The sequence below is a fragment of the Ixodes scapularis genome, unplaced genomic scaffold, assembly GCF_016920785.2.
Source record: "Ixodes scapularis isolate PalLabHiFi unplaced genomic scaffold, ASM1692078v2 PGA_scaffold1__304_contigs__length_218370807, whole genome shotgun sequence".
NCBI lineage: Eukaryota > Metazoa > Arthropoda > Arachnida > Ixodida > Ixodidae > Ixodes > Ixodes scapularis.
The window spans coordinates 47,752,107-48,021,117 of NW_024609846.1; the positions used below are offsets into that span (position 1 = coordinate 47,752,107).

Consider the following 269,011-nt stretch of genomic DNA (forward strand, 5'->3'; position numbering starts at 1 on the left):
ATATATATATATATATATATATATGTGTGTGTGTGTGTTTTAGCAAGACTGTTTTGTGGGGTCTATACGGAGAATTCCGCTTTTCTAACGGTCAATTTTAACGAACGTTGAACAAATATGTTTCGCGGGCGAGCCACGCCATGTTTCTTGCGTTTGAGTGTCACGGGAGAAGGTGTTCCGTGAACGGGTTAGGCCCTTTTCAAAACGTCCATCGAGCAACACTGGCGACCGCCATACTTTGGTGGTCGCCAGTGTTCCCCGCTGGGGGCAAAGAGGCAGGCGGTAATGTTCTTAGGTTTTTTGCCCGATCCCCCCAAAGAATGTCCTGGTGATATCCCGGACCGCCTGGTGATAGTTACGAAATTGAAGAGGGGATAGCAAAATGGCTTAGAAGGTCGGAGGGAGGAATCACATTTTTTTGTTTTTAATTTGCTAGGTGGCGCCATCTACCGCCCGTTACAAAGGGTGCAGCGGCTAGCATCTATCCATCCACGGGCATCGCTTTCTGTACGAAGCGTGGGATTAAATCCGAGTCTACGTCGAGCCCCCGCCACGGTGGCGCTGACGCAGCATTTGTGTCCAATACAATAGAGAGTTTTAGAATAGGGGGCCCCAACGCTTTGGGTAACCCAAAGCTTTGGGGTACCCAACGCAACGACACCTCACGCAGCGTGCTTATAGAATAGGGTTTGTGACGACGCAACGCGCCACGCTCGCCTTTTTCGCATGCAGCGCCATTGTGGACAACGAACGAACTTCTTAACAGTGAAAAATTATTAAAACGCAAAACATTTCCGCCGAAACGACACTTTATTGTGGCTTGCGGTTCAAATCATAGGGAGGGTAACACCAGTTGGAACGGCAAAGCAAGGTCCATCTGCCGACCGTCTCTGAATCAGAAGATTTACTTCTCTGGTCACAAGAGAGTGCACGCCCTCAAATACCAGGCTATCATGTGCGCCAATGGAATTATCTGCGAACTGGACGAGCCATTCCCCGGTACCAGGCACGACGCTGGTAGGTGTAGCTTGCTTTTAGCTGATCCTGTAGCTCAAGCAGCACGACAGTTCCAGAGAGTTTTATAATCGGGGGTCCCAAAGCTTTGGGGCCCCAAAGAAATAGGGGCTCAGCACTGCGCTTGCGTAGAACCCAAACTCCGTTTGGGGTTTTGGGTTGGCTCGCGCCCCCAACGTGAAATTCGAGAAATAACGTGGGGCCCCCAATTGCTTGGGGCCGGGTTGTATCAGCAAACATGGCGGCGCCCTTTTCGCACGCTTCGGTGCCAATTCGTCATGGTCGCTGCAGTATTAGCCAATTTCATTGCAATGAATAGTGCAACCGGCTTTCGCTTTGCTTAATCTCGCTCAAGTCACAAAGAGTGAGCGGTGGGCTCGCCCCATTTTAAAGATTGTACCTGATTCTGGCCGTTCCTAAGCCTAAACATACGTCGTAACTGTTGACGTGGTGACGTATTGCTACTCCGCGGCTAAAGGCTAGTTCACACAAACCCGTTTCTTTTTTTTTTTTTTTTTTTTTTTTACGTTACGTTACGAAAAGTCACCGGGAAATCTGTGCTTCGTATTAAACTGTGCCAGCAGCAGGTCGACCCGGTCGCGGATGGCCCGCGTGGAGAAATTTCTTCCGATTGCTTCGGAGACCCTTTCGGCAATTGAAGTCCATCTCCTGGAATCCTGGAATGGGTTAGTGGCGTACGCACATAAATGTCATCGTCGACCGAGAAGCGAACGCGCGCGAGAGCCTTCTCTTCCGCCATTTTCTTTTGGCCTTGGATCGGCCTTCACTCGTTCGGCCATCCGGGTTCCAACAATCCAATCCGTAGCGCTCTAATTTGGCGCTTGTTCTCGTAGTAAGATAGAGAGTTGAGCTAGCTCGTACTTAGAAGACATACCTAAAACAGTGCACAAGCACAGGAGGAAGATAACAAAACACAGGAAGGGGCGCTGACTCCCAACTTATGTATTGTGAAAGAAAGAGAAAGAGGAAGCTTCAGATATGAAGCCCACGTTGTTGTTTTTCTTTCTTCTTTTTTTCTCATCTTTTTCTTTCTTCGTGACCTTATAATGTCAGTTTTCTCCTTTTCTACCGCAACTTAGTAATTTATATGTTTTTATTCTTTCTTCTTTATACCTTCTGTGTGCGCGTGGGCTTCATGTCCGAAGCTTCCTCCTTCTCTTTCTTTCACAATACATAAGTTGGGAGTCAGCGCTCTTTCCTGTGTTTTATTTTCTTCCTCCTTTGATTGCGCGCTGTTTTAGGTATGGCTCGTTCTCGACTTTTTTGGGCGTTCGTGTGCGCTTTGACCATATGCAGCCAAAGATTTCTGCCTTCAACTATGCCGAGACTGAGACGAACGCGAGCGCGCATACTCTGCGAGCAGTTGCACTATTTAGACTGAGCTGGAGCGACTTTGAAGCCTTGAAATACTTGTTTTCAGGATACAGGTATCGTGCCACGAACGAAATCTACTCGGAGCCACGGAGTAGCAATACGTTGCCATGTCAACGGTTACCGCGTATGTTTAGGCTTAGAAACGGCCAGAATCGGGGGCGATCTTTAAAATGGGGCAAGCCCACCGCACATTCTTTGTGGTTTGTGCGAGATAAAGCAAAGCGAAAGCCCGTAGGACTATTCATTGGCATTGAAATGGGCTAATACTGCAGCGACCATGACGAATTTGCTCCGAAGCGAGCAGAAAGGGCGCCGCCATGTTTGCCGACGCAACCCGACCCAAGCGCCAACCCAAAGCCCCAAACGGATTTTGGGTTCTGCGCATGCGCAGTGGTGAGCCCCTATTTCTTTGGGGCCCCCAAGCTTTGGGGGCCCCTATTCTAAAACTCTCTAATGTCCGAATGCGTTTAATTTGGCAGCCCGAAGTAAATTAGAGTATCTCCACCGAATTCGCCCAACGACGTCAAGGTAAGGCCCGCTTCAGACGGGGCAACTTTTCCAGCAATTTTGAGGTTTGCTGGCGGATTGTTCCCTAGCTTTCCCTAGATCGACGCGAATTGCTGAGATCGGGTCCGGCTCGAACAAGCGAGAAACTCGGAGCAATTCGAAGACGGTTGAAGCGGCTGCAGCCAATCAGAGATGCGATATTTTCACGTGACACCCCTGTGGTGGGGATGATGACAGCTAAAGACTTAGTTCTGGTTTAGAATGGATCGTTTTCGGAAATAAACGGTTTCAGAAAAATTAGTATTCTCAACGCCGTTCAAAGATATAAGAACGCGTTTTTAGCGCGTAGCTGAGCGTCTAAATAGTGAAAGAAGAATCAAATTTAATGATGATGATGGCAAGTCGTAGCGATTCGGTTGCCGCGTGTGAACGCGGGCGGCCCGTGTTGCTCGTGTTGCGACGTCAAATTGCTGGGTGAAATTGCTCCGTCTAAAGCGGGCCTAAGACAAAACGTGTTGCCTGTTGGAAGCGGGGCGGTCTGCAGTTGCCAGGGAAAGCGCCGGAGCGGGCCCTGGCGACACGTCCGAATGACCCATGGCCGACTGGTGGTTCACTGCACATGCTCGGACCTGATAGATTAAACCACTTCCCAATAAAGACGATGGCGGCATTCAGAATCCGATGATTGGAAAGGTGTTTCTTGGCCATTTGTGTGTTGCACGACCTTACTTGAGGCAGCAACGGAGTTGACGACGTGCGCCTCATTCGTTTGCGTGCTCCCTTCGGAGCCTTTAGTGCTGCCGAGACAGCTACAAGCCTGCCTGATATAGTGTTTCGCAGAGTCTGACTGGCAGAAACCCGAACATCCCGACAGGTCTTCGCATCCTACACATCGTGGGTGACGTGCCATTGCGTAACCCTGCCTCTTACTGCTTCGACGGCCAGACCCGGGGTTGTTGTTTCTCGCGCCCTGCTTGTGTATTGTACTTCTGTCCGTCTGGGGAGTGGTCAATGATGGGAACGCAGTCGTTAATGTGAAATGTTCCCGACGGCGTCGACAATGGTTTGAAGATGTGAGGAGCGAGAGGAGTGGGAATGGAAAGAAGGATGTACAAGGGTGAGAACAAAAAGAATGTCTTTCAGGTTTGTTAGAGAGAGAGAGAAAGGGGAGGGGTAAATTGGCGTTTCATGTTACTGAGAGGTTTATGTCACGGAGTTTTATGTTATGGTGACTTGACGTCTACGTTCGTCCCGACTCAACTTCGTAGCTCGGGAGGAGGTGAAAGGAAGAGGAAAAATGCGAGTATTACATATCTAGCAAAGGTACACGCCTCAATCGCACTTACTCAGGAAGCCATTAAGCGGGCTATCCATGATTGAGCTTAAAGGCTGAACCGCATGTAAGCGATTTAGCGAGCGGCGAGGCGAGCGACGGCGACAGCGACGTGAGTCAGCGACGAGCGACGGAGATTTCTCACTGCCACTCGTCGCGTCGCTCTGTTTTTGGATTTGTAGAAAACGTCGCTTATCGCCTTGGTCGCTTGCTCCCGTCACTTTCGTATGGTTTGCCTCGTCGCGCGAGTGACCGAGCGACAGCAAAGCAGGTCGCCGTTTCTTGTCTCGTCTTACGCCAAATCGTTTATCATGCTGTTTATACTTTAGTTCGTTTCCATGAGCTTCCTTCGTCCATCTCTTTTCGCTCCCGAAGACCTTCGCGTACCTTGTAAAGCTTTCGGTGTAATCGGAGCAACGTAACAAACATATTGTGGAACTGTAATTGAACGGGTACGCATTTTCTTCCTTTTACCGCGTTGAATCTGTTGACTGTACCGCTAATTACGCAGCCTGCTTTGTGGTCTTCGAGCTGGGATTCTCTTTGATTAGAAGCGTGCTGAGCTCACACGGCAGCAGGTCCCGAGTGTTTGACTACTGTTCGACTCCTTCGCAAATAAGAGACTCCGTCGTGTCCTTCGTTTGCCCTCCCGTGGGACTCGGTCTCGGCGCGCAGGGTTGGTCGGTCGCTCGGTGCACCGCAGACGGAACGCAAATATTTGATCTCCAGTTTGTCAGGTCGTGTAGTCTTCGCTGAGAGACGATGGAGCGTTTTGTGTGGATAATGAGTACGTGACGTCGTCATATGGGCGTCGTGTTCGGGGAGCTCGAACGGTACATCGCTGAGTGCATCGCGTGGTCGCCTTGGGTTCTCTGTTTGTCTGATCTGTCTTGATCCGTTTCTTTGTTTCTCTCATCCGTGTCCGTGTCGACAGCATTTTTGTCGCTTTACCTCATGATCCTGGGTTGAGCTCTTTCCGTACCCAAACGTACATGTCTTGGACATCGGGAGTTGATCACGTGAGTGCCAGTGCTCAGTTGTTGAAGACGGCTAGGGCATGCGATGATGCTGATTGGGTTATGATCGAAAAACATGCCAGAATGCGTGATCAACGAGTGGGCAGCTCTTGCTTACAGCGTTGGTGTCGCTTGGCAACAAGTAGCCTTTGGGCTGTCGCTTTAACAGCATAGACGGCCCGTGCATTTCCTCGTGACCGAGCAACATATTGAACAATATAAGATAGTGCCGAAGGGTGAGATAGGGACTCCAAAAACATAGTGTCTCCGTGTTTCTTTTCACCAAAAATGTACCCTGCAAGTGAGGTCACGTATAGAATTTATTTATAGGGACTTCGAGACAGTGGGCAGCTAGTCTGCCTCAAGGGCCGTTTGGTGTCTCTGCTGTAGACGAAACATTTAGCCAGTTGCATACGCCTGCTAGTCTGGTGTTTTTAACGTGCATCACGCATTTGGGTGTATACAATTGCACGCTGGTATGACGCTCATCCAGCTCGATATGGGCAGGGGGGTCAAGCCCGAGCTTATTCGGTTGCTAGCGCGAACAACGCATTAGCACTTGTCGGTTCTCGATTTGTACGGGACAGAGCTGACCACCAATGCTTACCACGTGGGTTGGTGCACACTGTCCTTCCTATCGGTTTGTGCTGCAATCTCATTGCGTCAATCTCATGGGACAAACAATGCAATTCTCACGGAGCAGACTCCGTGAGAATCGCAATCTCACGGAGCGACAGTGAAGTACTCGATGCTCGCCACGCCCTCCGTCTGCAACTAGAGTAGGGGAACGCTGCACGGCTCCGTAATTTATTGGGGATATTACGATCGTAATGAGCTTCCGTGGCGGGCATGGCGAATCGTGGGGAAATATAAGATCCAAAAAGAAAGAGGCCTGCTAGCCATCACCGCGGACGCCGCAGAAAAAAATAAAAATGAAGTAGCGCGGATAAATAAAAAATAAATCACATTAAGTATAGCGGAGGGAAAACGGTTCAGCTAAGATTCATTCTTTTTTTTCTCTCTCTCCCTTTTTTCGTTAGGGGATCGGAGCAGAAGGGACAAGAAGAGGTCTTTGCGCGCTCTTCCAGAGATTGCGAATATTAATCTGGTTCCCAGGCTGCGGCAATCTTTCTTGCCACCGAGAAGCGGCGCCTCGGTCGCTATATGGTTCGCGTCTTCTTTTCATCGTTCTTTGGGTTTTCCTCTCGGGAGGGTGGGGAAGTGCACCTCAGATTCCGCTTCTCCCCTTCTTGCTGGCTGCGACTTTCGATAGATACTATCAGCCCGGTTGTTGATAGTGGAAACGACAGACTTCTTTTTGTTAAGTTATTCTTTTTTAAACTATAATTTTTTTCCCTCTTTGAATGTACGCTCAACTGGAAGATATTTGGCTCTGGTTATTTTGTGAAATTTTGTATCACGATCTCGTTTTCCTCTTTGTTCGCTCTTTGCCGCCGTGTGTGGCCGGGTGTCTCATGTGTGCTCGAGTCCGGCGTTTGCTTTGGTGGTGAGGCCTGCGTTAGGGGGTAGAGCCGCTGCATTATCTTGGAGATGACAAGCTTTTTTCACTAATTTAAAGTCCGATGCCGCCTCGCCCCCCCCCCCCCCTTTATTTTTTAAATATTTTTGGTTATACTTTTTTTAGAGCGCAGCTCTTAGGGGCCCGTTTCCGGCTTGAGCGGCGTCGCCGTCCCCGTCGGCGTAACCGCGCGGTGCATCATGGGAAATGTCCCATAATGCACCGCGCGAGCCCCCCACCGGGGTCACGTGACTTCGTGGGGGGGCACGTGACCCCCCCGAGGTCACGTGAACCCCCGAGGTCACGTGACCCCCCGCCGATGTCGCGTGACCCCCCGATGACGTCATCGACACTGATGACGTCACCGGCATCCACATCGTCATCGTCATCATCAGTGATGATGACGATGACAATGCGGATGCCGGTGACGTCATCAGTGATGATGACGATGACGATGTGGATGCCGGTGACGTGATCAGTGATGATGACGATGACGATGTGGATGCCGGTGACGTCATCAGTGATGATGACGTCATCAATGATGATGACGTCATCAGTGACGATGACGATGTGGATGCCGCTGACGTCATCAGTGATGATGACGATGACGATGTGGATGCCGGTGACGTCATCAGTGATGATGACGATGACGATGCGGATGCCGGTGACATCATCAGTGATGATGACGATGACGATGTGGATGCCCGTGACGTCATCAGTGATGATGACGATGACGATGTGGATGCCGGTGACGTCATCAGTGATGATGACGATGACGATGTGGATGCCGGTGACGTTACCGACATCCGCATCGTCATCGTCATCATCACTGATGACGTCGTCAGCGACGTCACTGATGACGTCACCGACATTCGCATCGTCATCATCATCATCACTGGTGAAGTCATCAGTGACGTCACTAATGACGTCATCGGTACCCGCATCGTCATCGTCACTGATGACATCATCAGTGACGTCAGTGATGACATCATCGGCATTGGGGGTCACGTGACCCCCAAGGTCACGTGACCCCCCCCCCCCCCCCCTGATTAGTCTAACCCCCCCCCCCCCCCCAAGCGCCCTTCCCTCCTCCTCCTCAAGAGCTGCGCTCTAATTCGGCGTTACAGGGAGTTGTAAGCGGCTTTCACTTTTTTTCCTGTTTTTTCACCACTTTTTTGGGGAGAGCACTTTCCGGGGCGCCACCATATGATAGGTTGCCTCACACTCTAATAATTCTGGAGCGTGTGCTTTCCACCAAAGCACTTGGGCGATCCAATCGCTGCATTCAGCGGGGTGTGCTGGGCGAATGACTAGGCTGATAATTTGTTTAGAATGAAGAAATATAAAATATAGACTGTGCGCTATACCACTGAGCTGAACGTTTCACCATGTTCAGTGACACAGCGCAAACTGCCCTTTTACGCCGTGACATATTTTGAGCCTCATCACAGGCACGTAGCCGGGGGGTGGGGGGGGGGCGCATTGGGGCTTGCCCCCCCCCCCCCCCCCCGATATCTTCCATTTTGCTGAGACCTCCTCTCCCCCCTCCCCCTCGTACAGCATTTTGTCATGGGCGGCCCCTCCCTCCCCCCCCCCCCCCAAAAAAAAAGAAAAAAAAAAACACAAAATCCTGGCTACGTGCCTGCCTCATCATAATCGCGGATCTTCCGGGGACGTGTAGATTATAGAGATTGACACTTCCAATCGCTTTTCGGGAAAACACACGCTTCTGGTTTCTTGTACTGCACATTGTCTCGAACTGTGGTACAAGTGTTAGTCCACCCAATCGTGGCGTCACTCTGGTCGCCTGCTTGGGATTGGGCCGGAATCTACCGTTGACGCCACATGTATAGTCTGTTTCTTGGGGCGTTGCGAATTCGCGCCACTTCATTCCGTCTATTCATTTCGTGGCGTTTGGCCACCGACCTCGTGGAATCTCGGGACACTAAACCTAGGGGAAAAAAATTTTTTTTTTCTACCTGTTTTTTTTTTTTTTTTTTTCAAATTAGGTTTTTACTTTTCTTTGAGACAGGCATGTCCCCAAATTAATGTTCGTCGAAAAAAAGCTTTTTTTTTTCTTTTTTTTTTCCAGTATGTATGCTACAATACGAATTTTTCGATTTGCGGGTGAAAACGAAACTATCCCTGTGGGATGATGATGATAGCGTTTGTAGGCGACTGGTGTGTGGTCTCAGTTCGCTCGACCTCAGAGCACGTACTCATTGGGTGCAAACGCTATCATCACTATCCCACTGGGGGACAGTTTCGGTTTCGCCCGCAAATCGAAAAATTCGTAAATGCGTATCTTAAAAAAAAATGTGTGTGGGAAAAAAAAGAAAAAGGGGGAAATTTTTTTTTTTTTCGTTTTTTACGAAGTTTATGTTTGAGGTGTGTTTGTCCTAGCCAGGTATAAAAAGATGTTTGTTCTCCTAGGTTCAGTGTCCCTTTAAGGTCCAGTTCCCGCAGTATATGACAATCCCCGACGGCGGACAAATACGAAGGCACCTTTCGGGCGACCTGAGAAATTTTCCGCAGATACCGTCTGTTCACCCACACATTATTTTGTAACCGGCTGCGTACACTCGTGCGTACAATGTGTGGCTACAAAGCGTACCTTACGCTTCTGAGATTGTTTATTGATTGATTAGGTTTCTTTCCTGCCGAACGTAACAAACACCGTAGAGCGCCGCCCTGCAGCGTCTCTAAACAGGCGACTTTCCGTCTTGATCAAAAAAACTGCTCCGACTTTACTCAACAAGATTAACAATTTAATCAAACGTTTCGTCTCCCATGCAGGAATAGAGTGAAACCTACAAGCATTCCTGCTTGTAGGTTTCACTGACGATGTTTCCTGCATGGGAGACGAAACGTTTGATTAAATTGTTAATCTTGTTGAGTAAAGTCGGAGCAGTTTTTTTTTTTTTTTTTGATCATTATGATTCCCGGCTTTTGGAATATTTTTGACTTTCCGTCTTTGCCGCTCGGGGGTAACGGATATGTATACAGGTCCGCTGTCGCTCATCGATTCACTCGATGGTGACCGATATCGAAAGCATACCCCAGTATAGAAACGAAAAAGGCGGCAAATGTATAGCTGCCCACTGCATCTTCAACTTGTTGGAATTCCCTACTCGGTTGTCAACGTTTTTATTTGCACGCCTATACGCTTGTGGTAACTGAGGGCTTAAAAATTACCGGAACTTGTTATATTCCGTCTTGTTTTGCAATCACATCTTCGGTGTTTTCTAATGCCGCAATCTTATTGGCTGCGGAGCTATCATGAGATGCTGGAGACTCGATCGACACGCCCATGGTTTTGAAACATTCGTTGAGGAATGTAACTTTGAAAACCGAGGACTGACAGGCCTCGCTTACCCGGCAATGATAATTTTTTTTTCTGTGCTTTCAAATATTTGTAGACGTTATATTACAGTGTTCTCTACAAAGGTACCCAATCGAAAACACTCAAAACGTCGACGCATGGGATCTTGCACCGTTCGCATGCAGCCCTGTCGCTCCAGAGCACGCTCGGAGCATTCCTATATCACAACGTTGTTGAACCGTATACCACCAATCGCGCCAGTGGAAAATGGAGCGAGCGCTGTGGTTGCGTTCGCTATAACCGGGGTTTACTGTATGGCGTGAAAGGAAGGAAATATCTCCTTCCGCTGTTGAGCCGACCTTTTTTTTTTAATTTAGTCTGAGCGGTCTTTTTTTAATATTGATTTGATTATACGTTTTATTTTATGTTTTGCTCGAAGCGCCTTTCCTCGCTCGCTCCATCGCCCGCGCTCCCCGATGCAGAAGTCCTTTGTCATCTCTGTCCGGGGAGTAGCACAGGTTCGAGAGCCCGCTATTCATCACGTAGGAAAATCCCTCTTTCTTCGAACGTCAGAGGGGGCGTCTATTTTCCCCGGGCTGGATATAATCGTTTGCGTGCGGTCTACTGGGAGGCGGTTCATCATCCCTTTCTTTTTTTTTTTTTATCCAAGCCGCTTCCCTCTCTCTCCCCCCCCCCCCTTTTTTTTTATTGTTCGTTTATTTTGGTTTTGATAAACCGCGCGAGCCATTTATGTCCCGGCGCCCGAATTCCACCGTACAGTTTTGTTGCGCCTTGGTCTGTTTTAGTTGGCAGGAAAGCGCCCCACGTGCCTTGTGGGCAGTATGTCGTCGGCGAGTGAAGTCAACCGCTTCATCTTCCGGTTGAAAGGTTTTGAAATGACATTTTGCTTTATTGGGGTAATATATCTCTCTTTTCTTTTTTTTTTTTAAATACGAACGTCCCATATGTGACTGGACCGTCACGCCGCCCTAAGTTTAGTTCATATGACACCGACGGCAGTGCACGTGAGGGCTCGTGCTGCCTCGTGCTCCACAAGTGCAAAGCTCTAGCGAGGTTGCCGCACTGGCAGAAAGACTAAAGTTCCCTCGGTGCATTGCGGCAGTGGTAACGTCATGAAACTGGATGCTGAGATCGGCCCATCAGGCAGACCTTCCGTTCGTGCTTTCTGTTACTTTGCACCAACGCGCGCACGCACTGGCATATTGATCTGCTGTTTATTTTGTTTGTTTTTACGGGGCTGTCCGGTATTACGCGTGGGCTCGTGCGGGCCTGTTCAGGAGAGTATTAGCGGTGAGTTGTTTTGGTGGCGCCAGAGCCGTTTATCGAGAGAGTTTGGCCATACATTGGTTTGAATAGGCGAGCATCTCGGGGCCAACCACAGGCCGCGAAACAGCCCCTAGCGGTGGTCGTGAGCTCTAAATTTGTGACACGACTAATTCAAGCCGTTTTAGCGTCGCTAGAGTTAAAAGGTGTAACTCTCAGTGACTGAAAACTTTGTGCGTGCGAGGTTTTCGTCACGCCAATATTCAAGTGTAAAATAAACGAACGTGCGCTCCAAACCAGGGCCAACTTGCTAGAAACAGCGTCTCAGCTGAGACGGTGAAAGAAAGCACTGTCAAAGCCAGCGCACGAGCCGAGCGGAACTCCGCGTCTCCAGACGCTCGCGCGCCCCACCCTTTGCACTGTTTTCTTTCCGCCAGTCACAGGACGCTGTTCTAACAAGCCTACATCAGCAGTGCAGAGAACGGCATGGGCACGAGCGCGTGGCTTTGGAAAGTGCCTCCTATGCACGAGTTCTCATACAAACAAAAGCGTTTTGCTGAGCTAGGTTCACGCGCCTGTACCTTTGTCTTCACTGCCGACATTTGTGAGATGGAGCAGAGAGGCCGAGATTGAACGCCTCTATTTCACGCTTTGAATGTCGTTTGCAATATTGTGACGTCGCGGTCTCCTGATTGGTCGACGCTGTGTCACAAATTTAGTTTACGCTCTAAGCGCGGGGGGAATATTCGGCGCTGGCGGCGGCCTTTGCTCCGCCTTCTGGCCAAACTCTCCCAATACACGGCTCTGGGTGGCGCCCTCCCATGGCTCCCTCTCGTGACTCATTACCTTGCGAACAACAAGTTCGATGGAGTTTGCAATTAGCATGGTGGAAGCTTGAAGTCCATACCCTCTCAAAGTGACACTGCCAACACCGTCATAATTCAACTTCTTACATTTCTCGTATTGGCGTCGATGAGAAATCCTATGCTGACGTCATAGTCAGCACTCGGCCAACCACGGCCGGCCGACCACAGCGACGCTTTCTATTGCGCACGTCTCCAATAGACAATAACAGGGTGCCTCAGCGCCCTTCTGTTTAAGGCAAGGACGTTTAAATGCCCCAGAACCCCGGCAGCGTATCGCAACGTGGTCGGGTATACGTTAGGCTAAAGTTACGTCTGCTCCGTGCATGTGGTCCGCTTCCTCTGCTCTCTGTCACGGCTGGCTTTCGATAGAATCGGCGCAGCCAAGGAAGTTGCGATGCGCATTCTCATCACGACAGAAGGCAGCGAACGCGTGCTGGAAGCAGGGCTTGTATAGACCTCTTGCTATATTACCCAATCATCAAGAAGAATGCAAGGGATGGGTGTTCCACGCGCCACACGCGCAAGCCTTCCCCGTATAAAACATTCGAAGTAAATAACCAAACTAAAGCGTGGACGCACGCGCGTGCAAGATGCCATTTGTTTTGGGCATTTTCTTTTGAAAAGTTACTACTGCTGACGCCATCACGTGCGGCGCGTGGAACACCAATCCCTGCATTCTCCTTGATGCTTGAGTAATATTGCAATAGGTGTATTGCTTCCTCAACCCGCTGTCATTTTCAGCGTTCGTGCCTACGGCGCCTGATTTGCTCGCGTTCTAAAGCCGCGCTGTGACGACTCGCACTAGGCGACGCTCCCGTCGCGGTGTCTAATGACCGGGCAAGTAGTGGGTGTCTAATGACCTGCTCGACCCCGATTCAGTGGACGCCGCCATGTAAATATGGGGTAAACAACCGCGTTGCCCTGGAAACACGGTTGTCTTTTTCTTCGACTTGAAACTTTCTTAATTTTTCCGCACCTCAGTCTGAAGTGTTAGACTATATCATTATCACCAGCTCGCCTGCACGTTCGCTGTTTTTGTTTAGAAAACGCAGTTGACGGGCGCCGCCATGTAAATGTGGGGCAAACAACCGCGTCACCATGGCATTGCCGTGTGTAACACTTGAAACTGTGATGCGTAAAAATAAGCTTTCAAGTCCAAGAAAAAGACAACAGTAGGAGAACGCCGAGCTTTGTGGATACGCATACTTCAGGTACACTTCGCTCTATATATGAAGAATACGGATGCCACCTCTTGCCCATTATAACCCTCTTGGTTTAAGGTGATGACATTCTTTGTAATAGCCGATGCCGACAGAACGCGCTCACAGAAAAAAGGAATACAAAGAAATCGCCGGAAACGAAATGTCGCAGTAGCACACTCAGCGCCAAGTGCGCGTTCAGAAAGACACTTTTTCACACGCTTCAATAAAAGAAGAAAAAAAAAAAGAAGTAAAATCAGCGTTTGGAACAAAAGGGTCAGGTGTCGTCGTCCTAAGCAAAGCGCACATGAAGGCATCCTACTCAATACATGTGCACCTGTTGTGCATGTGTGCGGCTTGATATATATGTCTATATGTTGTGCATGCGCGCGCGCCTATCGTTGCATTTACGATTGCCCCCTTTATTCTAGACAGCCTCTCGATTCCACGATGGAGCCATTGAGCCCGTTGCCGCCGGAAAAAAGGCGAGGAGTCACGCCGAGCAGTTACCCAAATGGTAACGCAGAGCCACTTTTTGGGTAACCATTCACCCAGCGCTAACAATACGCGCGGTGACGTCTCCATAAAATTACATCAAACCGCAACGGAGAAAAGAGAAAGGAGGCTACCGCCGCTTGGACAAATGGGAAAGGGGCGGAATAGAGGAGGGTCGACGCAAAATGTTATCCTTTCCTAAAAAAAAAAAAGAAAAAAAAACAACAACAAAGGAGCGCGTTTGTGTTTCCGGGTTTTACCGCTGGGGCATTGCTTGGCGCTGCCCAAGAATCCCCTGCGCGCGCGCTCGTTCCACGGAAGAACGTGACTCCTTTATAGCGGCTACGTTCTTTCGCGATTTGACAGGCTTTTTAGAATAAAGAAGGCTATGTATATTCCTACCTGCTGTGTGTGTGTGTGTGTTTTCTCTGTAAGAAAAAAAAAAAAAAAAAAAAACTAACGTTCTGAGCTGTATCCAGCGCTGTACGAAACTGAACAATCGATCCGTGGAATTTGTCACGCTCTGTACAAATGTGAGTGTGCGTTCGTGCGTTTTTGTATGTAACATAAAAAAAAGGTCCAAACCAGCAGACAATTTTATCTTTTCTAACGCCAGGGTTCATTTGTGATCGTCGACCTCGATAGTCAGCGACCGAAATCTGTGCACCGAGAATTGCTATAAAATTTACATTAATCCGCGTATAATAATAAAGTAAAAAAAAAAACTTTACATGTGTTGTATTGGTATGTTCACTTTCTCCGCTGCCGGTTACCGCCACAGCGGTTCCGCTTTGGCAGTAAGCGGGTGTGCCGAAATGACCGGCGTTGTTGAACCCTCACGACCAAAGTACGGACGCTCGCAACTTTTTCGCGCAGTCAGCCGTAATTTACCGCTGTTCGTGGCCTGACTTTTACGACGGCTGCGTTGGCGTTATTGTGTTACCACTGACAAGAGATATACGTCCACTCTGGATTTCTCTTTTTATCACTCGCCTTTTTTTATGTGCTTTATAGCGAAGCACTGCCGCCTCCGAGAAGCAGAACGCCTTCATCCATGTAAGCAACGGGAAGGCTGTACTGTATTTTTGTTCTCTGGGTTTGTTTATCGTTACAATGAGATTGAAGGAAAACCGACATCGGTTGCCCGATGTTTGTAAAGAAACTCGCTGCCGCCACCAGCTAACTTGTGGCTGACGCTCTTAATTGAGATCACGTTTCTTTTTTTGTTTTTTTTTTAAACATTTTATACGTCGGTGGGCAGTGCTTGCTGTTTGTCCGTCCCGTGTGACATGGACGTTATAATGATGGGTCGTGCAGTCAACTAAAGCCAAACAAAACGAATCGTGTTTCAGAAAAAGACTTGAATGCAGCGGACAGAAGCGTGCGATTACGCTTTTTTTTCTATGCTTAGATTTCTGAGTTGTTTTGTTTTTTGTGCAAAGGGAGAGAGAGAGAGACAGACAGACAGATAGACATAGTAATATCTAACTAAGGTTAGAGACATTTTTCACATGTCTCGTGTGAGCTTGCCTGACTGTGCAGTCTTCACGCGCACCATATAGTATTGGGCAGGAGGTCGAACTATAGGGGGCACTCTGACCCCTTTGTTTTCCTCACGCTCGGTGTTTACTCAAAACAAGGCCTCTGCACATGCCGACAGGCCTTATGGGCATATTCATGTCATCTTCTACAATAAAGCGCGGGGCACAGTTTAATGTAAAAAATACTAACAATCGACGAAGCGACGTTAAAGGGGTACTCCGCCGATATCTTCATGGTCCCCGATTTGCTTGAAATTTTGCTAAACTCGCCAAACGACATCGCCAAAATAGTATTCCAAATATTAGGTCAAAATAATTTTTTTTTCACGAAGTTATTGAATTTACAATTTTGGTCCTCACCGTGTTTTTCAAACTGAAAGTCTCTACTGGCAACAATGAAAAAGTGACGTCAGTGGAAGTGCAGGGGTTCACTCTTTGGACTGTAGAATTAGTTCCCAACTGATTCGAAGCAGTTTCATGGTGTCAAATGAATGCTTTGGAAGCTCGCTCCAGTCCCCGCGCTCCAGCACGGAACAAATGATTGGCATATTCTATTTTTTAGACTGCTCGGCCGACTGGCAATTTTCATTTGCCGATTTCGCAATAACTATTATGAATTTCACGATACTAAATAGCATACCAGAAAGGGTAAAGGCCGGCGAGTCAGAAAATATAGTTAGTTGAGAGAATGCGAGCTTGACCCACTTCGGCTTTTGTGCTGAGCTGGGACCGTGCATGCTGCATTGTTCATGCGGGCCGTGATGGAAACAAAAGAGCCCCTCCTCCCCCTCACCGGAGAACACGAACTCCAGCCGAACGCCGACGCCGCGTTCGGTTATGTCGGCCGAGCGCTGAGTCATTGTATTTGTTGTGCCCATCCGTGTAGTTGTAAAGTTAACCGCTTGGGGAGTCACAGTCTGTCCTCCTCCCCAATAGCGATACATGACTCCACGCCAGTGCGATGCTCATCCATGCCGACACGGGATCAGTCGAATCCCCCACCTTTGCCCGTTTGGATCAGGCGGTGCATCGTGTCGGCGTGAATTCTTGCATCTCTACTGCGTGACGCACGTTAAAGAAACACTCAAGTGGTTTTTGTAGAAGCTTTTTGTGTTTTTATGGCAGATTGTTAGGCTTAAGTCAGTGCAAAATGACCAGTTCTACATGCAAGACGTCCTATTAAACTCGCAGCAATTGAAATACACGGGCACTATCTTCTCATAAAGAAGAGGAGGAGAGGGGGGAGTAGGCATTTTTGTGTTTTTACCGACTCCATAAAATTTAACCGATGAAAATAGCTATTGCGTAGAGATTCCGAACGTTATTACTGTTGCTCTTTTTAATGCGTTGTGCATTATATTTTAACAAAAAGAAAAAAAAAACTTCAAATTTGGGGGCGTAGGAGACGTAATACTGCAATTATTGATTGAAAACGCCGTCTGACGGCGCCCCCTGATGTCTGCTCGGAGGTGCAGAAAGAGGTGCTTGTCACGATCTTTGACTAGATTTTTAGTAGGGAAATCGGCGGCTTATTATTTTTTTTTGTTTTTTTTGTTAGGATGCTTTGAGCTTTTAAAGTGAGTTACTACCATAAATGGACCATCGCAGATAGTGGTTTAATGCTCCTTTAATGACCCGGTCCAGCGATCGTACTGCACTAGTTAAATTTCTTATCCAGAGCTTGTACTAGTACCGCCATGGTCTGACAAACCAATATCACGCTGTTTATACTGGTGAAGGCGAGCGGGTTGAACATGAATACATAAAATTGAAAGAATAAAACACAGAGGACAAGCACAGACAGCCACTTTCTTGTGAAAGAAAGTGGTTGTCCTGTGCTTGTCCTCTGTGTTTTATTCTGTCTGTACATCTAACGTCTAATTTGGTTTGTTTGTCCTGTGTCAACACGATATACGCGTGACTTCATCCTTCTCAAAAAGGGCCCGGGGGATTTTGTCCGTGCGTTGCGCAATTACGTAACGATTCTTATATGTGGTGTCTGAGTCGTCATTTCGCTGTGAATACGTACATATAATTTTGGCGCATGTTATATCCAATCAGGGAGCTCATGCTGTGAGGCTTTTGGACGTAAGCGGGATCGGGTATGCGCAGCTGGATGAATGCAAAATAAGAGAATATATTGGGCAAAGTCTCGTTATTATGCGCTTTCGGAGACGACACGCGTGATTTTGTCGGCGTTAGTTCCGAAATCCGTTGCTGACAAATGCGCGTGTGTTCCCAGCATTTTAGAATTGGGCTCTTCGCTGTATACCTTTCTCCCTGTGACGAGCGTCGGCTCGTTCACTGAATTCGTTTCTTTACCTTTTTGCTTTTCTTCTCTGAAATTAGTTTTGGCGAGCTGTTCTCGAGCTCCGTCCTTCGCGTTTGTGGTTCCTCCAAGTTCCCCGCTGCATTTTTGATGATGCCCTCGGAGCAATTCTTCTCGGTTTGTTTTTCCTTCTTCCGTATACACCGCCCGATATCGACTGGTAGTGATCTCCCGTTCGTATCTCAACTCCGACATTTTGTGGTTGGTTTCTTTGTGCGCTCCTCTGAGTTGTCGTTTTTCATTTTATGGTTCGTGTCGGGCTTGCACACCGCTCGCTTCTCTCGAGTTTCGTAGTGTTGCATCAGTGTCGGGCTTTCTTTCGAATTGACCTTTCGCCAAACTGCCCTACAAACAAAGAATGCTGGGAGCGTAGTCCACGCGGTGCACGCGCTCGACTTCCCCGTGTAAAATATTCGATGTAAATAATCAAAATTGGACGTTGGCGGTCGTGGAACGCACGTGCAAGGTGCCGTTTGGTTTACATTTTTGCTTTCGAACAGTTACTGATGCAGACGCCAGCGCGTGAACCCACGTCCCAAGCATTCTCTTTGATGCTCGGGTAATTGGGAAAAAGGGTCATAGCGGGTAGGAGGTGGCGTCCGTATTCTCCACTATAGGAGGTATTCAGTGGACGCCATATTTGTGGGCGATGTTTAGAGCGCATGCTCAGAACGAGCTCACATTAATAGCCTGCTTAAACCGGCAGCCTTGGTGGTGCTAAATGCACGCTCCAAAAGGACTGCGGAAGCTCGCCATCAGCACGCGCTCAGCAGCAGCGCACACGGATATGGCCGCCAGTGAATACTCCCTATATGTAGCGAAGTGTCACGGAAGTAGACGTCGCTAAGAAATGTCTCCTCAAGTCTTCGGCCAAAAGACAGATCTCACTAAACGTTCCACGCATGTGTGACGCTGCCCTTAGTTCAGAGGAGGCAAGTGCCTTTGTACGAGACAGCTTGTGCCGTCTTGTGCTGTGCTCGCGCAGGCCCGCAGTGCTCATGCCCTCTAGAAAGACTACAGTTCCCACGATGCATGCCGGCAGCGCTGGCACAGCGAAACTGGCTGATGAAGTCGGTCTGCAGGAAACGTAGTTGATGGGCGCCGCCATGTAAATACGAGGCAAACAGCCACGTTTTCATGGCATTGCCTCGACAACGCTTTTAATCGCCCCATATTTATTTACATGGCCACGTCCATTGAATCAGTGTCGAACAGGTGAGACTCTGAGCCCGACACTTGCCTGGCTAGCAGGGAGTCGGCGTTAAATACACCATGGTAGACTTCGGCCAGCTCGCCTGCGCACTCTCTGTATTTTGTCGAAGAGCATTGGGATTCGCGTTTGCGGCCAGGGAGTGCCATGACGCCACTTATCATCGCCGCCGAATGACAAGTTCCCTTTGAGAAGCACGGTGCGAGCGTGGAGTCATCGCGTTCTGAAACCTACACCGTCAAAGTTGACAATTTGACATTACTCTTACTTACGTCAATGAAAGCAAAATTCGCAAAATTACCCAGACCGGCCATGTGTGGAAGGCCGACCACGTCGAGAAGAATGGTGCACTCTAAAAAAAGCCCGTAGTGTCTACTTTCCCGCACAACACTCGCTGAGCCAATCACCGCAACTTACGGAAGCAGCTCAGCGAATGACGATGCCGAAACATATGTTTAGACCAAAAAACGCAGTCTGAGTTGTGACATTAAGCAATGCAAAACGTCACGCTTGCATTGCTTAATGTCACAGCTCAGACTGCGTTTTTTCGTCTAAACATATGTTTCGGCATCGTCATTTGCTGAGCTGCCTCCGTAAGTTGCGGTGATTGGCTCTGCGAGTGTTGTGCGTGAAAGTAGATGCACAGACTTTTTTTAGAGTGTGGGAGGGCTCTCGCTGTAGCTCAAGGAACACGGACGCCTAACCCCGCCGACCCTCAGACGACTCGGAGACCTTCCAGTTCCGGTGAATTACTATGTCACGACCGCTTGATTTCTTATCTCGCTCCCGGGTTGAGGAGGAAAGCCAAGGAGAAAGAAGTCGAAAAATCATTTCATGGCCCTTTTAAGATAGGCTTCAGGTGGAGCACGTGCTGGTATTTTTCGTCGCCTTCTGGAAACATACGCGAGCGAGCGCGAAATTGTCTGGCCGTTTCGGGCGCAGTATCGTTTGCATTGGAAATATCTCTGACTTGGGATCCACCCTCTGCCGGGTGCATCCCAGTTATTTCTCTATTTCGGTTTCGATGGTGCCAAAAAGCTGCCACTCTGCACGGGGCTCTTAGTTGAGTAAAACTCTCGATAAAATTTACCACTTTTTATTGTCACCAGTTGCCTGGGGCATGCCATAACCGAGGATTCACACGACACCCTGAAATACGTAGCGCACAGAAGCTTATACATCGATCAGCCGAATCGTTACGACCACCTCTACACTGTGGGAATGAGCTAATCTGTAGCTTACTCGCCATCCGCACTATCTTCCGCCTGCTGATGCCGATGGGGTAGTTAACGGCTGCCGGGGATACAGAGGGATCATTTCGTCTTGTACGTGTGCATGTAGTGGAAAAAGCTGCTGTTTTAGGCGACTTTGACAAAGCGCAGATTGTTATGGCTCAACGGCTCCGAACAAGTATCTAAGAAACAGCGAAGCTCGCCGAGTGTTCGCGAGCTGCCGTCCTTACAGTATACTTATCAAAAGTGGAAGAAGGACGGCGAAACCGTTAGTAGACGCCGAGGCGTTGCGCGTCCACGCTTCTTCACAGAATGAGGACGTCGGAGACTTTTCCTCTTGGTGAAGCAAAATAGACGGCTGCCTAACTGTAGCACAACTGACAGCTAGATACAAAGCAGGTCAAGGCACGTGTTTTTGAGCACACAGTTCATCAGACTGTTGAATGTGGGACTCCGCGGCAGGCGACCCCCGATACTGTTTCGCGTGACAAAGGTGGATCAACGTGGTATTAGGTAGGTGGCCATAATGTTTTGGCTGATCGGTGTAAGTTTTGCCACAGTGACATCGAACAACAATACAGCGAACTATAACGTCAGGAATGTTCAGGCTCCGCATCGGTGCCTGTCTTTAAAATATTATTTAACCAGCCATTAAAAAGCCGCCGTTATTATGTACAGATGATATAGACTTAGGGGATGATAGTTATCGAAGTGACCAGACTGAATTTCGGAAAGGGTCTAGTGTTGGAAAGGCAGCGCATGGAAAGAAAACACCGTAGATGATGTGTTCCTTCGCGCAAATATACACCATGGAATTTTTTTTTTTTTTTTTTTTGAATGAAGGGGTGAGGATGTCTTTGAATATATCCATTTTGCCATATGTCTGTTATTTCTCTCTCTTTCTCTCTTTCTTTCTTTCTTTTTCTTGCTTTGAGCCGTTTCTCTTCATTATGCACTTCGTATTTCTTTCATCTTTCATTGAAAATCTTCATCGGATCGCGATTTTCGGTGTATCTACATAATCTAAAACGTTTTGGAGCGGAAAAACTGCACGACGGACTTTTGATCTTCTATCTTCCGGAATTTCTGGTTTTAACGTCTCCTTTACGATGTCGTCGTCGGCGCTTCCGTTACTTGTTTTTTCGTGGACCTTCTCTACTGCTGATGGAACTTCTGTATTAATGGCGTGGGCGTCTCCTCGTCGTCGTTTGCAAGAAGTTGTCGCGTATATTCTAAAGAAAGCGATGGCATTAGGGCGACGTATGGTGTGCGTCGTTCACTATGGAAAATGTATCTCGATACGAGGCCACGCGCAAAAATATAGCAACACCGTTCGTTCCTTTTTTTTTTCCCCGACTCGCTACTTTTTGCAGCATTGTTTTATGAACAATTCTGTCATATTGAATTTCCTGAATATTTTTTTAATGTTTGTGGAAATGTACACTGTTTCCTCTGTGCGTGAGCTAATCTGTAGCTGCGCAAAACCGCGTATTTGTTTTCTTATTTTCTTCACTCTCTAAAACAAATACAGCATAATGCTCACCGCCATTAACGAGCAGTGACAACCGCTAGGCATAACGAGGCATATTTTCGGGGAAGAAGATGGCATTTTGAAACTAAAGGAAGAGTGCAAGCGAGCTAGTTTAATACTGACATGGTAACCAGGAGCGGGGAAAAAACGCCCTACCCTTCCGAAAGACGACACTGTAATTCCCGTTGGCGGTGTACATTGTCGTTGCGTCTTTTGAATTTCACGGTTATTGACCTTACTTAACAGCTACGTCGATTTGTCACTCTTGCCGTTATTTTGTCAAATTCTCACGTAGTCAGAGAAAATGGGCACTTGCTTAATTTTGCCAGTTGGAAGGTGCTAGAATCCAGACGGTATCTGCCTTTTATTCTGTTTCTTCCCTCCATGTGCTCGAAAAATCGGTGCCTCCGTATCGTGGGATTGAAATTTTGAATGAGCGTTTTAGCAAAACATCTTTCCTTGTTATATATCAATTCGAAGCTCCGTTGCTGTGAAAAGAGAGAACAATCACATTCTCAACATTTTGAACAATTATCTGAACGTTGGCGCAGACGGCGGAGTCAGACCGCAAGTCAGGCTTGATGCTCTTGTCGAGAGATGGCGCTACATGACTTTTGTAAGTGGACGACATAGGTTAGTGACATAATTACGGCAGGTTTACACAACTACGCGTGCCCTTTATTTCTTTTAGTTCCGGCATGATTCAAACTGTGCGTGGTTAATTTTAGAGGTAACTTAGATTGCTAGAATTCTAACATGGCATTCTTCATTTGCACACATGTTGCGCATCTCTTGATAGGGGAATAGATGTCAACATCCATCTTTCAAGCGTTCAAATATGTTATAATATTTATTACAGGAAGAAAGTTACACCTTCCATTTACGCAAGGTAAAATCCTCCCCTAAAATACAAGTTTCGTGAAAATCTGTGCTCGCTGCTTACAGACGCCGATCTTTCCTGCTCATATGACAGCGAGCATCGAGATCGAAAATACTCTGCATAAACGACGCCACAAAATTTGAAATGTCGACATTTGCGAATTGCTTCTCTCCAGAGACCGGATCTTTATGTGTAAACCTGGCAGAGGAGCTGGAAATAAACATCGCGATGACCGTCAGCATTTCGTCCTGCGAAACTGGCGCTGGCATTTTACCGTTTCCACAACAGGCCCCTGCATAGTAGCTTTCCTTCCCTCCTATAGCACAAAAGAAAGCGTGCGAGTCAACGAAAAAAAAAAAAAAAACATGATGGCGGAAGTGTTTGTGTGTGTCGCCAAAGAGGCAATGTCGATTGAAAGGTCGCCCCCCTCCCCCCTCCCCCCCTTCCCTCTTCTCTCCCCCTTCTTCCTTTGATCCATCCATTCCCTTCCTATGTTATTCTCGTTTATATATATATACTCGGTGGCTTTTATTGGCCGTTTTCTTTCTCTTTTGGTTGATGCACTTATTGTTTGTAGCGTTTCTATTCTTTATAGTTTTAAATGACAGGGAATTGTTTTGATGGACCACTGTTCATCGATCGTCAGCCGCCGTCGGTTGGTCGAGCGTTTGATGGACTCGGGGGTCGTGCCCAGATTGGGCGCCAAAAAACGTGGGTTTTAAGATGGCCCGCTTTGCTTTTATATTTATTTCTTGCGCTTTATATCTTTGTTTAGGTTTCTTTGGCGTTTATGTCAGGATCTGGTGCTGTCCTGCCTCTTTCTATTCTCTTGGGATTGTTCTTGGCGCGGCTCTTCTCTTTTACGAGCAAGGGCTTTTGGAGAATCATAAATGGGAGTTATTTTTCCTGAGCCCGAAGGCGTTCACCTCGTGCTTTTTTCCGTTTACCTTTTGATGGGCGGCGGAGCGCCGACACGCATTCGCTTTATTTTGAATTTCGTCCGTTTATTTTATATGGCATGGTTTCTTAGGGCTACTCTTTTGCACAGTGTCATTGTCCGGGAAAAAAGAATGCCCAAGAGGTATGAGTTATTTGTTGCTTCGAGCACACTGGACTTTGCTTGTTTGTTGCTGTTTTTGTTGCTGTTTGTTGTTCTTTGTTGTTTTTACCAAAAGATACGCGTGTTTTATCTTGTGTTTTGTTGTTTTATCTAGAAAGCCAGGAACAAAAATGGGATGGGGAGTGGAAGAAGGAACGAAAGTTGCTCGCGTGCGAAGAAGCACCAAGCGTAAACTCGAGTGCTGTTATGACATGTTTTTATCGTATTTTATTTGCCCGGTATTTTTGCAGTGTGTTACACCCGTGAGTGCGCAGTAGTTCTATTCCATGTACGATATTTGCTTCTATTTACGCACTCAAATAAGGGGGCTGTTACGGCCATCGACCATTAGCTCCGATGCTTGGTGTGGACCCGCTACATACTTAAAGCGACAGTGACGCCAGTCTATGTCAATCGTGTTCAATTAGCTCAAGTGTTGTTCTTTTCATGTTTATTTATTTATTTGATAATACTGCCAGCCACCTACAAGGTGGCCAAAACCAGTTCAACTCTCTCTCTCTCTCTTTATAAATGATGATATATGTCCTTAATTGCACAGTTATAAGTCTTCGTGTTGTATTCGGAACGAGCAATCAGATCACCCAATCTGCTGGAAGTACTCAGTGGTGGCGTTCTCACTTATTTTTTTTTTCTTATTGTTTCGAGTGTAATATGAATATGTGATTCGCAGAGACGATGTATGGGCATGCATTGGCTGTCCGAAATGTACGAAATGCGCTCCTTTACCTCGCTGCCTTGGTCAACCACTTTCTCGCGTGCAACACGCCTCCGGTGCTTCTAGAACTAAAGCTTTCTCTTATCGCGTGTTTTTTGCAGACTGCGTCGCGGGCCCATAGGATCCATTAAGCGAGAAGCGTTCGAGAGACTGGGTGAGTCTACTCTCCATTTAATTCGACTTCTGAAGCACTTGCACTCAAATGCGGCATCACCATTAGGCGGCATTAAACGCTTGCGTAACGCAGTTCACAGCGAGCTGTCCTCAGCGCCAATCTCCTTAATCGTAGAAACGTTCGCTTCCCCAACAACCCTGGATTTCTGAAAAGTTTGGAACCTCTCTATTAGCTGCACTTAAAATTAACATCGTTGGGGTCATGTCCTCGCCCGGACGAGTTAGCGTCCATTCACGCAGGAGCCTTAGTGTACGTATAACGCCGTTCCACTGTACCGCGGCCCAGTGTGCGTCTTCGCAGCCCAGCACCTGCGTGTTCGTTGCGTCGGGATGCGAGCACGGTACGCCCCAACTCTCAAGGTATCACCTGCCAGAATCTTTTTAGTGGAACGGCCTCTATGTCGTCATACGGTCGCGACCTTCGGCGTTAGCCGAGCAGCACAGCTGAACTGTCATGGGAACTTGCACTGTTTTCTAGTTAGTCCTCCGCGTAAACATCCGCAACGCAGTCGAATGCAATACTGTATGAATGAGCCCTTCCCTTGTCGCCAACTCGCCTTTTGTCATTCTCCTTGTGCAAAATATCTTATAACTAGGGTTCCGTGCTTTCGGGTAGATCCGAAAAACACCCGCCGGTAAACTTTTGGTCAATTCGGATTTATCCGATAAACTCCGAATTTTGAAGTCCCCCTTCCCCTCAATAAAAGTAAGAAGAAGAAAAAACGACGGTATTTTACAATAAGTTCCAACAGCGCAAAGGGTCAATGGTCCTGGGAAAATGCCACTGCAGTTATCTGTCAAATCTCGAACCATGCTCAAAAGCCGCTTATCTCGTGAACGTTCATTCAAAATAACAAGTCATTGTACTTTCGGGTCGGGACAAAAGACACTGTTTTAATTTCCAGTCTGGGTCATAGTATTTGTGCTTTAGAGGAAGGAGAAGTTGAGTTTCTGTATTAGTGAAAGCTATGGACCACAGATATTGCCAAAGATAAGGAAGAGGGGCCGTCGAAACTTCTCTTTTACATCCTTTTTTACTACACCATATGGCGCGGCAGCGGGGTATAGGTTGATGGAATAGGCTGGGATTACTGTATTTTCCGGTATATAGTCCTCGGACTATATATATAGACACCCACGCTGTTTACAAACAAGCCCGCGTTTGTCCACACCAAGTGTGGGCACTGCGCAAGCGCATGAACCAGATTCGCGTGAGGTCAAGCTTCTGCGCATGCGCAGTGGCGACAACAGCGCCACCGCAGAGGTGTGACGTCAAAGCCGTGTGTTGGTTTATACATGTTTGAAAGCTGTCATTTTAGGCTGTGCGGGCTGCCTGCGAACTCAGCGCGGCGCGGCCAACTTCACGAGAGTGCGCGCTCGACCGTGGGCCGCTACCTCGGCAGTAGCGAAACGTGGCTGTCCACGCCAGTGCGCCGCAGACGAACTAAGAGAGCGGAAGAGCGACATTCATGCTTTCGCATTCACAACTCATAAGAAGTGCTTAGGTGACCTCGGAATTTTTTTGTTTTCGGCCATTTCTATCTAAATTTATGAATGCAAAAATAGACGGACGATCACTTATTTTGAAACTATTATTTACGATAACTGAATGTAAATTTCACTGTTTATAGTGTTTCATATTATTTTTTATAACTGTGGTGTTAGCGTTGTTTAGCGTTGTTATAGTGTTTCATATTATTTTTTATAACTGTGGTGTTAGCGTTGATACAGCTTGTTTTTTTTATAATATGGGTGCTAGGCAAAATGAGTAAAAAAAACAGTACGTTCTTGCAAACTCGTGCATGACGGCACGATTAAAAGAACCAAATAAAACGAACTAATCCGCTCCTTTTAAACCATTGAGGGCGAGAGTCAACAAATATGTTTTCGAAACCTCTTTTATTTTAGAGTAATTGTAAATTGCAAAAGGGTCATTTTCTAAGAGCTATCAAAAATCCCTTACATAAAAAAAAAACGAAGACATTTGATATTTATTCCATTCTACATTTTCTGAAGCATATAGATGCCAAAAATTGCTTGTGATAGGGCAATACGAAGAAGACAAATTCCTTCTTGTGCGTAAACTTTGAAGATGCCGCACATTCGAATAACTAGAAAAACACGTTTTAATGTTGCCACAGATGTGTACCGACAGTTTTGAGGCGGGAAAATAACTTTTTTTGTTATTCATTTTTCGTAAGATATCGAAGCTACAAAACATTGCGATGGAGGGGAGACGGCTAAGCCTACTTATCAACATGAATGGTGATCGTGATCACTTCACTTCACTTCACTTCACTTTATTTCCTTAAAGACCCCTTCGGGAGGGGTATTACATAAGGGGTGGGAGAATATATAAAAAAACAATAACTTGAACAATAGGTTGTTACGCTGGATTGATGGTTGACACAGCTTCAGCAAACCTTAATGGGCAGGTGATGATCGGAGCAACATCGCCGGGAAGGCCGTTCCTGTCTGTTGCGACGGGCGACGGCACAATTTGAGGAATTGCGCGCAGAAAAAGTGCCTCAAATTTACGCTGCTCTGAGTTACCGGGAGTTCTTGGAATGCTTATTTGGCTAATTTTGCGATCATAATCGGTTCTTATTGTTTCATGCCTAAGAGGTGAACATTCAAAGATAATGAAACACCATAAAAGCCAAATTTAATTTTTGTATTCTTCAAAATATGGCCGCTTTATTTTTTTTTAAGCTCGGATCTTCTTTTGAGTTTAGATGCAGCCGACTCTATACGAGTTGATGTCTCCTATCAGACAGCGTCAAAATGGCACCGTCATGGTGTCCGTACTCTTTGTGTACGTGTTCTATCATCGCCGAACCAATCATGAACAGAAAAAAAAAAAAAAAAAAACCTTATGACTTGCGCTTTTGAGTCTGCTTGATTGGACCCATTAGCTCGAAGCGTTCGCTGCGCCTGCACTTCAGCTGAACCGAATTGTATCGTCCGGCCTTCAACTCCCGAGAGGCGCGGGGGGGGGGGGGGGGGGGGGGGGGGGGGGCGAACGGAGATTCGGCTGGCCAGAAATCGTCATTTCACGGCGCCGCTGTCGCCCTTCGTAATGAAGATTCATGTAGACAAGGGTTTCGTCTTAGCGGCTTGGGCGTCCGCTCCCTTCGTCTGAATGGAGCCGGGTATAGGCCGACACCCTCTCGGTATGCTGCGCTGACGCGACCCGGAACGCCCAGATTGTTCATTAATTAAACTATGAGAAAAAAATATGTAATTCCTCATCAGCGGCGCCGAAAGTAGGCAGTCTCGAAGGATATTTAATTATGAAGAGGGTCTTTGCGCCTTCCGTCGGCATCGTTTATTCTATCGCGGAAAAGTAAACTGGAAGAAAAAAACGAAGCTGTGAACGTGTTAATTAAGTGCCCTGCTTTTATCGTTGTCTCCTATTTGTATCGTGTCGTGCCGTGCCCGGTTACTTATACAATGTCTGCGTGTTTAGAATCTTGTTACTTGATAGTGATACATTGCTCCCGGTTATTGGTTGTGCGTTTATCCGGCGTTGAATTCCTTCTTCATTTTTTTTTAGTTTCTCCCGCCGTGCTTTATGTTTTCGTGTGTTTTGATGTATGTAAGTTGGTCGAAGAAATATGTGCGTTCTCCCGTGTATGAAATATGTAGTTACTTGAAACCAGTCTTGTACACGTTACTCAAAAAAGTAATCCATCGCAATTACAATTACGCTTAATTAAAAGTATCAAATTAGATTACTCGATTACTTGAGAGTAGAAGTAATTAGTGATAATCTTGGTCTGCGTGTCTGTGTGGGTTCGGTGTGCGGACCCAGTCAAGCCGCGCTTTTGAGGCTTTTTTTACCTCTACCCCTGACATCTTCTAAAATGGATGTCAAATCAATTTGATTTGATTTGATAATTGAGAAGAAAAGTAATTGGTAGAGACTTGAAAAACTCCGTTAGTTTTTCGATTACTTAAGATTTTCAAAGCGGCAGATGATTTTTTTTTGCCTCTTTGGAAACAAGATATTGTACTGCCCCTTAGTGGATCAGAGTCACCGCATTACGAACTACTCACCTTCTCAATCCACCACTTTTGATAGAAAAAGAAATGGTTACAAGTAATTTTATTGCTTACAAAAGTAATCGAATTGGTTTTGCAATTACTACATAATAAAACTAATCAAATTATTAAAATATCTCCCCAAAATGTAATCAATTAAGAGTGATGTTATTACTTTTAATGAGTACCCCACCCCACAAGTCTGCTTGTAGCGTGTCTTCGAAGACAACTCAGGCATATACATTGTATGACAGTACGAGTTGCTGATTCACTCGTTCAATTCTCTTGTCTTTTTGATATCGTGTGTCGTCTTGTGACGTTTTCAAACCTACAGAAAAAAAAAAATACCATTTTTACTTTTGAGAGAAAAAAATATCGACCCACTGCCGGCGACTAAATGAATTTCGGTATTTCGTTTTTGGTTCGGTGCAGGTGCCTTTGTTGTTTTAGTTTAAAAAAACGAGCAGTCTGCATATTTCACTTCCCCGATTATTTGCTTCGTGGATGAAGCGGTCGTACTGACCTCTGCTCAAAGTATGTTTGCGGGGTAACAATTGAAAGATACAAGGTTGCCCAGCTGATCGTCGTGTTACTTAAAGAAAAGATGCATCCCTAATTTAGATTTTGAGTAAATGCCTCGTTAGAGCCTTCATTAAATGTTGCCCGTCCGTGCGTTCTGTTCCGAGGCGACGCATGCGTTGATGACGCTTTTGTATGTGTACGTACCGTAACGTAAAAGGGGGAGAGGCTCTCCCTCTCTCGCTCCTGTCTTCGCCCCCGAGTCGCTAATCGATCCAGCCCGAGTCCTTCTCAGATGGAACGGCACTTTATTTTGGGCGCGGCCTCAAGGTGCACTTGATTACTCCCGTCTTGGCCCTCGCCTCGCTAAATCGCACAGTTTAAAATCGAAACAAAACGGGGAAAAAAAATAATAGATCTTTAATTTGAAGGAAGCTCGTTAAAGATTCCTTTAATTGTTTCGTCGAGCTGGGATTTTTCTTCTTTTTTTTTTTCCGTTGATAACGTTATTATTTAATTTTCAATTCTATAACAACTTTTTTTTTAGGATGTAAAATGAGGAAGGGATGGTACTATCTACGTTTCCTTCATTGTCTCCAATGAAGCGTCCCGTTGAGACCTGCCCTATTCCCAAAATACGAAACTATCCATCAACCGGAAGGAAGGATAAATGTTTTTCGTCACCTCCCCATTTCCCATTTATCTTTCTTTCTTTGTATTTTATTTTATTCTCGATCTGCCTGAAGATGTTAGCGAAGGATAAACCCAATCGAAGAGTTCCCTTATTTTTCCGAAGACCATCGCTCCTTTTCAGCCACAGTTTAGTACCAGTTTTTTCTTGTTTGCTCATTCGTTCTTGACCGTTTTTATATTTCATTTTTACTTCAGTAACGGCTACGATGTATTACTCTTTTTTACTACAAGCAGAATAAAAAAATAAAATTAGGTAATTTTAACGACTTCCAAAAGCAATTCGTCACCTAGCGCATTTCTTTAGTTGTTGGTTTCCTTATTTGCAGGATTTTCTGTCTTTTAATGATTTTTTAAATTCATGTAATAGGTTTTGCCTCCGCTTCCAAGGTTTTTTTTTTATTTCTATTTTCTTCATATTGTTTCTTCTCGTGCCAAACATTTTTCTTTTTTTTTTTTCTTCCTCGAATAATTTTGTGTCGAATGCGTTGAACCGATTCGGCCCGTTTCCTCGGGTAAAACGCGCGCAAAAATTTCCTTTTTCTTTTTCTCTTTTTCTTACATGTCGTGTCTCGGTATCATTTACGTCGTTCTCCAGTCGGCTCTCCATTAACGTATCGGGGCGGAAGATGCAAAAAAGCAAGCGAGCGAGTCTCGAGATGAAACTAATTCAGTCTAGCAAACAAGATTGCAGACGCTCGTTTCGTCTGCTTCTTCTCTCCGCGTTGTCGTTTGCTACTTTCTCTTTTGCCTTTCCGCTTCTTTTCACGATTCGCTTCCTTCTGTCGCCGTCCTAAACGGAGCGTTGCAAATGGGGGCACCACTTTCGCCTCTCGCAGCCGCGGGAAATCAGGCGTGTCGCAATTCGGAATTACGTTCGCAGCAGCTAAGAACGCGATTGGGAACGGAATCGGAGTTGCGTTCCGCAGGTTGTCCCGGCGTACACGAAACACGATCATCTTGATGGATGAGTTGTCTGTTTTCTTTTCCCCCTTGCGTAATGGTGCCGGCTCTGAGAAGCGTTGACGGTACGCACAGCTCAGCCATCTTTCGTTGCCCCGTGTTATATACACTGTCCTGCAAGAAGACCCGGATCCTCTCTGGCCAGACCTACAATACTGTCACTCACTCTGGCCCATAGAGTCGATATATTCATCTGAAGCGGGGGTCCTCGAACCCCGGCCCGCGGGCCGAATCTCGCCGTGGTCCTCCCACTGAAGCAGCCCGCGGCCCCCTTTTAGCAGGCCCGCTGTTACCGGGGCAAAACCAAGCGCGCGTGAGGAAGCGCCGCGGTGCGCGCATCAAGCGCCCAAACCAATATTCCAGAAAGAACGGGAGGAAACTGCCTATCGTAGCGTGGGTCCTCTCACTGTATGAATAATTGAATATTTTTATTACCTGTATCATCATTTTTAGTCTCGTATATATCTAACTACGCACGATAAAATTCCTTCGCGATCTCAGTATAATTGGGGTTGTGGGGATATTTATACAGCGTGTAGTTGGTCAGCCATTTAAAGTTGCGACGAGTCACACGCTGTAGATGAGCAATTTAGCCAGTGCAGTACAACCGCTAGCCTGGGGTCTTTAACGTGCACCACGCAGTAGTGATACACGACCGCACGTGTTCTGCCCCGTGTGGGTATGCCAAAGTTTCATTTCTCGATTATTGTTCAATGTCATAATGAATTTCAAAATAAAGTATATATATATATATAGAAGGCACGTGTCGTCTGTTTGTCTTGAATGTCTCTTTTTCCTTATCGTAAAAATAAATCATTCCTCCAACTTGGATATACTTTTTTAATTTGTACGCTAACTTTCAATGTTGTATATAAAATGTTATCTAGGATTACTTATCCGGTCCTCATTTGTATTTACTCGTTTATTTTCCGGCCCTCGAAACTGCGACTGATCCCCAATCCGGTCCCTTAGCCAAAGTGTTGGGAGACCCCTGATATAGAGGGAAAGGTCGGACGCATCGGGCTGCTTGGGAACAGCGGGGCACAGACTCGTACATCGGCGGTTCCAGCTGGCGGTCCCGATGGGCCCAGATCGCTGGCGACGCTCTAATACGCACAAAGAGGCAGCAGAATGTCACCTGTAAGGTCTGTTCCTCAGTATTTTCTAGAAAATACCGAGGTAAGCTATAGCTTACCTGCGAAGTAAGCTATAGCTTACTTCGCAGGAAACTACCCGCCTTGTGTAACGCTAAATAAAGTTGACAAGCGCTCGAGCCACTTCAGCTCGTCGCGGCAAAACGAACACGCTTAGCCTTTCGCCTGCTTTCTTTCTCCGCACTTCTGTCGCTCTCTTTCTCGTTCTTTCTCTCGGGACCGAGGATTTGCCTCGTTCTGCTCCCGTCTTTACCCCTCTCCCTGCTCTGGTCAGACTGACGATGATGAACATCACTGGTATGGTACCTGGAGCTTGTCCCAAACTGGCGGGTGTTTACTTCCGTCTTTATTGCCTGGACTGATTCTCCTCGGTTATCCCCTTAAGGCCTCTCCTCTTTTTCTTTATTTTTCGCGCGTGTAAAGGCCCGTTCACACACTTGCCAGCGAGTAGGACTGATTGAGGCAAGAGCGGTTTCTAAGCTCCTTGCCACAGGCTTAGGACCAGCTCCGCAGGCCGCGGCGCATTCGGTCCTAAGCCATCGGCAGGGGCTTAAAAACCGGTCGTGTCTCAGTCGGTCCTACTTGGTTGCAAGTGTGTGAACAGGCCTTTGGAGAAACAGTGATTCGTTTTTATTTTTGTTAAGCCACACGCGACTGGATGGAGGACGAGAAGAATCCAAAGGGGAAGAGGAGTAGTATGACGGCCCGTTCACAGACTTGCGTTTGACAACAACCTACTGAGACAAGACCGGTTCTTAAGGTTGTTGTGCATGCCGTTGTAAGCTGTCGCCAGAGGCTTAAAAACTTGTATTTTCTTAGTAGGTCGTAGACGGTTGCGCGTGTGTGAACAGGCCTTTATGTGCGTGAAGTGCTTGTTCTGAACAGTAAATGACCAAAGTTTGATAATCAGTTTATCTTACTTCTATCTGAATAACGAACTATTGTTCTACCCCGTTGTCTCTCGAACGTTTTTGTTTACACATATGTAATTCGCGCCACTAGCTTTTTGAAGTACGGAATTTGTCGATTTCACGTGACGCATTTCCGGCTTGGATATTTGCCTCGGAGCGCGTTCATGCACAGTACAACGTCCCCGGCGTCATCTCGCTGTTACCAGGATTATTGCCATACCTGCAGCTCTGATCGGTATAGGTGAGTTTCTCGCTAAGCTCGAACTCCTGGCAAACCATCGCCCCGTGATATTTGATGCGGAGAGGTATAGTGTTTTGTAACGCGTCCAAGTTACACAGCGTCGCGATCGTCCGTGCCAGTCGGAAGAGTTCGCGACAGTAACGAGCATCGACCGGTACACTCAGTTCTTGCGACAGTGGCTGTTAGTCCAAGGTAGGACAAGTTCGAGGTCGCGTCTAGACAAAAAAGAAGCAAACACGCAGCCCATCCGAGATGGCGCTGCGTTTGTTCCCTCTCGTGTCCTCCGTTTCGCACGATGGACCGCAGAGGGCGCTAGTAGTCGTCGAAGCCAGTCCATTGCCACGTGAGCATCTCGTGTCCTTCCGGTGGGGCACAGCGACGCGCCGTATGCATTGTCACGTGACATGTTCACGGCGCCGGATTGGCTGGGATGGCCCGTTGCGTCCGCTCAGGTACGTGGTAAGCTGCAACAGATCGCGAGGGTCCACTTTTGCTGCGCTCCTTTAGCTTCGTGGCCGACGAACCGGCCCGCCATACTTCCGCGGCGTACCCAAGCATCGAAGGGAAATAATAAGAACCGATCGGCGCGAGAGAGAGACTTAGCGTTGTTCTCTCTAATAGCGGATCTTAGGCCAGTTCGATATGCAGCGAGTGATTTCGAGCTCTGAGAATTCAGTGGCTGAGACTTACTCGCCCTTTGCTCTTCTTCTCCGTTGGGCCCTGTTTCGGCTCCCTCGGGGCAGAGCAGCAGCTGTACTTAACAATATCGCTCTCGACTTTACTCGATTCGAGCCGCTCTCATTCTAAATGTAGAGCCGTATTTCATCTTTCTTTTGTATTTCTTTATCACGTTTCGAGCCCCGTTTCTACTTCTTGCTGAAATCGGATCTCATATCGATTTTTAGAAAGCCTTCACTTTTATTTTCATTTTGTTATGCCGATTCTTTTTTCTTCCCTAAACTGTCTTTTCCTTTTTTGGTGCTTGTGTGCGTGTGCTTATTTTGTCTCCGGGTGGCTGCTAGCATTCTCTCGATCTTCGGGGGTCTTTTTTATGAATTCTTAATACGGAGCTCTTAGACTTCCTTCTTCTCGATCGCCTGCATCAATTTTTATCCCTCCGTCGTGCGCGTCGCCGAACTACGGGAGGGATTGGGAGGCAGTGGCGCTGACGACCAGAAGTCGGCTACAGACGTACAGAGGGGATCAAAGAGAATTTGGGCGGACAATAAGAAGCAGGAGATGACGAGGCAGCGGCAGCAAGACAAGGGGGGAAAGGGAAGGTTCAGGAGGGAAAGAGAAGGGAGGCAGTGCGGAAAATTGATCGGCGGAATCATTTATTTAAATTCGTCGTCCTATTTTCTTCCCGATTCGGGAGCGCGCACGCGGTTTGTGGGGAAACGAGGACTGCCTGCCTTTGAGATTGGTCGCTTTGCATTAAAGAATATTTCTGCTTGGGCATAGAGTTTATTATTATTTTCTAGCTTTTTTTTTTTCAGTTTCTTTTTAGGTAAATATATTTTGTAGCTGCAATGTTGCTTTACTTTTTCTAATGTTAATTATAATTGCTTGTTTCGTTGGGATTTGTGGGATTGGCCGGTTTGGGGGAACGCGTTTAGGGATTTTCCTAGAACGGGACCAAAGTGAGCACTGGGCAAGCTGTCCCATTTCATTTGTGGGAGACGAATATAGCATATAAACGAACACCCGAACTGAACTCGAACGGCGAAGAGAAGTGCAGCATTTTTGGTCGCGCGTTTTGAACATTAAGTCAACGTACTCAAAGCCGACAGTGGTGCTTAACTTACGGGAAGATGTTGTAACGAAGAAAACTGGTGTGTGTCTCTCTTCTTACTTCACTGAACAAGTCTCTTTAAATATAACTGTTTATTGAACGTATATGAGAGAACCTCTTTTGCAACACAATGGACCATTGGTCAATAAACTTTTGAGGGTACTCTGGTGACTTCCCCCGTCCTCCTCGACAACACCTCCAGCGGGTGCCCCGACCACACCCGAACCTGACGAAACAAGGGTCCACACACAGGTGGGCTAGCCAGGTTCCCCCAGAGCCGTAAGGGGTCCGAAGTGTTCGAGTTAGCGGACGGAAGACTCCACAGCCAAGTGGGTGTCGGACGTGCGGGTGTTTGCCTCCAGAGGCAGGGTGACGTTCGACACTTGGTACCCGGGAGCCAAGTTCTCCGCGCGTTTCTAGCCGCCGCTACTTATACTGGGGTTAGCAGCATTCTGGTGCCACTTTGGTTACCAATCACAGAAAGGATTAAGTCTTAGATCCAATCAAAAGGCTCGGAGCCAAAGCGAAACGCGAACATCCCCCAAAACAACCATATACAGAATTCAAAACAGATTTTCGAACGGAGCTCACAAGAGCAGCTATAAACGATACAAAGCACATTTGAGCAGAAAGAAGTTATACGTGGAGCAAAAGCAGCTCGATGTGCAGATCCCAAAAGCAGACATGCCCAGGACAAAGCATCTGCGACGCGAGGTTCTATAAACTATCTGTACCGTTACCGCGTTCAGGTTCGCCGCCATTTGGAGCGACGCCGGCAGAAATCTTAAGCCGTGCCGTAGGGATGAGCGAAACCTGGGAGAAACTGAAAACATAAAGTTATACTTCCTTTACTCTTGAGCTGAGACTAGAAGCTCCGCCTTCACCGCGAGTTTTCTGCCCATGCTAACGCAAGTGTGAACGCGCAGCCATACACGAGCAAAGCACTCCGGGAACGAGCAAGCTCGCGCTGGAAGGCGGAGCTTTTAGTCTGAGTTTAAGGGTGAACGGAGTATAGACGAAACACTCGCGCGAGCACAACTTGGCGACAATATGTCGGTACGTGCCCTCCTGCATTTATTACTGCTGGTGACGTCAGCACACGTCCCGGTTGTTGTGATCCTCCCAGCTAAGAAGAAACTCTTAAAAACGCGACTCCGTCCGAAATCGATCAACGTTGACCGCAAGGGTTGACGACCTGTCGAGTGATGTGCATGTACCATGGTGCACTTATGCGTTTTTAGAACTCAGATACGCGAGAACTCAGACACGCTGAATCGACGTCTTGCGAAAGCCAAGCCTTACCGACCAACCCAACTGGGAACGGGAAGCGCTATGTTCTAGGTTTCTTGCATATTGCAAAACGAATTAGGTGTTGATGTTATGGACGTCTAGAGTAACTACCAGTTTGACAAACGCCGGCTATTATGTTCACCCTTCTTGATTCGTTTCTTGGTTTTCTCATCGGCTAGTTCCTCATTGGCTGCCACAATAGGATTCTCAAATCTCACTACGCCCTTCTTGAGCTCTCACGAGCAAAGGTCGCCAGATTTCTTATCTTTAGATCATTGAAGCCTTTCGAGGCGTAAAGATAGTGCTCGCAGTTAAACCAACTCACTTCTCTGCCTGGCTGAATCCTTTTGTTTTGGTATTGTTTTTATTTTTCCTTTAGGCGCGCGCAAAAGTTTCTGCGATTGCTTCGAATTTTTTTTTTTTTTTCTCCCGCTTTGTCCTGGTCTCCTTGGCGGCACTAGAGAGCTTTACTAGCATCGGCCATTAATTAATGAGCTTCGCGGTGTCGTGTTCCGAGAGCCCTATAGCGCCTTAACTGCCCCTTCCCCCCCCCCCCCCCCAAACCACACACACACACACTTTTTACGACCGCGAACAGTGAAGGAAAATAATTTTACGACTACTGTAAAAAGTTCGGCGTCGACACCCTCGCAGAGCCACCGGCACGCTCACGTACACAGCACCGCGGTAATTGTCAGGCCACTTAAAGTCGCTGTCAGTTAAAGTCACAATCACGGTTAAAATCACATCTCTTCTCATGGCCCTCGCATGCGCACGATGAGGAGAGGTGATCGGCATGTTATAACCATCGCTTCGCAAGTGTCTCCCTTGGCACCAGGGTTGAGCCTGGGGCTTGGAATCTCGGGATCCTGGCTTCCACTCACTGTTGGGGACGTTGAGAATCTTGTTCGCTTTTCTCGATTTATCCACTTTTCGCTCTTACGCGCATGCTTATGCTCGTTGCGTTACGTATGACAATTTTCCAGGGGGAGGAAAATTTAAAAACGGTAATCAATTACAGTGAGGATTTTGTTTTTTTCTTAATAAAAGAATTTGATTGATTTTGTCGGTATCGAGTTGCTCGAAATAATTTGACGTTACTTATAAAAAATGTAACCGCAATCTTTTCTGGTCATGTTTATTTTTGTTTTTTTAATGTGTTTTGAATGAATTTATCGAGTGCAGATCAGAATTCGGTCGCTGAAATTTCCTTGCTTACGCAAACCTTTTTTTTATCGTTTCGCGATTGCATGAATTGATTACAAGATATACAGAACCGATTGAACCAATATTAATTCTGGTGCGAAGCGTGAGCTACGTATAGCCGGGGATACTAATACTTTCCTTATACGAATTAATCAAATTAGACGTGTTTGATTAGCTCGAGCTGTAAGTATAATAAAGCATTTACATATTTACTCCGAAAGTAATCATCCGGGGCTTCTAAAAAGAAAAAAAAGCAGATTGCAATTTTTTAAACAAATTGTAAAAAAAAAAAAAAAGAACGTTCTGCACATTGTTGGATAGAGAGGAACGTTCACAGCGTTTAAATGTCCGCCCACCTATGCCTGCTACTCTTCCAAGATCTGCAACTGCGAATTGTTGAAGGTACCAATTCAATAACCATAGGAACCAGTTGAATCGAGCGCAACAAGAAATGGGCCGGCGTTTCCAGGTTTGTCGCGCAGCGCATGGTGCTTTGCTCGCTTCTAGACGCTTTCGGGAAACTTGGGAACACAGAGACCGGTTATAGAAGTAGCACGGCTATAGTCACACGCAATGAGGGGGGTGGGCAATCCTGAGCTATAGGAGCTCCGAGTGGCGAAGGGCCAGGCGCGGTAGTTTACTCTCTCCGCAAAGGGTCCATACGCTTCTCGTTTTCAGCGGCTCTCCTTCCCCAAGTCGGCTCGGACTCCATTTGCGCGGCAAATAACCGCCGGCCCGTTTCCTTTTGGTTCTCCTCGCTTTGGCAGTTATTGTTTGGACGTCCCCGGGCGCTCGTTATAGGGTACGGACGACGATCCAGGGAATTATATCTCGGTGCCGAGGTCCTGGCGTGCAGAGTCGAAACTTCGAGGCGGCCAGATCCGATTAGAAAGGTTGGGGCACCGACCTTTGTCTCTTATTATAACGCTTAAACTTTTAGCGTCTAGACAGTGCACGGAAGAGAGGGAATGATCATTTTTGCAATATATAGTTTGTTCTTACGATTTATTTGGATTACCATACTTCGTTTCAGCTCAAGTCCCGACACAGCCGACGCTACGAGCTGATGTCTCCAATCAGACAGCGTCAAAAGGACACCATCATGGTGTTCGTAGTCTTCGTGGACGTGTTCTATCGTCGCCGAGCCAATCAGAAACAAAAAAGACCCAATGACTTGCGCTTTTAAGGCTCCTTGATTGGCCCTATTAGCTCGCAACGTCTGCTGTGTCAGGACTTAAGCTGAAATCAAGTGTAGACTATACGTACGTACATTTGGCTGGCGAACTGACAGAGTCATCGCTCGATGGCATTTTACAAGAAGATAGTTGTATACTGATGCTTGGCCGAGAAGAGTGAACCGTGTGTTTATCAGCGCGGAAATTACAGAGAAACGGAAGCGGCTCTGTATTTGAGGAAAGAACCCTTAAAGGGGTCATGAAACGATTTTCCTACTTCTTCCTCCTTAGCTTTAATCCTCAACTCAAATGCGAATTGTGAAATCACGTGGTCGTGACATTCCTTCGGCACCGGTGCGATGACTCCTAGCTTCCACCGTGCTTTTTATGCACACCATAGAACTTGTCATTCCCCAGTGACGATAAGTTCCGTCAGGCACTCATTGGCCACGAACGCGAATCCAAATATTCGTCGACGGATTGATTGTTGACGAGCGCATACGTCCGAGTGACGCAGTTCTCGTGTCCAATGCGTGAGCAGGGCTCTGCTCACGTCAGTTTGGCGCCGGTGACGCGCTTTTGGAACCGCGGATGTGTCATAGTGAAAAGGCGGAGAGCTTTCGAAGGCAAGATGGTACAAAATAGTCCGCTATATTTTGAAATGTTCGTACCGAAAAGCTGGCTTTTGACTTTCTAGCCTCTTTCTTTTGGCCAACTAAACGATATGCGACTAGTAAAGTCCCATTTTAAAATCATTCATCCCAACCCTAATTCGTTTCATGGCCCCTTTAAAGGGGGCGATGCAACGATTGTTGTACTTTGCGCTAATACCGCTTAAAACGGATCCCTGACGTTAATGACCTATGAAACACGCGTTCGTTTTTCATCCCACGCAATAGAAGTCCCAGAAGAAAAAAAAATTAAAGGAAAACGAGCAGCTTTCACCCTCTCAACTCTCAGCCAGAACAAGCGGCCACGTAATCTGGAGCCGATTATGTGCCGCCAATGTTGATCATAGCCACGCGCTGGGGCTAATTGGCAAAGCATTGGACATGCGCTGAGTTCCAGACATCAGAGAGTTTTAGTAGATCGTTCCCATGACTCCGATAACTATATCCCGATACTCCGCCACCGCCTCCCTTGCGCATGCATAGTATCGTTATCGGGGCTATCGGAGGTATTGGAACGATCTACTAAAACTCTCTATTGTTATGGCTCGGCTATGGTCGTCGTTGCAGCGATTGGACGGCGGGCCACCACCCGAATGCTTCTCGAGCTAGTAATCATCACGAGCCCAAATCGAATTGCCACGCAATGCTCGGGTCCAATCTATGAACCGCATTCAAATATCGTCATTGGGGTGTACTGGGATCCCCACGTTACGTCATCAAATTTTGCAAAGGAGAGATTGAATAAAAACGATCGATTTTGTCCTTGAAATTACACCGCAACAGAGGAGTTTCTTGGCCAGTGGCGTTGGGTGCGAGTATCCTTGAGTGTCCCACTAGTGCCAGTAAGCACTTGTAAAAGGAAAAACATTCCAATTGAATATCGTTGCACCGCCTCTATAAATCGTCTTTATATGGGGTCTCGAGAATTACGAATACTAAAATTGCTTTTTCGACTTGGTGCACGGAGGCTGCAGGAAATCATTTTCAAAGTACCGCTGAAGCCCTTCCTTCCCAGAGCGTGACGTCATCTCCCAAGTTTTGGGAATCTCCGCTCTCGCGCATCTTCAGCACCTATCAAAGCTATGCACGCGTACTCTTACTATTAAAAAAAAAAAAAAAGAATTTACGAGTGAGGTCTGGTACTATATCAGTGCGGGGGAATGTAGGAGGTATTCACTGGACGACATTTTTGAGGGCGCTGTCAAGAGCGCATGCTCGGAACGAGCTCGCATGAATAGGCTGCAAAGACCAGCAATCTTATTGGTGTGGAATGCACGTTGCAAAATAACTGTGGGAAGCTCGTCATGAGCACGGTCTGAGCAGTCGCGCACGCAGCTGTGGCAGCCAGTGAATACTCCCCATACCTGAAGCCTGAAGCTTGCAATCGCACGCGCTGCCCACACAAGCTACAGGCTCTTGGCGGCCGAAAGGTATAACGAAACGACTGGTCGAAGTTTTTTGTTTTTTTCTCGCGTTTAGATGTACATTTTCGGGCAAAAACGAGCGTGATAAGCAGGTTCACGGGATGGAAATACGCCAAAATTAAACTCTAGCTCGTTGTTGTTGTTGTTTTCATTGACGTTTTTAGTTTCCTTTTAATTATGCTTTACCGAATGATACGACACCGCTCGAGTGTAGAGCCACGGCCGCTCTGTTGTGGTGGGAACCACTGATCTCTATTGTAGTAGGCAGGACCCCGGCCTCGGCAGCTGGTGCCGAGTGTCATCATCGGCGGCCATTGATCGACACCACAAAATGCATGGGACTGTATGGGGAAAACAAGAAAAAGTACCGTTTCCCCCGTTCCTAAGCTGTTGTGGGCACTGAAATGTTTTGGCTGTTTTACGATAAGCCCATGAAATAGCGAGCGTAAAGACATTAAAACTGGCAGCGCTCCCAGTTTTATTAAATAAATATTTTGTGGTTGAGAGTGACTCCGCTGGGCGAAAGATGGAAGTGCAGCTGAATGAGGTAACAGTTACCTAGAGTTACCGCGGAGTCGGTGCTGGTTTTGTTGCGTTGGGTTTAACAGACAACAAGCTCGAAGGCTTTGCTACGCGGAATCCGCTCACTCCCGGAAAAACGCTGTCGAGATGGAACTTCTTCATAATTCATCAACTTCTGGGCTTCCCCGAGGACAGTCTCATTGAAGGCAAGTTAATTTGTTTACTCCACCACGAGAGCAAGCGTGCCAGCTCAGCCCTAGGTGCTCCGGTACGTCTGATTTTTTTTATTCGGCGTTCGATCGTTTGAAAAATACCGGTTCGATCTCCAAATACCCGACATAAGGATCGCACACCGTAAAATACTCGCCTCCGAGCATAGCGTACATGCTTCAATGTTCTTACTTTTCTGCGTTTCTCCCATAGACTCGCGCGCATTGCCTGTTATCAAGCAATGGCCGCCGGTACCGACACCGACGGGCTCCCGATCCGCGATCCAGCCTACGACAATAGCAATCAGTGGTGGGAACCAAATAATTGAGATGTCGGGGTAGAGTTGGCGGTTGTGATAAGATAATGATGATGGGAAAGTTTCGAATCTGAACAGATTTTGTCCCTAACATTGCGAGCAATTTTCGCACTTTTTCATTGTGCCAGTGGGCGGAGCCTGCATGTGACAGAGGGCCGTATAGCTACAATTAGCCAAAACGGACGTTATTTTCTCTACTAAAATTTAAGAATTTTGTTTTAAACTTTTAATTAGGCAACATTTTCTTCCGAAACTTTGACATTTTTTCCCGATCGCTAGCTGATTTCCTACTGTCATTGGCGAGATTGAGCAACCACGAAAAACAAAAAGAGCTAAATGGAGACAAGAGAAACCATTCAAATTTGCTTGATAAAAAAAGTTTTCTTTTTAGCTGGAGACTTGCTCTCGTTGCCTTCCGTCGTAATTTGGCTGCGAGCGGGCGCTCGAGCTTGTCGAGACGCCCAAGCGTTATCGAAGGTATGCGGAGAGAAAGTTCGTCTGCTTCTTTTGCGGGGGATGCGGTGACGTCAGAAAGACGCTGAGCCCTGATTGGCTCTGATTGAAGGGTAGTGGGTAGAACTCGAGGCAGCTTGCTTTGAGGTCTACCCACTATCCTTCAGTCAGAGCCAATCAGAGCTGGGCGTCTTCCTGACGTCACCGCAACCCCCGCAAAAGAAGCAGACGAACTGGCGCTTCGCGTATACATAGCAATCCGGCGCTGGATGCAGGACGGCTCAAAGGCCTTCCTGCCGTTCTAATCCGGTCAGCTCCCCAGCGCGCTGTATTGTGGCGAAGCGGTTTCTTTCCGCGTTTCGCTCGTATACGATCGCTTCCCAGCGCTTTCCGCTGCGACCTCGATCCGCCCAAAGACAGGCGCGTCGGCACCACGTAATGATCGAGCGGCTGTTCCTGTAGAGCGCTCCTTTGTCAGAGGCACCTTCGCCAGAACCGCGAGGAGCGGAGGCTGCGGCACTGGCGCGTCGGTGTCTAGTCAGGAACCGACTGGATATATTTTGTAGACTCCGTGGCTGCTGACGACTCGGTATAGTAAGAGCGAGGGGTTACATATGCTCGCTCCTCTCAGCGCGGGAAGGGACGCGGCGCCCGGCCATTCATCATGGACAGGGAGGACGACGGCAGGTTAGCGAGTCTGTAATTGTTTGCGCGGAAGAACGGTGGTAACGTGAGTTGCTTGAGGAATGAGATCGGTCGGGAGTTGCTGCCTACACTGAGGATCGGATGTTCTAGCGAACGAACAGCGAGCAGTGTGGCGGCGGGCCGGTACGTTCTGCTTTCTGAGCATAAAATATGCACCTTGAGGCGTGGCACGCGTTTCCTTTTGGGCTGAGCCGGTGAATGAACGTTTGCCGTGTGGTAGGCACTGTACGATGCTCACTTGATATGCGGGAGGGAAAATGTCGGCGTATTCGGAGTTGTTGGATGTTTTCTTCGCTAGCAGCAGTGAGGTTTGTTTCGAGGTCTGTCACGTTTAATAAAGGCTCTCCGTGTGGAGAGTGTTATGCATCGTAGAAAACAGGCTAGTGCTCTTGCGTGGTACCAGAATCTTTACAACAGGCAGCCAACAAAGTGCAAAGTACGAGATACCGCTAGCGTTGTGGAACTATGGATAAGTGGACTCTTACAAAGCTATCGTTATGAGGAGCATGCCTTCCTATCATCCTTCGATGGTGGGAAGGGGCGAGTGTTATTTTTTCGTACATACGTGCCAGGTTCAGCTTTGTTGAACTGGCGAAGTAAACACAAAATATATATAAGAAAAAGTGCAATTGAACAAAATATATATTTTTTTTTTTTGTGCACGCACGTTTTCTGGACTTTGCAACGGTGTCACTGTCGAACTTGCTCACCTATCAGTCCACCATGAAACGGCTGGAATATTTACGTAGCAAACAAACCTAGCCATGAAACGATTTTTCTACTTTCGGTAAGTACTACATAGAATCCCTCCATAACGTTAATAACTAAATAAACCTGCCTTAATTATTTTTTTTTCTAAAGCATTGGCAGTCGCCAAGAAAACTTTGAGAGACATGAGCACCGTTCATCCCCTCAACTCGAAGCCAGACCAAGTGGCCACGTGGCTTGGTGCCTACCCTATGCCGCCAACGTTAATCATAGCTGCGCGCTGGGGTTTGCAAAGTAGAAAACGCGTACTGAGCTTCTGGCAGTGTTGTTCGGCTATTCTCATCACCGCCGTGGTTGGACGCGTTCCGGCGGACACTACCCGAGTGTCCGCCGAGGCAATGTTTTTTACGAAACGAAGTCGAGTGCTGACGCAGTTCTTGTGTCCAATCCAGGAGCCGCTCTCGACTGTCGTCAGGCGGGTGGTTTCGATCCCACAATTACATCAAGCTTGGCAAAGGCAAAACTAAAATAAATAATCTTTTTTTTTTTCTTTTTTTTTTAACTTCGCAATTTTACCGTGACGAAGAAGCTTTCGAATCAGTGGCGGTCTGTGCGAGTATATTTGGGCCAGACTAGGACCAGAATACGCCTCTGCAAAGTCACGAACATTCGAACCCGATATCGTTTCATGACCCGGTTAAGACTCGACTGTGCACGCTTTGTTTGGGGAGTCGGCTCGGAGCGCCGCGTGGGACCCGAAGAGGGCGCTGATTGGTTGCTGACCTCGTCGGACGGTTAGAGGCAGCCGTTTAACTTATTAATTAGCCGACCCGAATCCAATCTGTCGCCCAGTCAGCGCGATCCGTATTCGTCTTGGTTAGCCGTCTTAACAAGCTTTTTCGCTCTTGGTCTCGCTCGCTTTCTGGTCCTTCTTTTTTCCGGTGCTGCGTGGATCGAGAAAGGCCAGACCAAAAGGAAGGCATCGATCTGGTCAACAACTGCGCCCCGTGGAAAACGTTTGCCTGCTAGGCCAGGGAGAGGCCTGTTTACTTCGTCCTGTTGTCTCTCTTTTTCCGCCTCTTGTGCGCATGCGCGAGGCCTGCGTTGATTGATTTTCCTTGATCAATCGCCTCCTTACGCGCAGTTCTTCCGAATTTCCGAGCTGTAGCTCCTTCGGTGACCTCCGAGAGTTTCCGTATTGCGCGTCGGCATGTTTCGGTGGCGCCCCCTTGCGGTTTCCATCTGTGACGTCGCGAGCAGGATTTGCCTGACCTTGATGTCACGAGTTGTGGTCTTCGTTACTTAAGGTCAGGTGCGAATGTCAAGTTCGATGGTGTGGGTTAGTGGAAGCTTGGCGTCATCGCGTTCTCAACCAAGATACCGTAAAAGTGGAAGGCCTGATGTTACTCCCTATTTGCGTCGATGGAAGCAAAAGTTATTAAATTCTTCATCCGATCTCCTGAGGCCAGTGCCGCTTTAGGTAAAGGCGTAATTAATGAACGGGGATTAATTTTCGCTCAATTGCGAATCACATGTTTCGTAGAGGCGGATAAACATTTAAAATTCCCAAAAATGAATTTCGGTCGCCGAATTTTTTTTTTTTTTTTTTTTTTTGGGGGGGGGGGAGGTATTAATTTCTAGATCGATCAAAAAAAAAAAAACGTCCAAACGCTTTTTTTTTTTTTTTTTTTTTTAGGGTGCAGCTTTTAGGCGCTTTTTTCCGGCTTGAGCGGCGTCGAACCGCGCGGTGCATGATAGGTGGGTATATTTTCCCGCTAAATTTAGTGAAAAAATTTTCCCGCTAAATTTACCGGAAGAAATTCCCCGCTAAATTTAGCAGAAAACGTTTCCCGCTAAATTTAGCGGAAAAAATTTCCCGCTACATTTAGCCGAAATAATTCCCTGCTAGATCTAGCGGAAAAATTTACCCGCCAAATTTAGCGGAAAAGTTTCCTCCAAATTTAGCGGAAAAAATCCCCGCTAAATTTAGCGGAAAAATTCCCCGCTAAATCTAGAGGAAAAAACTTTCCCGCGAAAAAATTCCCCGCTACTTCTAGCGGACAAATTTCCCCGCCAAATTTAGCGGAAAAGTTTCCCCGCCAAATCTAGTGGAAAAATTCCCCGCTAGATTTACCGGAAAAATTCCTCGCTAAATTTAGCGGAGAATTTTTTCGCTAAATTTGGCGGGGACTTTTTCCGCTAAATTTAGTGGGGAATTTTTTCCGCTAAATTTGGCGGAACATTTTTCTCTAAATGGGAGGCAAGCAAGAGAGGAGGAGGGTCATAGCCCCCTCTCCGTACCTCCCCCTGCTCCTGCTCAAGAGCTGCGCTCTAATTCGGCGTTACAGGGGGTTGTAAACGGCTTTCATTTTTAGGGTCGCCTTATGGTTTTTCCGGTAACTTGTGATTACTCTTGTACTACACGAAGTTTCTGTTACCCCACCTTGATATCGTGAAGCTGTGAAAGAGATCCATGTAAATGTCTTTATTGCATAATCGACTATGCTGCTCTTATGTTAACTCTTCACCTTTGTGTGCGTCTAATGTTATTGAGGAAAATGCCTAATTTTTCTTTTTTCGGTTTCTCGCGTCGACTTGGTTAATCCAATGACATGTTTGCTGCGTTTATGCAACTCAGTGACTGGACGTGAAGTTGACATTTATGTTCGATCATACTAGATGTGTAGTACTGTTAACTGCTACTGTACGACTATACTCCGTTTCATCCTTAGTGCGCAACTCTGGTGCAGGCGTGAGCTTGTCTTGACTTTGCGTTTCATGTGCACGCGCTCTCGGGCAAATGAGGCCCTATGCATATGAACACATGCCCTCGCTTCAGTGGATTTGACAGCGTTTAACACTAGATAGGAAACGGAGCGTGACTTTTTCGTGCATTACCAAGACCTTTGCTGTTCGTGGGAACAAAAAATATTCAAGCGAACTGATATTTTTAAAGAATTGTCGTTGTTTGTCGTTTTTATATAAAAATGATACCCTTGTTTTCCGCCCCAATAATTCATATGGCGTCAATAACATGTTTTTACAGCGTAGCTGTTAAGGGCTAGGTTCCCCGGGATCGTGTCCGATTTCAATATCGTGTCGACACAAACCTCCACAAACCTCTGGACAGCTATCGCCATCTATAAGCGACGGCGGCAAGCACCCGACCAGTCTGGTTGCCGCCGTCGCTCGTAGATGGCGGCAACCTTTCCAGCTATCCTAGAAGAATGGATGGTTGGCCGCGTTCGTGGGAATTCATCGTAGGAAACAGGCGGAAAAACAGACGAGAGGACGAAGAAGAAACACGTGACGAGCGCAGCGCTCGTCACGTGTGTATCTTCGTCCTCGTCTGTTTTGCGCGCTGTTTCGTACGCTCTTATCAGTTTCGGTTTAAACTCAGTATGGGCCGTGCGGGTGCCTTTTGGGGAAAGAAGACTGGGTATGAAAAGAGCGGCGACGTACGCAGCAGCGTGAATGGGTCCGCAACCGACGTGAAGCCGCTGTCGCCTCGACTTCCACTGCGTCCATTGCTTCAGACTGCTTTGCTAAAGAAGAGCACATGGCTCGCCTGGAAAGCCGCCGCCGAGAACAGAACCAGCGATGTGAACGGCGCCGGCGGGCCACGGAGGCCACGACAGCACTCCACGCCGGCTGAACAGTTCCCGGGTACGACGGCGAGGTTCCGGAGGGAGTCCGTGCAGAACCCGTTTGGCGTCACGTGCGCCGTGTGCGAGCGACTCTGGTTCGCCGGAGACCCATCCACGATCGGCGGCGTGTCGGACGAGAAGAATCGGGAAACGGGCGCGTACGCGTTGCGGCAGTGTATCGAGTCGGCGGTCGTCTACAAAGAACCGGCGTGTAGAACGTACCCGGAGATTCCCTGCTCAAAGGCGCGGTGCCCCGGTTCGCGACCGTGAACGGCTACAAGCACCCACCCGCACCGGAGCACCTATCGAGGTTCAGCGTGGTGGAGGAACGACTAGTGGCGCCTCGACTCCCGTTCATGAGCCTTTGGCGGTTGAGTGGTATAACAAAGACAACCGGGGACAATACGGTTCTCACATAAACAATTTTCCCAATCGCACCTTAATCCTTACATCTATAAATACTTAATTTCCACCATAGTACAGCTTCGCTGGTTTTCCTTCTTCACGAAACTGGAAAGGCTGAAGTTTTTTTTAAGTTTTTTTTATGTTCTGGTTATTACGTGTTGCCGAGTGTATGGGAAGGTAACGGCGCTCTTCTAGTTCACGTGACCCTAATAATTTATATAGAATGCCAATACAGTTTTAAAGTGAGCACTTCAAGACGATATAAAAGTATATAGACTTTTGTTTATTGTTGTTGCGTCAATACGAAAACACTCAATCTTGCTAGATTTGAGTACCGTTTCGTCTCTACCTCTGGAAATTGTGTGGCGCAGCTCCACCATTTCGAGTCTCCGGCAGGGGGTCCTACTTCTCTAATCCCGAGCGAGAGTGGGGCATCAGATCGCACGGAAGACTGGAAATAAATAAATAAACAAACAAATAATAACAAGAAAAAAAAAAGGACGAACGCGAAAAGCATCGTGATGGAAATCCTTTCTTCCGCGCCATTCATCCGTATAACGCTGTTCGAAACGATCAGCTCCCTACAGTCAATACTCTCGATCGATTTTTGGGCGAGTTCCTTCTTTCGTTTTATGTCGTGTGTCTGTTCAGTACACACGTGGGCTCGTGAATTTTATTTTATTTTCTTACTTCCCGTTTCTTTAGTTGTGTGAAGGAGCGCCTTTTCTTCCTTCGAAGCAGCCTCCGCAACGATTTCGAATTTGAAGTTGAAGGCTGCTGGAGAGGAGAGGCCGCGTGCCGGTGCCAGAAGCGGGAGCAGCCCTATCGCCGCAGGAGGTCGATCTTTTGCTGGTCGTACCCCGGTTCAGCGAGCTGACGCGCACGACGAATCGACGTTTCGTTGCGAGGCTGAACGACCACGTAAATGGGAAGCGGCGAAGCGGGCGAGGAGGTCCCTCTCAGCTGTCAGCGTGGCATATGCCCGCCTTCTTATACTTGCGTTTTTAATTAAAAAAAAAAAATATTCTTGAGTTTCTGGACGTCCGAACGGACTATCCGAGCGAAACAGATGCCGCAGCGCAGGTTGAGACGAAATTCGCGGCCATAACGGGAGAAAAATATCTATTCGAATTCAGGGACCGAGGTGCCCGGTATCCGTATTCAGTCAAGGGGTCATTTTCGGCGCTCGGATGGGCGCGTTTTCATGGACGTCACATCGCCTGGTTTACACGGCGACGTGACATTCAGAGAGCCGGGGGAGTCTTAGGTAAACTCATATATTTGCTCACCGGATAAGCGCGTGAATGACTCAGGGGTGTTTACCGAAGCCTCCCCCTCTCCTCGCTTTCTCCCTCTACCCCCCCCCCCCCCCCCCACCCCCTAAACCAAGTGACGCGATGCGCGCGAAAACATGGCAATCACAGTGCCAAAATAGACCGATCTCACCAGCCGGTTTGTCTACGCCACCGCTGTCGCCATGTGTCGTTGGAGCTACAGTCTTTCTGCGCGTTTGACAGCCCAGCTGCACGAGCAGAGCAGGAGGCGGCGTGAGTTATCTGGTGCACAGGTGCCTGCCCCCCGTGAACTACAGTCATGGTGGCGTCACGTTTCCTATACGCGCCTGGTACCTGATGGCGGCTTATTGTGGTGCAGATCCAGTGTAACCGGGTGATCAGAATATAAACAGCTGCACGCGCAATCATCTACTTCGTGGAAACGGCGCTGAGGAGAAAGAAAAATCGATACCGAAAAGGTAATAGAAGCGAAAAGGAAGCAATCCCGCACCTGCGAACGTCGGCGAAGCAACCTAAATCACGCTTCACGGCGCGGCAGGTAGTTGCACGGTGAAGCCCACCTTCTCAAGCACGGACCGCGACAATCGAGAAGGAGGAATATCACCACACTTTATGAAGTCGTTTTGAGGCGAACAATGATCGGAAACGTCCGCAAATAAAATACATCTCTAAACATATTCGAAAAACGTAATTTGATAGATCAGTTCTCATATCGTGGTACATTCTGTGGATCGTTTCAACAGACCATATCGGGAAATCTCTAGGCAAATCGGGACACATGCTCGAAGAACGCCAACGTGTAAGGCTTAATGTACCACGATATGAGAAGAACTGATCTATCAAATTACGTTTTTCGAATATTTTCATAGATGTATTTTATTTGCGGACGTTTCCGATCATTGTTCGCCTCAAAACGACTTTTTAAAGTGTGGTGATATTCCTCCTTCTCGAATGTCGCGGTCCGTGCTTGAGAAGGTGGGCTTCACCGTGCAACTACCTGCCGCGCCGTGAAGCGTGATTTAGGTTGCTTCGCCGACGTTCGCAGGTGCGGGAGTGCTTCCTTTTCGCTTCTGTTACCTTTTCGGTGTCGAGTTTTCTTTGTCTGTGTTTTTAATGGCATTTGCAAACGTCGCGGTTTGCAGATGAAAAAAGAAAAATTTCGTGGGAACGGGGAATGTCGAGTGGGCAGTTCTTAATAGGATGCCTCAATGTCTTTCTGCTTAGAGTGATGCATAAGCTATGGTAAAGTTCCAGTGACTTTAGGCTATGGGTGATGACATCATTTATAGTACCCGATGCCGGCAGCGCGCGTTCGCAGAGAAAATACAAAGAAATCGCCGAAAACAAGCTGTCGCTGTAGCGCTGAGAGCGCGTGCGGGGAGGCTCTCTTTCACGCGCCTCGGTGCAAAAAAGAGAATCGTTCGGAACAAAATGGCCAGATCTCATCACGCCAAGCAAAGCGGACACGAAGGCACCCTGGTTCTATGTAGCGCTCGCTGTGCAAGATGTTTCAACAGACACGTCGCGATTGGCCGTAAACGCGCGTACATAAGATCAGCTCGGATCTTGACGAGTACCTACCTGTGTTTCTAACCTACGCTCCCGAGGTCTAACTGAACTGCCTGTACAACGACATGAGCTATTCTTCGTTCACCCTTGAGCTAGAACACTGTACTTGAGCTGGGGAAGAACAATCGTTCTTCCCCAGAAATGCACGTCTCAGAGCCAGGAGCGCGGACTTTCTCGCGCTGGTAGCTTTGGCTGCAGTCTCTCAGCTTAAGGGTGAACGGAGTGTAGGGGGCATTCACGGGACGCCATATTTGAGGGTGATGTTTAGAGCGCATGCTCAGAACCAGCTCACGTTAGAAGGCTGCTAAGTCCCGCAGTCTGGATAGTGTGGAATGCACGTTGCAGAAAACACTGTGGAAGCTAGCCGTCAGCACGCGCCCAGCAGCCGTGCACACACCTATGGCCGCCAGTCAATACTTCCTATAACTTGTAAGAACATCCTGCTTTTCTTTTTGCATCTTTTTCTACTTTACTCTGGTTTAGTTAGCGGAGCGTATCACGCATGCAGTCTTCTCGCCTTAAAATCATGCTCTGGGTTCGGAGGCAGTTTCGTCACTATAGCTCGGTGCCTCGTCGTCCCACACACCGCCAAATGTTTTTGCTGTTGTTGTTGTTTGTTTGTTCTTTTTCGGGGGGGGGGGGGGGGGCAGAGATGTTTCTTTTTCCCTCCCCTCTAAAGTGCCGGCGTTCGCGGTCTAACGCTGTGTCGGCGTTATAGATATGCACATATATCCGGAATGTCGGTTCGCTCGCTTCGAAGCCGCCGCCGTCTTTTGCTTGTTTACGCCTCTCTCTTCTGCGTGCGTCGGTGTGCGCGGAACAGAGAGACAGAGAGCGCTTGTCGGTGATATTTCTTCACGTGCGGGGGCTTGTGAGGTCGGTATGGGCTCAATGCGTGGGCGCTGCCTTCCACACTTTTATGTGTCGTGAGCGTTTCGCGCGGATGTTGAAGCGCGCTGTGGGCGATATTCAAATTTCTTCGAGAGTTGACGGAACGCAATGTGCATCGGGTTGTCCCTACTACTTTTTTTACGTTATTTGTTTTTTATTACTTACTTCAGATGTTTTACTTTTTAAGTGCGTTCTTCGATGTGTTTTGTTTGGCTAGCCACATTAAAAACACTACAGCAATTTTTTTCGTTATTGTTATTATTATTATTTTCTAATGGAGCTTTTTCGCGCAAATATTTTTGCAAAATCTAATCGTTTCATTTTTTCGCGCGCTCCATGTTTTCTTTTCATAGTATTCAGTAATAAAAGAAAATGAAGTGCAGATTTTGTTCACTTAGTTTCTCGTATGATATTTAATCCCCCGGGGGATGTCTGGCGGCAACGCGGTTTGTGTGCAGTATACTCCTTGCTTTTTAATGCTTCTACTACTACTACTAGTAATAATAATAATAATCAATCTATCAACCAATCAATGTTTATTATAGTGTCCAGGAACAACCTTGCGGTCTTGGTACTGTCACACTGGATAATAATAATAATAATAATAATAGTTCAGACTTTTAGTCTTCACTGATGGAGCAAAAGTCGGGCGGATTCCGCCTGACGGAGCCCCAACAGCAGTACACAGCGCTCAGCAGAAAAGGAGAAAAAAAAATCTGACAGTCACAGAACATTGGCAGACGTGTCGACACCAGTCACACAATGCTCTAGTAAAATATTAAAAAAATATATATATTAAAAAAAGAGGTGTGAGAGCGTGCAAGGACGTTAGAGCTCGGCAATCTGACCAACATCTCCCTCGCGCTCTCATCTCCTCTTTCTCAGTTTCTCCGTGCGCTCCTTTTCGAGCGTAACTCATTTTCCCTCTTCTGCGTGGAATTAGAATGCTTCGTAGATTCGCTTAACGTTATTTTATTCACACCTACACCTTTCAAACGCCTTGAGCCTTCGTGCTTTCCTCCGATAGCCAAATCTTCTAAGAACTACTTCGCGGAGCGCATAAATAATGCGCACAAATGGATTTTTTATTCCTTGGTATGAAAACGAGTATGGTTCCCTGGCTTTCCCGCTACTGCACAGGTACGTCCCAACAAGAGACCATTAGTTCGCGTCCCCCGCGGGAAGTTTCCTTCCGAGAGAAGGCGGAATGCCTGCGCGGATGCCGGCGGCAGAAGGGAACCGAACGCGGCGTCTGCCGCCGGGGTACAACTCTCGCGGGATCTCGGAGCGGGCGGCGAGAGGTTTCCCCTCGGGAAAAAGGAGGCACGGGAAAAGTCGAGCGGTATGGGGAAAGGGGAGAGGGAAGGATCTAAGAACGCCGACGACAGCTTTGTATCCGTCTTATTAAATGCTGATACGTCAGCGCTGACGCTGCAAGCTATGTACTACTCCTGCCCCGGCTCCACAAATTCCTTCGGTAAATAAGGGCCCGCTCTTCCGTTTCTCTGCTGTCATACGCCCTTGCTCCTTTTAGTTCTCGTTCGTTTATTTTTTTTCTCTCGATATATTGTACTTTTTTTTTATTGCTTTGATGTTTATGAACCCAGGAATATGCGGTAGCGTTAGGCCTTCTCTAGTTTATTTTTATGACGCGTTCTGAGACTTTCGGGATGTGGGGGAGTGGGGAGGCCGGGTTCGTCCCAGGAAACCCAAAACCCGAATAATGGGGAGGTCTCGCGGGCGTCTCGTTTCGACGTGATCCGACCCTCGCGTTCGTCTTCCGCTTCCGGTGTTTCATTTCCGCCCCCTCCCATCTTTTCTTTCTTTCGCTCATGCTTCTCCTTCGTAACATTTCTTTTTTCTTCTTGTCGTTCGCTTTGCTGCTAGGTGCAGCGCATCCGGATACTGGGACTGACATGACAGATCCGACAGTTGGTGGAAGAAGGCGGGGCGATGGGGCGATACGTGCGTTGAAAGAGCAAATCTGGGATCGTTGGAAGAGCGATATTTGGGTGCTTCCCTCGCTGCTTGCTGGCGCGGTCCCTTTATTTGTACCGTGTGTGTTCGCGCACGTGCTTGTTTCGTATGTGCGTGGGTTGTGTGCTCGTTTACGGGTGTGCCTGCTCTGAAGTATGTCTTTATATCTGTGTGACTACATGTGTGTGCAGGTGTCGCGTAAATGCTTGCACGTGCATGCATATTCCTCTTGTAAGCTTCCATGCGATATACGCATCTGAGGGTGTCGTGTGAATCCTTGACATGCCCGGCTTCGAAATGCCCCCGCAGCTCGTGACAATAAAATGTGGTGAACATTATCGAGAGATTTACTCCGGTAGGCGCCTCTCACGGAGTGATACTTTCTTTACCTTATTGGAACTGAAACGAATAGAGAAATAAATGTACAGCGAAGAACAAGCACGACTTTCGTACGTCTGCCGTTGACGAATAGATGCTGAATTTCGACCGCTATTACCATACACAAGTTTAGACCGATATGCGAGCCACTGGATGGCGCCGAATTTCTGAAAGGGTCTCAGGCAGGGTGAAAACGGCAAAACGTCTCTTTTGAATGCCCAGCCCTTTAGCAAGCGTGCGTGGCGTTCCGTTTTGGGTCGGCTGGGCGTGTATCCTTACAAAAATATTTTGGGCAGTAAATGGAAATCGCATCCCAATTTAAACGACCCTTTTTCGTTTCCTATCCAGTCACGTCGTATCGACCATTTTCAATAGACCTTCTATAGACGTACAACCGAAGTCTATAGAGTACAAACGATATAAATGTTGTAGAACTTCTATCACCTCGTCTCGGTAGATTTTCGGTCACTGTTGAATTTTTATAGACTAGAATCGGTAGATTTTCGGTCACTGTTGAATTTTTATAGACTAGAATCAATAGAATTATAAAAATGCAGTGCGGAGAAGCGAGCGACATCAGAACCAGTTGGAGCCGCCTTGCGGTGGCTGCCTTTTTCGACTGCGTCGAATAATGATCGACTCTTGGAATGCTTTATAGCTGGATATGCAGTTAACCAACCCTTATAAAGCACATTTTGTGTAAATTATGCGCCTGAAAGGGGCCACTTAGTTGTAATCTTTTTATGTTCTGCGATGGTCCTCGTTCAAGTTCTTTCTAGTTTAGGGTAGTTCAACCCTTTCTAGTTCAAGCCTTTCCAGTTTAGGGTATATATAGCCGGGGAACAGTCAACACTACTGAATTGCTAGTGTTATGAGCGCTCCGTGGCGTGTTTATTTGTGAATATTTGTGACGTCTTGCATATGTACACACGGCAAGTGGCGAGTGCATGTTTCTATGTATGTATCGTGACAAACCTAAAATCAATAATAAAATTTTAACTTTTTTTCGCGAAACATTTATTTATTGTTGTTAGAAAGGGGATATAAATGTTGTTAAGATCTCTATTTGTTTTCTATCGAATTTCTATCCTGTCTATACACCGAGTTCTATAGAAAGTCTACAGGAAAAAAAGCGGCCAAAAAGCTGTAGACAGTGAGTAGGAAAGTGGACACATTTTCTTTAGAATGTCTCTCCTCTCTATACACTATTTTCTATAGAAATTTGGTGGAAAGTGCGTAACTATTCTTGTAAGGTTAGAGTCGAAGTTCACGAGACACCGAAGCGAAGATAGAAAGCTCGTGCTGCACAGGTGGGACAGCCGGAAGACCTCCCTGTCGTCCTCCTTCCTGTCGGCGACTGTACATCATTACAGCGTCTACGGAAGCGCGACCCAAAGTGCAATCTTCGTATCCTAACACGCACTCGGGTCACTGGATCCATGCGAAAGTGTAGCGCCAACCCCCCCGTATGGTCGCCATTTTGGTTCATGGAATGAGCAGTTCCTCTTTGGCCTCGTCTGGATTCTCGGTGATCCGATACGAATTCCCGGTGACAGGTTGCTTGATCCAGACATTTCTGGAATGCCACCGAGATTTTGTTATCTACACACCTTCGAACCGCCACGAGTAGCGGCGTGGATGCTTAGCGGCATTGACAAATAATTTCCCCGTCTTGGAATATGCAAGAGCAACACTACCGTTGCAAGATATCAGTTGCGATGAACACTATTAATAACTTGATCGCGTGCACAGTGCCTAAGACGCTTGTATTGGCGAGGAATGCTTCCAGTACGACGATGCTCCTCCAGGGCGACCTTGGCGTGACTGGTTCAGAACGATCTCCTTTCGAGGCTTCAAGGATTTGAATGGACGAAATGGCGACTGCAGTGGCAACTCCAACAAATCAGCCGATCACTTTTTGAGGTTTGGTCGTCTGTATGTTAGTGTCCGTTTGCGTCCGGCTAGCAGGCAGGGAAGGCAATAGCTCTACTTTCCCAGGATCCAATGGCTTTGTCACGCACCAGTTGGTCCCTTCGGAGAGTAAGCACAGCGCGCGCGTCGTTTGCTCGCTTCCTTTCGACAAAAGCCGCCTTCGTATACCTCCTTGAACTAAAAGTGCGCTCGTGTACATGGGATAGCATAACTGTGATGTATTAAGCAGCCTCTGATCCTGTACCGTTATATTGGAGCTGAGGCCTGGTCAAGTCACACCTGCCGCAGCCTTTTGCCCTATCTAGAGTCTTTCTCGATGAAAGAAAAATATTGTCCGATTGACTGGTCGATTGACTGATTCTCCCGCGGGTGTTATAGGACACTATGATCGAGAAACAAGCGGCACGTACACAATTCGCCAATTAGCGCCAATTAGCGCGCAGGGAGGATAATTGATATGCCCCTTTCTGTACGAATAAACGAGTACTAGTCCTACAAATAGGTATTAAGTTATTTTCTTTTTTACTTTATTTTTATTTAATACGGAGTTTTAGAATAACGTACGCAATTTTAGCGCACGCTAGCGCTAAATTTAGCGCTTGTATTAGCGCACGCGACGCGAGAGAGTTTTAGAATAGCGTTTCTCCGTCGCGACGCAAAAGCCCTATCAGCTCGCGCTTGCAACGCCACCAAGATACAGTCACAATTTTTATTTCACACACGAAATGCTGTAACTTCAGGAAAAAAAAAAGTTTCCTGGTCCAGAGTAGCATTTTAGATTTGTTTAAACATGAGAATGCGACGCGAGCGGTTGACCGATCGTGTCCGCTTGCGTCGCCTCGGCAAGAGAGGTCTCGTGTACTGACCTTCGCTGAGAAATGGTCGCGCGTCGCAAGCATCAAGTTGCCGGTGATCGTTGCCAAATCGAGTACAATGTCCTCCCGTATTGAAAACCGCAGTCGCGAGGATGCCGCCGACGTCGGACTAACGACGCCGCCAAAACAGCCGGCAACATAATCCAGCAAGCCGCCATTTTTTTAACTCTGCTCGTCTTGGCTTTAGCCAACTTGTCATCACGAATCCTCCTTGGAGAAGCGTAAACACTCTTTGCGTACGCACGCTACTTCCGAGAAATAGCGCACGCTAAAATTGCGCACGCAAGGCGCAAAACCTGGTTTGCGTTCGGAGCATGCGCAGTGTCGACAACGCTATTCTTTGCGTGCGCAAAGCTTTAGCGTGCGCTACTCTAAAACTCCCTAATAAGAACGAAGGTTCATGTTCGTTTAAATTGGGAGTCATGCCCATGGCGTGCGGGTGCAGTAGTGGCTCGTTGCGATAGACCCGGTTAATATAAATACCTCGCTGCATAGACATGCTTTCGGGGAACGAACTGGGTACATATAGTGCAAGCATTTTGTCTCGTTATTGCGGGTAACTCACATAATGGACGAAATTTCGGGGGAGCGAACGGAGATGTCCGTATTAAGGAGACGTCGCTGTCTAGATAAGCCGGCGTCGGTGGACAAGGCCGCCTAATTCCCCGAGCGCATAATTGATCGCGGAGTCATTGTTATTCAAACTTGCGAGGCGTCGTGAACACGTTCCTCGAAGAACGTTCGGCGAGCACGGCGACTCGACGGGGGAAGGCCGATGCATATTTGATAAAGTCGAACGGTTGAGTCGTTTTCGCGAAAGAACCCCTCCTCGCGCGTGTGCCCGAGCTATAAAACGTAACATCGTAAAACTCGACAGAAACTTCTCTTTCCTCGACTTTGTTTTGTGTGTGCGTTCCTTTTTTTTTTAAGATGAGGGAGTGAGGAGGGACTGGGGCGTGCGGGCCTTCTGATCGGACTCACTTTGGGCGTTGGGCGCGAGTTAACTGAATAACAGCGATTCGTGACGCCCGAGGGAACGTGCGGGAGCTCGAAATTGATTTTAAATTTGCTTCTTTTTTTTTTCCTGGCGGCGTGAACATGCTAACTTATTTTATTATTAATATTATTATTTTATTATTATTATTGTTATGGTGTGCGTGAAGCGATTTTGCTTTAGAGCGACAGCGGGTTCACTGAACGCGATGTGAGATTAAAGACGGTTTCTTTATCGTGCTGAGTCGTTTAAGTTTTGCGATGTGGCGCGGTCTGGCTTTTTTCAAAACCTATAACTATCGTTTTTTTTTTTTTTTTTTTTTTAATGAAGACGTGTTTTTAGGATTAGTGCCTACGTGTCTGGCCTTACATCGTGGCGTCAGTCATTCGAAGTGTCCGTATGAATCGTATCTGCGGAATACACGTGTTTCGGTCTTTGCGTGGAATGATCTCGGATGGGCGAGTAATTATTACATACTTAATTTATGTTCGTCGGGCCACGCATGGAAGGACGGAAGAGGCTGGAGAAGGGTAGTCAGGCAAGAAAGGTAGAGGAGGGCGGGAGAGAGCAAAGGTTTCGGGAGAAGTCCGTGTAAAATTCCGAGTCGACGTTGCGCTAAGGCATCCATGACCGTCTTTTATGGCCCGTTTGCGATGCGTTGAATACCGTTTTGCGTCTTTGTCCGAGATACTTTAGTGAAGAACGTGTATAAACATAGCGAGATATAAGTCTGTGTGCAGTAAGCATACCTCTAACTATTTTTCGTTATATTTACTGGACACAACCTGATGTAGTCACTAAAAGGGAGTAGGGGTATGTATACTATAACATAAGTGCCTATAGTTAATCCTAACAAGCGACAAAAATAGCACGTACTCTCATGGGCACTGCTGACCACAACATCGGCAACCGCTATGACGTCGTCTGCTTCGCGCCGAACGGACGAGTGAATGGGAGTGCAAGGGCAGACTGGAAGAACAATTAATCTCCGAGGGAAATCACAAAATGTAATTCTTCGCACAGCACGTGGCGCTGGGAGCAAGGAAAAGCCACGGCTCGCGCGTTACAGCCAGTTGGGTTCAGATAGTACAGTGTGTATAACCGTAGGCAAAATCATATGGAACACGTAAACTCCTTTCTTCCCACACGTTAACGCAACTCTTTTCTTTTTATGCGACTTTTTTTCTTTTACTTGTAGGACACCGTGCAATAATTAGACCGCCCAGGGGTTCCTTATTGTGCCACCAGGTGATAGCAACAAGTGATGTAAACGCTTTGGCAGGTTCTCGCTCCTTTTAGCACGCGAGAGTTTCAAAGCTATATGGTTATAAAACAGCTTCCAAGAATACGCGGACGACCCTTTGGGCGACCGCCGCTCTTTCCGTCCTGCTCGCGGACGCTCGCGTACTATTTTCCCGCGGCCCGTTTCATTCGAGCCTCGTCACGCTCACCCTCTCAATGGCCTGTATAGCCACGTATGTGATAAACGCCCGACTGAATGTCCCGCATTGAAGTCTGCGCGTTCTTGCCGTCGTGAGACCCAGCTAACGGCCGCGGCTCCGTAACCAGTGTGCCTAGATTTGAGAGAGTTTCGAACCGCTCGTTTGGGGTCACGTGGTTTACGGTCCGCGTCAGCCCACCCTAGATAAGAACGCTCCCCAAGTGCCGAATTTCCCCGCGCCACCGAGGGGCACCGATGGGACGCGACTGCTGCATTAGCGTTCGGCCGGAACTCGGGTCCAATCGGCGAGAAGGAGAGACCCGTCCGAACGGTAACGCAGCAGTCGTGTCCAATCTGCGCCCTCCTATACGGAGGCCCTTTCTTAAATGGACGCGGGAACATTCCGCACTTGGGCTTTCTCATCTGGGATGTGTTGAGTGTCGACCGCGTTTGGAATACAGCGTGCGAAGCTGCGGCGAACGCGTCGATCGTCCGAGAGCTTTTCGGGGCTTTCCTTCGCCTCTTCGTCTGCTCGGTGGCATTTAGTTCGTCGAACGAAGTTTTTTTATCGAACGATTGTTTCGTCGACACGCAACGTTTCGTCGAAAGGCTTCTCGGTTTCGTTTCGTGCTTTCGCAGCGTGCTTTCTGCGTCTCGCCTGGTTTACGTGGGAAGAGAGAGAGAGAGGAGGAGGGGACCCAAGGCTCGGATAAACACGCTTCCGTGAATCACGCGCCAACTTTTAACAACTTGATTAAAAAAAAGAGAAAGATACGTTGTAGATGAAATGTTGAGGGGCATGTGTCCACGAAATGAGATTCCACGAAACGCGTACAATGTCGGTGAACCGTGTGTTTATGGAATGTTGTCCGCGCAACGTGTTTCTTCGAACTGTGTTTCGACGAAACAATAGGGATCCCCGTCTGCAGTCCTCCTCGCCACGCGGCAACGCACCCATGTGTGCGCAGGAGGTTTCCGCCATCGAATTGCAAGAGCCCCCCGTGAGGTCAGTTGCTGCCTCTCTTCAGTCCAGATTCTCTTCTCCGGCCCGAAGTTCATGCGCCGAGATTCAAAGGTGGAGGACGGCGCGTGATCTGGCGGACAAAACTTCGAAAGCTGCGAGAGTCGCGCACATTCATTCGTTAGGTCCAGATGTTGGCGGGCCTCGAGAGCGACGCGGGCTTTTCGCGTGGCCCATCTGGAGGTGTGCATTGAAGAAAGGACTTTGCAAAAGCGAGAGGCTGTTTATTGATGGGCCTCGTGATTCGAGAACGTCTTTCAGCCTTGCCGGTACGCCTGCGATGACCTTTTAGCGACAGCCGGAGCGTGTCGTGGTGTCTTTCAAAAGACCTGTTAGCGACATCTGGAATGTGTCATGATGTCTTTGAATGTATATACCGTTAAAGCCTTTTTTCACGAGCTGTCTAGTGCCTCGTGAATTACCGAAGACAAGGAATACCCTTCTTTTTTTATTTTTTCATTGTGAATGTGGGATACTTATTTATGTTGTGAAAGCTCATTTTTGTTTCTTTTTGTTTTTTTTTTAACGATTGTTGGACTTTTTTTTCAACAATCGGTCTTTGTTTTTTCCATCCATAGGGAATTTTTAATTGAGAAATTACCTTTATTTATGGAAATAAAGTACCCGTTACAGTCTCCTTTTCCTCGCTTGCAGTTTCGAGAAAAAGAAAAGGAAAAAAGAGATTATGTTCATTGATGATCGATGTACTTGGCGGATAAGGAGTACACCGACCTTGTACCATCGATGTGACTTTGCCTTACCTCTCCTCTCCTCAGTTGCCTCGTTGTCGTGACGATGCCACCTCCCGAATTCCACCCTGTACTTCAGATTTTACCACTTGGATGCCTAAAGCGGGGATCACGCTGCTTATTCGACTTTTCTTGCTTGGCAACAAACTCGGCGGCACCGTCTATTGGGTAGCCCCGGCACAATTCCGATTCACGTATATTTCCTCATTTTTTTTTTTTTACTCATCATTCTTTTATCGCACGCGTGGATTAAGACTGATGGTGGTATAAGTTGCCATTTCTAGAAGATCACGTCGTGTCAAAAGATCCCTAGGTGGTCCAAATGAATCCTCAGTCCTTCGCTGGAACGTGCCAGAAACCTTTCGTTGGTCTGACATGTGAAACCCCTAAATTTGATTTGACTGACAACTGTCCCTCGGGTCTTCCGGATGCCTATATATGCAGCCACTCGACGCTCTTTTCACCGTGTCTCGTTTGAGTACTAGCTCATTAAACAACGAATTCGAAGTGCCGTTTGAGTCCGCAGCCCTGACTCTCCATACTTCAAAATCCAGTCTAAAGGTGCACGTGTGCCATAACAGGAAGAAGCCCAGGCTACTCGGTCACGTCTAGTTACGAGGGCGGACGAAGCAAATGACAAAAAAAGAAGGGAGAAAAAACGAGATGGTCGTGATCCCGTGAAGAAATTTGCTCGCCGCGTTCGCCCCGCTGAAAGCTCGGCGAGCGAGCTGTGTCCGCTCGCAGTCGACCAACTCCGCGGTGCGTGCTCGCGTCCGCTCGCATCTTGCTGAAGGTCTTTCGCGTTACTCTTTGCGGCTCGATGACGACATCCTGTCAGTCTGAGACGACGGTTTCACCGCTTGGAATGATGTAACCGCGCGCGAGCCACGAGAGCCACCGTGGAAGCTTCGTATCTTGCAGACGGCGCGCCCCACCTATCCACGCCCATGTAAGTTGCGTACGACATTTCTCAACGGCGTTCAGCGTTCAACGAGGCATGCGTTGCGGCGCGTTTGCACTTACGAATTCGCGCAGGCGGAAAGCGTATTTTTGGAGCGGGGTGGCAAAATGCGTTCGTCGCTGGCGGAAACTCCGGATAAGTCCGGGACCCATATCCAGATAGATCTTCCGCCAGCTACGAGTCGATTTCGCCACCCGGCTCCAAACTCCACCTTCCGAGTGCGCGTATGCACCCGCGAATCCGCAAGGGTAAACGCGCCATTAGGTCTCGTTCACACTTGCGGATCCGCAGGTGAATCCGCGCGCAAATTGACGCCAGGAGGGTGAATCCCTCCGCCGGCGCCGAAATATTCGACCGCGGGAGCAATCCTTCCGGGACCGATGTTTCCCGCTCTGAGAAAATTTGCACGCCGCCGCAGCCAATCGCAACGCACGGAGGAAATGGCACTTGGCGGCGTCACATCCTGGCCGAGTCGCCCGAGTTGTTTGGGTTGTCTGCCGAAAATTTCGGAGTTCCCAAGTTGTGCAGATGGCACCGTCTGGCTGGTATCATTGTGTCGGCAGAAGGCTGATCGAGATTAAATCACTCAACCCTCTTTGACGAGAAGCATCTGAACAACGAAGACAGTGCCCGCAAAGATGCCTGGAATAAAATTGGCGTGAGTGGTACGTACACACGTCGTCTCAGTTTGCTCGTTATTTTAATATTGCCTTCTCATATTACCGAGAGAATGGTGGGCATTTCCTCGACCCTGCGGGTTAGCGTTAACTGCAAGAGGAATTCTGCGAGAGCATTTCTTCAAACACCACTCGAGCCAGGGGCAGTCTGCTCTGATATCCGCGAGAGTGGCCGGAGTTGCCCGAACGGGGGCGGGTGGCAAAAAAAATTTGAACGGTGCCGTCTTTTTCCGCCCAGTAAATTCGGTCGGCGACATCCCCATAATCTTTTACCAATGAAAAGAGTTAATTGCGTAAAAAGTCTGAACGGTATCATTATTGTTCTTTTTATACGCGTTGTGCATTATATTCTGACAAAAAAACGTCAAATTTTTGGGTGTACGACAACTTGTTTTGTCATTTGCGAAGTGAAGACAGCGCGAGCACAGCTGTGATCGTTGCTCAATGTGCTCGAGCGCACGGGCACCCGTAGCCTCGACTCCATCGCCCATAAAATATGTTTCCAAGTATCGACGATTGCAGGCAGGGCATCTGCCCGCCGCCATGCCTTTGCTCGTGCGCGTAAGTACATGCAATTACAAGCTTGCCACAGCTATGTTTCGCGCGCACGTGCACTGCACATGCTTGCACGCATGGGGCAGCAGCGAAGCGGAAGATATTCGCTGGACGCCATATTTAAGGGCGCTGATTAGAGCGCATGCTCGGATCGAGCTCACATTTTTAGGCTGCTAAGACGGGCAATCTTGATGGTGCGGAATGCACGTTGCAGAAGAACTGTGGAAGCTCGCCATCAGCACGCGCTCAGAATTCGCGCACACAGATACGGCCCGCCAGTGAACACTCCCTATACACCTTTCCATAAAAGCGTTTGAGGGCGCGTTCATTGCTGTGTTTGTGTGCTATGCACGCGCATTTTCTGGCTGGCCGCAATTGTGCGCGGGCGCCGACTGTTCTGTGATTTAGCACGTGTGAACTGTGATTTTTGTAAACTGAAAACGGCTTTAGAAAATTACAAGCATGGAACCCCGATTGATGCCCCATGAGTGCAAGCACGTCCAGGTTGCGCGTGAACACAGCTTCGGCAAGCGTGAAATTGCATGGGCTTGTCAACATGAGCAGATATATGGCGGCCCTGCTTGCAAGCGTCTATAGGGAGTGTTCACTGGTGGACATAGCTGTGTGCGCGAATGCTGAACGCGTTTTGATGTTGAGCTTCCACAGTTCTTTGGCACCGTGCATTCCACACCATCAAGATTGCCTGTCTCATCAACCTATTAATGTGAACTCATTCTGAGCATGCGCTCTAAACATCGCCCTCAAATATGGCGTCCACTCAATGCCCCCAATAGGCGCCTTGCAGAAGCTGGGCATAGGCGTCGCCATAATTGACCTTCAGCTTTTTATTCTTCTTATTTCGTTTACTTTACTTCCTGATTACCATAGCAGGCCAGGTCATCGATCGCAATTTTAGATTCTACGTTTTTCTTCTCCCCAGCATTGGTCTTTGTGGAGGCTCTTGAACGACCATTTCAGTGACCCGGTATCTCGGTAAGGCAAGAGAAGGTCAGAAATGGCGGATGTAATCTGGCGCGCGTGCAAAACGTCTATAGACAATTGCATGCAAGCTGCAGGCGACTGACCGCCGCCTTAGGTCTCTGCTCGCGCGTATTGGAAGCTTGCCAAAGCTTGCGATCCGCGATTGGTCAAACCGCGCGGGCATAAGAGCACTGTCAGACTGTCAGCATCGACAGTGTTAGTTTCGGAATCCGATGACTCCTAGCTTCCATTGTGCTTTCTAAACACACCATCGAACGTGTCGTCGCAACTGACGGTAAGTGGCCAGGGTAACAACTCGTGACGTCACGGCGAGGCAAACCCCAGTTGTGACGTCAAGGAGGGAAACCATAGTAGGGCGCCACCGAAACATTTCGGCCCTAATAATCGGCGTAATGCAGCAATAATTGTTCGAAAACGCCGTCTTACGGCGCTTCAAACAATCGTTCATTAGATGTTAATAGAGAAATCGGCGGCCCATAGGTGTAATTTTTCTTTTTCTTATGATGCTTAGATTAGGGTCCGTAGGTCGAGTTATGACCATAAGTAGACTATCGCAGAAAGTGGCATAGAGTCCCTTTAACGCGGTCAGCATGAATTACTCCGCTCAAGCTCATTGGCTGGTGAATAAGAGCAGATGAGTGAGCAGGTGCACACGCTCGTAAGTTTTGTGCTCAGTTGTCAATGATGAGCTTTCACATGGATACAGTATTTGAGTGCGGTGTTCACTGCGCATGCTCAGAACGAGCTCGCATCTCTACACTGCCCATATCGGCAGTCTTGCTATGGTGGGGAATGCACGTTGTGAAAGCACCCTGGAAGCTCGCCATCAGCTCGCGTTCAGCAGCCACTGCAGAGTTAGCTATGGACGTCCTGGCGTTGTTGCTAACATTGTATACACCTTGAGGTTAGCAACAGACGAGCTCATTCGTCCCAGGATCGCGATTGCAGTTCTTCGTCTCGTCTGCTATTTCGCTTTTCCCCGCCTAAGTTCCCCGAGCCCGTTTGTTACATATGGCTCGAAATGTGAGCTTTTAACTTTTCGATAAGTGTTCCCGCTGCAAAAGCGCCCGTGCAGCCAGAAACCTGCTCAAGAGCAACGAGCTCACAGTGGGGGAACTGCTGCGCCATTTGCGCCGAACTGCGCCATGCAGAACGAAGAACCTGCTACATGCTGCTCCTAAGGCTGTATTTGTGCACAATTTGCGTCCGAACGAAGAACCTGCTACATGCTGCTCCAAAAACTGTATTTGTGCACAATTTGCGCCATGTCTGCGTCAAAAGGGAGCTGTTCTCGAAAAGTGAACTGAAAGTGTCTGGCACGTGGCATTCATTGTTGGCGATGCCGCTGAAAATTAAGAAAGTACACCTTTCTTTTTTTTTCTTTTTTTCGGATGCCTACGTACTATGTGCGAAGAGTACAGTTGTACGAATATTCAAATTTTCAAATAGTAATCTTAAGTAATACGCTATCTGATATTCTCTTCAAAAGGAACTGCGATATTCGTGCCTCTCGGAGTGTTTTGTTGAGACAGGTTAGCCCCCTTGAGTGCGCCTCTCGTCAAACACTCGTGCACTGCGGAGAAACAATACTCGCGAAGCTGACACCGCGCGCTTAGGTGAAAAACACACCTTCAGAGTGGCCTGATGCGCGCGCGCGCCTAACGTATTAAAAAACAAAGCAACAACAACAACAGCAACAGGAAACGTTGTGATCGTTGATACTTGCATTTCAGTAGAATCTTCCAAATTGAACTGTGGCTATTATGCAGAAGTATATGCTAAGCGACGATTTTTTTTTTTTTCATTTTAATTCAGAAGTGAACACATTATATAAATATAGCAAAAATATTTATAAATCACATCAATTAGGTATCGTTGGGTTCCTTTATAAGTTTAATTTGATGTAAAATCTAATAAAAGGCGCAGCAACTATTCAATATTCGATCAAAAAATATTCGGCCAAAACCGCTATGCACTTTGAATTTGCTTCGTACCCAAAATTCATTATTTGCACATGCCTAACGAAGAGTTAATAGTTTTTGTGCGAATGGTGCTCACATCGATTACAATAAGGAGCTAGCGCTATTCATTGTGATCAAATAGAGTAGCTATGTGCTCCGCTTAGCTGTTCTATGAATAGTAGCAGGTGGAATACGAGCGAGCTGCATAAAGTATTTAAAAATATATTTTACATCAAACACAGACCGAAGAGTTCTTCGGTCTAATAATAGGTTAATTTATATATATACAAAATTACCGCCGCATGATTGTTCAAGAAATAAATAAATATCTGTAGTGCGCAGGTCCCCTGTGGGTATGACGCTTTAAATAGTCTCTCAACACTCCAACAACTACAGTCTTTTCCGCGGTATAACTTTCAAAGAGGTTGTATAAAATTTTCTAACATGAACGCTCAGAATTGTCTCGAATCTATGCTTCAAAACTCGTTTTTCCCTGCTACAAAAACTGCTCCAAATCACCACTTGCGACTTACACCGCTGAGCTCGCTCTTGCTGCTTCGGATGCACTGTTGCGTTAAAGCACTTCGCATCATCGGAATCTGCAGGACGTATTTTGTCCGTATGTAAGGCGCGCCTGGAATAATTTAAAACGAGATACTACTATGCAAAGTTGCTAGCTTGTTCGGCTGCGGGTTCTGCGAGTCGCGGATCCAAGTTATATGAGCCCTGTCACACGGAAAAGTAAATGTCACTTCTATCGAATGATATTTGTGCGAGTGAGATCGTGATCCGTGTCGTGCGTTGGAACCGCTGCACCAGGAGCGGCGCGCGCTGATTGACCAATCTCTTAAATGTCATTCTATGGAATTGCAATAGACTCTTTTCAAAACTCCATCGAGCAACATTGGCGGTCGCCATTGCTTGAACAGAAAGCGCGTGATTGGATCCGAGTTTTTGTTGAAAGCTGACGTCAGCGCTCGTATCCAGTGCATGCTCAGAGCACACGAGCGAGCAATGGCGGACAGACAATGGCGCGGACTTTTGAAGAGTCTCAAAAGTCTCACGTAAAAAGAGGCTCGAAATCTACAGAAACAAACTTGGCGGCAATCATTTTGCCGTTCCACGGACAGTTTCGCTTCACGTCCGAGTGTTCCATTTATGAAAAGTGCGTGTAGCTTGGAAAAAAGGAATATCGTCCATAACCGCCGGCGGCCATAGACGAGTCAAACTAGGTAATGATTGGCGAAGCTGATGTCCACACTTTTAATGCTCCATTTCTTTGTCATCTTTCTTTGTCACGAACAGAGTTTAGAGACATGTAGAGTCGTGAAATCAATCAATTAACACACCGATTAATTCAATAATGCAGTAATTGCCGACTAATTTCTTAACCGTACAGCTAGCCTCCTCTCTTTTCTGCTGTTTGTAGTTTGCGAAAAACCAAAAAACCGAGAAACCAAAAAGAAAAGGACCTTGTTCCTCCTCCGTTAGTCTTTACTGCTTTCGTCCGCTCCTAGTGAGAGTAGGAGGATGAGGAAAGAGAATGGGAAATAGTAGAGTCGTAGCTCAAAAACAAATCGTGTAACTTTTTTTTTTTTTGTTTTTTTTTTTTGTTTTTAGGCAAGGTTTTTTAGGCAATGCAAAGTGGAGAAAAGGAGAGGAAAGTTTCGGAAAGTGCGCGCGGAAGCCCGAGTGCTCCGCCATCCGAATACCGTTTTCCTTCCTTTGTCATATGCTGTCGCCGTGTCCCGGCCGGTTTTGGCGGCCGGATCTGGCGCGAAAGGCCCAGGCTTTCCCCCCTTTAGGAGGCTACGGTCGTACGTAACGTTCACTTTTCTTCTTCGCGGCTTGCGGAAAACAAACGCTGTGCACGTTGTTGTCACGGGCAGCGTGCTCAGCGTCGGGCCGATGTCGATTCAATCCACGAAGCGGTGGCTGCAGCTGGCACATTGACGGCGGCGGCCGCTCCGCCCAGACAAAAACGGGACGCCGCAGCCTGTCAGAGTGTGCGTGGTCGCCAAAGCTTAAAAGCGACGCGTTTCTTTTTTTTTTTTTTTTTTTTTTTTTTTTTTTTTTATGGTGCGCCGCTCGTTCCAATGCCAAATATTCTTCGCGCAGATATTCGACCTGCCCGTTGTGTACACGATTGTATACGCAGGGCATCTGGCTGCCGCCGTGTCTTTGCTGATTCGAGTCAGCGCGTGCAATTACAAGCTTGCCAATGGTACCTTAGCGCGCATCTCGTATTCGCCTTCTCCGCAAGGGCGCAGCCATCTTGAATGTCGTCACTTCTGGTATGCGGTGAAACAGCGTTTTGATTTCTCCACGCTGCTGGAAGGTGTTTACGAAAAATGTGTTTTTGTCACACATTCTTGTTTTGTCTCACCAATATTTGTTCGCATATTCCAGGTTTAAATGTTTTATTTTTTTTTTTCGTCCCGCATGCCAGATACGGAACTCACGTGACTGAGAAAGACAGAAAACAGTGTACACTTGCAGCGGCATCTTTAAGGTACTTTGAAGAAGACAAAGTTAAAACTTTCTAGTTGCATTTTTCTATTGGGAGGAGACGTGAAACGATATTTTAAAATTTTTTTTAGTCCTGTTTTTTTTTTCTCTCTCTCTTTAAAAAGCAAGTAAACATATACGCAGAAGAGAGATGATCTTTTTTTTTTTCGTGTCACCCCTCTCTTAACATCTTAACAAATGCTGCTGTGACGTCAAAATGTAAGGAGGCTTGTGCAACGTCCTTTGGCAGCAATGTCCACAAGGCAGTCCGCCTCATCTGCATGGCCGGCGACGCGTGCAGTCAACTTCTCAAACTTACAACATCGTTCCCTGTGAGTTCGGCAGACTTGCTTCCAAAGTATCATTTTCTACTTCATCGAGTGTTTCGACTCTCTCCTCAAGTTTCCGACTCAGGCGCGCCTCCACCAATAACAATATTGGAACCTGGATTAGTTTATTCATCCGTGACATGGAAGGGGCAAGGACCACTAATTCGCCTCGCTCTTAATTGGTAATTTTTTGTCGGAGTTGTTTTGGCGTTCGAAGCTTCTGATAGTGATTGAGAGTTGACTCAGCAGGGGTAGGGGTCTATTGCACGAACATTCCTGTTGACGAAACACCGAATGTATGTATGTAAACAACTAAATTGAATTTTTTTTTTTTTTTTGCTCACGTTGAAAGGTAATTTGTTAACAACAAATGTTTCGGTAACCTTCCACATTTTGTAGGCTAGCTTTTTCGAAAAGCAGCGAAGACTCCACTACACCGAAATAAAACAGTGAGAGAATGGTTGCTATTCCCTCTCCCTTTTGTCAGCCTAGTAGCTCGCTACATAGAACTAAGCGTGGAAAGACGCGACGCCATTTTTTGCTCTTCATTGGCGCCCAACCTCACGCCGCTGCTTCATCCTCCCTTCGAGAGAGCCCTTGGACCGCTTAAAATTAACTCCCGAAGGAAAACATCGCGCGACAGAAAACCGCAGCCCGCTAACGATAAAGACCCGTCGAGTCGTTTACTTAATGCGTACACGACTAAACGACACCACTTGTTTGAACACACGGCGAAGGAACGTCGGGTAAAAAGAAGAAAAAGATAAGACACCGAAAGTGCCGCAAAAGCACTGTCGCCTGCTCGCGTCGTCGCCGGCCGCCAAATAGCGGTTTTCTTTTTTTTTTTTTTTTTTAGAGTTTTTCGCGCGAATATTTTTACCTTCGTCCTCGTTCACTTTCCGAAAGTGTGCCCACGCGAGAGAACACGTTCAGTCGCCGTCCCCATAATAAAGAAGGTTCGTAAGTATGTGCCCGAAGATAACAGCTTGGTGGTAGCTTTGATTGGGGTAATGCCACTCATCGCGATATCAGATGCCGACAAGCCGGTGTTGTAAAACTCGTTATCGGGGTTACTACCGCTGTTTTTTATCGGCCATGTCGAATCGGGTCCGTGACGTTTCGTCCAAACACGTTTCGTCGATAACGCTTAGTCGACACACATTTCATGGAAACGCGTTTTCTGGGCTCAGTAACGTTTCGTCAACCGAATGTTTTTCTGTTTCTTTTTCTTTGGCCTAAGTAAGTTGGATTGGACACTTCCTGTCGTTCGCTGGAAGTATATACCAGAACTAGAGTGGAGCCACCAAGGCAGCTCCGATAGAGCTAACAGAAATTTGCGAGCCTTAGAGTTTCAAACAGACAGCGCCTACGCGCGGTCACCCCTCGCTTCGCTCCGCTACGGTGAAATGAAATGTGCTCTTAGCATCGAGGTTGTACAAAGCCTCGTTGAAAATTCTGAAGACTGCGAGTGTCTTCAAAATAAATTGTTAATAGTGATTACAGCATTAAATTTTTAATTAACTAAATATCGAAGCGTGTCGCCTACTACAACTACTAGTACTACTACTAATAATATTAACAAATGTCTTTACGGAGTTTCATAATACTTTGTTATTATTACTATTATTACGTTAATTAATACCGTTATATGTTATATGTGCCGTATTAAATAGTGGCACAACTTGCCCAGCAATCCCCTTTTACTTTGACGCAAGCCCATTCGCGCAAGTGCGCCGAACGGCGCCATAGATCAAGACCAGACGCCAAGTCACAAACACACGTACCAACGTGGAGAGAAGGAAGGCGGACAAATGTCGCGAGAAAACGTTCGGCGGGCCAAGAGCAAGCAAAAAAAGACAAACCCGCGAGGCATTTCGGGGCTCATGAATTTTGACATACGACTGGCCACATTTGTCGCGGAGCCAACGCCGAAGAAATGAGGAGCAGAAACCGCAACAAAAACAGCGAGGAGAGAAGAACTTTAGGCGGTCAGAAATGACCCCTCCATCTTCCCTCCGGTGAGGATTGCTACGTGTATCGAGACATCTGTCCACATAAACATCGAAACCGCAAACGGTCCCCGAAGTCCTGGAGTAAAGCGAGAGAAGAAAAGAAAAAAAAAAAGTAAGAAACGGAACTGGGGCCAGTCGGACAAATGGCGAGAGAGGACGGGACGGTATTGAGGAGCAGACGACGTCCAGTCAACGGAATGAGGAAAAATGAAGGCGGCGGTTCGAAACGCGGTCAACTGGGACCAATCTCCCGATGCAACTTATCAACGCGCCGACGGCGGTCGCGGATATTTATGCTCACAATTTGCCCCGCAGCTTACAGGGGCACGCACGCACCTCATACGCAGGCTCACACACGTCTCTACAGGCATCTACGCTTACATAAATACATAAAGACAAGCGGAGAAATCATGAGCATACAATAACGCTCATACAAACTGACAGCCACAGACACTAAAGGCTGGTACGCACACTTGCATTCGAGTGTGGCGGAGTGCACTATGACCGCTTAGATAACAGGCTGGCACCATTGATCCGGCTGCCTGGAGCTTCCGGTAGCAGCGCCGCACCGCACAGCAGCCCTATGCTAAAGATGCTGAGTATAAAATAATAATAATAAAAATAATAGAATGTTTATTTTTCTCTTAAAAAGAATGACGGAGAGAAACCAAGAAAAAAAAAAGCTGCGTGTCGCAGCTTGACGAGCCCCAGCCTCCCTACATTTGGTAGCTGACACAGAAAAATAAACACATAAAAACGTATGAAAGCGGAGCACTAAATATATATTTAAAAAAAAAATACTGCACACAGAACAGTACATACAGGCACAGTGTAGTTCAGTACAATGAAGAGGTAACATATTGAAGGCATTCGAGGCTTCAACGGTTATTATTTTGTATTTACTACATTTCAAAAAACAAAAGTTTCTCAAATATGTTTTGCTGATGAAGTAGCGAGATGGATTGCAGTCCCGTCAGCGCTAACGAATTCTCGGTCAACCGTGTGTACAGAAGATGCAAAGCCTATTATTACAAGCTACAGAAGTCATGCACACGTAGTGTTTAGAGGACATCGGGTGCCCCTACCGACTAACTCGCCGCCTTCTTTGCTGGCTCGAGACAGTGCGCGCCTTCGAAGCACACGCAGCACGCGATGGGTCGCCTCTGAAGGCAGCAACATTGGGCTGCAAGTGGGAACGGTAGGGACGTCCGGTGCCGAACTCGACACGTCAGTTATATACAAGTAGGGTTCCCTCTTTTCGGTGAACACCGATAAACCCCGAAAGTTAACCCCCGAGCCGATTTTATGAAAATAAGGGAAGATCGAACGAAATCCGATTTGGATAGAGAGAGAGAGAGAAAGCGAATACTTTATTGCTATAAAGTTGATCACCGGTCCGGGATGTCCCCGATTCGGAGCTGTTCTTGATAATTAAAAAAACAAAAACCTCAAGCTTGAAAGGAGGAAAATTATTTACATCTTTATTTTGTACTTTACCGTAACACCTACCTCAGTGACCTGTCCGCGGCTCTACTTTTTTGGTTCGGAACATCACCCCTTGTTTCCTACTCTTATTGGTAGCGGGCCGTTTTCCAAGTTCTCGGGACACGCGCATGTTGTCTGGAAGTGGCGGAATCCCATGCCCGTGTACTATTTTCTTCGGCGTAATCCCCGATAAATATCGAATTTTTGTCTGACACCAATAAAATTACACCGAATTTGTGGAATATAATAAACCCCCCCCCAAAAAAAAAAAAAACACCGCCGATTTCGAAGAAAACTAATTACCGTAGTTATTAGTTCTTATAGGCCAATAGTATACAGAGGTCACGCCAAAAAACATGTCCCTCAGCTAGATTGCGTTAGCCCTATTGGAGTAATATGCTGCGGGAAAGCCTCCTATGTAATAGTCTAGCTGTAACTCGACCCTCGCTTTTATAACTTCCAAAGAAGGCGCGTAGGGGACGGGTGCGTGCGACGTGTTCGAAAATTCAAACAGTCTAACGCGCCGAACATTTTCTGTAGCCACAAACATCGGACTGCGCTCGAAGGGGTTATATTTATTGCGCCAGCAGAGTTTTGACGAAGCGGTAATATACGTATGGCGACGACGGTAGACACAAAACAAGCGGGACGACGAAAATTTAAACCGGTACATAATGATAATAATAATTTAAAAAAAATGAACGCTTTTCACCAATGAACGATGTCCAGCTGTAAAAAGCGAAAGATATATGGAAGAAACAAAGAGAGAACACGCAAAATCTCAGCAGCATTTGGGCGGGGAGAAAATGGTCTTCAAATCCAGACTCCGAAATAAAAACAAAACAAAAACGGGTCCCGGAAACCGCGTGCTTCCGCTGTCGCACACGACAATTCATTTCCAGTTTTCCTTCTCTCTTTTTCTCTCCTCTCTCCTCCTTTCAATTTTACATATATTTATTTTTTGTTTCCACGACGAATCGCACCTCTGCGGAGCTTTGGAGAAAGCCTCTAAACGACCCTGCTGTGTCAAAAAAGAAAAACGATAAGAAACGTTTTCTTTTTGCACACAACTCATAACTCTTCCTTGATTGTATTCTTTATCCACGGAAATCTTACGCTTCACCATTTATTCTCCCCTACTCGGATATATATATATATATATATATATATATATATATATATATTGTTTTGTTCATTGATTGTTACGCGATGGTGTACCACCGCCTTCGCGAGATTTCAATATAGAACAACGCACGGTTCGCGCCGTTGAAATCGACCACAAATTTTGTTGTGTGTTTGCTAGACAGTTGGAAGTTCTTCAGCCCCAATGGTCGTCTGGTGTCTCAGCTGCAGGTGAGAAATTTAGCCAGTGCAGTATAAACCGCTAGCCTGGGGTCTTCGCCGTGCACCACGCAGCAGTAATAGACGACCTCACGCCGGTACGATGCCCATCCAGATCGAAGGGGGCAAGGGTGGGGATTGAGCTGAGGATGCTCCTCCAGCGCAAGCTTTCGCTCTTACGGCCGATGCATCCTCCTTAGAACAGGCCGCAAAACCCCGAAACCGCGTGTTATCGAGCGGCGCCGTTCCTTCGGCAAAGAAATTTTGCATATTTGGGCGTCCGGGCTGAGCGAAATGTAATTGGTCGGAAATGTGTAACCGAGACCGCATCGTTCATACTGCGAGTTCACGAGAAATAACGTTTTTGGCACACATAAATTGGCAACAACATTTTGGTGACAGGATACGTGCTCACATCTGAGCACGTATCCTGTCCCAAAGCGGGTGCGAGGCCGAGCGGTATTGGCAAACGGCTTTACCCGATTATTCGGACAACAAATCAGCATTCCTTTTGGGGGCAGAAAAGAAATCGATTATGTCATTGTGTGTGACACATTAAATGTTCCAGCAGCTCTTGCTGTCTGTTTACAACTTTACACGACCAAGGCAACTCTAGGAAACGTCACAATTTAGACGTAACTTGATACGTACATAGATTCGCCATTCGCAAGTTTTACGAGTACAACGCCACCTGGAGCCTAATTATACTCCACTGAGCCGTCTCTCATTCCAGGTTTAACAATTAATTTTGCCGAAAGGAGCTTTCCTTTTTCCAAAGAAAGGCATCTCTATCGATGGTCATTTTAGCTCAAATAATACCGAGTTCCTCCTGAAATGGAGCGTAGCTCGCGCCCTCTAGGTGATTGGTGTGCCACTCACAAAATCTGCCCTGTCTGTGAGTGCCGATCCCTGGAGTAAGACCGGTGGCTACGAACTAGCTCCTGGTTTGCTCAATTAGAGCGCTCCGCTATGCGGGTAGAAACGGAGGGAGAGGAGGAAGCGAGAACGCGCCGAGCCCTGACCGGTACGATTAGTGGATAGAGAGGAGGCTAGCTGCCTTTTTCTCTATACTCGTTCTCACGTCAAGAACCATAATAAAAAAAGTACGGCTTTTCGCGGAGCATTACTGATTTCCCTCTTTATGCTCAGAATTGAGATATATTTAGGTGCATTTTAGATTAGATATATGTTAACTTATCAAGACGTGCACGTTTCAACCGCCAGAAGCATCGCTTCTGCCTCCGGCAACCAAATCTTGTAAGAACTACTTCGCGCGGCGCATGAACATTGAGCAAAACTTCCTTTTTTATGGAGGTGAAAACGGGTATAGTCACTCCTTCAAAGCGTTCGAAACGCCGGCGTCTGGTGCTCGGCGTTCGCGTTCGACCGCGTTCTGTCAGTGAATAGAGACGAAGGCAGCTGGCTGTCCGTCTTTCCACCGTTCGTTCCTGTCTGAGCTCGGCGCGCTCTGGCGTCTCCGCACGCTCTTGTCTCCTCCTCTCCCTCCATTTCTACCCGTATAATCAGTGAGAGCTTAAGAGACGCGTGGCTTTCTTATGTTTACGCCTCTCGACTCCTGATTCCTTCGTGGGCGTTCGTATCGCTCTATGTATCCGTCAGTTCCATTGGCTGAAGAACGATAACAAGGGTGGGCTCGCCGCCACTCCGAGCAATTTTTTTATTTTTTTAGGCTGTTAAGTATTAGAGGTATTTGGATCGATGGCCGCACCATAGCGTTGTGCACCAATGAAAATTAAAGTTAATTTATTCTCGCGTACACATCTTCTCCACTCTGGGGAGTTCCCCCGAAATCATTAACGTTTGACTTTAATCGCGCGTATACAAGACATTGCGTTCGGGCACTGGGGAGGGACTTCTGCGCCCCAGAACGAAATAAACGCGATATCGAAAAAAAGGGAGCTTAGTACAGTGGGGATACGTTATATGCAAATGCGAGCTCGTGGTATACGAAAGCGAGAGGCGACCAGACGGAGCAAGACATATAACGCGCGCCGTGCGCGCGCGAGGAACTTTTAACGACCTTCCCCAGGTCGCCGTTATGCGCTATATCCGGAGTTCGGGATCCTACTCGCACCGCCGCGGGCAAACTCGCAGACAGACGCACGCTCGTGCACGCACGGCGGCCGCACTCGAGTTCTGCGGGTGACGATGGCTGCACGCGGCATCTCGAGGTTCGTAAATAATGAAAGCCGGTATATTAGGCCACGGCGAAAGTATGGGGAGGACAAATGCGCGGGAAATGGAAAACGAGTTCCTGCGTAACGCAGCAAAGACCAAACGTTTTTTTCTTTTTTTTACAGCGCAGCTGTTAATGGCTAGTTTCCCCAGGATTGTGTCCCCCGCAAAGAAATGAAGACAGCGAACTCTGGACACGTACCGCCATCTATGAGCGACGGCGGCAAGCCACGTATCTGGTTGCCGCCTTTGCTCATAGATGGCGGCAGCCTTTCCACTCTAGCTTGCCGACTTACGGCCGGTCATTACTTTCCATTGTACAGCTCCGCTGGTCATCTTTCTTCAAGTAAAAAAATATATATATATATATATATTTTTTTAGCGTGCGTTTGTGGCAAGTATGTCAAATGTCAGAAAACGAATTTAAAACTTGAAGTAGCGCTACAACAATTCTCGAAGTGTCCCTCAATACCACGTAAAATGAATCCTTGACGTTCAAAACGCATACGAAGCACGATTTACTATTTTTTTTCTCCACGCAATAACAGTTGTAGAAAAGAAAAAGAAACGTTCACCCCACAACTTGCAGACAGAACGCCGTAAATTAATGTTCGTCATAGCCACGATACGATAAGCGTTAACATAGTGAACCACACCCTGCGTCAGAGTCTCAGCTAAGACCTAGTGAAAGTAACCACTGCCGAAGCTAGCGCACGAGCGGAGCAGCACGTCAAGTCAAATCCTAAACGCTCGAACTGTTTTTTTTTTTTTTTAAGTCATAGTTTTAGTTAAGACGTTGGTTATATACTCCGTTCTCCCTTAAGAAATTTCTGCAGCTCAGCCAGGTTGAAAGGTGGATTGCATGCTTAATATAAAAAAACCTAGACTTTGATGAGGGATTTTAAAAGTGATGTGATATGTCCTTGGACACTACACGACGTTTGATCAGGGTTACTCCAGGTTACACTCTGTTGTGTCGTAGTTTCAGTTTCTGTATTAAGTCAACCTTGTATTGTGTGTTTCGCTAGTGTTGTTGTCTATAGAAACATATGTTGCTATATTAAAAGGCGTTGTTCGACTGCAACCGCTTGCTCGTCACATCGAACTCGGTCGCTACATCACACACTCAAGACAGTGTAACCATCGAATCGCTCGAAATGATCGATCCCTTTTGGAGCTGAAGGACCACCGTTCCCATGATTCCTCGAGCGCGGGCCGGGGCGCCTGGGGCATTTAGCAGAGCGTCTCTTCGCGACATTAGCAAAACGGAGGGCGCCTAGCGGGAAATCCGTGAACCAGCCGAGAAAGGTCGTCGCGCAACTCTCCTCAACTCTGGCGGCTTTCGCCGTGGCCTGTTGTCGGCGCTGGCGAGCCAAATCAATTGACGGAAGTTCGAGGATTTCTCATTTGTTCCTCAGCGTTCATTAGCGTGGCGGAACGGCAGTAGACTGTTTCCATTCGTCACCTCCGTTCCCCAAAACGGCGAAGCTACTGAAAGCCCGCTTAAGCCAACATACGGTCGCAAGCTTGGGATTTCTTGAATAGGGAGCGGGCGGAAAAAAAGTGTATGAAGGCTTGACAAGGTGAGTGTAACAGCTTAAAAAAAAAAAAAGGATGATAAAAGGAACACACACGACAGGACAAACAGCTGTTGTCCTGTCGTGTCTATTCGTTTTTTAGTCCCCTTCTTTTTTGAAGCTGTTACTCCCACCATGTCAAACTTTTGCCAACTCGCCCAGTTCAATACCTTGTTACTGTTTTGAAGACTTGTCCGTGTCGAACCACTTTGAAAATAGCAAATGACAAAAAAAAAAAAAAAAGTCTATTACGGATGTAAGGGTATAGTGCAGGCTAGCTGGTGGGCGGTCACTCTTCTACAACCCTAAGACAAGAAGAAAAATCAAAGAATGAAGGATGCATTGACTTATTTGGTTGACGCAAAACAATGAAAAAGAAAAGAAAGAAGAAAGTGCGCAAACGAGCGAGATTAATTTATTCACACGGCGTAGGTTTTCCACCGGAACTTCCTCCCCAACTTTCCTGCGGCGCTGAAACCGAGGACACCGCCCGGAAGAGGAAACCGCAGAGCGTCCGCTCCTCTCGGATCACAACAGCGCTCGCAGGAAGCACGGCTCTTCTACAATGACACAGTATATGTCGGAGCGCGACGACGCAGAGTGCGGGCTTCTCAAATCCCGCTGCGAATGGTGCTGAGCGGACGAAGGACGTACTCGTAATTTCCATCCAGAGTGCGAGATGTAAGTAGATCGAGAGGCACGCGATGAAGCTTTGCAACATATGGTCACTGAGAAGACGAGAGCGGCAGGGCGTCTTTTAAGTTTCGAAGGCCCCCCAGCCTCCAGCACGCGCTCATTGCCTTTCCTCGTGCTCTGACTGCGCGTGCTCAAAACGCCGTAGCGTCGTTGAAGGTGAAGTGTGAATTAGGCATAAAGCCCTTTGATAAAGGCGTTTTCTACGAGTACCGCCAACCATTGTTGCGCAAACGCGCAAGGCACGTGGCACGAGCGGGTGCTCCGCCGTCATTCCCTTCCAAGGGACGCCCATTTCAGTGCTGAGCCGCCATTGGCTTTCAAGGGCCCCTCGAGGCACGGGCTTCGTGCACCGGCGCATTTGGCTCTACTACAGACACTAATACCCCTGTCAGACGGGCTAGTTTAGTGTCACTACAAGCGAGTGCACTTCAACCCGTTCAAACACACTCCAAGTGTGTTGGTGCTACACGGGAAAACTTAGTGTCACTCCAAAATGATGGCAATAACGATGGGTAAGATCTTGGGCACGCAAGATATTACAGTGCATACCCATTTTTTCATAAATAACTTCGTCGTCTTATTAGAAACACGTTACCACACATTGTTGCGCTAACTCACGAGTTTGAATCCAAATTTAAATCCAATTTGATCATTACGATCAGCCATTTCAAGCCAGTGATACATGTCCGCACGCCGGTACGATACTCTGTTTCACCTTATGATGTACCGCAGAAAAGGCTGCAAGCGCGAGCTCCTTCCTCTAGAGCCTATCAAGGCGGCACAAGCTCTCGTGCGTTAAGAGTAGCTCCCAACGCTATGAGCTCGTGCATCAAGCCTTGTCTACGGTACAACATAAGGTGAAACGAAGTATAGATCGAAACGAGCAGAAGTAGGGATTGAACCCAGGATTCCTGGGTTCTGCAGCGCGAGCTTTCGCTCCGCGTGCTCCGAGCTGGTGTGCGCGAGCCCACTCGGCCACTCGCAACTCGCCACAATGAAACATCATGGAGTCTGTGGAGGACGAGCTGGAGGGCAATATCCGCAATGTTGGACAGTGGAAGCTCGTGGTTGGGGCACTTTTCTCCGTGAGAGCCCAACGCCTTTCAGATAAGAGGCAGCTGAACCTGGATGCTGACGCACAGGCAAGAATTTCAAGTGACATCGATCAGCAGCTGCAGGCCAATGCCTTCACCATAACCGCTCTCATGACCGACGACCTACCCGTGATTAGTCGAGAACGGTGAACTTTCCAGAGGAACGAACGGTGGTTCGAAGACACCTTGCCCCATTTGGGCGAGTTCTATTTCAAGCAAGCCTTTCCCGTCTCTCCTGCCACCATCAGATTCCTGGTGGAGTCTTGCAGGTGCCTCCTGGCCGTCGCTGGCCGTCGCGCAGGGGCCAAGGCTGAAAACTAGATTAGCCGCTTGTTTTTCCACAATGCACTACTTTCCTGCCAACAGGAAACAAGTGCGCATCTAATATTACTCCTATCAGAATAATACTAATATTACGCAGCGTTAATTTCTTCTATTATTTTAACTCCTTGAATACTGCTATCGAGATTACACACTTGGTCTACCGGAGCGAGCGTAGTGTGCTCCCCGAACTCACTTCATTGGAAGTGTGTTCTTCGAGCAGGGCTGGGGATTGAGCTCAGGATCACTGGGTTCTCCTTCTCCAGCGCGAGCTTTCTCTCCACGTACCTCGATCAGGTGGGCGCTAGCCCACTCGGCCACCGATACCCCTTAATAAAAACACGTTAAAAAAATTTGACGTTTACAATTCTCTGTAATGCCGAATTGGAGCGCAGATCTTGAGGAGGGAGGAAGGGTACGAAGGGGAGGGTATACCAGCTGCTCCCCCTCCGTACCCTCCCATCCTCCTCTCCTGTTCCCATTCCGCTTAGCGTAAAAATTTCGCTAAATTTTCCGTTAAATTTAGCCGGGAAAATTTCCCGCTGAATTGACGTGTGACGCCACATGACACGGCATCTGAAATTTTAAGTGTGACGTCACGTGACGTCACACGGGTAAAATTGTTCCTCTAAATTTAGCGGAAAAATATTCCGTCAGACTAGCAAAAACTTTTACCGCAAAATTTAGCGGGAAAATTTTACCTTCGTGACGTCACACGTGACGTCGCGAGTGATGTAATTTTGGGAACAGCCCTTAATGCAACGCGCGGTTACGCCGACGCCGCTCAACCCAGAAACGGGTGCCTAGGAGCTGTGCTCTAAAACAATGTTACATTCAAGATAAAGAACGAAGCATATCCAACTTTGGCGTTCCGCTTCGTTCCACGGAAGTCTACGAGGAGGCCCTGACACTGCCTAATCAAATCATAATTATCGTGTTGTCTCGAGTAGTTACATGCTGAAACAAAAGTAGGTTCTATCATTCTCTGCTAACCAAGATAGCCTTGAATGACTGACTTTGTCGTCGTCTTTTATCAATTCAGCGCTCCGCTGATCTTGATTCAGATCAGCCTAAACTCCAAGTCCACCCCACTATTTTTTTTTTTTTTTTGCAATGCCATTCTTCTACATGTCGTCTCTTTCACGAATTTCTTTTTCTTTATAAAATAAAACTTACGCCACGCTTGTGGTTTCTGCGTTGTTATGTCTTACTGTGGAAACACTCCTATTGATTCCACGCACGCGATCGAGCGAAGTGAGTTCGTCAAACTCACTCCAAGCCAAGTGTGTTCCTCAGGAAGGAGCCGTGTGGCACACTACAGAAACGACACTAAGGGCGAAGTGCACCCGCTTGTAGTGACACTAAACTAGCCCGTCTGACAGGGGTATAAATGAGCTACACTTACCGCCGAATTCAGAAACCTCACTCAAACTACACTCAAACTGAAGGGCCCCTCCACTTCCTCGAGGAAGGCGCGAGGGCCGGCGCTGGCCAATCGCGACGGCGGATCCGTCCTTACGATTGGCCAGCGCCGGTCCTCGCGCCTTCCTCGAGGAAGTGGAGGGGCCCTTCAGTTTGAGTGTAGTTTGAGTGAGGTTTCTGAATTCGGTGGTTAGAGTATCGGCACTCTGTTCCCCGATATTGTTGGTGGCGCCGCCATCTTGGTGCTAAGCGCAAAGCAGATGCAATCGCCGATCGTCACGATTTAAACGTGTGACTTCCTTAGCACTAGATTCGGTTTGAGGAAGCGCATTTAATATTGCTTTACTCTGTCGCGGACTGTTTAAACATTTGTGGAGGAGGGAAAAGCGTTTCCCGTGACTTCAGATAAATAAGCTTCAGATACCTGGTAACCATGGTCCTAAGCACCAAGATGGGTAAGTGTCGTTACTCTGAAGCGTAGCTTATGTAGTGGCTCTAGACTCTACTTGCAAGTCAAACGCAAACACATCGAGGGGCTTTCAACCAAACAGTACAAAGAAATAGCCGCGAACTATCATCATCAACATTCTGGTCGGTTTACGGAACTTAGGAAAGCGCGAAATGTGCTTCCCCCCTCTCGCCGCAACACACAAACCTTTGGCAAGGTCTGTGTGCTGCGAAATTGTGAGTTGATCGAAATTTGAAGGCTCATCTTTTCAACGCGCGAAAGGTGTACAAAAAATTTCCGTGCACGTAAGTGAAGTTCATAAAGCTGTTCGCACGCATGAAGACAAAAATATTGCTATGCCTGTCCCGCCGGCCTAGATGATGTCCGCCGAAAACAAGTAGAAATTCGCTCTAAATCTTGCAGCCTGAGGTATCCTCCAGCGAAACAGCGCAAAGACCGGAGCAGCGAATAAAAATTACGAATCAACAGGGATCGACTTACCTGTTCCTACTCTGATGGCGAGAACGATGAACGATGCTCAGGCTTGACAACGTGCTTTGGGGGGATTCTGTTTCCGTTTCTGGTTTGGTTATAAGCACCGCATGCGGAGATCTGGAGAACTGGCTCGGCTCGCTTTTTCTGTTGAGCGTGCACCTCGGAGGCCATGGGCGGACTCCGATAATTGGTGAAGCAGCATCTATACTCTGTTTCACCTTATGTTGTACCCACGGTGGAAGAAATACATTTAGGTGGTGACTCTGGCCGCTCTCCCCGCGGGGAGCGAGCGACCAGATCGTGTTCGGAACTAGGAGTATGCTCTGTTTCACCTTATGATGTACCGCAGGAAAGGCTACAAGCGCGAGCTCCTTACTCTGGGGCACATCCCGGCGGCACAAGCTCTCGTGACTTAAGAGCAGCTGCCAACGCTATGAGCTCGCGCTTCTAGCCTTCGCTGCGGTACAACGTAGGGTGAAACGAAGTGTAGTTGTTCCGTGCCGCCGCGGAGGGCGCTGAGGTGTGAGCACCGTGGGTATGAGGTCTCTCTTCGGCGGCCACGGAGTCGGGGGCTTAGCTTACTCGCCTTTTTCGCGGTGTGGTGGTGGTGGTGTGCGGTCAGTGGCTGGCCTCATGTGTTGCTTTGGTGCTGTGTCAATCACCGGTGCCACCTTCGTGCACGAAGATGAGCATTAACCCGAAGAAGAAGTTATGCTATAAGGGTGGGAAAGACGTGCTTCGTTCCCAACTGCAATTCGTTCCCAACTGCAATTCCCAACTGAAGATCCTCTCCCCGATCGCGGCTGGTGACTTCGATGGCGAGGCAGTGGCAGCGACGACGATTTGATGCTTTTTAACTATACATTTATTAACAAAGAACAAAGGGCCGGCGGACGACACACGTCCGCGACCGACTCCGGGACCTCTCCCGCTCCAACTCCCCAGACCCCGCTCCTCCGGGCGTCCGCCTACGTCCCCCAAGGGGACACATTCCTTCCGCGCGGCGGCGCCGCGCGCGCTCGCGGAGGGGCCATTTGCTCGCTCTCGCGCACCGCCAGCACCCCCTCCCCTCGAAGAGGTGACCCTCTCGGCAATGCTGGCAAGCGGTGGAAGACAAAACAATACTAATTAAGGAAAACATACGCTCTGATCCTTACAACTAGGCTATGAGGTGTTAAAGGGTAACTGCAAAGAAAAAAAAGTGTATTTTTAAGCAGCCTAATTGGGACAAGCATGTCACAAAACAATTTTTCCAACAAGAACAAAAATTTTTACAGCAATATTTATTGCGCGAGACTGATTTTAGTTTGCGGCTATTTCGTCCGTTTTAAATCGCGCGCCACAAAGTTGGTATTAAACGTCACGTAGTGGCTGCTATACGTCACGTAGTGACGTATAACAGCCACTCCGCGCGCGTCAAAAGAGCGGGAGTTTCAAATGTGGAGAAATTGTGACCCCGACTAAATTACGTCCTGTGGCGTAAATATTGCTAGAAAAAATTTGTTTTTTTCGCGGAAGATTTGTTTTGTGACATGTTTGTCCCCAATTGGGCTGTTTAAAAGAACACTTCTTTTTTTCTTTGCAGTTACTTTGTAACGAATCACCAGGACATCTGTTTCATACGAAGCGTGGCTACCAATTCAAGGAGTATACCTTTGCACGCGACATTCAAAACACGGATGTTCCGGTGACTCGAAGTCGTATCACAACGTAACATAAGGACACGGGGTCCAACGCCACTGCGTGAATATGCATCCAGTCAACCGTCGCCGGTTTGGATCGCGATCACGCTCCCTGCGCAAACTGACGCGCAGAGGGAGCGAGTTGGCATCCAGATGGTGGCGCCACGGTGCGGCTCCTAGCAGAATCATTTGGCATAGACATGGTGCGTAACAGACGATCTTAACTTCCAATCAGTAGCAGCTTACCTACACGCAGCGCTATATACCAAAATGTTCGGGGCTGCTGTCGGTGCTAACTCGTTTAGATGCGAGACACGGAAATCCAGGACACGGATTCCTTCCATGCGCCGGTGAAAACCGCCGCGATCATCTCGGTTCCAGTGCGTCTACTTGATCCGTCGTGAGCGACGAGCACTTTCATATGAGGAGGAGCCAAAAGGACTTCTCATGTAGATTTTATCGATCACTGGCACTGGTGAATCTCCTGCCATGGTGATTTCCGGACCGTCGAACGCACGAACGGGGCATATTCTAACGCAGGCAAAGAAAAAACACGAGGCCGTGTTGCCGTCGCTGCCGCTCACAACCGCGGGATATCAAGGTGCCTAAACTTTACTGCGGAGCGACATGGAGAAACACGGCCGCCGGAATGCGCACGAGCGGCCAGGACGCTCCGACATCAGAAGAGGTCGGAGCGGGCGGCGCTTTAAATACGCGGGTTAGTTGCATGTACATAATGCGTTTTGAGACAACAAAGCTCACTTCGTCGACGTAATATATTTTTTTTTTTTTGAGACGAGAAGGGGGCTTGTATCACTGGTTCGAAGCCGGACCAGTTGTCGTAGCGATAGGAAACGTCCTGCGCCTCTGCCGTGTCAAACCACACACACCGATTCTGGACAGGTCTTTGGGAACTGAACGGTTTCTTCATTCGACACAATACATGTAACTCCGATGTAACTTAGCCTGATTTTGAAGTAACTGTAGCTTTAAGGACTTACAATTTCAAGCGTGTAATTGTGATGTAACTTAGTTATGTTTTTTGGTAACTGTTCCTTTAATGAGTTACAATTGTAAGCATGTAAACCTGGTTACATTGTTAGTATTTGTAACTTTAACGAGTTACAGTTGCAAGCGTGTAACTGTGATGTAACTTAGTTATCTTTTTGTTAACGGTACTTGAACGAGTTACAATTGTAAGCTGGTAAACTTAAATATATTGTTAGTAATTGTAACTTTAACTAGTTGCAATTGCAAGTATGTAAACTTAGTTGCATTGCTAGCAATTGTAACTTTAACGAGTTACAATCACAAGCGTATAACTGTAAGTTAATTACTTTTTCATGAGTAGTGTTTACAGCTTCGCATTTCAATGGAGAGCACGTACGCCGTGCTGTAGCTGTGAAGGTACACTCGTCGACACTGTTAGCGCTAATGAGCCATGACCTATTTTCTATTTTTCGATGCTCATTTGGGGTACTAATAAAGTGGTAATAAATGTCTTTTGACGCGCTTGCGACTTCTTAAGACGGAGTGCCTTAAAACCTTCTAAAATATATCATGACGGGAGAACACACTGGCAGGCACGCTGGCGCCATCTGTGCGGTGACCATGGAACTGAATTTCACCAGAGCGAAGGTTTTTCACATGGTTGAAAAAACACCGAGACTGCGGGTAAACGACACAACACTAAAAGGTCTCTTTTTAGTGTTGTGTCGTTTACCCGCAGTCTCGGGTTTTTTTCAACCATGTGCAATGTACACCAGCTCGTTTGCGCCCTTACTTTTTGTTCGAAGGTTTTTGCGGTTTTTGTCAAATGTACGTACTACTTATGAGAAACGGTCGTTCACACCATTAACACATTTTTTTTTTTCACGTCAGAAATAACTATGTTTGAAAAGATAGGAGATATACGGGACCACCATTTGTTCCATGGCTACCGGATAGGTGGTGCCAGTTTGATCTGTCGTCGTAAGAAATACTAAGGTGTTTGAAAGTACACGGTTCTAAGAAGTCGTGAGTGCGTGAACTCGGGACCGAAGTTTTGGTGCCCGACACTATAAACTTTTGAACTAAAATGCGGAAAAAAAAAGGGGGTGAAGTTGTGTTCGCGTTGACAGTTTCGCGCAGTGTGCTCGCTCTTTGGACCGAACGCTAAATGTCGTGTAAAAAATTTTTTTTTTTTTACGGCAAGGTAAGGATTTAGGAGCATCAATTTATTAAAGAAAAAAAAAGCGCAGACAGATTATTATGGAACCAAAGGAGAGAAGGTGGCTCGTAGGAGGAACCTAACACGTTTACATGTGCTACGTTCCTCTTCCTCGCTGAGACGATAATTTCTTTCAAAGAAATGCACCAAAATAGAACTGGGATGTATAAGGAGCCTTCATGTGTGCTGCTCCCTAGGGATGTATGTCACGCAATCGCTATAATCGATTTTTTTTTTTTTTCGTGTTTGAGGAAGAACGACGGAAATTAGCCGCTCAGCTCCCCAGGAACTCTTTTCAGGGGCTCTCTTGGACGATCGTCGACGTGGGGACAGACGCATTAGCTCGGCGACTTCGGCGCTTAATTCGCTCTAATCCCGCAGTCGGCTCACGTTTCTGCTTGAGCGCCTAATTCACTCGCAACGGTCGCTCGCAACTCTTCCATTAGACCAGTGTAGACATCCGAGTGCGTACATTCCAACTTTTTTCCCCACGTCGTTGTTTATTTTTATTTTTATTAGAGCCTGTCTTCCGACGATCCTCTCGTGTTCTCATTCGTCTGTCATAAACTCATTCGAACTCATCTGCTTCGACTGGCTGCCCCTGTCTTATGCCCACTGCCTCCCCACCAATCAGAGTGAGCGAGACCGTCGTCTGCTCCTCGCTAAAGGGGGAAGCGGTGACGTCAACGTCTGGCGTTCGGGCGCCGAATCCACTTGTCGTCTGCTATTCCTAGCAAATGGCTGTCCTTTCCTTACGGGTCTCGAAAATCCACCGGTTCTTTGCGAAGGAGGACTTAGCCTTCGATAAAAGGGAAGAGGAAGTACCTCGAAGGGTACGTTGTTTTTCTCGACTAACAACCATTCGACGCGTTCCAACAAACGATGAAATCACGGCCAAGATGTCTGCTCCGGTCCGGAGAGCATGCTGCGCGCCGCACACAGGATCATTTCCTTTAACCTCCTCGGTTTTTTATTTATTTTTTTATTTTTACGCCGCACAGGCTATCGGTAATTGTCTTCGACCTGTTCTTACCAAACCGATGGGTGTGCTACGAGCGAGTATGTACGCTCCAACTCGGAAACTATGCGGAGTGCAAGTTTGTCTGCTTCTTGCAGAGGGGTTGCGACGCTGCCAGAACGCCGAGCTCTTATTGGCTGATTGAGAAAAATAGTGGGTAGACCTCAAGGCATCTAGCATTGAGGTCTACCCACTATCCTTTCAGTCAAAGCCAATCAGAGCTCCGCTTCGTTCTGACGTCGCCACAACTCCTGCGCAACAAGCAGACGACTTGCTCTCCGTGTGCCCGAGCAATGGTTGCGATTAGTTTTCTATTTGCATCTAGGTGACAGAATGAACGTGTCTGAAACCTTTGAATCGGGTGGCGACTTGTGCCATCTCGCGGACATCGAGCGAATGACTGAACGGTTCTCAGCCGTCGAGTGAACGTGTTGTTCGCTCTTCTCCGTAGGTCGACGTGGTACTCCAACTTGGAACAAATATGGTAGTATTATGTAAAATCAAATCGTGCGTTTGAACGTGTCAAGAGGGTCGTTTCAGAGCGGCATGTGTGTACTCGTGGGGTCCAAAAGTTATGGAGGACGTGGAGAGGGTCCCTGCGAGTGGGTACGCAGCATGGGGTTTCTGCGAAAGTTGCTTCATCTAAGAGCGAACTGTCGCGCTTTCCTTCTGCACTCCGAATTCCTATGACAAGTGCCAGTCCCTGTTGCAATGACGGGCTTTCGAAAGATTCAGTGTGTAGCGGAGCATGAAAAAAGTAAATAAAATATTGCGCATTGTTTATAAAGTTTAGGCTCCACCAGGTTTGGGATCTGGGGGCTGGCGTATAAGCTCGAAACTTCGGAAATCGAAATTATATATATATATATATATATATTAAAACAAATAAGTTTTTTTTTTGGCATTTTTGATAACAAAGTGACGCCAATAATAAGATTTATACGATGAAGAATGCTGTTTTTATTCGTCACGTGCTCTCTAAAATTGTCTTCACTTTTTCAGGTAACCTAATTTAAAGCCCCTCTATCCTGCGATAAGTGGCGCCATTCATTGTTGTGGAATGGCTCGAGACACGTGCCGTGCGCCACTTCTGGCAAGCACATGGCGTCTGAAATCCAGCTCAGTGCTGCGCTGTGCCACCATGATCTTTCCAAGGGCTGCACGTCGCACGTGCCTTCTGCATCGACGCACCTTGCGCTACTTTTGAAACATGCAGGGGCTTTAACCTAATTTCATCGTGTGCGCCGCCTGACGAGCTGCATTGTTCCGCTACCATATTAGGAAGGTTAGACAATTATTTGTTTGTTTTTTTGCTGAACCAATCGTGCCCCTGGCGTCCGCTACAAAGCGTGCTTATGCCGACGTGAACTCTCGGTACCAGTACCGTTTTCTGAAAACACGATCCGCCATTATGTCGGTTGTTTGTCTGCCAGGCCGCGTCGTCTGCTATGGCCGTCTGCTAGTCCTAATCATACTAGATGAAGCAGAGGCGATAATTGGATTACCGCGGCGTTACCAGCCCAAAAAGACACATTAGACGTGGACAAACAGATTAACTAATTAGCGATCAAGCGACGAAACCGAGGTCCAACTAACAAAGGGCCAACACAGTCGCGCATATTCGCCGCAGTGACTTTTCGTGGGCGACGGGCGGCAGCCACTCGTGTCGGTCCGCCCACTCGCCGACTGCTAGCTGCGACGCGAAACGGCGGGAGCGAACAGGCGCACACTATCAGCGCCTTCTGACTTTTTTTTTTCTTTCTTAACTGTACTTGGTTGTTAGCAAACAAGCAAGCGGGCGAGCAAAGCGAGCAATCTGTTCGTGTGCGTGGGCGCGAGCCGAGAGCGCTGTTTTCGAGGGTTTCCCTAATGACGGTAATCTCGAACCCAGCCTATCCCCCACTTCCTCCCTCCACCCCCCCCCCCCTTCCCCCTCGCATCGCATCCCCCATCTCTGGCGCTTCCTTTTCTTTTTCCCATTTTCGTCTGGTCCGTGGATGTCGTCAAACTCTGCCATTTTTCGGCCTCTCGTGTCGGTCCTTGGATTAGAACTTGTTTCCTATTTTATTGTTGTTTTTCTGCGAAGATTTTTATCTTCATAAAAGAGGTTGTTGTCCGAGGCTTGTAACTTCCGAGCTGCTGCGCTTTCGGGTCGGTTTTTTTTTTTTTTTTTATAATTTTTTGTTGTATAGCGTTATAACGATTGACCCTTCTCCTAGCGACATACTCGAAGTAACATTGCTCTGCTCTCTTAGAGACAATGGTACGCCAGTATGAAACAACAACAACAACAAAAGAAAACATGCCGATTATCGTGAAAGAGAAGAGAACCGTGTTTTTCGCACCGTAAAGTCAAACTAAAAGACTTTCCAAAAGTTCAGGTTCCTCCAAAATTTAGCGGCAGTGGTAGGGACCAGGTTCCAGTGTCTGATCTTCACCCTATCTGATTCAAACGTTATAACTTGTTGGCGATTTCCGGAATTTTTTTGGGGGATGAGAAAATGGGACCCCTTCCCGGCTGTGGACGCTCATCATCTTCAAGTATATGCGGGCTCCGTTGGCCGAGTGTGCTAGCGCACCGTAGCTTAGAGCACTTGGAGCGAACGCTCGCGCTGATGGACCCTGGGGCTCCTGGGTGCAGTCTCCACATCACCCCTGCCTGTTTCGATCTGGGTGAGCATCGTACCGGCGTGCGGTCGTGTATCACTACTGCGTGGCGCACGTTAAAGACTATTGGTCACACTGCGCTAGCTGTATTGCTCATCTACGGCGTAATCAAGTTTCGCCGCCCCTCAAAGGCTGACTGACCTTAACGTTAAATGTTTTATTCACATAAATGTTGGCCCTAAATCATTTGCATCTTAACCCAATTGCTAGTGCTATATTGTAACAAACAATTAACGTTCAACAATGCGTTTTTTCTGTTTTGTTTTTGTTTTTTTGTTTTTTTTAATGCGGAGAACATTGTTTTCTTTTCTCCCGGACAGTTGTTACAAATTGGGAGAGCAGGTTGCTTGAATTGTCGTTTTATTTTAACTCCGAGCTAAAGCTCGGAGCATAAGGCTTGTGTCTAACTATTTTGCCGAATGCTATCCGAATTCTGCACTCTGAAATAGACTGGAGACTGCTGTTCTCATTGTAGTGGCTTTCCGAGGCTTTCGCGCTGTCAGGTTTGCGAGGATTCGTTTCCATTGCAGCGATAGCCCTTTTAGATTTCACTGCTCGTCCGTCACGTTCTTTGCGATATTAGGGTGAGCGAGACAACGAACTCCGTCCGGTGCTTATACCGCTGATGTCGCTCTTAGTAGTCACCTGTATTTTTGGAGGACTTAGTTAATCCCGGTTTTATTGTCGAATACTCCCTATGCGGTTTACTCTATGTGGAATACTCTCTATGCGGTATCTTTTGGGGACATGCTGGTCGGTTAATCTGTGCTGATTGTGTTAGTGCCTGCAACACGTGAAGTCTTTAGTATATGTAATAGGAATAAACCCTCGCACGAGCTTCATGCGTTCTTCTCGTTTGCGTTCATTCATTTATGGCGTAGGGTAAGAACGATGTCTTAGGAACCTCGTTAAAGGACAGGCATTCCGCCAAATGTTGTGTGTGTGTGTGTTTGTGTGCCGTTTTTATAGCTGAACCGAAGGGCAGCCATCATTGAGGGCGGGGATTAGTCAGCACCGGCTTTCACAAAAAGCAATAATTATTGCTGACTTTTGGAAGCAATTGCTGTCTCGTTGGGATGAACGGCGCTTGAGGGGAAGGCTTGAATCATCAGCCTGGAAGTGTTTCTAATCACGAATTCATTAGTGATGACGTTTAGGGGAGGAGGAGGAAGGAGACCCAGGCCTTGCCTTCGAGGTGGTATTGATCCAGCCCGGCAATTGTTTACGGGTGCCCATGAAAGAAAAACATAACAAAAAAAACATAGGCACTTTTACGACCCATATATCCCATACAACCACATGTAAAAGCCGTATGACATATTGTGCTTCTTTCTCAATGAAGAGTGCACGGGTCAATTTGAAGTTTATCCAAGGTTGTCTACTTCCCTGGGATGTCACGTAAATGGTATTATTAACTTCCATCTGTTTTTAGTCATTTTCGAAATAGAGGTATATTATTTAAACTGATGTGGCGCATAGCACCGACAATAATTTGCGTGTTTTATACGTGTAATACGGGAATACGATAAGGGAGTCTTGAACCATTTAAAATTGTGAAGTCCGCTGATGGGACTATTGACATTTCAGATGTATCTCCGTATGGGTCTTTCGTATGGCATTCTGGAGTATGGGTCGTATGGGTGCATATGGTATTTTTGGTAGGTGTCACAGGTTTGCTGATATTCTCTGTTTAAACACAAAGGACTGCCGACCAGGCGATAGGTCCACGCCTCGGTGGAGTCTTGCCAATGAAGGGGAGACCACAGTTTTGCAACGAAACGAATTTAATACTACAAACAAGACAAAAGAAAACACAATAAAGGTAAACAAGTGCCGAGCTGCGAAAACAACAGGACTCGAACGCACTTCACCCGGCCGGTGCACGGGCGGCGAAGATAAATCACTCAACACACAACGAATTAGGCAAAACCCAAAGTCTACCGCTCAATACAATGCATTAACCATCTCTTACGCGGGAGCTTCCCCGAACATAAAAAAGAATAACAACTTCGGAGCTTCAATGTTATCAAATAATACAATCGGACACCCGTGAGAATAAAAAACGAACTACAGAAATACCGCTTCCTTAATTACTATAAAGAGGAGAATGCGAGTGGAGGGGAAATCTCTTCTCACAGTGTCCGGGACTGACGGTCTTGCGAGGCGCTGTCCGAAGGGGGAAGGAATGGTCCCGGTGGTACCACGGTGGGTTGGGCGGCTTGAAGCGGACACACAATCACACACACACACTTCGTCGTCGAAGTCTTCCCCAGTCCGGAACTGGCCCGCTACCGTTGAGCTCCACGGACTCGGCGCTTCGATTCCCCGCCTGTTGCTTCCGAGTTTCCCGCTCACAATGCTCGCGTTTTCCTCACAGAGTCCCCCTCGACGGTCCCCCGCATTCCAGCACGCAGGCGTGGAAAACAAAACAAAAAGAAACCCCAGGACGCTGGCCCGCTCGTCCCTTCATCCTCCCCCAAAGGGAGCATCGCTTCGTTTTCGGGGGAGCGGGGTCCCAGGCCTCACACCCCGCGAATTTCTTGGAAGGACGCGTCTGGCCCGGGAGAATGGATAACGTAACACAGTCGGATTTTGTGACATGAATAATGTAACATAGCCGGATTTTGTGACAGTAGGGTTAGGCTTTGTACTGTCTCACTTCGAGAAGCACTAAACCACTTTCTGCAATTGTCTATGGTTGTAACTCGATCTACAAAATCTAAACATCCTAAATAAAAATAAAAAAATAAAAAATAAACATTACATTTGTGCGTAGCCGATTTCTCGATAAAAAACGATATCAAAAGATCGATTACCTCAGAACTATCGGAGACACCAGAGGGCGCCGTCGCACGAGGAAGGGCAGGGCTCTGCTTTTTTGTCCCGTGGCGCTATCTGGTGTCACGGTGGAGAGATGATTGACGTGTGAAATGTTCGTCGTAAATTTGTTTCTCCGTGCCGTCATAGCATTTTTATATCGACAATATTTTTGTTTGAGAAACAAATGAGCAAGATAGATTCATTGTTGTTTTTAAAAGTATCCCGAGATCGTCTTTCCGTTTCGGCTTCAAACGATAACAAACACGACTGCCGGCGTTTGCGACGTGCTCAACAAACGTAGCTCGTTGAGCTCGTTTATTTTTTTGAGTGCGAGTCATTCTGCGTTCATTGAGGTGTTTAGGGGTAGATCTCCTCAACCTAGGGTACCTAGTTAGCACCGAACAACTGTCGCAAGTACGCACCTTTTGGGAAGTGCTGTGCGGGTGCTTAGGTTCGTAGCAAAAGTGGCCTCAGCTTTGCGTCCCACGCCAGCTATGCTGCTTGATCTGGCTTGATTTGTTCCTTAGCGCCTGTTCGTGCTGAATAAACGTGTGGGTTCCGGTAAAAGCGGACCACACTACTCTCTAGATTGTGTAACCGTTGTGATTCCAATCCAACATGGTTTAATATCGTGGTAGGCCCATCACCTCGACGCTTTTGGCCGCGCACGTAGCCGATAGGGACTATTAAAGGGGCGGTACAACCACATTCAATTGGAATGTTTTTTTTCACTCCACACGAGTTTTCTGGCACTGTAGACACTTTCAGGCAGCTGTGCATGGGCGCCGCCATATCCGACTTTCAATTTTTCTTTCTTCTTATTCCGTTCGCTTCTCTTCATCATTGCCACAGCCGGACAGATTATTGCCATTTTAGGTGCTACTGTATCCTTCTCCCTTCCTTCGTGGCCTTCGTAAAGGATCGTCAATGTCCGCTCCAGTGGCTCGGTATCTCAGTACGACAAGAAAAGGTCGGCAATGGCGGCTCAATCTGGCGCATGTTTAAAGCGTCTATACTCCGTTCACCCTTCAGCTGAGACTAGAAGCTCCGCCTTTAGCGCGAGCTCGTTGCGCATACCTGCGCGTTCACACTTGCGTTTGCAGGGGCAGAAAGCTTGCGCCGAAGGCGGATCTTCTAGTCTCAGCTGAAGGGTGGACTAGTGCCACTAAATAAGCTACGCTTCAGAGTAACGACACTTGGCCATATTGTGGCTTAAATTCATGGTTGCCAGTTATCTGAAGCTTTATCTGAAATCACAGGAAATGCTTTTCCGCCCTCCACAAATGTTGAAACCGTTCGCGACAGAGCAAAGCAGTATTACACGACCTTCCTAACACCGAATCTAATGCTGAGGAAGTCGCACTTTTGAATCATGACGGTCGGTCGTTGCGTCTGTTCTGCATACGAGCCAAAATGGCGGCGCCCACAACAATGTCGGGGAACGGAGTGCCGATACTCTAAGCGCAGCTTATTTAGTGGCTCTAGGGTGGACGGGGTATATGGAGTATTCACTAGACGCGATATTTGTGGGTGCTGTTTAGAGCGCTTGCTCAGAACGAGCTCACATCAATAGGCTGCTAAGACCGGCACTGTTGATGGTGCGGAATGCATGTTACACAAGAACTGTGCAAGCTCGCCATCAGCACGCGCTCAGCATTCGAGCACACGGCTATGGCCGCCAGTGAATAGTGAGCGATCGAAAGCGTCGCTGTGGTCGGCCCATCACGATTGGACGAATGCTGACTATGACGTCAGCAAAGGAATTATCATCGACGCAAATAAGAGGAATGTAAGAACTTCAAATTTGGCGGTGTTGGCAGTGTTGCTTTGAGAGCGCTATGATTTCAGGCTTTCACCATGCCCATTACAAACCATATCGAACTTGTTCTTCACAAGGTAACGACGTCACGAAAGGTAACGAAACGAGGGCGCCACCGAAACATCTCGCCGCTAATAGTGGCAGTAAACTCGTGTGGAGTGAAAAACATTCCAGCTGAATCTGGTTGCACCGCCCCTTTAATAGTCCCAACCGGCTACGTAAGCGGCCAAAAGCGTCGCGGTGATGGGCCTACCCCCGTTGGCCAAACGTTCGCTATGACCGAGTAGGATTAATTTCTACTCTCATTGACGAAAACAGGAGCTAAGTAAGACTCAGAACAAGGACGATGTTGATTTAGGAACGTGATGACTGGGCTTGCCTCACTTTTTACGCACCATAGAATGTGTCGGTCGCTATTAATAATCTCGGTAGCGACGTCATGGAGGACGATCACCGCTTGGCCATCATAACAAAAGGAGCTTTCTGGCGACCTTATCAAAGTACCGCATGTTGACAGACACGTTCTTCTCCCGCACTCGCGTTATATTCATGCGTTCGAAAGGTTTCTAAAGAAGTGTGTTGAGCGTTGAACGAAGCGTAGTTTATTTTTTCGGCGGAAGGGACATTGTGAATTATTTACGGGGACACGCCGTTGACCACCGATCCGAGCACCTCGACGATCTGGGCTTGGCGGCGGGCAACGTTACTGAAACACTCAGTTGGGAAACTTGCCGTCGAAACCTGGGCCGCTGGCGTCCACCGAGACCGAGCTAAATGCGACAACAGCGCCACTCTTTATCATTTGTCTGTACTGTGGTCACCTTGAGCTTCTTGAAAGCCTGTTTTTGCGTAAAAACAAACGAAAAAGACTCTTTTTTTATGAAATTTATTGGAGTTTAGTACCAAAAGAGGGGCGCGTTATGTTTTTAAAATCTTTAGTTTGCAGGGTTTTGCGGCAAAATTAATATTGTTTTTATACATCCATGCCTCAGCGGGCCTTTCAGGTAGCACGTCCCGCCCTAGGTGCATTTTAACTTCGGTAGCTCAACGCGGCGCGTCCGCCGGGGAGACGGAGGTGGCACCCCTAGTAACCTCTACCGCTATATCTGTTCTTAACGCCAAAATAGAAGTCACGTGCAGTTCCTCAAGTGGCCGCTGCGGGAGAAATGGTGTCGTTGTGTTCGTCATTAGCTCGGTGTTTGGAGACAGATTGGGGCCACTTTTTCAAAGCTGTCTCTATGGGAGTTTCCCAACTGAGTGTTTTAGTAACGTTGGCGGCGGGTGTCCGCGCGTCGGGTTTCAAATGCGGAGACGCGTCGTGTTTCGACCGACGGTCCCACTCTTCCGCAAGCAGCTTGTTAGCCTGACGGAAGAACGTGGGCGTCGTCTGGGAAATCGAATTAGGCTCTCTTCGGAGCGCGCCGCTCCAGGCCCTCGTTCCCATTCGGCGAGCTGAATTGAGTCCCGAGTCTGTGGGAGGCTTTTCTCTTCGCGTTCGTTTAATCATTGCATGTTCAAGATGACAAGGAGAGCTGTTGATACGTGCAGAAAGCTGGATGAATGGATGGATGGGAAAATGGATAGGTAGACGGATTGATACGGCTGCACCCTTTGAATTGGGATGCAGCTTGCGCCACCTGTCTGGATGTTTTATTGTTATTATTTTTGAGGCCACTGCAGAAATGTACGCCGTCTAGTAGCCGCTCCGTCAATTATTCGAGGCTGCCGTATTTTAGTGGCGCACACGTGTTACGTATCGGACGAGAGTGGTGCGCAAGTGGTTGGCTTTGATTTCGTTCCATTGCGCAATTGGGCACGTAGCGACCGTCAGTGTTGCTTGGCGTGGCTGTGCTTCGCTAAAGTACAAATGTGCTTGAGAGTTAAAGTCACTAGTCGTTTGTTTCTTTTTTTTTTAGCTTGGTGCGTTGTTTTTTTGTTTTTTTTTGTGTGTGTTTGCATCTTGCGGTGTTTAAAGTTACAAATTTACAGAGTTTATAACTTGTTGAATTTTGTAAAATGTTGCATAGATTTTTTCTTAGGTTGAAAGTCTGCCGGTACGTTGTTTTGTTTTGTGTAAGAGTAATAACATGGTATGCATCGCAACAGTGTCCCACCCACAAGCACGCTGCACACATGTGCTTTTGTGGGCCTGGATAATTCCTGAGCTCGTTCGTTATGAATAAACCGACGTATGTATGAATGTATGACTAAAGCTGCGCGCACTCGTTCCTACACGCGTCAGAAATGCCAAAGAACGTTCTCCGCGAGTGTGCGTACATTCAATGGCGATGTGGTCCTTGTAAGACGAGGTTCGACGCACACGGGCTGCATCTGTCCACCGTCCCCCGCGTGACGTGAAACGACCCCATCTCGTCCACGCGTCAAGTAGGAATCGGTGGCTCTCCGTGCGCAATTCCTACACCCCACGTGCGCATTTTGGAAGTGGCTTTCACTCAGCTCGCTAGATGAACGGCTCCCGAGGCTCTGCCGTGGCCTCGTCTATGGTACTTAAAAGAGTAAAACGCTGTAGCAGCCTTGTCCCGCTATACGAGCAAACGACCGAAGCTGCTCGCAGATGTAGGCCTGTAGCTCTCAAGTGCCTCTGGCCGAGCAAAGTCTAATATTCTTCGGAGGCGTTTCGGTTGCGCGTCATTGCGCTCTCCCACATTGCTCACGGGCGCCGCAGGATTTCATGGGTTGATAGGAATTTTAGAAAAATAAGGAGAACAAAAGAACAGCGAGAAAAGCATTCTTATCGTTTAAATGAGACACTGAAAGTGCGAGCTGCACTTTTCTGCTGTTTATGTAAACCGTACTCTCTGTTGGCGTGCGCTCGTAAACGACCGTGATTCGTGCACAATCAAACACTGCAGCGCCAATTTAGGCTCACTACAAATATTACATAATCGCTCCTTAAAAAAAAAAAGAGGTTAAAAAAAAAAAAAAAAGAACGAGTTAGAGAGGAATTTTAGATGATTCTGAATGTCACGTTCGTTTTCCCCGAAGATGTAACTAAACGCGAGAAAACACGAAAGAACTTTGACCAGTCGTTACGTCATAAAAGGATATTTCGGCCGCCATGCGCGTGTCGTTCGTGTGGACAGCGCTTGCAATTGAAGTTTGCCAGGTATATTCCGCTGCACTGACATCGATCGTGACGTATTTTTCTGACCTTTTTTTTTTTTTTTATATAATAGCGAGAGTGCGCGTGCGAAGCTTTAATGGGCGCTGAAGATGCGAGAGAGCGGAGATTCCAAAAACTCATTTTATGCCGGGAAGGAGGGGATTCGGTGGCACTTCGAAAACGATTTTCATCATCCTCCGCGCTCCAAATTGAAAAAAAAAAAAAATAATCTTGATATTTGTGATCCTGGAGGCCGAATCAGGACGATTTAAGTAGTTTTACTCAAATACAGAACCGCTTCAGCTTCCCTTCTAACGACGGGCTCGCGCCGCCTGTCCGAGAGCTATAGCAAAACTGTCTTCCTGTCTCGCTGAAAAGCACGTGAAGCATGCTCATGTTCAGAAAGCGGCATCTGAGCCTGTTCACAGACATGGCTTCCTGGTTGTCTGTTGGTTCCACGTTCAAGCGGAAGCAGAGTTGCCGACAAGGCGTACCGCGAGAACTCTTTGGGGAACGTTTGCTATCTCGCCTCCACTTCACGTTGCCATTACGTTAACTTTCATCTACGTGCTCAGACTCATTCACCATCATTAGGTGCGTCGATCGCGAAAGCCGTGCTCGTACTAGCCTGAATCCGATTTTAACTATAGGAAGTGCAGTGCTTTAGCGCGAAAATCAAGCATCTCAAATAACAATGCCTACGAGAAAAAGCTAAAGTATAAACAGGCAAGCGAGAAAAGAAAAATTTCGATATAAGTTTATTTTTGAAATTTGTCTATCTCTCTTTCTCTCTCTTTCTTTCTCACACACACGCAAAAATTAAATGGGAGCGCAGGTAATAAAACTAATCTAAGGCATATAGTGTGGAAAAGTTGTAAAACAAAGATGGTCAGAAAAATTTTCTTTTCGCAATGATCACTTCCCCGATGGCCTCGTTCAGGAATTTTCTGCCGACGAAAGTTTTACGGCCGTTATTTTTAGTGCCGCATTTCCCCCGAACCACTTTCTTTCCTTTATTTTCCAGTGACGTTGACTTTTGCAGCTGTACCTATAACGAATCAGCAATCATCGCAGTTATTATTTTTGTTTTGTGTGGCTTTATTTTTGACTTGCAAATGAAAAAGAAATTTGTAAGGAGCGTTTATTTCCGATTACCCTCGCTTTTTTCAAGGTTTTTTTTTATTTTTTGTTATTTCAATATATCAACTTAAAGGGTCATAAAAACTATCGCTTTAGTAATTATTATTACCCATCTTTTAAAGACGACTTTCTGCCCCTCTTTGTCTCTCTCTCTCTTTCTCTTATACACGCACACACACACACACACGCGCGCACACACACAGACACACACACGCACACACAAAATGGCAATCTCGAGAATAAGTGTCGCCGTCTGCTGACTTGGAAGCATTCGAAGTATCGCAGACAAACGTTGGAGATAACTCACGCAATAACGAACCGCGGGGTGTGGCAGACGACGTAAAAGAAAACATGTCCAGTCTTTTATCGTTTGCATTTCAATGAGTCGACAGACGACAAGAAATGGGACGAATTGCATATTCGAATTGTATATATCATTCTACTTCCGTTTGATGCTCGCCCGCCACCACTGCGGGGTTTCGTGGGCCCATTTAATAAATTGCTTTCGGTATCGTTCGATATCCTCGACTTTTATTTCTCAACGGCATTGTTATAGTTGCTTTTTGATGTTTAGTAGAATAGGCTTCTTTTCTTTCTTTGCGCTTGATCGACGCATTTTTTCGGTCGTTCCAAATTATTCTTGCCGCATTGATTCTTTCAATATGTGCGATGTTTTTATTTGAGATCCAAGCCACCAGAGTTTTTATGGTTGTAATAATAATAATAATACAGTCGTGCCTCGTTAATGTGATACCTCCGCCCGCCATCGTTCATAATGCGAGTCGGCCATTATTATGGACCGAGTCGCATTACGTAGAAAACGCACGTATTTACCCAGTTTGTCACCGTAAATTTGCATTATATAGCGGTGTATTCCTATTAACGCGGTCCATATTAATGAGACACGACTGTAATAACAATAATAATACCGTAACATCAAATGTGCGCCAGGAATGTCCGTCCTGGAAAGAATTTACAACACTGGCTCATTGTTGGTACTCGGATTTGTTAAGTGTGCGTCTTTACATCCTAGAATGAAGCCCGACAAAATTACGTAGATACACACACGTACACATACACATACGCACAGATTAAACAAAAACATTCACACGGTTACTCACTCGCTTTCATGCACAATTACAAGTACTCACTCTAGCACTTACTCACGCTTACGCAAGTGTTCTCACTCTTTCAGTCTCAGCTCTCACTCTCGGTCAAGCTTGCATCCACTCAACCCAGTCACCCCTCACGGTCCCATATTCTCGCACTGAATCACGCTCAGTCCGTTCACATACTGTCGTACTTCCAAACTCTCGTACTCGCACACACGCTCTCGCACTCGCGTAGTTTCGTTTTCTCGCCTCCGCATTTCTCTCCCTCCCTCGCTCGCGCAACACCCACACCTTCACCCGGAATTACCCGCGGCGCGTTAATGAAGCCCTGACCCCAGTACAAAACGCAATGACTCGGGCAAGCAAACGCCCGAAACGCCTATACAGGGACAACAGGCAGAACAAGCGCAACAACCAGATAAACTGGACACGGCCGTTATTTAATCCGCCTCCTGGCTTTTCTGTCTTTTTTTGTTTTTCCCCTAAAGAAAGAAATACCGCCTTTGTTCGCGTAGCTTCGCTGGCTTCTCCTGCTGCGTGGGAGGATTCCCGCTGCTTATCCTGTTCGGTCTCCAATTAGGCCCGGCCGCGTGATTGGTGCGTGCCGGTCCGTGCGTGGGCTCCTTCAACCGCGCTCTACTCCTTGTAGGGTAGGCCTTAGGCGCACGAACTAACAGTGCCCGGGTATTAAGTGGACACGCGGTGCTGATTTGTGCGAGCAGCCAGTGGCTGGAACGAAAGGGGAAAAAGGACAGATTGCGCCCGCTGGCTCGCCAAATTAAAAGGGTGGTTCCATTCGAACTCGACCAAACTTGTCAAAAAAGAAATCTTCAGACAAAAAAAAAGTGAATGTGGTAGATCTAGTCTTCCAGTAAACCAAATTGTCCTTCAAAAAAATTTAAAATAGAACAGCTAAAAAAAGAATGTCCGCAAAATGTGAAATGTATTAAAAGCTCAATATACTTTTTCCTCAACTTTGGACGTCGTTTGAAGACTATTGGCTTTACTCGAGTGGCTAATATATTTTTACGCTGCAGGGGATGTTACGAATCATTTTTATAAATAAAACGCTAATTTCTACTTTTCATAGTTATTTTCGTATGAAATCGCGAACTTTCTATCTGGAGCAATTTTGCCTCCAACTTGAATTACTCCAGTTATTTATTTATTTATTTATTTCAAAATACTGCCAATCCCGGAGGGGATTATTGCAGGCATTGCAAGCGAACAGTTGAAGATAACGATGAAATAAGTATCAGCGCGTAGCTATAATTGTAAGCTATCGGATGGCAAAACTTTTGGTATCACCGACACGCGGGCTTGACGTCACGGAGCTGCGGCGGCGCTGCGGTCGCGCCGGAGCCGGGGGGTGTGGGCAAAAGCGCGCACGTTTCGCATGGGCGTCATAGCATTTCAGCATTGCGCGAAGCTGTGTTGCCGTTAATTTCACCGAAATGTACAAGAAAAGCAGCGGAGTGAGTTTCCACAAGTTCCCGGCAGACTCTGAAAGGCATAGAAGGTAGATAATATCCGTGGATCGAAAAGAATGGTCGCCTCGCGCGAACTGCCGTTTGTGCGGCAAACACTTTCTTGGAGGCAAGTGCGGCTTCCATTTCATTTCAATCTCCGTCCCGAGGCTTGCTTATGTCCAGGGAAACGTTGTCTGATCGAGACCACCCGGATTTTGTTCCCACGGTGTTCGCGCACAACGCACCGGCCAAGCGCTCGTCGGAAGCTCGCTACGCCCGTGCTACCGAGCAGAAAGGGATCGGCGACAGAACGGCAGTGTTGTAGGCGTTACCAAAAAAAAAAAAAAAGTAACGAAATACGTTACTTGTTACTTGCAAATAAAACGTACGCGTTACTAAGCTACGTTACCTAAAAATAAAAGGAACGCGTTACCGCTACCGATAAAAAGTAAGGCACGTTACTTCTGTGTTTTGACGATACACGTCATATATCAAGCAGAAACTGAACATAATTATTTAATTTCTTTTTACGGTTTCACCTAAATACTTACAAAAAAAAAAAAAACGCAAAGAAAAACATGGCTTGACGCCTAAAACACGGAAACAATTGAAGTGTAATTTCTTTAAGACTTGGGAAGTAGTAATGACTAAAGTAACAGCGTTACTTGAAATAGTAACATAAGTACGTTACCCGTTACTGTGTCAAAAACGTAACGAGTAGGTTACTACGTCACTGAAAAAAGTAACGCATTTCTGGTAACGCCGTTACTTGTAACTTAATTGTTACCGCCAAGACTGCAGAACGGACAGACCTTTACTGGTTGTAATGCCTTGTGGTCATGAGGGTATGAAAAATATCATACCTTGACTTGAAGACGCTCTGTGTATTTAATCGATTAATGAATACACACACTTCCGCAGACCCACAGTCTGCTAATCCCGCCGGCAGTGCGGAAACCGACTCGAAGTAATCGTAGGCCTCGAGAGACTTGTACGCCTGCGCCGTGTCGGCCGTGAACTGGCTTGGCGAAGAAACTAAATAAACGAAGACATGAGCCGCCGACTTCCGTGGCAGCAAATTTACGTCGGAAGTCCAGCAGCTAGGCCTCTTTTACGGCGTACGGATCCTCGTAGGCAACGCCGTCCAAGCACAGTTTGTTTCGATACCGCTACCGTTCAGGCTCGGGCAACGAGCTCAAATAGTCGAGCATAGCATACGACATACGTTATGAGGAAACACGACACACAAATAAAGATACAAGCGTCCCTACAACGTCAACAACGAGCGCACGCCATAGAGCTCGCTGGCGAAAACACGGAGAGCCGAGCTGCTTTTGCCCACATAGCTACCGCGCATGCGCGGCCTTCCGGCCGTGTTGGTAAACAGAGCCGCTCCGCGTGTCGGTCTATACGAAAAATTATATCGAGCTCCAAACTCGTTACAATTATAAATAATTGAGATATTTTCGGTTTTTGCAAAAAGCCATTTTTCGTTTACTTCTAACCTTTTTACTTGATAGCCCATAAGGCCTAGAAATACTATATATAATTGTAATGTTTTAGTTGTATTTCGGGGATCACCAGTTAAATAATCCAATTTCGGGCCTGTCACTCAGTCCTCGGTTCTGTAGAAGTCACCGATGCAGTGAAGCGTGTTCTACTACAATATCTAATTTATTAAACTGAAGTTACGTGGCCAAATTTAGAACATCGACGGAGACACGACGTCGGCTTCTGTCCCGGCCGCTGCGTGGTCCCAAGTCGTCCCCTAGTCACAGGCTCGGGCGTGGTCTTGGGTGCGCCCTCCCCTCCCGGCACCTCGCCGCAGCGTATCGCTCCGTTGGCCGAAGGAAGAGCGGTGGTCCCCCACGGCAGGTCGGGTATCGGACCCCGCTGCGCACGGGGTCTTCCGAGAATGCCGTCTGGGGGACGTGTTGATGGACAAGAACGCGGCCTCCGCTATGGCTGACCGCCGCACCACCACAGTTCGACTATGCTGGATTCACCGCAATGCTACTGATGGCCTCAATAATAACAGTTTTTTTTTTTTTTTACACCTTGCTTTTTGTTTTACTATAAGTGGAGTGAAGGCGATGCTGAAAGCACGAACGCCTTGTCTTTAACGACGCTTTCATTTCAGCAGCGCGCGTGCATATCATGGCTGCCCAAGGAGTCGCGCTCTCTCTTGTAGCTTCTCCTTTGCTCGCAGTTAAAGGGTCATGAAACGAAAGCGAGTTGGAATGTTCATAATGGTCCTAGACTGTCCCGAGTATAATCGAACAGACCGCCACTGATTCAGAAGCTTCTTCGTCGGAGTGAAATTGCGAGGATAGAAGGGGACTATTTCTTTCTGTCTCGCCTTCGCAAAGCTTGACGTAATGGTGGGATCGAAACCACCCGCCTGACGACAGTAGAACGCGGCTCATGGATTGGACGCGTGGGCTGCGTGACCACTCGACGTTGGCTCGTAACAATCAGTGCCTCGGCTGACACTCGGGTAGTGGCTCGTGTCCAACCACCGCGGTGATGCGAATAGCCGAACTTTGCCAACCCTAGGGTTCAAGCACGGGTTTTCTACTTTGCAAACCCTAGGGCGTGGCTATGATTAACGTTGGCGGCAAAGGATAGGCACCAGGTTACGTGGCCGCTTGTTCTGGTTCCGAGTTGAGGGTGATGAACTGTGCTCATGTTTCTCGAATTTTTTCGTCTACCTGCCATTGCCTACAAAGAAAAATTAAGGCAAGGTTATTGAGTCATTAACGTTAGGAAGTGATTCTAAGTAGTATACGTAGCAAAAGTCGAAAAATCGGTTCATTGTTGTGAACATTAAACGGAGTACTATAAAGCTTCCCATTTTCGAATTTAATCACTGGAATTACTGAAATTTGTGAAAGACAAAAGACACGCTTTTGTTGGACTCGCAAACACAGAATTTCCGAGGCGCCGTACCTCCCAATGCACTTGCGTGTAACCACGACCACGCTGCGCTTAGATCGAGTTTCCACAACGTGCAACTTAGTCGGCGCGTTGCTGTTAATCGACATACTCAAACCCGAGACGGAGGCAAAAAAAAAAAAAAAAAGACAAAACACAACGTCTTAAGAGACGTTTTGTTGGTCCCTCTTTTTGCCTCCGGTTCCTGTATGTCGGTTAACAACCAGCTCGCCTTCCTAATAGCGTTGTGTGGCTGTTACTTGGGAACACGACGACATTCGCTGCTGACGTCGTACCAAGAGAGTGCATATCGGTGTCGCGTTCTGAGAGTGTTCGTCTCCCTTCTCCCGCAGTGTTCCCGACACGAGACTGGGGGCCTCTCGGACCACGCGGCGTGTCCTAGCCCGAGGTAGCCGCTGAGCCGCCGGACCGAGCTCGGAGCCCAGCGCGCGCCGACAGCCTCCCGAGCGCGCTTGCAGGATGCGTGGCATGGTGGCGCATCGGCTGACTCGGCGCTGGTTCCTGCTCAGCGCCCTCTCGCTCTTCGGCCTCGTGCTCCTCTACTCGCTCCTGGGCTCCTGTCGACAGAGGGCCTCCAACTTCACCTACGTCTCGCCCGACGTGAGTCCTTTCCCCTCTCCTGCGCCGACCCGAGTCTCCGTGAACGGCATCTAAATGTCCGGCGCGGCTATTCACGCCTAGAGCTCCCATAGCTGAGTCCACGGTCATTCAGCGCGTGCTAACGGCGAGCTTCCCGAGTTCTTTTGCGACGTGCCTTCCACGCCACCGAGACTGCCGGTCCTAGCAACCTATAGGTGCGAGCTTATTCCGAGCACGCGCTCTGCATAAAGTTGCGGGATCGTGGGAAAGTAGCGCTATTGCCTTCCTTGCCTGCTAGCCGGACACTAGCAGATACGTACAGACGACGCAACCTCGCAAGGTGATTGGTTGATCGGCCTCAGTTGCTATGGCAATCGTCATTTCGGTCCATTCAACTCTTCAAAACTTCGTAAGGGTCGTTCTGAACCATTCGCGCCGAGATCGTTACGGAGCATCGTCGTACTGAAAGCGTTCCTCGCTAATATATGAACGACTTTGTGCTCTACATGCAATACACTTATCAGCCACGCTTATGTACACATGTTTCTTACAATGGTGTTGCTCCTCTCGCGTATTTAAAGACGGGAACATTATTTTTCGATGCCGCCAAGACCCGCGCCGCAGGTGGTGGCGTTGCGAAGACGTGCTCTCGTTTCGCCGCTCTGTGAAATAACAAAATATCGGTATTCAAAAAAACGTATGTGTAAAGCTACCCGTCACCAGCGAAATCAGATCGGCTCACCCGGAATGGAGAGGTCGAGGGGAGACCGCTCATTCCATGAACCAAAATCTGGACCATACTGGGGGAAGAGGAACTTGGCGCTACATTTCCAGGGTCCAATGACATATTAGTTCTGAACAGCGCACTCAAATATGGCGACTACTGAACCCCGTTTCACCTTGAGACGTACCACGGAGGACGCTACGGGCGATTTAAGCCAGTCCAGTGCCGCGTGAGGGTCACGTGACCTTCGGGTGGGGGAGCAGATGGAGTTGAGAGACTTGTAGATTTGTATCAGCCGCCCTCGCAACGATCTCGGCAACCCGCTACAAGATCAGGATTTCCGCAGGCAGGGCTAGCGGCTCGCATGCGCAGTAGCGGCGCCTTCGCCGTGAACAGCGCAACAAAAAGGCAAAAACGGTCTACTAAAAAAAAAAAAAAATAAAATAAAACGGTCACATTTTTTTTTTTTTTTTTTTTTTAGAGTAGCGGCATTTTATTTCACGGTTTCCTCGCGTGCACCGCCATTTTATTTCCTAGTGCGTAGCGGGTGCTATTGGCGATCGTCGAAAATGCAACTTCCTGGGCTTTAGGTGTGGCGTCAAGAACCTCCTGGCGAAATCGTTTTACGCTCTCGCGGACTGCTCTAACGTTTGTCTAGGACGGAAAACCATTTCCCGCGATTTCGGGTAACGCTTCGGTTAAGTATTGACAATGCGGCTTACCCAGTGTTAGGAAGTAGATTAAGTACATTGTAATTTAAGTACTCTTCAAGTAGGTTTAGAAAACTTTTGCTTTACTTGGAAGTACATTATCTGAGCGTGTACTTGTAGCTTACCTACACGCTTTTTCCGGTACTTTACGAGGAAAGTACGACTCCCGACTTTAAAGTACATTCCCCAAATTTAGTCTCGCTGAATTTGTATCACAAAAGGGATACTTCGCCAACTCCTAAGAAATGCCGGGAGGGATGTCCTACTTCCACCAGAAACGCGATCAGACGACGCATCGCTCTGTTAGGAACGATGCGGCATATCGTTCAAATGGCGTATCGTCGTGTGAAAACGCGCTATCGTCTTTCCAGACGTTATCTGGTCATTTCTTCGAGTGAAATAATGGCAGCTCTAAGACGGATACAAACATGTGCCTTATAAGTTCACTGTGTTAAATAGTTCATGAGCGAGAGTAAAATAATTATTCTGTGGCCAAAGACTTTGTCCAGTAGTCGCCGCCGTTTCCCATAACAGATGCACCCCCCATTACCTTTAGAACAATACATACCAGCTTAAAAAAAACACTCTATATGTAGACGAAAGTGCACCACGAAAGATTGTGTAAAAGGACTTTTGCTTTACTTAGAAGGTGAATTTCATACATAGTACTTTACTTGAAGTACATTGCGCCCGGTGTACTTACTACTTTACTCGAAGCAAATAACCTCTCACTTACTTTGTACTTTAGTTCGAGTACTTTTTAGATGTACTTCACCCAACACTGTTAAGATTCTGGACGGAGGCAAAAAAGGACGAACAGAACGGAAAAAAAAAAAAAAGAAACCCAACGGTTTTAATGTGCCGAATAACGACCAGCTCGCCTGGCTATCGAACACCAACCACCCTGTTTACAACCAAGCCCGCGTTTGCCCACACCGGGTGTGGGCACTGCACGCGCGCAGAAACCACATTCGCGTGAGGCGAAGCTTCCGCGCATGCGCAGTGCCGACAGCAGCGCCACCGCAGTGGCGGGACGCCAGAGAGTAACGCTGTCTTCAGTCAACAATGTATTACTTCCTTTCTTTTCCTGTCAACCGTGGGTTGCGCAAAAAGGTTTCTCCCTGGCACTCTCTTCTCCGCAAGACGAGCGTGTCAAGCGGGAAAGCACGCTTGCGGGTTTTCAAAGCTGCGGAGAAGACAGCGTATCCCTGACGATCTCTTCTCCGCAAAGCGAGGGTGCGAAGCGGGAAAGCACGCTTGCGGGTTTCCCGAGCCGCAAAGGTTTCGCTGTTACAAAATTCCTCCTGCCAGCGCTCGTCCTGGCGAAACGTAACTTTGTAATGAGGTGTATTTTGCGGAAGCATGTATGCTGCTAAAACGTGATGAGCTAGTTTCGCTCTCGTAATATCGATACATTCCATCGGAATGCCATAATGAAAGCGGTGGCGTCGACGACGGTTGCCTCTGACAACTCGCGGTTTTGCTCGATTTCGTTCTTTGTTTGCGCATAAAAGAACCCAATTTCTTCTAAAACGAGGTTTTCCGTTTGAAATAAAAGCTTAAACGGCATTTTCAGGCTATAATAACTGAAACTAAAATCGGGGACGCATTTTTCCAGTTGACGCTGCGGTGGCGCCATCTGTTGGATGCATTGAACGTATGTTTGGTTTCTCCTTGTCTTGCGCGGTTTTTGAAGCCGTTTGAGCACTTCGCAAGCGCGTGGCACCTCATATTTTTTAATGTTGTGAAGATAGAGCGGTAACAGGGCTGTAAAATTACGGGGAATCGGATAACTCGTAGTTAATTACTTTTATCGAAATAAAGGCAAGCATGCAGGTGAGCTGGTTCTCACAGACATATTGTAAACATGGGCCATTGAGGGAGAAAAGGGGGGGGGGGGGGGGGGGGCAAACATAAGCGCAATGAGTTAAGTACTGATTCACATGCCCCATTCTTAGGTAGTCCCACAATCAGAACTTAAAGTCTGGGGGGTCTCAGGGGGCCTCGGGCCCCCCACTGATTTAAACGGATGGTCTGAGACCCTCCTCTACAGCCCCAGTATTAGTGAAATGAATATCATATCTAGGAATAAAATAGCTTGTTTTCAGGGATGTGGAATATGTGGATTACCAATTTGAGGGTTGCAGGTACAGCTTGGGCAGAGCCAGCAGTGGGGTTTGTTTTATGTGCATCCATTACATCTCGTAACCCCCCCCCCCTCTTCTTGTAGGGACCCCCCTCAACTTACAGGAGGCTTTAAGTGCCGACGTACAACCTCGGTTTTCTGCAGGGAAGATAATTCTTTTAGCGCTCTTCTTTCCTAAGCTGCGAGGGGGAGCCAGGTTGGGGCAAGGTAAAAAGTGGAGAGGATATGGGAAAGGAGGTGGCAGGCAAAAGTGGAAAGAGCGAAGTGTACGTCGGCCTTTAAGCACTGCCTACAATCTTAGCAAAGCACAACCCGAATATATCCGCAGGGGGACTTATACTAGCAGCAGTCTAAAGTTTCAAAATTTCGTCCAGAATAGATCTTTTCCAAAGCCTGCAGCGCCATCTGCGGCGCCGAAAGGAATTGCGAGAACTCGAGGGATAATTGGTTGTAGCGTACGACAGAGGCGACCCTGGGGGCAACGGCGAGTGGGCGAAAAGAGGCGTGCTACCGCGCTACCCTGTCCCTCCCTTCAGTGTCACGGAGGGGGGGTAAAGGACTTTGTGTGCGGCTCTTTGGAATTTTTGCCGAAAACCTATTCACCTGTTACACGATTCTCGTGCATTTTCAGAACTGTGAGTGTCTGCACTCGTAGATAAACACAAAGCGTGAATTGGTATGTTGAGGGTCTTCGAGACGAGCACATTGAGGAGCTCTAGTTTTTCTCGTTCACAACCCCACGACCTGAAAGTGCGGTACTAACTTTTATTTCTTTTTGTTCCCTGGCTGCTCTGCTTGGTCCGACCAGCGCTACGTGCTGGGCCCGGATTCCCGGCGCTACCCGTACAACAACGACATGCCGCTCATCTTCATCGGGGGCATGCCGCGGAGCGGGACCACGCTGGTGCGAGTTCTGCTGGACGCCCACCCGGACGTGCGGTGCGGCGAGGAGACAAGGGTCATCCCAAGGTTGCTTTCACTCAAGCAGCAGTGGGTCAAGAACCCCACCGAGATGCACCGCTTGCTCGAAGGTGGAATCACCGACGAGGTGGGTTTACCCTGCCCACTTCTCAGCCTTTCTTCTTTTGTTCTGCGTCGATAGCCATTATTCTATTTGTGTTTCGTGTGGGGATGTCATGTCATATGACGTCCAGTTGCTCTGCGATGTCACGGGAAACGCTTCCCTCTAAAGTTAGTTAAGTTGTGACGTCATATGACGTGTAGTGACATCACGCAGAGTGTGACGTGACGTGACACTAAATTTACGCTGTATTTAGCAGAGAAATGATGTCATGTGACATAGCGTCATGTGAGACTGCGACGTCACGTGGCAATTAATTCTCGCGAGATTTAGTGGAGAAAATGTGACGTTGTGTCACGTGACACTCAATTCTTTCGAAATTTAGTGGAGAAATTGTGACTTGATATGACGTGGCGTGACGTCGCGTGAAACTGTGACGTCACCTGATAATAAATTCACACAAGATTTAGCAAACAAATGTGTCCACTAAATTTTGCAATTTAGCTTCACGCGACATACTGGTGTCACATGAACGTGTGACGTTGTGGCCTTGGCTGCCACTGCGGTTCATTTGCAGAACATGGTAAAGAACTGGGAATTTTTTAACGGACAATTGCATTTTAACGGAAACAAACCGAGATTTTGTGTGGTCTGAAAGCATGCCTTCAGGCAGATGTGGAAGGCTGCAGAGTCTGCTGCTTGCCAAATATTTGCTCCTTTCACTAACTGCACGTCTCGTGTCAACACGTTTTGAGTCGCTCCACATCACGCTCCTTGACCTTAGTCTTTGCCTATGTGCATTTTCTGTGTCCTCGAAATAACAAAGAGACAAGAAAAGACGATCAGGAGACGTGTCATATGCCAATTTTGTGTAAGACGGTTTGACCACAAAATCAAAATACGACTGCAATTTGCTTTTTGGTCCGTGATTTTTTTTTTTTTTTGGTCAGAGAAAGTTTTTTTTTTTTTTCAAGTTTAGCTTTTAGTGGGCTGTCCCTTGTTGTGATGGCCTGTTGGAGACCTCTGTGAACAGTCAAATACATTGGCCTTGCCAAGAAAGAGAGAATGCACGCAAGCCAGAGTTCAGACATAGAAGTGGATGTTAAACTGACCTGCGAGAATGTTTTTAGGTGCACTGCAAACATTAAACTTCTCTTTGTGCTCACCCAGTGGAGAGCACGGAAGCGGATTTTGTACTAACCCCACATTCCTGCAGTCACCCATGGCTAAGGAGACTATGGGAGAGCCCTCGATTTCGGTTTGTTCGTTTGTGGCTACGAGGAAAGTAGGGTCGACATTCCTCAGGAAGGAGGTCCCGCTTTTTTTTCCTTTCCAGTTGTAGACCAAATAAAGTAACAAATAGGGACAAACAGTCATTCCTGCATTAGCTATTAAAACGCCTACCATTTTGAGATCAGCTAGCGGTTCCGGTGAAGATCGAGACTCCAGTCAAAACTCGATCTAAGGAAGCCGAGGGGAGGTGCGCATTACTTCGTTAAATCAGGAACTTTGAAAAATAAAAAAAAGTCATTTTTCTGACATTTCGTTTTGTAAATATGAAGTCCTAATGCAGCGGCATCGTGAGAACTACCATGGCATCGATTTTACGTGTTCATGCACTGAAATTTTTAACGGTGCACAGAAAAGTCCACAAAGGGTCAGGCTGCTTGTGCGTGCTAAAAGGAAAACAAGAAAACCTCAGAGCTCAGGGGAGATTTACTTTTTACCAAAGAAGCCTGTCAGCTTCGCCTGCGTGCGCTTTGTCAGGAGTGGATGCACGGACTTCTCGTAGCTTGCGAGCGCATTCAGCGTGTCCTCCGTTCCCTTGTGAGCCCCAGCAAACTGCCTTTGCAGGTCGATAGCATCCATTACCTGAATTGGAGCGGGCACAGGCGCTTTGGCAGTTTCCAGATTGCCAGCATCTTCCGACTCTTTTTGTGCACCGGAGACCAAGTTGCACAATCTCATCATCTAACACCTCCGTCGTGTCAATGTCTGCGTCGGCGTCAGCCCGCACATATTCGGTGAAGATCACATCTTCCGCCACCTCGTCTAGCTGGCAAAGCTCTTCCCAGGAACTGGCCGTGGCCTCTTCCTGGTCGTCTTGAAGGATTGCAGAGCCCAACGCAGCCTCAGCATTGGACATCACAAAACCGGCATGCTTGAAGAAATTTATGATGATTGAGCGCCTGGTTACCCTCCACGCTGCTGACACCATCTCAGTCGCCATAAGATGGTGGCAGCAGCGCTTTTCATCTCCAGGTTCATCAGGAGCTTGTCAGTCACCTGCCGTTTGTATGTGCTCTTGGTGCTATTGATGATTCCCTGGTCCAGGGGCTGAAGGGCCGAGGTTGCATAGGGGGGAAGTAACGCAGCTGCACAATATCAACTGAAGCTTCGGGATGCGGTGGCCGAGTGGTCTAGCGCACACCAGCTCGGAGCACATGGAGCAAAAGCTCGCGCTGCAGAACCCAGAGATCCTGGGTTCAAACCCCACCCTGGCCCGTTTCGATCTGGATGAGCATTGTACCGGCGTGCGGTCGTGTAACACTACTGCGTGATGCACGTTAAAGGCCCCCGGGCAAGTGGTTGTACTGCACTGGCTAAATTGTTCATCTACAGCTGGGAGACTCGTCGTCCATTGAGGCAGACCAAGTTCTAGGCTGCATGAACATGCACACAACCCAATTAATATTATATCTAACAAAAGGCACACCTTCCTTTTCTGCTGGCGCATGTCATCAAACTCCGTGAGCCACTTGAAGAAAATCACGGGACTAATTCAGGCCTTAGTGCTCGCGACACACTGTGCGGATAGTTCCTTGGCCCCTTTAAAGCGCCGTAACTACTCGCTTTTCCCAATGATGAGCAGGACGCGTTTGTCGCTCCCATCCATGTTAGCACAGAGCAAGATAGTAAGCCTTTGCTTACTCTTTTTTTCGCCGTGGCAAGGCTCCCCTTTTTGCGCGAGCATCTTCTTTGGTTGTACTGGTAGAAAAGCCCGCTTTCATCTGCGTTGTACATGTCCTCGGGGGCATAACTTCCAAGAATGTCCAGCACGTTCTCGGATAACCTGTCATCGGCTCCGACTTTTTTAGCACTGGCTGACTCCCCTATCAACACTTTTCCTACAGTTTAGTAGCATTCTTAAAACCGTGGCAGCCAGCTGGAGCTTGCCTTGACTTCGTTGTATCCAAGCAAACACTCGAACCGCGCACTTTCTGCGGCACCGCGGCACTGGTGACTCACCGGTGCCGCGGTGCCGCAGAAAGTGCTCTGTTTCTTGGAAATGCCAATTGGAAATAAATTGGAAATAAAGGAAACCACCAATCTGAACAGCCAGTGGAACGGCCCAGGAATAGCCAGCCGGTACTAAAAGCACCACCGATGTCCGACTCACTGTCCGCCTCCGCTACTAAGACACGAGTGCGTCTCACAGCGGGTCGGACGGCCACTGTATGGCAACCATGAACCACACAGCCCCGTTGCAGTGTTCACTTTTATATCCCTCGGCTCCCCTGGAGACCACCCCCGCCATCCTGAGGGGCGCCTACCTACTTGGGAAGATACGAGGGTTCCCCACTTTTATGTCAGACCTTCACCTTGTATGGATGCCTCGTCTCGGATCACCACGCAGCGTCCCACGTCCCGCGTCACACGTCTCGATCTCACTTCACCCACTCCACGTCCTACTCCCCACATGTCAACACGCTTCACGTCACACTTCCATCCATTTTCAGGTCAGGTCGTCACACGTCATGCATCCACACATGTCATGTCAACACGCTTCACGTCTCACTTCCATCCCTTTTCAGTTCAGGTCGTCACACGTCATGCGTCCACACATCTGGGTCGTTCCACATCATGCGGGCTCACGTCGTCCCCATGTCTCACGCCACACGTCACACGCCGCGCTCCCCGCCTCAGGGACTCCGTCCTCCAGCGGTGAGAGCTAGGGTTTCCAGGCCCTTTTTGTCCCCCCCCGTCCACGTAGGGAACCCCAGTGCTAGGGTTCCCCACCCCAGGTGGGGGGGTATAGCATGCGACACAAAGGCACCGCTAGCGCCATCTATAGTAAGTTACAGGTTAAGAAGGTAGCGGCAAATGCCCCTCAAAGGGTATCATATATCCCTCCGCCGCCTCCGTATCCAATAGCGTCCCATCGTTTCCGTGATGTCGCGACCAACGTGCGAGGAGGGTCTTGCCTTTCTGTACATATTTGCTTTATCTTTCAACTTTGGCTTAGCATTGTGGAAGCCACGAAAGGGACATTAGACTTTTTCCCCTCCGATGGAAACAAATACGACTTTCGGGGATTAGCTTCCCCCTCCGATGGATACAAAGGCTGCTTTCAGGGGCTCGGTTTCCCCTCCAATGAATACAAAGGTTGCTTTCTTAAAAAGTGGGGGTCGAAGACAAGTTGGTACCACTCTGTGTCCATTATCTATCCATTGAAGTGGAACAAGGAGCGTTTCCAGTGAACTCTTATTTCGACTGCGGAGGGATTTGAAACGGGCGCATCACGCTTGTGAGAGGAGCTTCTCCTACCTTCTCGACTTGTAACCGACTATAGTGTGGATAGTCGATTAAAAGCCATGCGGAGAATCCATGCATGCTCTGTGCAGTTTTGTTTTGTAGGGTACCTCCTGCCCCTCGATTTTACCGCTGGCATGCGAACGGCCAGCTTTGATCCATCTGGGCAGTATAAATTTAGAATGACTTTCTTTTTGCGAATAATTTTTTCGTGAATACTTCACTAAATCGGGTTTGAGGGTCAATTTACTTCGTTATTTCAAGTTTATATAACCATTAAGCCCTATGGGAAACTTCGGAAGAAACACATTTTGTTCGTTAGATTGGGAAATTCGTAAGATCGGGGTTCGTTAGATCGGGGTTCGTTAAATCGAGTTTTGTCTGTATATAAAGGCGGAAACGAAGACAGCTTGAAGCCAATCTGACAACTTTTTCATGCTCTTAAAATATACACTGCCAGCATTTGTAATGCATTTGCAGCTGCAGTGCTTGCTCTTTCTGGTCTTTCCTTCTAAGTCCACCTTTTAGGCATTATTTTTCTCAAAATTTTAGTTGAAGGAATTGATTTTTTTTTGTCTAACTCCCAATATTAAGCACTCTCAAATTTGTATACTTCTCAAGTTACTTGTAGTCCTACCCATACTTTCCCCAGCATTTCATCCGATTTCCAAAACAAACTAAAGTGGCGAAGCGGACGAGTTGGTTCATGACTTATAAAATTTGAACGCGCTAACAAAGACGAGAACAAAAAAGGGAGGCGAACAGGACGAGCGCTTACAAAACAAAGCCCGACAGGGTTTCAGACTGATTAGCAACATGCTGCGATCCTGGGGTTCATCCAGGATTATCAGTCTGGTGGTGTCAAAACTTTCTGGGTTGGATTCTTGGTGGGGGGGGGGGCAGTGTATTTTATAGGTTTGTGTACTTTATGTTGCAAATTAGTATGGAGGGGGCAGAGTGTTGGGGACTCAGCCTGGGGGAATGTTAAAAGTGTGTTTGGGGGATGTATGTATATCGCTGCTGCCTGCCCGATGTTGTCCATTCTCCGGGTCCCCTGCAGGTGCTGGATGCGGCGATGTCTGCCTTCATCTTGGAGGTGATAGTGCGCCACGGCAAGCCCGCCCCACGCCTGTGCAACAAGGACCCGTTCACCCTTAGGGCGGCGGTGTACCTGCACCGGCTCTTCCCCAGGGCTAAGTTCCTGCTCATGATCCGGGACGGCAGGGCGGTCGTTCACTCCATCATCACCCGCAAGGCACGTTGCCCTTTTTCCAGCCTCTGGCTCTGCCTCCGGTCAATTGCACCCCGAGTTTGATATTCGGTTCGTTGGTGCTATTGTGCTTACACGATTCTAACGCTCACTTTTTCCGCCAAAATTGGTGCCCAAAACTACATGCGCGTTACAATCGAAACAAAAACTGATACTCAAAAGAAAAGTGCAATACTCTGGAAACGGTGGCTAGACCCATTGCCATCGTTACCGTTTGTTTACATTTGCCATTTTGGTATCCGTGTCATGCGCATTCTCTCGCGTCTACGGACTCATGTCTGCCGTTTTAAGATGAAGAAACAAAACAAATTCCACTAGGAGGTTTTATTTATACGAAAGTCCATCATGCTGGCAGGGAAAGATAATAACAGGGCCACACTGCGTGGCCTCGCAATCGTAGCGACCCGACGAGCTCACAAAGTGTTGTTTGGAAGGCGACTCTCTTGGAGGCGATGGTCGCACACTCGGACAAGTGTAAGAAGCGCGGAATTTAAAACATTTGAGACGAAAGCAAGGATTACATCTTTAGACAGAGAAGAACCATTGTCAGATTCTGACAATGGCAACTAGTGCACAGTATTTTTTTGTAGCGTAAGCTACACGGCCGAGGTTGAGCAGTTTCGCGTGGCTCCTGGAGAGCCGTGCTGCGGATGCGCGAGGAGCAGTGACGGAACGGGCAGGACTGGTATGGCGCCTAGGTCAGTCCCCGATGCACGCGCCGCGTGCATGCACCCGCTTGAGATCATGGCTCGCGCTGTCTGGTTGTTCTGGGCGGCAGCTTGGTTGCCTGATACATAACAACACGGCGCACAGCTGGCCAAACCAATGACGGGCATCTGGCACGCTCCATCAGAGGACTGAGGATTAATTTGGACCGCCCGGGGATTTTTTGACGTGCAACCGAAAGCTCGGTTACACGATGCCTCCTCCGCAATAAGAAAAGCGGAGAAGCTTAACTCATTGGATCCTGAAGTAGTCACATAATACGTATACTGTGTCTCTGTCATTGAAGCAGCAGTAAGCATGATAATCAAGCTAATCCTAGACAACCAGGAAAGCTAAGAATAACCAGCTGAACCTAAGCTTACGCTACATATATCCTGGCATAGCCGAGCTATTTGTGTTGGTAGGCGTTTCATAAAATCTGTTTTATAAGGTGTGTGTTCAATCTTCTTTATTTTAGCTGCATGCTAGAATCTGCAGCAATTTACTTTTTGAATATCTGGAAGCAATATCTTGCTTCGCGTCAGAATTGGGGGCGCGTTAGAATCGTACAGACACGGTAATTTGGAACCATTGAATCATCTATATCCTTTCGTCTGCCTTTTTAAACGAGAAACATAGCTCCCTTCACATCTTTTTTTGTTGCTGTGCTAGGTAACATTTGGAACATGCATCAGTCAATGGCACAGAGGTTCTAAAATAATACCTAAACGGGAAGAACACTTTACCTAGGGACTGGGAAAGCCAAGGAAATCTGGGAAGTTGGGAGCCCTCTAGGGGAATACCGGGAACCCCTGAGGGTACGCTGAAGAACCCGTGGGCTCCCAGGAAGCCCATTTGAGAAACCCTGGTATACATATTTGAAAAGAGTTGAAGGGCTAACATCAGGTTAATTTTTTGCAGGTGACCATCACAGGCTATGACCTGTCAGACTACCGTCAGTGCCTGAAGCGGTGGAATGCAGCCATGACTTCGATGTATGCCCAGTGCCAGCAGCTGGGGCCAGGGCTCTGCCTGCCCGTGTACTATGAGCAGCTGGTGCTTCACCCCCGTGCGTGGATGCAGCGTATTCTGGCCTTTCTCGAGGTGCCCTGGAACGACTCGGTGCTGCACCACGAGCAGCTCATCAACCAGTCTGGCATTGCTCTCTCCAAGTGAGCACACTGTTATCATTGTGGTTGTCAATTCAATGCGACATGCTCGAAAATGACTACTATAAAGCAGTGTATCCTATTAACGCTTCTTTGCAATTAAATTGTGCACAACCAGAAGTTTTAGTTCCACTGCATCTGAGCTTCTGCAGAGGAAGTGCCGTATGAAATTAGGAATAAATGCAGTTAAATGTGCACTTGCAGATTTAGCTACAATAAGAAGGAAAAGTACTAGTACATAAACATTACTATTGACAAGTTGTAAATCTCTGGAGATATCTTTCACTTGACCCGTGTCTGGCCCTATCCATCTGTTAGAAACACATTATACATGAGGCCTTGGGACAACATGAAATGCCATAGAATCTTGCTACCAAGGCTATACATTGGGTGATACAGGTCTCTATAGCATCTAATTCACATTCTTGTTTCCACAGTTTCTTTGCCTTTTGTGTTTTGACCTTTCTATTACCTTTTGGGCTTGCAATGCCTGCCCAGCCTTGCTAATGCAGTGACTTACCACATTCTCATGTCCAGACTGGAGCGGTCGACGGACCAGGTGATCAAGCCCATAAACCTGGGGGCCTTGAGCAAATGGGTGGGCCACATCCCAGAAGACGTGGTTCGGGACATGGCCAAGGTTGCGCCGATGCTGGCGCAGCTGGGCTACGACCCGGCCGCCAATCCTCCGGACTACGGGCAGCCAGACAACTTTGTCCTAAACAACACGCTAGAAATCAAGAAGAAGATGGAGGAATGGCAGGCGAGGGAAAGGGAACTAGAGGAGCACAGGGAACTCATCAAGCAGTCCATTGCCAAAAAGAAGGCAGCGGTTCCAGATGGTGTCATCAACGACGCCGTTGCGGAAAAAGCACTGGCTGTCGAGAAGTGATGGGGCTCTTACCTTTCTCGGGTTGCTAGGGGACAAGGGGTCTGGTGAAACAGGGTCGGGATGACTTGTTTCTGCATGTGTGAACTTCGTGGTGTGTGGTTGTGCAGCGTAGCAAGAAGCGGTATGACGGCAGTGGGATGAGGCCCGAGGCACAGGTATCTGCGACAATATGGGCATTGCGCACATAGTTTTTGCAGTGCCATGTGCTACGATGCATGTGTGTGTGTCAAACCTTCACGGAACTGTTTTGTGTGCAGCCTGCCAGTGTGTGAAAGCGAACTAGGAATTCAATTAGGGTCCACCTACACATCTACATAGACATTGGGATCTTCATAATGTCAAGAAACTCTTGAGTGAAACCATCGGTACTTGCAACAAGTGAGAGTTATCTAGACAATCGAACCGGACAAGGGGAACACTTGTGGTACCATCCCTTATTTCAGTCAGAAGGATAGCCCAGTTTGAGCTGTGGCAAAAAGATGTCACCACGAAATGTTGCTATGCCTTCAGGACCTCTTGAGAAACATGGTAAGCAAGTGTAGCGATTTACCTGAACTATTTCCAGCTGTGGTGTGTGCGGGCTCAAACATCCAGCTGAGAATGTTGCCACAATGACGATGCATGAATGGCATTTGGCAGCATTGTGTTCAACGAAGACATTGGCAGCCATCGGCCGCATCTAACTGCAACCGTGAGATTTGTGGTAACTGTGTGGAACACCACCCTTGTGACAAACGTGCGGTTTGAACTTTGTAAACCTCAAGTGGTGCCTGTTTCAGCTCAAGTGTGTTGAGGGGAAGCACAGCTCCCAAGTCTTTGATACAGTGATATCTGTTGCATATGTCGTGTTTTTGCTTTGCTGCTAGGGTAACAAAGAGTGTGCACATGCCCAAACTAGTGTGCCCATATTGAGTTGTAAATGTAGTAAAGACATTGATGAGGTGGCACAAGCATCATAAGAGAAATAATATAGGGACTGTTGGACATCAAAACAACTCGCATCAAACACGTGTGAGAATAAGTCACTGTCTTTTTTCATTTACAAACGTCATAGGCCTTCTGACAAGTGTGTCACTTTTCAGGAAACATTCTATTTTATGTTCAAGTAACAGGAACCTCCACATTACAGTTGAGGTGTGTGTGCATCGGCTGTCAAACGATCTCCGAATTGGGCGGCGTTGTACCATGAGAAGGATTGCATTTTCTTTTCGTTTCTAAATTAATCATGGGCAGGCCTGTAGTCTCTAGTGGAATACATCAAAGTTCTCAAATGCCTCGAGGAAGTGATAAGCGAATCTTTGGGCGAGGAGCTGTTTCATGCTGTGTTGACAGCTCTCTTCTATATGGTATGTTGCAACATCATCTATTTGTACTCATCGTTATGTGCTCTTTTAACATCATTTAATTTTTTCTTTTAATTTCTGGGAGTGAGGGGGCTGGGTCTGGTGATTGGATGGTTTGAAGACTGTTTAATTTGTGTTGCACATTTTTTTTTTTTTTTTTTGTAAAGTAGTCTCAATTTTTGCAGCAGCTGTTCACAATACCATTACTGCACAATCGAGAAAGGGTGGTGTCTGATCTTGTCAGGGTTTGAAGGTAGCGCTTTTGACTTGCTGGGTGTTTAGTCGTAAAAAAACAAAGTGTGAAAAAAAAAGAATTTTTGCTTAACAGCTAGGGTACAGTTAATTAAAAAATGCTGTAGAAGCATGTAGCATTAGTAAAGCCCTCATTTAGTGTATGACAGTTTCATAAGCAGCCATTTTGGACATTATACTAAAAGTCATTTGTGTGCATGTGAGTATTCAGTTTAGACAATTTGTAGACACTCAGATGAAGGTCAGAACACACATGCAGCGAGCTAGCTGTTAACAAGGAATATAGAGCTTTTCACAATCACTGGTGCCAACTTCGTTTGTGTACTAACATAGGGAATGTTGATGCGGCTGGAAAAAAGCCTGAAGGACGACACTGGCAGAAAGGAAGCTCAATGTGTGAATTGCACGGGCATCATCATCAAGGTCAACCACAGTTTTGGGGCAGAGTTTTCGGGTGGAAATGACCGCCCTTTATCAAAGTAAATGCACCTGGCAGAATGCATGGGTACTTGCCATTTATAGTACCCGCCCGGCAAGCCAACGGTAGTTATAAAGAAGCCAAACTTTTCAGAACCACGGTGTTTGAGCATTGCCTTTAGTTTTTCCTTGTGTGCAAGGAACCCTTTTTGAAGGACCCATGTTCAGTCAAGATTGAAAAATTTCTACAAGAAAAGTTTTGTCAAAGATGTATGTTTCTCATTCTGTAGCACATGGGCAGTGAGTGCGGATGAATTTTCTGTTTCTTGTTCGGCTTTTGCGTTGGCTAACGTGACCAAATAAGTGCCTTTGTCCCGTAACACGACATATCGTGCACAACTGTGTCATTGCAGTTCTTTTTTTTTTATGTTCGCTCATTGTAAAAAAAAAAAAAAGCTATTCCTCAATTCTATCTGTGGGACCAAAGCACAATGAAACTTCTTTCATTGTCTACATTGTCGGACTGTTTCTCAAGCTCCGCAGAAGGAGCATGTAACTAAAGAAGACGGTGTGCAATGCGACAACTGACGGTTAGTAAAGCGAAAAAAAAAAGGGAAGTGTGTTACATGCCATACGAGTATAAATATATATATATAATATATACAGACACGTATATATTTTGTTGACTGTGTAGTGGAGTAATTTATTGAAGAAACGGCAGTGTCCAAGCTTGAGAAAGTACCTGTTGTTTGTCTCCTTTCTTCTCTGAGCTCGTGCGGCCAAGAACTGCCGAGATATATGATTTCAACATGTCTGTCAAGTCACCTTTACTGATGTTGCCTGACATTCATGTCTACACACCTGGGGCCCTATGCTACACGGCGGGGGCCGCGGGGCCAATCGGAACCAAGGGACCGGGGCAACGTCGTCTGCTGCGATTGGCCAGCGCCGCGCCGCTGACCAATAGCAGCAGACGGCGCTGGAGGTATTGGAATGATTTACTAATGATCTATGCAGAGAGCAAGTTGTCTGCTTGTGCAAAGTTTGCGGTGACGTCAGAACGACGTTAAGCTCTGATAGGCCTCCCGCGCTGAAGCTTTGAACAAACTGTGGCGCCCTCATTTGGGTAGTACAAGCTCACCTGATTGGGCCTCGCACTAGTGGCTCGTTGGTTCAGCTTTTTCCTTTCTGTTGGGTGCTGAAGAATGATAAAAACAGCTTTGGACGTCCGAAATCTGCTAGATTCAACGCCGCAAAACAATCGAAAGTTCCAGGTTAAGGCAACCAGCGTTAGGGTACGCGTCTTTTATCGCTAGGTGGTGACGTCAGAACATCTGGCGTCTGGAGGCTGTCCTTTTTTTTCTTTTCATTTTTACTTTGGAACGCGTAAAATGGCATCTTTGGGATTATGCTCCTAGTATCTGAGATTTGGCTTGTGCTTTTTGCTTCGACGGCGTTCAAACTTGTTTCTTTGTATTTCTCTCATGATCTCGCGTTCCACGCCAGAGCAGGCACTGTTCTACATGCGCGAAAGCAAGTCCTAACAAGTCCCTTTTCGCAGCGCCCCTTGGTCAACGCGGGAGGCCTATTGCCTTTCACTGAAAGGATAGCGGGTAGACTTCAATGGATAGTGGGACTTCAAAGGTAGTGGGTATATGCAGGCACGTAGCCAAGGGGGGGGGGGGGGGGGGGGGGGGGCATGGGGCCTGCCCTTTCCCCGCCCCCACCTCAGAAATCTTCCATTTTGCTGAAACCTCCTCTCCCCCCTCCCCTCGTACAGCATTTCGTCATGGGCGGCCCACCCCCCCAAACAAAATCCTGGCTACGTGCCTGGCTAGATGCCTTGAGGTCTACCCACAATTTATGTTCAATCAGCCAGTAAGAACTCGGCATTCTGACTATCATAGCAACCCCTGTGCGTGAAGCAGACGAATTTGCGCTCCGCATTAACAAAATTTTGTTATTTACCCTGCAGAAAAAATTTATATGAATTTATTTCTGATATGTTTATTGGACACCTTTTTCATATCAGTTTCATATGTCGCATATCAGTTTCAGCTATGCTAGGTACCGCTTAATTCACGTGCTACAAAAATATTTTTATTTGCTCACGCCATCATGTAGATACATTATGCATACCACTAGCATGAGCTGAAGATATACACTGAGCAATATACATAAACGGCACAACAAAAATAAATGCAGCAGCACATCCGATAACTACTTCCGAGCTCTGTGTTTCCGCCTTTTATACTGGTTTTAAGGTACGGATTTTTTTCGGTGACCACCTAAGCAGTAAATAATATTCCCAACATGATGATTTATTTTCAGTAATGTCATTCATCTGAGAGTATTTTGAACGGCCCAGAGGATGAATCTCTTAGTAAAAAGTAAACGCTCATGCCGTAATTATTTGGAAGCCAATAAATCAAGCCGCTTCACTGCGGTTACAAGCCACGTGTTTGCTTGCCCGCGCGGCACGTTCTATAATGAAAAAAAAATATATGAATGTATTTCTGATATGTTTATTGTACACACTGCATATTCTGATATGAAAGTCATCAGTTATCATTTATACCAGTTGGCAGATGTTGCATATCAGTTCTCATATGTCGCATATAGGTTTTTGGGTATTTCATATCAGTTTTATATGTCACATATCGGTTTTTGGACAATTTATATCAGTTTTATAAATGGCATATCAGTTTTTGGATATTTCATATCAGTTCTTATATAGATTCATATATTTTTTTTTCCATTAAGGTATCCAGCGTAGTGTGACGATTAGCCATTGACAAGGCCTGGCCTGCCTATGGCTTGACGAGCTTCTGCGTGTTTGCCGCTTGGGTTGAGATCGGGGATACGATGACGTCAGGCACCGGCCTTGTTTTATAGTTAAGTGTTGGTATAACCCACCTGCACAGACTGCGTTAATTAACTTTCCCAACTTTTTTTTTACAGTGGAGTTGTTAAGTTGTACTTTCTCTAGGATAGTGTCCGGTACCAAAGAAATGTCGACACAACACTCTGGTTACCGCCTTCTCTCATAGATTGCGGTAGCTGTCCAGAGTGTTGTGTTTGCGGGTTGTCTGTTCGCCGCCGTCGCTCATAGATCGCGGCAACCTCTCCAGCCTCGGCAACCAGACAACTGGTTGCTGCCGTCGCTCATAGATGGCGGCAACATTTCTTCGGAGGAAGAAGAGCGGGAACGGAACGAGCGGCGATGTGCGCAGCAGCGCGAATGGTTCCGCAACCGCCGCGAGGCCGTTATGGCCTAAAGTTCGAGCGCTTCAGATTCCCTTGCGATAGAAGAGCAGATCGCTCGCCTGGAAAGTCGCAGCCGAGAACAAAAGCTAAAGCTCCGCTGCTTTTCCTTCTTCTCCAGAGTGGTAAGGCTAAAAGTTTTTAAACATTTTTTTTTTTTTTTAAGTTTAAGGAAAAACAGCTTGTAGATATGTCCCATAGACCGCCGGCAGCGCGATCTTGTCGCTTTTGATAGCTGGTTGCAACCGCCTTCCAGAACTAAGACCTCTTGCCCGTATGCTGCTGTGAAAAAAATATAGCATACAGTTCTTTGCAAAAAACAAAAGAACTGCGAGTGTGCAGGCGATCGCTGCTGATATTCATAATGTAACACCTAAAACAAGTGTGAAAAAAAAAAAGCTTGCAAGACGAAAAAAAAAAGGACAGTGGGAGAATGTAAACTCCTAGTTTCTGTTTGAGTTTCAGACGCCCTCCTACTGTTGTCTTTTGCTCCGACTTTAAAGTTTTTGAACTTTCCGCACCGCAGCCCCAGGTGTTACATTATGATTAACACAGTTCTTGTTCTTCCCCGCACCGCACGTAACGGTCCGGTGTCAAGGCCAGGTAAGCCACGCACGAGCAGGGTGTCGGAACCGTAACCGGAACTGAACCGCTTATTTGCCCGAACCGGAACAAAACCCAAGCCGAAATGTTCGGCGTCATTTTGTAGCTGAACCTGAATTGGAGCTAATCAAAAGAACTGTTCCGAACTCGTTCGCCAAAACTATTCCGTGCGCTGTCCGCCAGAGAATGAGCGCGTTTCAGCGAAAAAATTGCTGTGGCCTAGCTCGGCTATGCCAGGATATACTAGCGCGAGCTTATGCGCACAAAATGAGAGGTGCTATCGAGCGGTTCCGGTGCAGCGTCAGATTTGGCTATTGAGCAACGGAGGCGCACAGTTGGGCACGCGGCGGCGCCAGTGCGTCTGCCGCGGCTATGACGTCACTCCTCTGGAATGCGCAGACCGGCGAGGCGCCCGCGGTGGCGGCAGAGCGCGCGGCGGCTCCGGCGCGCCAGCTGTGCGTCATGTGACGTCACTGCTCCTCGCGCATGCGCAGACCTGCGAGGCGCACGCGGCGGCGGCGGAGCGCGCGGTGGCTCCGGCATGCCAGCTATGCGCCGTGTGACGTCAACTTTGATAGCCACGCGAAACTGCTCAGCCTCGGCCAGTGTAGCTCACGCTACAAAATCCGTGGGTTCATTTCGACCAACTGGTGATCTTTTGACGTCAACCAAAATCTCGGATTGGGCATCGTCAGATTGCGGGCACCTCGGCTGGTATTCGAACCCACCAAATAAGGATTCATAGGCCAGCGCGTTGGCTCAGACCCACTGAGATGTTTTAATTTATCTGTAGTGTTTTGTTCTAATATCATTGCCAGTTAAAAGTCACCGAGGTGACTGGGAAACAAAATATACCAACCGTGAAACGAAATATACGAACCATTCAAGAAAGCCATTGTGTGACCGCGAAAATTATTTTTTCAGTTGATAAATCATTGAAGACTTATTCAAAAACTCGAAGCGCCTCATCGCGGCGCAATATAAATTGTGGGAATCAGAGGGAAGCAAAATCCATACGCGCTGGCATACACGGCGGAGTCGCAACTTGCGAAATCTCTTTCATAATGCCGACTTTGTTTGAATCGTGTTACGCGCACAAAAGCAGCTGTGGTGCACCCGCTGCCTCGCGCTTGTTCCAGGCATCTAACACCATAGCATCTGGCGCTTTTTTTTTTTTTTTTTTGTCTTTCACGTGGCGTTTTAAGAGGCACACGACGACAAATGCAGCTTAAGGGATTCTTGAACAGGTGTCGCCATCGATACTTGGTAATAAGAAACTACAACTTATCGTAACTCAATGAAAAAAGTTTGGGGTCTAATAGTAAACTTTACGCGTAATATGTCGATGCACCATTCGAAATCACAGCTCTAGAAACTGTGATTTCGAATGGTGCTTCCAAAGTAAATGTCTCGTGTTTTTTATTATTTGACGTGATTCCGTTTCTATAGCACGATGATATAACACTATTTTAAAGTTTATTCGTTATTTTAAAATGAACATTCTCTGTACAGTTGGTTGCTTACTTTTTTTTTATTCGTTATATCCAGCTGACTGGTCACGTAAATTATCGTGTACGTAGGGATGTTATAAGTTATAACTCGAGGGGGAAAAAATCAAATTTAGAAACTGGTGTATTAAAATCTAAACAATAAACTAGAAACGAAAAATAATAGTAATTTCGAGACACTAAACTGTAGTTGAAGAATAGCTCTTTAATTTGACATTAACTTTATGACTGTAGATTACATAGGAAGAAAGTTGTCAACCGTCAAAAGAAGAGTCAAAACGGCATTCACGGTGGGGTTGCACCCACTGGCTGCACCCTAACCGGAAACGAAGTTATGGACGCATGTGTCGAGCTGGTCATCACGAACAGCCTGCCATTTCGCTTGATGGATGACTCCGGGTTCCGGAAAATTATCGATCCCGTGCTGAAGGACCTCAAAGATCGCGTCACAATAAATGCCGAAAGCGTCCGGCAGAAAGGCTTTTAAAATGCAGAAATAGAGAGGTCTCTGGGTCCCTTAGGGCACGGTTGGTGTCACTGAAAATCGACTGCGCCACGCGTCTGGAACGCGCAGTACTCGGCGTGAACAACCAATAGGTCGAAAATAGGAAAATTCACCTGCAAACGCTGGCAATTAAAGAAATGTCCGAGCGACACACCGCGGAACGTTTGAAAAGCGAAGGTCTTCAAGCACTTTCAAGGAACGACGTCTCCCCAGAGCATGTCTACAGTATAACGACCGACAACGGAGACAATATGCTGAAAACAGTTGCCCTCTTCGGAGAAGAATCTGCTGGCCCTGTCTTGGCAAGATCCGACCAGTCTGAGTCGGAAGAGGAAGACGTGCACGCGTACAGTGGGGACTCAGATGGTGCCTCCCACCTCGAAGAATTAGGAGGAGCTCTTGCTCTTTCAGATGCGGGACCTAATCTTCAAGGAATGGGGTGTGCTACGTACACGCTGCAGCTCGCTGTACATCGCGCTCTCAAGTCTACAGCTACTGGCGATATCACACGGAAGGACCGAGAAGGTGTGAAAAAAATGAGGTCCCACACCGTGCTGTCCCTACTTCGGAAGTTCAATCTGGAGAAGTCCGTTAAAATGCATTAAAATCATCTGGTGGGCTAGTTGGGTAAACATCACTAAAAAAAAAATAGCGAAAGGACGACGGAAGGAAGAATGAGAAGACAGGAAAGAGCGCTACTGATACCTGAAGTTTTATTTACAAAAGAAAAGAAGGCGAAAAGATGTGAAAGAAGTCTTTGAAATACCTCACTTCTTTTCGCCTTCTTTTTTCTCGTAAATAAAACGCCAGTTGTCAGTAGCGCTCTTTCCCGTCTTCTCGTTCTTCCTTCCATCGTCCTTGCGCTATTTTATAGTGAAGAAGCCTGTCCTGGATTGGTAACTAGGTGGATGTCCACCGGGGTCATGATGCGACGATTGATGGAACTGAGAGAGTTCTGCGACAAGTTTATCGCAGACGATAAACTTGTCGTCTGCGAAGGGACCATGAAATGACCTTTTTACTTTTTCCAGATAACCTTTACATCAAACCGTCAATGTTCACTGAATGCCGAACAGGCATCCGTTTTCGTCTTGGTTTATTAACTTCTACACAAAAAATTATTGAAATATCGACTTTTTCATTCTCTCCAACTGACCGCAAAAGAAGCCGTGACGTAGACCGTTTCCGGAACCGGAAGTTCTCTCGGCAGTAGGAGAATGGGGGTGTTAGCGGCAACAAGTGTGGGTGCGCCGGTAGGTTTTACTGCGCTGATGTCACCGACGTATTTCCTGAATCGGCGCCTCTCATCGCCGCATCGCAGCTGAGCGAAATTCAATGAGATATGTTGCGCTACAGCGACAGCATGGGACTAGTCCCATACGCCGGTATGCCTGTTGGGAAGTGCAGCGAGTCTTCCGGTGAAGACTCCAGAAGTCAACCACCCCGTCATTGTTGGCAGAAGGGCCGGCCCGTATCAGTCGTTTGCAAAGCGACGTAGATGGCGTTTTTCGCGGCCTCGGAGATGCAGGAGCGAGCCGACGTTAAAAAAGATACGTTTGAACTACGAGTGTCAGCAAGAGCCACGTAAATACCTGTTTACACTCGGAGCGGACGCGCGCGCTTGATGGAAGTCTTGTATTCGCGCTGTTTGTAAGCGCTTCGGGACTGTTCTTTTACGATTGCAACTCGATACTGACGCGACACTCGGCAAAGAAAGGTTGGACCGGGGTCCCGCGAACTGTTATAGCTCGACAGTGACGTGCAGTCTGTCAGAATAAAAATGGCATACCAATAACAAAGTGTACATACCGTGTTACGAAGGTAATCCATACGGCGTTTATTTCAGCTCTATATCACACAAAACAAGAAGATAGAATCGACGAGAGTCCCTTTTCGACGAGTGTTCGTCAACACTGCCTCGGAAAACAAGGGGAAGAGATTGACCTCACCTCTTAATCTAGAATTGAGGTCAGTGATCAAACTATAATACGGGAAGGGTCCACAAGGGTCGCGCGGGCATATTCCATTTAGCACGCCAGCCGATCGTAGGCAGACGGTCTTGCGACGAAGCAACGCAGCGCCGAGTCGGAATGCCTGCTAGGCCTATACGCTTCGTCGAAGTCGGTGGATCCAGCGTTCTTGTTCGTCGTGGTCTGTTTTAAGTACTGTTTTCTTGCTGCTTGAAGTCGGCACGCGCGGGAAGAACACGTAGAAAAATAAACGTTCAGTCAGTCAGAGTTTTGAGAGGAAGGAAAACAAAGAAAATAAACGTTCGTCGCTGGCCGCCACCCAAATAACTGTCGGCCCTGCCCTACTGCGCACGCGCAGTAGTTGCTTCGTTTACCACACGATAGATGGCGCCTGGCTCTCAGCATTATCAAATTTGGCAATTTTCGCCACACATCTCTAATTATGCTACAAAATGTGGATCTGAATATTATTTAACAAAACTTTTAGGAAACATTCGCCGGCTATTTATTGTTTACGATCGCGGTGCTGGTGAGGTAGGCTCTTACCCAATGGGCGCGTTCAGTAGCGGCCCCGGAGTCAAGGAGTCACTGACTCCTTCCACTGGACGGCCAAAAGTCACTTCCGGTGCACGTAACTCCGGGGCTTCGGAGTCAAGCTCCGAAGCACCGAGTCCGGAGACGGTGCACGTAGAGTCAAAGGAGCTAAAATGACGTCATTTCCTGACTGGTGACGATTTCCGGCGCTAAAAGAGGAAAAAACAAACAATATGGCGGGATAAACTGCTTCGGTTCTGTCGCGGGTGCGCGGTTTGCTCGCTTCTGTTAATGAAAAGTGCTCTAGGTAAGACGAATAACGCGTTCGAATATCTTTTTCAGGTAAGGCTCTTTTGGAAAATGCATTGGACAGTATTTTGTTTGGTTTGAATATGCTAATAAACAACGCAAACGTTCATTTGACGCTGTGTCTTGATCACCGTTGCACGGAAACTCGGTAATTGACGATAGTCCTGTCCGCGCTCAACAGAGCAAAACAGGGTATGAACGCGACTTTGGAAGCCGGTTGGACGCTCACGCAGAGCATGATACCGATTAATGTTTTGTTTGCGTAGCTTAATCGGGGTGCACGTTGGCTGAGGCTCGCTTCGGCCGACAAAACCTTGATCGCCGAGCGCGGCCGAACTTCCCGTGTGTATACGAATACATTTTATAGGAAGTTCGTTACGAAGGGCAGAACAAACTTATGGCCGTATAAAAGTATCGCAACCGGCGGGATAGATTCGCTGAGCTCTGTATTTTGCGTGTGCTGACGACGTTTTTTGTCGGCTTTTATAACAGTAGCTGCCTTTGCACCGCCAAGCGAAGGGCTCGATCGCGTTGCATCGCTTCGAACAGCAGCGCTGATGTGTACAATCACCCGCTTCTTCTTCAACGACCTTGTCCAGACTTCTTCAATACCGGGGTCAAATAAAAGCGATCGAGCTCGCCATCGTCTGCTTCCAGTTTATTCGGAGACCGTCTGGCGCAGGGGAGGAAGCGGAAGTTGCGTAGAAGCAGGCTTGGAGCCGCGGGTTTTTTTGCCGTTCAGTAGGCGCTCCGATGACTCCAACTCGAGGCACTCCGTTCGGAGGCAAGGGAGGCGCTACTGAACGCGCCCAATAGGCGACCTGGATTTGGCTGACGTGCTCCATTTCCGCGGATGCATCGTAGTGAACAGGCGAAGGAAGGAAGGCGCAAAAGAGTCCAGTTTTCTTTTAAAAGTTCTATAGCAAATAATTTTTTTTGGCTCCCCATTTTTGTGTTTTTGTGTTTCTTTTCACACCTTTTACGACGTGCGGTGGATGAAACTCGATTTTAAAATCATTTCATGGTCCCTTTAAGAAGACTGGCAATCAAGAAGGAACGTAGTAGCGTCCCTGGGGCCGGCCGAGGAAGCAAGAGTGCAGCTTCAAAGGGGGCGACTAATTTTGTGGGACTTCTACGGGACATGGCTCACGTGTCGAATGGAGACGTAAAAAATTGACGTCCCGGTCGCGTATCAGCTGGCCGCTGCCATGAGAGGGCGAGAGGGTGTTACTCGGAAGCGACATATTCTGTGCAGCTAAATCTTTGTATCCTCGATACCATGTCACGTTAACAAGCGAGGAGAGGCACAAAGCAAAGCAGCAGGAGGAAGCTCGCGCACTTAAAGAAGATGCCCAGCCACAGCAACCTCAAGCACCGTGCACAACGGAGAGTTCCACATGACCTGATGACGACCTCGAAGTGTTTCTCATGGAAAAAAAAGAAAAAAAAAGAGCGGTTTGAACCGTTATTTTTTCCTCTCTGGAGTTGAACCTGAACCGAACCGAAATATGTGAACCGTCACCCGAACCGAACCGAAAAGAGTTTCGGTTCGACACTGCGCACCCAGTCCTACACCCACTGGACTGGAGAGAATACGGTGTGAAAGTGCATTTGCTCATGCTGCTGTTCATCACCTAAATGTACGCGCGTTATTCCGTTTTCCATCGACCTCATCCAATGGCGGTGCTGACTTGACTCCACCTTCGCAACTCGCGCCCTTGGCACGGTTTCGGTGTCCTCCAGTAACTAACCTCACCCCCCACCCCATTCTCATAACCTCACGCGAAGATGTACTTCAGCATACTTACAGGGCGTATAAACTGATGCCTCGGAAATATCCCAAAAATTTCGGGAAATAGAATCAATACATTCATTTTTAGAGAGGTTTAGTGGATCGTTCCGACAGCCCCGATAACGATACGATGCATCCTCAAAGGCGGGGGTGGAGTATCGAGTACCGTTATCGGGGTCATCGGAAGGATCTGCTAACACTTGCCTCCTTATTAGGAGGAAATAACACTATAAGCGTTTTTGTTGTTGTTATTTTTTTTTTTTGGGGGGGGGGGGGGGGGGGAGGGGAGGGGAAGGGGCGAACAAAGGTGTTCATGTTAGAGACTTTTATTAGATCGTTGCTATACCCAATAACGACACACTGCATGCATAAAGCTGGCCGCGGAGTATCGGGTATCTTTTTTGGAGTCATTGGAAAGATATACTAAAACTCTATTACCGAGACACAATTGTATTATCTAAACTTAGAAAGTATTCGTTGATCTGACACTGGCAAACATGAATCCCACAGAGTATATATATATATATATATATATATATATATATACTCTGTGGGATTCATGTTTGCCAGTGTATATATATATATACTCTGTGGGATTCATGTTTGCCAGTGTCAGATCAACGAATACTTTCTAAGTTTTATATATATATATATATTTTTTTTTTTTTTTTATTTCGCGTTTTTAATTAGCCTCGTAAGGAATGAAACTGTGTACACTGCTCTGCTTTCGCAGAACAGCACGAGGTGATTGAGTTCACGATGAAAGCCACTTGCGCAGCGCTTGGATCTGTGCTTCAACGGTCTTCTTGCTCGTGCCACCTGTTGCGGAGTACTGCTCGACGGCGTGCTCGTAGTTCCAAACATCTGCCAAGTCCTCGTCGAAAATATTTCTGCAATGGACAAACCCAACGTTTTTATTTTTTTTCGGAAAAGGGTTTAACACAACTTGAATTCCGAAATAACCCTAATCTAAGAGTCGATTGAAACGATGAAAGTTGTGGAAGAAACTGATGAAGAGAATTTGCCAAATTGGTATATTTTCGTCTATGTTTAGGCTTCAAACTTGATTTATTTGTCGAAAGAGTTCTAATAAAATTACGAACACGCGCTCCTCTTTTCGTGCCCAAAATGCGATAAAATCTGAATCCACGCAACGTAAAAAAAATAAATAAAAAAAAGGATCGTTTAAACGTTTTGACAGTGCCGATCTCCCTTTAGTCAATCGCGTACAATAGCTCTTCGTGGAAAACCGCTGCTCGTAATTCTCCTAGTGAACTTTTTTTTTTTTTCACTGAGCGTACATTTAACATGGAGGGATAAAAGGAAAGCGACATGAAGGACGAAGACAGGATAAAACATGTCGCTTTCCTTTTATCCCAGAAACATACCAGCGTATTCCAATTTCCCGAGTTAAAGGGGCCCTGCAAGCACTTACTGGTTTTAATTTGCACCGAACCTGAACGCACTGAACGTAGTAACTTAATGAAACTTTTCTTTTCTCGAATTTCGCTTTATTTTAAAAGTTATAGGCAAATTAAAATTACAAAAACAAGCAAAAAAATAACCGCCTTCATGACGTCCTTGCTTGCTTGAGTGGCTGTGAACTAGAGGAGGGGTAGTGAGCTCAGCGAGCGCTCACGGCTGCGCACTCCGTGTCGACGCCGCGAGAGGGCGCTACTAAAGCATGTTCTGGATGGGCTGTATACAGCGGGCAGCCAGAGCGGCTCTCATTGCATTTGCTGCGCGATTAAACACTAATTCGGCATGACACTTCATTGGCCACAAATGATAGAAAACACGGGGTAGAGATCAGTTCAGAATGAGGGCCGCTTCGCCCTCCCATACCGCGAAACGGGCAAACCGCAAGACAAAGCTGCTCGCCGAAGGCCTTCGGAACCAGGGGTTTCCCCAGGATTCTAATCAAGGAGGGGTGTCCCAATGGTTCCGGGGGGGGGGGAGGCGATGCGAGGCGAGGCGAGGCTGGATAAAATATAAAACTGTTTCTTTTTTAGTCCACTAGCTAAATTACAGACGTCTATTAACCAAATGCTCATACCCGTAATGTATGTTTCCCTTTCTCTATATATACACCTGAGAGGTGGTGTTTTCTACTTAATCTGAAAAAAAGAATTTTATTTTCTTTTTTCCTTTTTTTTTTTCCTTTTTAGATTTAAGGGGGGGGGGGTGTCCAGGAAAACTAGGGGGGGTCTCAACCCCCCCTAGGGGAGGGTCTAGGGAAACCCCTGCTCGGAACGCTCGGAGCCGGTCGGATCCTCCAGTCCGTAAACCAGCGCCGCCGCGTACATCCGGGACCTTTCCGTGTCGGCGCCTGATCCCACTGCTACAGTTCCACTGCTCCTTTCTAGTATGCGCCACCTTTTCCACCGCTTGGTGGCGGGTATGTCGACGGGTCATTTCTTGTTTCCGTACTTTGTGAACTGCATTCGTTTCTTTTTTGATCTAAAATACTGAACAAAAACTACTTTTATAAATAATTGAAACGGTTTGCGCCACTTATATTTTGTATTTCGACTAAAAAGAAGCTTTTAGCGGCTCTGACCAGTAGTGAGCCCAGGACCAAAGACGTCACATATCGCGCGCTTTCGGTACCGCGGGTCGCACCCGTCGGTGGAGCAGGTTTCCGCATCGTCCGGTTAAAATATGATGCACTGATATTTAGTTACTCTCTCCGTGCCGCTGGCTTGCCCAAACCCCGAGAGACGTGGAAACCGCAAGAAAGTTAGATGCTTAAATATGATTGCAGGGCCCCTTTAAAGGGCAACTCCGCTTAATTTCAAAAATTTTGAGATAGTAGCCGATTTTGCTTTTTGAAGCACTCAAAAACAATCCCCAATCTTTTGTTTCGCGAAAAATAAAATATTTTTCGTGTAATTTTACTCTAGCCATGATTACAAACCGAAACCGAAACGGTGGCAAAGCCGGACAACATTGTATATTCGGCATCACTAACCATGTACACCCACGTGATATAGAAGGGGAAGAAGGAGCTCCCCTCTTATCAGGATCCTCCTTTGTGCCTCCTGGATTAGCACAGGCGTCGCTATTCTCCTCCCAGAAGATTATAGAAGATTAACCTGTAACTCAAAATTCTTACAAAAGCAACTTCCCTCTCCTCCTTTTACTTGGTGTTCAAAAGTATGGGATGTAACACAAGCCGCGCTCAACGAGGCGATCGGCTTATCAGTAGTATCAATAGTCGAGCGCCGGGCCGGCCGAGCGCGTCACTCACGTCTTTCACGGCGCTGGCGCTGGCGCCACCCGTGCTCTCCCCGAAAAAAAAAAAAAAAAAATTGAAAAAAAAAAAAAGAAGCCGGCCGTACATGTTTGATGACGTCGCGGACGTGCCGGGAGAAGGAATTTGGAGGAAGCGGAAATGCAGCCGGGCAGTGTTGTCTGGCCCGCACGTCTCACCCAAAACCAGCGGATTCGTGCTTGTCAAAACTTTGACAGCGATTTTAATGAACTTCTAGGCGGAATTCCGTCGTAATATTTGCCATGGGGGTTTTGTAGATGATAACAAAGAGAACTGTATAGTTTTGCACTACTGGAAAAGAAGCGGAGTTGCCCTTTAAGAACATGTCCTACGTTCTATCTTGGAATTCCATTCCTAATTTGCTTTTCCTTATAAGCAGAACAACGATGGGTATAGAATCGGGCGTCATGAACACTTACGTTATGCTCTTGGCCTCCTGGATCGAAACTTGATGCATGGGTACATTATTTCGTTCTGCAAGGGCTACCAGTTTACCGGCAGCACAGTGGGCATCCCTGAATGGCATCTGTAATGGCAATGAAAAAGATGCAGGCACTGATCGGCTTAACAGCCCTTTCCACGTGCACATTTATTGGGTGCGCTCGTCTGATCGGAAAGCATACAGTCCATAACCATTCCGGTGGTGTGATTGCTGCGCCGTTTGCTCCAAACTGTGCCAAAGGGCTTACCTTGCTACATCCTGCTACATTTTACCTTATAGTAAGGAATTTGTTTGAATATTGCGCCAAAACTTCATTTCACTTTAATCATACTGATAAGAAATAGCTCAGATCTCGCTACCCGGCCCGTACGTTACGGTATACTTGTGCGGGTTTTCAGAACTTTCGATAATCGATTCGAATAACGTACTCTTCGATTTGATTTCGGGTCAAACACTGACAGTACTGGAAAGTTTCGCAATTATTTTCATGTTCGTGGTCCGTTCTGGCGGGTTGCTTAGTCTCGTTGAGTGTGCTTCTCACCGCACACCGATATACTGCCGTGAAGCGACAACTGCGGTGTAGTCGTCACGATTCTGCGTGTCTTGCTTCTCCTCATCGCACCCGTGTGCTAACGGGAAAGCGCTCCTCCAGAGCAAGACGTGGCACAAACTCAGAATAAAACTTCGGCTTGTATATACGATAGGCTGAGATACCCTGGCGGCATATTTTAAAGCGATAGCTTTATGGACGACACTTTGCAAAGATTTTGTCCTCGTCTCTTGTCGGTCGCGGCGCGCGGGGAAATGGAAAAACCCTTCTCTTCCCACGCCAGTCAATGGAATGGAGAGGTGTGGGAGACAATGGGCTGGAGAGGAGTGGAGAGTCCTGTAGGCAGAGCTCGAGAAGAAACGCCTGGGCGTTACTAGCGCTAAATCAAATCTAACCGCTGGTTGGTTAATCTGGTGTGGAGGAGTGGGTGGAGTCAATGGGGTGGAGAGGAGTCAATAGGTGGAGAGGTGTGGGTGAAGCCACTGGGGTGGAGAGGAGTGGAGAGTCTTGAAGGCAGAGCTCGAGAAGAAATCCATGGAGGTTTCTAGCACTAAACCAAGAACGTTTCATGTGGCAACACAATTGCGAGCAATTTGCGATACCTATTGCATGTTGTTTTTTAATATGAATTAAGAATTGCAGTTTTATTGCAACCTCTAGAACTCAAAGAAAATATTTAAGTCCTTAGAATATTGTATTCTAATGTTATTTCAGTGGAATTTTTTTATCCAAAATATCCGTTCACAACGGTTTGTGCTGTCTTTTATCAGTCATCTTCATGTTACCGCGTCCGGTGCTTCTACACGCAACCAAGTTCTGTGCTCGAGGGAATCGCTCCATCCGTGCAATCGGTGCTAACAAAAGTTTATTAAGAAGGCGAAGTAGGTATTGCCTTCTAGTTTGACAGTGATATGAAAGAAAATGAAATGTGCGCCTACACTCCGAAAGCTCTTTTTGCCCGTCCAAGAGCTGCTCCAGAATAACTCAGACCGATCAGATCACTGCTATTCTCATAAGCTGTGGTGTGGGCGTCTGAATTTGGAAGCTTAGTTTTGCCTGAACACCCACACAAACAAAGCACTTGGTATGTCACCCTGGTTCTCAGAATAGCACAAATATACCACTATTCGTTGTATTCTTATTTCTGAAATTTTAATTTAGTAGTATAGGTCGGGTCGGCAAACTTTCGCAGCGGCATGCCGAGTCGTCACGAAGCCGACACGGAGGAGAGCGTGCAGGAGATCGCGAAGAGGAGGAGGGCCGGGGGGGGGGGAGGGGGGGGGGGGGGTCATGAATCTGATTCGCGGGCCGTGGGTTGCCGGCCCCTGTTATAGGTGATTTGTTTATATATAAAACAATATTTTTTATTTAATCTTTCAGCACCCAGTAGTTACAACTTTTGCTTATTCATATGTATAGAATAAGGTACACGCTCACATTATGAGATATTGATAAGTGAATTTTTATAAGAATGTTTTGAAACCAGGTGGAATATATCTATAGGTAGTTCTTAAAATGCGTAATCAAAAGAAAACTGATATTTACGGCGTCGTTCGTGCACAAAGTATGGGCTATGACACGCTTTCGACGAAGAGGTTTAATTTACCCCTTTTCGGACGAGATAGTAAGCCACGTCAGTCGCCAGCATTTCTGGACTCAGTCCTGACACGCAGGCAGACTCGTGCACCTGGAAAGAAATGTTGGTCAAAGCTTGTATTTCACTAAAGTTGCCCTGTCCTCCAACGTCCCTTCTTGTCTTAGGGACAATTTATTGCCAAAACCTCAAGTAAAGTTAGCGAATACTTGAAAATGTTTCACCGCGAAGAAGATGTGAAGCATCATCCGGTGGTTATTCTTTTCAGCGCGCAAGTCAACATACAATTTTATTATGTTGTGCATGTGGCATATGGCTGTTCACAAATAATTGAAGTGAACCAACTAAACTGATAGCAACTGATCTCCTTGATTCTGCGATATTCGCCCCCCAGCAAAACGTTGTGCAAAAATCACTTTCAGCCGAACCACCTAACCCGAACAACTGAAGACATCGTTATATTCTCCAGAAAGATTATGAACGGGAAATAATACAATACTAATACTAATTAGAACCTCGAAAACGCTTACCTTTTATTCCTGGGCCAGACGTTTTCTTTTTTTTTTTCTTTTTTTATATAAACAACTTTTGCGATATCTTTTATTTCTGCCCTCCATGATGAAGAACCGTAACATTTCGGAGCGCCAGACCGATAACACGTACCAAACTTAAAAATGTTTTACTAAAACGAGTTTTATTTATAAAGAAACAAAAAAGCAACGTCCCGCAATCTTGCCCATGCAAATGTCACTCATTAGCGTTACACAAGTGTCAACCAAGTTCTAGAAAAGTGTGTGTTTCTATTATTCCAAAGAAATGTTGTATCTGACAGTACCAAATGTGTCTAACTGTGCTGAACGATGGTCAAAGAAAGTTATTATATCACTGATTATAAAAGTATAAATAAAATCAATTCAAGTGAATAATAATCATGTCCTTACCTCGAGGGTTTCCAAATTGCCTGTAGCAATTTTGAGCAGCGCAGTCAAGGTGTCGTGAGCATCAAAAATGGCTTCCTTGTCTTCCTGATGGGATGGTTTATGGGAGCACGATGAGATTGTAATTAAAGGGTACATTAATTTGACTGATCTCCCACACAAAATGGAGGCAGTTTTTTATTACCTCACGTGATTCACAATTGCGTCAGAAAACGACCGACATCATATATCCGAAGATTTTCTGACATCTAGGTCCTTAAAAGTCCGGGAGATTTTCACATCTCCCGGGCTTTCCTTTCTTAGATATCTTTCTAACCCTTTTGTTGTAACGCTGCGACAAACACAATATATTTCTTATCTTTGCCTAAAACTTTTATTTTTAAGTTAGGTCAAGCCATTTTTTATTCACATTTATCATTAAATGATTTTGAGCTTACCTGGAAATCTTTGTTGTATGTACTCGGCAGGCCTTTGAGAACCATGAGAAATCCGACCAGCTGTCACATGAGCATAGTAAAAACTTAATCAACAAATTTATTTTTGACTGGGAATAGAATGGAAACACTTCGAAATTCGGTTGCCTAAAGGCCGTTCGACTTGATGTAAGGTGTGGTATATCAGCTTCATCTTTAAAAGAATATTATTTGCATTTTACTACTTTAGTGAATTAAAATGAGTATTGAATAGTGTCGTGCTCTGTTCGTGAATAAGATGATAAATGTTTAGGTACTGGGTATTGTTCATAACTAAACAGCCTAGACAATTACAGAATCTTGGTGGCGAGTTCTCTGTGAATTCGTGTGCTGACTGAAAACGTTTACATGTACCTCCTCATATATGAGCTTGTATATCCGTATAACCTCCTCAATTCAGGGGTCAAATGTCAAGTTAGGTCAATTCCCGTAAAACGCACCACCAGGATTTTGGTACTTCCTAAGGCATGTTTAATTAACAATACTAAAGGGTTACATTTTAAAATCGTGTATTGAGTGAAATCTATGATTCGTTACTCCTAAATAGCGTGCAATTGCAACGATGTCGAATCCCGTTATCGGCTACTATTCTAAGTTAATTCTTTGAAATATACTTACTTACAAGCTGAATTTAAAAAAAAAAAAATCAAACACCAGGACTACGATTTACTGTATTATATAGATTCTATTACTCTGCGCCGCACATTATACCGTAAGGATTGTATAATTAGTTGGCCATTAGTGCAGGTTCTGTACTAGCCAGGTACGTAGCCAGGATTTTGTTTCGGGGTCGGGGGGGGGGGGGGGGGGGGGGCACTTATGACAAAATGCTGTATGAGGGAAAGGGGGAGAGGAGGACCCAGCAAAATGAAAGATTTTGGGGGGGGGGGGGAAGGGCATGCCCCCCCCCCCCCCCCCCTTCTGGCTACGTGCCTGGTACTACGATAATTTTATCCACGAGAATCACTCAGCGTAGAAGCCTAGATGAACTGTAAGATAGTAGATATGGCGTGGCTCCCTCACCGTCACTGTTAGCTAAAGACGAACGGGTACAACATTTGATAGTAGATGTGTGAATGTCGGTATCTACCGAATGACAAGCCAATATCCAACAATTCATTATTTGCATGATAACATTTTATATTAAAAAAGACACTCACGTGGCCAGATATCCTTCCAGTTTTCCCTCGGATCAACTCTAATCCATCTGGATTTTTCTTCTGTGGCATGAGGCTACTTCCAGTGCTGCGGGGAGAATGCATCGCGACATCGCCACACGCTCTAAAACCTCAAGCGGATTGAAAATGCTAGTTTAGACGTAGTGACCTGAAAGCGTCGTCGATGGTCACATATCCAAATTCAGTCGAACTGTAAATTATCAAGTCCTCAGCCCATTTACTCAGGTGTACAGCCGTCAGGGAACATACAAAAAGGAATTCCGCTGCAAACAATATTTTTTAAGCATCTACGAAGTATTGAAGGAGTAATAAACTCTCTTACCAACAAAATCCCGATCGCTGACTCCCGTCATGCTGTTCTGTGTGACGGCTTCAAACATCAGATCTGTTTTTCATGGCCGGGAAATCAAAAAAATAAGGTCACAAGGATGAGTCTTTTTTTTTTCGCTTTATTCTATGCGTCATTTTGCTTTCTATATTTTATGTGCGTAGTATTAGGTGGTATTAGGTGCTTGCCATGGTGTCACTGAGAAATACTATGGTCACTGCCAAGGTGAGAACGGCAGAAAAGAGCTTTAGTTGTCCCTAGGGTGCCTCAATGTTTCTGTTTAGGGTGATGCCACCCTTTGTAGTATCCGATGCCGACAGCACGCGCTCACCGGTAAAATACAAAGGAATCGTAAAAAAACAAAATGTCGCCATAGCAGAGTCAACGCCACAAACGCGTGCAGGGAGACGCTCTTTCACGCGCTTCTGAACAAAACAAAAAAACAAAAAAACTTTCAACCTTTTCATTTTGGTGAAGAAGGACGAGCAGCGGAGCTGTAGCTTCTGTTCTCGGCGGTGGCTTTCCAGGCGAGCGATCTGCTCTTCTTTCGCAAGGGAATCTGAAGCGCTCGACGCACGCGACGGTTGCGGACCCATTCGCGCTGCTGCGTACGTCGCCGCTCTTTCCGCACCCGGTCTTCTTTCCCCGAAGAAAGGGCATGCGGCCGATCCATCGTGAGTCCAAACCGAAACTGATAAGAGCGTAGGAAACAGCGCGCAAAACAGACGAGGACGAAGAAGAAACACACGTGACGTGCGCTGCGCACATCACGTGCGTTTCTTCTTCGTCCTCGTCTGTTTTTCGGGCCATTTCCTACGATGAATTCCCGCCAACTCGCCCAACTATCCATTCTTCTATGATAGCTGAAAAGGTTGACGCCATATATGAGCGACGGCGACAACCAGACTGGTTGCCTGGTTGCCGCCATCGCTTATAGATGGCGGTAGCTGTCCAGAGGTTTGTGTCAAGATTTCTTTGGTACCGGACACGATCCTGGGGAACCTAGCCCTTAACAGTTCCGCTGTAAAAATGAAAATAAAAGTGTTGGACAAAATGGCCAGATGTCTCCACCCTAAGCAAAGCACATCATGAAGGCACCCTATTAGCGGCGAGAAGTTATAGTGGCGCCCTCCTACGGTTCCCCCTTGTGACGTCATTACCTTGCAAACAACAAGTTCGATGGTGTTTGTAAATAGCATGGTGGAAGCTTGAAATCATTGCGCTCTCAAAGGAACACTTCCAACACCGTCAAAATTAAAGTTCTTTCATTAATCTTATTTCCGTCGATGATATACCCTTTCCGACGTCATAAGTCAGCGTTCGGCCAATCGTGGAAGGCCGACCACAGCGACGCTTTCGGTCGCGCTCGTCGCCAATAGTTGTCCCACATCCAACGTGAGCTTCTACCTTCGACAACGCTTCGGCAGCTCGTGCGTCTCGAGCGCGCGCGTGCAGCCGAAGCACAGGGAAGCGCGAGCCGGGCGTTCGAACCGTAACCTGTATTCCCGACCTGCCCACAGAATGGCTGCCTTTGGAAGACGCTGTCGCCGATGAAGTGCGTCGCTTTGCTGTTCGGGGCGTCGGTAAAGGCTTTTCTGCGACCCAAGGGGGGGAGCCCGGACTCAACAGACTCGGAATCCATCTTCCTTTGGGCCAAATAAAGTCTTTATTCATTCATTCACGGTCCGCACGGCGCGCGGCTGGGGATTTCTGTTTATCGGGAGCACCTAGCGTAGCGTGTCGCCAGCGGGCTGCAGTAGCAGTAGCACGTAGCAGGGTGCGTCGCTCTCAGTGCCGCTTAAACCGATGGAGCGCGTTTCTCAGGCACCGAAGCGCAAGGGCGTTTTTTTTAGCTCCGACTGCTCTTGTGCCATCGTCGAAATAAGGCGCCTTCTTGGATTACCCATAAATAGTCACTGTTTAATAGTCACTCTAATTACGAATCTATCACGCGACCACCGACTTACGATGAACCCCGTGAGGCCCGCGAGGAGACCAGGTCAGAACCAGATAAGGCCACCAAAGGCCGCCGCACCTTGCCAGTACTACCTAGAACACAAGGCCTGCGCGTTTCCTCCTCTAAACGTCATCACTAGTAGATCCCCTCAGCGCCCCCTAGCTAGCCCGCATGAGCATCATCGTCTGCTACATCGTCTGCGACATCGTCTGCTCCATCGCCTGCTTCAGTGGTTTGTGGAGCAGATAATGAAACAGATCCTCACACCGAGTGTCTGTTGCCACGATGGAGTTAGACGTTCACGCGGAGCGTCAAATGAATCAGTGAAATTGCCTAACCGCTGTGCGAAGGGCTGCAAAGCCCTTCGCTGGACGCTGGCACTGGACTTCTGCAGGGAAAATAATCCTCTTGACGCTCCCCCCTCCTAAATTGCGAGGGGAGCCAAGTTGGGGCAAGGTTAAAAAGTAGAGAGGATATAGAAAAGGAGTATGCGGGCAAAAGTGGAGAGCGCAAAGTGTACGTCGGTTTTTAAGCAGAGAATGCAGCCAACGCCACAATCACGAGAGCTCGCGAGGTCGCTGCTTTGAAGCGTTCTTCCGCTGAACGAGCGCGCGCGCTAGCAATGCACGTCTCAAAGACAGGAGCGCGTGCTAGCTCACGCTCCTGGCCGAGGAGTGTTCGCATGCACGTTGCAAATGAACTGGAAGTTCGCTATCAGCTCACGCTCAGCAGTCACGCGCACAGCTGTGGCCGCCAGTGAATGCGACGCGGTTGTGACGCGGCCCCTACTCTCGTCAAGCTTCAGCCTGTTTGCCGCTTGGGGCGGGTAAGGGATCTACTAACCAGAGCCGCTACTAACGCAGCGTTATGCGCAGGTCTTGTCTTTTAGGTGGGATTGGCCTTGCGCGCCTTCGATTGATATGCGGGTAAACCCTAGGAAAGAAAAAAAAAAAAGCCTTTATGCAACGCCGCGAAGTCATAGCGTGACGAAACGCTGCGGCCGCGGCCATGTAATACAAGGTGCGCGCTGGCACACCTTTCTGTGGGCAGGTCAGGATTACAGTAGGTCGTGGTTCGAACGACACGCCCGGCCGTTCTCATACTGCCGGGACCATAAAATCATGTAAAGACTTCGATACTACCATCACTTTTTTTCTCTCAAATCATGAAACAAACATAGAGTGAGCACGCCACAATGAAAACTAAATAATCAAAATTCGTCTCACCTGCCGCAATTTTTTCACGGTTAACAGGAAAGGGATTTCCAGCAATGGCACCGCTGCATGTAATAGGTATATTGTCTTTAACGTTCGATGTTTGGTTAAAACGCCCGGTGGCACGTAATAAATGTTAAATGGCCGTATACTATTTCGTTTGTTGATCTTTACCTGCCAAGCGGACAGACGTTGACCCTTCTGGAAAGATCTTCGAGTCTTTCGACATCCTGCTTCAAAAACCAAGCATGGCTACGGAAGACCGGAAATTTTTATGAAATCACAATATGCTTGCTTTCTGAAACACACTTGAAAGTCTAGTATGTTCGGAACATACTCATGTAATACTGTAGCCTCCAACTGGTGGAGGATTCTTACCTCAATACCCAGTGCGAAAACCTGATTGGTTGAGCTCTCTGCATGTGGGTGTAGCCAGGCATCAGTACATGGATCTCTCTAAGTAGAGGGAGGCGTAACACGCCATATCAAGGTCACAATTCCAAGGACATTCATCAAAATATTATTGAAGGATGAAGTAAAAAAAATAGAAAACGGTTTCTAATGGTGCTTCACAACTTTTATTCTGAATTGGTTGTATTGCTTATAAGCTATAATCACTGCAATAAAAATAGTCAATAGGTAATACCTTCAAACAAGTAACTTAGGTGGCACCTGCCACAAAAACAATTGATCCACAACCTCCACGAATCCCGGAGAAAAGCTCACCGGAGAAAAGCTCACCGGAGAAAAGCTCACCGGAGATAAGCTCACCGGAGAAAAGCTCACCGCAAAACCAGCGGATGCGGAGAAAAGCTCACCGATTTCTTTTTCTTTTCATATGGAGGCTGTTGGATCATGCGTAACATATATCAATTTATTATCATTAAAGTTCGTCAGCTTTGTCAAAAAGAAAATGTCCTTTTTTGTATTATTTGCCAAGCTTATTAAGTATATTGCTCCCAAATTAATAACGGCGGGCCAGTGTTTTCTGCAGCTTACTCTCTAGGGAACTAAAGCCTAACTGAAAATTTTATGAACTTGAATAACATGAAAAAGTTCGAAAACTTATGTCTCCCTAAAACCTAAAAATCAAAACTTTAAACACCGAAAATCTGAAAGTGCATGCGCAACAACGCGGTGCCTGAAATTCTCTTTGAAGCTTTTATTAACCTATGAAAACAGGATAAAACAGTCAGTAGGATATCAGGCCTCTTTCTTCCGCGGACATGCGCGTTTTCTAGCCGTTCGTGCTCGTGTTTCCGCACGTTGCCTTTGTGTGATAGTGCCCCTCTAAGGTGAGCCACTCATGACTTTCAGAGCTGCACACTGGCACCGTTGTTACTCGTGACAACAAACACGACAGGACGAATCTGTTCTCGCAACTAAAGTTTTCTTAGTGAAATTAACAGAAAGAAAACAGCGTAGCCGACACTGATTGCATCAACAAATACCCACTTAACTATTAGGCTCTACAGAATATTTAGAGCTGAAGCGGTTCACACACCGCTATTCATATTAGCTCACAAAGAACAAACGTCTTTATTTGACAGAGCTACCGACGGCGCACCCTCAGTTGTCAATAAATCGTTGTCTTTTTTACCGGTGTACGATGTTCTGATATCATTTTTGCGGCTTTAATAATATACAGAATGGGGGATTACTAATTTCTCAGGAATTAGTAAATATGCGCAATGACCTTCAAGAATATTACAAGAAAGAGGACATTTTTTTTTAATGAAGTGGCGAATGCAAATTGTGTTAAATTGCCACGTTTCACGCAAAATCCGCTAAGTGAAAAAAAAAAAAAATGAAAAATCGGTGAGCTTTTCTCCGCATCTGCCGGTTTTGCGGTGAGCTTTTCTCCGGTGAGCTTATCTCCGGTGAGCTTTTCTCCGGTGAGCTTTTCTCCGGTGAGCTTTTCTCCGCCGCCCACCTCCACGTATGTAAAACACGGAGACCTGTGTCAGTATGAGTGCATTTACACGTATTAGTGAACTGCTGTCGAGTCATTTTCGTACTTCAGGTGTCAAAAAAGTATATATACTGTCCAGTTGATGTAGCATGAAGAGTAACAGAGCCAGTAGACAACGGCCAAGTGAAAGGACCGAATGGATTGAGCGCTGACTGACAACTGAAGGTTTCGTTAAAACGTAGTGTATAGAAACTGCGAAATCACAAGGAAGAACTGATCATCTCTTATCAAGCACACGCGGTAAGCACACGCGGTAAGCACACATCCCAGGAACGCTAACTAAACTTTGGTGTCACGACAAGGCAGCAGAATCTTCGAACTTTAATGGTTGGATTACTTGGAACATCTCTAACCCAATGACGAGCCATAATTTATTTCGGTAAATTTGGTTCGGTGCGTCTAAGATAGCTATGTCATCGATGCTCCTACCTGACTAACCAAAGTTCAATTTCCCACAGAATAATGGCATCTCGTATAATACTATGCCTAGTTCACATATTACGATCTTCGGATATCTCTTTCCACAAACTCCCACTCCAACTGAAGAAACAAAAAAAACAAAAAAAAACTGACCGTTATTTGGTGTTTTTAGTCCAGGTGTTCAAAGTCAAGGCGCCAACACCCCTATCTATCCTATCGCCATAGAAGCAATGTAGCGGTTGCTCTCAACCGAACAGGTTTGTGCCCTGGTATAAAAAAATGCACAAACGCCTTTTTTTTTTTTTTTTTTTTTTTGTTATGAGACACGAAAAATTACGCGTAAGACGTACAAACGGTATGCCCAGCTTCATGTTTCGTTATTAAAGGGGTCATGAAACGATTTTTCTACTTTCGCTAAATGCTACGTACAATCGCTCCTTAGCGCTTAGAACCGAAAAGCTCGAGGTACACCTAAGCACGTCTTATGAGTCGTGAATGCGAAAGCAGGCAAGCCGCTCGTCCGCTCCCTTTTTCGTCTGCTGTGTACTTTTCGTCGCCGGTCAGCGCGCGTGCTCCCCTGGGCACGCTGACCCTGGACGCTCCGTGTTAACGGCGCGCTGAAGGACACGCAGCGCCATGGAGTGAGTGGTCGTGGAAACGGACGAGCGCAGCGGCCAACGGGAGCCCCGTCGACGCGCGAGAGCCAATGGAACCGAAGGCGAAATTCACCAGCTTTACTTCGCTCCTATTGGGATCGCGGAAACTAGGTGCCGTTTTCGCGCTTCAAGCTGATGACGTCAACTCGCTCGATGGGACAGTTAATACTTTCGCATTAATAAACTTGCGCACGATCTTTCCACGAGCCAGCAGCCGCCGGTGTGCACGAGCTCATGCAACGGAATTGACGTCATAGTCCCCCATGACAGTGAAATGTGTGAGCTTTTCACCTCCACAGTGGGGTCTGGTGTGAAAGGTGTGGGGACCGTTGGTCGCCCTTCCCTTCGGAATGCTCGGCCTGGTTGCCTTGAGCTCCAACATGTTCGTGAAGCGTAGGAGCGCCGCCTGGCTTGGGGTCTCCACTTCACACTCTCCCGGGGGGACCTTTTTCCGTCCCCCCGCTCATCCGGGAACCTAGTTGTTTTGGGTGAGGACGACGCCCGCGGGGGGAGGAGGTCGACGCGCGTTCCCTACTTCGGGAACGCAGGGACTCTTCCCGCGGAAGCGATAGAGATCGGACGTTTGGCGAAGGACTTCCTTTGCTCGCTCTGGACTGCGCTCTCGGGACGGTGTCGACAGGGTGAGCCTATCATCTGACCTTGTCGGCGCGGGGTTTTTGGGACAGTGTGTCTTTTGGTGTTCCAATAAACACCGTTGCACCCACTCCTATTGTGGTACGTACTCCTTCTTTTTAGAGAACCGATCAGTGGTGCGGATGACGTTCGGAGCCGCCCGTAGCGGTGTTCTCGAGAGAAAGCTGCGGGGTGCGGGAGTAGGCTTGGCGTCTCCCGATTACAGACCGCCGCTGAACCCTTCGGTTATTACGTTAAAAACTTTTTTTTAATATAAACAAATAGATACGAGGTGCAAGGTCCCCCAAACTCCCAAAGCTGGCATCAACTTGGTTAAATTAATAGTGGGACGCGATCCTGACGGTTGGCCGTAGAAGTTCCGGCAAAAAGCACGAGCAAACGCGAGTGTCGCTGTCGTCACGACGTCCCAATTCCCGGCTGCTGAGACTTCCTGGACTGTCAAGCTGGAGAGCGACGTGGAGCGGAACAGGCGTCTGCCGCCAGGATCGCGACCGGTGACAGTATGACACTTCTAAGACGCCGTCAGGCGGAGACGGATGGGCTACGTTTTTTTGGACGCAGTACAGATACCGGTCGGAGAAACGGTCCAGGCACCATAATTATAGAGGGAGTATTCACTGGCGGCCATATCCGTGTGCGCTGCTGCTGAGCGCGTGCTGACGGCGAGCTTTAGTCCTTTTGGAGCGTGCATTTAGCACCATCAAGGTTGCTGGTCTTAGGAGGCTATTAATGTGAGCTCGTTCTGAGCATGCGCTCTAAACATCGCCCTCAAATATGGCGTCCAGTGAATACCTCCTATACTTACTTCTCGGCTCTCGCGCAGGATGCAGCGATGAAACGTTTGATCAGAGAGGTGATTTCAACGATGGATTTCCTCAACCACAGCCTCATGTCCGTTGCAACCTGTAAGAGGTAATACAGCTTTACATTTTGACGCCACAATTTAGCTCTTTTGTTTTCGGCAGTAAGCTCTATTTACCTGGTCGTTCCGACTGCGGCCAGTGTGCAATTTTCCGCCGATCTCCGAGCCTATGATTGCCTGGGGACAGTGTTCAGGTTTTTATGATTTCTGAATCGATATATTGTTTTTAGACAACATTTCTAAATAAACGAATTGCGAAACCCAAGATAAAAAAAAAAAAAAAAATAATCAGCCGTTAATTTTTTTTTTTATGTTCTCCGCCTTTTTCTTTGTGTTTTCTGCTCCTTCGTGAACAGGATATAAGGCCTGGCCTAATGTGCACCTGTACAATTCCTAATGAACCTGGTGTGCGTAGTCGGATCATCATTGTTGGCAAAAAAAAAAAGGTGTACTTTGCTTTTACCCCATCATAATTGTCTTAACCTATGTTCTAGACTGCCTTTTTATTTACCTTGTTTTTTTTTAGTTAATGAAGAACTAAAAAAAATCGTTACTATAATTACTACGCTCAAAAATATTATTCCAGAATACTTGACTGAGCGCGCGCGCTCCATCGTCTGTTGTGGTGTCGTTCACGGCCACTCTGTAACAGCAGTTGCGTCATATAAAGAACGCTGTTACACATGTCTGAGTGACACACAATGTTCGAAGGTTCAAGAAACTTTCTGCTCGTCAGACTTCAGTGTGACATCTACATTTCGCGAACGCAGAGCGAAAAATACATCCCGCCCCAAACCCAGCGCTCCGCAAGGTCGCTTCTCCGTAAGGGGTTTAGGCGTACCTGGTGCATGTGACCGCTTTTGCGCCAATGAGGAGTTGGTAGTGAAGGGAAAAGGAAGGCGGTATTCTGGTGATCGCCGGTTTTTGTTTTGTTTTTTTCTTAGGATAAAAAAAACTGCCATAAAAACCAGGTAAATTTTGAGTCTGCCAAAGTTTACCTGGTCTTCATGACAGTTTTTGATTACAGCCATGCAAGAAAGACTGACAGACTGCATTTTACTGCCATGCAGATGAGAGTAAAATGCAAGAAAGCGCGGATGTCGTGTTCATGCTAACAATGTCGGACAGTGCACGCATACAAGAAGAAAAGAAGTCATCCCACCTTTAGACAACGTTCGTTGGCGGAGTGGACATCTTCGTCTTGGGGCGTGATGACCAATGTTCCCGATGCCCACTGGCTTCCAACCTTAAAATAATGGTTTTACGCGTGAGCCGCGACGCCTATCCACACAGAAATAAAAACCGCATGGCGTGAATGGGCAGCTCTTCCCTCTCCTCACCACTTCGAGCCCCTTGAGAATCGTCGTCTCTTCTTCCTTCGAAATGATTCCAGCGCCGTGTAGAGCCTTCGCGTACGCTTTGCTGCCCTGATGAACGGAACGTTGCGTAAATATCTCCGCATGATCAAACTCTTAGCTAGGCAAGTTCGTGCGAGCAACAGAAATGACGCTCGCTGAAAATATGGCATTGTCGGAAACTTGGTGAAAGTAATTAATTGCTCTCAAAGGGATTAAGGACAAGGTGGCCCCGGACAAAATGGTTTCGGTAAATATGGTCTCGGTCAATATGGCCGGTCGCAACTAAAGTCCCTTGATGCTTCTTTTTACAAGTAACGACAATCAATACAAATGTCGAAGTGCATTTCAGTTAAACAAAATGGCGTCATTCAGTTCAGTCTTCTGCTGTGCGGCCGCCATTTACTTCCTAAAAGCTTCATCGTCACGCAGTCGGTGCTTCAAAGAATGTCGCTACTTGTAGGAAGCTCTTCGAAGTTTAGCCTTAACCGTAAACCCGAACAAAATGGCCCCAGGTGATCTTTCTTGACAGTTTGAGTAATCTTTAAAGTTTCTAGTATATTGCTGATTTGAATAATATTAGACCGATTTCACGGGCCAGTTTGACAGCACGACTGCTGCTGAAATGCATCGAGGAAACTGCGATACGTGCACATGCGACAAAGTCCCTGAAGCTCTGTGCGTGCACAGCGCGAGGCGGCCCGAGTCGTATCGTGCACTGCCGCCTGCCTTCTGCATAGAATAAATTTGTTATGGCGGTGGCATGCATGCGCCGAACGCTTGGTGATACCGGTCTATAGACGCTTTGCAGCAGCTGTGCATGGACGCCGCCATAACTGACCTTCAGTTTTTGTTTCCTCTTATTTCGTTTATTTCACTTCATCATTACCATAGCAGGCCAGGTTATTGCCACATTAGATTCAACTGGGTCCTTTTCGAAAGCATCGGCCTTTGTAGAGGATCGTGAACTATCGTTTCAGTTGCTCGGCATCTCGGTAAGACAGGAGAAGGTCAGCAATGGCGGCTGTAATTTGGCGCGTGTGTAAAGCGTCTATTCCGCACACGTTCGGCTGATACTGGTTAAAAAGCGCAACAGGACAACGGACAGAAAGGAAGACACACACACAGCGCTACTAGCTTACTTAGTGGTAATACCAAAGTATCCAAAGTATAAAAGTATCCTCAACATTAAAACGGTTATCAAACAAAAAAAAAAGCGCCTTTTTCGACGAGCCAAGATATCAATGATCCCAGAGAGATGGGCAGCTTATCATTGTGCAGAGGATGAGTACGCACGTGCACTGTCTCTCGCCAAACATACTTTTTTTAATCAAACCCTTCCATCGCTACTGGAAACTAATCTGCGTAAGTTTTGGCACATTGTGAGCGGAAGTGAAAGGAAACCAATTGAACTTGCTACAGATAGCGAATCGGTCGTTCCTAGGGAAAACTGCTGCGTCGTTTTGAACTCTGCATTCTCATCGTCGTTTGTTAACAGCACGCCATGTATGTTTCCCGATGTTCCGGTTTATGATTTTATTCCGATGGATCCAATAGTTATTGACTGGGCAGGCGTAATGAAATTAATTCAAAATATGAAGCTTTCCTCTTCTCCAGGTGATGATGGCATTACCCCAAATTTTTGAAGAACACCGAAGTGTATTCATCTATAATATTGTCGAAGATTTTTGCACAATCATTAGAATCCTGTTCGCTCCCGAACGACTGGAAGGTGGGAAAGGTGGTTCCTCTGCACAAATCAGGTAACACTCATTGTCCTAATAATTATAGACCCATTTCATTAACCAGTATACCGTGCAAACTCATGGAACATATCATATACTGTCATATGGTATCTTTCCTCGAAACTAATTCTTTTTTTAGTATGCATCAACACGGCTTCAGAAAAAATCACTCATGTGAAACTCAACTACCCGCCTTTACTAACGACTTATTCTCTGCTGCAGATCACTTAATCACTGTTGACTGCGTTTTCATCTACTTTTCTAAAGCATTCGATAGTGTCTGTCATAGTCTGCTTCTCTATAAATTAAGTAAACTTAACATGGACCCTAATATTTTTAAATGGATAGAATGTTTCTTGTCTAATCGCACGCAATATGTAACCGCCAATGACCATAACTCCCCTCACTGTCCTGTAACGTCCGGTGTCCCGCAGGGGTCAGTGCTAGGGCCCTTGCTTTTTCTTATTTATATTAACGACTTACCTAGCTGCATTTCTTCATCTGTAAAACTTTTTGCTGACGACTGTGTTGTTTATCGCAAAATTCTGGAACCTGCTGATCATCATGCTCTTCAGTCTGACCTCGATAACATTTCATTTTGGTGTGACACCTGGCTAATGAAACTTAACCCTGCCAAATGTAAGTCAATAAGAATTGCACGTCATTCAAATCACATCGTACCGTGTGACTACTTACTTAAGGTGCAACCCCACCGTGCAGGACGTTTTGGTGCTTTTTTGACGGCTTATAGCTTTCGTTCTATGTAACTTACAATTGTAAAGTTAATGTCAAATTAAAGAGCTGTTTTTCGACAATTTTTTAATGTCTCAAAATTAAGATTACTTTTAGTTGTTAGTTAATAATTTATCTTTTAATAGACCGCAGTCTCTAATGTTGAAAAAATTCTTTCTCGAGTTATAACGTCCCATTCTCCACGATAATTTACGTGAGAGTTTGGTTGCATATAATAAATTAAAAAAGTAAGCAACGAGTTGTACAGATAGTGTATATTTTAAAATAAAAAATAAAGTTTAAAATGACATCATTTTAAGGCGCTATAAAAACGGAATCACGTTAACTAATCAAAATAACGAGACATTAAATTATGAAGCATCCTTCAATATTACATTTTCCAGAACTTCCATATTGACATATTACACGTTAAAATGTTATAAGACCTCAAACTTTTTCCCATTCAGTTACGGCAAATTGTAGTTTCTTAATATAAAGTACAGATGGCGACACGTGTTCAAGAACAGCTTGATGTGAATCTTCCGTCGTGTGCCGCTTGGAACGCCACGTGAAAGACAGAAAAATCGCCAGATGTCACGGTGTCAGATGCCTGGATGCCTGCAGTGAGCGAGCCAGAGATATCAGAAACACAAGCGCGAGGCTGCGGGTGCACCACAGCTACTTTTACGCGCGTTCTACTGTGCGTCGGTACGCATTCCCGACTCGATCCAAATGAAATGGGCGCCATGAAATGCATTCTGCCATTTCAGATTCCGCCACGTATGCTAAAATATTTTAATGTTTTTATCACATGGAAACACCATTTTCGCAATCAAACTATGCTTGTCGGAATATTTTGTTTCAAAAAACACCTCTTTGGCTCTTAAGTGGCAATGATATTAAAACAAAACACAAGACATTAAATCGTCTCAGTGTCTCTGAGCCAACGCGCTGGCCCATAAATCTATATTTGTTGGGTTTAAATATCGGCCGAGGTGCCCGCAATCCGACGGAGGACAATCTGAGATTTCGGTTGCACGTCATAAGGTCTCCAAAATAGTCAAAATAAACCCGCAATTTTTTTATTGGGGTGCGTTAAGTGATTTTTGTTGGTTTGTCTTGTGAAACCCTAAGATCTGAATATTTGCTTTGCTGTTCGGAACGCAGCCAACGCTAAGGGCTGATAAAGCCACTGAAGCAGCGCCAAGAGCGCAAGGTCAAGCTGCTTGTTCCCTTTCTATGCCTATGCGGTCGGGCTAAACTAGAACAACTAAGTAAGTTACGCTTCATAGACATCTTGGTGCTTAAAATAATGGTTGTCAGTTATCTGAAGCTTTTGGAATCACAGGAAACGCCTTTCCGTCCTCCACAAATGTTCAAACAGTTCGTGACAAAGCAAAGCAATATTACGCGAGCTGCCTGACACCGAAGCTTTTGAATCATGACGATCGGCGGTTGCGTTTGATTGGTTACTAACCACCAAGATGGCGGCACCCACAATAATTTTGGGGGAATAAGTGCCGATACTCTAAGCATAGCTCATTTGGTTTAGCTCACAGGCTAAACCAAGTGCGGCGGGGGACCGTTGGCCGAGTGTGGTGTGGCACCGCAGATCAGAGCACGTGGAGAAATGCTCGAGCGCGAGCTCCGTTCAAAGCACGGAGCTCACGCTTCGGAACCCAACGTTGGCGGAACGCGTAGGGACTAAAGCCCGGTTCAGACAGTTGCGTTTGACTGCGTTGCGGCAGCGAGAAACCAGGACATCCCTGCTGCATATGTCGCGTGCCAAGATGATTCCTTGCATTGGATTTTACGCTTCATACGAAGCACAGATGTGCCGGTGATCCGCTTTCGGTTCTCGACGCAACGCAGTCGAACGCACTCAAACGCAAATGTCTGAACCGGCCTTAAATCCCCTCGATGTGTTTGCGTTGGTTTTTCAAATAACCTCAAAGGTGCCAGTGCACGAGGCCCGTGTCTCAAGTGGCCCTTGGAGGCAAATGGCGGCGCAGCACTAAAACGACTGGCCCTTGAAAGCGAATGGCGGCGGAGCACCCGCTCGTGTCACCTGTCTTGCGCGTTTCCCCAACAATGGTTGGCGGTACTTGTAAAAAACGCCTTTATCAAGGGGCTTTAGCAGGGACCCTGGGTTCAGTCGCCCATCTGCATCCTACCGTCGTGCGATCGTGTACCACATATACTGCGTAATGCACGTTAATGTGTGTTCGCTTGTTCACGTTCTTTGTTTTTTGTCTACATCTTTGATTATTCGGCCATTACTTATGATCAGGGATGGGCAAAATACATGCAAATATGTATCGAAATACAAATACAAAATACTTCGTCAAAAATGTATTTAATTACAAATCTAACTACATTTCAAAAAAAGCATTTAATTACAAGATACAAATACAACCATTGTATTTGGTCTCCTCCAAATACTTTTCCAAATACATTCCTCAAAATTTGTTTCAGCGACTTCAGGGCACCTGCAACGGGTTTCTGGGTATCTCATTTTAATTTTGCATCGCACACTCGGGAGTTAGTGTGCGAGGCTCTAGTAACGTAATAGAAATATAATCACACAAAAAATGGAATCAGCTTGGACGTAATAGGTGAAAAAAGTAAAGAGCTTCAAGCATTTTTTTTTTGTCGATTACGTTTTGGTATAGACCAACAAAGAACCGAGATGACCAAGACGCGCAGCACTAGCTAGAAAATTTTTTGTTGTTGCAACTCGCACCAGTTAAGAAAATCTGGACGACCCGCGCATTTAGAATCTTCCAGGTGAAAATATGGATGGAAATCAGACTGGAAAGAATCACAAGTTGTCACAGGCACTTATTTGGCCAGTCTGTCTGTGAACGTCGATTTCGTCACTATTCTTGCCCTGGACTAACACCGTAATCACAAAGTCACTAAACGCTTGTGCTTGATTGAGAGACACTGCATTCGGTGCAGAACGTAGTTTTCTTCCTGCTCTGGACAGTGACAATAAATTTGAGGGATGTATTTTTGCCCACAAAATTGTATTTAATTACAATTGTACTTGAAATACCCACGTTTTAGTATTTAAATACACACGTCAAATGCATTACCCGAGTTGTAATTAAATACAAATGCAAAATACACAAAGTATTTAAAATACGTATTTCAATTACTTGTATTTGAAATACTGCCCATCCCTGCTTATGATGAACCAGACTATAGGTGTCGGACTTCTGGAAAAATACTATATATCTAAGAAAATTTCACGTGAACGCAACAGACAAAAAAAACAAAAAAACACATAGGCGCACCTAATAAAAATAATTAAAATAATAGAATTGATTATAATTGTGTTTCTAAAGGTTTGAGCGTACCAAGAGCTATAAAAACGAACTCGATGCTTTGTATGGTGCGTTTGTTCACTGGAAGTATAGTTCAGGGCAGTATGCTCGCACTTGTATGTTCCGCTTCGCTCGCAGGGTAAAACCAAATAATTTACTGGTAATGTATTTAGTGAAACAAAGCTTATCTTCTGTATATGTGCAATGCCCTCAGTTTTCGCGTGACTACACGCTTGTTTATCATCATTTATTTTTGTTTCCCACTGCAATTCAGTTCGTGTCTTTTGTGTGCTACATGCATTAGAGACCAAGGTAACCCAGAAGCATTCTATTTCGCGGATTGTAAAAAAGCCTATGCAACTTGCCTCGTGTGCCACAATCAATACAAAATATTATAAGCTTCACATATGCCCGCTTGCCTGAGTAAACATTGTTGTTTGTCAAGAACAATTGTGATTGTATGAAATCACTTGGGAAAAAACTCGTTCTAAGCACGCGACCGTCGGCATGCAGTGAATACTCAGAATCGGCGCCGAGATGATTGGTAGCTGTCAGCAGGTGGAGTTTTTATATCAACCCAAGCTTAGAAAGTTTCCTTTTTTTTTTTCTTGTAAGCAATGAGGAGAGGACTTACACCAAATCTGAGGGTAATAAAGTACTATGAGCTTTCGAACATGATGGCCTGAGCAGTATATGTGTACAAGCTTTAGCCTTTGATGCACCCTTAACTTTCGATACACTCAACGCTAGTGCAAAATGAAGGGCTGTTTCATTCTTAAGTACCATGTGAGTGCTTACACTATATTTTATAAAATGTCAAACTGTACCCGTTTGCATCTTTTTCATTTTTGCACACCACTACTTGCGGCATAAATCACCAAATCACCAAATTAAGACTGGTACAGGATGCAACAAAAAAAAAAAAATGCAGTTTTTTTTTTTACCTCAAAAATAAACTACGCATCGTTTAACGCTCATTTTCCGCCAAAAGGTAGGTCTAGGTTACAACCAGATGCCACAGTTTCATCCCGAACCGACACCTTATTCAAAAGTTATAAGTGATTTTCTGAAAATTTCAATGGGAAAATGAAGCCCATTTTCGCCCGTTTTCGGTTTCTGGTGCCATAGAGCCGCATGTATTCGAAAGCTCCGTCGGCCGCCATTTTCCCAATGAACGTTTCAAAAAATAACTTAAATTTTGAATAAAGTATCGGATCGGGCTGAACTTTGACATCCGGTTGTGACCTCTAGCGCTGCCTTCGGGCGGAAAATGAGCGTTCGGCGATGCCTAGTTTATTCTTGCGGCAAAAAAACAGACCCTGTAATTTTTTTTTGTAACATCCTGTACTATGCTTAAACTTTGGAAAAGCTATCCACAGACCAAGAATCTTTGCCTGGCCAGTCATTGCATTTATCACTGAATTCGTTAATTATTATAATAACGAATGAATGATAATTAATTATTATCATTTATTGCTGTGAGTTAATTTTTAACCTCGGAAATTTTTTTTTATTATGACTCCCGCACCAGCCCTACTTTGGGTTTACCAAACTCAACATCTAAACCTGAGTGTCATTTTTTTTGTGTTTTCCAGTCTCGTGGTTTTGGTCAAAATGAACACCCAGGTATATGAGGCACCTAACCACCCAAAAATAGTTTATTTTTTTTATTTTTTAGGTGATTAATTCCTTAGGCTAGAATTTTGGACACTCAAGTATATTCCGTCAGCTCGTTTTCCTGGAAATCCACAAAGAGCCAAACACATGCTCGACAAAAGCACCGGCCCGTCATATTGCCGCCCGCCGAGCCGAGAAAGCAACGCTCAGTCACGGACTTCTAGAAGACTTCCGTTCATTCTTTCATTAGGCGTAACTTTCGCCCTGTTTTCTTGTTCTCGAAAGTGCCAGTTCATCCTCGCCCCGAGCGCGCTACGCTCGAACCTTCTTTCCCGAACTTTCGAGGTGGTGACGCACTGTAAATAAGCAGCTGCCGGCGACCTCGTCGAGTCACTCTCGCTCTCGCTCTCTGTCACGCTGCCGAATCGCCGCCTGCTTTTCGGCTACCTCGACGCTCTTTCCTTACTTTTTTTGTTTGGCACAAGTTCGCCGATTAAGCCTTTATTTTTCAGTTCACTATTCGTCCTCTTGTCACCTTCATTCGTGTCAACATAAATCTGATCATATTGAAATATGTGTAATTGGCCTCTGAAATCTCCGGTAACGGCGTACAGGAAATTTGATATATTTCAACGCGTCGGTGGTTTGATTGTGCATGTGTCTCGCCATTTGGCTCAGGACGATTTCCGCGTTTTGTTCTGCCCACACTTGCTGAAGACGTGAGCTCGGAGCGTAGCACCCTTGCACGAGAACTGGCGCAGACGTGCGCGTTCCAAAGAAAGCTCGTGCAGAGAAAAACAAGCAAGGGACCAGGGATGTCAAATTCAGGATATAGAAAAATATCCCACTGTATCGAAGCGCCACCACACACGATTTCTCGGATTGATGAACAGGCTTGGAAGGCGATCCCACCGCCATCTGTTGGCTCAGAATCACACTAACCAAGGGTGGGGTTGCACCTTAAAGTGTCCATGAAACGAATTTTGGGCTCGAGTAAATCAGTTTGTATTGGGATTTTACTAATAGCACATCGTTCAGTGGGCCAAAAGAAAAAAGGTTGAAAGTCAAAAGCCTGACTTTCGGTACGAAAATTTTGAAAACACTGCGGACTATTTCGTACCTCCTTCCCTTCGTAAGCTCTCTGCCTTTTCACCGTGATACATCCGCGGACCCCGCAGCGCGTCACCGGGCCCCCGCAGCGCGTCATCGGGCCCAAACGCACGTCACATAACAGCGAACCTCACTTAATCCCTTTACCCCTAAGCTGAAATTGTGGTGGAAGCTACGCGCTTGACGGACCAATCAGCCACCTCCCTCTCATCACTTGACCTCATTCTCTGCGCGTCGGTATCCGCGAGAAAGCGTGATCACGTGGCAAAAGTGTGGCTGGCCCAACGAGCACGTAGTTTTCACCGCACTGTCAGCTTCGAGGTGAACTGAGTGGGGAAAGCAACTTTTGTCTGAATATTGAGCGACGGGATAATCTTCTAGGGAGACAATGGCTGTGTCCGGCTACAGAAACGAGATTCCGAGCAAGAGGGACTACCCCCTTTCCGTCTTCTTGAACTGTTTGGTGGAATGCTCGATTTATGAGTTGAGGAGGAAAGCTAAACAGTAAAAGCTGGAAAAGCGTTTCATGACTCCTTTAAGGCTGCGGTCCCACGGCAGCCATCTTGAACAAGGCGTTAGTTCAACCAATAGATGGCGACACGCACCCGTGGGGTTAAAGCCCCTCGATATGGGGTGGCCGAAACATTGGTTCACAGTGGGATGGCTCGAGCACCATCACGTTCCCCTCGTGGCCTTGCTCGCGCCGCTGCCAGCTGTGCTCAGCTAGCTCAAGTAGCGTGGCTCAGCAAACGGACGTATGCGAGAATGTCAGGCTGAGTATAAATTGTTTTCTGATATAGGGACATGCGGTTCGGCGGTTGTAACAGGCTTTCGCATATAAATCTTATCAAGAAGGAATCAAATGTTGATTGACGTGTCAATATTCTATTAATGAAAATTTCCCCTGCAGGAATGCACGCTCAGTAGACTCAATCTTCCAAGACTCCAGTGGAAGCGGACGTCAAGTAAACTGATTCACGATTTACGGTACTTACCTCACCATTTTAATGACGACTAAAATAACGTCTCGAAATATTATGTTTCACGGCATCACGGAGTCCGGAAGATGTTGTAAAGGTTGTTGCATTATAAGTTCTCAGAAAACAAACGCCGTTGCAATATTTTCGGAAGTACCGACACACATAATGTTGTAAGTACAGCTTAGGAGGAATATGATGAAAACAGAAGAAATAGGAAGACGTTTATTTGCAATGAAGACGCTATGAATGAACGGCGTTTAGCGACGGCAAGTTATGAGCGGTCGGGAATTTATAAGTTGACGTGATCGCTAACTATGGACATGCGGACAATGAAGACCAGTTTTGTCGGGAGATGGTGTTGCGGTGATGACCTGATATCGGACGGCTCATGGCAGACGAACAAGCAAGTTTCTTCTCAGCGAATGGTAAGTGTCCAGTGTCAAGCACAACACGTGGCTACCGACGTTGTCGACGTTTCGAACACTTACCGCTTTCGACAAAATTCCTGGCACCTGGGCTAACTTTGTGAAGAGACTCGAAGTCTTCCTTGAGTCCAACGCCATTATGAACAGTAACTGAAAACGATCCACTATTCAGTCGGTGGGTGGCGAAACGTATCCACATCTGCGGAGTCATGGGCGATGCGTACTATAAGTGGCTGGAAGTTTACACGATGCCTGCCACGACGTCCAAACACGTCATTGACGTTCTACGGTCTCCTTTACCTATTTTGCCCTACCGAAAATACTTTTCTCTGATAACGCGCCAAATCTTGCTTCAAATAAAATAAACACGTTTTTGAAGAAAAAAATCCGGCATCAGGCATCACATTAGTGCACCATACCACCCTGCAACTAACGGGCAAGCAGAACAGATGGTGTGCGAAACGAAAAAAAGCCCTTTTGAAGCTTACGGAAGAAGCAGTTCAGTGAAGAATCGCCAGGTTCTTGTTCCGGAAGCACGCGACGGTCTCATCTTACACGGAAAAAAACCCGCCGAAGCAATATTCGGCGGACGAAGAGCCACAGCCCTCGATCTCATGATACTATGGCCTACGAACAAAGATCGAGAGATTCCCAAATCGGGAGTAATGGCAGTTAATTCGGTCGGACAACTCGTCTACGTGAGGAATTTCAGCGGAAGTCGGGCCTTCCATGTAAAACTTGAGTAGAAAAGGCTCTATGTTGGTTGACCAGGAGGTGGTATCTCTCTGAATACGCTGGATATCAATGCCTTTAAGTGTATAACTAAATCACAAAACTCTTTTTGTGTATTGTGTAACTGCCCTTGTATTTGATAGTAGAAGCTATGGCGGTAATTTGGACCTTTCACACCAGGCTCCTTTTTCTTATTTTTCGCCTCATACTCCTTTGCGTGTGCTTCAAGAATCTTTTGGAACGGAGACACTTTACGTCAACGAGGCCATTTGTTCCAAGTGGTTAATCAGGGAATGCTGCTAGAAATCCGTCCCTGATATTAACGAATAAGCCGCACTTCTGCACAGTGCAGTTTTCCTGTTCCACGTACAGTTGTAAAGCAACATCCTCATTGATTCTAGCACACTGTTGCGGGTGAAGAAAGTCTTTGGGTACACGATACTTGAAACAAGTCTGGCACTGTGCGCTGTGGTTCGACACCCACTAATGTTGTCGTCCTTATAGAGCCTCATCATTTAATCATTCGTCACCTCATATTGCTCTTCATCAACAGCAAGTACAATAGGCTACCGCCATATTACAATCCAAGAATTGAAAAATTTAGTCCTTCAGTCCTTCAACAAGTTTGTTATTTATATAATGTTATTACGTTACATTACCTCGAGACGATCGACGTCCATCGTCAATCTTCAAATGCTTACACCTGTATATAAATTAGACGCACAAGGGGGGGGGGGGGGGGGGGGGGGGTCGGTGGCCGAGTGCATGGTCTAGCGCACACCAGCTCGGAGCACTTTGGGGCGTAAGCTCGCGCTGCAGAACCCACCCCGCCCCTGCCCGTTTCGATCTGGAAGAGCATCGTACCGGCGTGCGGTCGTGTATCACTACTGCGTGGTGCACGTTAAAGACCCCAGGTTTGCGGTTGTACCGCACAGGCTAAATTGCTCATCTACAGCTGAGACACCAGACGCCCACTAAGGCAGACTAACTTCCGTCTGTATAAACATACACACAACAATCTGCAATTAGAGGCATAATAACAAAGAACACAGCGTGCCGCCTCTTTTCTTTGGATGCCTTTTTTTTTTTAAACCAGCGCAAGCTCGTGCGTTCTCTCTTTTGAGATGGTTAGGACGGTCGCACATAAAACCCGCGTTTCTCCTACCCGCCCGCTTCCTCCTCTCATTATGTGTATTTAATTATGACTAAATAAGCTATAATAATGGTGTATTATTCATATTTACTTTCAGTTTCAGTCAGAGAAAAGGAATTTCGCGGGAACTAGAGTCAATAAATGAGCTGCGCTTAGAGCACTTTCTTCCCCGACAGTGTTGTGAACGCCGCCATTTTGGTGTTGTGCAGAGCAGGCGCAACTACCGATCGTCATGATTCAAAAGTGCGACATCCTCAGCATTAGATTCGGTGTTAGGAAGCTCATGTAATGTTGTTTTGCATTGTCGCAAACTGCTTAAAGTGGAGGACGGAAAAGCATTTCTTGTTATTTCAGATAGAGCTTCAAATAACTGGCAACCATGATTTTAAGCCACAATAAGGCCAAGTGTCGCTACTCTGAAGCCTAGCTTATTTAATGACACTATTCATGCTCTTGTTCAAGAGGCTTGTAATACCTGGAGGGGCCATGAAATGAAGCCCCGTGGATTCCACAAGCCACTACCTTTTGACACCTGCCTCTTCTTCATTGTTCCCGCTTGTACCAGTAAATTAGCTACGGTTCAGAGTAACGACACTTGGCCATATTGTGGCTTAAAATCATGGTTGCCAGTTATATGAAGCTTTATCTAAAATCACAGGAAACGCTTTTCCGTCCCTCACAAATGTTTAAACAACCCGCGACAGAGCATCGCAATATTGCATCAGCTTCCTAGCACCGCATCTAATGCCGAGGAAGTCGTACTTTTGGATTATGATGATCGGCAGTTGCGTTTGCTCTGAGCAAGACCCAAAATGGCGGCGCCCAAAACAATTTTGGGGAACGGAGTTATGATACTTTAAAGCTCATTTAGTGACTCTAGGCATAAAGTGAATTCGGGTGTATTCTTTTCCTCTTCGTCTTCATTGTTTATTGATTTCAATCATATCGAATAATGAACACATTATATCACGCTACGCTTGTGCAATTATTTGTCTTAGATTTATTAGCCTGACCCAGTACTTAAACCATTCAGTTATCGATAGTAAATCTTCCAATATATTTTTTAAATGTGAGGGTAAAAAGACACGGAGATTGATGATGATACAGACGCCAACGCCGCCCTCGGAAATTTTTTGAACATTAGAAATCAGCAGTTTGTCTGCCATCCGCCAGGTAGCGCAACAAAACACCCAAACAGTTTTTAATTGTTTTTAAAATTAGCTAAACTCTACACCTATTAAGAAACCAAAGCAAGATCATTGTGAATATTTAATACATCGCAATGTATATCTATTCCAAAGCATAAATATTATTAGATGCCAATAAATCTGTTTTATGTCCAAAAAAGATATCCGTCAAAACAGGTAAGTTTGAAACGTTCCTGGAGCGTTATGACTTTGAAAATTAAAAAAAAAAGCCATCGTCCACCTCTTGGGCAACCATTGTAGCTCTAAATGTTATAAAAGATTTTATCATAGTTTAATTATTTCCTCAGCGGCATTTGAAGTACCATGACTCGAAGGACAAAAAAGTGCTACGTTTGATATAAAATATCTAAACAAAAAAATTTTACACAACATTAAATTTTTTTCTGCGTATTACCAATTATAAGCACTAGATCTGTAGCTAATTTCATTGCCCTAGCGCGTGTCATTAAAAACATATTTGTGCTGAAAAATGTCAATTTTAGGGCAATATTTGGAGGGATGAAAAAAACAAAGTAGTGCAAATACCCAAAAAGTGTTTCGTTACATTCTGCTCCGACATCATCTTAACAAAACTACTATATTGGAACCGTGTTATTTTTAATGGATCGTTCATAAAACATGAACTAGCGGAGCAAGTGAGGGTCCACGCCATCATATTCGCAACGCTACAAATGCGCATGAACAGTAAAAACCAACACATACATAGTATCAAATGAAAGAGGATTGCATTGCCTTTGGAATGACATCAGTCCCACAAAACAGTATTTATGTTTATGTTTATTCTTGTTTTCAGTGACCCACCAACAGCTTGACGCCTCCTTAGTGGTGCACTTATTCCTTCAGAAATACAACGCTAAAAGGAGATGAGTAATGACCTCCCAAAAAGTACCTAAACTGCCACATTCAGTGGGACCGTGGCCTTAACGGTGTTCGCCTAACGCAAGTTTCGTACTACAAATATCTTGGCATTATCATTTCTGGTAACCTTTCATGGCAAGATCACGTCGACTACATCATAGTAATGCTAATCGCGCACTCGGTTATCTACGGCGAAATTTTTCTTTAGCCCCAACTAACTTGAAACTCATACTTTATAAAACTTTAGTGAGGTCAAAGCTTGAATATGCATCATCAATCTGGGACTCTCATATTAACTCCATTATTCGTCAAATAGAAGCCATTCAAAACCGTTCCGCGCGTTTCATCTTCTCAAATTACTTCCGAACTGCCAATGTCACTTCTATGAAATCTAATCTTAGCTTACCCGATCTTTCATTGCGTCGTAAACTATCTCGTCTTTGTCTCTTTCATAAGGTTTATCATTTCAATTCTCTACTCAGTGACTGTCTCTTTCTGCCACCGTCGTACAGGCTCTTCCCGCAGCGACCATCAGTTCAAGGTTGGCGTCCCAAGCAGTCGCACCAATTTGCACTTCCACTCGTTCATTCCCAAAACCTGCACAGACTGAAACCACCTCCCCGCCTCCATCGCTTCAATCACTGACACCGACCGTTTCAAAAGTGCCGTTTGCAACCATTTTTGTCATCCCCCTGCTGTGTTTATGTTCATGTTGTATTTTTTTTTTTGCTTCACAACTCTTTCTTGTAATGCTTCGGCCTTGAGAGTAAATAAATGAAATGAAATGAAATAGAGTACGCTGCTAGCACCTGTGAAGTTAGCTAGCCTATGTAACAAGGTAAACTCCAATTCGAACACAACAGGTGGACGAAGCCGCCTGAAGAAGCACAAAACCTGCTTCGTTGAGTGTGTGTAGAGGAGCTTGTTTATTCCGTCCCATTATCGTGTGGGCGTCACTATATATGTGGGTCAAACGGGCCGCTGCTTGAATGAACGGTTGAGGGAGCAACGATACAACGTAGATAGCGAAGTATCAGGGCATCTCGGTGTGCACTGCCGAGATTTTGGCTGCACTCCTCTCTTTGCTGACTGCGCTGAATTCAACAAAAACAAAAACAAAATCACACGAGAAATAATTGAGGCCCAAGAAATTAGTAGACCGAAGCTGCAGTGTGTCAGCGCAACCTCTGCCTCTTTGTCGGATAAAGAATTGCTGTTCCTCAGCCAGGAATGACGAGTCTGAAATGGCGCGATGAGTGATGTTACAATTTCAGCCTTTTAGCAATGATTATTTGTATATTTTTCTTAACTTGTTTTCGTCGGCACCGGTAGATAAATTGAGTGACAACCGAAATAAAGTTCAGTTGTAAGTAGCGCTGTGTCTGTGTCTTCCTTTCTGTCCGTTGTCCTGTTGCGCTTTTTAACCACACTCTAGAAAAAAGGGTGTCACTTTACACCCTTTAGTCCCATATAATACACCCCAAAACTTTAGTTCGACGTACAGCGCACTATAGTCCAAGAGACAGCCCCAAATTTTATGAGGGGCTTGATAACGGTACGATATAACTAGGGTTCGGAGTTTTCGGTTTAAACCGATAAAAACCGATAAAAGTACACCGAATTCAATTTCGGAAATTCGGTTTTAACCGAAAAAGGTCAGTTTTTAGGTTCGGCATTTTCGATTTAAATCGATAAAAACCGATAAAAGTACGTCGAATCCATTTTCTGAAAATCAGACGGTCACTTTAACCTTCCAGTCGTACCGCAGAGCCGTGGCGAAAAAGTGGAACGACGGTGTCTATCGAAACGTTTCCGAATGTATGGGATACACGGATGCCAACACGACGTTTTGGTTAATTGCGCGCATCATCGATCGGAACGCAAAGTCCGAAATGCCCCATGACTTCGCCATGTACGGGCGTGTTTTCAAACTCGTTGTAAGGAAGGCTGACTTGATGCAAGCTCTGCATGTTGTGTTGTGCTTTAAAACGTCGCACCGTGTCTCTTTTGGTGCTCACAATTGGTTGATTGGTCGATTTTGACTCAGGCAGCGCTTCATCATCTCAGCCTGCCAGTGTCCAGTGTTAGCGTTGAGAGGGCATTTTCGAAGATCAGGGTCATATTAACAGGAAAGAAAGAGTGTGGATCAACGAGGTGAACCTGGGAAAGTACATGCGTGTGTACTGTAGTAAGATCACGTAATCCTGGGAAACATAAGGTGAAGTTCCATGTTTTTTGAGCATAGGCTTCATATCTGATTTGTTTTTACTTCGGTTTTTTTTTATTGATTCTTTACAGTTGCACACATATGCGAAATAAAGTGTTCATTTCTTTTTCAATATATTTGTGCCGTTATTAATTGAGTGATAAAAAATATCAGAGCTACAAGGATCATCTGATCCGGTGTCCGTTGGTGTTTATTTTATATACACCGAAAAAAGCCGATAAATTTTGGTGGGCATAAATATACGCCGAAAAAAACCGAAAATTGAATTTTAAAATAAACACCGAAAAAAGTACGCCGAATTTTGAGAAAATAGAAACCGAAAACGCGGAACCCTAGATATAACTGGGGTTCGGAGTTTTCGGTTTAAACCGATAAAAACCGATAAAAGTATGCCGAATTCAATTTCCGAAAGTCGGTCTTAACCGAAAAAGGTGAGTTTTTAGGTTCGGTATTTTCGATGACCGATAAAAACCGATAAAAGTACGTCAAATCCATTTTTTAAAAACTCAGTTTTAAGCGGAAAAGGTCACTTTGACCTACCAGTCGTACCGCAGAGCCGTATAGGAAAAGTGAAACGACAGTGTCTATCGAAATGTGTCCGAATGTATGGGATACATGTCGATCGGAACGTGAAGTCCGAAATGCCCCATGACTTCGCCATGCACGAACGTGTTTTCAAACTCGTTGTAAGGAAGACTGACTTGATGCAGTGTTGTGCTTTAAAACGTCGCACCGTGTCTCTTTTGGCGGTCAAAATTGGTTGATTGGCCCATTTTGGCTCAGGCAGCGCCTCATATCTCCTCAGCCTGCCAGTGTACAGTGTTAGCTGTTGAGAGGGCATTCTCAGAGCTCAGGGTCATATTAAGTAAAGAAAGAGTGTGGATTAACGAGGAGAACCTGAGAAAGTACCAGCGTGTGAACTATAATAGGATCAGATAATCCTGATATACAGAAGGTGAAGCTTCATTATAATGCAATGAAATGCAAAGGTGCAAGCGAGCTGGACAAGAATGACGAAAATAATCCCTGGAGAAGGGGAACAAGACGGACAAAGGACAAACATAAATCTCCAAACACAGCTAGGTGACTGGCATGGGCTTCGTATCTGACTTGTTTGTACTTCGGTGTTTTTTTTATTGTCTTTTTGGGGGGGTTACACAGGAAAGGAAAAAAAAAAAATGAAGTGTCCACTTATTTTTCAATGTATCTGTGCCGTTATTTCTTTAGTGATCACAAATATCAGAGCTACAAGGATCATCTGATCCGGTGTCCGTTGATGTTTATTTTATATTCACAAAAAAAAAAAAAAAAAAAGCCGAAAATCTTTCGTGGGCATAAATATACGGCAAAAAAAAAAAAACGAAAATTGAATTTTAAAATAAAAAACGAAAAAAAGTACGCCGAATTTTGGAAAAAATAGAAATCGGAAACGCGGAGCCCTAGATAGAACTTATTAAATAGCTGAAGCACGTATCAAAGACCGCAAAAAGAAAATATTGAGGTTTTGCAGTAGGGCCAAGGAAACTCCGATTAATTCTTTTTTTTGTAGTTAGTAACACGTAAATGAATTATTTTAATTCAATCAATCAATCAATAAGTTGTACCGCACGGCTATCGAGCCTCTCGTGAAAGTTAGTACCGTCAGATCGACATTAGTGCGTTGTACGGTGAAGTGAAGTTTTGAGCTGTATTATATGGGACGAAGTGTGTAACAATACACCCCTTTTTTTAGAGTGCATTATGAATCACCAACTCGCCCAACACTCCACCCTCGTCAGGTTGAATTGATATTTTATTGCATTTACAAATTCTTGGATAATCTTGCATAATCGTTTTATTCTATAGTATCGTTGACAGGCACATCGCTCTATGTTTCTAGTGCGGACATTATCTAGCGATTAATTTCCGAAGCTCGTAATTACTATAGACAACCCCGTGGCTCAGCAAACTGCGTGCATTGTGATTTTATTTTTAAACAAATAAGTAAATAAATGAATTAATTTATCACGATGGTGATGCTACAATCGAACACCAATCCACACCTCGTTTACAGTTTCCTTAGGAAGAGTTAACTTTAGTCCAGTGGGCGAAAATATCAATCGTACTTGTAATTTACAGCACATTTACTGAAACATGTGCACCAGTAAAAAGAAATTACTCATTCAGCGGTGGTTCCTTTTTCAATGGCGTGCGTGTTTCAGTGTGAATCGTTATTGTGCGCTGTAAATTATAACTATACAAATAGCCACCTCGCCCAATCTTCCATTCCAAGGAATATCAATCGTATTAAGTTCTTCCGCTATCTCGATTGAGAAAATAAAGTGTGTTTCAAAAAACGTCTGTGTACGCACCACATTATCTTATTAATTGAATACACAAAATGCAGCCAGGAAAGTAAAACGTCTGTGTACGCACCACATTATCTTATTAATTGAATACACAAAATGCAGTCAGGAAAGTAAAACGTCTGTGTACGCACCACATTATCTTATTAATTGAATACACAAAATGCAGCCAGAAAAGTTCGTGTTGCTTGAGCAACATATCTTGACATTAGCTGTCAGTGGCGCAACGACCCGGAGAAGGGGAAAGTGGGGAAGGGGGGGGGGGAGGTAACCCCCCCCCCCCCCAACCCTTTCCAGAGCTTTTTTTTTTTTTTACTTGACGTTGAAGGTTGGTATGGTGAGAATAAAAGGTTAGGGTTAGGGCTGTTCATCGAATAAATATTTTAACCCGATTAATCGCCACCCTTAATTGATTAAATAATGGGCTAATCTGTTTCGTTTAAAAAAAGTTAAAAAAAAATCAAAATTACATATTTTGGTGAAAATGTCATAAACGGCGCAAAGTACAATTTCGGCTTTTAGATCAGCCTTGATATGTAGTCGAAAACAGTCAACAGACACCCGCACTCACAAATTATTAATTGAGCCACCTGGAGTCTGTGACGTGTACCACACTGTAGTGATTACTCGAACCCACGTCGTATACGGGGCAATCAGACACTTCCCACAGGAGTTTCGGCACCTCATGAATACGACCTGATTTGTTCTGCGATCTTGTTTAATCAAATAAACAAAGTTAATTGCTAAGGAGAAATATAACTACGTCATTTACTTCGGCTTTTCTAAAGCATTTCACAGCGTATCACACACACAACTGCTACTAAAATTGGAAATCTTACTTCACGACAAATCGTCAGTTGGATTCAAGAGTACCTTACCGATAGAAAACAATTTGTAAAAATCAACCGCCATTGAACTTCAATAAAAAGGGTTACTTCTAGAGTCCCACAGGAGTCGCTGATGACTATCCCACTCATTTTCGCTGAAGGCCTACACTAGTACGACCTTTATATAGTAAAGAAAGCTAATGCAACCGGATTTAGTTTTCGCCGGAGGGTATAGAGTCTAGACAGACAACTGTGACATAGTCTCACAGTTTTTTAATTTGTTTTTGCCCGGCAGGTAACAGCGCAATTGGACTTGGTTAGTCTCTTTATCGGACATAGCATTACACGATACCTTGCACATCGAAATTCTCGCATTTGCGCTTGGCATTTCCAAAGTGGCGCAATTTTACACCGAGTATGCACGCCATCTGGATGTTAGGTACAGCCTACTCGGCGGAGCAGACGACGCGCGGAGGGAGAGGGGAAGGGCATTTTTCTCTATCCGCTCTTTTTATGGGAAGAGCGGAGAGACCATTCTACACCCCCTAGAGAAAAAGGCCATTGCGCTCCGAGTGGTTACGTCACAATGTCGAAGGAAGGAAGGCCATGGCGCAACTAGGCAAGAAAAAATGCTATCGACGTGAAAAAAAATGTTTCTTGTCAAGCGGCGCGGTGGTGTTCGTGCGCGTTTATCCGACATTAATATACGTTTTCAAAGCGCAGTCTTGTTTTATTTATTATATATATATATATATATATATATATATATATATATATATATATATATATATCAGGGTGTCGAACCGGAACCGAACCAAACCAAAAACCGGAACCGAACCGGTATTTTTTCCGGAACTGAACCCGAACCGGAACTGAACCGGAAAAAAAATAACGGTTACCGGCTCATGTCAAAACGGTTCGGCCACGCGCTGTTGACAATGAATGTGCTATCAATGCCATTTGTTTTTTAAGTGCCGTCAACTGACACACACCTCGCTTACATATTTTTCTTCTCCACTCAGTCTTTATATAAGCGCTGCATCCATGAATCTTGACAAACGCTGCATCCATGAATCTTTACATATGAACCAGTATTGCGCTGGTCGCGGCTTGCACAGAAAAAAGAAAATTAAAAGGCTGTGCAAAAAAAAATAAAAAAAATCGCGTCACGGGATTTTATTTTTCTACAATCTCGTAAATCCTAAATGCTGCTGTGTGCTCATTTCATAACACGTTTCTAGAACGCGCGAGTTCTTGAAGCTTGCTTCCATCGGAATGAGAAAAGAAAAGGCTGTGGATTTTGATAATAGAGAGTTTTAGTAGATCGTTCCGATACCTCCGATAGCCCCGATAACGACACTATGCATGCACAATGGAGGCGGTGGCGGAGTATTGGGTATCGTTATCGGAGTCATGGGAACGATCTACTAAAACTCTCTAATAATGCATCCGGTTTCGTTTAGGCACTTAGAAGCTAACATATTTGTGAGACAGCGAACTCTTCTATTTTAATATTTATCCTATTACGTCCTTCTGGCGTTGCGTTCGGTGAAGTCTTTTTCATATTCCGTATCTAGTTTAATGAAAACTTCTTTAAGGGTCTAATTTGAGTTACCGAAGGCTAGTTCAAATAAAGAAAGCTGTATTTTCTCCCCACTGTTCCTTCAATTGCTTACACGCCGAGGTGGCGGGATAGTTAGCAAGTTCTACTTGTAAGTGGGTTTGTAAGGAGGTCGCGGATTTTACAGCTACTGCGTTGGACCCAATTAGATGAAGTCCGAATGCGTAAACGTCGGTGAGGTAACCTTTGAGTGCACATAAAGAAACCATTCCTGGTAGAAATCCCTGAGCCTTACACTACGATGTATCCCGTTTCGTATGTGCTGATTTCAGATGTTTTATTTGTAATTTATTTTGATGTTGCAATTTGTCATATATAATTTTCGAACCGGTTCCCGAACCGGTTCAGCGCCCCGAACCGGTTCGCGGATCGAATTAATCGAACCGGAACTGAACCGGAACAAAATATATTTACCTGAACCTGAACCGTAACCGAACCCGTATTTTTTTCGGTTCGACACACTGATATATATATATAATATAAACGTAACGTACAGCGCATTACCACGGTTGAAAGTACCAAATTTGTATTAATGAGTATCCCCGTAACCGCGGGAATGCATGCAGTCCCACAGCAGCCCGGACTTTCCGAATAAACCGGCCGATCGCGACATTTTCTTCCCTCACACGGGCTCTGATTATGGTAAATTTACGTTGTGTGTTAGCTGCTGACTGTCTAAAAAGGAACGCTGAGACTTTAAGAAGAAAAGGGAATTGAAAAAAAAAAAAAAAATCCAGTTATCACCGCAGGGAGCGCACGAGCAAGAGAGGGGTGGACAACGTTAAACCTTTCGTCGCCGCTGCTCACGTGTGTGATACTTTTGAGACTTGTTTCCCGTCGTTTTTTTGTCACCACCGCAGTCTCGGGTGTTTGTTTTTTTTTTTTTTTTTTGTTAGCTTGATATTACGGCATTTACGTGGATTCGTGAAACAAGTTCTGCTACGGTTTGAGTGACATGTGTGACGACTAGCCAACGATGACTCTGGTCAATTATCGATAGATCGTAGACCTCTCCTTGGACAGAGATATACTTCTGGAGTCCGTATTCAAATGTTTTCGTCACGGATATTGTGGGACGTATGGATACGATCGACAGGTGAGAAACAACTTATTTACGGGCTTTCTTGATCATCTAGGACGCAAGTAAAGTGCTACAACCGTTTTTTTTTTTCTTTTTTAAATCGCGTGATAGGATGCAATTTGGTTCTTTGTCGTTATCCGTGTGCAGTTGCGTCGACATTTGTAAATATGCGTGGTAATGTAGTTTTCACTGGAAGGTGAAAAGCAAGTTTGTGTGATTATAGAAAGTGCGTTGTTTGTGGTTGTGGTTATTTAGACTAATGTTATTTTATTGCATTTACCGCGTTTATACTAGAATCTTCACTGTACAGTGGCGTACCAACTTTTTTTTGAGTGGGGGGGCAAACCAGACCCCCTCCTCTCCCCAGGGGCGGGGGGGGGGGGGGGGGGGGGCGGTGCCCTTGGTATCCCTTGGGCGCCGCCGGCCAGTGTTTGCCCTGCCCAGTGGCGGCTGATTCAAGGGCTGGGGGGGGGGGGGGGGCAAAACACATGCCTTGCCCCCCCCCCCCCCCCCTCACTCTGAGAACAGGGGGGGGGGGGCAAGCGGCCCTTTTGCCCCCCCCCCCCCCCCCGGGTTGATACGCCCATGTCACTGTATTAAGGTAATAGTATTATGATATACAAAATAAGTTATATTTTGTTCTAAGGCAGCTCGAGCCCACAGGGAGAAGTAAATTAGTTGACTAAGTAGTAAGTGTAGTACCTCTGCCACACGGAAAAGTTAAAATATTTTTATTCAGTGATATGGGATTTAATCAGCTCGCGGTCTTGAGTGAAGCTGATTGTCGACCCCATAATGTCATTCGATCGAAATTGCATTACTTTTGCCATGTGGCCGTAATATGATGCAAGAATTCAGTGACTGCACGCCATAACATCGCTTACATGATCGTAAGTGACACCTAGCTGTCTAGCCGTGTCCGCGTTGGCTACGTCTACCTGATTTTTAACTGCGATCTGTTTTGCTGTGTCCAATCACTGCGTGTCTCGCCATTTTGTCGAAGTATTTCTGTACAGAAGATGTATTCCTTCAGCAATAATTGCGGGACTCAATGTTTTCGAGTTAAAACAATCACATTTTTCTTTAGATGTCTTATACGCATACCTCGTGCCATTTTGTACCGAATATTTAGGGGTGTAATATTTTGCCCCTGTAATAAAATGTTTTCTAGACCCGTTGCTATGTGCAGCTTTCATTTTAGCTTATAAGACACGCGTATGTGACTAAAAGCGCGTTACGACGGTCGATCCACGCACGTTGCCTTCGCTTCAACGCGCGCCCCCGATGGCCTTCCTTTGCGACGTCACGAGAAGAGCGCTACGGCCTTCTTCTCTAGAAGGTGTACTCCGAAATGAGAACACAAAATGACCAGTTTGAACTAAACAAAGTGCTGTTATAGAACACGCATGTCGCTAAAATAGAAAGTCTGACGACAAGATTAATTTTTAATCAAATTCGCTGCACAGACTCTTCATTACAATTATGTAAATTAGCCGATCTCTCATCACTTGACAAAAGGGCTAAGATTGCGAGACTTGAATTTTGTTTCAAATTATCAATGACCAAACCCTCATAAAAAATAAAACCAACTACTATCTCAGTCAGCACTCATCTAGAGTCACAAGAACCACGGCAGGCTATCGAAGTAATAACAATATATTTAAATACAAATTTTTCATGAGGGTTGTGTCTGAATGGAATCGTTTGAATTCAATTATTTTTACTCTATAATTTGTGAGATTTACTGTGTGTTCTTCAACTGCACCACCAACTGATATTCAAACCTTCGTAACAACCCTACTCAAGTTCCAAACAAAACTGGTAATATTACTAAAAAAAATGCGTCTGGCTTGTATACGGCATCGGCAAGCCGAACTTCGTACAAATCGTCGTTATAAAAACCGGTGGCTACAACTGGTGGAAATGGTCGCTTTTTTTTTTTTAACTCTTCACTGTTTACGTTTGCAGAGGGGAGAGGGAAAGATATATATTAAAGCAAACATGAAAAAAAAAAATAGGCTGAAAACAGGCTGAAGTGTGCAGTCAATCGACCTATGGAATAGGCTTCCCGACGTGATTATTTATTTCTCTCAGTAATTTGGCCGATTTTGAAAAGGCTTTAGGGGTGTTATACGAAATGTAATAACGATTATACATGTTTACCGTGCTATCTGTATGCTTTCGAGATGTTAAAGGGGCCCTGCAATGACTTTTTGACTGGTTTTTAATTTGCACTGAACCTGAGCGTACTGAACGTAGTAACTTAATCCAACTTTTCTTTTCTCAAATTTCGCTTTATTTTAAAAGTTATAGGCAAATTAGAATTACAAAAACAAGCAAAAAATAACCTCCTTCATGACGTCGTAGGTCCTGGCTTGAGTGGCCTTGAACTAGAGGAGGAGTAGTGAGCTCATCGAGCGCACACGGCTGCCGCACTCCGTGTCGACGGCTCGAGAGGGCGCCACTAAAGCACGTGTTGGATAGGCTGCAAGGTAGGCTGTATGAAGCGGGCGGCCAGGGCAGCTCGTATTGCATTTGCAGCGCGACTAAACACTAATTCGGCATAACATTTCATTGGCCACAAACGACAGCAAACACGGGGTAAAGATCAGTTCAGAACGGGAGCCACTTCGCGCTGACGCACCGCCAAATGGCCGAATCGCCAACAGGGCCCGCGCCGAAGGCCTTCGGAACGCTCGGAACCGGTCGATTTTTTGAGCCGGTATACGACCACAGCGCCGCCGCGTACATCCGGGACCTTTCTACGCTCCTCGTTTGTCGTAGCCTCATCCCACTAGCCTTTTCTAGTATGCGCCGTTTTTTTCCGCCGCTTGGTGGCGGGTATGTCGACGGGTCATTTCTCGTTTCCGTACTTTCTAAACTGCATTTGTTTCTTTTCTGATCTAAAATAGTGAACAAAAACTACTTTTATACATAATTGAAACGGTTCGCGACACTTATATTTTGTATCTCGACTAAAAAAAAGCTCTTAGCGGCTTTGACCAGTGGCAAGCCCAGGACCAAAGGCGTCACATTTTGCGCGCTTTCGGTACCGCGGGTTGCCCTCGTCGGTGGAGGAGGTTTCCGCGTCGTCCGGTTAAAATATGACGCACTGATATTTAGTTACTCTCTCCGTGCCCGCTGGCTTGCCCCAACCCCAAGAGACGTGGAAACCGCAAAAAAGGTAGACACTTAAATATGATTGCAGGGCCCCGTTAAGATTTTCAGAAAAATATATCGTTGACCTTTTTTTTTTTTTTTGGGTGGGGGGGGGGGGTTATTTTTTTTATCGGTTCGATGTTTTTTATGTAAATTGGTTAAGTTATAAGCAATTTACACAAGAACACCGAATCTGTCAAGAAAAAAAAAAGTAAACCCCCCCCAAAAAAAATGTCCCCGAATTCGCGAACAAGAAATAAAATCCATAAATAGAGAACCCTTCATATAATGCATAAAATGCAGTGTTTAAGAAGTGATCATCTTCATTTGTTTCGAATACTATGTAAGTCTTATATAATATCGATCACGTGGCATCAACACACATAGGGCGTCTGAAGTCACTTGGCTCGATCTAAAATGGGCCGTACAAATCAACGCCTGCACGAATCAATCTGAACTTTTCGTCGAAGGTGTATTTCACAAATCCGTTTTTCACTGTAAAATTTAAAAAAAAAATCCCTCCTCCAGAAAAAAAAATAAATAGGCAAAAAAAAAAATTGTTTTTTGAAGACCGATGCCTTTGCTGCGCTTCCATAGTGCTTAAGCCTTTCCCTTCTTGTACTTTGCCTCAGGTAAGTGCGCTCTTTGCAAATTTTATGGAAACAATGCACCACCTGGGGAAACGCTGCACAAAATCGTAGCGCGATAGGTTAAGAAACCGATTTTCGCGGTCGATTTAAAGAGCCTGGCCGCTATTTGAGCCACCCTGTATGAGTGCAAACAGGGTCTTTGTCATTGGTTCGAACACAATAACTTTTTTTGCGTTTTATTTATTGTTCCAGGATATATATCCCGTCATGTAGACTCGGCTGCTTTTTACGAAATTGTTCAGCTTCGTAACGTCATGATAGTTCTTTTACGCACGACTAATTTTGTTTACTTTTACGAATGAGACACCCTACATCTTTAGGGTCCCTGTTATACGGGTTAAAACAAATACCGATAATACAGTAATACCTCGATGTCTTCTTTCCACAGCCTTTGATCAAATTCAATCGAGTTGTTGAATTTCGCCATCACCTCGCTTGTGTCTCCGGTGAATCGGCCTCCCCACAGTTTTTCCTAAAACAAGACCGAAGCAAGTGTCGCGTTAAATAGGAACGCCCATCTTGGAAATTAAGTTTCTACTAGCCGAAATATGCCGACTTACCGATTCCATGCTGAGAGAATTGTAACGAAGAGAGCAAAATAGGAGAGTTGAATGCGAGTGCCTCCGAACGCCTAGCGATTTAATCTCTCTGTGCCCCGATTGTGCGTGCCTCTTTATCTAAGGCCAAGTTGCGGCGGCGATATTAGAAGATAGATAATGGCTGCGGAGCTAAATGTGTCAGCACAGTGGCTGCCAGTTTGCCTTCGAGCTCTGAAGGCGGGGATAACAGACGACGGAAGTTACGAAACGAAACCGGAAACGTTAACTTTAGTCAGGTCAATAACGTCTTTTTTGGGGTGTTCACAGTTTGCTATTAGCGTAAATATATTATATCAGTTTTTTAGCAACAATTAAACCAACTTTAAACGTTTCATTTATAAAAAACAACAAAATTATTTTTGACGTTACTTTACATTTACTCTACTTCGTAATACAACGAACAGACGAACTGCACCAACCACACTGTGGCACGAATGTCGGACATTTGTTGTGATGGCAGGATCAGCGGTATGGATGTGAAAAACATTTCAAGCATGCAATATTTGCGGCCCCCACGACAGCGTCAATGGCACTACGATGTCTAAAAACGACTTCTGCTCCCTGCTCCTACCAAGCCGGGTCCGCGCGAAGCTTCGAGAGCACGGCATTCACGACGACAACGACGTCGGGGCCGCCGGCCCGTCTTTCCGGGCGGAAGCCGACATGGTGATGGCACGGCGGCGTGCCCTCCCGACGTTCGCCTTCAAAACCGCGTCGGAACTGCTCCAACACAGCCGAACTCTGGAGCCTATTCCGACCTGGATTCCCAGCATCGACGCTGCACTGGACGGCGGCATAGCTCGTCGCAAGATAACGGAGGTCACCGGCTTTCCGGGCAGCGGAAAGACCCAATTCTGCCTCCAAGTGGCGGCGTCCAATCATTTCACGGGCAACTCGACCGTTTACATCGATTGCAAAGGAGGATTCACCAGGACGCGTTTCGAACAGATCTTCGACGGCATCGCGAGCAAACAGCGTTCGCGACGTCGAGAAGCCGGCGTGTGCGCAACGCCGAACTTCTGCTTCAGGCCGTGCTCTTCTTGGGAAGAACTATCGGCCCTTCTAAGCTTTTTACTGCTTTTACCCCAACAATCACTCGCCGCGAATGACGACCACCCGATCACTCTCGTGATCGTCGACGGCTTCGACTTTCATCTGCGCCATGGGGTGGACGATCTGCCGTTGAGGAGAAAGATCGTCGGGTGCCTGACTCGGAAACTCGTCGACGTCGCTACGAAACTGGACGTCGCTGTGCTGCTCACCAATCATCTGTCCATGAAACCCACGAGTGCTGGGTCTGGGACGCTGAAGCCAGCGCCCGCGTTGGGGCAGACCTTTGGGCAAGACTGCTCCTACCGAGTGACGTTCGGTTTTAAAGGGCACGTCCGCGAGGCAACATTCTTCAAGGCACCCAGTTTTGGCCACGTTGTTGTGAGTTTCGAGATTGGCCCCGACGGTATCGTTGAGGCTTTGCCGGACTTGTGAATACCTGTTCGTTTCCGACGTCATTTGTATTTTTTATTTATTTATTAATAGGAAGTTTTGTTACGACACGAGTGGTCTAATATCGGGGCAGCACACAGTACGTTTCAAACATACTGTGCGCTGTCCCCTTGCAAACGCCTGTTTTCTAACTTTGTCCTCTGTCGTCATCACGTTCAACTTCCCTCAACTCTATCTGCAAGTTTTTTTGTTTTTTTTTTTATATGCACACGTGAAGGTTGAATAAGATTGGTAAGGCCAATTTTTAAACATTTCAGTAGAACGGTCATCGAGTTTACACATGATTATGGAAAAAACTCATTGTGTGTGAGCACAAAGTTTTGACAGGAATTTAATGTCATGGGAAAGCTCCTGACTTCTTACAAAGAAATATGTTCTAAGTAACGTGAATATGAATTGAAAACAATAATAGAACCTGGTGGTGACTGCCGTGGACACAGTATCTGGAACACCTTTTATTGGGATGTCATTATTTGCTAGGAATGTAGTGCACACTTTAGCAACATACCATAGACAGGAAAAACATAGTCCCTCTTCACACTATACCTTGGCTGCTCTCGTCATCTGACCCTCCCCTTTTCTTAAAACCTTTTTTTTGGGCACTTCAAAATATTCCACGACATTGATCAGTAATATTTGCAATTCTTCCTACTGAAATCTGTTTGCTTTAACTTGAGGATACTTTCTTGACTGAAAATGCACCAAAGGTTAAGCAGTAATGTTTAATCAAGTCCAAAGTATGTTTTGACCAAATTCAATTAAGACAGAGAGCTCTATTAAAATATTGACCTTTCTAAACTAAATTATAATGAAAATTACATCCTACGAGCTGCGGCAATCAACTAGTAGAGTGCTTCGAGACCATTTTCTTCTGCCTGCAGCAACAAACATACACATATCACAAGAAACATGCCAAGCTTTCAGCTAAACAATGCTAAAGAAAAAAAAAAGTTTCTTAACGGCTGTTTTCTTTTGTTTTTTTAAAGAAAATGGACCATCTCTTTTGATCACTTGTCACTCATCGACGCAAACTGCCTATCAAGAAACGGACCAAGTTGGCGATGCAATGCCTCGTCATATTTGAACTACCGGTTTAACGGCACGAATGATATGGCTCACCCAAAAAGGTGCTGTACATATAAATACGCAAAAAAAAACAAAAAAACTATTTGATTAGTAGATGAATTCGCGTCGATGACCGGATTTCAAAATTCTTGGCTCGACTGGGATATTCTCTGATCGACGATCCAGTCCACCTCCGAACCGAGGATCCACTGTTCGGGTAACTGGGCATCGTACAGCGGTGGCGATTTCTTGGGACTGTCAGAGCCCGGCGACTGCGCTGTCCCCAGCATGGGATCCTGAATAATCACGGCCGATTCGGCGTCAGCCGACGGAACGACCTGAAGCGCTTCCAGCAGCTCGTATTCCGACGAAGAATAATCGTCGTCTCCAAAACTGCCGGGCACGACCTGAGGGGCGACGTTCCAAGGAGGCAGCGACAGCACAACCCCGTCTTCGTAAAAACTGTCCAAATTATCCACGCGACGGGACGAAGTGGAGCTCGCTCCTCCAAATCTGTCCGACGAACCAACATCCCCGCAACGGCGGGAGCCTCTCGGAGCGTTGGTGATGTCGCCCAGTGGAGCTCGGGCGACGTTGGCGGCGCGTACGATGACGTTCGGTCCCCTGACGCCAGTAAACGTCGTTGGGGGATCTTCGGGTACGAGGTCTTCTAAGGAGAGGACCACCTCTTCCGAGCGCTCGCTGCGTCTTCGGCATCTCCTTCGTCGACGCGCCGGCGGTAGCAGGTTTGTGGAGTTGAGAAACTCGTCACGAAACTCTTCGATCGTTCGTGGCAGTCGACTGCTGTCGCTACTGTGGTTTCCGTCTTTAAGGAGATCGGATAGCACGCCTTCGAGGTATAGGAGGTGCTCGGTGGCAGCCCTGAGTAGGGCGCTGCGGCCTCCGCGACGTCGGTGGAATTGAGCCGGTGGAGGAATGAGAGGCCGGAGAGCTTCGAAACAGCTGGCCATCTCGGAGCGCCAGCGCGCGTCGGCGGTTCGGCGGCGTTGTCCGTCGTCGCTGGCTTCCGTCGGCTGTCTGCTGTTGCGACGTCGGTGAGAGTAACCGGGGAGGCCGATCCTGTCAAGATGCCTTCCTCTAAAACTCATTCCCAGAGCCTTTAAATCCGTGCAGTTGAAAACGGTTTGCGCGAGAAGTCGTCGTTATTTGAATTCGAGTGTCGTTACCCGTTGCGCGTGATCGTCTGCTAAGCTGCTATATGTTACTGAAGTAACGAAAAACAAAACAACAACAATGAAAGTGTGATGGAATATACCTGATAAAAAGTGCCGTTCGAACGCTAAGTTAGAGTGTATTTCGTTTTATAAAATAAAAATGAATACATGTTCTTCTTAATTGAGGTGCCTTGTTATCTTCGAATGAAAAAACATAAACACGTCTCACACGTTGCGCCATCTGTCGCGTACCTTGTACTCGTACTGCTCGTACTTTTCATATTTCACCCGTTCACCAGCCGCTCACATTTCATTGATCACGTTAATCATCACGAAGGAATCACGAATATCTGCAAGGTCATTGCCGTACTTGCTTGCCATCGGCAAGCAAGTATGTACATTCGACTCGTCCTTTGTTTTTCACGTCCAATCTTTGGTAGACAGTGTTGGTCTACCAGCAGTATCTCTATCTCTTTCTGATATCTTTGTTTTTCACGTTATTTCGTCTCCCAAGTTCAAGCTGGCCCTATCCTAATTATCCTTTCGTAGACGTTTTTCATCATGTTCTGAGATATTCCATTCATTCATCTCTTCAGACTGCCGAGGTGCAACGAGGGTCCCTATCATTTCATCGAAACTCGTTTCGTGAACTTTTCATGGACACATGCTTTGTCGACACTCGTTACGCGAATCGCACGCTGTAGGCCGGAACATTTCGTCACGCGTGCATCACGGGCGCGCGTTAACCCCACCCCCGCCTGCGCCAGTCTAGAGCGGCTCATTACCAAAATGTTAAATTGTTAACCAACCTGACCGAACCGTACACGCCGCTTCGCGGCGACAATCTCCTGCAGCTTATTACAGAAAAAACGCTAATCTGAGCTGTCGATGAAACATCGCGTGTCGATGAAACGTCGTTCGATGAACCGACTGCCACCGGTGTTTAAGCAGTGGTAGGTTGCAAGCATCTTGTCAGATTGATTGCTTTGATATGCACAGACGTTGATATGTAACTCAGCTACATCAAGCCATACTCGACCATGTGACGACACGTGACCGGAGAACCAGCACGCCAGCCAGCCAGCCAGCGCCTGCACGCAGTAACCTTAACCTCGACACCGGTGCTCTCACCGAGAAAGGTCGACCGGTCGGCGTCCAAAGAAAAGAAGTGACATCATTGGAAGAAGTATCCACGGGAACATGTTTGCTCGGGATTCTGTTCGAAAGTGGTCCACCAGCTGTTCTTTAAACTCACGGCTTCAGATAGCGTCCGTCGTACTACGGATATCCCACAATGGTAGTGTCTCGCCTACTGCGCACCGTGCCACCAGTAGGGAACTAGCTCACTTCTCAGAAGTCACTTTGGCCAAATTTCTCCTTTCAAGAAACTCCGCGCTTCGAGCGGCTCCGACTCTAACCCTATTCATACCTAAAACTTTTATTACAGTAAACGACGATAGAATGAAGCGGGATTTGATGCCACGAGCGCTCTGCCGTTCTTGCCCTCGCTCTGGCCCAGGCGACCCCCACCGACGCGCACTTAGGTAAAAAGAAATGAAGTAATTGTCTTACTGACTGCTTTGGTCTGTTATAAAACTATCAAGAAGAATAGCAAGTTTCGCAGAATACAAATCTTTTTCCCGACGTGTCCTTTTTAGATTCCGACTTCCCCTACGCTACTACGTTGGATGCCTGGCATTGTCCAGTTCCCAGATTCGAGCAGTAGTGCCGCATTCGAATACGTAAGTTGTAGCGGTGTTCCCTTTCCTCCTGAATGCCAACGATTGTGTACTGTTTTAAAATAAAACAAGTATGGTTTATAATTTTCGATAAAGTGCATTACATAACTGAAAACTAAACAGAAACGAATACGAAACCCTGGCTACCGGAAAGAAGCCAGAACTGTTTGATAATGCCACTGTGATGGAGTCTGGGGCGAACAGAAGTGTAGTGTAGAGCAGTTGGGCAGTAAACATCTTTGCGTAATTAATGTGAGATTCTCAGCGCATTCGCGTCAAGAGTGACCAAGCTGTGTAATGGGTAGGGCATCGTGATTGTCGCATCCAGCGAGATCGCGGCGCAGCTTTACGTGCATGCCGAGGGCGACGAAAGCTTTCAGGTAGAATCTCACCCCCATCATACGTTCGTCAAAACAACACAATGCCGATCTCGCAGTTGGGGAGAAATCTTGCCCGTTAAATCGACACCTGCAGAATGAACTCTTGCGTGTGCGTCGTATTGGACTCTCGTTTGCGTCATACTCAAAACAACCCTTTTTCTTCGCTTTTTGCAGCAATGAATGGCGTTCGACCCGTTCATCACGACGCCAGCCATGGGGAGAAGAAGAAAAGGAATTACAAGCTGCTGGTGGACCCAGCGATGAAAAAAGGAGCCGTCAAGGTCTACAGATACGATGGAGTCGTTCCAGGGGTACGAACCCGATGCCCCGGTCGAGCACCCTGCTTTTCAGGACGGCGAGCGCGCTCGCGGTCGAGCTGTTGTCAGCCGTGCTCAACTGCACCGTTCACGTTTTGGAGTCGATGGCAGCATTCGCACTCTGTAGCTGCGAACGTTGTGTTTCCAAGCACTGGGTAGACGCCCCGACGTCTTTGACCGGAGACGAACGCGTTTGGGTGACCAACGGTACGCGGCACTCTGCGCCGTTGCAGTGAGCCAAAGGTCTGAAGCGGCTCGACTGAGCCGGTTAGCACGGCACCGGCGTACGCGGCGGACTGTCACCGTGTTGCGATAAGAGTGCCTGCCATTCGACTTGGCAACGCGGAGTCCGATGTGTTCACCGTGTGTCCAGGTGTTGCGCGGCTGCGCTTTTTGTGGTCAGAGTTTGCATCCGGACAGTGGCGAGCTGTTTTGTTTGCGCTGAGATGCTGGGAAACTGGTTCTCTTAGCATCGTTTCAGCCGCGGGCCTCCGTTTAGTAATCGCGTTTTAGCAGGCGCAGAGATTTGTCGGGTTTCACGTCGACAGCTGTGGGGCGAACGTCCTCGGAACAGTGCGTGAGGAAATGCGTAAGAGGACACGGGTGACACGACGTGTGTGGCAATGTGCATACCTTAATTGCCAAGGTGTGAAGATGGTTGCACTCATATTTAACACACGATTTCTATGTGCTGCTCAATATGCCGTCTTTGGCCGTCTCGTTCTCATTTGGTGAACCTCGCTTCGTTGTAGGGTGTTTTCTCCGAGATGATCATGCTGAAACTGCAAGCTTGGATGTAAAGTAAAAACACTTGGGTCTAGTCGGAGCGCTTGACGTCGGAAAGGCGCATACTCTGACCATAGTCACTGACAAGGTGAGAATGGCAGGGCGTCTGTTTCGAACACCCTGCGTCTCGTGAGATGCCCAAGCGTCATCGAAGGTAGGAAGCTCACACTGGAGGCTGGACAACCGAAACTTCTCTCTGCCATTCTTGTCCTGTCCGTGGCTATACCAGCCTCTTTCTGAAGCGTTTGCATAACCACGACTGCTCTCGGACATCGGCGAAATAATCCGTCGTAACCGATCAATAATTACCTATCGGCTTGGCCTCGTGGTACGGTCGACAATCGGTCGTTGGTCGTCACTGCGTTCGAAGTGCGTTGACAGCTCGCTCGAGTGTATTCGATGCATTGCGTGATTTGGCACATTCTTCTCTTTCGTTTTCCAGCAAGAAAATCTTTACCCTCCCGTCCAAGTCCGTGATCCCAGGTCCCGCCTTGCATTTCTCTGGGCACGGACTGAAATTGCCGACCTGCCTGTGCCCAAGTTCAAGGTGAGAAGGAAGAAAAGCCAACGGTTACCTTTACTTGTGAGGAGAGTTCTCGTTAAGTGGGGCACGGCGTCGTACGTAGTGGTCATTAGGAGCTTTAAAATGACGTGCGGGTAATCGCCCTGCTTCCAAAGTGAACCTTCCATCCTCGGTGATGCTCTGGTGTCGCACGAGCCTCGAGTGCGTGTGTGCACTTAAAGGGAAGCCGAAGCGGTTCTGTATTTGACTAAAAACACCTAAATTGTCTTCATTTGGTCTCCAGGATCACGAATATCGAGATCATTTTTGAATTTGGTGCACGGAGGCTGCAGAAATTAATTTTTAAAGTACCGCCGAAGCCCCTCCTTCCCGGATCGTTACGTCATAAAAGGAGTTTTCGGAATCGCTGCTCTCACACATCTTCAGCGCCTATCAAAGCTATGCAAGCATAATCTTGCTGTTTTTAAAGAGGTCAAAAAAAGACGTTGCAGCTGGTGTCAGTGCGGGAGAATATACCTGACAAGCTTCCAGTTGCACGTGCTGCCCACACGAGCGACACGCGCTTAGTGGCCGAAAGATCCTTTTATGACTTAACGACTGGTCGGATGTTTTTCGTGTTTTCTCGTGTTCAGTTTCATCTTTGGGGAAGACAAAAGTGATATTTAGATTCACGGGATAAAAATATTCCAGAATTCACCTCTAACTCGTTTTTTTCAAGGACCTGTCCAGCTTCCCTTTAAAGGTTGAGTGTGACCGAAGGTAAATGACTGATGTGGCTTTATGAAGAAGAAAATAAGATCATAACTATAAAGTGCTACTTCAAAATGTTGTCGGGATACCGACAACAATTGTTAAAATTTGTAGTCTGCTCTTTAACGGTGTGTAAACAGATCATCTACTGTTGAGGCAACACCGGGTAACATTTTTGTCATGTCAGTGTGAGGTATGTGCTTTAAAAAAAAAAAAACGAAAAACTTGTATTTTACGGGCACTCTATCCTGTATAGTTGCTCTTTGGCAGAGTGTAAAAACAAGCATGGTAGTTTTCACTTTCAGTTTGAAGTATCATATTATTTTGAAAAGAAAAAGAGCTGCACTTTTAAAGCTATCCCAATCGCAAATTGAGACACCAGTTATATAGAACATGCAATGTTTTTCTGCCTTATCTATGCTCTTGGTTTGTACCTCCCATATCATGCAGGGTTGGTGGTAGAAGCCTGAAAGCACTAATTTTCAGATACACTTTAATCTTGATAATTAGGGGGGGGATTAGTCTCCTCAGAGAGTTTCATCAGCCTGTCTACACTTCGTCTTGCCGTAAGTGCAAGCCCAGTCAAAGGTTAGAAGACATGCGAGCGCACACACGAGAACTAAAAGCGAAAAGTCATGGTGTGCTTTCTGCACTTGATTGAATGAGCCGGTAGACGAGCTCGTACGGAAGGACGCTGCCGTGACATGAACTTTTGGTGCCACTTGATTGGCCTCGTCGGCCAGGGGAGTAATCATGTTGCGCGTTTCTTTAGACAACGGAATGCTTGCAGTCCCAATGAGCATCCAGCGTCTCAGCCATGGATGAGAGACTTAGCGAGTGTATTACAGCTGCTAGCCTTGGGTGATACACAACTGCACGCCGGTATGACACTCATCCGGACCGAAACGAGCGGGGGTGGGGATTGAACCCAGGATTCGCATGGTGCTCGTGTGAAGACAAAGTGCGGAAAGAGAGTTTTCAATTTTAAATCGGACTTTTCTCTTCGTCCAGATCGACGAGCACTATGTGGGGATCCCGCCCCCGCTGGAGGTGACACTGACCAACCTCAACGACAACATTGGCAAGGGCTTCCTGGACGACCTGGTGAAGAAGTTTGGCCAGGTGGACGAGTCGGTGGTGTACTACCACGGCCGCACCCGCAAGCACCTGGGCCTGGCACGGGTGGTCTTCTCCACCACCCAGGCGGCCCGCTTCTGCGTCGACAAGATGCATCTCTCCTCCGTCATGGGCAACATCCTCAACGTCTTCTTCGATCCTTTCGGTGAGACGAAAGGCCGTCGCTGCACCCGTGGGGCGCGGTTAGAGACACTCTTTTCTCGTCCCTTTGTCGTCGCCACCTCTGGGTTAGCTGGGAGTTGACTGCAACAAAAGATGTAGCGTGCGGCGTCGCATCGGGACAAGATGAATGTGCAAGTGCTGGCATTTCTCTGCCAGTAAAAACCCAAGTATCGGGTGTAGGATTAAGTTGGACAGCAAAAAAACTTACGCGCAGCATGGGTATCTTTTTTATTATAGTGTTCATGAACTCTATATTAAAGTATGATTTGGCTGCCAAGAAAGAAAAGCTAAATGAGCAAAGTTTAATTTGTTTAATCCGTATTCCCAAGATGTCAATCGTTTCCCAACATTAGTAGCTTAGGAACACTGAAAGAAGACACGGGTGGGACGAGGGACGACATACAATTCCTTTCATATATTCTTTCGGTGTTCCTCAACTCAACCAGCACGCTCGTCAGTCTACATTCGTAGGTGAAATGTCCAGACCTGCGCGTGATCAGGGCCCACGCTTCCTGCCCAGGTCGGGAGTGCCAGCGGCTGTACGAAGAGCTCTGCTCCGAGCGGCCCAAGTTCCCGGAGCCCCTGGCATTTGCACCCGAGCCCCCTCCGCCTCCCCTCCCCCAGCCCCCCCTGCCCCCCATCGGCGCTCCCTCCACGCAACTGCCCCCCAGGGCGCTGCCCCCCTCCGGTTCCTCTGCCTCCACGCCGTGCTCCTCGACCGCCGCACCCCAGCAGTCGGACTACTCGGGTTACTCCAACCACTCGGACTACGGGTCGGCCTCCGCCGCGTCCTACCGCTCCAACGCGTCGACCCCGCTCAGCTACGACAGCGGCTACTCATACTGCGCGTCGTCCCAGTACGCCGCGGCAACGGGGCACCACCCTGCGTCAGCTTGGGACGTGAACCACGCGGGCTCGTGGCCTCCGACGGCCGACGGGATGCACCAGTGGCGGGGTGCGGCGCAATGGGACCCGCACGCGGCGAGCGACGCAATCCCCCAGAAGCTGAGCCCCGCGCGGGAGAGCCTGGACAGCCGCATCGAGCTCCTGCTCAAGCAGACGGAAGGTAGGGGGAGCTTCTTGGACGTGGCCGGAGGCGTCCCGGTGTTTGGGAGCCCCCCCTTCGACGGCACACCGCAGCAGCAGGAGTCGCCCGTCTCCAAGGCGGCGCCGCCACTGCCCGAAGGGGCATCGTTCTCCGACGTCGCGTCGATGCCTCCGCTCCCGCCGGACTCTTCCCCGCTGCCTCCCCTGCCGGAGAAGGACGAGCCGCCTCCGCCGCCTCCCGAGGACGAAGAGGAGGACGCATCATTCGAGGTGCTGTCAACGCCTCCGTCGCCCTTCCTCTCGTACCAGGAGTACCACCACTGGGCGCGAGTGACGAGGGAGACGAAGGTCGGCGGGGCGGCCGCGCTGTCGGACTCGGAGCCGCTCGCCGTCAACGACGAGGCCACGAACCAGTCGACAGCGAGCACGCGAGACTCAACGCCTGTCCACGATGAACTACCCGAGCCGCCGTCCGGCGAGGAAGACGACCGGATGAGTATTGTCCACCAGGAGAGCCAGCTGAAGATCCTCAGCAATCTCAACCTTAACAAAAGCAACCTCAATGGCCCGGGCGATGTCGGCGACCTCGATGGCAGCACCGAGAAGGAAGCGGCAGTGGATGACGACGACGACGACCGCATGTCGCTCTCGTCGTTAAGCAGTGGAGACGAGAAGCTGGAAGTGAACGCGCCGCCGCCCGGGCCCCCGCTCAATGCCTACGTTGGCCACGAGGCGGCACCCGTCGTTGCGTCGGCGGCGGGGTACCCCTCCCCGCTGTCTGCCGCTACCGCGGCGCTCTATGCCGCCAGCACGTCGCACTACCCGTCCGGCGCGCACCCCATGTACCCGAGCCAGGAGGTGCAGATGATGGCCCAGATGGGCATCTGGAAGCCCGGCATGGGCTCCGGCGTTGGGGGCACCGCCGGTGCGCTTTCTCCGCACTCACACTCTCAGCACGTCCCGCACGTGTCTCCGACGGCGGCCTCGTACGCATACGCGAGTTCCACGGCGGCCGGCGCACCACCTCCGCCCCCTCCTCCCCCTCCGATGCTCCACTCGTACAACCCCAACTACCCTCCCCCTCCGCTGCACCAGTACGGCTCGTCGGGGAGCACGCACCCTGTGCACCTCTCCCCGGCCCGCGCCCCCCACCACTACCCGCCGCCGTCCCCGTACTACCCTCCGGGCACCAGCACACCTCCGTCCCACTACGGAGCGGTGCGCGAGTACGGCAGGGTGCCGCCGCCCTCGCCGTACCGGTGGTACGGGTCTGCGCTAGCGGGGAGGGCGAGCGCGTCCCCGTGGGGCAGCCCCCAGGCGAGCGGCGGGGCGCCGCCACCTGGGACGTGGAGCAGCGACCCCAACGCGGCCACAGTGCGTGCGGTGTTGGGCGCCCTGGTGGCGGAGCTGCGGGAGATTGTCAAGCGGGACATCTGCAAGCGCATGGTGGAGAACTACGCCTTCAAGCGCTTCGAGGCCTGGTGGGACGAGCAGGTGTCGGCGGCCTCCAAGGTGAGGACCGTCGGTTGCGGTTTGGTTTGTCTTTTTGAGGGTTGTGAGTGTTGATTGTTAAATCTGGAAGTGTGTGCGATAGACGCAAGTTTAGAGTTGGAAGTTCTGGAAGCTTTAGACCAGGTTGGCAACCCCAGCATGCTGGTTGGGGCAATCCTTGTGAAGTTGCTCCGTTTTACTTCGGTTTCGTTGTGGTGTGGCTTCGGTTAAGAAGTGTCTAGAAATTTTGTTTACTTTTCTTTCATCCAGTGCTTTTTTTAATAGATATATGGATATGAATAATGTTAATGGTACATGTGCTGGTTAAGGCAAACTAATGCGATAGATTGTGCTGTTTGATGATAAAGGAACTTGAGATCAGCTGATTCCTGTTTTTACGTGGGAGTACAAACAATATTTGGCAGTTGTAGCCAGCATCAGTTATAATTATCCCCAGTTTTTATTGGAGATGACCTCACCGTCCGTCCACAACAACTGACTTTGCCATATTGTCCTCAAAGAGAAAGACACCGTCGCAGAAAAAGAAGACAAAAATGACTGCTTCTCTATGGCCATAGCCGTAGTCACTGTTAAAGAAGAGACCAAGAAGCCCTTGAACTGTTAGATCGCCGATATTTAGGGCGATGTTGGAAGTTCTTATTGTTTTCTGACCGGACAGATGTTTTGGGGCGAAGCTCCTTAGGGTCTAGCCTTGTCTGTCGGGCGTCCGTGCTCTCATCAATCTTGCTGGTGCTCGTGCTTGTGCTCACGTGCTCACGTGCTCACGAGGACGTGAGCATGTGCTCGTGTAAGGCAAAGAAAAAAAAAAAATGCTTGCACGATCGACAGGATTTGAACCTGTGCGGGGAGACCCCAATGGATTTCTAGTCCATCGCCTTAAAGGACACATGCAAAGGAAAAAAACATTTTTTTTAGACAGCTTAGATGGAAAAAGGATGCCATAAAACAATTTTACAACGAAGAAAAAAAATTTTTACAGCTATATTTACGGCGCTATACTAATTTGCAGTTGGCGCTCGCGGGAGCCACCGCTGGTCACGTAATAGGCCCGCGCGCCGCCGCGCTGCGTCACCGCCGCACGCTGAGCGTTGTGCAAACGCCGCTTCAACGCGTTTCTCCACGCCGCCGTCGCCGCCGCCGCACAAGTTCGTCTGCTTCGGGGCGCCGCCGCCGTCGTCTGACCGGCGCGCAGGTCTATCACGTCTGCTTGCGTTTTTTCAGGAGTTTCCTTTGGGTTCTAAAAGTTACTTATTCATCTTAGTTTTTTGTTATACTTCAAACAAAGATGAATAAGTTACTTTTAGAGGCCATAGGAAGCTTCCGAAAGAACGCAAGCACCACGTGATAAATAAAGACCAGTCACGTGATAAATACGGACCACTTTTCCGCGGTGCCCGCGGGCGCCAACTACAAATTCGTTTTGCGCCGTAAATGTAGCTCTAAAATTTTTTTTTCTTCGTTGTAAAATCGTTTTATGGCGTCCTTTTTCCATCTAAGCCATTTAAAAAAAATGTTTTTTTCCTTTGCATGTGTCTTTTAACCACTCGGCCACGACTGCGGGACGAGGAGGGGGCTCTGAGATGTGGTGGTAACTCAAGAGCTGGGGATGTCATGGATGAAACGTTGCATGTAGCCGCTCAACGTCTATACAGGAGAGGGCGCTGCGGTGAAATGCGTATATAATCGCGTTAAACTTTGCTTGCATTGGCTAAACGTTTCTAGACGAGAGGGCGCTGCGGTCAAATGCTCAAAGGCGTATAATAACCACATTCCATACCACACATTCTGTTTCTGACATGGATGAAAACGAACGAAAGGCTCGGCATGCTGCGGCTCAGCGTCTATGCAGACAAGCACCACCAGAGCTTCGCCCCAATCAACATCATTCACCACGTGGAGATGCGGTCATTTTTGCCTAACGTTCACAGTTTGATAGATACTAGGCATGATACTTTTCGAAAGGCACGAATAACTTGGATCAGAGAGGACAGATTATGTATCTTGTGATGAGACTTTTGACTCTGTTTTTATGACTTTAACTTCGATTTACATGCTTTGCGAAATTTAGAAATCGCATCATGTGCATCTTATTTTTGCATGATTAATGACCAGAAATTCATTTAATTTTTCTTTTTTGTGCTGAGACCTGTGTTAAGAAGCAAAGCAACAAACCACTGGGATGGCACCCGATGGCCTTACATCAATTAGGCAACACTGCCCTCCTCTTGCAGCTGAAAAAGTATTTAGTTGTTAATGGCTTAAAATAGATGAAAGGTACATTACAAGAGAATGAAAGCATTAGTGGCAATTTCCTTCTCTGACTCTTGCTCCTATTTCACATTACTCGGTAATAAACCTTGACTTGCATTTTTTATGATGAGCTGGCACACATATGCATACACATACTTTGGTTTTATAGACTGTGCAATGTATATACTGTAAAGTTCCAAAGGAACACCCACCCAAAATGAAGATATAAATGGTGAAAAACATGGGTTGGGCTATGATAAACACCCTGGCACCAGCTACAAACCATACGGCGCAGGAACTGATCACGCAGACCACGGACACCGTAAAATCATGTTCCATGACCCAATAAACACGCGGGAATTCGCTACAAACTCCTGTGTCATAGGGAAGGATACCGCAGCTTGCGGACGCAGCAGATTCGCGTTTCATGGTGCGAAGGACCCGCGGAAACCTGCCAAGAACTGCCATCTCACGGGAAAGAATACTGCAAATCGCAGACGCAGCAGATTCAAGTTTTATGGTGCAATAAACACGTGGGAACCCGTTACAAACTTGCCTGTCACGAGAAGCGAAATCGCGCGCAGATTGCATACAAAAACGCGGGAGTCTGCTGCATGCTGCAAACTTATATGTTACGGAAACAAATACTGCAGATTGCAAACGCTCCAGAATCATATTTCACGATGCTATGTACATGCGGGGCCAACTTGCGTGGAATTGAGATTGTGCGCAGAGATCGCGAACAAAACTGCGGAAATCCTCTACAAACTTTGTCATGGGAATGGATACTGCAAAATGCAGACGCAGCAGATACACATTTCACGGTGAAACATACACACAGGAACTACTCACGTGTTAAGGGAGCCGATATTGCGCGTGCAGATTGCAAACAAGAACGCGGGAATCCGCTATCATTTCGCTTGTCAGAAGGGCCAGTACAGCAAATTGCGCAGTTAATGCGATTTTTGTCTGACATCACGTGACGTCCGATGGGAATGGGGAGTGGGCAATGTTTCGGAATTCTTATGTTACAGATATTTAGCCAGAAAAATGGGATGGCCGATCTCTCATGGCTGGGCGTTCTCTCGGAACTTTACAGTAGATAACGTTGGAAACATAAAAAGGGAAGTCAAGAACCTATTGTGTGCCTTTAAAAAGGTTGTTGTCCCTTGGGCACTTTGTGCATCAGCTATTTTACCTGGTGTAGTCATATTTCAGAAAATAATATTCTTAAATGTGAATATAAACATATAGGATGTTGAAATGAATGTCACCTACAAAGTACCTTTTGTTAACTAGATTTTCTTCATGGAAAGTAACACTATACTTCGTTTCAGCTTCGGTCCGAGCGCGGCCGATGTTATGAGCCGAAGGGCCAATCAAACAGCGAAAGAGGCACAACGTCATGGCGTGTTCTCTGCAGTTGATAGGACTAACCGGTATTCGCAATTTCTCTGTGCGCGCTCCACCGCCGGCTAGTCCTATCAAACGCAGATAGCACGCCATGACGCTGTGCTTTTTGCGCTGTTTGATTGGCCCTTCGGCTCATAACATCGGCCGCGCTCGGACCGAAGCTGAAACAAAGTAACATCATCTAGTACCATTAGCCACGTAACGACAGTTTCTGTATGGCCTCGTCTTTCTCTTTCTAGGTTAAAAGCACTCTTCACGTCGTGGCGACCCTACGATTTTCTGATCATAGCTTCCTTCCTTCCCGAATGGTACTAAAGGAGAGAAATGATGAACTAAATGATGATCATAGGATAATGCATTAAACCAGAGATCTCAAACACGCGGCCCACGGGCCACATGCGGCTGCGACTCTCTGGGATGCAGCCCGCAAGCCTTCTGCGGATTCGAGCATCAATTCCCATGCCTCGAGCGCCATTAATAATAGTTTTATATTGTCGATTCATTTTCATTCGAAACAGATCTCTGCTCATATAACATGTTCACACATTTTGTACTATTCCGTTTTCGTTTGGACAGAGTACTACTTTGTCTAAATATTTGCTTCTCTACCTTTTCTATGTAAATCAACTGGAACGGCACTACCACTACTAGGCCTCCCTGAGCAAAGAGCTGGCACAGCTTTTTGCTCAGGGAGACACCTCGGCTGTACGAACTGTTGCTTAGCAGGAGCAACTGCAGAAGATGAAGCTATGAACTTGGGCTTCTGGCTGACAAAAAAACATTTAAAATGCAAGTATTTTTTCTCTAAAAAAAAAAAAAAAAAAAACTGCCATATGAAGATTTTTTTTTACGATGTTGAGTTTAGTGAATTGTGCGACGGGTCAAGGATGGTGTGCTTGTTCTCGATATAGTAAAAACTGCTAGTATGCTCGTGTTTTAAACCTTCTTATTACAACAGGAGTGGGCCCAAAGCAGTCGTTGCGAATAAAAGCTGAAGATGGCGAAACGGTGAGCTTACAAAAAGCAGAAAACACAAGGTTCTTTCTCCGGAAAACCTCTGGGGTGTTCCTGGGACAGTCAACGTTTCCAGCATGAAACAACACGGCTGATTGTTTGTTTATATTTTTGTCCCAAAATAGCAAAACATTGACCCCAAATGACGAGGGCCAACTCAGAGGGGGGGGGGCATCTCTCTGTTGGCCCTCGCCCTTTCGGGGGCGAGTGATCTGGCCCCCACACTCAAATGAGTTTGAGACCCTTGCATTAAACCCTTGGAGGGGTCAACAGAAAAAGGATGACAAGTGGCATTCCCCAATCAGCACACTTAGCTTGCACTACAAATTTTGTGCAGTGTAAACAGTACTTGTTCTGCTATTGCTTGCTCCAGTACTTACGTGCTGGGTCATAATGCTATCCTTCGTGCAGTCCAAGACATCAGAGGTGGCTCCCCAGGAAGCCACGAGCAGCCAGCCTGCCGTCTCTTCACTGTCGTCACTCTTCGATGGCTCTCGGGAATCCGGCTTCTCCATTGGCGAGGGTTTTGGCTCCGGCTTTGGATTTGGACTGCGTGCAGCGATGCCCAGGATGCCATCCTTCAGGGTGAGTTTCTTCTTTCTTTATAAGTTTACTCTGAAAGGCTGTGAAGCCACTTATTTCTGCCTCCAACCTCCTTTTTTTTCCCCTTAGGTTATGGTGTAAATATCTATAAATAACCTTGCTTGCCCCCTTGCATGCTCTCATTCAAGTTGCAACACTTTGGGGATACCATGACTTCCAACTACTTTACTGTTCATACAGCCAATGGGTTGTGGCCTTTTTTATTCCGTCGTATCACTGGGTAGGGTCTTCCAGAAAGTATAGAGTGCATTGGATTGATGTAAAATTTATCTGGAAAAATGCTATGGTGCTTTGTGGCTGATGGATTCAAAGTGTAAGGAGTGTGGTGGAGTGTCCGTGGATTTAGGTATGGAGGTTATCAATCCCTCATGGAAGGTTGGGTGAAGATTGAAGACAAACACTTTCCGTGCATAGTTTGAACAGTACCTGTTTTCCTCTGATCTTTACCAAATCTCTCTAAGGAACTTAGCTCGAAACTGTAAGTTCAGTTTGGGTTCTTTACTCACGAGTTGTAAGTTGTGTGCAACCCGTTTTTAGAATGTTTCACCTTGTTACTTTACAGAGAATACGAAAACCGCCTTCCCCACCTCCCCTCGACGATGAGGACAGCAAAAAGCCGGATGACTCTGGTGAGGGTGCAAGAAGTTATTGAAGCTTGTGCAATGAGACAGACACGGATGTTGAAGACAGTGCAGATGAAAGATGTGGAAGCCAGACAAGATAAAGGCCACATGCAAAGAAAAAAAAATTTTCTTTTAGACAACTTAGATGGAAAAAGGATGTCATAAAACGATTTTACAACTAAGAAAAAAAATTTTTAGAGCTATATTTACGGCGCTATACGAATTTGTAGTTGGCGCTCGCGGGAGCCGTTGCTGGTCACGTGATAGGCCCGCGCGCCGCCGCGCTGTGTCGCCGCCGCACGCTCAGCGTTGTGCGAACACCGCTTCAACGCGTTTCTCCACGCCGCCGTCGCCGCCGCTGCACAAGTTCGTCTGCTTCGGGGTGCCGCCGCCGTCGTCTGATTGGCGCAGAGGTCTATTACGTCTGCTTGCGCTTTTTCAGGAGTTTCCTTTGGGCTCTAAAAGTTACTTATTCATCCTAGTTTTTTTGTTATACTTCAAACAAAGATGAATAAGTTACTTTTAGAGGCCATAGGAAGCTTCCGAAAGAGCGGAAGCACCACGTGACAAATATGGGCCCGTCAAGGGCCACTTTTTTGCGGCGCCCGCCAGCGCCAACTACAAATTCGCATAGCGCTGTAAATATAGTTCTAAAAATTTTTTTTCTTGGTTGTAAAATTGTTTTATGATATCCTTTTTCCATCTAAGCTGTTTAAAAAAAATGTTTTTTCCTTTGCATGTGTCCTTTAAGAGACTTATATGCAGACTTGTACACGTACTTCACTGTAAAAGTAACCGATTACAATTACAATTACAGCCTCAAGAAAAGTAATCGAAAAATTACTCTAAAGTAATCAATTACTTCCCACGTTACTTTTCATTCAATTTTTGTTTTTTTTACGGTAACATAATACTTAAAATTTCGCGCTCGGTTAAAAAAACAAACAAAAAAAACCTTGATTGTTTTTGCTTAAAGTTGAGTGAGTGACGCCAACACACCGAATCCCTCTCGTGAAAAACAAATAAAGAAATAAAAAGAGTGCTGTTTAAATACATTACTCACAAGATGCTAGATAAGGTCATACCTGGACGTAGTCTCCGGTCTACCCCCCAAAAAATGTACCCACGAAACGAAGCATAGTGAAGTGGCCTACCAATCCTCGAAGTCCCGTGCTTAGCAGTTTCGAAAAAGAAAAAAAAAAAAAAATAATAATTGACCGTTATTAGAGCTCAGTAACTCCAGCACATCTAACCACTCCCCCCCCTCAAAAAAAAAAAAAAAAAAAAACACTGAGAGAAAAGTTGTAATGGATAATTTTGTATTTGATTATAACAAAAAAGTAATTAAATTATATAGATCGTTACTCCTTAAAGGAAGTAATTGAAGCGTTACAAAATTACAGTAAAATGTAATCGATTACAAGTAATCTATTACTTGTAACGCATTACGTACAACTCTGCTTATATGTCGTCTGTCCTACTGCATGCATCGCATTGCAGTTGTACATAGAGGGCGGTCTCGTGTAACAACATACTGAGCAGCAATCCAAGGAGGCTTCTTATACTGCAGCTTATACTTCTTATACTGCAGCTTTTACTGCACCGAGAATATGCAGTGCATATTCTCGGTGTGTCGACCCTTGGTGGGTGCTGCTCGCTAACTTTGCAGGTGTTGCTGTCCAGCTTCGAACTAACACTGTAAGACGTCGAATACGTGGATCTTGTTCTGCCCACGACACACTGTTGCATCGACGAGTCGGGGCAACGGCGAAAGTGCCGAAATGCTTTCTGCGCTCAAGTCTGCCCAGAACAAACCGGCGAACCAACCAGCCCTTCTTGTTTCAGACGGCGAGCACGACAAGCTCTCGGATTCCGAATCCGAGTCGCCGCGGCAGAGGAAAGGGAGCGCCCCCGTCGTGGAGGAGGAGCACAGCACCCAGGAGAGCGACAGCGACAAGGCAGACTCGGGTACGTTGGTCCCGCCCCCCATGCGAAAGAGCGTCGGCAACAGATCGCAGCCGTTGATCTGACGTCGTTGCACATGCAACCAATGGCGGAGCGCCGCACGGAGTTTGCGGGGGGTGGGGGGTGATGCGTTGTGCTAACACTCTTTTCTCTCCTTCCCTCCCCCCCCTTTCTGCTGCTTAGGAAGCAACATGAGACTCATTCAACTCGAAAGTCCAGTTTGATACAGTGTAGACCGCATATAACGTATGTCGCGGGAGTCACAAAAATCCCCACTATAAGCGGTACCGCGCTATAACCAAAACATCAATTTTTCAGGCCAAAATGCATGCCATCAGACAACTTACCTTTCTAAAACAATTTATTTTATGTTAGATGAAAAATAAAGCTTAGTTTGAGGAAAGTCTTTATTTCACCAGACTAGTACACTTTTCTCTCAAGTGTGTCACAGATTTTGAAAGAAAGGAGCGACTTTTGCCTGGCGCAGCCTTTTAATGGCGTCGCGGGTTGCGGACGGACGTTGCAAGCGTTCAGGATTGCTAACCCTAATAACTTTTCTCCGGCGATGAAAACGCGTGAAAATGCGCATCCTTTATACGGTACGCGCCAGTAATACCTTCAACTTGAGCACAGGCATGAAATGCTCCAAATAAGAAATCCGGGCGATGTTCGAAAACACAAATGCTTAGAAAGCACCACTGTAGTCGAAGTAAACAAACACGACGACACGGGCGTTTCTGCTATCTTGAGAGTGCCGCCACAACATCGCCGCACGAGTAGGTGGATCTTCCCTTCTAGTACGTGCTGGGTTATCATAGCGACACACAACGAAAATTCACAGTCAAGGATAGCGCTTTTACGCGGAACGATGAGCTTCTACCACGCCGTCTACGTAGACAATCAAAACAGACGCCATGTTTGCGGATAGAAGCAGCCGGCCGGCCGGCCCGCGACGGGCATGCAACGTGCGCGAACGCTTCTCCTCGACCTGCAATTGGTCTGTCATTGCGGTTGTTTCCAACCAACGCAGCGGAGGGACGCACGCACGTGAACGACACGTGTGTGCGTCCCTCCGTCGCTATGGCGACTGAAGCCTCTCTCTTCGCTTCTCCCCGCTTCTTCGAGCAACCTCCTTGCGCCGCGAGTGCCGCTTGCGGCTCGCGCCGTTATCTAGTATCGCACAGGGAAGCGTGCTCTCTGCGTCGGTCAGTCGGCGCGGTCGCCGGGCTGTTCCGAAAACCGCACTATAACCGGTATTTCCCTTCGCGCGCCTGCATTTTAAGCGGTATGTAATTACATGGAGTTCTATGGGAGGCGAACTGGTGGTTTAAAAAAGCCGCGTTATACCCGGTCCTGCACTATAAGCGGTTACGTTGTAAGTGGTCTATACTGTACCGAACTTACGACAATTACGTCACCGTCATTCGAAGTAACCAAAAACAGATTTTTACATCAAATGGAGACCGAAGATGACATTGGTATTCCTAATAGGTTAATTAAGACATCTTCAAAATTACCGGCATTTGATTGCACAATAAATAAATATCTGTAGTGGCCAGGTCTCCCGTAGCTGTCACTTTAAGTAGTCTCCCAACACTTCAACAACTGCAGTTGTTTCCACAGGTTAAATTTCAAAGAGATTATATAAAACCTGTTAATACTGCAGATTGGGCGAGTTGGTAAGGCATCATCACGAACCAGCGCAAGTAGACAGTTATTCAAAATCCAAACACACAAAAAAATACACTCACACAGCGCTGAACTATCAACTGAATTGTATTTCAAACTTCGTCTTCTTCGACCCCAAGGAATAAGTTGCCAAGGAAGAAAAGGGGAAAAAGAAAAAGAAAAGGTTTTCCTTTTCTTTTTCTTTTGCCTTCCCCCATTTGCCTTGTCTTTCCCCTTTTCTTCCTTGGCAACTTATTCCTTGGGGTTGAAGAAGACGAAGTTTGAAATACAATTCAGTTGATAGTTCAGCGCTGTGTGAGTGTATTTTTTTGTGTGTTTGGATTTTGAATAACTGTCTACTTGCGCTGGTTCGTGATGATTATATTAAATTTCCTGACATGAATGCTCAAGATTGTCCGCTCCAAAAGTGGGCAGCTCTGCTCCAGAACCCGTTTTTTCATGTTACAAGAGGTGCTGCAAGTCCCCGCTTGTCAGTTCCACCACTGCAGTTGGTTACACGATGCTTTCTGGGATAGTACATTCACAGGCCATGTTCGTAAAACATAGTGCCAATTCTTTAAGTGAATGCTGTTGTACGTCTTCTGGACATATTCTTCGTGCTCAAGGTACAAGTTTCTTAGGCAGGTCATGCAAAGAGTACATAAGCTTCATATGCAAGTTTTATTGACAGCCCTTGTTGTGCAAGAGGTTTATTCAGACAGGAGCAATTGCTTAGATTTTCTGACGTTTTCTTACGGGGACATTCATGCTTCGTATGTTGCATGCAGAGCTACTTTTTGAACTGGTTACCTCACTTAATGCAAAGCAACGATGTCCCAGTGGCTCTCAACATAAGGAGACATAAGTTACCATAACATAGTGCAGCGGAAGCAAACGGTATTGTGTGAAGAGGCCTTAACTCCTTTTCTTGTGTTTGGGATGCAGATTCCGAGTCGGAGTCGGACGAGAGTTCAGAGTCTGAAAGCAGTTCGGAAGAAGATGGGGACGAAGAAGCCTCGTCATCAGAATCTGGTGAATCAGAGTCTGATTCTGAATCGGAGGAAGAGGATGCCGAAGTCGTGGCCAGTAGTAAAGAAGAAAGTCGAGACAAGCCGGTCACAAGGAGCCCCGATGCTCGACGGGAACTTTTTGTGTCCGACATTGAAGAGAGGAAGAAGGAGCCGGAGCCAGAAATCACTAAGCGGTGAGTGACTAAGAACCTCAGCCATGTTTAATTTTTCTGTTTCCATATCTTACTGCTCATTTTATTAAAAAAAAAGAATGGAAGAGATGTTTTAACAAAAATTAGTTTACAGATGAATTCCAGCATATTTTTACTGGATATGAATATGGCAACCGTTTGCCCCATAATATCATATCAAACATAAGAAAAATGAAAAGACCTGCCACCTGCAATGTTAAAAATAGACTTTCAGCTGTCCAGCACGTGCCATTTCACGCGCACGCTGCACTCGCCTGCAATTGTGGCAATTCTAAAGGAGTAAACAGTGCGTGTGCGTAGCTTTGATCGTCGCACGAGTGCCTCGAGGAGTGTGTGTCTGGCTGTGGAAAAATGACTGCATAAGAATTTTTCCCCCCCTCTGTTCTCTTTTGTGTGGCACGTAGTGTTTTCCATTTGTGTTTTTGTTTATCCAATCCAGCAAACAAATAAGTTGTATCCTCGCCTCCACTCCCCCTTCCTTCTCTACCGTTCTGCGCCACAATATTGTCAAGGTGGCACATACGATGCGATGGAGTTGAACTCGTTGCATCTATTGGAGCATAAATTTTCTTGGACAAGCGCTTCTCAACATAACCCGGAGGCACTTGGTGCCAAACAACGGCGTTTGATATGTTTTTCTGGATACCTGGCAATAGTTTTTATTTATCATCTTTGGCACATATTTTCTCCGCATTTGAGACACAGTTATTGCTATATCCACGGCCTTGCTTCGAGTTAAAAAGTGAGCTCAAATCACATTGAAAGTATATATACATGCAGACATAAAACGAGGTAGCAGACGAGCTGGTAAAGTTTAAACATGGTGACTTTACCCAAGAATGGTATTTTCTAAATCGTTTCTGTCCTTTAGAAAACCCTAGACTTGGGTACAGTCACCATGTTTACACATGCAGGACCATGATACGAAGATCAGTTCATTACAACATTTTCCGGACTATAAACCACAGACTATACATGCTTAAAAGATTAAATTTTATGCGGTACAGACAATCTGTAGGTGCAGACTACACAATCGTTTGTTTTTTGAAGATTCTTCATTATTATGATGTAACAAATTTGATGAATGACAGAGTCTGTTAGTGATGATTTATGTATGATACAAGTTCTTTTCTGAGCTAATAAAGCAGACATTGGTCAAGATGGGTTGCGTATGATAATTTTTATGTTACATTTTTTGGCCCTGGAGAGTAGGGAAACAGGCCCTGTCTCCCCACTCTTCGGAGCTAAAAAATGTCAGTTCTTAATTAGCTCGCCTGCATCCTTACATTAACTTCAATTTTTATGCATTGTCTATAGTCAATATTTTGTTATTCCTGGGTCGTTGTAAATGGCTTCGACTGTTTCACGCCCTTTGGTTACAAACGACCACTCTCTACCCTGCAGAGACAACGAGGCAGAAGTCCGCACGGCTGAGAGCCCCGCGGCATCTCCAACCCCAACCAAAGAGGACATCAAGTCCGAAGAAGTGGATGTCGACGTTGACGTCACCCCGTCTCCAACGCCATCGCCTCATGAAGACGACGCCGAGACGCAGCAGCTGGAACCCGAATTGCCCGAGGCGAGGTTCGTCGCGGCGGGAGTCCCAGACGTCCGCCCAACCGCGGAGCCTCCCAAGGTGGAACCCGCGCCCACTGAGCCTCCCCAATCCCGCGACCTCGAGTATGAAGCGTCGGAAGCGCTCATGGCCCTCGCGGCCGGGTTCGCGGAGCCGGAACTTCCGACTCCGGCGAAAAACGAGTTCCTAGTTAATGGGGACGTCACGGGCGCCCTCGCGACGAAGGTCGGAGAAGACGTGAAGGATGAGGAGGATGTTCCAAACTACCTCAGGTCAGACCACTGCTACTGCCTGCCACGGCAGAATGTCGCGGACGGCGACGGAACGCCGTTGGACCTCGTGACGACGGGCGACCACGAGTACACGCGGATGGCGACCACGCCACCTCCTCCTCCCGTGGAAGTGCTCGAGAGTCTAGTTCATCCGGCAGCGTCACCGCCCAAGACTCCGACGGGGCGCAAGAACTCGCGGAAGGGTAAAGAACGCCAGTCGGCGAGGGAGCGGCTCCTGCTGGAGGAGCCCCTTCTGCTGGAGCCCGTGACCAAGCTGTCGCGGGCTGTGGCATTTGCCAAGCGGAACGTCGTCGAGGAAATGAATATCCTGTACGAGTTCCTGAGGACGGGGGTGGATGCGGAGGATGTGCAGTACCTCAAGCGGAGCTACGACGCCATGCTGCAGGATGAGATCCAGGGATACTGGCTCAACGACACCCACTGGGTGGACCATCCGCATATCCTTTCACTGCGCCCCCTTTCTTTCGTGTGTTTTGTCTCGTTTTGAAGCGCTTCATGTGGGGACCGCCCGTGAACCTTGCTTGTTCGCGTTGGTCTCACCGTAGGGGGTGAAAGGAATGAGAGGATTGTTGGTGCACCACCCCCCCTCCTTCCTGCGGTGCGACCAACACGTGCAAGTCCCATCCCATCAGTCCCATCAAGTGCTATTGCACCTCCACTGCGTTCGACGGAATGTCGAGGTTGGGAAATTTGTTTCGTTGCCGACCGTGCTCTCAATTTGGGGTATGGACTCAAATGCACCTGGATTTATTGAATGCTGTTTCAGCTCAATTGGGTTGGGAATTCTCTCTTGGAGCTAGATGTTGGGGTATGACGCTCAAACATCTTGTGGCAGTTAGTTGGTTAACGGCAAACTTAAAGGTTGGCGAAAAAACCCACTGACATGCTTTGTTTTAAGAGTTACTCGCAGTTCTGTGGAAGGTATGGGTGTCACATTAGTTTTGGAGTTGTTTGTCAGCTCAAGAGCCTAGTCCTTCTCTGTTCCCAACTTGTGAAAAGGGCCCTAGCTGGCATGTGTTCCCAGGAGAGACGAAAGAGGCAGGCGCCAGCTACAACGGGAAGCATGGTGGTTTCTCGTAAAATAATCCTTATCATAATGTTTTTTAGCACCAGCCTATGGCACCAAGTAGAATAGGCATGTTTTGGGCACTTGTATCTTTATATCTGCTACCGTCGCACAGTGGCGCAACATGCGCCACTGTACCACCAGCCTGTAGCACCAGCCTGTACCACCAGCCTGTAGCGTTAAAGCAAATGTGCAACAAACAACCGACAAAGTTCACCCTGCGGCATGTTTGCCTTGTGCAATGTGCAACAGTTGCCGCATGATGAAATGCGTCGCTTCTTCCACTCCCTGGAGTCCAGCCCTTAATATGTGAGACGAAGCTGCTTTCTTCGCTTTGTATTCTTTGTTGTGCGACTGCCCGGGGAGGTTTCTCCTTGACGGCCCGTGCACCAACGAACATCCCCAACCCGACTAAGAAGAAGAAGAAGGACGAGTCCCGTGTGCATGTGACCGGCTGCGCCCGCAGCGAGGGCTACTACAAGATGGACGTCAAGGAGAAGGCCCGCTTCAAGCAGTCGGGCAGCTGCATGCCTCAGCACGAGACTCAGGTCGGTGGTGGCTGCCTTCATTTCAACTACTTCATCTTCACCTTCATCTTCGTCGTACAAGAACACAGGAACTGCGTCGGTGGGGAACTCTGGGGTCGTACTTGCTGGTGCAAAACTTGTTTCTCTGTGTGATATCCAATACCCTTAATGTAAGGTTTAGACAAGTTTTCTGATGCATATTAGACAGGGCATGGTCACCAATTTTCTTTCTCTTTCTTTTAGGATTGAATGACTGCCATCAATCACTAGTGTGGTTGAAAGTTCTCATTTTGAGCACAGACCTAAGGGGTAAAATCTGGTGCTTGTAAATGTCGTGTCTGAGTAAACTTTGAAGAGGTTATATATGATATGAACACGAGATCAGCACAACAAATGCTGATCTTGTGTTTGTGCCAGCTGTCTTATGGAGTGTACATCTGTATGTACCTAATTTTTTTACTGTGAGCAATCTACTACTGAATTTTGGCACAAAAACAAAGTTCCGTTGCTTCACTTTTAAATTTTGTGTACTCCCGATATGTTTATAGTAGGCCCCTACACGGATAGTGACTTTGGTACCTGCATCCTCCCCGCTGTCAACACTGTGTTTGCATCTTAACTACCTCGACGAGCATTACACATACCGTAGAATACCACGCATCCGCCCATTCCACATTAAGCGCCCATTCCAAAATTTGTATGATCTGAGAAAATATGCACAGTACATTCATATGTAAAATTGATGACTGGACAAGTGCATAACCCCCATTTTTTCGTGATTATCTCTAAATTTTAAGTGGGTGCTTGCCCAGTATGTTACGGTAGTAGTTGTGTTTGCATCCGCTTAGTGATATGGCACAAATCTTGTTACACTTTATGCTCGAAGATCACGCATGCTTGTGTAATGTGGTCCTCCCTAATGCTGCACATGTCACGCATTCATTTATTGCTACATTGTAGAAAAACATGAATGCTGAGCTTGAATATAGTGTGTGGGGCTGGAAACTTCACATAAACCAGACTAACACGAATCTCGTGAAATGTCCAGGGATTGTCGACCAGTGTAGGGGTAGGCCTTTGAATGATTGGGTACTATGACTAGAACAACCTTCCATGCTGGCAGGTACAACCTGAGGACGTCGTTTATTGTGGTGAAGGATCTACAGCCATCATGGCATCGGGCAGTCTTGACTCGAACAACCACAGCCTTACACACGTGAAGTGCACGGCTGTGACTCCCAAGGCGGAAACCTTGGAGGTGGCATCCAACTTCTGTCTGCAGCAAACAATGTCCTCTTTCGGATTGTACCCTTAAAATTCGGTGAATCCTTACTTGCAACTGCCAGCTTCATTGCAGACACCCGCGGATATTCGCGGGTAATTTGTAGGTGCGCAGGACTGTATGCATATTTATCCGGTTTCTTCGGTGCCCCTCCCTCCCTTCGCCAGTCCTTTGTCGAGTCTGTGTTTGAGTGTCAATAATTTCAATATGCCGAGACTCTTAGCAATTTGCCCGGTTTTCCACCTTGCGTGGATGTGTCAATAGTTGATTAGTTGAAAGCTTCACAAATCTGAAATTGGGGGTAAAACCAAACGTCGGGTCTTAAAACGGGAGCTCTCAAACTTTTCGATCTCGGGGGAACCCCGTATCACTCTCGATTGATGGCCGAGAAACCCATCCAGGTCTCGGCTTTGAGAAGGCTAAAAGATACAGAAGCCTACAGACCTCATAAACGGGGTTCCCTGTTTTCATTAAATATACCAATAACCCCCAGTCATTGTTTTTTGTTTGTTTTTTTTCAAATTCGGGGAAAACCGGAAAACGTTGATTTGGATTATATTCCTAACGAGCGTGTTGGTAAGATGTACTAGATAACAGAAAGTATAAAACAGGGAGAGGATGAAACACAGACGAGTACATTCTTTCAACTCTCAACAAAGTTTATTCCATGGGGTGCGAACACATGATCCCCTGCGCAGACTTAGGGAAAGGGGGAAGGGCAGAGGCAGAGGGGGGAAGTTAAAGGAAGAAAGGGCGTGTGGGAGGGGCGGCTGGGTGCGTCGACTTGTTGGGGTCGGGTCGCTCACCGAGGTCGTCTAATCACCCCGGACAGCTCTTGGCTCAGATAATCTCTCTCTATCAGAGAGGGCTAGCGAGGGGGAAAAGACATTGACTCCGGAGTTTTTTATCGCAAAAGATTCGATAACTTCCTTGCCGAATCTCTGAGGATGGCGCCCGAGCACGTGTGTTTTTTTAACCTTGGCTCACATTCTCCGCATGTGCGGCGATGTGCTGCATTTGGGTGCACTGTTTCCTCGCTGGGATTGGCGACCTCTCGGAAGTGCTCCCTAAGGCGGTCATTTAGGCACCGGCCCCGAATTATAAAAACCTGAGCTTCATGAAAAGGAAATATTTTTCTACAGCTTTATTTTGCGTTGACCTGGATGGCAGCCCCAACGAGCTTTCCGCGAGACTTTTTCTCGCTTCAGAATTGCACATCTCATCTCGTTTCTTTCATCAATATGCGGATGTTCCTTAAGTATTTGGGTTGTGCATATTCTCTGGAGGTTGGAGAATACCACGCCCATGTCACATATTCTTCAATATGAGCCCCGATAAATGTTAATTTTTTGGTTTGGCACCAAATATTTACACCGAAAAACATAGAATCCACTGGAAAAAATAAACCCCAAAGAAACAACCCCGACTTTGAAGAAAGATAAACCCCAAAAACATGGAGCCCAACTTATAAACCATACTGCTCATACTGAGGGACATTCTGGCTTAAGGTCATACATCAGTAGGTGACTCAGAGCTACTAAAACAGTGCTCAAAGTGGAGAAACACTTTATTTAGGGCAGGAATGATCAAGAAAATATGTGACCTCGGAGCACCCACGACACGACTGTGGGGAACCATTGAGTTGGTAGGAATCCAGTTGGAGGACCCCTGCTTTAGAGCAAAGAAGCGTAGCTGTACTTTGCCATACTGGTGAGGTTTTACGGCAATGGGAACACAGCGACAGTCGCGCAAAAACGACCCGACGGTTGACGTCGGACTTGTCTCCCCCGTTTACCAGGATCCAACGAGCAAGGCGCGGGTGGCTGCCCAGTCGAGCAGGGAAGCCCGATCCAACCAGCGCAGGCTACTCACTTCCTTCGGGGAGGCTGAGGTGGTTAGCGACCTGCTCAAGTTCAACCAACTCAAGGTGAGTGAGTCTCCGTGGAATCTGCAGAAAAGGAAGTGCCTCGGTTATGTAGCGCACACACACATGTACAAAGAAGGGATAGTTGATGGTACCGTAAAGGCCGATTCACACATGCATCCCGGTGCCAGATCAACACTGGGAACAGCGCCGCAGCAGTGCCGACTTGAACATAACACTGATGCAGTGCTGTACTATCAGCATGGTCAGCACTATTCCCGGTGCCGACTAATAATGCCGAGGAAGCACTGTGGTGTATGTGTGAACGGGCCTTAAGGGGTGCTGCGGCCGTTTCTGGAGCTACTCAAATAAATTGCATTCTCTGAATTCCTGGACTTCAGTCTCCATGGTATGCTATTTGTTTTCTCAAAGTTCAAAATAGTCATTGAGGAAACCATAAATCAGGATGATGCCGAATCCAACATTCAAATTTTCTCGCCCTCTCTAGTGGTTTGACGTCACAAATGTTACAGACTTTCGGGTCCTGCAGGTGGTCTTAAACAGAGTATGTTGAGTGTTTTTTCCTGCTTCTCAGTCAATGAGTTTCCAAGCATTCTTTCCCCACCATCAAACCGTCTTGTAATCAGTTGGGAACGTGGTTTACTGCCCACTTTGTACCATTTCTGTTGTTACGCTTCAGTGTTGCTTGTAGGGGCTCTCAGCTTGGGGAGACACAATGAGAATGTAATTAGAAAATTCAATAACTTAGCAAATATTTGTTCTTTTTACAAATCACTTGGGGGACTGGTACAACCGTGTCTATCGGTGTGTTATGCCAATTTTGAGGCAACTCGGTGACCATAAAAAATTGCTGGAGTCTCCTTTAAAAGCACCAATTTTACGGCGGTAGCTGTTACTGTCCCTTCTCTGCAAAAAATGCTCATGTACAAACGCAAAAGCCCACTCTACGACAGAGTCGCTGCTCTCCCTCTTCCCATCGTTCCTCGCGCATGCACGCCAATTGCTGCGCTAGGCTCTCTCTCGCTCCCCCCCGCCCCCCCTCTGCGAAAAACTCACGTGATCCCGGCAAGAGTACTCCCTGTGCCTCCATCGTTCCTGCTACATCCACAAACCCTCCGGTGACGCTCTCCCTCTCTTTCCCCCCCCTTTGGTAGCCGCCGTTGTGAAATACCCACATGGTCGCTTTGCGCGGACACACTCCCTCGCCTCCCCAGTGCCGCTGCCCAGCTTCCGTTCTTGTGGGCTCTCCGTGCCTCCACAGAACTACTTGCGTACATGCTTTTGTTACTCCACCGCGGGCGCTCCATTCTGAAAGAGCGTTTCAGCAAAAACGAAAGCACATCTCTGTGCCCTTCTTCAACACATGCAGCATCTCGCACAATCTTTCCACCGAAGCAAACATCTCCTCGCATATTTTCTCCTACGTCTCCACTGAAAGCAAAGAACCCATTGCAAACATTCTACTTGGCCTTCAGTCAGTGTGAAGCACACTGGCTGAAGGCAAATCTCCTTCAACATGCCTTCCCACAATGCAGCACCTACCGCTGTTAGTTGCTGCACACTTTAAGTGGTCGTTCGCAATTTTTCGTGCTGTCAGTGTTTTGTGTCTTGCATCGTGAGCATACTAGAGCCTCCCGAGATTACTAGTGAGTGTCCACGAGCTGTAATGCATCGGGTTGTAGCGAGGATTACCCCGAGTTTTTTATTTGGACGAATTTCGTGGTTCATGAAATTGATAAAGTTGAGGGCTTTATTGTGATTAACTGCAGAATATTTCTGGAAGCACAAGAAAGATAGGACAGGGAAGATGAAGTACAGTAGAACCTTGTTGATACGTTTTGAAAAAAAAAACGCGAGGAAAAAAACATACGATCCGGGAAAATGTATGATCCGAACTTGACATTTCTAGGCAGTAGGAGAAAAACAAAAGTCGCGAGTGCAGCTGAACAACATTTAATACCAGTACCTCACTTCCCAAAAACATCTGTCAGCTTCTGCTGGCACGCACCTTGACCTTTTGGCAGGAACAGTTCCTTCTGCAGCGTCTGCAGGCCTCCCTCGGCTGCAGGGTTATTTTTCGTGGCAAAGTAGCTCCGCAGCACATCCAGCGCAGGGACCGCCTGAGCGAAAGTAGCTCTTGGAGGAGTTTCTGGCTCATCCTCGTCGTCGTCGTGCTCGTCTCTGGTAATTTTGCCCTGTTGCAACTACGCCACGATGTCAGCAACGGTTTGGGGGTCGCACGTTGGGACGTCGTCATCCACAGGGACGAAATCGCTGAACGCCAGCTCCGCGCCGGCGGACCGGAGCTCTTCGTCCATGTGATCATCTTCAGTCTCGCAAGGGTCGGGGTCACTGCTCACACAGGGCTCGGGCTCCTCCACTTCTGGCGAACGCCGAAACCCGCACTTCCTGAAACGGTTCTTGACTGTTTCGCTGGTGACGCTTTCCCACGATGCATTCAGGTAATGCATAGCATCAAGCCATACTTGGGTAGTAATTCAATTACAGTAATTAAATTACTGTAATTTAATTACTTTTCCTGGTAATTTGTAATTGTAATAATTACTTTTGGCTAAAAGGAATTGTAATTGTAATTTAATTACTTTCTAGCGTCAGTAATTGCTAAATTTCAGGCACAATTACAATTACTTTTGCAAGATTTTGTGGCGGCGGCGCTTTCCCCCCTGGCCACAGAGACGACAACACAGCCAAAGCGACAGGGGAGAGGGTGTCTCCCAACCTGCTAAAAAAAAAATGGAAAAGAGCGATGGGAAAGAGAGGCTGGGATAGAACGGAATGAAGGATTTTGTAGACTGCAAAACGATTTAATAAAGAATTTGAAAAATAATTTGATAAATGAGGGCTACATTCGCGTCCGTTTTCGTTTCTGTCGTAGTTGAATCTGACTCTTCGTCTCGTTTGCTTCCTGTTGCTCCTGCTTCTAGAGGTCTTTCTTATTTCTCATTCCCACACAAGGGCATCGGAGGTCGAAGTCGAGCTGGTTGGCTCCGATCACATCATCCGGTCGAGGCGGGGAGGTTCGAGGTTCTCCTTACGCGTCTTCGCGGCTAGCATATTCGCTTACATATTTCAGTGAAGTTTGGAACTTTTTTGTTCATGAAATTATTCTCTTTTCTTTATGAGTTTTTCACGTCCTTCTCCTCTACCTCGTATGTTGATACCACTAACAGTAAGTCGTGCTACTCTAACATCGAGGCGAAGAAGCAAAGAAGCAGCAGGTCTCATTAACACGACTCACCCTGCCTTACTTCCAACTGTTCTTGCTACACTGCTCTTCCTTCTCCCAATCCTCGTCTACCTTTTTGTATAAATCTTCATTATTTAGTGTTCGCTCTTCCTAACCCTTTCAACCGTTTGTCAGCCTGATTGGACGAGATTCCAAAACTTACAAACCGCGGCTTTAGCTGTAGGGAGCTTGTTTTTGCATTTGTTGTTCGTTGAAGGCTTCTTTTTTTTATAGAGGGCTTGGCTTGCACTTTGTTTTTACACCTCTATCGTGACCCTCCACGCGTTGTCCTCTCGTCTTGGCCTGTGGAACCGCCCCGAGGCGCGCAGTGCTGCTTTGCATTGAGAAGCTGCAACAGTCTTATCTACAATGGAAAAGGAAAGGCTGCCGGGGCCTTGTTGCGAAAAATTCTGTAAACAGATTAGCACAAATGTAAAAAACTATAATCGTGAGGAGCAAACTCTCCGGACCGTTTCTGAAAACAAATTCAATAAACCAAAAGGCGACCTCCAATTTGCGGAAACACTTGCAGGTAGGCAACTTCCTTGTTACTTTGAATAATACTTACAGTTTAAAAAAAAATAATAATAATAGCTCGTCTGTATCTTCCAGCTGAAACACGCTCAAGTAAATCGTGAAATCGAGGCGTCCAAGAGGCCGCAGTTTTGGAATAATTCGCGGATTCTAATTTTCGCGACGCGGTGCGGTCGCGATATAGATTTTAATGTGTTTACATTTTTTTTTGCGAATTGTAGGCGATTCGCGAAATTCGCGAAAATAAAGTCGTTTGCAGTGTATCATGAATTTTTCGAGGTTGTTCTTGCCATGCTAAATTCAAATCGGTCTTCTTTATGAGACGCATAACATCGATACAATCATTGCTATCCTAATGATTAGCTACATGACGATCCTAAATTTTTTATTTATCTCGGGAGCTTTTTGGGTGTTACCGTGCACTGAATTAACCCAGAATCCCTGGCCGTAGCACACGAACCACAGTTCGTATGCTACGGTTACCCACATCCGGCATGTTACAAGTCCACAGACAGGGAGAGGCAGCGAATCATCGTGGCTGCAATGTTTTCATAAGTTGTCGTATCCTTTAAATGTTTGACGTCGTTTACAAGTTTCTCTTATTAGCCATTTTTACGTGAGTTTTCTGATACCAGTACTGTCGCATATTTGTTTCCTTGTATTATTTTTAAGTTTATTTTTTCTTGGTTTGACTTGGATACCATTTGCATAAGCTCTAAGGAGATTCACCTCATACCTGTGAATTTTGTCGCCATCTTTTATGTTTTGAGAATATATGAACGCAGGAGTTCATTACTCCAAACTATTAAGTTCTATAGTCCATTTAACAAATTTCATAAAAGGAAAGTACAATGCGTGACATTTATACAGCGGCCATATAACTCGTTTACAGTTATATGGCCCAATGTGGGGGGTAACTCTCAGAAATAAGTAATTGTAAAGTAATTGCATTACTTTTAAAAAGTAATTTGTAATTGCAATGAACTACTTTTGCATAGTAGTAATTGTAATTGTAATTAAACTACTTTTGGAGCTAAGTAATTGTAATTGTAATTAAATTACATTTTGAAAGTAATTTACCCATGTATGGCATCAACTAACGTGAGCTTGTCGGGGTCCTCGTCTCGGGACGCGCGAGCCAAGAAGCGTCGCACGATGCACTTCCTGTACAGGTGCCTCACGTTCTTGATGATCCCGGTATCCAGAGGCTGCAGGTGACTCGTCGTGTTTGCTGGCAGGAAGACTGCTTGGAGGTTGCGCAGGAACGACGTGTCCTTCGGTTGAGCTGAACAGTTATCCAAAAAGGGAAGCCCCTTCCGGTCTTTGCTGCCCAGTCGGCCGTCGAGGTACCGCAGAAACACTTCGAAGAGGCTGCGGGTCATCCAAGCAGTGTTGCGGAATGGGCACCCCCATTCCATTCCAATTCCATTCCGGGGAATTAGAGTTTCGATAATTCCATTTCTTTCAACTCCTAGGAGTGGGGACACTGGGCCCATTCCCACTCCTGGAATGGCTGAGTCGCTCCCATTCCATTCCTCCAATTCCTAAACGTTAAAAGTGTCACTTGACAGCTGCATTAGGTTGCAGGGTTGGGCAGAAATATTCAGAAATGTATTTAGAAATACAAATACTGGAGTATGTGAAAATGGTTGCTAAAATAGTGATACCCAAGTCTCAAATATATCTGTAAAAATGTGTCACGATACATATCGGAAATACATTTTAAGAAGAGGCAAAAAGTTTTTCGGAATACAAATACAGGAATACGTTTTAGGGAGAGCAGAAATATAAATACTGATAATGCATTACATTTTTCGAATTTCGTTGAGACGCCAACTGAGATTAGGCTTTAAGCTTGAAGTGGAAGTTTTTTGTTGTCCCGAAATTACTTTCCCGCAGGCTTGGCACTTTGCCTTGAAGATAGTGGTTCCAGACGAAGAGTCTTCAATGGGTTCAAAAAAGGTTCCGTCAAGCATTGACCGCGCTCCCTTCCATGGCATCCTGTCTGTCTGACCAGTGATGCGAAAAGATTTCGACCTCTAAATAAATTCCATCAAAACATCATCAGTTCCCTGTCCAATAAGAGCGCCCCTTTTAACACTGATCACTTGACGTCACGGTGGGACGAACTAGTATTGCTAGTATTCTTGTATCTGCAGGTGTTGCCTTGAACATGAAACTTTACCCACGCTGCTGTATGAAAGGACAGTACATACTTTCGTTGTAGGTGACCTCGTTGAAGGCCATGCAGGCAGTTGCAATTGGAATTTTCGAGAAACGTGGAGCGCCTGAAGCATCCTGAAGCACATGTCTTATTTTCTGTTGCGGTTGAAAAATCGATACGGTGGCATCCCTGTTGTGACGGTCCTATCTGCAAACCCTCCGCTTCCAACGCATGAATGGCAATCCTCAAGCTTCGTCTAGCATCATTCAAACAGAGACTTCGTCGTATAGCAGAGATGGCCAGCACAAATGCGAGCTTTCCGAGAAACAGCCCGCTCGAGACGACTCGCAGGTGTACGAAGTCTGGGTCCGCACAGCGAGGACACGTCTGGCCTCCTTCCTGGGTATCGGATCACCAGAGCTGCGGGTCACGTTCACGTCGGCTGATGACGTACCCTTCAGCCGTGCAATATTACAGGCGCAGATGCATTCGGATATGTGTTGAACTTCACTGGTGAAAGGCGCCACCGCCGCCCCCCTCCCCTTTGTTCTTTGCTTTGACCCTTTTTTTATTGCTTTTTTTTGCGTATAAGTCTGTTAGGGCCTTACGCGGGTTTGTAGTTTCCTGCTCATTTTATTTCTGAACAGCTGACTCGCTACCTGGCTCGGTATAGCTGAACGTAAATAAATAAATAAATAAAGATAAAGAACTTGGCGCATTCCATTCCCATTCCATTCCGGGCAAAAGACATCTAATTCCATTCCCATTCCATTCCCTTCAACGTTGCCGCCATTCCATTCCCATTCCATTCCGGGGTCGAGAAATTGCGGAATGATTCCGGAATCATTCCAACTCCGGAGTGGCAACTCCGCAACACTGCATCCAAGCCTTGGTGTTTTGCTTATATACACAAAAAAGCCGAGCAAGGTTTTTCAGGCATGTCGGGTTCTTCGATTTCCCGATCATCCACGGCTTCATCATGTCCGTGCCATCTTCATTGCAGCGAAGCAGCACGGTTACTCGATCCTTGCTGACCTTCCCGCCGTGGCACGACTCCCTCTTCAAACTCAGGGACTTCGTGGGTTGCACCTTGAAAAACAGGCCAAGTTCATCGGCGTTGTAGACGTCGTGTGGGGCGTAGGCATTCACAATGCCCGGAAGCAATGCAATCCAGTTCTCAATATCCGCCGGATTCATGCTGGCTGCTTCGCCATTCATTTGGCGGTACGAGATGCCATGGCGAACCAGAAATCGGTCCATCCAGCCGTTCAAAGCTGCGAAATCCTCGATGCCCATGATGTCTGCAATCTCCATGGCCGTTTCCCGCAGAATGCTACCGTCGGAGTTCACACCAGACGGCCGTGCTTGCTTAAACGACTTCAGCAGCGCATCCTCCAACTCTCCGCGCTTTGCACTGCGGGCCTGCTTTGTCGCTGCACTGAAGACCAGGGTGTTTTCTTCTATTTACTTTCGTTTCGTCACGATCGTGTTGACCGTCGACGCGGGCAGTCCGAGGACCTGGGCGATGTCAATTCTTTTCCATTTAGGGTCCTGGTCGACAACTGCCAGGATGTTCAACTTTTCTCTCAAAATCAAAGGTTTCCGCTTCCGCGATGCCATCGACGGTTCTTGGGCACGGGTACGGAAAGAAGCAAGGTTGACGCGCACCACGGCACGGCAGCAGAGAAATGGCGGAATGCCGACCTCGCGAAATGTCAAACAAAAAAGTTGTCGGTTTCGTTCATTTACTACCACCCATACATGGCTCAAGAGTTACTCTTAGGGAAGCGTTTATCATCCTCAGAGTCGCGCAGCCAGTTTAAATGGTGTCTTCAAGCATTTGGTGGAGTAACCAAGAGTGACTCTTAGTCACGTGTCTATCATGAAAACGACTAAAAAATCAAGAAGCGAACGCGAACACATCGACATCGAGAACGTTTGGCGTGCGGTGCGTGCGGCGACAACCGTTCTGCCCGAAGATCGGGAGCTCATTGCCCAGAAAACGTATAATCCGATGGATGCTTGGCGAAACTTTGGACATACTTCCCGAGAAATCGTATTATCCAGAAACGTATGAACCAGTCGTAACTCTATGGGACATTTTTCAAGCCCTCGATTGTGAACGTACGAGACGGGAAATCGTATGAACCGAGATCGTATCAACAAGGTTCTACTGTACCATGTTCAGACTATTCGCTGTTTTTGTCAAGTGTAGTGTCAAATCTATCGTGAGCTTGAGCTTTATAATAGTAGACATTTAACGTTTATTGTGCGCGAAAGCCTCCTGTACTGTCCAGGCCAATATGAGCAATCACAGCACATAGTTAAGCACGTGCTGTTATTGGTGCCACCTGCCGAATGCCCCGTGATGTCTTCTAGTGACCATTGGTTGGTACACATGCCATGACGACGTGTGTGCCACGCCATCGGATTGTTTGTAGGGCGGTATTTGTGAGACACACTTTTTCACATTGTTTGCTTTGCATAAATGTTGCCTTATGAAGCATAATGATTTTGGAAATATGCTGTAATTCTAAGCACAAATTACAGGGACCAATCAGATCAGGTAACCATAGTATACAGAAACTCGTGCCTTTGACGTCACTTCTGGTGGTGATGCTTTTCCGGTCTTGCACACCCAAATTGGGGGCATTAGGCGCGTGCCTTTGTTTTTTGAAGCTACAGCATAGCAAAGGCTACAAGAGCAAGCACCGCATTTTGAACGGGCTTGCTGGGCACACACATTTTGTGCAGTGCAAGTGTAGTTTGGGGTAGTTTGGTCGCTCTTATAGGTTCACTTTGCTCGTGATGTTGGTGATACAGAGATAGCCCCCTGCATATATCTGCATATATGCAATGCCCACAGTTTTTCATGTGACCACGAGCTCATTTATCAATAACGAGTCGGTGTACATACCGTATTTATTCAAATATAAGTCAACCTTTTTTTTTTTTTTTAGAAATGTTGTCAAAAATGAAGGGTTGACTTACAATCATGATTAGAGAATTTTGACCTACATTCGCGACCCTACCAAGTGCATGGAGCTAACGAGTCACCAAGCTGGCGTCGGAGTAGCGCCACACCGCTTCTTGTTTCAGAAAGTTTTCGGTGCACAAAAACAACCGAAACAGCAGCAGCCGGTGTGCCGCCGCTTGCACGCATCCCTCGGGCGTCGGGTTTCGCGCCTGTCTGCAACTGGCGAGGTTGGCGCCGCTCATGCGTGCCCCTCGCGATGCAAGGGGGCAAAGGAGACACAACCTGCCACCCACCTTGCCCCCTCCCCCTCCATCCCTCTCCCCTTCGTGGATGCGCAGCAAAAGGAAATAGCAGTGACTATTTCGATGTCCACTTTCAAAATAATTTTCAATGTTATTTTGACGTCCATGACGCCACTTCCTGAAGACATGAAGTAATCTTCAAAAACATTCTGACGTCCCCTGTCAAAATGTTTTTGTCATTATTTTAACTTCTCGAACTTGAGCTTCGGAGTCTGAACTGGGGAGCGATCGAAGGTGGCGGTGGAAAAAATGTAATCTTGCTTGTAGGCGGCGTCGTGGTTTTTTTAAGTGATGTGGAATGCAAAACAACGTTCTCAAAGTACATCAGCTATCAGGCCTGAAGTAACGTTTGCTTGGTTGTGCCAAACATTACAGAAAGCGGCACCGATGCTTATCATTATTTATTTCACGTGATTTGTATATACAAACGAGCTGAGTACCATGTCATAAAATGTGCAGTTGATTGGAAAATGTATGCATATCATACTACCGCGCCAGAGCCTTTGTTTGTTTGCACTGGTCAAGAAACATCAAGGAGGCAAAGTTTGCCCTCGCAACCTTTTATTTAACATCCCGATCGCTTCGTAGTTAACCCGCTCGTTATACACGAACCAAACAGAAAATCTAAACTAAACAAGCAACTCACGAAACCTGGGTAAAAACAGGGCGGGAGCCAGATGCGAAGCGAGACTACAGCCGTACGAAGACGTGCTCGCATGATATAGAGGCACAAAAAGCGTGCCAAATTTCTCAGTGTTACGTAGTGTATGCACTCACATTTGTTACGTGCAGGGGATATCCTGCTGGCCCCTGTTGGGAATTCAAAATGTGAGACGCGTGCCGAGATGCGAGCTCAGAACACTCACAACATCACCACCGGGCGTGTCACGTCCGAAAGGATAAATTGTAGAGCCAGTCCTCCACACACACTGAATAAGACATTTCCACTGCCAACTAGGACTGAAACTGTCCGTCGAAATGCTGTCACAACACCGACGACACCATCAGAAACTAAACAGAACGAAACCACAAAACGGCTAACACTGCTACGGCTGCTGCATTGAAGGAGGACGTCGAAATAAGAAAGCCACTATTTTAGTGTTTTATAGAAGTGACGTCACAGACGTCGAAATAATTTTTGCTGATATTTGACGATGAACAACAAAATAGTCACTGCCAAAGGAAATGCAGAGGTTTCGCTTCTTGATGCTCGCGGCATTGCTGTTGCTTCCGGTGGCTTGCAGCGGTTTGCAGCGGTGCTCTCGTCTTTATATTTACCTTTCGTTGCTTCGCCCGTCTCCACTTTCTTTCGTTTCTTGTTGTCGCCATTTTGCACCGGTGTCAGTGAGGTAGTGTTGTGAACTTGTGAGTATGTTGACAAAGCTGACGAAGCTTTCGACGGCGATGACATGTCCGGAAGTTCTGATGATGATTAAGTTTTTGGCCTCGCGCTGTGATTTAGCTGAGAGCGCTGTAAATAAAGGTTTGTTCTATTCTTTCGCCCAAAGTTACCTCTGTTCTTTAAAAAGAATGGTAGACCTGTATTCTAATTATTTTTTTTTTAATTCTCGGCGAGTTTAATATAAAGGCATCGACCTATGCTCGTGGTCGACTTAAATCGAGTAACTATGGTACATTAGTTTATTGCAAGCAGTCATTCTCGTTTGTAAGACAGCAGTGGCTGGAGATTGTATACTGGTGTGAAACAAAGTGTTTATTGCATTATGCTGTTTCTTTGCTTTGTCTCTGCTCCTCCTCTCCAATGCTGAGAGGCCCTTTCTAATGTTATGCAAGCAAATTATTATTATTTTTTTTAATTTTGGTGTTTTATAAAGGCAGCACAAAAACTCAAACAGACCAGACGATGAAGTGCACAGAAAGATTACCGCAAAATGCTTTAGACATGTTTTAAACTCCCTAGATCCGGCATCTGGTTCACGCAGGCAACTGTAAGACCCTTTTTTGGTACACAGCCGCCTCAGTGGCTCCGAGGCGATGTGCTGGCCGAAATGCCCACAATCTGACAGAGGCACATTGCCAGGGGTGGAACGGCTGCGCCATTTGCGCCATTTTGCGCCAGACGCATTTGTCTGCGCCATCCTGCGCCATTTCACGGAAACTGCGCCACAGCCAATACCTTGCGCCATTATGCACCAAATCGCACAACGTGCGCCAAAAACAAAAAAGTATTTTGTCTTGGTTTCGGTTCCTATCGACTCGATTGGCAACAATTAGCCCGTTTAGCTTGGTCGGCCTTGCAATCCTTTGTTCTGTTTATTCTCCCTGTGTATCCCGAGTCGGAAGCGCGCGAAAAAACTCGGGGATCGGATTCGAATCGCTACACCTGCGACTGGACTGTTATTCTTCAACCATAAGCTGTTAAGCAAGTCGGCCGAGGTGAGGTCGAGTCGTTAAGCGTCCGTTTGCCTGAGGCTCTGCAGCCCGGGATCCGGACGTCAGCCAATTGAAAACAAATGAGCAAAATACTCCTTTTAGTACTTCATCGTTAGAAGTTGAAACAGCATTCCCGCAAGATAAATCGTGATTTGATAGAACTGAAACGCGGTCCGATCCGAAACCTTGCCTGCCAGCTGCTGTCACGCCAGCGGTAGATCTGCTCGGCGTACTTTAACCTTGCTCCCGCTAATCGCTTTGAATACGATAACTCCGTTAATTGTAGTCTGCTGCTTCGATATTGAGTTGCACAATGGGATAAACTCGAAATTTGTTGCCCTGTTCCCCCACGCAACTGCACGTCCGTTGCTTATGCACGTCATGTGGTTCGCACATATAATTACTATGTCGAGCACGTGGGGGTTGTGCGATAAGCAGTGCTGGTTTGCATTTTGAGCAGCTGAAAGCCACTCAGAAAATATCAAGGACACCATCTTCAGAAACATATGGTACTTGCTTTTTGATTCTCATTAAGGCTCACAAAGTTTCAAGTTTTGGCATCTGTTACACTGTTATCCCATTACCTAGGTCCCTAACCACTCGTGTTCATCTGTGCTGCTAAGCACAATTGAAATTGCTCCCGTGCTCGTCTAAGACACAAGCTGAAGTGCAGTGAAAACTGATCTGAGCTGCTCCTAGCCTGCTCCAGAATGTAGTTTTAGCTGCTCCCAACCTGCTCCAAAACAGCGGTTTCAGCTGCTCCCGTGGCTGCTCCCAAATGCATTTCATGAGTTCCACCCCTGCATTGCCAAAACTTTGGTTGCACACCAAAAGCTCCCCAAGGGGTTGAAATGAATCCTCACTCCTCTGCTGGGGTCTGCTGAGCTCTGCTGACCTCGCATTACGGCGACAGCCGTTAGTAAGAACGTCCCTGAGGAATTGCGTTGTCGTCCTTCGTGAAAACCCCCCGGTCCCTCGAGCACGCATGCGCAGCCAGAGCTCGCGTCGAAAAGCGACGAGCGCTTGCTGGTGTCCAGCCATTCGAAAGAGAGTCCCCGCCAGTCTCACTTTGACTGTGGCGGCAGCCGACATCGAGTACGGACCAGGTGCGGGAGTGTAATCGAGAGCAGAAGCGAAAATGGCGCGAAGATCCCGAGAATCATGCTCGGGAGGAGGCGTGGAAATGGCGAGGACACCACAATGATAGCGAATTACGCGAGTGCAGAGCTGCCGTTGCTGTGACACGCGTTATGTGATAGCATAAATTCCCTCTGAATTTTCGGTACCCCCGTTTGCTGCGCCTTTGCAAAGAGTACCACTAAGGGTTGCATTCGTTTGGGCGCAGTTCCGCAAGAAGCAGCTCAAGTTCGCCAAGAGCCGCATCCACGACTGGGGCCTGTTTGCCCTGGAGCCGATTGCCGCTGACGAGATGGTCATTGAGTATGTGGGCCAGATGGTGCGGCCCGTCATGGCCGACCGGCGGGAGCAGCACTACACGCAGATCGGCATCGGCAGCTCCTACCTGTTCCGAGTGGACGTCGAGACCATCATCGACGCCACAAAGTGCGGCAACTTGGCGCGCTTCATAAACCACAGCTGCAACGTAAGTCCCCCTGCGTCCTCATCTCAACTTTGTCTCTCAACTTCCTTGCGATATTTGTGGTGCTATAAGAGATATTCGTTGAATGATGAACAAAAAAGAAAATGAAGCGTTTATTCTTAAAAAAAGTTTTTCTACAATAATTTGTTGATGCAAATAGGCTAGAATTTATGTGAATACGTTAAATGATCAACAGAAAGAAGAAAAAAAAAATGACACGAGCTGCTTTGTGATATGATAGTGAAATTTACACCAAGGTAAAGTGTTACACAATTGATGAATTAATAGCGAGTTGGTTTCACTCGCTCGTGCCCATGCGTGCCCAATTGCAGCGTGGAGCGAGTTCGTTTTGGCTGGCACTTAACGAGTGGCTACAGTCTCAGAGTTTGTTTCAAGGCGGAGACCGTACATGTGCATGCACTCGCCACACCAAGAGAATCAAACGTGCGTCAGAATGCAATCCCGTCATGCATTGCCCGGGCGAGGAGTGAAAGCAGACGACGGGAGTTTGTCTGGTACATGAGGTGCCATTCGCGGCTAGAGGATGGCACCTCGTGTGAACATGGAAGGCTCGAGGGACACCTAAGCACTTCTTATGAGTTGTAAATGCGAGAGCATGCATGCCGTTCCTCTGTTCCCTTATTTCATCTGCGGAGTACTCGCGTCGACAGTCGAGCACGCACGCTCTTCTCACCACGCTGACCTTGGGCGTGGAGCGGTGAAACCAGTGCCTCGCGGACACGCAGCGCCATGGGGAGGCGCTAGTTGAAACTGACGCATGGCGGCTTCATATCACTGCCGTTTTGCTTGGCTTTCTGCGTGGTTTCAAAGCTGGGATGCCTCGGATTGCGGCCTCGGGAATTTATCTGCCGTTTGGCACGGCTGATGACGTCGGCTCTCTCCATGAGACATTTAATGCTTTCACAGTAAAAAGTCCTATTTTTTGCCCAAAATATGCAAAGAAACGAAAGTGACAGCTGTAGCACGGTTGTGCGATGCGGGTGGAATGGCGCCTTAACGTACCTGAGGACAGAGGTGCAGCGTAGTTAGTAATTCTCATGGCCGTCGTAGTTGGCATTGTGGATGCTACTGACGACTGTCACCGGTGATCCGTGAAGTGGGTAGGCATGGTGGAAGTTTCTAAAACCATTCAACATTACGCGTAGCAACTGGATATTGCCATAGTGGGATTTCGCATAGCGCGAGTAATGTTTGAAAACCAGTCTTTCAAGCAGACGACACAAAGAATCTCCCTTCATCACACCATTTTTGGTAGGACGCCCCAGGGCTGCCCTCTTCTCGCGGCAACAGGGAAGAGAAAAAGGGTTTTTCCACTCTTCACGCGCGCGGGGACACAACAACCTATGAGGACGAAATCTCGGCTAAGTGTCGCCCATAAAGCTATTGCTTTGAAAAGACAACACAGTCAGGCATACATGCAAACACAATGCACATGCACCTCATGCCTAGAAAAGCTTTTTTCCGTCATTACTTTCTTTATGTAGGCTGGAAGTAATATCAGTTCAAGCCTGTCACAGAGGAGATTGAACTGTCTCACGTCTGTGGTAAATTTTTATGAGAAGAGACACTACAGTAGGCTTGAGATAATTCAAACTCAGATATTTCATACTGAACTTTCAGCCTTTCCACTTTGGTGAAGAAGGAAGACCAGCGAAGCTGTACTATGGTGCGAATGAAGTAATAGCTGGCCACAAGTCGGCAAACCAGAGTGGAGAGGCTCGAAAGATTGCCGCCATCTTTGAACGGCAATCAGATTCCCGTTAAGCAGGTTGTTTGGTTGCCGCCGTCGCTCATAGATGGTGGTAGCCGTCCAGAGTTCTGTGTCATCAGGTCATTTGAGGATGTACACAATCCTGGGGAAAGTGGCCCTTAACAGCTCCGCTGTAAAAATTTTGGTTGTCCACTCCATGTTTTTAATGCATTGATAAGCCGCTTAATTCGTACGGCGTTTTGGTCCAGTTCATACTTTTTCTTCCCGCGGCCCCATTGAGTGTGCTTCTTTCTGAGCACTGGTGCACTGCAGAGAAGCAACACTCGCAGAGCTTGCTTCCGTGGATGTAGCTTCTCCGCGGTGCACCGGTGCTCGGTGAGAAGCGCAGTCAACGGGGCTCAAACAGGGCAGAGTCGTGTATACAGAGAGTTTGGTCAATGGGAGGCACGGGCAGAGCCAGGGCGTGCACCAGATGCAGAAAGTGGGCTTGGCATGCTCTCTTGGCCAACCAGAAGCCTCAAAGAATCTCATAGCGAAGGTAGCGAGAAACTGTTTTAATCAAAGGTATATATTCGTATATGGTTTTAATAAGCGCGTAAAAGTGATGTTTCGATCATGGTCATGCAGAAAGATGTAAGAAACTAATGCGCCGCTCAAACCCTGTTTTGCTCGGACAGAGTGTGACCGCTCGGACGGCAGATTTTCGGCGCTTGGTGTACGGATTATGTCGATTGTTCCGCTAGTCGCTCTCTTCCACCATGATTTTGGATGACCGTGATTGAAACATTACATGCACCGTATTTTCAGTCATCGAGAGTTACTTTGATGCACTTATCAAGTTTGTTTCTCGCGACCACCACCAGGGTATTATTTCTGGCTTCAGGTTGGCCACATTCAAATTTCTGAAGATGCGCTGGAACACGCCCTGCCCGCTTTCGGCCAATGGCGCCTCCTCATTTGTTTCCTATACTTTCCAACGAATAACCAAACTGTCTACATATACGGCTCTGAAACGGGGCACACATAAGCTATGAAAACAGGGCACCACGCAGAAATTTTACAGCGAAGCTGTTTATGGCTAGGGTTCTGTGGATTTTTCGTGTGCAGTGACTAAAAAACTAAGCTCATACCGCCGTACGCGCCGCACGCGCACGCCTTCCTGTATAAAAGATTCGAAGTAAATAACTAAGATAAAGCCTTGAGGAAGGCACCTGGAAGATGTCATTTGTCTTAGGCTTTTGCTTTAGAACAGTTACTGCTGCAGATGCCGGCATGAGTGGCACGTGGAAGACCATTCCCTGCATTCTCCTTGATGCTTGGGTAATTTAGAAATAGGTCTATTCAGTAGATGATTAGTTATCAATAGGCACCATTTTTAAGATCAGTAGACTCACAAGTAGATAATAAAGGTTTCTCAAAGATTTGCTGCTGTGCGACTTGCGTCGGCCGTGTTTACACTCGCACCACCCTCTCTTTGTCGTCGTTCCAAACGCCTGCGTGTCTAGTTTCCTTTCCTTCCGCTCTCCCGGCGTGGCGGTCCCGTCGTGCGTGTCTAGTTTCCTCCAGCTCTTAGGTGCGGGTTTGTGTCGTGTGCTAAACAGCTTCACTGGTTATCCTCCTTCACAGAGGGAAATGGCTCATGATTTTTACAGCAACTTGCACGGACGGTTTGACGTGTCGGCATTGCATAGGTTCACGTCACAGCGTCTGCTCAAGTTGCTATGAAAACTGACGCGTGGTGCCCGTTTTTATTGCTCACGTGTCTCCTGCTTAGTAGTCCACATAGACAACATCTCGGCCTGATGAACAAACCTAAAGTTTACGTTAAACAACACCTTTGAGGTATAAATCAACTTATGTCACATTTCAGAAATGTTTCATGTGCGGCATATCTGCCTATGATCAGTAGACCGATGTACGGAAATCATCAAATATCTGCTTTGCATGTGTAGCCATTCATATGGTGAATCATAATTTTATTTTTATTTTTATTTAGATTAATATTTGATACTGGAAACTTTTGATAATTGAGACAAAGTTAATGGCTTCCTGGAGTTTGAATTAATAAAAGTCTTAGAAGTAAATTCAATTTTTATTTTTATTTTTATTGAGGCAATGGAAGACAATGCTTTCGGGCAAATTGAGTTGGCAGACGAGAACCCATGTGTCGAGTGCATTTGTCTGAGGAATGTTCTTTTATGCCTTGTATGTAAAGGGATGTTTTCATACAAATTCTTTACATTTGTCAAGTAAACATTGAGCAGTTAAAGGGATACTACAACGAAATTTCGGCGCTCATTTTTTGGTCTATATGTGTTCAAAAAGAGCAGTATCACATGGAACATACCAATATCTTGTTAAAAAAGTCTCGAAAAGGAATTTTAAAACGAATTAAACGATTAGCAAAGAGCACCTGGTGGATGTCGCTAACGCCTCGTTTGTAATGCTCGTCTAGGAACCTTGACAGCTAGTGACGGAGGTTGTCTCGTCTCCGGCCACGACGAGAGAAGGGGGGAAGGAGGAACTCCCCTCTTCCCGGGAATCCCTTTTGTGTGTCGCAGAAGTCGCTATTGTCCCCCTAGAAGATTATAGAAGATTAACCCGTCACTCAAAATTCGTACAAAAGCAGCCGCTTCGGTGACTGGAACGACTAGGCCATCCTCTCGACGTCAGCCTCGCCGTAGCTTTGCTCGTCTTGAGACGACCTACATCACGATTGCGTTGGATGTCACGTGCTCTAAACTGGGCCTTCTCCGAGCGCTTGCCAGAGTGGACCGTTTATGACGAAAAATACAGCCACCAGGATCAAAATACAAACGTGCGATTGTCATTTACGGATATTGTGGATCATATTCAACCTATTTTTGAACACGACGGGAATATTTCAAATTTCGTTGAAGTATCCCTTTAAGAGAAAAGAAAACTGGACGGTGTGTCAGCATTTTTTCGATCTTGTCACCAATATATGCGAAGGAATCTGCTCCGATCAAATGGCTGAATGACAGGCTCCCTTGGTGACATAACTCCCTTGCGTATGTCACGGGTCTTCTTCAATGAGATGACTCTTTGCCTCTTTAATTGCTTATTACAATAGATTGATCTCGCCATCCAGTTTCGTTGCGCCGCACCCACAGCATGCATTGAGGAAACTGTATTCTTTCTGCACGTGCGATAACCTTCCTGGAAGGCTGAGGTTGCAGAGTCTGAGACAGCATGAACCATCTTGTACACTGCTGCCTTCCTCCTGTGGAATAATGTTGTGGCGGCATCATACATGCATTGAATTCTTGGTGAGATAGGTCTATTGTTTTCCTTATGTTGTTCAGGTGCACTTAGATTGTTTTTTTTGTTTTTTTTTCAGATTATATTATTGTTTTATGATGCTAATGGTCTTTAAAAGTTTTTTTTAGACTTTTTACACTGCTGTAGGTTGACACTTTTACTTGCTTCCTCCTTTTCTGTTCCCCCTCTGCCTCCACCCCAAATTCCCCCCCAAATTTGTCCCCAAATTTTATTCCCTTCCCCATGGATGAGGAGCATGCAAACCCTTGTCCTTGCCTCTTTGTTTCTTCTTTCTCTCCTTTGATAGTTTGTGAGAGGAGCACGCGAAAAGGATAATTTTCCTCTTGGACAACCAATGTTGTGCGTCGGTGTTTGATTGGGACCTTTCTGTTACCTCATTTGTACCTCTGTTCATATACCATCGCATGAGGCCTGTGCAGCATTTGCAGAAGAAATGGGTGCAAGCAGGTGGCTTTAAATGGTACTTTCCTTGTGCAGACAGAGCATTGTGCTCAGGCGTGCTCATACAACTTGCGAGAACATTTGTGGTTGTCACATTGCCTCCTTTCCGGTACCAAGTCGGCTTTATTTTGTCTTCCAGCCCAACTGTTATGCCAAGGTGATCACAGTGGAGGGGCAGAAGAAGATAGTCATCTACTCAAAGCAGCCCATCAACGTCAACGAAGAAATCACGTACGACTACAAGTTCCCCTTGGAGGAAGAGAAGATCTCCTGTCTGTGTGGTGCTCCACAGTGCAGAGGCTTCCTCAACTAAAAAGCAGTGCGACCCCGACGGCATGTGTACAGTGTACATAGCTCATCCCATCTCCCACGAAAAGAGCTCATCCGCCTTGTTACGGCCGCTGTTGTTATTGTTGGTTGATTGGTCATCAGGGCGGGTGAGAAGGACACCCAGAAGTGCTGAGTCATTTCCTCCGTGTCGGAGGCAGGACTGTTGAAGCATCATCTGTACATAGACGAGATTCATTTTCTGGAAGAAAAAAAAAATGAGCGCTTTTATTTTTCACTTTGTTCCAAAGCCTTGTACATTATCTCCTCCCGTTCCTCTGAGAAATTTGTAATAAAATGAATGCGGCGCTTTGTACAAGATAGCCAACAAGAAGCAGAATTGTGTTGCGTTTGCATTTCTTGTGCTCATCCTCAGCATGTGGCAAAAGTTTGTAGATGTGGAATGGGACATTGTGAGAGCTTTCTATTGGTATTGTAGAGACGTGACCTGAAACGTTTGCAGTATATTTCAATTATAAAACTTTTTATAGTGCAATTTATCTGCTGGCTGTGTTACCTTAGTTTTTTCCAGAAAGGTGCACCAAAAAAATTGCGGTGGCTTAGCTCGGCTATGCCAGGATATACGTAGCGTGGTCTTATGCACACAAAATGAGAGGCGCCATCAAGCGGCTTTGGTACAGCGTCAGACTTGGCTACTGCGCAACGGAGGCGGACAGCTGGGCACGCGGCGGCGCCGGTGCGCCTACCAAAGCTATGATGTCACTCCTCTGGAATGTGCAGACCGGCGAGGCGCGCGCGGTGGCGGCGAAGCGCGCGGCGGCGGCGGCTCCGGCGCGCCAGTTGTGCGCCGTGTGACGTCACTGCTCCTCGCGCTTGCGCAGCACGAAGCACGGCTCATTATGCGAGCCACGCGAAACTGCTCAACCTCGGCCAGTGTAGCCCACGCTACAAAAGGTTTCTGACTTTGTATTTCTATGGCTCTGACTTGATCCACCTGCTCCCCATTATGAGGCTCTATAAGTGAACCTACCTGCTCCACAAAGTAAGAATCCACATTATTTGCATGCACATCCCACTCCTCGTATGTAAAACATACAATCAACGTTTTGTATGCTCTCAGTCGTCTGGGCTGAGAGTAGAGAAAACTAATGGGTTGAACACTGCTCATGGACCTTCTGTCAATCACTCTTCACTGAATATGGTTTTTTGGGGGGAGGGGAGCAAAAAAATTGAGAATGACCAGATTCGGTCTTGATTTGCTTACCTGATAAGTGTAAGCAAATCTGGAAGCTGGCTAAAGGCTTGCGTGTGAATAACAGGCTTGTTTGCCTGCTTTTTTGCCTCTCTCCCTGTAAACATTTATGAAAATCATAGTGGCAAAATTGGCCTGTTGACAAGTTTTTCCAATACGCCTCCCGGGGTTTCAGTTTTGTAGTTTTTAAGGGCACCAATGACCAAACATTCAGTTGTGCACCTTGGTGCTATCATGCGCATAGTTGGCTTCCACCTCGGTCATAAATCTGCCTCTTTCCAGATTGCAGCTTCTCTGGAATGTTCATAGGAGCTTCAATGAGCGACTAGTAATACCCCAGTTGAGTCAGCAGCGTGCAGCACACGGCCGTTCCAAGCATCTTTCCAAAAGTGTGTCAACTGGCCTGTCACTACTTCAAAGGCCTTGATAAGCATTTGGGAAGACCATCTATCAGCGCTGCGCTCCAACACGAGGTATGTGCGGTTCCGTGCCACAACGCGGCATTCAGCTCCACTGAATGTCGCGGGCTTCCACCCAGCGAGGTGCCATACTCGCTAAAACCATTCCGACAAAAAATTTAGCTAAGCGAGAAGTATCCAAGTGCGGAGGCTGTCTGACCAGAGTACGGATCTGGACTTTGAATCAAACACAGTTTCATCAAACACCGTTTCATCTAAACCCTTTTACATCACCTGGTCTAGCAGTATAAAAGTTTGATCTAGGAAATATTTATTTAGCAGTGTTATAATAATTATAATTTGGAAAGTTTCCTCCCGGGTTCGGTACTAATAAGAAACTTCAATTTCTCCGCTACTTCTATTTTTTTTTTTTATAGTAACTGATGGCTTGTGCTGTTTAAAATCACTAACACCCTCCAAAATATTTTTTTTTTGCTAGGTGATTTATTATGGGGTCCGGAGACTACCCAATCAACAGTATGCTACATAGTCACCTATAATAAAAAAAAAAAAAAAAAAAAAAAAAAAAAAAACTGCTCGAAATCGAAACACGAGCAGGGAAACTCGTGGCCGAATTTCATCACGTAACCGCATCCGCGTTTTTTTTTCCTCCGCTTTTTTTGCGTGTGAAACGACAACGACGAAGTTGCGTGAACCGTTTGTCGTGCGATCGTTTCGCACTTATATCCATTTCGCTCGATGTTCTGTTCTTGAAGATCGATTAGCCGGTGCCATGAACGACAGTTCCGAAGTAGCGGCTCTACGTCCGTCGCAATTCGTCTGTCCGTTGTGCGCCGCCATCGCGTCGTTCAGCCCGCGGTACGTCGCCATATTGAATATGATCTGTGCAAAACCTTTTTTTTTTTTTTTTCGATCAGCGTATTTGCAGCTTTTTGGAGGCCACAGAAATGGATTTCATAATTTTTTTTTTATTTTTAATAATGAATCTGCGCCTTAGATGACCCACGACTTTGAATATACGTGACCACGAAAAATAGTGAGCGCGACTGTAACCGGCGAATTGTCGACCGGCTGTTTTGGGGGAGAAAGAAAATGATATAGGTCACGTTCAAATAAAAATTCAGCAGAGAGACTTTAAATTGCTTACGTGTAGGAATGCGAAAGCATTCCTACGCGCAGCGCATTCCTACAAGCAGCGCGCCACGTCTTTTCACACGGCTCCGGCGGTGACGTCACGCTCCCCCACTGGGCAGGTGCGGCGAACCCCACCGGCTTCACGACATCTTCCGTGGCGAAGCATCTGCGTTGCTGTGCACCACATGTGACGAAGACGCAGAACACATACTCATCAACTGCCGGAGGTATACAGATGAACGAGGTAGCATCTTCGAGAACAAATGTCCACCATCGATAACTGCCCATTGTCCCTCACAACACTCCTTGGTCCATGGAACACACTAAGGACCCAACAAACTGTGATCGGCTATCTTGTAGATTATCTGGGGGAGACAAAATAAGTGAGAACTATTGACAAGAACAAATGCCGTTGCTATGCTGCGGCTTTTTTTTTAAGGGGACAGAACACCGTTTTGGAGGCTGTCGGTCAGAGATCAGGTAGCGTGAATACCTCATACTACTGAGGACGGATGCGTAGTTCGGGGACGGTGCCTCTCATCAGGAATGGATGGACGTACTGGGACGTTGGGTTTTCGACACTACATATGTAAATGATTATTTTATTAATGCGAAAGCATTAACTGTCTCATGGAGCGAGCCGACGTCATCAGCCGCGTCAAGCGGCAGGTAAATTCCTGAAGCCGCGATCTGAGGCATCCCAGCCTTGAAACCACGCAGAAAGCCACGCAAAACGGCAGTGATATGAAGCCCGCAGCGTGTCAGTTTCAATTAGCGCCACCCCATGGCGCTGCGTGTCCGCGAGGTAGCAGCTCCACGCCCAAGGTCAGTGTGGCGAGAAGAGCGCGCGCGCTCAACCGTCGACGCAAGTACGCCACAGGAACGGCATGCATGCTTTCGCATTCACAACCCATAAGAAGTGCTTAGGCGTACCTCGAGCCTTTTGTATATTATATATACATATTATTTTTTTTTTGTAAAATTTATATGCTGCTTATAATTTCAATCAATGGTCTGGGGTAGTCGGCGCTGGTCCTGCAGCTGCTAAAATCTCCACTTTGAACGTTTTAGTTCAATAAGGATTTATCCTCTCTCTCTCGACGCTGTGTTTTGGCCTATGCGCCATCTCCTTTTGTCCTTCGTGTTGCGCTGTTGCTGCTAATATGAGCCCGAAGTCACGTTGCGACCGATGAGGGTGGTCGAAGGAGAGCCCTAAAGAGCCGGCATCCTGACCCTGTTACGTCACGACTCGTTTATAACAATAATAATAATAATAATAAAATATATTTGCCCAGGAGAGCCGCGGCACCGCAGAGAGGCACGAGCCCTGGAGGCCCGCGGTGCCGCGTCTATAGTCATGGTGGTTATGTGATGATGTAAATATACAAGATGAAACTGATGGTAATTATGATATGTGCGTTAGGCCGAGCAGCGGTGTTCGCGGGGCTGCCATTGGCTGCTTACTTCTGGCAGGCCAGTCTCGACTCTCGAGCGCCTGGCGAGGGCTCCTGGCGTGTCCGACTTGCAGACGAGCCGGCCGAATTACCGGCGACGCAGGGAGTTCAGCCCTCCTGTGGGGAGGCTCCGGGGGTTGGTGCCGGTGTTGGCCGGGCGGTGGTCTTTGCGAAATCGGGCTTTGAAGTCTCCCAGCTTGCGGTCGAGCTTGTAATCGAGCAGCGTGAGCACCCTGTTGATTGAAGACATGGTCTGTGCCACTGGTCCGGCTCTCCCTCTAACGATGTGCTTTATGTGCTTTGCTCAAATGGAAAGCTGAAATTTCGTGGACACCTCCAAGAGGAGGTCCTGGTATCTGCCACAAGGACTTTATATAAAACTAACGACCCCCATTTTAGGCTGGGGATGCCCTTTAATGTTACCAATAAAAAATGAAAGCCGTTTACAACTCCCTGTAACGCCGAATTAGAGCGCAGCTCTTGAGGAGGGGGAGAGAAGGGTACTGAGGGGAAGGTGTACCCCTCCTCCCTTCTCCTCACCTCCTCATCCTGTCAGCTACTCCTCCCTTCGAGGGGCGTCGCCGTCATCTCACGAGGATCGCGTGACGTCACCGGGGTCACGTGACGACTGTGAGGTCACGTGACGATGACGTAATCGCGATGACGTCATCAGTGACGTCACTGATGACGGCATCATCATCGTCACTGATGACGTCATCGGTACCGGCATCGTCATCGTCACTGATGACGTCATCAGTGACGTCACGCGTTCCATAATGCACCGCGCCGTTACGCCGACATCGACGCCGCTCAATCCGGAAACGGGCGCCTAAGAGCTGCGCTCTTTAAACAAAAACACCGACTTAACCTTTTTTTTTCTTTTTAAAGCGGAGTTTGAAAGGGCTAGTTTCCTCAGTATCATGTCCGCGGGCAAACAAATCTCGACACAAAACTAGGGAGGTTCTAGTTTGGGTGGGCGCAACTTCAAGATCGGGGATCGCGGGATATGGACGCCATGTTATTGCTAAATTTTGCTGGGGTTCTACGGGGCAAAGGGCCGTTTTATTTCCTAACTCAGGTCATAAAAGCCCATTAATATGCTTGAATAATTTACGCAGGGTATAAATGATTACTTTTCTATAGCCACCAGTTTTGTTCAAATATGTTAAAGGGGTGCGGAAACGAAATTCCAGCGCTCATTTTCTCGCTTGAATGTGTTGCATGTTGCACCCTAACCTCAAAAATACCAGTCTTCCGTTGAAAGGCAGAAGAAAACCAATTTTAAAGCTAAATAAACGATCTTTCAATCTGCACCTGGTGGATGCATGCGGAGCCCATTTGAGAGGTAATCTAGCAACGTTGGGGAACCTGCTACGTAGTTGTGACGTGGCAGATTCCTTCGGAGCAGCGCCGCTCTTTGGAATTTCAACATTTTCCTTCTTAGCTTTCCTGCTTTCCTTCACAGATCGCGCATTGTGTTCTGGAAGCTACATGCTCCATGGGTCAACCACACGCTCGTCACCCCACGGGTGCTTCGAACTGCTCGGTTGTAACGCGCTGACGCTATAGCAGTGTTGTGCCCGTTACCGAAAAAAAGTAACGAAAGAGCGTTACTCGTTAGTTTGATAAAAAGTGACGCGTTCTCGAGCTACGTTACTCTTTTACAAACGTAACAATATACCGTTACCGTTACTTTTCAAAAATAACGAACGTTACTTTTACGTTACTTTTCTGTTCGAGTACATATGTTTGGCAGAGATGTATGATAAGCCTCCGTAACAAGCTTGGATAAAGATAAAAATTTACAGATAGGTTTCATAGTGTTTTGATGCGCGAAGCAGCTTAATTTTCGGCATGCAGATTAGGCATTGAAACTGTAAATTACCTGATTCTGTCTCCTTTGGTTGACACACTTCATTCAGACCTGCTGGCCATGGCGACGGACTTTCGTTATTTCTGCCCATCTCACGCGCAGAATGAGTCGGAGATGTTAGTAAATCGGCTTTTATAAACTACAGCATGCGAACGAGGACTGTTGGAACACAACCAACCAACCAACACCGGGGTTGCCAGCTAGTTTCTAGCTGAAACCGCCAGATGCCAGACGGTGTAGCCCAAAAGTAGCCAAATGCAAGAGATTTATATAGCCCAAAAGTAGCCATATTCTGCAGAGCCCAAAAAATTGTGCGCTCGAATGTGCGAGCTCAATTCGAAGGCCCTCCGTCTGCATTCTATAGGGTTTAGGAGCAGCTTGTAAGATCTACAATATCTTTAAATGTATTGAACGTTTTATGTCAAAAACAAAAGTACAAAACTTTTCCAGTTGCGTTTTTACAGACATATAGTTATGAGCACTCGCTCGTGCCCGCTGCCCGCCTCAGTAGGGTCGATGTCCCTACAGCACTCGATCGTTCTTGCCAAGGAAATTGCAAACTTTATATAGAGGACTTTTTGAAGAGTTGGGAGGGACATGTTCTTCGTCATGTCTGACTTCGTGAGGGACATGTGACTGAATACTCTCTCCACGGCAGCATTCGACATGGGCAGTGTCGGGAGCGCGATGGCAAGCTCGGATAGCAACGGAAACAAGGCTGGATCGATCTTGGCCATGATCGGAATATTCATTGCCCCAAATCTGTTGTCTTTTGTTATGGCTCATTGTACTTTAAGAAACTTCCATCTTTCGCGGAAAAGCCCCTACAGCACGCGTTATCGGGCGACATCAAATGCTGCAGGATGTCTTGAGTTGCCTTTAGTATCATTTTTCCTCGGATGAGGTGCCTCCTGTAGGTGGATGGTGGGAAACTCGAGGAAATAAGAGACGCCAGTAGGAAGCACAAAGAACTTGTAGGCAAAAAATAAGTCACAATTCAAAAGCGATGTCGTCGGAGCTGAATCTATAGGTCACGGTAGCTCACTTGAGCTTATAGGTTCTGGTAGCACGCCCACGAATCTTCACGCAGAAAATCCCTTAAAAGTGGGAATCCGGAAAGGGTGGACTGTCGCTTTCTGTTCATGCTAAAGTTTATTTTGTATGTCTACACTAAACCAAGCAAAGAAAAAAGAAAAAAAAAAAGTGCCGCGTTAGGATTTGAAATAGCTCAAAAATAGCCACATAGCCAACTGCCGAATTTCGATGCCAAATGCCTGACGAAGTAGCCCAATATGGCTACTGATAGCCCAACCTGGCAGCCCTGACAAACACCCCTCATCTGTACGCCGGGTTTAGTAACAGTCCGGTTCATACTATTACCAGAGACTGATTTACTTCACTATCTGGAACAGGACACCGGTTACCAGCACACTGGCTATAATCACTTGCTGCCTCTTACCAGCAGTAGCTCTTATTTTTTCCGTGAAAGAAAAAAAAAAAGGTTTTGTGTTTGTAAGTTTTATTTCCAGGTTTTAAACTTTTTTTATTTTTTTTTTTTATCATGGCCTTAGGGAATTAAAGACTAATCAAGCAAAAGATTCTTCTGTGTACAAAAGTGGGTCAGGAACTTTCAGGCAGCGAGGGGGAGAGTGAGGGTAAAAATATTCCACAAAGGGTGTTTCTTTTTCTAGAGAAATGAGCAAATCGCATCGCCACTATAGATCGTTCCATTAGGGTCATAGCAGAAAGGGTAAAAAGAGTAAGAAAAAAAAAAAAAAAGTCCTCCCCCTCTCGCCCGTATGTCGTCTGCTCCGCCGAGTGGGCAGTACCTAGCATCCGGCTGGCGTGCAAACTCTGTTTAGAATCGCGTCATTTTGGAAATTTCAGCTGACTTTTTAACATGTTTTTAGAAAGGAAGCTATTCTCCTAGGATAGAATAAGAACAGAAGTGGAGAAAAGCTGTTTATCTTACCTGAAAACAGTAAGATAAACAAATTTCAAATTTACTAAAGTTTCGTTGTGTTGTATGACTCAGCCACCAATTTTTGTTTTGTTTCTTAAGACACATGTAGTAATAATTTATTTCTAGCAATTTGACAGCAGCGTGAAAACAACACAGAAGCGAGAGTAAAACATCTAAAAAGCATATAAAGCTCCAAAATTTGGTGAAGCGAAATTCTATGAAACGGCTTCAAGCGAATGAATGTAACGGTGTATGATGAATTGGCGTTTAATGAAATGTCCACTTACTCTATGGAACCGGGTTCGATGAAACGGCGTTCGATGAAATGTCCGGTACCCATGCATGCAACGGTGCGCTTTAGATGCTACGGCTTGTAACGAGGGGTAGTTGTGTGCTTCATTCCGAGTGGGTGTAGCAATATTGTCGTTTTATCTTCCATTAATCTAGGCTGCTGTTATCGAAGTGATTTAATTGAAAAGTATGTTTGACCTGCACTGGCAGCAGCAGTATTCAGCGTGTCGCCGTTCGTCTCCTCACAGTCACAACTTGCAGTAACGTTAAATTCGTTCTAAAAAAAGAAAAAAAAACATTGATAAAAATACACATATATGTCCGCCTCTGCCCATGGCCGTCGGTAGGATCTAGACAATGAGTTCTGTGGCGAGTGGGGTTTGTATCGATTGGTCGAAACATGCTTAGTAGGAAAACCTTTCATGGACAACTTTTTATAGACACACAGGTTTCATGAACAGATGTTTCGTCGAAACTACGATGTTCATGGGAACACGTTTCGTGGACAAAGCATTTTTTTTTTCTAGAATTGGATTTGAATTAATTATTGGCTTCATGTTGTTTGCTGGAAGCATACTGTAACTAAAGCATGCCTCGCGGAGGTGGTTTCGATAAGACAAAAACAAATTAGCCGAGCCTATAGTCCTAAACCAGCAGTTCGCGCTACCCGCGGACTGACAGGGACTCCGGAACTATTTTGGGAGGGGGGGGGGGGGGGGGGGGCAAGTACTGCCGTATTTTTCATCATCATCATCATCATCAGCTTGTCTACGCCCACTGCAGGGCAAACGCTTCTCCCATAGCTCTCCAATTAACCCTGTCCTGTGCTAACTGCGACCAATTTATACCCGCAAGCTTCTTGATCTCGTCTGTCGGCTTTGTACGTTTTGTTTTGTTTTTATTTCTCATATTTGGCCATTTTATATATTTTTATTTTATTATTTTATTAATTGGTATAATTTTATTGACGTCTATTATTTTTTGTTTAAATTTATTCGTATTTATTTCGCATGTTTGTATCCTAGTTTATTCTGCATTGGTATACACTAAAAATAGTTTCAGAAGTAAGGAATGCTTGCGCAGACTGCGCAAATGATGAAACGGGTTCGAAAGCTGGAAAAACATGTTTTTTTTAATATTTCAGCATTCGCTCCTGCAGTGAAATAAATTTGAACGGGCGAAACTCCAGAAATATTACAATAAACAAGAAAGTAGACACTATAGTTACAAAGCTATTAGCGCTGATAGATGACCTTCATGGCTGGCACGGGAGGGACAGGGCAGGGGAGGCTCTCAAAGGCGGCCGAAGGTTGAGGTTCGTTCTGCCGTTCTACACGCAAACTCTCTCATAACGGCATCCAATTGCAGTTCCGCAGCTCTCTTCTTGTGCACGTGGAGCAGAAGAAGGTGTGTCAGCCTCCTCTTCGTCATTCGATTGCGTAAAAATGTTTTTACTCGCCTCAGAGCACTGAAAGATCGCTCTCCTGAAGCAGCTGACGCAGGCACAAAAACACGAGTTGCAGGTACCGGACAACCTGGTCCATCATCTCTTGCAGATCTGCAGACTTACCCTGCAGATCTGCAGACTTACTCTGCAGACTTACCCTGCAGCGCTTTAATGATGAGCTCTCCTAAAACTCGGACAGGCGTTTCTGTTTTTTAGACATTGCCGTTGTTGCGTCCGGAGAGCCTCGGCACAGCGGCGGCCGTCCCATACCCCCAGCATGCGCCATGTGACGGATTCGCTCTTCGCGCCTGCGAGCGCACCCACGCTTTGTCGTCTGCTAGAAACAGAGCAGACGACCCCACAGCGTTTGTCGATTTTCGCTGAACACGGTTCAGCGAACCACCGCGTAAGAGGTGCCCACAGTTAATTCCCTGACTCATGAAGATGTGTCCGCTGGATAAGGATAATCAACGCCACAAAATGTAATATCACCGTAGATTATATCTTTTTTTTTTTATTTCAAAGTTTGATTTCAGAGTAAGCGGTCGAAAAGTGGGGGGGGCCCTGCCCCCTGTGCAAAAATGTTGGGGGAGGCAACCCCCCCCCCCTCCCCCCCCCCCCCCCCCCCCCCCCCCCCCCCCCACCGGTTCCGGAGTTTCTGCGCGGACACCAAGTATGGACTACCCGTCCGGATGCGGGCGACCGAGGCGATGTGCGCGGAAAGACGCTTTGGACGAAACGTGGCAAGGTGTCGATGAAACGAACTCGGGAACCTTTCGATGGAACGAACTGTCGACGGAACGTCGCAGCGCCGACGAAACGATCTGTTCAAGAGACGTCATGCAGGCGCACGCGCGCACGGCCTGCATGAGCGAATGCGGGAAACAGCTGGGTCCCACAGAAGTGAGAAGTGCAGAAAGTGTGCCGCGTCGAACAAATGCAGAAACTGCGCCGTCACGTTTCGTTTCTGGTTTGCGTGTATGTGTTTTTGTGTCCGCCATTGTGCAGGGATTTCACAGCTTCCGACACGGTGTAGACGTTTGAAAAAGGGGTCTATTTACAATACTTTGTGTGTCTTGTTTGTTCCTTGGTATCATATCGAGTTTGTTGACTGCCTTGTTTTCACTGACAATTCCCTCAGGGCTTGTTATGTTCACAATTCTTGCCTCGTGATCTGTTTTTTCGGCGTTCTTATCGGCTAATGCTGGAATCTCATTGGCTGCGCAGCTATAATGATATGTTCGTGAAATCCTACGGTTGTCAGTGAATATGGACTGGCCCTGTATCATTACAAGTAGTCTTACATGGGTGGACCACTTCATATAAGTGAATTAACGTCATGACACATCATTCATTCATTTACGCATATATCAGAACCTGATTGAAAGAAAAACAAATATCTAGGATGCAATTTCGTGTACAGGGTTTACCGAGCCGAATAACAATGTTCGCGCGATTGCAGCGCGTTCACAATAACTGAAGTGCGTGTTGGTAACATTGACTGGCAACAGAAACAATGAAACAAACTCGGGGCAAGAGACGAAGAACATTTCTTATAGGGCCGATTGAAAATGTCCCCGTTCTTAATTTTAAATTGCATTCAGACCTCGGACACGAGTATACTTTGAACTAACGAAACTTGCGGACTGGAACGGATCTGCACAATGTCGGTGCCTTCCTAACATATACACGCACTTTTTCCTTTTTTTTTTTTGTTATATTATTTCAGTCGACGCAACGATGCGCAAATAACGCAGTTGCAGACAAAAAGTTTTAATTGGTTAGAGCGGGTAAATTAGCTGCATGTGGAATTCAAATGTTGTGTTCGGTCATTTTTCGTCAGACTATCTTTTCTCTAACGTTATGGGATACTTCAAGGAATAACAGGAAACGATATTGTTGTGGGAGATTCACGAAATAACATGCATATACTATGTGCTGACTTCGACAGACTGCTCCACAGACTTTAACAGACTGCCCCATCTCCTCAGAGTTCGAAAGATTGTTGTTTTCGTAATTTCCAGTCCCTATAATGGTCGTGACGTGCAACATATATGGTGAGATCAGTCTATTCAAGTCGACACGTAAAGTATATGCATTTCCTTTTGTAAACCTGCCACAACAAAAGCGTTCCCCGTTATCGGTTGAAGTATCTTAAAAAAGGTTGAAAAAACAGATAGTCGAACATCAGAAAAATTACCGAACACAACATTTGAAACCCATGCTCTATACTGCTTTGTTATTACAACATTACAGCTAATTTACTTACTCCAACCAATTAAAACTTTTTGTCTGCAACTGTGTTATTAGTGGATCGTTGCATAAACTGAAATAATAAGTGACAAAGAAAGAAATGCGTGTATATGTTCGGAAGGCACCGACATTCTGCAGATCTGTTTCAGTGCGGCGCTATAGCAGGAGGAATGAGCAGCAAGTTGAACGCGAGTGATGGTAATCAGATTAGGTTCACGAGCTAACCCGATTAAAGCCTTTCAGAAAGCGCCATTTAAAATACACTTTTTTTTGTTTATCATATTGAACGGTACATAACAACGGCGTATATATATTTTTAATCGTATTTACCCTTATTAAAAAGCGCAGAATGGAATCTTGAGCAAGTGCTGATCAAATTAAAATAAATGGCAACCTAAATTTAACTCAAAAAAAAAAAAAAGCTTCTGTTGTTCAGTGCGTTAATTAGTTTCGAATGTTATTTTCTAATATCAAATGAGCCTGCTTAATTTATCATCAAGGATCAATGTCTTTGTTTCTTTCGGTTTTATTTTATATTTGAACCTCGCAATGCAGATTCATTTGTACCTTTCTGCGCGTGTATGTCTGCTTTCGAGTGTATCCGCGTTCCGGGGTCGTCGCAGAACATTTTCAAAGCAATATATTACACCGGATTATTACTCCGTACACTTCAATATTTTCTATCGTAGCTGTTTTGCTACTTATGAGCTATAATTACGATATTTCCACGTGAGATCGTCCTCGTATACTTTTCCACAGTACCAGCATGTTGGCGTAATCATTCCGTAATGGCATTTTGTCGAACCCACCGACAGTGAATGATATGGCAACCCAGGAGCGGGGGAAGACGTAACGGACTACACAAAGCTTTCTGTTGTCCGTCCGTTTTCCCCCGCTGTTAGGTTACCATGTCAGAATTGAATCAGCTCGCGCCTGCACAGTTGCTTTAGTTTCAAAGAAACGATCGGCACGGCGCTCCGCCGTGCCGATCGTAAGTGGCATAAGTGGCATAAGTGGCATAAGTTCTGATTACAGATCGCGGATCATCGTTCATGGCACACTGACCCAAGAAATCCTCCGACTCAGTCACACCAGCCATCGTCGTACAACTGCGTACCACCCGCAGACCAACGGGCTGACGGAGCGACTCAACAAGACAATCGCTGGCATGATCTCTATGTACGTCGACGTAGAGCACAAGACATGGGACGAGGTGTTTCCCTACGTCACGTTCGCCTACAATACGGCGGTTCAAGAGACCACTAGTTCACACCCTTCCAGCTGGTACATGGTCGGAAAGTAACGACCAGGCTGGACGCGATGCTGTCCTATGAGCCAGCTGACAGTGAGAGCGAGGACTCCCAGGTGGTTGCTCAACGGGCCGAAGACGTCCGCCAGCTCGCTCGATTCCTGATTCAATACCAGCAACGCGTCGACGCGGGCCGCTGCAACCTTCGTTGCAGGGACGTCCACTTCCAGCTTGGAGACAGGGTGTCGGTGTGGACGCCCATCCGTCGCCGCGGCCTCAGTGAGAAATTGCTGAGACGGTACTTTGGACCATACAAGGTACTTCGTCGCCTCGGGAGCTAAACTACGAGGTGATGCCCGACGCAGAAAGAACATCATCACGCCGCCCACCGTGACCTCAAGTCGTCCACGTCTTTCGTCTAAAGCCGTACTATACGCTCGGTAGGACTGTGGACCTTATGTGTGCCGAAAGACTGCTTGGTTTGCCGTTTCTTTTTATGTGCTTTGTTTTGTTTTGCGCTGCATCGGGGCGATGCACTTTTTAAAGGGGGGAGTAATGCCGTGCGCGCAGCTAGCCAACAAGGCCACGCAGCCGTGGCCTAACGGTTATCGTGCTTGCTTCCCACGCGAAGAGACAAGGTTCGATTCCTGGGGGTTTATTCTTGCAATTTAATGTCCTGGTACATTCGAGAGCTCTGTTGCTTTTTCGAGGTACGAATGTTCTAGTCGCCGAAATTTCTAGGTCGATTGTTTCAGATACCAACGCGTGTACACGAGGGGCTCCGCGTGGCGATCCGAAGCCAGTTTCGCCTCAGCGTTCAATCCTGCTGCTTCCCCGCCTTCGACGTCCGCGACGCTCTGTTGTTATCTTTTTTTTTTTCTTTTTCTTTTTTGGGGGGTGGGAGGGGGGGGGGGGGTCACCAAGCTCGCCCCAAAAAACATTTCAGCTTCCCCAGTTATTCTTTGTTCCATTACCTCTTCATTCGTGACAATATTGAAGTAAAAAGGTATGTCATTTCTGATCAGCTCGCTAAGTCTTAATAAATCTGATGATCACACAGTGCTTCACCTCATTCAATGGCATCTTGCTGCCGACTGAATGGGCGAAAAGTAAAGTGATTGTTCACGCATGGGCAGAAGGGTCCCTCTGACTGTCAGCCAATTGAGATCGGAGCTGCGTCCCGGGTTAGCAAGACAATAAAAATCACTAAATACTTTGGGAACTAACTTTATAAGTTGTAGTTTTAGGTGCCTGGGCACTATCTGCCTGGATATAAGCAAATAGTGGAAAGATGAAAAGCTGATGTTGAGCATTTTGTTTAGTGCACTTCATTACAATACAGAGATGCTTTGTGGGGAAACTAATGTCATTACTATCTCTACATTGTAGACTATCATTTTTGATAACATAAGGGGCACTAACCGTCTGGTTAGTGCCCCTTATTCGTTGTAGATAATTAAGGATAACTAACTCCTCATTTTGCAAAGAAAGCAAAAAAATGCTGTTTAGATTTTTTTTTTTCTGACTTTGTTGAGCTTACTTTATTGCAATACAGGGGTGATTTGTGGGGAAACTAACGGCATAGCTACCCTTTGATTGTACTAAAGTGTAGCCCTGCTTTTTCCAACTGTCAATTGAAGCTAGAAAAGCTAAAAATTATTTATTTTTATGAAAACAAAAATGATAAGCTTTGTATTTGTGCTTTGGTCCCACTTTTTTCCTCAGATAATTCACAGGTTCCTGCTCAGCGGCACAATATACATAACATCAGTTCAAACTCAAAAAAAGAATATCACTGATTGGGATGATAATAAGAATGGAAGATTTTCAATGCATAATAATAGGCCAGGAGTGGCTAAACTGCGCCTCGCAACCGCATGCGGCTGTCTCAGGTCCCAAGTGTTGCTCACAACTTCCTGGTAAGCACGCTCAGGTAAGGAAGAATAAAGGTATGAGATAAAACAGTTTGCATTTTGGCAGACTTGTGCCAATATGCCTATACTGCCGTGAGGCACTGTTTTCAACAATGGAGGAGGTAAAACTACAATAACATGAGACCCTGACGTACAAAAACCTAACTGAGCTTTTCAGAACCCCACCAACATATATTTAAACTTCATGGTGCTTATTTCACGAATGGGGATGCACAATGAAGTTACTTAATGAGCAGTCGCTTTATGAGTGCAATTCATTGTGGCCGCCAACTGAGCTGAAAGAAAAGAAAAAAAAAAAAAGAACACTAGCCTGATTATGCTTATAACGACTGCAGAGCGCAGAATCCCTGTTCTCAATGAGTTGGGCACAAGCTAGGTGTGTGTGAGATGTGACATGGTATCATAAGGTCACATGAATGGGACGTCAGATGACGTCAAGCTGGGATGCAGCGTCAATGAAGTCACATGACCTCATGACATTATGCATTGTCAGTCCTTCGTGACAGTTCCTCGTGACGATTCCTCATGGTGGTCTCCTAACAAAATTTGCCTAATAAAACAAATTTTGCGTTAAAAAACTCACACGTCCCTTTTTCACTGTGAATCTTTAATTAAATGGTTCTCTTTTTATTTCTCTTTGTTTATGTCTGTCTGGCCACCCCGGTATTAGACCAATCTGTTGTAAGGAGAGTACGCACATTTTGAACCCAAAAACTTCTAGGCATGTAAGCCTGTTCTTGCATGGCCATTAGATGTATCTTTTTTTCTTAGCTGGAATCTACAAACATGACTCTAAAAATTCCTTAGTTTCCACTTGCAGTGACAAGGTAGATTTATTGAAAAAGTATATTAAGTTCACCTTTTTTATGAAGAAAATATTAGGGCAATTGAATATGAGACTTTCACTTGCATATCTTGGCATGTAAAAGTTGTTTCTGTCCTGTTGTGAATGCATGTGCAGCCACATTTTATATCAGGAAGGTCATGGCTGTCAACGGGTGAAACACTTAGTAAGTGTAAAATGACTAATGCACCACTTGTAAGCGTGAGTGCTGTTGAAGTTCGGTGATTTTGATACTTGGAGACTGTCCCCCTTGCAGCTAAAGTGGAGAGTGGCTGTACTTTTTTATAGCCAACTGACCTCACAACTTATTCAGTACCTTTATTTCTTACCAAATGCAAGTGCAATGTTGTGAAAAATAATAGTAATAATAAAAACTATCCCTCATTTCTCACTTCGCTGCTCACACTTTTCAGTTGTCGTCTCAACACATCAAAATAAGAAGTAAATAGTCTGAAATGTACTACTTGTAAAATATATAATCACAAACACAGTCGGATAATATACTTATAGACAAAAAAAGGGCCAAGGGTTCAGAACTTTTAATTTTAACAGTAAGAAGGGCCGTCGGTACACTCAATAGCTGGTTTTCAATGGTAATTTCCACATTTATTTCTTAAATACGAACAATTTTTAAAGTTCGCGATAGGTGAAATGTTCCAACTGTGACCAAAAAATGTTTTGCCGAACAATATATATATTTTTTTTGTAAAGTGGAAACATGTTTGGTGCTCTACAAGAACTGAGTTCTGCATCTTTGCTTCTTGTCACCTCATTGAAGATTTGGCTTTCCCGAGTATGTTGAATGCGACGGTTACAGTCAGGCATATCTTTAACCATGTGACAGTGTTTAATAGGTAATGCAGTGATGAACAAGACAAAGTTATTGACTTTTAGTTGACATTTACATACTGAGTGTAATTATTGCTGTGGCCTCAAATTTTGTTTCATTCTGCTATATATATTGTCACAAATGACAATTGATGAGGCGATGATAACTGAAGAAACTAAAAGTTTAATGGGGCGAACTTGTGCACAAAACAAAAAGGAAAGAGAAGAAAACCGCAGAGCGTCGCGGTCGTCGATGTTGGCGAAATCGCAGGATCGAGCGCTGGGGCGAGACTGACTCGACAAGGTCGCGGGCGGCCTCTTATCTAGAGTGAGTCACTATCTCGAAGATTCGGCGGTGAGGGTTCGAGCGGTAGAGCGCTCGGGGCGAGAATGAACACGCGCTTTTTAGAACAACAAAAGCAGGGATAAACGATAGAAGCTATGTCCAGAGCGAGAATAAACGAGAACCTTCAAAAAGTCCGTGACCATGCGCGCGGCAATATTATAATATTCTTCTTTTTCTTACCTAGTATACAACGTAATTAGAATCAACTATACACTCCGTGCGGGAACTATAGGGGGCGCTTTGAAAAACGCGCGCAGCGCCGCTAGCGGAGGAGCTGGCGTTCGACCGTGAGGCGCGTTCAGCAGCCTGCGGCGCCTTTTCGCATGCCAAGCTGTGGCGGCGGAAGCGCGCACAGGCGAAACTTTTGCTTTTTGAGCCGATACGTTGAGGGTGACGTTGCATGAATGCTGAGGCAGACCTAAGAAGGGCATTTAGCTGTTCTCCTCTTCTTATATATTGAGTTTTAGTCGTTATTCGGGGGAATTTCTCTAGTTGCGGCCAAAAAATGAGTTGGAGGAATTTTCCGAAAAGCAAGACGGCCGCCTCCATAATTGCTTTGAGTGGGAAATTTATTTCGCTCGTCGCTGTAAACGTAGGACTGCTGGAACGATGATATTGGAGGCGAGTGAGATGTCCACTACGTTTCTGCACCAAGTGTGCCAAGTTTCATTAAGACAGCAGGTGTGAAAGTTGTTTCTAACGAATGAAGAAATAAAGCTGTACGGTATATCCAATATTGGACCCAAAATGTTGTGTTATAGCGGGCTGTGCAAAGTGCAGATTTGGGCACACAGGTGCTTGGACCTGACAGTAACATGACACAGCACTTATTATACAAAAAAAAAAAAAAAGGTGGCATAGGAAAACCAGGTGAAAATTTGTTTTGGGCGGCGTAACTCAATGGGAACCGGTTTTGACCACGAAAAGGCTGTCAAGAGAATACCACTGGTCGGGGGAGGTGGAGACTTTACAGGTAAAAAAGGACTAGTAGACTGTACTCCCAATTGAAACAACTTTACGAAGGGTGGTTCCAAAGCCGAGAAAACGAAGTTGTCAGCCAACACACGGTTTGGCCGCCAAGGGCTTTTGTGGTCAGCTGTTGTGTAATAACCTGTTGTGCGAGGTGCTGATTTTCGGCCCACAGGTACTTTGACATGACCGTCACTTGGCACAACACTTATTATAACAAAAATAGTTGGCATAGCGAAACCAGGTGGAAATTTGGTTTGGGCGGCGTAACTAAATGGGAACTGGCTTTGACCGTCAAAGGCTGTCAGAAAATACCACTCATCGTGGGAGGTGCACACTTTACAGGTAGGAAGGGACCAGTGGGCGGTACTTCCAGTTCGAACCACTTGGCGATAGGTGGCTCTAAAGCCGAGAAAAAAAAAATGTTGTCTACGGAACTCGGGGTGTCAGTGTTTCCATATCCAAAAGGAGGCTTATCAAGAAAGAAACCACACCACATAAACTTCCATACTCAAACGCCGATTCTCCAGTGATTCCGAGTTTCATGGTTGTTTTCTTTAGATTTATATTTGTCACTTTTTTTACCGTTCAAATCTTTCTGCATGAAGTACAGATTGCGTGCCATATTTGTCCGGAAATATCATCGACACGTACGTTGGGGACGAAACTTCTTTGGAGGGCATTCCTCCAACGAAATCGGCACTGCATACCCGCGAGTGTGGGATGGCATTTCAGTTCGTCCCATCGGCGCTGACACATGTAGGCGTTACTGGTACGAAAACAAACGCAGAGCGCAAAGCGGCAGTGTAGAATATGTCAGCCGTGCCGACAGAGTGGCAGACATGATCGGGACACCAAAGTTCTCGCGTCGCACGGCACGGCTCCATCTTTGTCGCTGTCCCACAAAACATCGGCGAGGTGAAAAACTGTGAAACTTTGTCTCCACGAGATACGACGCATAACTATTGAAGCACTTAATGACGCAGCACAGGCAGCACTTCATGCTGTGAACCCAGCGCAACAGCACCACTCCGACTTCAACGCGTACCAACGTACGCCGGCGTGGTTTCGGTTTCGTTTTCTCTGGGGTGATCACTGCCTACCTTCGGTACCGGCCGCGCGGCGGCGCGCCAGTCGCCTCGCACGGAGTGTATAGAAACACGAAAAACTGATAAATGGTAGCCAAGTTGATAATTTTCGTCCATCATACCTTTCTCGGATAAAAGTAGCATTTGTGACATGAGGCTAGTGCACCCTCTTTCTGCATTGCTGGGACCTGTCTCCCAATAATTGTATAATAACAATAACAGCGCAGCAACAGTGATCAATAAAATATGAATACAATTGATATATTTCAAATGTGTTCTAATGCTGGAAAACCATAAACTCTTTTACAGTCACTAACTGGTGAACCTTTCTTGAAATAATGACTGAGGGAGCTAGGAAGGTCATGAATACTGACCATTAACAGCTACACCACTCATAAGATTGCCAATGGCATGGAATCTGTAAATATTTGTCTTCTATTGGAATTAATAACGAAATTTACTCTGAGCCGGCTCTCTATTATGACGCCCCCCCGGTGTGGCAATGACATTGTTTGTAAACCCCACTACAATATTTCAATAATAATATCTGATGCCTATGCATTTTCACTTATTGACAGGATTTGAGCCATTGCTAAGAAAGTGTTTTTGCCATACTTATACTGGGCTCTGACAGAAGAGCAAATAGCTGAGCAGGCAATGTCAGGATGAAAAAATGGCTATACTCCCATTAACCTCGGAGCCCCACCAATTCTATGCTATAAGTATGTTAGAGCCTCAGGGTCATGACCCACATCATCGACAATTGCTAAGCTCAGTTTATTCGTAACATTACACCTTATGTCACAAATGAACATATTGAATGTTTTTACAAACTGATTTGATTATTCAAATTCTTCATTACTGCAACTCTTTAAGCAAAGGATTTGCAAGTAACAAGCCACTAAACCCTAGCTAATGCTAATTTTATTTCATAATGGTTTTGATGATGATCCGACAGCGATTACAAAACAGAGGAGCAACATCAATGAACAGATTTTGAGTTTTATTGAATTAAGAAGTATACAGGGAGAAACTGAGAGAGAGGAGGCGATGAGAGCAAGCGGGGATACCAGAACACCAAGCTCTGATTAGAATGATTGGTGGATGGACGCAGAGCCCTTTGTCTCTACTCCTGTTTGAAAGCGAGCGCAGAACACCAGACGCCGGTGTTTCGCATTCGAATGCATGCAAACAATAAGTACAGTTTTCCATCTACCCGCTAATCATTCCAACCAGAGCTCAGGGTTCTGACGTACCCACGTGCTCTTGTCACCTCCCCTTCCTCAGCTTCTACCAGTACAGAACAAACTTTAATGAGCAGTGTTAAATACTGATTGAATTTTTTGCATTCTTTTTGTAGTAGTTTTGGTCTGAGGATTTCTTGATCTCGCTGGAGAGTGAGGACATCAATTTCTAATATTTGTCCTTCCATGTCCAGCATTTACGTCTCCTCAGCTGCTTTTGTCTGAACCTCTAGCAAGTGAATTTTTGCCTCAGCTACGCGGGTGTAGATAGCTGTGGCATCTGCAGCGGCGGAGCTCCTTTTCACTAACCTGTTGGGTCCCTGTCGAGGCTGGGTCTGCCTGCAGGGCACCGCTCCAGAGGGCATTGGAGTGCTTCCAGAAGGAACTTGAGTCATTGACGTCTGATCCTGCTGGTCACTGTCCTGAAACCATAGATACATTTGCACAATGATACTGCAATAAAATATTCTATCGAACGACCCAGGTTAAGGGATGGTGGCAACTGAAGGATTATAAAGTGGCAGAAATATTATTGCTGAGGCAAAGCGAGCAAAATAATTCAATTCTATTTATATGCAGTAGCGAGCAGGCCATCATGCTGCCACCGTGTTTCTTCTCATGTGAGCAGGTACACACAACTGCAAGAATGTCAGAGTTATCTTCACGTGCAAATATGCTGCACGTGCTTGCACACTTGGGGCACCAGCCATGATGCAATGTGCTTAGAATACTGCATAAACTGGAAAGTGCCAGAATTATCATTCGTATTATAAAAACAGTGGTATATGGCCAGTTTGAAATAATAGATATTGGTGAAATCTGGTGCTGTCAAGAATTAATAGGCCATACCGAAGAAAGCCAGGCTTGTTACTTAAGTGGAACATGAGGAATGAGCATTAGGAGAGCGCCTATTTTCACGACTTGGTGTTTCACTTCCAGGTCTCTAATATGTGCTGCAGTTGCAGATATACAGCTGTTTTAAGAAATATTGGCTTGAATTGGTTATAATAATTTAGTTAGAATGGTCCATTCGCACAGTGATATACGTTAAATATGATGGTGTTGAACTTTGTGTAAACGTAATGCTGATAATAAACCAAGCAAAATGTTGTGAAAACCCCTTTGATTACCAAAGAAAAGGCTTTCTCAAATAGTTTTCAGCAATATAAAACTCAGTAAAATTAAACAACTGTAACATATTCTACACAATCATTATGTAACAAAAACATAGAACGTGATCATTATGTCTTGAAGGCAGAAAGTGAAAAAGGTAAAGCAGGAAAAAAATCCAGCAGGAGGCAAACAAAAGAAAAAGAAGACATATAATGACAGGCAAGTTTTTATTTAAATTACTTCCTAATATTTAGTGATGCACAATATACATAGTGTTAATTTAAACCATATGGTTACCTTGACAGAAATAAAGCCAGGGACAAATATTTATTTGGGCTCTTCAATGATAGGGCACTCCTGAAGATCTCTACTATTTAATGTTTCAGCATGTTAGAAAAATATCAAAACTTATAGTAAAAAAAAAAAAAAAAAAAAAGAAAGCGTCACACATAGAGGTTATGAGTATAATAATGCATTCTTCTCGCGTTCAGTGAAATTTGGAGCCCGTTTACGCGTCGTTTCTTCATTTCGAGTTGGGGAACTCAAGTGAAAACGATTCTCAGTGGCAGTCGTGTGCTAGCATCCATAATAAACCACACGTGGACAAATGTACATATATTTTGTATTTATTTACAATTTTCAAGAAAGTTTTTGTCATGTTTACAAAAGTCGGTGTCAGAGTTGTTGAATGAAACAATGTTTCATCTGGTAATCACAGAAAAAAAGAAAAAGAGCAAAGAACAACCGCCGGCGCCGACTACCGCGGCAAAAAGTGTTGTTTGCATCTCGTGATGTCTCTCCGCCAATCGTATTCGTTCCTCTGAGCGTTCCCTAGTTCGCTCTGTTTGTCCCTAGAGTCCCTACGCAAATCCAGCTTTTAGCTATGGGCGCGTCTGTAAACCCGAGTTATCGTTGCAACCGGAATGTAAACACGTGCTTATCGAAGCTCGGTTTTAGGCGTTAAGCCGACTTAGGAAAGATCCGCTTTGGGTTAAGGTAAACGACGTTGGTGCATCCGACCTTTAATGGCTCAAAAACTCATTTGAGGATTTCGCAACAAAAATTTTTTTGAGCAAAAACAAAAATGTGCACTTTTTTTTTTACTCAAAGCCAAAGACGAAATTTTTATAAAACAAATTCACCCTGTACTTGATTTTCACCACGATCGTCAAATGGGATCGTTTTGTTCTGCCTTTCACATGAGACCAATTTTTCAAGAACCATTTTCTTCTACACCCACTTTCAATGCTGCAGAACAAAGTGCTGCGAATGTATGTTGATTAGCCATGATGTCACTTCCGGCACTCGAACGAGACGGACGGGTTTTCATGAGCTCCGTCGAAGCGGTCGGAGCGGTGGGCCGTGGTACGTCTGTTTCTGGAACCGCTGTCGACTGTCAGATAATACTGCCCCAACTGCCAACCGGATACGTTATTACCAATACTGTGTTCCTGCACTGCGACGTAAAAGGACGACCCCATTGAATGCGAGACTTACGTCAGGAGCTCGAGAGGCTGGATGTGATAAAGGACCTGGTAAGCGCCGGTCCCCACCAGATGAATCACGTCTGGATTTTCCGGTTGCACTCGCTCGCGGCGAAGCAAAGCTTCGTCGACGCCAAGGAGCTGACCATCAAAGGGGGGTGTTGCCTCGTTATCAACCCGGCGAACACAGCCGTGCAGTTGAAGCTTCACTGGGTCCAGTACGACATGCCCAACAGCCAGGTGAAGAAGGAACTGGAACGCGACGGCAAGGTCTCCGAGATCACCAGGGACCTCTTTCGGGAGAAATGATTTGAGGCTGTGGAATCCAACACCCAAAGTGTACACCTGACCCTGAAGGACGTCTACACAGTCAACTGCCTCCCGCACGAGATCCGCCTGGAGGGGTGCAAGGTACGCGTCGTGGAATCCGGAGGTGCACAACTCTGCCTTTGCTGTCGCCGTACGGGACACATTCGCCGGGATTGTTCCGCCCCCCCCCCCCCCCTTCCCCCCCCCCCCCCTCCCCGTTGCCCTGAATGCCACCGTTATTGGCATGAGGCAGAGGACTGCGTCAAGACCTATGCCTCGATGGCCCGTGACCGCAAGACGGACGAAGAAACCGACTACATGATGGACGACGCCGAAGCGGTGGAGGCGGTCGGTGCTCCCGCCCTGGTCTCACTATACCGCTGTTCGCGATAAGGGAATGATGCAGTTTTACTCCGGCACGCTCGATCTTCACGACGTTTCCATTCGATTCGCTAAATTGAATGTCGCGAATCGAATGAGGACGGGCACAGCGACGCGCGGAAAGCGTGTCACAGGCCACGTCCACCGAGCGGGATTGGCTAGGAGGGCTCGTAGCGTCCTCTTCGTCCGGACGTAAGCTGAAACAATATATACGCACCGCGGGCCAGTGCGCAGCGCAAATTTGTCACGAGTGCTGCGTGAGCGTTGGGCCGGGGCTGGTGTCCAATCAGTGAGAACGGGACTCCAAGCCAAACGCTCACGCGGAGGTCGCGAGTGATTTTTGCCCCGCAAGGGACGACCCATGGTGATGTGGGAAATTTATGCGGAGCGCAAGTTCGTCCGCTTCTTGCACAAGGGTTCCGATGATGTAAGAACGCCAAGCACCTAATGGCTGATCGAAACAACATAGTGGGTAAACCTCGAGGCTTCTAGCATTGACGTCTACCCACTATCCTTCCAGCCAAAGCCAATCAAAGCTCGGCGCCGTTCTGAAGTTACCGCAACCCCTGAGCAACAAGCAGACCACTTGTTCTCCGCATCGGTACGGCCTTTTGTTTAGGTGATGCTGCACAATAGGGAGGACGAAGGACGGTTCGGAAGAGACTCATTTCAAAAGTCGGCGCCATCGTCTGCCAGCCATTGCTTGATAACGTACCCTGAGCATCTATTCGCGTCTCCAGCTCGACGCTCGCCCTCCCGCGGCGGAAGCGGAAAGCGCTCTAGTGAGGGTCCCCCGATTCTCCTGCTCTGCGGGCACGGCGGGATTGTTCGCCATCATGGCTCGCGAAATGTCACTTCCCAATGCAAACAACACTCTTCACTGTCCCAACGTGGTGCTGCAGCCGGTATGGGATTTTACCTTATGAGAGAGTTTTAGTATTGCGCAGAGAAGCAAACGCAAGCGGGGTGCGTTGCGTTAGAGTTGCGTGACCCACGTTGGGGGGGTGCGTGCGTCTCATCGCCATGCGCCATCCTTGACCGCAATTTCGAGCTCCGCGTACGCCCAGTATGGAACACGCAAAGCTAACGCAAACCACACAGCGCTTGCGTTCGCTACTCGCTACTGTTTCAACGGCTTCCAACGCCAACGAAACGTGCTGCAGTGAGCAGACGTACAAGCAGATAGGCGTTCCTTCGAACTGGAAAGGCTGAGATTGGCCAAACGATGGAGCGTAAAAATTAAACTAAATGTTACAAATAGATTGGTCATTAAACAAAAATATGTTTTTATTTTTATTTTTTATTTTATTTTTGGGCATTTGGTCTGGTAGGAGATTGGCGGCGACTTTGGGCGTTTTGCCGATTGTCAAAAGTTGCGACTTTGATGGCAAAATATACTTTACCCACAATAAATGTAATTTTACATGGCTAGAATATTTTCATTAATTTTGAGACTATTTTTATTTTATTACTTGGTAATTCAAAATGACACAATTGGCACCAGTGATGATAATTAGTACGCTTTTGATTGTCATATCTATTCGCGCATTGAAAATTAGATCAAAGGCAACAAATTATATTAGAGCTTGAAAAATTATGTATTAAAATATCTGAATTTTAATATTATTAATAATTAATATAAATCGCGAAAACGTATGCTCTAATTAACGCCAAGATCACGAAAATATGCCAATTAACCTGGTATAATTTTGTTTCTTCTTAGCATATGAAAAACTCTGACATCGTTATCAAGACAGACAAACAGTCAAACACTGGATGTAATATAAAGTGCTATGCGTCACGCGTTGCTATGAAAAACACACACACACACACACGTCAGGTGTCTGACTTGGATTCCGTCTTTTGGTCGTTGCAGTGACAACAGCGTTTATTAATTTTTACGTTTTGTATGCATTTTGTAAAAGTTGGAATCATTCCCTTATTATTGTGCTGGGAATAATGTTAAATCAATTAATCATCTAAATACCCAAAAACCCATTGAAAGGATCGCAGTTCGTTGTTTCCTATGACAATTATCTGAGCGAGAAAAGACAGCGACAACGCACAAATATCAGCACTGATTTTTTCAACAACTACAAATATCAGCCTGGATCGAACATGCATGTATGTCACAAAATAAAGTTTCCATGAACAACTTCTATAACTAAATGATTACGATGTGAGACACATCTTGATTTATCAAAGAATCCGAAATTAACACCTATATCGAGAAATTCAGTCCAAAATAGAGGTTAGTTTCGGTTTCGCTCCAAAACTAAACGCGCATCATTGCGTGGATACTACTCTAAACACCGTTCCTGTCTTCAGGATAAAGAGGTGACCTGCGCTCATAACACCCTAGCTTCCTCGTATTACCAGAAATAATTTGTGTCGCTCAGTGAAGCCAGCACACTAGACAGGCTCAACAGCGGCACGCGTCTCCGACCCTCACTATAACCACCATCTTGGAAGATGAGTAGCGCCACCTATAGTTAGTTGGAGTCGCGAATTGGACGCGAGGGCAGCATCAGAGTTCTGCGTAAACTCGGATTGAATCAGCGCTTCGTGCCCAAGAGATGGCGACCATCGATGTTGCTCAAGGGACTTTTGAAAAGTAAAGCTTTTTAAACATTCAACAAAAGATTGCGAACGACCATTTAAAATGTGCAGCGATATACAGCAGGAGCTGTCGCGTTGGCGTTTAGTCAACGTGGTTTAAGATATTTACTTTAGGAGCTTTTCCTCTTAATATAATAGTATAATAGTATAATAGCTGTCGGAGATACGCTTTAGGAGATGCGTGAAAGGAGCTTACGCAAAAAAAAAAAACGATAAATGCAGCGGCGTAAAAACGCGTATAGATTACTACAGAACAAGTATGTGATAAATCAGACGTATAGGCAACCTGCAATGCTGTCTGGTTTGGCGCCATCTAGCGACAGAAGCAAGAAATAGTGGGTATCCCTGGGTGTGGCGGCTGCATTGTTCATGCGTGAGCTTTTACTCTAATGGCGCCGCTTATCCTAGTGTCTGAAGCAAGAAATACCGGGTATCCCAGGAAGCCATGATCGCGTAACGTGCCAGTACAGCGGAAGCTACGGCCCTGGCGGGCCAATGGGAACGAACTGCGTATGAACGGAGCGCGCCTCTTCTCCGAAGAAGTATCAGGCCTTTCGCTGCGTCATGCTCCAATATGTGTGCGTTACGCTCTTATATGTCACGCATTTCGAAGCCTTTGGCACGCAATGTGGGGCTTATCGTTCACCCTTTGCCGAGTTAGAACGAGACAGGGCATAACCGAGGGCTCTCACTCTGCCGGCGCCGCCTGACTGTTGCCGGCTGGCTATGGGCCGCGTCACGCGGCTTCCCACTCTTCTGATATCGCCGATTCCAGGAAAATCTGCTGGAACGCAGCCAGTGCATCGCGCGAGATAACGGCGGGCTGCAGTGGGCGTCAGTCCTATCTCAACGTCCTGGCTTTGCGGAACTCAAGATCCCTGGTATGTACTCTACGTACGCAGTTCGAAGTATTTTATGTCTTCTAAAAAAATGTTGGCCTGAAACTACCGTATTCTTCGGCCTATTAGTTGCTTCGTTCTATAAGCCGCACCTCCCTATAAAGGACTGTTAAAAATGATATATCTTTTTAAATGTACGGTCGGCAGAGTCGCAGGAGCCTACGTCACCAAGCTTCAGGCCGCCTTCGGACAGCCAAAAGCAAATTGCAGGGGAGCAGGACGTCGACGGGAGCGTTGCCGTCCGAATATTGTTGTAAGTGTTGATGCAGCCTATATCTAACAGAAATAAGGTTTGTACTTACAAAAAATAAATGCACGTAAATCGCACCGTCGTATATGATGCACCAATAAAGGCTCCGTAAATAAAAAAGTGGTAATGAAGTTAAGGTCTACTTAGGCGTACAATGCAAATAAGGAGTAGTTTCCGATCACTACATCCGTTATATCTTAAGAAACGATGCGAGACACAATACTAGTGAATTTGGCTTTTAACCAAGAAGTAAGCATGCTTTATTAGAACTTGCCACATTACGGCAAATATAAATATCCGCAAACGTGTTGCAGCCTGGAGGACAGCCTCACCGACTAGCTTTCCATCAGTGAGAGAACATTCTGCCTCACTGCCTTGCGAACACGCAAACACTCTCCTAGTCTAGCTTTGTTGTTCCCTTCGTGTTCAGGAAGCCTTCACTGGTAAGTGATTCTACTATGTTTTTGTGTGTTCGACAGTCTAAATGACTACAGTTTTGACCATGAATTGTGTTCAAACAGTAATTTCTTCACACTATGCCAAAATATTTTTGTATCAAATACCTATAATATAGTCAATAATAAAGTTGTGCTGTGTGCGGTTCCAGTAATTACAACATATTGTATCACGCCATCTTCACTTTCTCAGAATACTATCAAGTAGTAGCACTAAAAAAACGTTTTTTCTTAAGGGGATGGAGGTAGGGGAAGGAGTTCATGGCAGCCCTAGACTCGCAGTATGAGTGTGGGGGGATGGATATATGCATTTCTAAGCCAGCTTCGTGAATAAAACCTAGAAATGTGCGTACAGTTTTGCGTTATTAATCGGAAAGTCCGGGGTAAAGATCCATTCTGCCATGTAAGTCTCCCGTTATCATGCACTTCTTCCGTGTTGTCTCAAGGCCCTTGCAGCCCCCATATTAGGTTATCTATACTTACCGCATGTTGGGGGTTCATGCACGAGCTGCATGTCGGTGGCGTCCCCACCATTTATCCGCGCTGCTCTTCTGTCCGGTGTTTAGGCAGTATTGATTCTAAGGTCAAGGGCCCTTCATTCTGCAGGTCTCTTCTGGTCGTCGGGCAAAATCCTGTGACTGGACACCTTGACCCTTTGAAGATGAAGTCCTTCTTCATATCGGGATTTTCCGACACTTTGAATTGGAGGCCCCTGTACTTCCAAGAGTCCTCCGTTGCGCACATTGTATGCTCCCTGTGCGGCGTGGTGTCGAGAAATGTTGTCAGATTGCCCTGTGAGCACACACTCTGCTCGGAATGCCACGAGGATTCCAAGAGGCGAGGGAGTACTTGTCCACTGGATGAAGGATCCTTCGCCGACGATAACATTCTTCACCTTGATATCTCGGGAGGTTACATCCTGAACCATACGGTAAGTAAATCCAAATAAAGAAGCTGCAGAAATTATAGATATATTGTTGGAGCTTTACAAGCTCTTGAAACACTGCAATATTTTTTCTCGTTTTTTATAGCCAGGACTCCGCCTTTCAGAGTTGATTTATCGTGAAATTTGGAGGGTGTCTCTCGGACTTTCTTTATTGCCGAATATTCGGAATTTATGGGAGTTTATTTTTGTGTGATTCCCAGTTTTCTGAAGAAGGTAGTGTATATTTGCTATGTTCCTAAAATTTAAAAATCGAAAATAAAGATATATATTAATTGGCGGGTGTAACTCTGCCCTAGATATATAAAAACGCACGTGTACCACGCGACATTGGCACCCTTGCCATTAGTAGTACTACCATAAAATCATTAGAAATAGCCCACCTAGAATTAAGAGAAAACTGGGAGTAAATAAGCAGTGGGCTAACTTTCGGTGTGCAATCAAGAAACGTTTAAGAAATTTCACATTATATAATGTGCTTCTGTCAAACTTGTTATCGCGGCAAGGGGCAATGAAGCAAAGATTACTGAACTTCCCAGTCAGCAATGTCATATTATGATAAATGAACTCCTTGACGCAGTCGTTGGAAAGCTTGTATTCTCTTCATCCTTTTCTACCGCTTCTCCCTGCGGCTGCGGTGGGTGGAGTGGGGAAATAGAAGCCTCAGCTGTCCCTCTTATGGAATCTAAAGGCTCGTTCACACAGTTGCGTCGACTGCGTTGCTCTGCGTTGCGCCATGCAGCACAGCGCCTCTCCATTGGCTCGTCGTAAGTGTCGCCGTAGCCACAGCTCCACGCCAACAGTCTTAAAAACACGCAAATGGTTGCGGTCGCACTCAGACGCAAATGTGTGGATGAGCCTTAAGAGTTTATGACTTTCACGGTTATCAAATCACAACTCTCCCTTCCTTTAAGAAGTTGAATCTGTAAACCAAAACAGTGATTTCTGTCGTGGCCCAGAATTACAATGCCCCGGTGTCCTGAAGGAACCCTGAAGGAATAAACGTTGAACCTTCTTCGGTCAATATTACAATATTTTGAAGGAATCTGAAAAGTCCTCTCGTGCCTCTCATGATGACTGCTGAACCTGTGCTGTCACCAAACTTACTCGTAGAAAACTGAACTTTTTTTTTTGTTGGTTATCATTTTTCTTGAAATTTTTTTAATAAATCTGAGTTCAAGAAACGTTTACCGGCGAGATTTTTTTTTCTTAATTTTTTTTCGGTTTTATTCTAAAACATGCCACCCTTTCTATAGACCACTCATATTTAATTTTAAAAGAATGAATGTTAAACTTTTATTTATTTTCTAAAAAAAAATATTTTTACATATATTTTCCTAATCGTTTCAAATAATCAATGTGAACAACTCGCATGTTTTCGGAGATTTGCCTCCGGTCTCCAACTCGGATATTCGCTTGTTGTGCCGTCTTTTCGTTTTCAGGTTATAATTATATAAGGGCTGAACATTTCTTTCGTTTTTTGTTTTCACAGGTAGCCTGCAGCAATGCACCCAATGGTTGCGACTTCATAGGTCAAGCTTCCAGACTCGTGGATCACTACAAGCAGTGCTCGTTTCACGTCGTGCCTTGCCCCAGGTGCCAATCATCAGTGCTAAGGACTGAGCTCGTGGGTCACTGTAAAGACGGCTGCAGTTCTGCGTCCACTACACCCGTGCCCATTCCGTATTATATAAACGTGAATCATGATAACTTAGAAAGTACAAGCAGGGAACTGAAAAGAGAGATGCTGAAGATATCCGAGGATCTCTCCTGTCTTCAAACCAGCCTGAACCAGTGGCGTGAGGAAGTTCGAACATTGGAGAAAAGCGCAAACGAGGAACTGAAGGACAGAACACTCAAGATCTCTGACCATCTCTCCGGTCTCCACACCAGTGTGGAACAGTGCCAAGAATATGTGAGGGAAGCAGCCAGAAACACCAAAGAGCATTTGGTCAGAATCGAAACTCAAGGTTTTGCTGCAGCAAAAAAAGAACTGAAACTTGCCATTGAAGACACAGTGAAGACGCACATGGCTCAGGAGTTACGTGTACAATACGAAGAACTTATGAATGTTACGAAGGGTGTATCCGATTCCGTGCTTGGAATTGGCGCAGACAAGGAATTTCACTGGTACTTGAAAGGCTGGGAAGACTTAAAAAAGAATGCTTCACACGTACAGCCTACGAACATTGACAGCCCCTTACAGTATGTATGTGGCTATAATGTGTGCATCCGTATTTTGTTGCAACGATTTCCATCTAACACGCATTTAGCGATGGGTATGTGTATCCATCCAGGTGTCAACGATTCAAAGCTGGAATGGCCCTTCAGCAAGACTTACACGCTCGGTGTCATTCATCCCAAAGACAAAGCAAAAAGAAATATTGGTAAAGTCGATGCAAGTAAATATTCGGACGACCCGAGATTCCAGATGCCAAAACAAGGCGGTAATATATGCTTTGGAAAGATTTTCGGTGCCGCTAATGAGCTCGAATGCGAAGGCTTTGTTATTGGCGATTCGCTGCACTGCTTTCTCCAATTTGAGCCGTAATGTTCTTTTCCGGTAGGTTAATAATTTATTATCGAGAGGAGCAAAAAATGTTCTGCTGCCTGGAAAAAAACGCTTACCTGATCCAAATAAACATAAAACGGATGGAACGACTCATTCACCTCGTTCTTCAAAAAAAAAAAAAGTACGCGACACGCGCCTTTCAGTGTATTTACCTGGAGGAAACGGGAATTCCTTTTTGTGCGCACTGTAACTAGCACTGATAATCTCATTGCAGCTACGAGTATAACATAAAATATAGGACTTCTCTTCACGACAGGCTGCCACAGTAAGCCGGCATCCAAACGAAGCCGCAGCGTGTATATTATTGCATATTGTATATTAACATAAAACTCCGCTCAATTGTAGATATTTTTTTTTTTAAGTATGCACTTTCCTTAGTGAGGCCGAGGAATGCCGCAACTGCCATAATAGGATGTAACTCTCTCTAAATCTGTATTAAACTTGTCAAAAATCTACGACATGCACCAATTCAACAGATTCTGCTACTTTGGCGGGCAACAAGCCTCGCATCGAACACTGCGCTGCCTACGTCAGATATATTACGAAATTCATTGTTTTTGTTTTATGCTGAGCTCGGTATTTCATTAAAGGGAACATTTGCGAGTGCGTCGGTTGGCGGATATCCCCCTCTAGCCGTCTGCTACGTAGATCCCGATATAGCGCGTGTATCTCCCCTCTCTCTAGATAACATTGTTTAAGGCAGGGGTCGGCAAACGTTTGCAGTGGCGGGCCGAGGCGTCACGAAACCGACACGGAGTGAGCTGGAAGGGAAGTCGCAAGAGTGAAAGGGGAAGGGGGAGGCAAACCAGTAAAGAAAAAATATACAAAAAACACTGGCCCAAATTCGCATTAAGGACTGTCCCAAGAATTCTGATGAACCCGCAGAGCTCGACCCCATGAACGTTGCATTCTTGATTGAGCAGTGACCCCTTGGGTAGCTCTATAAACGCGAATAGAATTCTCGAAACTTTCCAGAGCGCGCACAGGCGGTCTCGTTCCGCGCTCATGTCTAGGCGCTCTAGTGTCTCGAGCGCTCCTGTCGGCGCTCTCGTGTTGTGCGCTCTTGGGTTACACAGCAATGTAAAACATGTGGCAAAAAGGTTATTGCGAGCGCGGCGCCCGACTGGTGTTCATGCGTGCGTGCACCTGGACAGTGCGCGTGAACAAAGCTTTTGGCAAGCTTGCAATTGCACCCACTTGCCCGCACGAGCAGAGGCATGGCGGTCCCCAGATGCCCCGTTTGCAGAAGCCAATAGGCGCTTTTAAAAAGCTGTGCACGGGCGCAGCCATAACCGTCCTTCACTTCATCGTTATCACAACATGATAGGTTATTTCCATTTTATATTCCATTGTGTCCAACTGCCTAGCATTCATATCCATGGAGGCTTGTCTACGTCCTTTTTACTGGCTCGGTATAGACAAGCGACGATAAGCAATGGCGGCTGTAATCTTGCGCGTGTTTAAAGCGTCTGTACTTAAAGGATTCTTTATAACAGAGCAGGCGCATGTCAGCGGTGAATGATGATCAGTCCATTATACTCGTACTTCGTTTCAGCTTAAGATCCGATGCGACCGACGCGACGTGCTAATTTGACCAATGAATCGAGCTGAAAAGCACAGGTCACCATAAAGTTTCTGTTCATACTTGGCTCAGCGATGGTAGAACACGTTCAGAGATATGACGTGGTGCTCTTTTGATGCTCTCTGATTGGTCCCATCAGCTCGTAGCGTCGGCAGTGTGTGGACTTAGGGTGAAACGGGGTGTAGTTCGCAGCCAAACGTCGCTGCACGCAGCCGATTCCCGACGAGGCGTAGCTTTCCCCATGGAAACACGACATTAGGGGAGTGGATAATGACGCAGTAAGGGGTAGCGGAGCGGGCGTATGGCGTCAGTGCTACAGACAAAAGTAAATTGATAGATCAAAGAGCGCGATAAACCTCCTCTCTTTCCGATTACTTTAGTTTCCATATGAGCGGCTTCTAAGAATCCAAGTGTGCTTAGAATTCAGGCCCTTACATTCACCCACAAAAGAAGCAGAACTCACGAAAACTTCCCATTAAAACATTTTCGTGGCACACGCTACCCCAAGAAGTGTAAACTTGTCTCGATAATTCCGATAAACCAGCAGAGCACAAAAGTGTGTAATCTCTGGAGCGCCTTCGAAACCACCCAAAGCTCCCCACAATCAAGCATGGCAAATCGCAACGCGGCCATAATACACAGATGACAATTTTTGTATTCCCCTGGTTTATAAGAACGATCAAGGCAAGTTTGATTTTTTGTTTGCAAAGCAAAAACGTGTAGTGGCAAAAAAAAACAAACAAAAAAAAACGAACAGACAGAAGTAACGAGGCAGATATATCAGAAGTATCAATCGCATCATCCGACTTTTTTTGTTTTTGTCATATCTCCGGTCTCAAACAAAACTACAAGAACGGTGCCAGGGCAACATCACCCTAAAGATAGCGACCGCTTCGAGTGTTTTTCACTTCGCAGTCAGGCGCGGTACGCGTCAGTCTTATCTCAACTCCTGGCTTTGCAGGTCCCCAAATCGCACGTATATGGTACGTCTGTAGACGCATACGGCATTCCACGTTTTTATGTCTTTAACAAAGCGTTCGCATGAAACTGTCCCAATCTGCGGTGTATAACTCGCACCGTTGTAAACGCGGCTCCTCTATCTACGGTTCGCAGAGCCGCTTCAGCCGCGACTTATGTTGCAACGCTTCGGAGCGCCTTCGGACCGCCAAAAGAGCAGGCCCTTGGGGGGGGGGGCTCTGCCGTTCCTACTTTGCTGTTAACGTTGACAAAGCCTACACCTTGCACAGATCAAAAGGTACACGTATGATTTGTACGGTTGTATACAACGCAGTAACCAATTTCTGACAAAAAAAAAGAAAAGAAAAAAGAGTCTTATACACTTGACATAATGGTCCACATATGCGAACATTGCAAAAACCGGTAGATTTCGATCACTACATGAGGTATGTCCTGAGCAAACATGTAAACATGTACGAATTAAACGTGTTTCCTGAGAACTTGCCACATTGTGGCAACAAATATTGGCTAAACTTTTGTCGCCTGATGTTTCCCAATAGTAGAACCACATTCTGCCGCACAGCATGGCGAACTCGGAAACATTGCCCGATACTAGCAAAACTTGTTGTTGGGCGAGTTGGCTTATGAAGCTGAGCAAACATGTACGCGAAAAACGAGGGCGAACACAAATGCTCTCGTCTTTGTCTCCTCCTTCGTGTTCTTCCTTTGTGTTCGAGCATACAAGGTTACGCATCACCCTATTGGTTGATTAGTTCCTTTCGGGGGGTCTTCTCCAGTAGATTCAAATTGGCAAGCATGTGAAACATGATTAACCGAAAAAAGAAAAGCAAAGCCAGCTTGCGAAAAAAAAAAAAAAAAAAAAAAAACACGCCACGCTGTTTTGGGTTTGCTGCACATAAAACGTGTACTCCATCACCCTCTAACGCGGAGCTGTGTACATAGGGGAAACCGGCCGATGTACAAATTACCGCTTACGTGAACGCACAAATGCAGGCACTTTAAGAACTGATAACTCCATTCCTCCGATAGCGGTTCACGCCACCGTATGCCTTGGATGCGCGCCTGACTTCGCGGGAACCCAGACAAAGGGGGGACACCGCAATCGGTTTGGACGTGAGATAATCAAAACCTTTCTCGTCGAGAACGCAGAAAACAACGTTTTATCGGCTTCAGTAACCTTGTCAAGACGGAATATAAAATTCCTCGGGCTTAAAATTGAAAAAAAAATTCTTGCTTCGTATTTTTATACAGCCTTGATGTTCGTATTCCTCAACGGGTCATCGGTCTCTTAGCTGCAGATGATAAATTTAGCCAGTGCAGTACAACCGCTAACCTGAGCTTTCTAACGTTCATCACGCAGTAGTGATTACACGAACGCGTGCCAGTACAAATTCCAACTTCAAAAATATCGCAACTCCCCGTAAAAACTTAATCGTTACTGTAGTTCCTCCCTTGCCTCGTGACTTCTTCCTCCCCTTTCCTATCCCCCAGTTTTCCTTCTCCCTATCACCTTATCTTTGTTGGAATCTCGTTCAGGGTGCAATTTTGCTGCCCAAAATCATACGTTGTGGCTCAATAGAAGAACGTGTTTTTCCCGTGCTTGTCCTCCGCGTTTTATTCTTTCTATTTTAAGTGCTAATTTTCTAGTCGCTCGCTTTTACCACTCCTAAAATATTTGTATTCTCAAACGCGGGAGCATACCCACACCTGCTGCAGTGGACTGCTAAATGGCCGGACGGATTCGTACGAGGAGAGTGGCAGTGCTCCCTCAGTCTGTCATTAATGCAGCGTCCCGTTGGGCCCACACAGGCCTAACCACAAGACAGCGGAATGCAGTACTCAACACTCAAACGGCAGTGGACGAAACGATTTACATGAGGGAAGAACAATTATTTTTCCTGAGTGAAAGAGTGTAGTGATAATTTTTTTTAAATTCCATTATTTACCAGTTACTTTGATAAAAAAAGATCACAATCAAACTCGTACAGCGTACCAATTTATTGACACTTTAGTGTGTGCGCGTGCGTGCGTGTGTGTGTTTGTGTTTTCATATTGCCCCGGTCCTGAAGTAATTATGGATGTCGTTCATCACCTTCCCTGCGCCTTTTCACATTCTTCGTTGATGCATTTCGAATTTTTTTACAAAAACACTGCTCGCTTTTTGTTTATATGAAAAAGATAATAAAACCGTGTTTTTCTTTGCAGTATACATCTACTTGTGATCTCCTTTCGCCTCGCATAGATCGCGGGGAACAAAATATTCTAGGCTTCACTTGGCGGCAGCGCGGCCTGTCAGTCCACGCGTGGCTTACCATTTTTATCCTTAATGCGAAAGCATTAACTATCCCATGAAGCGGAGCCAACCACGTGTGTAACCGCAAAAAAAAAAAAAATTTATTGGCTCAGCAAGTCGGCTTTTAGATAGCCACTGGCGGTCGCTTCTGGAGGGCGGGTAGTCGGTAGGTTTGCGATAGAGTTTCGTTTGTAGTTCGTTTTCCTCCATGTGCATGCTCACATGCGAGAAGCCGACCGATATGTGTGAGTACTCACGTGAAAACCTAATGATCGGATGAACCTCATTGAAGCGTTCTACTGAAGCTGAACGATTGGTCTTCAGAATATTGCCGCGCGCGTAGGTGGCCAAGCAGGCAGCGCGCTCCTGGCCAGACGGTTATCGCGCGTGCCTCTCGCGCAGAAAGCCAGGGTTCGATTCCTGGCCGCCAAGACGCATTTTTGTAGACTCTAACGTAACGTTCTGGTAAATTTGAAAACCGTGTTGCTGACTCGAGGTTAGAATGTTCGACACGCCGAACCTTCTACGCCGATTGTTCCAGAAGCCAACGCGTGTACAAAAGGGGCTCCGCGTGGCAAGCCGGAGTCAGTTTCGCCCCAGAGTTCGATTCTGCTGTCACGCCGACTTCGACGCCCGCGACGCTCTGCTTTCTTTTGTTCCTTTTTTTATTTTTGAGCACAAGTTTGCCCCATCAAATTTTAGTTCAGTTTTTGTCGCCTCATCACTTGTCATTCGTGACAATATGTCCAAATCAGAAAAAATACCGTCGATAAATGTCTTATAGAAAATGGGGCGGAGGGGGCACGTGTCAATAAACTCTGACTCGATGTTGCCCATAATTTACAATGCTGCTTACGGGGAGCTTCGGATGCTCTCAAATGCGCTGTAAACACGACCCACGCTTGAGTTCTCCGGGTTCAACAGAATTATCGAGACAAGTTTAAATTTATCCAGGAGTCGAGTTGTCACCAGCATGCTTTAATTGGAAGTTTTTCATGGGTTCCACTTTTTTCGTGAGTGCGTGTAGGGCTTTGAATTCTGAAAGCTCTTGAATAGCGAGATAATTGAAGTAATCGCCAGGTGAGGAAGTTTACCGCGCCTTTTTCACTGTATATTGACTGCTGTCATAAGTTGTGATGTCATACGCCAGCTGCGCTCTCCCTTGGCACGTTCTGAGTGGGATTCCGGGGTTTCGGCGTTTCTTCCTGGTTAAATTCAAAGGGTATTTTTCGGAGGTTATTTTTAGCTCAAAATTGAGGGTTCATCGGAGTTTATTTTCGTTAGATTCCAAACTCTTGGCAATTCGGAGAACAATTTTACTTTGTTCGAATTTTGTTTTTTCTGAAAATTTAGTAGTCTTGTTATATATATATATATATAAAAAACAAGAAAACTAAAGTGGCCTTTCCTCAGGACCGCTTGCTCTATGCTCTTGTCAAATTTATATATAAAATACCGTATTTTTTCTTCCGTCGTGATCTCAAAAAGTTTGGGATAAATCGCAATTAAAGACAATTTTACCGGTGAATGTTTTTTCGGAATTTGTTTCGGATTTATTCGTAAACACGGAACTCCAGCTCTGAGCCACCCCGGGATGTCTTGAATTCACGTAGGCAGCTACGCTTCAGAATTCGGGAGCCAGCTGCGCGTGTCGGTGGACTCCTGCGGGCTCTGAGTATGATTATATAAGGAGGACTCACCGCCGCCTGTGGCCTATGTTTTAAATATACTGGACTAAGTGTGACCCTGCCGGCGGTCGCCAGCGAACCAAATGATGGTTCAAGCATTACTCGCTTCGGACGGTCGCTTGTGGATTAAGTATTCACCGCAGTCGACCGCCTGTTGACTAAGAATGCCGGACTATGTATGACGCGCCGACAACGATCGCCTGCTGACTAGGCATGCTGGGCTGCTTGACTCGCCGCCGGTGGTCGTCTGGGGACAAAGTATGCTAGACTGACACCCCCGTCAGACCGACTCATTTAGTGTCGCTCAAGCTAGTGCGCTTCAGCGGATCAAATGCCAGTGCTTTTTCGATATTAACTCGGAAACGATGTTATCGACGATGGGTAAGCTAAAAAGCACGCGAATTACTCAAAGAAGCACGCAAATTACTCAAATAAACGCTCAAAATTCTTATTATTCTTTTTTGTATCCTTTTTAAAACCATGTTACGAGACATTGATGCGTTAATAGACTACTTCCATAAACCCCTGCTTGCAACACTGCGCGCGTTGCACTCTGGGAAGAGCGTCGTTTTTGGTCTCTGAGCTCACCTAAGTGGCCACGCCTCGAAGCTTTAGCACAAGCCCAAGACGTACAGCTAGTCTTAAGACATGCTTGTTGTACTTTTGTACTCGAAGTTTTCTGTTAGTTTTCGAGGTATGTGAACGAGGCAGTGCTGAGAATCTCGATGCTGCGAAACTCGGGTATCTTGCTTGTGTACGAGTCGACAAGCTGGAACAACCAGTATGCATACATCGAGCTCGCACCTTTACACTAGCGCTGGTCCGGAGGTGTTTTTTTTTTTTTTTGTGTGTGTCTATAGATGAAATATATAAGTTTTTGCAATTGCCGTTTTTCTTAATACGCCCGAATATGCGAGGTGAAACACGGAGGCGCCTTTGAAAAGCTCAAATCGAACACACTCCTCATCTCTTATCTGTACTAACCCGGAGAACTGCATGAAGCGAAGTCCCCACCCGCCTGCAGTTTACTAATATTCAACATCGCGTATGCGCATAAAGTTATCTTGCAATCATATAGGCACCATTTGCACATACATACCGTTTTAAGAAAGCAAAAGTCGAGCACTTGCGTGAAGAATGTCGCACCATTCGTCGGAAGTGCGCCGGACGGGCGTGAACCCCCCTGCGGTGCACCAAACGAACGAAATTATTCAAAGCGCATTTGACGGTTGCTAACGGCCATAATATTTGTTATGTGTTTGTTTTCTTCCTGGCCGAGTATGCCGAGATAATTTCAGACACACCGTTCAGACGGAGATCCTGGGCGTCAGTAAAAGCTCGTACACAAAGGCTTATTTATTTATTTATTTATTTACTTATTTATTTACCCTCAAGGCCCCGAAGGGTATTGCAGAGGGGTGTGTGTGTGTGGGGGGGGGGGGGGGGGGGGGCGATTAGGTGATAAGGGTACAGTTGTTGATACATAAAATATAATACAGTAATTAATGCACGCTTGCTCAGACACTTCAAAAAAATTTACACAATGTTATAACAGTAATACCAACTAGAAAATGGTTAATCAAAATGAACAAACAATGCATTTTTAAAATCAATAATACTGGTTATGGAGGCTATGTCAGCGGAAAGGCGATTCCAATCAGAGCTAGTGCGAGGAACAAAGGAGTTATAATAAGTGTTAGTTTTGTAATTTGGGATACCGACTTTGTACTGGTGATCTACGCGGGATGAAACATAAGTAGGTGGCGTTAGAAGTTCACGGCGCATGAAACGGTTATTATGGTAAATCTTATGAAATAAAGCAAGGCGGGAAATGCGTCTACGGTTCATTAGTGTGGGTAAAGCAAGACTATTTTTTATTGAAGTAGCACTGGATGTACGATGGTAATTACAGAGTATGAAACGTGCTGCATGATTTTGAACTGATTCCAATGTTGCAATGATAGTATTATGACCAGGGTCCCAGATAGAACATGCATATTCAAGTTTAGTACGTACTAAAGTAGTATATAAAAGGAGTTTTAGTGACACTGGTGACTCTGAAAAATTTCGTTTGAGATATCCAAGCATGCGATTGGCGTTGTTAGTTACGTAGTCAGTGTGAGTTTCCCAGGAAAGATCAGAAGTTATGTAAACACCTAAGTATTTGTAAGAGGACACAGACTGGAGCGGAGTGTTATCAATGTAGTAATTCGAGCATATGTTAGTATGACCGGAAACTCTCATGGATTTACATTTTATTAAGATTGAATGCATCAACCACTTGTCGCACCGGTTAGATTCAGAATTAAGATCAGATTGGAGAAGAGAGATGTCAGAGTTATCAGTTATTTCTGTATATTGAACACAATCATCAGCAAATAAACTAATATTAGAGGAGATACATTCAGCCAGATCATTAATATAGATGAGGAAAAGTAGCGGACCTAAAACAGAACCCCGGGGAACTCCAGATGCTACGGGAGAAAGTGAAGAGTTAGTACCATTGGGGCATGCACAAATTGAGAACGGTTGGTTAAAAAAGATTCTAGCCAGCGTAGCACGTTCGGATCAATGTTGAGTTTGCTAAGTTTTAATAGGAGTAGCCGGTGAGAAACTTTATCGAAGGCCTTAGAGAAATCAAGGAAAACGCAGTCTATCTCGGAGCCACGGTCAAGGACAGAATGAAGCTTATTAGTGAAAAGCAGAAGCTGTGTTTCACAGGAAAATGATTTGCGGAAGCCGTGTTGAGTTGGGCGAAAAAAGAATTCGATTCTAGGAAACATGCGAGGTTAGAGTATCTGATATGTTCGAGTATTTGACAAGGAATGGATGTTAAAGAAATTGGCCGGAAGTTGTTCGGTGAGGAGTGGTCGCCACTTTTATGAATTGGAATCACCTTTCCAACTTTCCAGTCTTCGGGAAGGCAACCTTCCTCCAATGATTGCTTAAAAATCATTGATAGTATAGCTGATGAATACGACTTCGTGTTCCTTAAGAATTTAGAGTTAATATTGTCGATACCGGATGAGAAGAGCTTCAGGCTATTAATCATTGCAGCTATACCATCATATGATATAAATATTGGATTCATTGGATAAAAGTCAGTGCAATTAAAGTTGGGGTACACAGAAACATCGGTGGAAGAAAAAGATTGTATAAATATATCGTTTAGCAATGAGGCACACTCATCTTGACCTACTCGTTCCCCATCGGCGTTTGTAAGCTTCAGGTCAACATGGTTATCATTAGGTTTGATTAAGTTCCAAAAGTGGCAAACATTTGTAGATAAAATGTTGGGCAACGTGTTAGCAAAAAAATTGGGTTTCACTTCTAATACTGCACGTTTATATTCGTGCTCGGCGCAATGATAGGCGTTAAATTGACTATCTAGTCTTGAAAGTTTGGCTACACGAAAGAGGCGTTTCTTTTTATTGGAAAGTCGTTTAAGTCTGGTGTTGTACCAAGAAGAATTACTTTTGGAAGATAATGTGCGAACAGGAATATAAGTGCTTATTAGATAGATAACTTTGTTTCGAAACAGGCACCAATTTTCATGTACAGAGCGTTCAAAGAAATTTTCCCCAAAGTAACTTAGAAATTCATACAATTCACTATTTATAGCCGTAAAATTAGCTTTTCCGTAATCACGAATCTGTTTAACTATTTTCGGGGAATGACTTGTTGTAATATTTAAGGTAAAATGCAGCAATAAATTATCACTAAAACCAGGTAGGTAGGGAATAGGGGAAACGAGGTCGGCGAAGGTTGACAATACAAGATCTAAAACTGAGGCACAGGAGGGTGTAATTCTGGTGGGTCGAGAGACTAGCTGAGAGAAATTGTAGTCCGAACATAATTTGAGGAATTTGTCACTGTCAGACGAAAAAGGGCTTGCGTAAGCTGTTTCCGCCGACCACACAATATTTGGATAGTTAAAATCACCCAGAAGGATGAAGTTCCCTGTGGGAGATCGCAAGGTCACTGTACTGATTACGTCATGAAGTTTGTTCAGAAAGCTATCGTCACTTGAAGGAGGGCGGTAACAGGCACCCAAGATATATTTTTTGTGATTCACGGAAAGGCAAACAAAGACTGTTTCGAGGTCACTCGCAACATCCAAATAAACGGAATCTATATGTTCGGCGACTGCAATCAGCACACCTCCGCCTTGGCGAGCTTCCCTATCAGTGCGATAAATTTTGAAGCGTTTGTCAGTAGTTAGGATTTTGTTATCATGAATCTTGCTAGAGAGCCATGTTTCTGTCAAAACTACAACATCAGCCCCGGTGGAGTCAATGGCAGAGCATAGATTGTCGCGATTTCGCATGACACTTCGGATATTAGTAAACAGAACATTAATTATTTCGGGCGCGAAAGAAGAACCGCTACCCCTCGCACAATGTAAGGGCAAGGCAGATCGGGCAGATGCTGCGCGGGGACTTAAATATGGTGCCACGTTATTTTGGAGGGATGACGAAGGTTGATTATTATCACCTCCAGGGCTTCTTGTATGTGTATTAGTCTTGCCCGGCCTTCTGTCATTTCCAACTTCATACACCCTGTCGTTCGCATTTTCATATATGAAACATTTATTGTTCACGTAAAGCTTATTCTAGCGCAGTTGGAAGACGCTCTTTTGTAATTTTCCAAACTCAAAAAAGTTTCTGTCTTGCTAGGCGCGTAGCCGGAGAAAAATCTTCATTAGCCGTTATGCCGCCGGCTTTAAGCTTAGGTCGTGATTGTAGGATTTTTTGTTTTGTTTGGAAAGAAGAGAACTTGACAATCACTGGTCTGCATCTTCCGACTGCATACGAACCAAGCCTGTGAGCACGTTCAACGCATTCATCGGAAACTTGCAGACTGAGTGAAGTAGATATCGCATCTAATATTTTTATTTTTGACTGTTCCCAAGATTCAGAGGCGGAATCTTCAATACCGTGAAAGATAATATTGCTCCTTCTTGAGTGGTCCTCAATATCGTCCAGGCGCTCGTGCAGTCTTTGGTTGTCCTTAATAACAGACTGCATTAATCCCTCGGCGGCCAATAGTTCTTCCCGGGTTGCATCGAGAGTTGCAACTTTGCACTCAACTCCATCGAGCCGATTTTGGATGTCGGTAACCTTTAGTTCGAAGGATTCTTGCTCACTCTTTAACTCGTTAATAAGGCTAGCTTGGCTTTGGTCAATCTTGACCGTACGTTCATTAACGTCTTGCAAGAGCTTGAACATGTCGTTAAACTGCTTGGACTGATCGATGGACATGGGTCCCGAATTCGCCTCGGCGTCACCGGAGCGTAACAAGAGAAGTTTTAATGCATCAGCGGAATCTAGGACAAGCATCGCATGTGTACACAGCCATGCAAAGAGCACAAAGAACAAAAAAAGCGCAATGACCGTGGGCACGGTAACTCGAGAAGCCATAAGTTATTACTTCGTCTAGAGTGTATATAATACTGATATCTTACCTGTGTGTAGAACAAGAAAGGGTTCGTCAGCGACATTGCCGCTAACGAGTCACCGTGCCCACTGGCGTCGGCCACACCATGCGATGCTTTTGTAGCAACTGACGTGGCTGTCGCAGTCGATGGTCGCGCTAGGTGCGGAGGAATCGATGCAGGATTTTCGATGAGGGCGACGTCTCCCAAGGCCGGTGAAGACGGGCACTTCCATAGAATGACGCTTGATATCCGGGCTTTGTCAGCGCTGGTGCAGGCACGCGTTCCGCGATGTGATGGCGAGACAACGAACGCCGGTATCGAAGGCGCTCTCATTGGGGAATTGTAGTAGACCGTTTCCGCAGCCCGCTAAGCACCCGGATAGCGCTCTGTAATCCGCCACAAGACCTTGAACTATACAGACAAGGCTGGCGGCGCGCATGCGCAGCTGCGGCGTTTTCTTCACGGATACCGTAGCGGAGGAGAAAAACGGTCTACTACAATTCCGTACTAACGAAGCCTGCGGTACCGTAGATATAGCACAGAGCCAAGGATCCTTCGGGAAACAGCGTCGACAGCAAGCATGCCTGTATGTAGAACAAGAAAGGGTTCGTCAGCGACATTGCTGCTAACGAGTCACCGTGCCCACATAGCGAGGAGTAGGAGACGCTTGTTAGGGTCTCCGTCGTAACGATCTCAGCGTTTGCGAAACCTTAACCTCCTATCAGCATAAACCTTGAGTGGGATAAATATGATGACACGAGGAAGACATCATAGTAAATTTTGTGCAGTAGTGAGGTCGCATTTATTGCATTTCCTTAAAAGTTCATGCGTTCACGATGGGCTCAACCTTGACATTCCTGTGAGGATGCGGCTTGCTTTTGGCCCAATGAAGTAATAAGAAGCGGACATTTGGCAAACAAAATACGTCTAAAGCTCAAGGTGACCAAATTTCACTACGTTTTTGGTCCTGGCCTTACTACTGGTCAAAGCCGCTAAAAGCTTTTGTTTTAGTCGAAATACAAACCATAAGTGTTGCGAACCGTTTCAATTGTTTATGAAAGTAGTCTTTGTTCAGTATTTTATATCCGAGAAGAAACAAATGCAGTTTAGCAAGCACGGAAACAAGAAATGACCCGTTGTCGTACCCGCCACCAAGCAGCAGAAATGGCGGCGCATACTAGGAAGGGGTAGTGAGATCAGGCACCGACGAGCGGCGAGCGTAGAAAGGTCCCGGATGTACGCGGCGGCGCTGCGGTAGTATGAGCTCGAGGATCCGACCGGTTCCGAGCGTTCCGAAGGCCTTCGGCGAGCAGGTTTGGCTTGCGGTTTGGCCGTTTGGCGGTTTGGCAGCGTGAAGTGGCTCCCGTTCTGAACTGATATTTACCCCGTGTTTGCTGTCGTTCGTGGCCAATGAAGTGTCATGCCGAATTAGTGTTTAATCGCGCAACAAATGCAATGCGAGCCGCCCTGGCTGCCCGCTTCATCCAGCCTATCCGGCACATGCTTTAGTGGCGCCCTCTCGAGCCGTCGACACGGAGTACGGCAGCTGTGAGTGTTTGCTGAGCTCACTACCCCTCCACTAGTTCACGGCTACTCATGCCATGGCCAAGGACGTCATGAAGGAGGCTATTTTTTTGCTTGTTGTTGTAATTTTAATTTGCCTATACCTCCTAAAATAAAGCGAGATTCGAGAAAAAAAGTTTCATTCAGTTACTGCGTTCGGTGCGCTCAGGTTCGGTGCAAATTAAAAACCAGTCAAAAAGTCGTGGCAGGGCCTCTTTGAAAGGTGAACAAGAAACCTATTTGTGTCACTTTTGATGAAGTAACAAGTAACGGTACTAAGTTACCTCATTGGGGGAAGGTGTACAAAACAAGTTCCCAACCTAGTGCTCCCCCCCCCCCCCCCCCCCCCCCCGGGCTCGTGACTGTAATTTGCACGAGGAGTAAATGCTGTATAGACCATAAAAACATGCGCGCAAGGTATGTCAGTATGGGGAGAGTTATCCTTGAATGAACGCGTTAAAAAAGCAAGTAATTATTAGAGACGACAAAAATTGGAAGTGGCTGCAGCTTGATAAGGACGACACATTCAAAGTAGCGACCAAAATAACGCTGATGTAACGCGTTTCTTTGGAATCTCGGCAACGAGTCACGTTTATTTAGCTAATTTTTGAGCAAGTCACGAGTAAAGACTGGTTTAGACATCTGCAACGAGCGCGCTAACTACGACTCAGTCCGTTGTGACCGGAACGACAGCTGGTCTTCAGCACGGCAGCCGCTTTACCACCGCCGTCAGCTGTTTCCGCTGTGCCTCTTAAAGGGAGGGAACCCAGCTTGATAGCAACGTCGAAATACAATTTCTTGATCACGTGCACATAGGGGTGGCACTCAGTTAGCCGAACCGCTGTTTTAGCGAACACCGATTTTTCATCGAAAGACAATTTAGCGAATAGTCGGCCGGCGAGAATAGGCGTTCTCGGCTTCATATTTTCGTGGTTC

At 46.5% G+C, this 269,011-nt stretch overlaps 7 protein-coding genes and 1 pseudogene across 8 annotated transcripts; 5 read left to right on the forward strand and 3 right to left on the reverse strand.

The window, feature by feature from the left end:
* The first annotated feature begins 104,282 nt into the window (after positions 1–104,282).
* LOC121835704 (protein-tyrosine sulfotransferase 1-like) lies at positions 104,283–110,273 on the forward strand. The gene is made up of 3 exons (XM_042290154.1): positions 104,283–104,545; positions 108,913–109,152; positions 110,256–110,273. The coding sequence occupies exons 1-3, from the start codon at positions 104,405–104,407 to the stop codon at positions 110,271–110,273; spliced, it is 399 nt and encodes a 132-aa protein (XP_042146088.1). The 5' UTR covers positions 104,283–104,404.
* A 4,387-nt stretch (positions 110,274–114,660) lies between these two features.
* On the forward strand, positions 114,661–120,447 carry LOC8033988 (protein-tyrosine sulfotransferase 2). The gene is made up of 3 exons (XM_029967244.2): positions 114,661–114,913; positions 116,555–116,805; positions 117,340–120,447. Exons 1-3 carry the CDS (start codon positions 114,662–114,664, stop codon positions 117,692–117,694), a joined length of 858 nt encoding a protein of 285 aa, XP_029823104.2. The 5' UTR covers position 114,661; the 3' UTR covers positions 117,695–120,447.
* Positions 120,448–130,831: 10,384 nt separating this feature from the next.
* LOC8033987 (argininosuccinate lyase) lies at positions 130,832–174,632 on the reverse strand. 2 transcript variants are annotated; one of them, XM_029967211.2, is made up of 17 exons: positions 174,418–174,632; positions 174,225–174,329; positions 148,044–148,130; positions 147,866–147,949; positions 146,821–146,880; positions 146,647–146,744; positions 142,518–142,595; positions 142,314–142,391; positions 142,152–142,204; positions 138,963–139,025; positions 138,789–138,903; positions 138,623–138,707; positions 137,427–137,486; positions 136,993–137,076; positions 136,064–136,144; positions 133,885–133,991; positions 130,832–131,081 (listed from the first exon to the last, which is right to left on the reverse strand). In XM_029967211.2, exons 1-17 carry the CDS (start codon positions 174,424–174,426, stop codon positions 130,946–130,948), a joined length of 1,383 nt encoding a protein of 460 aa, XP_029823071.2. In that variant the 5' UTR covers positions 174,427–174,632; the 3' UTR covers positions 130,832–130,945. The 2 variants fall into 2 exon arrangements, with proteins under 2 accessions (XP_029823071.2, XP_029823072.2); XM_029967212.2 differs by lacking the exon at positions 174,225–174,329.
* A 361-nt stretch (positions 174,633–174,993) lies between these two features.
* On the forward strand, positions 174,994–176,009 carry LOC8033986 (DNA repair protein RAD51 homolog 3). Its single transcript, XM_002407265.5, has one exon. The coding sequence runs from the start codon at positions 174,994–174,996 to the stop codon at positions 175,939–175,941; it is 948 nt and encodes a 315-aa protein (XP_002407309.3). The 3' UTR covers positions 175,942–176,009.
* Positions 176,010–177,117: 1,108 nt separating this feature from the next.
* LOC8033985 lies at positions 177,118–179,235 on the reverse strand. Its single transcript, XM_040500501.2, has one exon. The coding sequence runs from the start codon at positions 178,131–178,133 to the stop codon at positions 177,165–177,167; it is 969 nt and encodes a 322-aa protein (XP_040356435.1). The 5' UTR covers positions 178,134–179,235; the 3' UTR covers positions 177,118–177,164.
* A 1,257-nt stretch (positions 179,236–180,492) lies between these two features.
* Positions 180,493–223,297, forward strand: LOC8033989 (histone-lysine N-methyltransferase SETD1B). The gene is made up of 13 exons (XM_029967233.4): positions 180,493–180,629; positions 181,864–181,968; positions 183,706–183,976; positions 184,514–186,552; positions 191,641–191,814; positions 192,395–192,461; positions 194,301–194,423; positions 197,034–197,292; positions 198,715–199,616; positions 200,636–200,793; positions 203,853–203,981; positions 216,903–217,160; positions 222,773–223,297. The coding sequence occupies exons 1-13, from the start codon at positions 180,495–180,497 to the stop codon at positions 222,944–222,946; spliced, it is 4,794 nt and encodes a 1,597-aa protein (XP_029823093.3). The 5' UTR covers positions 180,493–180,494; the 3' UTR covers positions 222,947–223,297.
* Positions 223,298–249,997: 26,700 nt separating this feature from the next.
* On the forward strand, positions 249,998–254,614 carry LOC115309076 (TNF receptor-associated factor 6). The gene is made up of 3 exons (XM_040500502.2): positions 249,998–250,296; positions 251,626–251,950; positions 253,455–254,614. The coding sequence occupies exons 2-3, from the start codon at positions 251,681–251,683 to the stop codon at positions 254,511–254,513; spliced, it is 1,329 nt and encodes a 442-aa protein (XP_040356436.1). The 5' UTR covers positions 249,998–250,296; positions 251,626–251,680; the 3' UTR covers positions 254,514–254,614.
* Positions 254,615–257,053: 2,439 nt separating this feature from the next.
* LOC115314742 lies at positions 257,054–266,414 on the reverse strand (annotated as a pseudogene).
* Positions 266,415–269,011: the final 2,597 nt, after the last annotated feature.

Coding starts and splice junctions, on each gene's coding strand:
- LOC121835704 (XM_042290154.1), top strand. CDS start 104,405: ATGCGTGGCATGGTGGCGCATCGGCTGACTCGGCGCTGGTTCCTGCTC. Junction 104,546..108,912: donor TCACCTACGTCTCGCCCGAC/GTGAGTCCTTTC, acceptor TGGTCCGACCAG/CGCTACGTGCTGGGCCCGGA.
- LOC8033988 (XM_029967244.2), top strand. CDS start 114,662: ATGTATGTATATCGCTGCTGCCTGCCCGATGTTGTCCATTCTCCGGGT. Junction 114,914..116,554: donor ACTCCATCATCACCCGCAAG/GCACGTTGCCCT, acceptor AATTTTTTGCAG/GTGACCATCACAGGCTATGA. Junction 116,806..117,339: donor TCTGGCATTGCTCTCTCCAA/GTGAGCACACTG, acceptor TCTCATGTCCAG/ACTGGAGCGGTCGACGGACC.
- LOC8033987 (XM_029967211.2), bottom strand. Junction 146,881..147,865: donor CCAACGAACGTTGTCTAAAG/GTGGGATGACTT, acceptor CACTGTCCCCAG/GCAATCATAGGCTCGGAGAT. Junction 139,026..142,151: donor CCGTGAAAAAATTGCGGCAG/GTGAGACGAATT, acceptor CATGAAAAACAG/ATCTGATGTTTGAAGCCGTC.
- LOC8033986 (XM_002407265.5), top strand. CDS start 174,994: ATGTCTAAAAACGACTTCTGCTCCCTGCTCCTACCAAGCCGGGTCCGC.
- LOC8033985 (XM_040500501.2), bottom strand. CDS start 178,133: ATGAGTTTTAGAGGAAGGCATCTTGACAGGATCGGCCTCCCCGGTTAC.
- LOC8033989 (XM_029967233.4), top strand. CDS start 180,495: ATGAATGGCGTTCGACCCGTTCATCACGACGCCAGCCATGGGGAGAAG. Junction 180,630..181,863: donor ACGATGGAGTCGTTCCAGGG/GTACGAACCCGA, acceptor TTCGTTTTCCAG/CAAGAAAATCTTTACCCTCC. Junction 183,977..184,513: donor CGTCTTCTTCGATCCTTTCG/GTGAGACGAAAG, acceptor CTTCCTGCCCAG/GTCGGGAGTGCCAGCGGCTG.
- LOC115309076 (XM_040500502.2), top strand. CDS start 251,681: ATGAAGTCCTTCTTCATATCGGGATTTTCCGACACTTTGAATTGGAGG. Junction 251,951..253,454: donor GTTACATCCTGAACCATACG/GTAAGTAAATCC, acceptor TTGTTTTCACAG/GTAGCCTGCAGCAATGCACC.